Raw genomic sequence first — 288,358 nt, forward strand, 5'->3', positions numbered from 1 at the left:
GGCTCTCAGCCAGCAAATCCTCCTAAATAGCCCAGAGCTTCATTGAACAGCTTGTGCTGGAAGATCAAGGAATCAAGAGGATCTACGAAACAACCTTAATGCTGATTTAGTAATTGCCCGTGAATACAACTCATCCCAGACTAGATGGGGCTCAGGAGACCTCAGACCCAGCAGCTCCCCCAGATAGGCTGGGAACAGAGGTTTAAGTGATGCAGACACCACGTGTGGATTCCTCTCCGGGGAATGATTTTTCACCACGTTGCCGCAGGAAGAATCCATCAGCTGGTAATTTTATTCCATTTGCGAGGCACTGAACAACTTCAGCAAGCAACAACTAAATTAACCTTAGGAAAGCAAAGGCAGTCTCAGTTGAAGATGAGGCAGCATTTTACCATGGGGACTTAGACGCTGTGGCTGTACATCCAGAGAGAGCTGAGCCGGCTGACAAACACAAAATGTGGCATCTTGAGCCAGCACAAAGCCAACAGGCTGCCTAAACTCTAATATCACAGCTTGAGCTCTGACTCTTTGGAAGTACTAAACTCACACTCAAGTCTTGCCATTTCCATCAGAAGATGTGGATGTTATGACGCTTTGAGTCCAGCACAAGAACATGTCCCAGACCTGCTGCATTCATATGAAATCACAGAATCACAGAATTGCAGGGGTTGGAAGGGACCTGGAAAGCTCATCCAGTGCAATCCCCCCATGGAGCAGGAACACCCAGATGAGGTTACACAGGAAGGTGTCCAGGCGGGTTGGAATGTCTGCAGAGAAGGAGACTCCACAACCTTCCTGGGCAGCCTGGGCCAGTATCTGTTACCCTCACTGAGAAGTTTCTTCTCAAATTTAAGTGGAACCTTTTGTGTTCCAGTTTGTATCCATTACCCCTTGTCCTATCATTGGTTGTCACCCAGAAAAGCCTGGCTCCATCCTCCTGACACCCACCCTTTATATATCTGTAAACATTAACGAGGTCACCCCTCAGTGTCCTCTTCAGGTCCAAAGTCAGAAGGATGTAAATGGCCTGTCCTACCAGCTCACTCGCTGACCTTGTCCCATAAGTGCCCTGGTCTCCTCACTCGCTTCCAGGGATTTTTTCAGAGCTTTGATGTTTCTTTTGGTCTGCTCCTCGCTGCCTTTCTATCTATTGCCAAGTATTTTCCTCTTCATCTATATGTTCAAAGCACAAAGCAGAAATTAATCACTTCTGAAGCTTCCCTTCCTTCATGGATGAGCTCAGCCTGTCTCTTGTGAGGACTGTGGTTTGTTTCAGCAACATGGGCAGACACATCTGCTGACTGTGACCAGAGAAACCGGGCGGCCGCCCTCCCCAAACAGCCCGGGGCACTCGCTGGAGGCACAATGTGTTTTCTGATGCCTACGTTGTGCTAATGTTACATCTCCAGCTGCAACACAATCTAATACCTGCGAGCAAGGGACGCGAAGGAAAAATGTGCTCCATGTAAATTTAGCCAGCGTGTTCTCAGATTTAATTGCTTTAAGTGGTGGGCAAAGCTGACAGGATATAATTGATGTGGATACTTACTCCTAAGCCTCCTGGCAGAGACATTTTTAGAATTGTACTTGCTGATTAGGGACAAAAAAATGCGAGGAGTCCAAAATCACCTGCCATTTGTATGGGCTGAACACCTTGTGGTGAGGCCATGAAGCAATAGGCTTGAAGGCCAGAGGACAAGTTGACACCTACATGGATACCCATGTAGGCATGGCTGGGCATAAATTGCCTAACACTTTACCCCAAAGTATTTAAGTATGCAGCAATTCAAAGTGGAGAACTTTCTTCAGATCTGTGAATGGATTTCCAATGTATTTTTAATCAAATATAACATGTATTTTTTTAAAAAAGCAGACTTTAACCCCTCTAAGCCAAGATCCACACCTTCTTTTGTACCCGCTGTAGTCTGTGAACCTGCCGACACGCTGGTGCCAGCCCGGGGAGCAAGGGACACACATCAACTCTATATACAACAAGGTCCTGTCTGTTCCGCGAGTATTCCCAAATGCTCCAAGACCTTTTGACATAACATTATTTATCTAAAACCCCTCAACATACTCAAGATTGAATCAAGATTAAGCAAATCAACGTGTTGGGACATATTTTGAGAGGAAGGGAAATAAGCAATGTTTAAGGAGTTGCCTTCCATCCCCTTCCCAGATAAAGCTGGAACGCTGACTGGCCCAGCCCACGTAATTGCGTCTAAACCACGACGCACACACTCCCTTCACACTTTTCTCGGGAAACCAAAAACCAAACAGAAACCCAAACCTTCCAAAAGACTAAGGGAAACTCAGGATTTTACTAAACAGTACGCGCCAGATTACTATTACGATTTTAACTCAAGTATTCATAAGCACCGAGTAAGCCAGTTTTAAATGCAAAAGAACCAACCAAAAAGACCTCAGTAGAGATCAAATATTTGCGGGTGAACCTTATACATAACACAGCCCTGACCATGGAAAATTGAATCTAATCAGTTATATTGGTTAAACTACACGTGGGTGGAATTTAAGTGGGTTGTAAGCAACTACAGTGCAGAAATCAGATTAAGCCTGGGAGAAATTGCAGTGTGTGATTATCATGTGATAATTACTCAACGTTTTGACAGAGCCCAAGGCTCAGCTCAGCCCAGCCCTTGACAATGAGAAGGCAGGATAAACATGCAAGTATGAAACTGCATCACTTCTGTTAATCCCCCAGCATTTCCGATGTGGGAAGCCCACGACCTTCTGATGAAAGCCCAGGGCTGCTAGTTCATGAGGAGCCCTGGGGACCAGAAATGAGGTCCAGACCCCTGGAGAAGGCAATGCTAAGTCAGCTGCAGCGCAAATCTGTGTTGATAACCTTTTGGAATTGGGTCACCACCAATCGTTCACGTTTGTGGAGCTCTTAGAGAAACCCGTGTGGTCCTGGCATCCATTTGATCTGCTCTTCATGCTGTTTCCACAGCAACTGATACTTAAATGAAAATCTCTTAGCAAGCTGGATCTACAGATGTCCCCACCACATCACAAGGTAGCAAAGGTGGACACTTGAGGCAAGTCCGGGAGGCATTTATCTTCATATTTACGAAAAGGGTTTTCAGCCTTCTTTTCCGTTTGTTCTTTTTCTTTTGACAGAAGCAGCATCAGCACACTGATTTTTATTCACTAAAACATAGTCTGTAGGTCAGTCACAGCAATGATGTCTTTGGCCTGCTCTGCCACCTAAATAGCTCTTAATTTTTGCTTCTTGCATTGAGCTTCCATATTACACACAAATTGAACATTGCTGCGAACACTATTGCTGAGAGATGTAAGAGGAGCCATGTGCCGTTGCAGATAAAAGATGTTTTACAAAAGCGTAAAAATCTAATTATATTTTCCCAACAGCATTTAGATTTGTCCTGTTGAATTTGAACAAATTTCTTCAAAATTTTGGGGAATACAGACCTAATATTGCAGTTCTTCGCAGGATTTTGTGTTAGGCAATACAGATTCGAAGACTCACTTTGAGGGAGGGAAGGAAATTTGTGGTAGAGGATGTTACAGGAGCTGATGTAACCTGTGGTGTTCTCCCAGCTGACCCAGCTCTGAAATACACTTTATTTCTGTCTTTGCCATAACAGAAGCCTGAGATTTAAATTTGAGCTCTCAATCTTTGTTCCGAGGAGCAGGACAAATGAAGGATGGTTTGGCCCCACTCCAGGAGCCAGATGTGGGCTCCTGAAGAAACATCTGCAGAGATTAAATAAGCTGCATTGCACATAATGCAGAGGGAAGGTGAGATAGAGCCTGAGGACCAGGAGGTGATGCTGGGGGCAGCACTAGCACACACATTCCACGTCTTCAGTCTATTAAATCAATACTGAATGTTGCCAGTGGGGAAGGGTAACACAATTACATCTTTAGATCTTTTTCTTATTACTCAAAATTTAGAAGAGAGACGACTGTATGCTTGAAGTGTCCTGTGTCACAGGTATTATTTCCTTCAAAGACCAAGGGGAGGGAAAGACAGAGAAAGAAAGAGACTGAAGGATGCTATTGAGAGAAGTGAGAAATATAACTAAGCCTGAAATGGAGAAGCACATTTCAGTAAATCTTCACTATTGCACAATTTGATCACTAATTTCTTGCAAATGAAAGAACTGAAAAAAAAATATCACCCACAAAACCCCTCCAAAACATTATTTTACCACAGCCACATACTTGTTTTAAAGCCTATTAATTACTCACGAATCAAGCTACATTTCTTCCAAATGGCTATTTAAAATTAGATAAGTCAGAGAGACTTTCAATGTTTCCAGCTGTAGATGTTGGGCTGGTGACCTTCCCCTCACTCGGCTCTTCTCTGTCCAACACTGGTCACCCGAATTTTAAAAGGGGAAGAAAATTAAAGCAATCATAGTGATTTACTCAATCAGCAGCAGAACAGCCACCTATAAAAATATCTGGCACAAACCTTTCTGTGAACACATTTGCATGTTTATTAGGTAAACTTTGCTTTCTGCAAGCACTCTTGTGAAAAAAACACAACAAATCATTAGTACAAAATAGAGTAAGCTGCATTTTTAAAGGCCAAAAAAAAGCTGAAGTGAGCCCGAAATCTTTCATTCTGGAGATGGTTGAGAATTGGTGTTTCCTCCTGCAAACACCAAGGCCAGAGGCCCAAGGAACAAGTTGTGTCAGAAGGCAAGTCTGATTCTTTGTCTTCAGAATTTGGACTAAACTTTGACAAACCTAATTTGTAGATTGTAATGTGGATTTTCTCTGTCAAATGGAAATACCCTGAGAAGGAGAAACAACTCAATAAGAAGATATGATGCTTATACTAAGAAAATATGCCGAAATTCAAAGAGAAAATAAGAGACCCTTCATGGTTTTGGATGAAACAACCCTATAAATACAACTAAACTTTTTACTGACCTCAGTCAGGTATAAGGTGTTGAAGTAACTAGGAAGAAACCACGTAATTAAGGAAGAAAACTCCAAATCTTAATTTGAACCTTTGCTTTCAGTGATTCACTTAATATTTATACGATAATATTGAAATTAACTTGGAAAAGCGACAAGCCATGGTGTACCATGACCATTTCTCTTCCTCAGCAGTAAATCACTTCCCACTGCTCCAATTTGTGAGGGCAGAGGACAACTATTGGCTTGTCTGTAAACAAGCACCATGTTTGTTCTCGTCCTTCTCCAGTGACTTCATGGAGTTTTCTTTAACTGGGAGAGCAAAGACGCTTCCAGCTCTTGCCTCCCATCCAAGCAATTGTTTTAAATGCTCCCAAGTTACTTAAGTGTGGGTGTTGACAGGAAACTGGACGTTTCTGCTCTGATGAGGGCTTTGTTTTAAGGTGTCTCAGTCTGTCTTACTGTTCATCTTATAAGACTTAAAAGGACTAATGGCTATGCACACAGGACTCCTCATTTCAGCCTCATATTTGCATTTTGCAGGAAAACTCTCAGGAATTTTTGAGATTGCCCCAGATTAGAGGGAGACCCAACACACCTCCATCGATTTTAACAGAGGCAGGATCACAGTCTCAGCTTCTCCCTGCACATTCCCACTATGATCACAGTGCCTTCTGGTCTCCCAAAGTCAGCTATTAAAACAAATCATATGCATAAAACCCCAAGTCCTGCCAGGAATATACTGTACATTTGTATCCCACATGAGATGCTGTTACAAGCATGGTGAAAGTCATGGTTTTACTCCACATATTGATCTGGTGGAGCAAGTATAAGGCACACCAACTTCTGGTCTGTATTAATCTGTACTATAACTCTTGGCACAGTGGCAGCTGACAATAGTCTCCACCACATTTTAAGTCAGTTACAGGAAATAGTAATTGTTTGCTATCAGTAAGGGGAATTTAATCAACAAGACACTCCTGATAAATCAATGCACAGACAAATCCAGACATCAACATATACATTAATTTACATGAATTTACTAAAATAATACTACTGGATTTATAATATTTCAATACACCAAATTAATATTATCAGCTCTTGTAACTTGGGGTGTTAAATACATCTCTGTCCATGTTTTGATCTTTAAACCTTTGCCTTTGGTGAGACAATTATGTATTTAAAGGAGGCTGGGCTGTAAATCCCAGATAATTTTCTTCTTTTCAGTATTATCTTAGAGTCAGTGAAATAAAGTTATGAATTACTTTGCTATATCAGCTGAATGGGTTATGTAACGCACCTCTGTTCCTACATACTTGAAAATTAGCATTTTAACAACAGACTTTACTCTTCTGCTTGCCTGTAAATGAGTGTTACTGGAGCAGCGCTGAGCCCAATTCTGCTTTCTCACCAGCTAAAACTGTTTCCTCTTTGGTGAAATCACTGCTGCTTTACATCCCTGTGAATCAGGTCAGAAACAAACCCGGTGACTGCTCAATTCCAGCTAGTGAAACATATGAAGAGCGACTGCAATGACAGATCCTGATAACACTTCTCATCTTCAGTCAATTAAATTTAGAGCACGCAGAACTCTAAAAGGTACCCAGTGGAAAATTCTGGCAGGGTGACTGGCAAGATGTAGCACATCTAACAAACCCTGAGTCTTTTAAATTCATCTTTCCTGTGAACTTAAATCAACCGCTCTAAAGGAACCCCAGCTGAATACAATAAAGCTCTAAACAGCGCAGATCATTAAAACAGACGCTTCCCGTTACCTCACGGTGACTTGCAGAAAAGTCTTATCAACACGAGGTGCCCATCCCCTGTGTTGCAATCGTAACTCACCTCGCCAGAACACAAGCAGCTCAGTAATGTCTGCGTTCCCTGAACTCAGGTACCAAAGGCAGATATGAGAGGAGACCAAACATGTTTTTAGAAGTTACAAAAGAGGACAATTACTTCTACCGAAGGCAACAGGAACTTTCGGAATGTGGTTTTTGGACATAGGAGTGTCTTTTGAGAACTCCTGAATATATGTTCAAATGAAAAGCAGGAATTAAGTGTAACTATTATTTCTGGCAGCTTGCGTGAGAAAAATAAAGCATTTATCCTGTCATTGAGGCTCCTGATCTCAGCGCGGTCTCAGAACCTCTGATTCGTCCTTTTGGCATATCCACACTGCTGGTAATTCTCACTTCCTTTTTGTTTTTTGTCCACATTTTTTTCTAAACTGCCTAATATTCCTTCAGAATTTTGTGGCTAAAACATTTGCCTGTCCTTTGGCTGTTTTCATTGTTTTTTCCCACAACTTTCTCAGCAAACCCCATCCCACGCTTGCAATTCTCTGCAAAGAGCGTAATTACCGCCCTGTCCCAATCGCTCCCTGCCCAGCCACCAGCAATCAGACCCAAATTTCTCTCCCCTCCTCCCATCTTTGGCAGCAAATCCAGCCCATTATGTCTCTGCCCTGCCTGCCTATGAGGTATCTGTTATATTTACCCACATGCTCTGCCTCAGAATTTGTCTGTTCACATCTTTATGCTCATCAGTCCATCTCATATGCCTCTGGTTTTGCCTTCATTAGGTGCATCCCCCACCTCCTTACCTGTAATTCCATCAGCCTACAAGGCAGATTCTTTCCTTTAGAAACCACAAATGACTACTCTGCAAGATCTGCCTCACTGGTTATATACTCAACATCCGTTTATCTGTTTCTACAGCAGGTTCCAGAGGGCAGGGGCTTTTCTTCTCCGCCTTGCACAGAGCTTGTCGTTGAAAATGCTGCCACAATCATCAGCCACATGACAATGACATCGGCAACACAACTCTGCTGCAATTAGGACGGACGTGTCCCTGCAGAGGATGGGCTTTAAACTCTTCCTGACAAAGAAAACAACATTGAAACGATCAGTTAAGTCTCTGTTTACAGAACCCAAAGGGGAATCTCAAAACACCAGTTCAAACATGGATTGTCTATACAATGGCGTGTCATGTAATGGATGGTTCAGTTTGGCAAACAGCCCCAGATGAGTAAATGTGCTCATATTAGCTGCAAAATTTTGCTCCGCATGAAACAAAGTGTATGAGCTGGATTTAAAGGCACGTTGGGTTTTTTGAGAGATGGCACTTTTTTTTTTAATTTCTTGAAAATATTTTCAAATATTGCATCTGAAACACAGCAACATATATGACTATATTCTGCTTAGAAAAAGAAATACTAAGGATATTAAAAGCTGACAGCACAAAATCTTTACCAACCGACTTTCCTGCAGTGTTTTTACTACGGGAGCAGTCTGTCAGATAGCACAAAATCTAAGATAAAATGTTTTTAATCTAGTAAATAAGTTTTCCAGGGGCAGGTTCCCACAAAATCCCATCCTCTAATGGCATCCCTAATGCAGAACAGACCCGACTCTTACCAGCCATGATCATGACCCAGCTCAGTCCAGCAGACACTCAGCAGGGAAGAATAGAGGAGAGAGATGCTGGAGTTGTCCAAAGCAAAGCAATTCCTGTGGTGTCCCTGGGCAGTGGAATAACTTCCCAAGTTGCAATATTCAAAATAAAGAGTTTTTCTGTGCCCAGAAAAGGCCAAAAACATTGTTTTTCAGTGATAATTGCTCTTTGTTGGAAGGCAGACCAGCTACCCTGCAGACAGAAACAGGCTAAGACTGCTCTGATTAGAGAAAAACAGATACATTTAACATTTTTAGGTTTGACTTTGTATTAGATGACAGAAGCGGCAAAAAACTTACGCTATTTTTCTGCATAGCTTCTGACAGAACTTCAGAGGCTTTAATCAGCATTTTCCCCTCAGGGTTTCTACAAACAGATTCAATACAGCATTTCTGGTGGAATAAGATGCACAAGGTGCTCTGGAAGCTTCCAGCAGGCACGTGTCCCTCAGCGGGCATCAGCAAACGCAACTTAAATCCGTATTTGAGAAACTAAAGAGAAAAAGTCTGTTTTTCAGATCACCAGCAGATTCTGCCGATAACAAAATTCTTTACCCTGTGCGTTGCTTTAGGTTTAGAAAGTGTAGTACAGCACATTATGGAAGCTCTGGTTACCATCTCTCCTTTGTATCAGCCTGCTTACGTTCATTGCACTGCTGGTTTCCGTGTGTATCCTATTAATATAAGCAGAAGAACAGGTAGATATAGGAGAACGCAGCAGGACTACTGAGGTATACGAAAATTTAAGGCTCTTACCTGCCCTCCTTGCCAATGTTTTGAGAGAAGGCAGCTTATTAAGAGACCAAAACCCACATCTTTAAGATGGGGTATTCTGACCTGAATTAAGACAGCCAAACTTTGATATTTCAATCAAGAAGTTCACCTCCCATAGGAAGTTTCCGAGAGGGTTCTGCACGGGGTTTGCATAAGTTTCTCTGCAACAGACAAAGTATCAAATCAATACATTTTATATCAGCATATTTCTGATGAACCAACTTTGAATGCGTTTGGTTTCCCTTCAGGAACACCATTTGCATAGGTTAACTTTCAGCTAATGTATTAATTACTTCCTCAATACAAGCTGAAGCCGTCTTTCTTACACGTAGATTGGTTATATGCTTAAGAAAGAAATTCCCTACTAATACTTTAACTGATTCCGGAGTTTTAAAGAAAGTCTCACCATCTCATTGACTGCTTTCAGATCGTATTTTATGAGCAAGTACTAAGGATATTTGCAATGATCTCCACGTGGATTGAAACTCATCAACACTGCAGAACATTTTGTAAAATCAATGTCAATGACAATATTAGAGATTATCCAAACCATACATCGATCAGCACTGGACTTAATTCGGCAAAAAAGATGAAATACCCGAACAATTCTTAGTAACAGGAAACTGTGGTCCAAGGAGACTCCTTTGTAGCTTATTTCATATAAGTTGTATCTAGACGGATAGAAAAAATGCATTAACACACAAGGAATTACCACTGGCAATATTGGTGAGGAAATAATGAAAATATGATTGGCATAAATCATTCTGAAATCTTATAACACAGTTCTGATGCATATATTAGATTGAGTGGCATTCCAGACCTAAGGTCAGACTTACTCTGGAGCACCGTATTTCTTTTCACATTGTATTGTAAACAGAAAGCGGAATTCTCATCCCACGGGAAATTCCAACTTTTTGACATTTATTTTCAGTGCAAATAAAAAACATGCGGAGTTGGAAGCACTGGAACTCCTATGTGCAATAGTATAGGCATATCAAAATAGTGTAAATATCATAGAAGTTGAAATGAAAGTAATAAAATGCCAATATAAAATATTTCAACATAGCCAGAAAGAAATAAGGGAAAATTATTCATTTTTATATTTTCCCATCAAATTTAATCTAAATCAATGTATTCACTTAAGATGATTCATTTTTGATGAAATTGCATTGTTTGAATAGAAAATGGTATTTTTTTGCAGCTGGCTCTCATTATTAAAGATTGATCAGATTGTAAAAGTGTTGGGGAAAAAAAAAACATTAAGAATTCAGCTTTTGCAAACTTATTATATTGAGAGTAATTTTGATTAAAGTTTCACAGTCTATAAGAAGGAAAAAGCAAATAGAGTCATTGTCAATCACATTCAAAGGACTTAGAGGTGGCTCTAAGGTGACTTTGTAAAAGAGAACCAAGTGAATCACTAACCTGAATGTGACCATTGGAACCCAAGTTGTGTCTTTATCCTCCGCAGGTTACGCACCCTCAGGGGCAGCCTGTGCTTTGGTCGCTTCTCCATTGCAATCCTGCACACGATGATTTAACACTTCTCTTTTGCACCAATGTCCAATTTACTGTCTTGTCCAGAAGCAGATATGTTTGTGTCCAACTTTCCGTTTTCTACCATTTCAAATTGAGCACCTTGTTTCTCTGGCCTTACATACTATTGTGCTTTTCCCCTTCTGTTCTATGATCCTCTCACTCCTCTTTTTCATCGTCTCTTGCCTCCTTCTCCACCTTCTGTCCTGTATCAAGAATAGCATGGTCAGCAGGACAAGGGCAGTGATCCTTCCCCTGTGCTCTGCATTGGGGAGGCCACACCTGGAGCATTGTGTTCAGTTCTGGGCCCCTCAGCTCAGGAAAGAGATTGAAGTGCTGGAGCGGGTCCAGAGAAGAGCAACACGACTGGGGAAGGGACTTGAACACAAGACCTATGAGGAGAGGCTGAGGTAGCTGGGCTTGTTTAGTCTAGAGAAGAGGAGGCTTAGAGGTGACCTCATCACTCTCTATAACTATCTGAAGGGAAGTTATAGCCAGGTGGGGATTGGTCTCTTCTCCCAGGCAGTCAGCAATAGGACAAGGGGCCATGGGCTTAAACTCTACCAGGGGAAATTTAGGCTGGATATTAGAAAGCAATTCTTTGCAGAGAGAGTGGTCAGGCATTGGAATGGCTGCCCAGGGAGGTGCTGGACTCGCCGTCCCTGGAGGTTTTTAAACTGAGATTGGACATGGCACTTAGTGCCATGATCTAGTAAACGGACTAGAGTTGGACCAAGGGTTGGACTCGATGATCTCTGAGGTCTTTTCCAACCCAGTCGATTCTGTGATTCTGTGATTCTTTCCTTCATTATAAAATACAGAACTTGTGTTGTCACAGACAAAAAACATTCTTCCCTCTCCCCAGGAATAACCTCTTAACTCACTGACCCGTCTCTCATCCTATGTTAAGCTTAAACACTTCAAGACTCTTCAGGGGAAAAAAATAATCCACATTTACATAAATGGTATGACTTCAGTAGGAATCAGAAAACAAAGAATAAATGAGCAGAAACTTCTTTCCACAGAGAATGCAATTTAATTCTCTGCCAAGCTAATTAAGGGAACTCATGAAGATAAGGGATGCCTTCTGTTCAGATGTTGCTGTGTTTTTTCTAGAGCCCTAGTGCTTCTGTACATACACTGTGCATCCACTCACCAGGTGCAAATGGAGATCAAACCACAAGCGTTTCCATGTCCTGAGCTGATTTATTATGATGGTTCTATCGCTAATCATGCAAAATGGTAAAATTAGTTTGAAACAGATTGTCCTGAAATTGCTAATAAAGCAATAAGGAGGACAAATAAAAGAAATTAGTGTAATGTACTTGCTTGATAACAAACTTCTGACGCCGTTGTGCATGGAGAAATCTGGCTTGGAAATGCAGCTGGGCCTGTTCCTAAATACCGAACCTTTCCCCACCTCATGCATCACTAAACTTCTTGCAGATGTCTAAGTGACTTAAAGTATTACAAAGAGCAAAACCATCACTGAGAAGTGGCCTGCATCTCCAACTAGAAACGCTACATTTGGCCCTTGGATGCAGTGGCTCTAGGAATTATTTGGTATCCTTTCCATACTAGAATTAGGAAATTTAACTTGTTGCCAGCTAATACAGAAGTTTTTCTTCCCATATAGTCACTATTTCTCTGGTCAAATGTGTTAGTTTCAAAAGTTCTCTCTCAAGGAAGTTTTCTCCTCTCCTTAATTCCATCTATTTACTCCTAGGAGGCCCTGCCTTGTTCCACCCTAAATAATTCCTGTTGGTAATTATAGACTATAATTATCTGTTATATATTTATATACTATAATTCACTGGCAGTTCTCTAGGCAGTCTTGTGACTTGAGTACCAGAATGTCACCGGTGTTTAGCATTTGCTTTGCTTTGTATATTTTCAAAGCACTAAACAACTATTTATTACCTGCATTTGACAGCTGCCCAAAAAGCTTCAGCTTTTCAAGGACTTACGAAGATGGGATCATTATTAAAGCAGTGTTCTCAGAATCCTAGATGTGCATTTATTCCTGCTGCAATTAAAGTATTTCTGAATATTAGCTGACAGCCAGGAGTCCCAGAAGGGTGGTGGTGTAATTCCTCCTCCTTCATACCAGGTATTGCAGTGTTGTGTGTCACCAGCCCTTTTGCGGACAAGTTGAAGGAGCCCAATAGCCATGGGCAGGCTGGTACTGAATCCAAATGAAGTAGGGTAAGGTGGTCCAGGTATCAACTTTGGCTCTGGGCTGCCTTCATATGACTATGTGGTTCCAATTAAAGTGGCCTTGAATCTGCCTAGAAAAGGCTAAGCAGTAATCCATCGATTACTTCATCCAAACACGCAGCCATGAACCTCGAAACCCTTGCGGCACAGCTGCTGATCACCTGGTAAACTGGAAATGTTCAGCAAAACCTTCACAAGAATCCTTTAATAATGGTAATAAGCCCATTTTAGAGGAGAAGGTTATTTAACAACTTAAGACTTTCCATTTGGCAGAAACCACGTAATCCAAGTGTAACTTTTGTTGTTGTTTTTGACTGAAATAGCTGAATGCCTTCTCAGGGAAAAGCTCTTCTTGTATTTCGGTTGTTAGAGAATGCCACGGTCTCTGTGCATTTCCAGAGATACTAGATGAACCGCAAATGGAGGGACTTCAGTGATCTTTCATTATGTCAGGTATTTTTCCCTATAAAAATCACCGCCTGGTCTACTGGGTACAGCATTGGGGTAGGAACGGACTCAGCAGACAAACTGCAAGTCCTGGGACACTCAATACTTAAACAAAACAAGGAGGAAAACAACACAACAAACAAGAAAGAACAATAGAGAGCTGGGTAAATGCCTGAAACCCTTTTTGGCTTGATGGTTTGGTTTCACACTGATGTCTTCTCATGCCTTGAGTGAAGCGTTGTCATGTATTATTATCATTAATAACAATATATAACATTGCCACAGTCAGCACACCAGAGGAAAGAAAAATCAAACAGACATTCTTCTCAGAGGAACAAATAAGTCTAATAAATTGGCTATGAGTAAATTTAGCCTTAATTACAGGTGATTTTTAGCCATCAAAGCATAGATTTTTTTTCTCTTAGTACAAGCAGCATGGGCAATGCAACTCTTTCATTTATGTGTTTAAAGGAGCGTGAGTTGTTAAGGTGAAGAAGGAAGGATTTTTACCTTACTAACCCAACGACTCCAAAGATACTTGTGTGTCCCTTTAAAAAGCAAAGATGATGCGGCCAGTGCCTGGAAACAGCAAAAGGCCAAAATTCTCCACCATTTGGGATGAGGAAACACGATTCAAGCACCCAGCCTGAAAGAGGAAAAGCAAAAATGTAAACTCACACTTCACACGTCCTGGATGAAATCCATCTTGGATTTTAGGATTTTTCCTGACAGATTTCCATACAGCTGGTATGCCCCTAGGAAACAGTTAAGTTTTGATAAGCTCACATCTCTTACTGACTGCTAATTTAGTTGAAAAATGTGCATCTTGCTTTATTTAAAGTCTCCTTAGTTCCACCTCAGTGTTTTAATTTTATGCTCTGTTACGAACTTCAGTACAACTTTTGGGCAGACACTTCATTTCCTGCATGCTCATACTCTTCCTGTGACACTGATTTTCTCTCTCTCTCTCTCCATAAACTTCTCCGGGAAATTGAGTGTCAGTAATTGTGACTATAACTCATGTTCAGATCTCAGACTCCTACTACAGCACAGCTCAGGAGTACTCAGCACCAGAAAGCAAGCGCTTCCCGATGCCTGAAGAGATCAGCCCTCTCCAGGCTGACTTCTTGGTTTGAATATTATAAAAAGTTCGTCACATGCAATGATCCCAAAGATTGCACAAGGCAACTCCCATTACCTTTCGGATGCCAACAGGGTCACACCCATTCATCCAGAGCCATGTGTAAGTCAGCAGAGTCATAGTAATTCCAACCTTCATCTCATCATGAGGATGTAGAACTGGAGCTGTGCACACAGCCAAGCGTGTGAGAACACCACGCAGCGCGGGAACGTCTGCTCACCTGCTGGATCATAACAAACTGGTGGTTCTCGACAGCTACGCAGTGCTGCAAAATTGCTGCATTATTCATTCGAAGCTGTGGTGCAACTTCCTTTATCGATTGTGGATTTAATACCATCTCCAGCAGACAGAAGGGTCAGATAACAATTACTTGGGGCCCCACGGAGACCCCACAAATCCACATTAGATAACACACTGAGTCATTCCATGCACTTGCCCCTTAATCTCTGCCTGGGGCCACCACTAGTCTCCCAGTAGCTCTGACAACTGAATAGGGATTATTACACCTCCAAATGTATGAGTACAAATGCGTACGAGTACATGTGTATAAGAAGGAAGAATTATCCTGGATTTATTTTTTATTGCTACATAGGTAGTTCTCTCACCATTTTCTGGGAGAATATATTTAAATCAATGGTGTGTCTGAAGAGGAAATTCACAGGTAGAGCCTTGTGCAGTACATTTTAAAACAAGCCACTACTAAAAAGAAATGACAATCCACGAAATAGATCTGTCCTGTACTTGCAATCCACTTCTACACACTCATTTTAGTGAAAACAGATGATTTAATAAGCTTTTCTTATAAACAGCATTATGGCTCTGACAGAATCCAGTTTGTATTCTGTAATTTCTCACTTCCCATCAATACAATTCTTAAGCAGTTTTCAGATGCAGAGCTAAACCCCATTGCCCTCTAATGCACCTTTACATACCCTCTGAGACTTGTGGTGCTGCACGGTTATTATTGAGGGCAGAGTATGAATTGCAGTGAGAATGGCCGTGATAGCATTACAGCATGAAATTGGTCCAGCAGGATTTTCTCTTGGTGCCCAATGCATTGCAAGCTACACTGGTCAGATTTAACAATCCACGATTGAATCTGCATGCCTTTTATTAATACATCTAGCAGATATAGTAGTTACTGAGAACTAAGCGCAGATCTCACCAATTGCACATTGTAACAGAGCCACACTTTAATAATATTTGGTTTTAATTTACTGAAGAAGCTAGAACAACAAAACTGCCTCTAAAATGCTACTCCCAAACAGCTTTCACTACTTTCTGCCACTTTATTCCTAAGGCAAAGCTACAAGTATTCACCTTTGGTTTATTCTATTTGAGCAGCTGCATTATTTCTTTCCTACCTAATTTTTGCTAGATTTACATTAGATCTTAGGGTTTTGAACCACAGAAGAATAGTAGCTTACTAAAATTCACTAAGGACTCACAGACCATCAAAACCCTAGATGACTTACCCTCTCCTGCCTATCTGGTATCAATACAGGATTCGACCTGAGTCTAAACACTTGTATTTAAAAATCTGAAAAAAAAAGCAAGTCAAAAGACTAACATGACAAAGCTAGCCAAGAATGGAGTCAGGCTTCCTGATTCCTAATGTCTAGATTAAAAACCATCTTATTCTCTCAGTCTGGCCTGGTAATGATAGAAGTATTCTACAACAAAGTTGAAAATAGAAATAATTCTACCTAGAAAGACTTAGAGAAGTCTACAGCTTGTATTACTGAAAAATGTAGTGGTGAGGGGTTTTTTCTGCCAGCTCCTGGTTCCAGTCTGTTCTCTGAATCAGTGGAAAAGGGATTTGACTCCGATTCTGCCACCCACAGATGCATATCAGAACCTCAGGAACAGAACTATGAGAACCAGAGAGAGCAGAACAACCTGCTCTGGTTTGCTCTGGCAACTTCTTCTCTGGGAAGGAGATAGAGGTTTCTTTACCTCTGATGGTTCATTAAAAAAGGAGTTTGTACACTGGTGGAATGCCTTTGGTTCCTTGGGAATGAAAGATGCAGTTGGATATGTCAGATATTCCATAACACATCAGGTGCTCCTCTACCTGCTTGGTGGCACTCCTGAAGGTACCTTGCCAAAGGACAGGAACAACAGCTTTTTGAAGGGAAAATTGGACTTTGAAAGACAGGCTGGTGCTCAGTGCTCCAGCTCTTGATCTATAGGTTTGATACTGTGAAGGAAAAAACAAAGGGGTGTGGGGAAAGCACCATGTGTAGAGGCACAAGCAACAGAGCGGGTCACCTCACCATCCCCAGTGTCTGCACACCAGCTGGCCAAGGCACCCTGGCACCAAACATCCCCGGAGTGCTAATCCAAGCTAATCCTTGGCATTATAGACAAATGACACCTGCTCACTGCTCTGCTGATGCTTTAACTGCAAACTGTGCAACTCATTGAGCACACGAGCAGAAGTACTGTTTCCCTGGCCAGAATTAGAGCAGCAATGCAGTCCTTTCTCCTGTTCTGCCACATGCTCCTTCAATGTCTTCAAACTTCTTACTTCTTTCTACTTAGAAACTTTTTCTAATCTCTTTCCTACGATACATGCTTAAATAAAATCAATAACAGAAGCAGGAGCTTTTCAAGGTCAACCATAGGTCAAGCAAGATAATTTTCAGGATACTTGTGCCTACCTTAAATGAAGAAGATGCACCAAATCAACTTCAGAAGTCTCTTTCTGTTTTCTTTTCTGTGGCTTCTCTAGTTTTCCTTTTTTTGTTCTATATAAGGAAGAGGACAGATACTGACGCTGCAACCAGAAGTCACCAAAATCTCTAAGGCACCAATATAGATACATCTTATTATCTACATTCACATATCCACACACCCACACCATCATCTAACCTGGTTTCAGCTAGAAATCAATATTTCTAGTTTTTCCTCTATCAACAACATAAGAAAAAGGGACAGCTGAACAGGACACATCAGTAACTAAAGGCAGAATTTGGAACAAGCAAGGGCAGAAGCAAAAGCAGTACCTTGCTGTGTAGGGTCTGAAGTCCCACAGTATCTGAAGTGAATTGTTCCATGGGGGTCACTGTACAGCAGGCTGATGGTGGGCTGGAGCATCTTGTCTGGGTACAGAGGGAATGCTTGCATGCACGTGATGCTAAAAACTTGCCCCAACTGACACTTAAATGGGTAGCAGCCTACACTTTATACATTTTCAAGTCCTGGAAATTATCGGAAACTTTCAAACATGGATGGAAGTGTCACAGATGATGAAAGACCAAATCTCATTGAAGATGACCAGAGTTAGAACTTCTTCTCATGAGTGCTAAGAACTTACTTTGGTGAGATCTTTCTCATGCATTTCATTTCTTTGACATATCTACTACCCATGCAAAATTTCAGAGCTCTACCCAACCGCACCTGCGTTAGGTCCCTTTCTGGAACAGGATGTTTCAGTGTTTTGCAATTCCCATTAAATCCACAAACCTGCTGGCAGCTCCCAGTGCTGCCACTCTGCTGGATTTGCCACCTGCATTGTGTGTGCTGGATTAGTGACAAACCCTGAATGGGATAAAACCCTTCAAATGCTTGGATGCTGCAATGAGAACAGATTCTCCTCTGTCAGACATCAGTATTCTTCCACTGCCTGGGGCTAAAGCACAGACACAGCAAAGAAAATGATGAAATCAACTGTCAGAGGTAGCTAACGTCAGTTACGATAGACTGCAGATTAAATTGCACATGACACTTTTTCAAAGCGAATCTTCTCCTATAAAGAAGTTCTTGTGTCATTTTTAAACTCTAATAATTTGCTGAGAACTCAAGATCAGGAAAAAAAAAACTCAAAATCAATTATTTGCTACAGCTGGGCACTGGAATCGGATGCAGCTGTGGGATGGATGGGACAATTACAATGACATGGCTTTTTCCTCTCTCATTACTACAGACTATACTGCATTAGGTGATATTAAGAGGGTGGACAGAACTGGAACGCTCCAAAGACAGTGATGTATTGTAGAGCTGGATGAGCTAATTTTAGACCATTTAAGCTCAGAAACTGGCAGCAGTTTTTCTGAGAGCTCAGTTAAGGCTAATTTACCTTGAATCATGTACTGAACTCATCCTGCAGATCACAAAAATGTAAAACTACCATGCACTTAGAGGATAAAAAAATTACTGTGCTAGTTCCTGCAGGTTACATAAAAATGCTTTTAGAAGCGGTAATGCCACGAGGACATGACTTGCATTTTTAGACTTATGAATGCTCTTCCACAATAATTAAAAATGACACATCCTATTAAATCACTTAGTACATACCTTAAAGCACATGATGCAGAGGTTTCTTGAAAAAGCCAATTACACAGTATGGGTCTGTACTCAGCCAATGCTTCAAAGCAATTTTCAGATTTTATGAGTTACATATGCTTCAGAAAGGGAAGAGTTTTGTTTTTACTGCCAAAAAGATACACTGCAAATAAGATACGAGCTCCCCTACTCCATTGTTTTGTTGTTATTGTGGAAAGCCCATTGCATATCTTAGCTTCAGCACAAGTAGTCGCAAATTAATGGGGAGGTCTTTTAGTGGGAGAGGCCCCTCTTTATACTGAACTTTTGTGTCAGTAAAGCAGCAGTAATGATTAAATGATGGATAGGATGCAGCTTTGGTGTTGCTTGCTTGTCTCCAAAGAACATTACTGCTAGAATTCATGGGTAGGAGAAGCCTCCAGTCTTTGCCATGCAGCCAGATAATGTATTAATCTTACAAGACTGCAGATTCTAACTGTATATATCACATGAAACATTTAGGTTTCTTTTTATTATCTCTGTTCAGCCAAACATTGTTCTGCTCTGCTAACACTTAATGAAAATGAGCCCTTGAATAAGTGTTTCCTCCACAAAAGGAATATTTTTCTTTCCCAAATTTGGAACAGTAGCAGCTTTAAAAGAGCAGCACACTGAAAACTCCTCTTTTATCTGAATGAAATAGAGTTTTTTCCTTCGGTTTCAGAAATCAAAGATGCTGTGAGACCAGAGGACGCTGCCCACACAAACCCAGAAGTGAACCTTCATGGGATTAGGAGAAATGAACAAGTACAGCAAGGTTCTTCATGAAGGGCAGGAGACCTTGCTGGCACTTTGACACCAAACACTTAGTGGGGGCAGAGTCTAATAAAAACCCATTTGCAAATTAAAAGCAGAAATAATGCCAAGAGGAGTTTCATGTTGTGAACTGAGAAGGATCCAGCAGAGGTGTCGCCCAACCTCAGCACCAAATCTGACTGTAGGAGTCACGGCACCTCAAAAAATATCCCCTTTAATGCTGAAATTCACTAGTTCATTATATAAATATTTTTCCTTTAATGAATCACCTCCTGACACTCGAAATTCAACCAAATGTTTCACCTCCTCAGCAGCACCTGTAGAACTTCTGCATTGTGTCTGTTGATATCATCTCACTGCCTCATCCAAGGATTCAAAGATAAACATAAAAAGTAGTATTTGGGTGGAAAAGGAGGTGTATGTATGTCTGTGACATATACAAACAGCCCTTTTTATTCCAGGATTTTATCCTTCTTAATAATAATATCAAATTCCAGGAGCTAATTCTCAAGGAATATGAAGAATACTTCCATCTAGTTGTTTTCCTGAGAACATCAAGATGAACAATCACCAGATAAAGGAAACAATTTTTGTAATTACAAACAAAAAATAAATTAGAAGCTGATGTTGGCTTTTTAAACCTCTAAAGAAGTCTTAAAAATGTCCAACACTCCTTTTCCTGATGAAGAGCACAACAAAATCATGAAGTGTTTAGCATTCATATAGGCAGTAACAACCAGATGTCCCTGCTTATTAGCAAATGCAAAGTCTGGGCCAGCCTGAGTTTATCAGGAACACTTTCCCTCAGACATCTGAGAGGCATCAGTTTATGGGAGAGACTCGTGGGAGATGACAGGCAATTAAAAACATTGACACCTTATTATAAGCATTTGAGAAGATAATTGAAAAATACAAACATATCCGAGTTAGGGCACACTAAGTTCAATTTTTTGAGCAGCCAAATGCCTTCGCTGCCTCAGCTCTGTACCTCACGATTGTCCCAGAACATGAACCTTGGATGTCCTTTTGTAACAGCACTTTTGCAAGGTCAAATGTTAATATACAAAGGAGAAGAATCTGACCCGTTCAGCAGCTGGAGCTGAAGGACTGGTTCTAGCAACATCCATATTCATAAGAAGTCAACATCATATATCATTTTGGCTTCATGTACTCATAGACTCACAGGAGCTTTACATCTGAAAATTAGAGGGAAGACAAATGGACTGAGAATCATTGATTCCAGCACAGGTCCTTCTGCCCAGATACTCTTGAGAAGCTGAATACAGTGATGATCTGGCCCATGACAGCAGGCACTGCTCCAGTTATTATACATTTAGAATTAAAGCAGATCAATCTAAAAGAATGGGAGCTCAGTAAAATGGTGTCATTGCCTCAACAATGTGAGGTAAATGGAAAAGTGCGACCCGTGGACACTCGCACATACCCTTTTCATTTCAGGGTCCTTGGAAGAAAACCAGAGTATGATGAACAGGCACAGAAAGAATAGGTGGAAACGAGCTGAAACAGTGTATTCCCTGTGCTTTCATAGCAGATGTGGCATTCAATAAAAACCACTAAGTTTCAATATGCTGCCAGCAAGCCATGCTCGTACAACAGATGTTCAGGTGTGCAAATTGTATTTTATTTAAAAATAACACAGGTAAGATCAGATCTGTGCAAACTACAGCGGAATATGTAAAAGAATGGTTTAGAAGGCCTAACTGATACACTTCTGTAATGGCAACAGAACTTGTTTATGCCTCCATTGATAATTTATCCCATCTTCCTGAATTCCAAAGGGCTCAGAGTACACTGTGATATTCTGAAATCACCACACGAAAAATAGCTGTAGTGCACAAAATTGCCTAAGAATTTTTACTTGATCTTTGAAACCAACTACTCTAATCCGAGCCACAGCTCTCCGAAAGCTGTAACACTATTTTAAACACACATTCTTATCCTTCAGATAGTAACATCCTGTGGATTTCCTAGGCAAGTCCTCACATTCCCTGATTATTTGGAAACATTCTCTTTCCAAAGACATAAAACTAACTGGGATCTGATTTTAGCGTTACACAAATCAACAATAAAGAGTATTAGACTATCACTTAGTTTCCTTCCCAGAAGGTAAGAACTCCTCAAATTAAAGGTGAAATATTTCATGTTGTAATAATTAATGAATACATTTAAAGTATCATCACTCTAATAAAAGATTACTTAGGAAACCACAAGAATAAAAAAACAATTTAGCGTAAGACTTACCTTGACATTTTTATATTTCTCTTTGAAAATCATTAAGCTTTTACCTGTGTGTTAACTATTTTTAGGGCTAACTGGAAAATCTATTCTGATCATGAGGGCATTAATCATCTACTTACGGCACAGAAGCAATGAAAAAGCAGCAGGGTGAGCCCTCCATAACTCAGCCCGTGAAGTCACCTCCCCCAGAGGAGGCAGCAATGGGCAATTCCACTAATTCCTCCACTAAGACTGTGTTTAAAAGGCCCCAATGCTGACCAGAGCTAAACCCAACCCATCTCTGCTGCATATTGTATTGCTGGCTTCCTGACACTAATCAAAGGGCTTTGTATGACAGCTGCATTTAAATCAATTCTTTGCCTTATGGTTTGCCCTCCTTGCTCCCATTTCCTTCAGTTACTAAATCTCAAAAAAGCTGAAAAGTTGAGCTGGGGAAGAAGGTGGGTTTTGTTTTTATTTCTCACCATCTTACTCTGCTATCAATGGGCAAAGAGTTTAATTGTTTTTCTTCAAGTTGAGCCAGTGACAGTAACTGGTGAGTGGTCTCCCTGTCCTTATCTCAACCCATGAGCTATTTTTGTTGTAGTTTCTTCCCTTGTCCTGCTGAGGAGCAGCTTGGTGGGCACCTGGTCAGCCAAGGTTAACCTACCTCACTGTTTTTATAAGAACTAGACCAGGGAAGTCTAGGAATTCAGTTTCTCACAGGGCCCCCAACAAGACTGAACACAACTGCTGGTGATCAGCCAGAAACAGATCCGCGAACACATCATGTCAGTGACATTACACATCTCATTTTATAACTCTAAAATGCTGTGCAAACAGCTACTAATCCTCTCATGCAATATGTGCTTATCCTCAGAGAGGTTAAGTAACCACCGAAGTCACACCGCAGGTGCAAGACAAAGCAAAGTTCTAACATTTACTGTCACTGCCCAGATAAGCAAAGCCCAGGACAAGACACAAACATGTTTTCGAAGTGTGCATTTCCTCCTGATTGAGGTCAGGGTCAGTGGGCTGAACTTAAACACCTGGAGAACGTGAACTAAATTAAATGTGAACTAAATTAGACGTGAACACCTGAATAGCAGAATCTTAGGCTTCCTAATTTAGAAACTCATCTCCTTTACTGAAGGGGAGAGACAAACCTGAGCCTGAAGGGAAGGGGCTGTTCATGTTGCTTCATCCAACGTGGGTGGCAGTTGGCCCGTTTCCCAAGGGTTTTTTTTTCTCCACCTCCCTGGCCCAGCAGAGACCTTGAATGTTAGGGAGATGCCAATCAAGGAGCACTTTTAATCACCTTCAAGAGGAATAATCCTTCTAAAGCATGTTCCTCGGCTGGCAGGAGGGAGGGGATTGTCAAAGGTCAATAAAATTAACATTCAAGAGCACTAGAAATGCAATGGGGAGAAGACAGCTGCAATTAAAAGCACGGAAAGTGCCAGAGGAATGGGAAGATAATTAGGGGAGTTTTGTAGAGGTGTTTGCTCCATGGAAAATATGGGGTCTCCCCTTTTGGGGAGACAGACCAGGCAGATACGATATCCTGCAGGGTAGGCAGTAATCTTTGTCAAGGGGGTTAAACAGGTAAAGGAATGGAGTCAATCAGGCCAAGGCAAGTTCTGCTGGCAAAGAGAGGGAACAGTGCAGAGTAAAATCTTTGCTTCCTGGTCCACTCGCTGGTATCACTGCCTACACCCAGAAATGATGGGATGGAAGGAGCACACATTACCTGGCAACAAACCTGGGTGATATAACCCCAGTACACATTTTTAACCACAGGGCAGTAGAGGCTCTACCATGATTTTTCTTCCTGCTTGAGGTGAAGGAGAAAAAGAAAGAGCGGTAGGTGAAAAATCCCCAATTAAACCAATCCTTCCAACCCCCAACAATTCCTCCTCCTTCCACCCAACCTTGGCCAGCACAGGCTCCCTCCCCTGCCGATGCACAGTGCCAACCCGTGACTTCTACTCAATCACCATCTGCAACAGTTCAGACCCCATGAGTGCTCTGAATTGCCCTCCACCCACACACACCGTGCAAGCCCCAAGTCAGAGCATGTCAAAGGGATGATTACGGCAGCAAGTCAGCGCCAGGTTTCCCAGAGTCACACTTTTACGAGGCAAGAAGCTGGTGAACCACACCAGCATCTACCCACAACCATCAGCCTCTGTGAAAAGCAAACTGGAAGTGCTACTTAAAGGGAGTTTCTTGCCCAGACACTCTTAGGTTCACAATACCTCAGTTCTCAGCCCACTTTGTTACAACTTACATGTAGCCACACTTCGTTTATTAGGAATGAAATCTTTCAAGATTTTTTTCTTTTAAGACAACTTTTCCTATTTAGAAATCAAAGGTAAACTTTTTAGATTTTCACCACCAGCACGTTTGGACTGTAAGAATCATAAAAATGGCAAGTTATTTAAAGAAAATTTAGTAGAAAGTAATATAGCTTAAAAAACCCCTCCAAACTCTGCTATCTCTACTTGAATCTCTAAATAAGACAGTCCTTTTCTTCCCTACCCAGATACATCTGCTGCAGACACACATACAGCTGGTTTTGGTAATCTGATAATATCTCCCTTTGCAGAGGAAGCACCACAATACAGGCACAAACATGACGAAGCTGTATTTGCTGGTCCAAAAGGAAGTAGAAGCCGCCAGGGGACCAGTGATACAGGCTCTGCAAAACAAAGGGTATTTTCTGTCCTGCCTTCCAGTCAACAAGCAATCAGGACTGCCTCACAAACACCTTGTCACTGTAACACTTTGGAGCACAGGACTGCTCCTATTTTTGTCATGCAATGAAATTATCTTGAAGGATGGTTGCTATTTTTAGAGGCAGCACTAGAAACTACACAACTCAGCTCTAAACTGAGTTCATATACTTTAATGGAGCTGAAGATGTTCAATCACACACTCGCATACACACACTCACTGTGTACTGCCAATTATAAAGCTCATTTAAGGAGTTCTTGTCTCTTCATTTACTTGAATTAAAACTTTGAGAATAGATTAGATAGTGCTGCAAACCCACAAATAAAGTGGTTTGCTTCATTAGACACACTGTTTATTTTTAGTTAAAACACTTGACCTTTCCTTCCCCTGCTGTTCCCACCTCTTCTGAGGCACATCCAGGAATTTTTCCCTTGCCAATATCTGGAGAAGGCTCGACACGCACAGATTTAAACATGAAAGAATTCCAGTTTAGAGCAAAAAAAACATAAAAGCCAAACAACTTTGAGTTTTTGTCCAGTATTTGAGATGTGTTGAAGAAAAATAAACACTTCAAGTCTTTGTCAAAAGCCACTCCAAGGGGAACAGCGAGAATCCGAAGCATTAAATAGTATGGTTATACAGGAAAAAATATTTCATGTCTTATTCTGGCATTTCAAGGCTTATTATGGGATATTCAGCTGCCCCTTTTGCTTCAGACTTGCCCCCACAGTTCTTGCACAGGCCACCTGGCTGCTAGTGTTACTCAAGACAGATTACAGTGCTCAAAATACAATTAAAATTCATGCTAAATGGAAAGCCATCTACCAATTTGATGATTAAGTGTTTTCTAAGTCTACAGTAAATATAATCATAACTACTCCTAGACCTGGAAAGTATAAATTTCACCAATAAGCTGAAAAACCACACAGTTTTGCTGTTTATCCACTGTTTCAAGTGCTACAGTCTAGATACATCATGCCATAATTACAAGTGATCTAGAAAAAACCAGATCTTCAGCTGAAAGCAGATTCAGCAAGCAACTGCGAATTTTCAATTGCAGCCTATAAAGCCACGAGGTCAGACACCACAAAGTGTTGTACACGTTGTTTATTGAACTTCAAATTCCATGGTACATCATAGATTAAATAGTTAAAAACTGTTCATTTACTATCATACAATGTTCAGAAGAGTCTTTCAAAACATCTCTTTGGACAAAACTAAGCCAAGTTTAAGCACAGCTCCCCCAGAGAATGCTGGGGTAGAAGAAAGCTTCAGAGTACTGACTGTACACAACGCTACACAAAGCACAACAGCACACCGAGTCATCCTTCTCTGCTGCAACACATGCTGCAAAGAGAAATTCTATACAACGCTTATTACCATCACGGGCAGGCACCTGCTGTATTAGTGGGATGGATCCCTCTCAGACCCTGCTCCTCTAAGACCTCAATACTCCACAGGAGAGTACAGACATTTGTGGGTTCTGTGTTGTTTCACATCACAGAGCCCAGACTGGATTTGAGACTATTATTAACACTGAATATAAACAGTAAGAGCAAATTGACAAGGTCTTGCATTATGCACTTCAACCCTGATCCCTAAGATGCCCACAGCTGAATTTTTGATCTTAAAGACATGGTATCACCTGACATCACACAACTATGCATGTGAACAGTGATGTCTTAGATTTCTTTGACGTTTTAGACTAGTTGAGGTGAGAGACAAGTGCTTGAACCACACTGCTCAACACTGTATCCTATTTGTGCCATCTTGCTTCAAATTAATATACAATTAAGTAAAACAAAATGCATCAAAAAAGATAAATCAGTCAACTGTAAACTGCTGACAAGAATCATTCAATTACACATTTGTCCTCTATCTCAGGCATTTGTACAAGACAATGGAGCCAAGAAGCATTAGCTTTAATTTGTGCAATGTAAGAATTTCCTTCAGGAGGAGTTCAGTCATTGACCGGATGAAGAGATCGCCCAACCTTGCATGGCAGCCATCAGTCGTAGCTCACCTCAAAATAAGGTTCCGAGCCAGAACGTCAAAAAAGCACCATAGTGCTGAGACCAAGCAAAGTCAGGATTTACAGTTCAAGACTTCCCTGCTGTATTACTGTTTCCATTTGCAACGCTACTTACTGAGGAAGCCTCACCAAGGCACCACTCCCAGCTGCACTACATGCAGTGGCACTGATGCGGAGGTTTATTTTGCTGCAAAGCAGCTGGATGTATTAGGGCTCCCACAGAACCAAGCGCGCACAACATGAAAGCATGTAAAACAGCAGGTTTAACCTCAGCAGCCCCTTTGACTGATGTCTTGTCCCGAAGCTTTTGTAATATCCATTGTAGTGAACACCTGTAAGACACCAAAACAACAGCTCATTTACTCTTGCTCTGTATTTTCATCCATGTCACTATTGCTCTCCTCTTGTAAAGTAACAACACTAGATTTCTCTGAACTGTTACAATGAAGAATAAGTTGCAGTGCACAATTAACACATTTTCTACTACACGTTAATATCTTGTGGTTAGAAATTAAACTAATACTAAATATATCTCATGCAATACAATGTAGTATTCTTTCCCTGCATCTAAGTAAAAAAACCCCAGGTTTTAAATGAAGTTGTGCCCTCCTTACCTCTCCACAAGTTGGATGGATACCAATTGTTTCATCAAGTAATTCTTTGGTGAGACCACATTTTATTGCAGCAGCAAAACCTTGGGTAACTTCACCAGCATTAGGTCCAAGAACATGAAATCCTATCACGCGATTCTTTAAGACAGGTGAGAAAAAGCAGGAATTGGTACTAGGTAAAGTTTACCAAAAGCTCTAGTATGTAACTCCCACTATGCTAAAAATTATACATTATACAAGCAAGTCAATAGCAGAGTCTTTAAAAAAAACAAACTACTCCAAAGACAGCAGTGTGATTTGTTTCAATTTGTTTCATTAATTGGTTTACCAAGAGGAGTAAAAGAACATTTTAAAACATTTTTGCAGGATGTTCCCATACTTTCAGATGTCCTAGGCCAGGTCTGGCCATCATTTGCAAGATAGCATACAAATTCTTCATAATAACAGTGATTTAAATCCCTATTTACCTTACATTCTTCCCCAGCATCCTAGGAAAAGATCACTTTCACCCAGAAATCTAAATAAAGTCCCTTCTTCCACTGTGTTTGTTGTTTGTTTTCTTTTCCTCCCCAGAAAGGCTCCAATAAAAGCAGAACCTTGAGCCTTTCCATAGTCTTTGAGAAAGGTTAGGTGGGCCGGTAAGGAGAAGAGTAAGCTTGCTTCCTTCTCTCTCAGCTTAATACTGTTTCATCATAACATTGCTTCTCTCTGAAGTAATTTTTAAACACCAAAAATCTTCCTTTGTTTCTCTCTTCTCCCAGATGGTTTTGGGGAAGAATACTGGACAACATTTGCATTGATTTTTACTGATGACTAAAAATTCTCATTACTGAATTTTCTAGGACCGACCACATGTTTTCCAAGTTTCTACTAAACAAGGAAAACCATGCACTGTGCAAAGGACAAAACCCACAAGGTCCAAAAACCTAAAGCAAGACACCAGATAGTACAGCTACTCAAAACCCACCTGGAAGAAAAACCTCAGCAAATTGCTTCACAAATCTGTCCTTAAATTTGAACTCAGGATGATGTTTCATAATGTATAAAGGTACCACTTGCTCAAACAGCTGTTACATCAAAACAAAACAGCTCTATCCAAATTGATTAGATCTCTTAAAACAACTACTTCTGTTCACAGAACAGGTAAAGCTGGCCACAGGCAGGCCAAATAAAAGATACTAGTCTTCTGGCTGGTCTAAAAAGAAATTCCGAGAATAAACCCAGCATATCCATTCCAGCTTGCTACTTACATTGTCACGTTTATTGCAGATAATCTTTGCATAACAAGTATTGTTATCTCTGCCTGGTACTGTCCATTCAAGTGGCCAGAACAAACTGTGATAAACCTGGGAGGATGACAAGAAAAAAAAGCATCAGAATTTGACTGAATCAGACACAATTCAAATCTTAATGTCTTTACAAATAGGTGGTTTGACCTTTAAGTCACTAGATTTTTGTAACATATACTCAACAAGACAGTGACTTTTGCTCTCCCCAGCCCAAGCAATCCATCCTCCAAAAGTCAGTAAAGGATGACTTGACTCAAATCCTTGATTAAAACAGCAACAACTATAAGAAACAGCCTTTAAGATCATACTTTCAGAAAGAGATGTGCTTCAGTAGTACAAAACTGATCGCTACTTTTCATTTAAACCTACTCTGCAAAACATTTAACTGCAGAAGCTAAATGCCCAGTGTGTGTGAAAGATGCAGGGAGTTAAACACAAGGCATGCAAACAGCTTTAATGAAACCCTTCAGAGAAGCGCAGAAGCTAGAAATTACCATAAAAGAGGGAAGTGATGCCCGACACTCCTATAGCCGCAAGAAAAGGTCAGGAGGAAATTCATTCTGAATTCAAGTACAGTGAATAAGCAGAAAATAGACAGTTCACTACAGGAGTTTGATATACTTCAGTAATAAGTCTTTTAATCCATGACAACAAACACCTCCAGTTCTGCAACCTGCGTTTGGCCTCCTGAAGATTTCTGGGAGTCCAATACCTTGTTAACCAGATCACAGCACTTCCACAATCAAAGACCTGCCCAGTTAACCTTGTAACCTCGTTTTAACGCTATGCTTTGAGTGCAAAATGGAAAGGCCAAGAAAAAACATTTTCAAACTACAAGTTGAACAAGTCCTGAGTGCTCTCACCTCCAGATTTTGCTTTCCATATTCTTCTATGGCTTTTTCTTCGGGTAACCCACAGCAGCCGTACTCTAAAGGAGTAAACACTGTCGTTGGTACATTGATATAGTCACACTAAAAATAAAAAACAAAATTTATATTTAGACTATGCAATTTCTATACAGTATATAACACGAAAAGCTGTATAAGCACTTTTTTTTTTAACAAAACATTTGCAGTGCCCACAATCAAGTGGACAAATCAATTCGTGCTATTGCGATTTTGAGGCAAAAAACAGAAATAAGTTGAAATTGTGTTCTTATAGCTTTACCTTTGTGGAACTACCACCATAAAGCCTGCGGGCTAGTAGCTTCCCTGCTTGAATAGCAACTGGAGTAAGTTCGAGCTTTCCTTCCAATATATCCCCAATAGCATAAACATAAGGCACATTGGTTTGCTCTTCATCATTTACAGGTACTTTCCCATTCCTTTCAAACAAACAGAAAATAGAGAAGAGAGTTCAGTACCATAACCTTCCTCAGAGCTCAGCAAAAAACAGCGGGGAAAATTTCTGCTAGAAAGATGTAATTCTAACTACAGAGCACGTTTTATTAAATATGCTTATGCCTTTTTTACTTCACCTGCAAGCTCTTCAGAGCATCAAACTCTGACTTGTGGCTGAAGTCGTTATTCAGTGGGCCAGATTTGACCTGAGCAACAGTACGTGTTTGATCACAATGAAGTTTCTCAGACATCTTTAGACTTACGACCTTTTATTTTACTATTATACAGCTCGCAATGTACATTTTCCCTTATGGGGAAAAAGAGCTGCAATATCACTCACACGTTTAAGTAAGTTGGCTTAGTAAGTTGTTAGAAAAATTAAAATCAGGTTGCAGCAGCTGTCTTTTGAACAACATAATCCTGCCTTTTCCTTTGCACCAGTTCTGCACTGACACCAGGGAGAAACAAGAACAAGTTAAATGTGTAAGAAGTGAGCAGTTTGCTGCCTCTTTAAATCCCTAGATTAACTTGCCACATGAGCTGAATAAAACATTTAATTTAACAATATTAAACTGCAGTTTCTAAGCAAATGAGGTGAATATATGAAATCTATTCCTTAAGCACAGTGGCCAACATGTAGGTATAATTCAGAACAGTTCTTTTATGAAATACATATTAAAGTTATTGGACAACTTTAAAACCTATTCTGTCCTGGATTTGAGTAAAGGTTCACATAATTGCCAGGTATGAAAGTTATGATTAAAAAAAGAAAAAGGAATAGTATCATTAGGTACTGTTAAAGAGGTTAAAAAAAATCATCACATTCCATGGTCTAAGGGAGTTGAGCAATACTCACTTCTCATTGATTTTGACACCAATTGTATCTAAGCCAATATTTCTGGTACATGCATCACGACCAACAGCTATCAAAACCTAAAAAAATCCAAAATTAAATGCAATAATTTTATGTGAGGAAAGTATAAGCAGCATAACACTTCCTTTGGTCTTTTTTTTCTGAAAAAATGGTGAAGCATGCAACTGAAGTGACTTTTTTTGAAAGAGCCACCAACAGTTCAGGCTCCTTCATGTGCAACTTATTTCAGAGATGCAACAAACAGCAAAATACTAATATCAGAACAAAAATTGAAGCAAGAACACTGTTCACATGAAGTAAATTCCAGGCATGTAAAGTTTCACCCATTCTGCTGACAGGGCTCAACTGAACATGAATATGGAATTTTCATGTATTTTTTTCTGCCAGTAATTTATGTCAACAAATTTGCAAGCAAGACTTCCCTTTACCTTTTTCCTGAATAACTTTTAAAGTATTTTAATACATTTCCATGTGCTGCTATACTCAATTATTTCAAATCAAGAAATGCTTACAGTGTTATATTCTCCTTCATGGATTTCTGGTCCCTCGGTAGACTTTGCTGTCACTTTGAGTCTTCCTGGCATGCCTTCCTCCAGCTGTTCAACCTGCATACATATTTAAATGCTTAGAAAAAACTTAAGAAGCAGACATCGCTTACACAGTCACTTCAAACCTGGATCTACTCATCTATCATTCAGAAATAAAAAAAAAAAAAACACAAACCAAAAAAACAAAGCTTAATCTCATTAAACATTTGTTCTTGTACAGACCCCAAAGCCTTCCCAGAGAGCACGTACATTCTGCATGTGCTGTTTAAAGTAATTTTGCAAGGAGAGAAGAAACAAAGAAAGGACTTGCCTGAACAGGTACAAACTTCTTGATGAACTTTACACCGTGTGTTTCCATGTGAGCACCTACTTTTTCTGCCATTTCTTGGTCAAAGCCCCGAAGAAGGATGGAACGCACCATCACTGTGACATCTAGACCCAGACCAGCGAGAAATCCGGCACACTCTAGAGCCACGTAGGAAGCACCCACAACCAGAGTTTTGCCAGGGCAGTAAGGCAGGGAGAAGAGGTCATCACTAAACGGAAAGAAATGTAAGTTACAAGGTTCTTTCAACACAAACTTGTTACACTACAGCAGATAAGTCAGCCTATTACACCTTTTCATCTCACCTTGTAATGCAGTATTCTTTATCTCCAGGGATACCCAGATATCTAGGCCTTTCTCCTGTTGCCAGGACAAAAGTCTCTGCTGTGTGATAGGTTACTTGTCCTTTCCTGTTAGTTGCCTGTTTATATAAACACAGTTTAAAAAGTCTTTATCGTAAGTACAGGTTTTAAGGTAAACTTTTAAAGGTTACGTAGCACTCCCCTTAAGTATGTTGGATATATTTAAGAATCAAGAGCTAGCAGTTTCAATCAAGAACTAATGCATTCAGAGAAGCCATATGGGTCACTGAAGAATAAAATGTTTAAACCATGAACTACCGGGCTTTTCTCACATTAGTTAGAGCACTTAAAAACATTTATTCTTTGAATCCTGCTCATTTCAACAACTCGTTTAGATTGGATCGTTCAATAACAAACAACTTTCAAATTATAAAAAGCCACAACAAATTAAGGCTGCTTTGCCTTCCACTTCCAGTAAGAGGCAAACACAATGCTAGTGACAAAACAACATCAAGTGGTTCTTAGACTAATGTAGAAATTAAAACCAAAAAGTATCTAGTTACATGACTTCAGAGAGCCTCAGACCCATCCTTAAATGAATTCAAACTAATTTGACATCTAGAGCACCTTGGTCTTGGGAAATTTCATTTTGCCCATGTGTCTCTCTCAAAATCCAGCCTTTATTCTTGCTCTTTAGTTATTTCCCAACACAGAAGAAGGGAAACTTCCTTCTGATAGAGTCATCAAGTAATTCAGGTTGGAAGGGCTATCAAGAGGTCATCTTGTCCAACCTCCTGCTCAAAGTTTCTATTATACTTCATTTATAGACTAAGGACACTTAAGTAGCTGACCTGCATACCTGGACACTAGAACAGCTGGTAGATGAAGCAAGTTGAGTATACTACTTGTGTTTCAATGCAAGTTTCTTAAAACACATGTAGTTCAGCCTTCATAAACTCATATTGAAAACAGACAATTACACCCACTGAACCAAACAGTTGTCTTGAATATGCAGTTCTTCTAAGTTAACCCTGCTGCAATATGATAATTTAAAGCAAGACTGGCAGCACATGTTTTGTCTTGCAAAACTGACAGTTTAATTCTTATGCTGATACAGCATAAGGTTCTAGCAGTGCTGTTACACAAGTGCTTAATCTGAATTTAATTTCAATGAAGATTTTCCAAGCAGCAAAATTGTACAGCTGAAGCTTTTCTTTTTGTCTCCCCTCGTGACTCAGACTGCTGACCTCAGTCATGAAGTTACCAACTGAGATCACCTTACTCTATCCAAGCAAGACTTAAGTTTACAGATATCCACATTAGTCTTACATAACAATTACTAAGGCTGCAAACACTGTGGCATGTACTAGAGTACAATTATAATCTGAATGAATAACTTATTTCACAAATGAGTTCTTAATTTCAGTTGACTGAAGTTGGCAATGTCAAGATGAAGCCCCTTCCTTGTGGGATTTTAAGAGGTCATTTCAGAACATGAGTTTTCCCCCCCAACAAAATGTTTTAAACAGAGCACATACCTTAATTTTGTGTGGTTCAATGAATTCTCCATAAGAATTGAGGTATGTCACAGACTTCTCTCTTAAGGACACTCGATATCCCCAGTTTAAAGAACCAATGTAGTTTTGAATTGCCTCTACCATGACCTCCCAGTTGTGTTTAACTGAAACAAGACATTATTTTAATAATTAAGGAAATCAAAATGCAATGAGCCCTTAAAGAAAAATTAAAGCCTTATTCATTGCACATCATGCTAAGAAAATATCATTATCATCAGTAATGAGGATACGTATTAGTCTTTACCTAACTTGTTACTATATGAAGATCTTTCATTTAATTCAGATGATACAGGGAACAAAACACAATTAGCTTTCAATCCTAAGGGTTTCTGTGACTCAAAGAGAAGAACGCCTTCTGATTCACCCAAGAAACGACTGACCTCTCCCTCTAGTCTACTATGTCCAAAGTATCAGAACGATCTTAAGCTCAGTCTCATCTGTACAATGTTTTGGTCTGTGCTCTGTGGTCTCACTAACCTTGTTCTTCATATTGCCACCCGTATTTCCTCGAGTCTTGGAGCGCCTGACCCAGAAGTGCTGCTTGATGCATTAGCTTCTTAGGAATGCAACCTACATTTACACATGTGCCACCAAGGCCTAAGATGGAAAGAACCATGTTATTACCTGTGTGAGGCATGCATAGCCACATAGTCACACTGTCCTAGAGGTAGCCTAGATCATTTGTCCATGAAAGAGAAGTAGAAGAACTAAAAGTCCCTCCAAAAAAACCCCAACACATGAGAATGCGAACACACACACACACACATTACCCGGACACGATTTGAGAGTGAACAGAACTAGAATAACATTTGACAAACAACTGAGAGTTAGCAATGCACAGAAATAACTGTCCAGAAAAGCCAAGAAAAACAACTCCTTTGTTATCCCATGTCCTAGAATTACGGGAATTCAGCCACAATTTCTAAGAACACAAATCCATAGTATCTAACAACTCAATATGTATCTCAACAAGTCAAACGTCATAAAATACAAGTTAACAGAACTTACCCCATGAGGTTCCGAGAGGCGTTGGAACAACATAATCTAACACCATTACTTTCTTTCCCAAGGTAGCAGCTTCCTATAAAATACAGAGAGACAAGTCAGCATTACTGAGCATTTGCCTGACCAAGAAAGCCTGTCTACTCATTTATGCTTACAATATACAATATGCTCTATATGAAGGGTGAGTACTTTGTCATCTTCTCCTGCCTTTCTTGTATGTATCTAGTGAAAGTTGCACGCTTAACTATCATTGTACAGCAATTGCCAAGGCTGTCAAGAATAACATTATCATGCCCAAACCATAAACTGATGGTTAGGATACCTGGCTGAGAGGTGTCAAGTGTGGGTTCAAATCCCTCAGGTATTACAGAAAATTGAATCTGCATCTTATGTCCTGAGGCATTCTGAAAAACAGCTATTTGTGTAACAGGTACACAAGCTCTACCACCATTTCTAAAAAAGACACTAGAAAGAGAACTAAAAAGTGAGTCCATTCCTTGAGAGAACAGCTGAAAGCACTTCATTTTAGATGACTTGTGATCCTGAATCTTCCACAGCCAGAATACTTCAAGAGTAGCTTTTAGGTTTTCCAGATTACTGTTTGGAAGTGTTAAAGTGCCTGCCTACTACATATGAGAAGAGATACTTAAAACTTTTGGTTCTGCCCTCAGCCAGGAACCTAAAACCTATTATTAGGATCAAGACCTGAATGGGCATTGGCTAGAAACTAATGCACATAAACCATGATCTCTTGAGTGAGCACATTACTAGACCACTACTTATTCATTAATTAACAAGTTGAACAACAATAATAATCAAAATATAGACTGATCTACACTACTGTGATTAATACAGACACTAATTTTTAAGCAGTTTCACGTACAACCTGTTCTTTAATGCAATTTTCACGTCATACCTTGGAACATGCAAGTCCACCTGAGCCACCACCAATAATAATGAGATCATAATCATAGGGTTCTACATCTTTGCTGTCCCCAAGAAGTTTCTGCAGTGATCCATCCTGATAAGCCTATAAAAAAAAAAAAAAAAAAAAAAAAACAAAACAAATTATCACACACATTTCTGAGCAAACAAAAACAGAATGATGTTGCCTTTTTTGACCTAGACCACCCAGTCTACCATGTCACACAAAATTTAATTATGAGCAAACAGCAAATTTACTCAGTAGTCTTGTCTACTTTCAGCCAATTTTTAAAGAAAAGTTACCTTGTAAGTTGCATCACAGCCACCTATATGTATTCCATTCACAAATACATTAGGCACTGTCCTCTGATTAGTCAGCTCTGCTAAGACTTGCTGAATACTGGGACCATCATCTAAGGACAAAACAAACAGTTATGTTACAGAACAATTTTCAAGAAGGGAGATTTAAAACAACCTGAAGTATTTAAGGTTTGGACTGTAATATACTGTAGGCTTGCCAAGAAAATTGTAAGCATCTCATTTATAGACTTCCTGAACATAAGCCTTCAAAATCTACTTCTCAAAAGAGCACACTTAAATCCAGAGGATAAATTGGTGCTTCACCCTATTAATTCTAGAGGACAGAGTAAAGTTGAAGACAGTTTAGTCTCTGTGTTTCCTGAATTCTTATCAGTCTCTTTCTGAGTGTCACATGGTACTACTACTACTACAACAAAAATCTTTGCAGGTATCACACAGGATCAGACACACTTGTTTTGGAGTATGCAAGTGCACAGTCATCTGAATCACATTGGCTCAAAATGCATCTCACAGTTGTTGAGCAGTAAATGTGGGTATGAGAATTTATGCTAGTCATTTTGACTAAAATCTTTTTACTCCAATAACACATATATTTAGTACCAGTAATCAGAGCAATTGTAAGGGAAATACTTTCTTTATTAGGACTAATTCCAGAAAAAAATGACTGTGCATTGTACTTAGCATATCTTGGGCTATAATGAGGTCACAGTATAACAACTTTTTTATAAAAGTAAAAATAAGAAGAGATGCTTTGGACCAATAAATAAGCACATTTTTCCAAGCACTGCTTAAGCACCAATACTTCAAAAAAGCATTTGTAACTAAGTTTTGTACAGAAAATAATTGATAATATAGAATCAGTAGTTTATCAACAGTGCAATTAAGAGGTTACTAATAATTATGGTAGGAACTACTTGTTCTTAAAACTTCATTAAAAACTACACATAAGGTGCTAGACAAGCATTAAAACTAAAGCGGGTAGGGCTTTAAAAAAATAAAAGCCTTAAACCAGCAATAGTCAAGGTACTGGAATTTACCCTTCCAGTGACTCAGCAACTTTCCCTAAGAAGGTCACCCACATACCAAGTCAAACATTAACAATTCATTTAAAGCCACAAAACAACCTGAGGTGGTAGAAAAAACACCATGTTTTTTCCCCAAAAGACAGAGCTCCTCAGAGAGAAATCAGATCTCACATCGTTTACCAGTTGATGATCTGTACAGAGAGAGTCGAAGCCTTCAGTTATATTAAAAACACATCCTGTATTAAAATCCACATTGAAGCCTAATTTCTTTTATCTCTGAATATATTAAAATTTATTTTAATTGTGTTTATATCCTCCAGTTAGCTCAAGACAGCTTGAAGAGTCATGCACGGTTGCCCATTTTTAGTTACGTTAAGCAGCATGTGATAGATTTTCTCTTTTTCTACTTACCAGTTACATCAAGTTCCAAAGCATAGTACTCCACACGCATGGAACGGAAGAGTTCTTTCACCTACAACAGAAACGGACACAATGCCAGTGCAAAGCTTTCACAAGATCCGACATACAGCTCAGGGGAAAACTTGTTTGTTGGACAAACAGAGGTAACTTTTAAGTCTCAGTTATTACACTTCGAGGGTCTATCTCTACGTGCCTTTGGTAAAGTTTGGCACTACTTGTATGTTTTGTATGTTCCTCACTTAAAGCCAGGCTATTTAACAGCATTCAGATTAAGCATTCCACACCATAGCTGCCTTCCAGTACAAATTTCATCTTCTTAAGAAAAAGTTTCTATATACAATTTGCTTAGCTGCAGATTTCTCCATCCCCAACAGATACCAAAAGCCATGAGAGTAACTGTCATACGGAAAAACATTGAGAACATAAAGTTGCAGCCAGATTCCTTGACTGTACTAAGAAAAGAAAGGGAAAAGGAATAAAGAATAATATGCAAAACAAATGCAAAAAAAAAGCATTATAAAAAGCTGCAGAAAAGGTAATACTCTCCACGTGTCCTCAGCAGTCCAACAGCTCATGCCTACCAGCCCTGCCTTCACTTTTGGTTGCCGTGCTTCAGAAAAGTTTTAGAACAAGCAGACAATTACTATAAGGAGTCGATGAGTTGGGTTTAACATAAAGATGGGGAAAAAATAACTTTAAATAAGTAATTGACTACCTCAAGAAAAAAGAGAAGTGATGGATGGAATAAGAACTAACACTCTGGAACTGCAACATGAGATTGAGATTAGACTCCAGGAAAATCTTTTCCTAATAACGAGACACTGGAACAGGCAGACGACAATCTTCATCAGTGAACGGCTTCCAAGTTAAAAGTACCTGAACTATAACTTCTCCTACCCTGAGCCGGTGGACAAGACTAGATGATCTCTCGCCTTTTTTTTTTCCCAGCTCTAATTTTCGGTTTGCTGTTTAACAACATCTGCCTCAGCCTCCAGGATCAGGCAGGAGTGGTTCTAACTTGTTTGCCATTGTTTTACTAAATCAGTCATATCTTGCTTGTGAAATATTGAGAGTGTTAATGCCAGAATCTAAGTTACCTTTTATAACCTTTTAAATTGCTATTCTTCTCCATTAAGCAAGGAGAAGCATTCTAAAGATGCTTGGTCATTAAAAGGCTGCTCTTCTCCCATGTTGCCATGATCAAACTCAGGTACAGCATCACTTGACCACATCCTAGAAACAGGCTTTATGCATTCAGAAGTCAGCAAAAAATTGAAACGGGAAAAACAAACAAAATAACATCCTCCCCACCCCCAACAAAAACCCCTCTATATACAAGCCTAGTCTTAAAAAGAGAAGAAAAAAAATAAAAGCCAACAAAACATCCTAAACGACAACACAGTGGAGATCTACCCAGCCTGGACAGTGTTCTAACAGTTGTTCTGGATGGACTGAGTGTACCATTACCAGATTCAGATCCAGGTAGCATTTTAGAACTGAGATTTTTGTACATTAACACCTATTTGTAAAACTGGCAGTTAAAAAAATTGTGAACTGTCTTTCCAGCTGGACAATGACACACCTCATGGCACAAGAAGTAGTACAACATCTGGCAGTATTTACTTCTTTGAAATAGAATTTGCAGACTTAACCATGTAAATACATATTGCAAGGCAACAGGTAAAATAGCTGCTTTTAATCATAAGTGTCTTGATGTGAAAACAGCTCTAGCAAGAAGCACTAAATGTCTGTGAGGAATCCACTGAACAATGAAGCACACTAAGTTGCTGCTCATTCAGAGGAAATCTTTTACAACCAGCTTTCTGGTAAACCTCAAATTTATTGACAGCACTAAGAGTAAGCTGAGTCACATCTAATAAGCCTGAAGATGTCAAACACGTGATGAATAAAATGTTTTGAATGTTGCTGTGATCCATGCTGCTACTGTGCCAAAGGCTGAGTATTCCAATGCTTTCTACTGGAGTTCCAGCTTTATGCAGACAAACAAAGCTTTTGTATTCTGTACCAACTACATGGCAAGTTTCTTACCACATCATGTGTCAACCCGTAGTATACAAAAATAAGCTCTGCTTGTATAACTGATTACATTAGTCCTGCAATTATATAATAATTTAAGTTGTAAGGGACATTTGGAGGTCATCTGATCCAGCTCCCTACTCAAAGTAGATCCAAGTATGATGTTTGATCAATTTGCTCAAAACACCGTCCACTCCAGTTCTAAATTTCTACAGGATGCAGATACCATCACCTCTCCGGGCTGTTCCAATGTTTGACCATCCTCACAGTAAAGAATTTCCATTTTATCTCATTGGAGTATCTCTCATTGCAACTCATATTTATTGGCCCTTGTCCTTTTACTTTGCAGCTCTGAGAAGCGTCTGGTTGTCTCTCCACTTGGTAGCTGAATCACACTCAAGAAATCACAGATTTAAGACAACACCTTTAAGCAACCTTTATTCTCTACTGAAGATATGAGACAGAGAAAAAAAAAAACAACACAGACAAATGTCAGCATCCAAATTAGAAGTAGCTATTGCACTTTTTACTTATGAATAGATCATGCTTGGGTATCGCTAATGAACGAGAAAGAAACAAAGAAAGAAAGAAAAGTAACAAGTGTATGGTTGGTTACGAAACCTCTGATATAGGCAAGAGATAACAGATCATCTCAGTTTGGAAAAGAAAATTATTAGGAGGAGTAGAAAGGTAACACACACTAATCATGAGTAATATCTAGATAAGATGAACAGGAAATGAATTCTGAGAAATACTCACTGGAACAAACAGCAACAACTGCATTTACCAGACAACAATTTCGAAACGAAAAGGAAGTAAATCTCCATATGATACATAAACCAGAAAAGCCAAAATTAAAAGGAGATCAAAACTGCTACTAGACCAACTAAAGAAAGATCCACAAAATACTTTTAACTCAGTAAAACTAATACAAACTCAGGTCAAGAAATTCCTGAGCCACACAGTGCTGGAAACTCCAGCAGCATACTGGGAAATTTCCTTCCTTATACCCCAGTCCTAAAAATGTGATTTCTCCAACAAGTGTCTGGGACAGGATACGAGGTTCCATAGTCACAGATACAGCCATTTACTTCAATGGCCTCATTTACGTACTAAACCCTTCCAGTTTTCACAAAAAGAGATAACAGAAAAATCTATAACTAAGCAGTCAATAATTTATCTGAAACTGAGAAACTGGTCTAACACTTTAGAAAACTCTTCCTGGAGATGCTTTCTTGTCGTTAGGGTAGCTAAGCAGGCTTGAAATAAGCTTCATACAGTACAGTTAAGTAAAAATGGTGTGTCCCATGCCTGCTGTTTCACATATAAACAAACATTCTGTAATAGTTACAGCTGAATTGACCAGAAGCCTCCATGAATACATAAAGTAATTTTTAATATTAATAGCATAGCATATAACTAGAGTAACTGGCAACTTCTATACAGTCCAGTTGTTGCTTTTAAAATAATTTCAACATATCACAATGTTCAGACTTGCCAATTTTTCATGCTAAAAACCTATGAGTTTCTAATGCATTTCTATCTTTACTTAATATTAATCTTTTCAGGGTGGTAAGATATTAAAGAACAGTCAAGTTCAAATGACTTCCTTGTCTTGACTGAACACCACCCCCTCTCCACTACTGCCTTGCTAAAGCAATTGAACAATAAATTGCATTTGCAGAAAAAGAACTGCACAATTGCCTAGTCATGCTACTAGCTAAACTGAACAGAATCAGCTACTTAATTCATTTAGAGAATTTATTTGCAGTGCTTTTCTGAAGGAAAGCACAATCTTCATTTTCTTCCAGCATGGCTACATCCATTTGAAATAAATTCTTCCCACCTCTCAAATTAGGTCCCTTCAGAACATAAGTGTTCTCTGCACTGGTGCTAAACATCATCAGTTTTTCAATTAATCGTACCAAAATCACATTGCTAATAACCATCCACAGTAAAAGACAGGCACAGTGCACACTATTCATATCTGTCTGCCTTTAAGAACTCAAAACTATGTGATTACAAGCTAAGTACCCAAGCTGTAACTACACATTCAAATTATATCCACTTCATTAATTCTACAGACTAGACCAGCTAGCAAGAATGCTGCATTACCCATTGTTCTCCCGTTCCTTTCACTATTTTCTAAGCCTTTGGTAGGAGTGGGTTCTTAAGACAATGTTGCAGATATTTCACTGTTTTATCACTCAATGTCTTATGTGTAGCTTCCTTCTCTCATCAGCTTTCTTCTCCAATTGTCCCTCTAAAATACCTTCTACATACTTATTTCATTTTATTACCTTTCCCTCCTGTTTCAAACAATAAAATAAACCAAGTAAATCTGTCTACTTCAGCAATCAGCTCTTCCCACTCCCTGCCCCCTCAAGCTTACCACCTGTTCCTTCACAAAGATTCATACAGGGTATTTCAACTCGCCCTCCTAGAAAGAGCCATAAGAGAAGGCCTTCCTACTCCAAATATCTATTCTTCCCCTTCCCAAGACAATAAACAGAATAAAATGGAGAAGCTCTGAACAAATGCAGGAAAGAACATTAACATGGAATTTAATTACTGGACTACTATTGAGTTTATTTTTCTCTTTAGCTGCTTGTGTTAGTCTAGCCCCACTGCAATACCAGAAACAGATGAAGGAAGAGGCTGCAAAGTTTAAAAAGTTACTGTGCTATTGTATGATCTCAAACACATTGGCCTGCATGCCGTGCATATCAACACCTGAGCAACCACGATCACTAAAAGCACAAAGAGCAACACAGACAGGCACAACTAAGTCTTATTTCTTGATGAGCAACACGAAGTCCTAAACAAAAGGATTTCTCCTCAAGCAAAGATAACATTTTTGCCAACTAGACTAGACTTGAGCCAGACTCCAACCCTAGCATTACTTTCATTGGCTAAAACTTCCATTAAGTAAGTTGATAAGTAAGCAAATTTTAGAAGGATTTGAGCTTCCTATTATGATATACTTGCTGCCAAAACATTCCTGAAGAGAAGGCACTGCCACTTTTGCCTGTCCTCTCATACATAGAAGCTTCCTCCCCCAAAACTTCAATTAAGTTGTGAGTGAGATGGGATATATTCATTTAAGTTTTCTACAACAGGCTCATATCTCTTCCCTCACAAGAGCTACTGGAACCAAACCAAATCTACACAAGGGAGCGCAGCTTTTGAGTGTTCGCCTGGTCGTCAATTTCATTGACAAACACCAGGACTTGACCTTATAGTTCCAATTATGTTTTTCTACCAAGGTCAGATCAAACACATTATGAGTTTTAACCGACATTTCATAACACGCTCTTTGTAGACATCCAAGAATCACAATGCCTATAAACGCCCAGATTCTGTATGAGCTATGCCTACAGTATGTTGGTATCGTAAAATTCTAACGAAGATACTATTTTTCTTTAATGCCTCTGGCTCACTCAGTGATATTGACAGAAAACCAGGGCTAGTTATTTTTCTCTAAACATCACAGTTAGTGTTGTTTCTTTTAAACACAGATTATGGTCAGCATTTAGAACTTACATTCTTGCTACAGTCAACCTTTTCCCTCAAATTTCAAAAACAGCTGAAAAATTAACTTATATTCCTCTCTGGGGAATACAACTTTGTCCAACTTGGACACCAATACGGTGGTCAAAATTTCACTAAGAAAGCAACACAGTCAGCACCCTGACCTGCAAATAGCAGAGACAAAAGCAGTTTAGCTGAGGAACAAACACACTGTGCAGAATTTCACACAAATTCATCTATCCCTTCACTCAGATAGCAAAGAACTGCTAAGGACACCTGTTAGGAGCTCTGCTTCACTTCAAGCCTGATAAGGGGTCTCTAAGGGATGGCACCTGGTGCTCAACTTAATTGGCATGGATCACAGAATCATACAACGTCCTCAGTTGGAAGGGACCCACAATGATCATTGAGTCCAACTCCTGTTCCTGCACAGGACACCCCAGAGTTCACACCGTGTGTCTGAGGGCGTTGTTCAGTCTCTTCTCGAACACTGTCAGGCTTGGGGCTGTGACACCTCCCTGAGGAGCCTGTTCCAGTGTCCAGCACCCTCTGGGTGAAGAACCTTTTCCCCATGCCCAACCTCACCCTCCCCGGCACATCCTCCTGCCTATTCCCTCGGGTTCTATAGTTGGGTCACCAGAAGGAAGAGCTCAGCGCCTGCCCCTCCTTCTCCCCTTGGGAGGAAGCTGTAGCCACCATGAGGTCTCCCCTCAGCCTCTTCTTTTCCAAGCTGAACAGATCCAGCGACTTTGACCGCCCCTCATACAGCTTTCCCCTCAATACTGAGCTAAAGCTATACTGTCTAAATCCCAAGGGTGCTGTCCCAAGAAGCAGCATCCCCTCACCGTTCGCTTTCCAACCCTCCTCCCCTCCCGCACTTCCCGCCCGGGCCGCCCTGAGGGCAGATGTCTGTGGCCTCGCACGGGGGCCGCGCCGGGCCTCCCTCCCCCCGCACCGAGCCGGGCCGCCGAGCCACCTCCCGCCCAGACCTCGCCAGGGAGGCGTGAGGAGGGAAGCAGCTCCCAGAGCCTCGGTTCCGGAGGAGAGAACTCGCGGGGGGAGCGCTCCCAGGTGGCTCCCGCCGCCGCCTCACCTTATTGCAGTAAGGGCAGTAGCTCTTGCTGAAGATCATGACGCGGTGTGAGGCGATGAGGGTCCGCACGCGGAGCTTCAGGCCGTCCCAGTCCGGGAGCGGGGTCTGGCCGGGCGGCGGCATGGCGGGACCGGCGGCTGAGGGAGCGACGCGCCACGACCTTGCCGCGCGTGCCCAACGGCAGCGGCGCGCGCCCGACGCCCGCACTGACCCTCAGCATCACCACACCCCTTCCGGAGCGGGGAAGGTGACAAGCCGGACCGAACTATCTGAGGGGAGAGGGGAGGGTGGCAAAATGCCAAAAAACACTTCCCGCCCTTTCTTTCAGCCACACACGCTATGATTCATTGTAAAGTATTAAAAGTCGGTTTATATCACGAGTAGACGCTCCAATGTTTACCTAAAGGTGATGTCTAGAGGGACGAACATGCATTTTTTTTAAGCCACCCCTCCTCTCTGAGAGTTGTAGAATAACCCAAGAAGCGGCAGACGAGGCCGCGCATGCGTAGGGGGCGTCGCGTTGCCCCGGCGGCGGGAGCGCTGTGGCAGCCATGGCCGGTGCCGGGCGGCTCCTGCTGCGGCCGCTCGTCCCGTGGCGCCTCCACAGCCCGGGGAGGGCATATAGCTCCGGTGGGGAGCGTCTGGAAGGGGCAGGCGGGAGCTGGGGCTGGTTCAGGGGTTGTTGGCCTTTCCCCGCCTCACGGACTGTCTGGTCCTGAGGTGGCGGCGATCGCTCCGTGTCCGGGTGGGGAACAAGGGGCCGCAACGGCAGCGCCGGTTTTGTCCCCACTCGGTGCCCTATACATTAGGGCAAAGTCTAGGGAGAAAGCTTTTCCTTGTCTGCCTTCACCTGCTGCTTGGGTCTTATGCCTGAGGAAGAAAACAGGGGTTCGGGTGGAGCTTTTACAATAAAACGGATAATGGCTTGAGAACACATGAGCCAAGACAGCAGGAAGAAACTCGCTTTTCTTTCACATTACAAGGTTAAAGGAGATGCTGAAGCGTCATTACGTGGTGCTTACATAAGCATGAAACTTATCACTACTCACATCTCTGATTAGATTATTCTCTTCCCAAGAAACATCGTCAGGACTGAAAGGTGGAGGGGGACGTTGTCCTGGCTTGAGGAGCAGAAAGAGCCTGGATCCGGACACACAGCAGGAGGAATCCTGCCCCATTATTCCCTGTTCTGGTGGGCAAGGACAAGCTGCCTGCCGAAGTCCCCAGAACCTGGTTATCTCCCTGCAGAGCAAGCCAAGTGTTTACCAACTGCAGCACCAGCTTTCTGTAAACAATCGTAAGGGATTGCCCTGGTTTAACTTCTGAGAACTTCACTAGGATTGATCAATCAAACCCTGCAAGCTTCTGAGTGACACGGGACTTATTTTCCATAGCTGAGGAAAGCACAGAGGCAGTGATTTAGTACGTTCAGTAGGAAGTTTGTAACAAAGCAGGTAGGTCCAGTGCTCCCTCCCATGCCTGCCATAGGTTAGCTCTACTGCTATTTACTAATGCTAAAAATAATCCCATATAAAAGCTGTAATGTCACCAGTGATGAAAATGAGCCCAGTGGGAGACAACTGAATTAACTTGCTTAATTCCTTTTTGATCATATGTATCTGTGGTTTTTGCTGCCCAGTGAGCTTGAAAAAAATGTGTACTACGTTTATTTGAATGTTGGTGGTGAACGAGTTCTGGACTGAGAGTTCCTACACTCCCCACAGAGTAAAACAGATGGAAGTTTTGCAGCATCTTATTTCAGTGTCAGCATGCAGGAAAGCGGATACAGTACCTGCGCCTCCCAAGGCCTGACATAACATGCAGAGGCCAGAACTATCCACTGTTCTTTGTTCGTAGTCCAGCCAAAACTGCTTGTTTGGTTCCTAGCTTTGGCTAATTGTTCTCCCTCCTTCTGAGACTCCTTTTACCTGATGAGAAACATCATTACCCTTAGTAATCTTACAGGAATTAATATCATAAGCTCAAGAGTTTGTGTCCCTTTCTGAAGGTTTGTGGGCTTTCGTATTGAAGCTGGCATCCATCAGCTCCAGAAAAGTCAAAGAATGTAATAAATACTCAAAATATCTTTTTTCCGTTGAGACTAGAGCTCTTTGGTCAACCATTCCACGCACCAGGAGACTATGTTGAAGCATCTGAAACAGCAGAAGTGTAGTAAACATTTTGGAACGAAATGGTTTGCAAGAAGAGATTTCAAGGAAGGGTACCAAGTGGGTTGTGGAAAGAACCAAGAAACTGTTTTAAACACAGGAGTGTGAAAGACTTGTTTAATAAAGGTTTAAGCATGCTTAACTGTGGCTCCCTGCAGGCAAGTCAGCAGCTATACAAGGAGCTTATAGGATGATGATATACTTCCCCACCTTCCACATGAAAGGCCTTGGTCTGTTTTCTCTAATATAAACAGATAGAATAAAAGCAACAGGTCTCATTAAGACAGTCCTCTCCTCTGCCTTACTCACCTTAGTCAAAGGATTAGTAAAAACCAAACCACATAAAACAGTTCTTAATAATGTAGCATAATGAGCTATAGGAAGGCACTGACAAAGAAACTGAATAGAATAGAATGGAATGGAATGGAACGGAACAGAACAGAATAGAATAATAGAATAGAATATGCATAATTTCCACAGCTCTTGCACAGGACTAGAGGGATCTTAGCATAATAAAAACTCTGATCCCATTTTTAGAAGCATAAATCTACACACCATTCTGAAAACATGGAGTAAGACGGTCTCTGCCATAAAAAAAGGCTTCAAAGGACAAATTGATGCAGACAGCAGATGTTGGAAGCATTTCTAAATGAAGTTGTTTGCAAGATGTTTGGCAGAAGGAGCAAGTGGCTGGCAGCAAAGAACCAGGGAACTGTTTTAAACTAACGATGTGAAGGTCTTTAGTCATCCTTTTGTATAAAATCAAATTCCTGTGTCACCTGGGCTTCCCACCACTCCTCAGGTACACTCAGATCCTTTTGTTCCCTGACTCAGTCCTCATGTCACAGGTCAGGAAAGGAAAGAGCATGACCCATCTCCAGCTTTATATTCCACTGCAGATCTGTCTATGACATGGTATTCTCTAAGCTTGATGCCTCTTATATATATCCAGAATGCCGTAACGAAGCTAATAAAGAGCAGAGATAGATCAAGATGGTGACAAAAGCCCCGAACTGTGGCCTAATTCTTTTTCATAGTATTCCAGCACCTTCCCTGACCTGGGAATTTACCGTGTCTGCACGAGAAGAAGAATAAAGGTGCAGCATTTTCAAACTGTGTTTCCTCTTTCGGAGGAGGAGCTCCAGATCTCCCCAAAGCCACATTTCATGGGTAGAAGGAAGAAAAGAGAGGCTGGTTATTTCTTGAGAAAAAAATAACAAGTGGCCGTCCTTGAATTACCACAAAAATCAGTCATAAGACAGGAGACAGCCAAAGTCCTTAGCCATGAGTGTGGTTACACCCTTTGTCAACACCAACGATGGAGACTGAGCTGTGCTGGAGGCTGTTGAAAACCTGATTTGCTACCAGTCATTTGGGTGACATGCAGCTGGCCTGCAGCTCAGAGCTTATGGATTAGTGTTCACGGCAAATAATGTCAGAAGTCTGGCACATTCACCAATTTTGGCACCATTAAGTATATTACTCTTAGCTCTTAGAGTGCTGAAGGTGCACATAAGACAGTGGGTAAAACTCCTGTGCTCCAAGTCTGAGACTGAGAGAGTCTTTCAGATTGTAAGAGACTTTGGCCAGGAAGGGAGGGGGAAGAGCTTAGGGAGGAATGATTATTCTTCCTTCCCTGAAGAAAGAGGAAAATAAGCTCTTCAGCTGAATAGCAGCACTCCCCAGGAAGGGCTGGGCATAGCAATAACTTCTGTTAGCAGTGGTAGTGCTAAAATACAGCGAACATACACACAGCAGAGAGCAATCACATCCACATTGTTGTGAAGATTCAACATCCCACCCAGAAAAGCTTGTCTGGACAGTGGCAGAGCATTGAAATGAGGCCTCAATGTTAGCTGCTATTCAGAAGTCAATGGGGGGAGCTCAAGACCCACCAGGAATAATTTTTCTTCAGGATCTTGAATAAATAGTGAGAAGCCGTCACGCTCCTTTTTAAAGGGCGTCAGAAACAAGGCAGTTAAAAAGAAATAATCAAAGTGGAAGAGTTAGGACCTGCATCTGTTAATGATGCACATGTATTTTTTTCTGTGCAAAACTCACGCTTGTGAAGTCATAAAAGACAGAGTGGGTGCCTTAAGTTCACTTTACTGGTTTTGCAAACCATCTGCTAGTTTGTGCCTGCAAATGAGAGATGTTTGTGGATCTGCTTTTCTGCAGATGTCATGCTGGTGGTCCTCTGTTTCAAAATTTGTCCCTGGGAGTCTGCTGAACGTGTCTCATCTAATCTCACCCAACACACTCTCAGTCTGAAGTATATGGTTAGTGTGCCTCCAACAATGTTTAATTTTGATTAATATAATTACTATAAAGTGCTAAGGTGAGCATGTTTATGAATGCATCATAATTAGATTGCCAGCACTCAGGCTCAGGGAACGTCTACTCCCATAGGTGTAGGGCACAAGGTTTGTTGATGATGTTATATGTGGTTTACAATCAATAGTAGTATAGAGAGTGACAAGTCTTCTTCCTCAGGTGGCTGCAGTGAGAGCAAAAGCAATGAAGCCGTCAGGCTCCACGGATTCGTGCAGCCCAGGGTCTCCCTTTGCCCAGGTGAAGCTTTAATGAAGTCAGAAAGACTCCGGCTGGTTCAAAACCTGCAGAATAAGGGCCTCCACAGTTCAGTTGTGCTACGTGCTGCAAGCCAGAAGCTTTTCTAGAGCTGACAGAAAGTGCTGGTGCTCAGCAGCTTTCCAGGATGAGCCCTTCATTTGGCTGCTTTAACAAACGGCACGGTGTCCGCCTCCTGTGCACTGAAATCACCTTTCCATGCTAAGTTTCTTACGAGGGCTTTTTAAAATAAATGTAGATATAAAGGATAAAAATGTCTTTAATCTTTTAGAAATATGGGGACTTGGCTGTATTTCTAAGCAAAACCAGTTCCTTTAAGTAGTCATATGCTGCACATTTCCCAGGAGAGTATTTTAATGAGTTTTTATTTTTTTTCTTCTTTTTAATTCTAGTCAGCTTTATCAAGACAAATCTTTTGCACTTGCGATGCTGGAATCTTGGCCTGGGGTCTATTCCCCTCTACATTCCTCACTTTCAGTGAAATTCCTGGGGTCTTGATCTGTCCACTGTGACTGTGCCTTTCTCCACTTGAGAGAGAGACAGTCAGGAGCATCACAGGTTAATAAATCAGAACAGGGAATATTCAAATGTTTCCTACAGTTTCTTTAGCTAGACCAATTTATTTTATCCCGCAGCTGCACAGGAATGCTCAGCAGGGAGGTCAGATAATAAATTCAAAAGCACAGATCTCTACACTGCCTTTTGTCATAGATTTATTATCAAGTGTGTCTCTTAAACTCTATTTACATGGTTTTCCTTTAGGTAATTGAATACTGTGCTCAACAGAGGAGGGATTCTCCCCATTTTTCACCCTCGGGGTGGCTGCATCAGAGAGGGATCTTCATGTGCATCCACATTCCCACCTACTTTGTAGTCGCCCTCTCAGTTTTTTCTTCCATTCTGTGGACAAGCAGGCTGGACATCTCTGAATCCTTGGAGTTGAGAGCTCTGCCCTTTGTGCCTTATGGTTCATGTGTACTGTGCTCTCTGCTGATCAGAATAGTGTTGCTAACTGCATTTGTCAACAGAAGCCAGCCTGGTAGGATTTTCACTGCTTCAGTCGAGTGAGCTGGTTCTTAAGAATGGCTGATGCTGACATGGATAAGCTGTTGGCTGAATTGCTGGATCCATCCAAGGTTTCGCATCGGCTAAGTAGGGTGGTTCCTTCAATAAAAACAGGCCCGCCCAAGAGGCTTATATAATATTTCCTGCTCCTGGGTGGTGATCTCAAGGAACAATCTGTCTTGTGGTTATTTGGTGCTTCCAGGCCTGGCTGGGACCCAGGAAGATGCAGAAAGCACAAGAGAAGGTATTGTGGAAAAGACACAACAGACCTGTGTTTTCTAAAGGTTTAGAGGTGGATGAAGCTCAGATTTCATGGAAGAATAAAATGAACCCATATTTGTGCTGCAGTAGATTCATGGCCTTGGTATAACAGCATAACTCAGACTATTGTCAAATCTTGGCGTCTCAAGACATGTCTCTCAATTTTTGTGTTTTGCTTAAGACAGTAATAGGGAGAGAAACTCTTTCTTTTTCAGCTTCTGTTGCAAACAATGGCTTGGAACCATAGGTCTGACAATCTCAAGTATCAGCCTGGCTAAGCAAAGCACTAAACCATTCTTAATGACACAATTTTAGAACCAATCTAACAATTTTGTACACTTTGGTGGCAAGACTCAACAGTTGGCTCTTTATAGAGATTGTTGTCTGATTGATCCTTGATTCGGTTTGCAGGTGGCCCCTATTCTTCGAGCAGGTTAACCCAGAAACCAGAATGAAACGCTCCCAAACTCTGGTGTTTGACCAGACCTGAACACCGTTTGGACTGAGATGTTTTTGTGCTTCAGCCACCGCACCAGCTGCTTCAAAATCCTCAAGCCTGGGCTCTCGCTGGAGTCCCCGTGTTCAGAGGTACCTTATATTGCCAAGACAATATTCACACTATGTCTAGCTAATTTTAAATTATTGACATTATCACCGGTGAATCTGTGAAGGAAAGCCTTAGTACTTTTCAGTGAAGGCCAAAAATCCAAATTAAAGCAAATGCATTTATTGATTTTAATTAACTGAGCCCAAAGTGATATTAACTCAAAGCAAGAATTGCTCAAGTGCCGTCACTGGCCTTGAAGTTTCCCAAGGCTGCCTTGTGTTTGTCCTTCTGCAGTAATCCAAAGATCCCTGTCCCCTGGAATGTCAACACCAACACTAGAGTCAAAATGAAGAGTAGAATGACACAAATTGCTTCTTCCCAGCCCGTCATTCTCTCCTGAGGAGCTGCTGCTTGCAGGTTACACAGTGTCTGCGGAGATGTGCAGCTCAGCAGAGTGTGGTCTTTGGTCTTGCCAACCTCGCACATCCTTGGCTTTCTTCACATGGTTCTTGTAAGCGTTTTGTCACCTGAGGATGTGGTGGATGGAGGTGAGGGGGGTGGGAGCGATGAAGCAACATAGACTATAACAACTAGCTATTTAACTTAAATAATTACGTTTGGAGCTCTGCTTGGAGAGGAGGGACAGCCAGGCTATGGTGTGGAGCTGCTCGCAATTCTGTGCTCGCTACTTGATTTTTCAATTGCTTTTGCTCTCCCTCGTACGGAATCCATTTTGTTATTTTGACTTCTCTCCAGCTAAAGTGTTTGATGTAGTACCTCGGATGTTACTGAGTCATTGATAAGTACTAACAAACCATCTGCTTATCTCAATTTGAGCCAGAGGATAGGCTGCAAAGCACGGCAGGATGGGTTTTTTTTTATTATTATTCTTTTTTTCTCCTTTTAATATGTCAGAGAAAAATGCAGCAGAGGGCACTGTGTTGTTAGGTTTCAGGGGAACATTTACTGAATTGCAGTGGGTGGCTGGGAGTAGCCTCCTTCTGAGCGCCTGTACAACTATATAACAGAATATTAACAGCACTTCCTCTGAACATGAGGGTTCTAGGGTTTAGGAAGCCGTCTTTTTTATGCTGTTTTAATTTTTAGAGTACCTGGGAAGTGCAAGCATCAGGATCTTTTTGTTATGTACAGGATCTGAACGACAGCCTCATTAAAGGAGCAGCGCAGAACACAGATGACATCGAGTAGGCAAGCTACCTATAATAATGCCATGTTTTGTCATTTATAATAGATAGTTCTTCCAAACCTTTGGGATTCCAACAGCACTTGGCAAATTAAATATTTGAACGTTGTTAAAGGGAAGCTTGTTCAAGAAGATTGTGCAGCTGTGACCTGGGACGTGGATGCCGTTGTGGGAAGCGGGGGAGCGCTGAAATGTCATTTGAGAACAGTCCCCATTCACACAAAGCACGTCGTGGGACATTTTTAAGTGTATCTTCAATAAATATGGCCTTGTTTAAGACATGATTAGAGAGAGCGGGACACAGAAAATAACAAGCAGTGTTTTGGCAGCACAGAGAGCTGTGTGTGGCTCATCACACCCCACGCTGCGCACGGCCCCCGTTACCTTCAACCGATGGCTGAAGGGGGATCTGTTGCATCTGGAAATGGAGCCCATGGTTTTAAGAGGCTCTGTTTGCTCAGACTGGAGGCTGGCAGTGCAAACCATCTTCCCACGCCAGCTTTTGCTGTTAAGATAATGTTAAGATGATTAATTCTAGATGCTTCAGGTCGGTGGTGAAGGTTTCTCTGGAGGACAGGGACTCTGCTGAGATAAATACTGACCTGCCCTGAGCTTCCTCTGGAGCTGGGTTTGGTCTCATCAACTACACCCACACAGAGTGAAGCATAAACCCACAAAAGAGGCTCACGAGGTTGACTAGGTTGTTTTTGTGCTTGAAGTTAAGTAGGTGCTTAGATATGTGATAATAGGTTATGTTCTATTTTCTTTCATTCACAAAGCGGGATTACTGGAAGAGGGAAATACACCAAGGAGGATGATGGACATTGTCCTGTCGAGGAGCTGCCAACACAGCAGGACGTGTTCAGGCTGAGAGGCAGGTAGAGCCCTGGAGAATGCAGCTTGATCTCACGGGAGCAAGGAGGCCAGTCTGCCCTATTCTGGGTCAAAATCAGGATGTCCCATTTCAATATAAGTTCCTGACTTTTCCTCTGGGTTATTAAGGGAAATGGGAAGCAGAGAAGCAGCTATAAAAGTGAACAGCATTAAAATCTCCACAAATTAGAAGAGGAATAAAAGGAACAAGTGGAAAGCCTTCTCCTCTCCATGTCACATAAATGATGTTCTTATCCTAGTAACGGTGACAGGAGGTGGTCAGATGGCATTATTTAGCTGAATGGCCCGTGTCTCCATGTGTGCTCAGATAAAGTTCAAAATGACCTTTAAAAAAATCCATTTTTAAAGATTCTTTTTACTTCAGAAAGGTCCGACTTCAGCAGCTTAAATTTAATTTTGTTCTTGAGGGAACTGGCTGTGAGGAGGGAAGGCAGTGCTAGGGATGCTCTCAGTAAACTAATAGCAGGTAAAATGTCATTTAAAAAAAAAGTGAGTGGAAAGCATGTGTCATTGCAAAGAGGAAATTAATGAATTCTTTCCCCTTAATTCCTGTTCTCAGGTTTGATTTCTGATGTCTTTTCTTCCAATGGCCAGTGCCTCTGCTTATGTTAACACAAACGTATTAGCTGGCTCATTGGTCAGAGTGAACGCAGGGTCACAGAAGAGGGATGCCGGAGCGGTCAGCTGCACACAGGCAGTCATGGGAACACAAACGTCTCCAGCTCTAGAAACACAGCTCACAGAACAATCCCCACTGCTCCTCAGTGAGCACAGGCTGTGTGTTTTTTCCCTATAAATCTCCAGCAATAGAAGGATAAATTGACTGCAAGCATTTCACAACCATACCCCATAGGAACAACGCTGACATATAAGCACCAGCAGATGCTGTGCAAGGCCACGGACTTCCTTGCTTCCTAAAAAGCACCAGTCGGTCTCCTTAGTTCCCAGACTAAGGAAATTGGTCTTTAGGTTTAGTAGTGACTCAAGGCCAAGGAGAGATTACAGGGAAAACCTTGTTTGGATGAGACATTCTGGCACAGGAGTGGAGCCACCTGTCTGACTGTGAGTTGGTCTTTGCTTTCCTGGAAATGTGACTTTGAGCTCCTTTCAGTGGTTGCTGCTCTTATGTAGAACACAGATAATAGTCATACCAGTTTGCCCCAGTAAGAATTATAAAATGCATCACTGTGGCAACTGGTAAGCAACCAAAGGAATGAGCAAATGTCTGTTGCAATTAACAGAAAAAAAAGGCCATCTAAGTTATTGGGGTGAGCAACTGCTCTGATTGGCAAAAAAACCCCTTAATTTGTCATTACTGACTACAGAAAAACATCTTCTCTTCATCTCATGCTGCTTCTTGCCGCAGAGGGTTCCTGGCTGGATGCTGGGACAGCTCAGCACCTTCATTCTCTGAATTTGAGATTTCTCATAAAACATATCCACTGCATGGTATCCCACCAAGCCTCCTTTCCCCACCACACATGGACCCCCTGCTCTGAGCACTTCTAATGTCAACCAAAGACCAGTTCCCGAGCCTCAGAGGAGACTTTTATTTTCTGTCACTTGAAGCATCCAGCTGAGGCTGGAATCCGCTATGCTGGCAATGTTGGTCTGGCTTGTCCTTTGGTTAAGCTGCTGACAAGCTAATTCACACTGCTTTGTTTTCCCTGGAGATCCTCTCCTAGGCTTGTTGGGAAGCATAAAAGAGACTGGGCTGGGGACGGACAGCCAAGACTAGCCATGTGTGAGGACAGAAGGGGCAGGCCAATTTGGGAGGGTACTGCAGGTATGGCTGGGTCTGCTGCTGCCCGGGGATGGAGGGATAAGCAGCTCACCAGAGACTGATGGCTACATGGTGCTTTGGATGAGGTTTTGCACATAACCCCTTCTCTGGCTGGATCTCACTGCAGGGTGATGTCTGATGGCTTGGCCGTGTTGGCAAGGTAGCAGCCTGGCCACCTTCTCTCAGCCCTGGTGTGTCTCAGAGATAATGTCAACAGGAGATCCAATTAGCAGCTTGACTGGTTAACCAGAAACGGCAACTGGGGGCTGAAGCTGGTGTGCCTGCTGCGGATAAAATAGAAAACTCTACCTGCAAATCCATCCAAAGACCGCTATTGGAAATTACTCAGTCTTGCTGCTTTATTGCTAAGGAATAGCCTGTCTGCTTCTGGGACTCTGATGCAATGACTCACTCACAGGAGTCCTGAAACTCTTTGTTTTCTCTCTTCCTGCCACCGGAGTAGATCTCCCTCTAACAGCAGTTTGTGTTGGAGTTAATTCTCTGCTGAGCCATTATTATGGCAAACAAGGAATTCAAAAATAATTCCATCGGCCTCCCTCTGCAGGAAGAACTTGGAGCTTGACGTCCTGCCTTCCTGGGAACATCTGCAAGCTCAACTTCTTTGTATTATGTAGCTGAGAGTCTGGGCTGTCTGAATGACCCCAGGCAGATAGTCAGAGATGACTTTAAAGGCTGGATAATGTATTTCACAACTGTGTAATCCTGCAGTAGCCTGGGGGTTTAGAGTTGTTTTGTACTGGTTTTGATGTAGGGCTTATTTTAGGTTTTATGAAGAGATGCTGCTTTCTTAACTAACACCGCAGTAGCTTATGAGCTGTTCTACAGAGGACTCGTTTGCTGTAGGCTCTCTGCATACAAACCAGTACTTTTGGGGTGATTATGTTCAGACATGCATATGGGCAGAGACAGACTGGCCCATGGATGTAAATGCACCCCTGTACATCTGTGCAGTTCCCATACTGAAACCGCCACATGAACAAAGATCTTTATCTTCTAATGTCAGATATATGTATTTTTGCAAACACACGCTCACACATACAGAGAACTGCCCATCCTCAGACACATACACAGGGGCATGTGTGTCTATACAGAGATGTGCAGGAACAGTCATAAATGAACTTGAATTAAGAGGCATCATTTTATAATATTCATGCAATGGCTGTGCACGTATTATTGCCTGCATCTAGTCAGACCGCTCTCAAGTGACAGATTCACTTTAGCCTCAGAATACATGAAGGAGTGATGAAATATAGAGAAAAAATTGCAGCCATAACATAAGAGAACATTTTAGGAGTCCATTTTGAGCTATTTTCCTCTCCCTTTCCCCCAAAACCTTCTAGTCATAAAGGTGCTTCTCCTGTTTTTTCCCTGCAACATCTCTCCTTATAAACTTTAATAAGTAATCAGGTGTGATCAATGCCGGCTACTACTCTCCTGCTCCTCTGCTCGCTGTTCTAGTGCAGAGCGATTCTGCAAAAACAACCTCACGGGGATCCTGCATTGATTTCTTCTCAGCTGATCTGAAACTTCAGCCGTTTTCCTTCCTGCACTGTCCCTGGTAGAGCCTATTCTGGAAAGCGAAGAATGCTGTGAAGGCAACTGCTGGTGTGGGGTCTGGATCTGGAGCCTGAGACACACGTACAAGTTCAGGCAGGGGACAGAGAGGGGGACTTAAATGTTCTTTTTTTGCACCTATTTGCAAGACATGAATAAAAAGGCACCATTTTTCCTGCGATCAGAGCTTGCAGGGGAAGTGGTACAAAACAAGGAGTTGGGAAGGTAAAGCTCTCTTCACTCATCCTCAATAAGCACAGGAGCTTCACCAGTGGAATATGAGAGCACAAAGGTTGCTAAACGAGGTGTCATCAAATAACTCCGTAACCCAGGTCTCTGGTGTTGGTGACTGGAAAGAGAGAATAAGGAAGAAATCTGATGGAAAAATGAAATCCAGAGCCTGCAGACCTATGCTCATCGTGCCAGCATTGACCTTCTCATCTTTCTAGCTGAGACAGATGAAAGAAAGGAGGGTTTGGATGCCATGAAAAAGCACCAGAACTCTGGCAACTCTGTAATAAGTGATGGTCAAAATTTTTAATGTTGAACAAATCGAGTAGGATTCAATTGTATTATGCATATTATTGTAAGCAGTAACTGTGCTTGTGCGAGTTTGATTATGTTTTGTAGAACCTTGTAGTAGTAGTTAAAGACAATGCCATAAATAACAGGACTACCAGGTGGTGCCATAAATAACAGGACTACCGGATGGTGTCATAGATAACAGGACTCCCGGATGGTGCCACAGATAATAGGACTCCCAGATGGTGTTACAGATAACAAAGCGCTCGGATGTTGCAACAGATAACAAAAGTTCCAGAGGCGGAAATTCCCAGCACGTAAAGGAACGCATAACGTATATAAGCACATACGAAAGGTTGATTTGGTGTGCCTGTTGGTGGAACTGAGCTTCCCCCGGTCACCCAGCGCTGTTTTGCCTAATTACCGCTTGCTAAATAAAATCGATTGATTGACGCAGAATCGATTTATTGGCTCTTATTTATAACAACTCTGACAGCTCTGCCCCTGCCAAATCAAAGGGGTTTGGGTTAAAGGGCTCTATAAGATACACAGGATCATAAGATATGTAAGGTTAACAGAAGGGGAGGTTCAGATTGGATATTACATATTAGGAAAAAAAATCTTCCCAGAAAGGGTTGGTGGGCATTGGAACAGGCTGCCCAGGGCAGTGGTGGAGTCACCATCCCTGGAGGGGTTGAACAGACACGTAGACGTGGTTCTTAGGGACATGGTTTAGTGCTAGACTTAGGTTATAGTTTGACTCGATGATTTTGAGGGTCTCTTCCACCCAAAATGATTCTACGGTTCTAAGGTTAAAGTCCCAAGTATCAGAATGCCTGTGTTTTCAGCACATCGGTGTTTTCAGTGTGGATTAAGTGCTATGGCCCCTTCAATACAGGAGCCGCGTTTCCAGCCCGTAGCTGCATCCAACAGATGGGGCTTCTCTCTGCTCCTCTTCCCGTTCGTACACAGCCCACCGCGTCGCGGGAGGAGGATGAGGACAGGGAAACCCTTTGACCCCAGCGTGCAGCCTCCCTGCATCCGGGAGAATAAAATCTGCTTCTCCCCTCAAGCAATTATAAGCAATAGCTACTTTGCTATTCAAGAATCATGATTTCAACACTCGAGGGGTTAATGCACCAGGGAGGCAGCTGATGCTTTCATGCTGGTATGCTGTATCAAACAGCACAGTTTTCAGGAAGATGAATATCTGTAACCAAGTAGCACAGCAGAGCCCAAAGCCTGTTCAAAAGAATTCTTTTTGATGATCTGGTTTTATTACTTTCAATGAACTGGAGTCTCCAAGGTACCAGTGAATAAGGGATGCTGTAAAGCAGCATCTTGTATACATGTTTCAAGCTGCGTCTGCTGGTGCTAAAAAGGATGAAAGAGAAACTGCTTAGCAATGACCCCAGGGCCTAAACCCAGCTCAAGCATTCCATGGGGCATTCGCTGAGACAAAAAGAAGATCTTAACCATTTGCATTGGGACATGACAATCAGGACGCAGCCTGCATCATTCACTTCGCCCACTGGGAAAACTAATCCATGTCCAGAGCATGTGGCATGTGCTACATGTTTCACAAAAGCTCTTTAGCAACTGCAAGAAGAAGTCAAATCAGGAAGAGGTAGATATGAATTATGGGGCTCTGTGTTATCTGGAGAATCTAGGTGATTTAGTAATACACTATGTGAGACGCTCTACTGGTCAGAAACTCTCTACAGAAACATAGCGCTTAAATTCACTGCTCCTGTTTTGTCTCCATATAATATGTAGATTTGAGAGTAAAATACAGCTTGGACCACGAGTACATGGACCCACCTGAGAATGTGGTTCAACCTGACCCCCACTAAATACATGAAGGGAGGCCAAAAAGAGTGAAACCACATCAAAATCAGAAGGAGCACCAAGTCATGGTTTCTTCTTTAGGCACTACTTTGCCATTTCTGTAACAGCACTAAGGAAAAATTTCCTATCTGTAGACTGGAGTTCAATTTCTAAATGGACAGGGGCTGAACTGTGAAGAAACCCAGACTGTTTGAAAGTCCTCTTATCATTAAAGGACGTCAGCTCCTGCCCTTTCTTCCTAAGCTCTCCGACACCATTATAACAATATTAGCCCGTGCATTGCCTCTCAGTGCTTTCACTTTGGAATTCAAATCATGTGTATGTTTTATAAAAGGCTCTCTAGTGTGAGCCTCAGAAATACATATGCACTCTCCAACTGTGTGGGTTTTCTCTTTCCTGCCTAGTGCACAAATTGCTCATTGTAACATGATAAATGAATGGGGCTGTGTAACCCTCTTTATAGTTTACAGTTTTTATAGTGCTTTGCCACCATATGTTATAAATTCATGAAGCAGTTGTAGCGTGTAACAGGTTTTTTCTGTTTGTTTATTTAGTTATTTGCTAATTCTTACAGCTGTATATACATCTATGGATGTGTGTGTAAATATATATAGATATTTGTCTGGTGGACTGAAAACGAGGAGAAAAGATGAGCTGCAACTGGAGAGCACTTGAGGGGCAGAAAACAAGGATAAAAATATTGCCTTGATATTTGGTGAGAAGAGGTTGAGTAGAAAGTCACTTCACAAGGAAAATTCACATTTCATGGTCTGCAACATTTTGTGGCAATTTCTGCTAAAATCAACTATATTGTTCAGTCAAGGAAATACAGACTATAAAATTGCATTGTGAAAAGCCTGGGGAATCTTCATGCGATCCTGTAGCCCACAGGCAGAGAACAGAAGTTGTGAGCCGAGGAATGAGGAAAAAAAAAAAATCACAGCTTTTCACAAACTTCTGGGATTTCTGATACATATTGTCATGGGATTCTATAGGCTGCTCCTCCCGAGGAGGGGACGTCATGGGGAAGCAGCTAAAAGGAGCAGATGATGGGGAGAGCACCTGGATTCCAGGTAAGGAGACACCTTCTGCTTCGACACCTTCTGCAATAGGCCACCCTAAAACACCCATAATAGCTCAATAAACTTCTGCGTGGTGCAAATACAGGAGGAGCAAACCCAGCTGGCCCTTGGCAGGTATGTTGGGAGGGGATTGTTTGTGAACTGGGCTTTCTTTTTGCCTATTCTGTTCCTCTCTCTTCTCTCTTGTGACTTCTCTGCAAGTACTGTTTGGTTAGGCCTATCTGTTTGATTCATCAATTGTGAATAGGGAATTATATTCACCGAGTATGCAGACAGGTTGATTTAATTTTCCCTCATTTCCTGGTGGGAAATCAAGCTGGTGTTTTAGTGCAAAATCCCAGACATTAACCCTATTTGCAGTCAAGGCCTGATGAATGAAATACATATAACTGCCTGTATATCTATATCTGTGTAAGCCTGTATTTTTTCATATATACAAACACAGCTACATCCATAGGTGTACCTATGTGCAACCATGTCTATTTATACCCGTGCCTGGCCAGCTTCAGTATCTTTCTTAGCAATTCCACTGGCATTCCCGTGTGTCTCACTGTTTAACAGAGTTGGACAGGACGTGTTTACACTTTATTTAAGAAACACTGTGAAAACAAGAGGATCTTAATCATGACTAACCATGCAAATTGAGTATCTGAGCTCTTGGAAGCTTGTTCATCATAAAATATCCTACGTGTCTCTAAGTGGAGGGTGGTAGGACTTAGGGAATCATTGCTAGTTCTACCTGAGGGAGATTATTACAAGGACATATAAGTAAACTGCAATAACATCTAGAATGATATTCTAATAATTCCTATTTTTGTACATCTTATTTCACCTGTATCATGTATATTTCCATTCAGAAAACCATTTTAAGGCAAACTGAGGAAGGCGGGAGGGAAACAAGGAGAATATACAAGAAGGGGTCAAAGAGGATGGAGGCCATCAAAAAATCATTTGCAATATCCTTTCTCTGGCCACACCAGATCAACCATGAGACCCTTTTGTCTGCTGGCAATTACAACATAGCTGATGATTCAGAGAAAGAAGACCAGCTTAATTAGTAGTTTCATTAAGCCAATTTTCTAATAGCTCAGACTGAAGGAAAATTCTTTCTTTGCTCTCCTAGAAGGGTAAATTATGATGAGTATTTTCCCATCAGGCTGTTTTATTTACCTACTAATGTTATGTTTGTGTGTACATTCTGGAAGAAAGCAAAACCCAAACTCTGGATCCAACACTACTGAATGTTGGCAGATGGAAGATTTATACCTCAACTTGGAGCGCAAACTTGGCTTCGCCGTTGCGCTGACAGGCTGAAGAGACCTCTCCATAGGTCTAATAAGAACCACACTTCATGTGAAGAGTATGATTTCCAGCCCTTGATTGTACATCAGATGTGCCAGTTACTCAGCCCCTCCTGGCAGTCAGGCCCACTTCATTAGGCTCCTAAGTGAGGCTTTAGAGGGCTCGCTTCAGCCTTCTGCTCTGGGAGATGAAGAAATGCAGGTTTTCTTCGCCTGCATAAGGATTTAATTTAAAAAACATAATAATAATAATAAAAAAATCACAGTAAGCTGCAGCCACACAAGCTGTGGATATGAGATTCATCAAGACAATGCAGGTCAGTGACACCTTGTTCACTGTAGATGCTCCTGTAAGTGCATATAAATTATGCTCAAAACACAGCTGAATTGCATCCCGGGAGAGGCTGAGGTTCCATGCTGCAGCCTGGGGGTTGTGTTTGCAAGGTATTTTTTGTTTGGTTGCGGGTTGTTTTTTTTTGGTAGGCGGTTGGGGAAGATATGGAGCAACTCTAGCTCATAAACTTAACACAGCAGCTTGCTGGCTTGCACTTTGCCCAAAATAAAAGCAAATGACTCATTTGCTCTATAAAGGGTCACTGTCTCCCAGGTATGTTCTCCACCAGCAGCTATAGAGCACCCAGTCTGTACCAGGGAAGGCAGCACTGGGGTCCTGGGTGAACCTGTATGTGCTGGAAGGAGGAAGAGGAGGAACTCGCTCTTCAAGAAGCTTAGAGAAAAAGGAGATAAATAAATTAAGTCTCGTTCCTTTCTTTTGGAAGCATTTGAGAAAGATTAAACAATTTATTGAATCATTGCCAATCCAACGAAGCATCTACCAACACAGCCCAAAGAGATCCTTATTAGAGTGACAATGGAGATTCCCCAGCTCTGACAGGACAGGGTCAGCGTGGTCTTGAAGGCAAGATCTGAGCTGCGCTTCTTCCTGGGGAGCGGCGACGGGCGCACTTGTCCTTCCTCACTCGTGTCTGCAGGATTTCGTAACTGCTTTTCTGCTTGGGATGTCATATCTGACGGCAAGATCCAGGGGGACGTGGTTGATCTGTGATCAGGGAGATAAGGATTTGGTTACGTGATGGGGTGTTGGGGAGGCTGAGCTGGAACCAGCTGCACTGGTGGTTGTGCTGGGGCGCTGAGCAGTGTGAGGAATTCGGCTGGGCAGGGTCTCTCTGCACAGGTACCTCTAATCTTATTTACACCCAGGCTTCATGGGGCCATTTCATCACCCCGCCTGGTTCTGTCTCTGTTTATTCACTGAATGAAAGCAGGACTTAGCTCTCACTTGTTTGCTCCAAAAACAACCACATCCTCTGTCTCTAGACAGCCCTTCTAACCACCTGGCAGCGCTCCTCCTCTTGTCTTCACTCCTCATTTTACTTCAGCCAGATCAAGATTTCAAGGAGAAGTCTTGGAAACACAAACAAAATAGAAATGGATATGACTAGTGATATTTGCAGATCTTAGGTCTAGATGCACCAGTTGTAATTAATCTAGCCTAAGGTCCTGTTTGAGCTAGAGAATTTCACTCAGTAATACCTGAAGAATTCCTTTGATTGCTTTGATGTTATTTGACTTCCCCTTTGGCAAGTCGCGGTCTCCTGTAAGAGTCGATCTCACAATTACCTTAACTCCCACTGTTAAGTACAGCATAGTCCTAACTCCCATGGAGTCTGTCGAAATCAGCTCTGGGCAGGAGATCAAGCCACGAGTCTATTCTCCCTCCTCCTCCCCTGCACACCCAGTTCTGTTGCTTGTTGTGTTATGAAGTCCTGGCTTTAAGAATCATCAGGTTCTGCATTTATACTGTCTACCCCTCAACACCTCCGAGGTGAGCCTGTGTTCAAACGGCAGAGCCTGGACCATAAAATGTCTTATGCCAAGGACACTGAATGCCGTCATCAGATGAAGCGAAGGTGACGCTGGTAGCACATGCAAATTCAACCAGAGACCCACATCCCAAACTGCCATGTAAATCCACACTCTGGCATCTGCAGGCATATGCTCTTGGTTCGGGATCTTAAATATACCAGGCCTTGACTTCTGGACCTGATTTACAAGGAAAACTTGCACCACAGTGGCATAACCTTTCCATTGCCTTGACTCTGGGCAGGGAAACATATTGTTTTAGAAAACTCAAGACATGTTTCTGGGATTGCGAGCGGTAAACTGAGACACAACTGGCCATCAGCAGAACTGCGGTTTCTGCCTGCGCCCCTGCTCTTAAACCCTCCCAACAGCAAGATAAAATGGTGCTTGTGTAGTCAACAGAAAGAATCAGGTTGGGCTAGAAGAGCGATGTGGGACTTAAATCTTGGCTTCTCATCAAGGCTGCTCAGGCAAACCCGTGTATGGCTACGGGCACCTGCAGCTCGATAATCAAACTGTGACAGAACGCGTGGACTTTGGGTCTGATAGGGACACAATCAGGGTCTGGCCACATCCATCCCTGTGTCCACGTGAAGGTTTCTCAAGCTTCTTTGCCTCTTTCTCTGTGCCAGGGTACAGGAGCTCCTATCAGAAAGGTAAGGAAGGCAAACAGCCTCAGGCTGTACCCAGCAGGATCAGTGGCAGGTGGGCTCAGACCTTTTTCCTGCCCCTGGGGAGATCTGTGCTATTTATCTCATTCTGAATCTGTTTTAATATCTGCAGCTTCTTGTTTCAAATGATTAGTGACTGGAGGACTGGCATTACCAGTGATTAGCAGGAACTCTGCAGAGGAAGCAGCTCTGACTATACACACTGTCTGAACTGGGCCAGCCAGTACGTAGACTCCAGAGATTTATTCTGCATCATTCCCAGCCCTAGAAGAATGATGCTGAACTCAGTCCCTGCTTTATGAAGCCTCTTATGGCATCCCACTGCTAGATTCAACAAACCATTTTGCATATATTTACTGCCTTCCTAGCCCATAAAAGCTGGCTTTCCTTTATTAACTACAGTTTACTGCCACTCTCAGCAGAAGCAAATAATAATGGAAATGAAACTGTACTTATTTTGAAGACCCCAGCACACTTCCAGATGTTGTTCACATTGGCTGTGTCTTGTCAAACTGTAATTGCATGTATTGCCATTACAAAATGGTTAACAAATAAGCATCTTCCAGATCTTATCACTTCCTCCACCCTGTATTACCACTGCAATGCAGGAATTCTTCAGAGCACCTATTGCTCCTGTATCCCTGACTCCTGTAAAGCCTCAGTACTGGGAAGCGCTGAGCACCCAACACTGGTCCTCCCCTCCCTGTAGGAGCTAAGAATACCCAGAGGAGGAGATGGGAACAGTTCCTGAGAGTCTGGCTATAGTAGAGGAGAAGGAGCGATCATCAGAGCACGTTTGTCACGCCAATGCCATGACCGTCACTGTAGCTACTCACTTTACACTTTGGACTAAAGCAGGCCAGGTCGTAATGCACCTTCCTCATGTTCAAGTGCTCACACTAAAGTATTTTTCTGACTTTCCCACTCCATAGATCCAAATATTAGTTCAGGACATAAGAATGTCCTTAGCATCATGGGTAACTGACCGTAGGAAGATGGTTTGCTTAATGCTTCGGTGACCACTTGACCTCATACATACTCTTCCTGTTATTTGGGGCTGGTAGATCAGGGCTACGATCACTTGTGACTGCACCTTGCCAGAGCAGCCAAATATTTTTGGAGGGCTAATCATTGAGATGCAATGTGAAGACTTGCAAGTAGCATGTCTCCTTCAGCCTGCGGGAGGAGACCTCACACAAGAGGGTCTTCACAAAAGGTCCTGGCTGGGAGGTAGAAGAGAGCCAGCCTACCAAGAGTCCCTTTACGAGATAAAATGGCCTCACTGAACTATTCCATTATAGACCAGAAGGACTAAGATCAGTCCCATGTGCCAAATAAAACAACAACATCAAGTGCCACTTAATATTGTTGTGATGGGCCATGGGAGGTGGCTTTCAGTGGGCTCACTGCCCCAGAGAACTACCAAGGAGTGTCCGGTTTTCTCAAGAAGCTTTCTAAGCTTGATGAACTTTGCTCGTTGCTCTTTTGCCAAACAGCCTTGAAGGCACAAATATGGGTCATGTCTGTCCCTTTGGTTGGAAGGGGGTGTGCACAGCACAAAGTCATTGGCAGCACTTTGAGTAAATCCAACTGCACTATTTAGTAGTTTAATTAAAATCTCTGTGCCTACGGCATCTTCCATCCAAGAATCACAGAGCTCTTTTCAGGCACTAATTCATTCTCAAAGGTGATCTGGTGAGGTCACTAAGAGCCGTATCCATTTTCTAAAAGGGGGAGAGGGGGAGAGTGGGATGGAAAAGGAAGTGAAGACATGGGGTGATAAAAGGTGTAAGTTTCATTTTTGACTCCAAATGTATAGATGTCATTTTATAGCTAAACTGCACCACAACCCAGGTGTAGGCCTGACAAGGATTCCCCACCACTCTAATTCTTTTGGCCAAGTTGAGAATCCAGTTGTGTGGGCATTTTCACAACAGCAACTGCACAATCAGAAAAAGTCACAACCCAGACAGCCCGACACAGTTATCAGAAGCTGTTGGCAGAGCTGGGACCAGAGTCTGTGGATCTCCCCTCCTCCCAGCATGTCTTCACACCTCTCCGTCCAATGCTGAGAGAAGGCTCCTGAAGATGGTCCGGCCGTGGTGTTGTGGGACTTGTCTGGGTGTCTGAAACCAGTTTGGCACCTCAGAGAAGAAAAATCAAAGCAGATCTTTGCACTGCATCTACTGTATCATGTGTGTGGTCTCTTTGGTGATGAGTCCTGACAGCAAAATCTTATTAAAGTTCATTCCTGACAAACAATATAGATATGGGTATAGGGGAAAAATCACACACTGTTAGCAGTGACAGGGTAACCTTTATCAGGGCACAGTCCTATTAATTGCTTCAAAACTCCTCCTTCAGAGAGGTTCATTGGGCTCACAGTTGGCTCTGCCTCCATTTGCTTTTGTTCCACTTTAACTTTGACATCGTAATTAATTTGCTCTCTTTGCCTTCCCTTGGGGCCATTTTCTCTGTCAGTCCACAGAGCATCTCACAGCAATATTTCAGGAGCAGCTCATGGGCTGGACAAACCTGTCTAGCTCCGAATTCCAAAATGTGGGCCTGTTTCCTCTCCTTCTGTGCTCTTGGCCTCAAGAAACAAAATGGTTTTTATGATTTAGTGGCTGATTTCTGTGCTGAGGACAGAACGATGCAATCACTACCATTTGTTTTTGTGGTACTATCATTTGTACAAACGCATTCCTGATGATTCATAGGCAAGTGCAGTTGGTAGGTACCAGGATGTATGCACTGAATGGGTTTTTAGTAACGTATTCACCAGAAATTAAGCTGAAACTTAGCAGCTCATTTTCCAGATGCCACCAATGCAACTGTCAGACAGGAACAACTTCCAGTGCCTGCTTCCCTGAGCCAGAATTGAACTGGAGATTTGCAAGTAAAAACCTTTGGCTTCAACCACCAGTAGCAATTTTTCGGCATTCAGCTTGACCAAAAGTACTGAGAATCTACTCTCTTGAAATCAGGTCACCTTAATTTTTCTTGGGTTGGACATCCAAACATAGAGACACTGAAAACCACCAGTAGGTTGGGAAAGTATCAGCATTTGTTTCCAACTACACAACACTGAGGCTTCCACACCTCCTACTTTTATGAATGCAGTGAAGCTCACTGGTCTTAATGGGAAGCCTGTCACCCTGAGCACATACGACGAGAAAAAATAATCCATACCTTGCATAGCACCCAACTCAGAGCAAACTGACACAGCCCCAGGGTTAGAGGTGAAACGGAAAGACTTCTAAACCAGCCATCTGCATTTAGGAGCCCAGCTCCCACTGCCCAAACTGGGGGTGTCACAGAGGCCCCCCAAAGCCAATTTAGGCAGGCAACAAGCTCCAAACAGACTTTGTTCTAATCAGAGCTGTGTAACAGATACCAGCTACAAAAAGGGTTTACACAAAATTATTATACAACACAGGTTCAGTTACTGGTTAGGAGTTCAACTACTGCACAACGAACTCAAACTCAAGGGGATCAGATCCCAAAACACACATCCTCCCCCTCTGCATCAAAGAGAGGACTCTCAAAGGTCCCCAGATCACTTACCAGGTCAGTGAGATGTCTCAGTCCCCAGGGAATGTTCCTTAGATGGCCAGTCTGAGGAAGAGAATCTCCAACTACAAACCTGCTGCTCCAAAGAGGACCAACTCCAAGGGGGTTTCCAGCAGGCTCCACTTATACCCTAATTGAATCTCAGCTGTGGTCACTTATGGTAGTTGTCCAGAAGCTTCTCTCAACCAAGGCATGTCACTGGTCAAAGGCCCTGTGTTACCAAGGGGCCTGTCCATGACCAAAATGGTCCATCAGCCCAGAAGTTACTGTTGCTCTTGGTGGGGACAGAGTGTATCTGCCACAGAGCCGTGTGTCCCACTGAAATTCTACAGCGTTCAGGCTGTCTTGAGAACTTGATGAGTTTGCTCAAGGTTACCCAGGGCATACGGAGCAGAGGCAGAAGCTGTGTCCAGCACCCAGACGTCCTTGGCCAAGACCTAAACCACATCCTGCTCCACGGCTCTCCCATCCGCACGAGCTCATAATGAAGAGGACTTGGTGAATGTGCTCTGACAGTTTTTTCTTGTCTGCAGAGGAGATAATATTAATTACTCTGTATTCTGTAAAGCAATAAATACATAAATAGATGGAGATCCGGAGGGGAAAAAAAAAATCCGTACATTAGAAACTGATGATTTATGAGACGCCACCTGAGGAAAATTCTCCATCTCTTTTAAGCTTGGCTATTTCAGTGCTGCGTTCTCAGGCTGACAGAATGAATCCTAATATGCAGATGAGGCTGTGATAATGATTTTGCGCTGCCTGGATTACAGAAGCGTATTTTTGATGCGGACGTATTTAAAACATCTTAGCAGGACTCCAAGTTCCCTGCATAATTTGATGAGCAATAAGTAAGACACAGGTATGCCATGCAAGCAGTAAAATGTTAAAAGGTTATAGGACTGTATTACATCCAGTCATGGAAGAGAGCAAATTAACAGTGCTGTTCTTCCAAAGAGACACAGGCTGCAGGGGGAAGATCATCAACCTGATCTCACTGGGAGAGTTAAAAATACAAGAAAAAAAGACTTGCTTCTTTTACAGACTTATCAACTCTTCTGGTGGGCTGCAGGGACTCCCTTTTTCTTTCAGCTGAATTTACTTTCAATTTTTTTATATATTTCTTTAAATACATGGAGAAAATCTATTTATTCATGCAATGGCATTTCCTGTGCTTGTTTGAGACATCAGTAAAAGAGTCTTGGCACCCAAATCAGTCACTTTGGAATATTTTCCCATTAGTTTGCTCTGTCAGTAAAGTGGGAAACATGACTCCCCAGCATTACAATTCCTACTGACATTCAATCAAAACATCTGACCTAACATTTTAGTCCTGACACTCAAATTACAGGGCATCTTTTGAATAGCTAACCATGCCTTTTTTTCTTTTCTCCCGTTCTCTTTACCTCTTTTCCTCTCTCCTCCGTGTCCCCTTTCTTCCTTTAATGCAATGTGTGATTGTCCCTTGTCAGGCTGGAGCACGTTCCCATCCCGCTAAGTGTCAGCGTGCTGCTATCGGCTTGCAGCAAATTGTGCTTTCCCTGAGCGGTGGCTGATGGATTGAATGGCAGCGCGGAGATAGTCCTGTCCTTCACAATGCCGAAAGGCCCAGAGTTCCCACAATTGCTTTTCCCTGCGAGCGCATTACGGGAGCAGGTTAAGGGAGCCAGATAGCTGGGGGGGAGAGAGAAGAGAGTTCAAAATAATAGTCTAAATAACTTAGCAATATCTTGATTATAACCAGATGGAAGCAAAACACTAAGGGCATTTAAAAAACAAAACAACCCCCCAAAAAACCCCATACCACCAAAGAAAACCTCACCCAGAAAAACACTCTCTCCCCATAGTATTTGTGTCAGCTGAACCTAACGTGATTTTGCAAGACTGAGGTTCAAGACTTTAAGCTGTGGATGAAGCCACAGCTTCATCTTCTCCTCCCATCATGGGCAGAAAGGTGATGTTTGGGGCAACTCTTGCACCCTCGTGTTTGTTTTTTAATTTCTCCCCACTCGTATTGTACCCATGTTCTGTGCAGATGGCTCCTCCCCTAAGGTTTGCCTTAGCTCCTGATGGACAATGCAGTGAGCTCTGCCCCAGCTCTTTCTCCATGAGGAACCTGGGTATAAACCTTGTTAAATGTCTTGATTTTATTGCTGTTGTGATTTTCATGCCACATTTCCCAGGTAACATGTCCTGAATTGTCCTTCACCCTCATCTGCGGCTGAGATCCATGCCATGACAGCTGTGGACACCTGCATTTTGTGACTGTCACCCCATCGGCAGGTCACCAAGTTCCCCAGGACGAGGGCTCTGCCCAACTATTGCCCATCCAAAAGCATCAGCTCCCATCACATTTCTCTCATGGCAGTTGATGGTGCTGGAGGCTGATGCACAACCGAGCCCCCCTGGCTGTCTAAAGCAGGGTGCTATTGCACCACTTCCCGTTATACCATCAACAACTATAAGTAGAAAGAACTAAAGTAAAAATAGGTCCTAGCTGTGGATTTCTTGCAGCCCACACCCCTGTATTAAAGCATTTTAAAGGTGGGAAGTGATTGCATTACATGCTGTGTTACACAAAGCTGTTGGTAAAATCTGAGCACAGTCCCCAGTTTTCCTTCCAGACATCTCTCTCTTGGCTGGTACACTGAGAGAGGGAGGGAAGTGACATTTTGGATGGGCCCCGCCAAATATGAAACACCTGTGAGATTCTGCTTCAGGACATGCTGGAGCAACACCTGCTTCGCCCTCACTGTTCCCAAGTCAGGATGGGGCAGAGCTGCACATCATTGCCCCGTTATTAATATCTCGGGGTTCGCCTGTGTCCAGTGGCTGCTTCCAGCTACTCTTTGGTGCTCCTGGTACCGCAGCCTGGTCCTGGGCTCTGGCTCTTGCTGTTGTGCAGGGGTGGCAGGGACATCGCTACAACACCGAAGAGCACCCTGAGCATCGCTGGACATCGCTCCAGTGAGTGCCTGGCCACTATTAAACCCTGCCAAAGATGCTACAAGGCTTTCCTGAAGAGCTCTAAAGCAATAAGTGTGTTTTTTTTTGCCCTCTTGCCACCTTGAACAGTAACAGCAGCTGTTACCAAGCCAACAGCAAAGCAAACGGAGCCCTTGCGCTGGGGCTGGGAGATGCTGCTAATGATATTCGCTTGCTGCAGTTCGGAAGTGCTGGCAGAGCCATCACAGAGCAGTTCGGCATCCTGGCCATGGAAATGCTGGATGTTTATGTGGGGGTGAGCGTCCCATGTCTATTTACAAATTCTTTGCCTTTTTGAACCAGAGGCTTTATGAGGAGAGCGTAGCGATAATAATAAAATAAGAAACAAGAGATAATTTCCAGGGGCCCCATCTAGCTCCAGCCCCGTTGCCATGCGTGGGAGTTGCACCGGGCTCTGAGCAAACAGACGGCTTCTCCTTACTGCCTGGGTTGGTGGCATATGGCTTTCTAAACGTGTTTTGTTTGGAGGTTTGGGTTTGTATCCAGCTCCTCACTTCCAGCAGGTCCCCATCACTGCGCTTCATCCGCCTGCCGGTGTGACGGGCCAAATGCAATTCCCATCTCCTTCGGCTACATGTTCCCATCGTACCAGCAATATTGCAAAGCTGGGCCCAAGTTTTCCACGTCTCCCAAAACTTCCATGCTGGCATGGAAATATGGTGGGATTTCAGCCCTCCTAGGGTTTGCGGCAGTGAATCGGTCCTTGTTTGGCTGCTCCTCCTGGGAGCCAAGTGTTGCCAAGGCACAGGCTGTAACTGGCCAGAAAGGGAGGTTTTTGTACACCTCCAGCCCTCTCACTGCAATAAAACAGAGCTAAGAGGACGCTTTTCCAGTGGCAATCGCATCCCTGGCCTTACTCTTCCCTGTTTTTCTATGGGATCTTTGGAGAACAGATGTCTCTGTTTGTACCAGACCTACCACATTTGGATAGAATAATGTTAATTCTTTCCATTTCTTTCTTATCTCAGGCAGTGATTTTCCACCCCCAAGCAGCCTTCGTAATGCTGCTGCCTTAGCAAACGCTGTGGCAGAAAATTTCTCGGTCTACTAAAGGGCTCTTTCGTCCAGGGTAAAAAGGCATAGCGGGAACCATCGGCTGGGAGCTGAAACCACATACATTCAAATGAGGAATAAGGAAATAAGGCTGGTATTTTAAACAGTGAGGTTGATCAAGCACTAGTTCAAGGGAAGTGGTAGATTCCTCCTCCCCCCTGGCCTTAAAACAAGCCTGGAGGCACTTTCTGGAAGATCTGTTTTAGCAGACACAGGTTGTTACGCTCAGCACAGGGTTATTGGGTGAAACGGAATAGCCTGAAAGAAAAGAGGTTGGTGGAGCTGTGCTAATGGCCTTTTCTGGCCCGAAGGTCCATGACTCCATGCACAGTACGCACATAAAAATATACTCCCTAAAGCAAGCTACTTAAATACGTGCCTAACTCTAAGCGTGGAATTATTCCAGCTCTCTACTGCGGGACTTGCTGACTAAACCAGGACTCGTGTCCTGCAGATGGATCTGATGCACGTTGAAGTCAGTGGGGATCTCCCCCGGCCAGGCTGCAGCTCAGGCTCAGAATGATGTGAATAGGGGAGCACAGCTCCTGGAAACGCGTTTCGTGCCGAAATCACTTCGCACTTGTACCAGCACCATCTGACGAAGGATCTCAAAGCACTTTGCGAACATTAATTCGCTACTTAATTAAACTTAAAACACAACGCAGATGAGCTTTGTGTCTTTCTTCAAGCACCAGTTATCAAAGGAACAGGTTGCGCTTGTCATGCTGATAACAGCGAGTAACTTTCCCGCTTGCATTGTGTTTCTAAATCCAGTTTAAGTTGTTTTCCTTCAATATGAATAATTTTTGGAACAGTTTTTGAAAGAAAAATGCAATCCAAGCACCCTTACTTATTTTGTTGGTGGTGCTGGAAATTAGAGTACAAACGCTTTATCTGCATTACAAATACTATTACAAAGTGCTGGGGTGCTTTAATCTATCTTCTAGAATTTTTTTATTATTAGTATTCATGCTTGAAGTGCTTCATCTTAATGTTCACAGTAGTTACCACGGGCGCACACAGCAGCACCAACCCCACCAGAGGGTTTTCTGCGTTTTGTTTTCTTTTTCCTGATGCTTTTATTACTCAGATGACATTAAAGTATAAACAAGCCAACAGATGTGCCCGCAACCTGGCAGCTCCCTTGGCTGAAGAAAATACTTGATTGCAGGCAGAGGGGTTTTGTGTGCACGTGTTAATATTGGGATGGTGTCCTCTGTGTTACTAGATGGTGGCGTTATCAGAAAGTAGATTGGAAAATGCTGCCTAAAATCACATGGGAGACAGTATATAGCTGCAGGGAAAGATGTGATGGTGCTGGATTTATCTTTGGGTTGGCCTGACTGATCTTCCATTCCCAATTCTGAAGCACAGATGCCTCCCTCTGACTCTTAAAAGCTAAAGGATGATGGATCTGAGGCTGCAGCATGAGGGGAATTACTGGAGCTTCAGTTCCCTCAAAATAAACCATCTGCTTGGCAGCCAGGGCGAATCTGAGACAGGGGACCTCACATTTCCAAGGCTGAACCCCCTCAAATACAACTGTCCACACCGGGTTTCCCTCTGTCTTCCCTCTTTCCCTCTGTAGGACAGAGGGAAACCTGGTGTGGACAGTTGTATTTAAGGATGGTGGTTCTCTGTGAAGAATAAGATCCCGGGTGGGTGTCCCATCTCCTCTGCTCATTACTTGCCAAAACTCAGCACAGGATCAGCCTGAGACCTGGGGGACCCAGGGACGGAGCTGCTGGAGGGGTGACCGCCCCAACCAGGCTGCACACGCGATAAAGCACTGAGATTCTTCCCATCTTACTGCATTTCAGGGCCAAAATGCCACCTGCTGTAAAGCAGTGGTTTCATTCAAGTAGCTGCAACTACAGCACTTTACAGCAGGTAATGGTCTAGCCCACAGCATCCAGTTTTATTCCTTGATTGCTCAGAAGGGGCTCAATCATTTTCTGGATCATTGAAAGCCGGGTGAGTCGGGACTCACAAATATTCCTATCAAAACTCCCCAAGCCAGCTTCTTTTATCTGATTTCCCTCTCCTCCCTCTTTTTTTTTAAATCAAAATCTCATCAATCAAGCTATTACGAGGAAATGTTAGTATTTTAAGAGCATTTGGTATGTATGGACAGTCAGCACACACATCCAGCACATAAAAATTTGATGGTGCACATTTTGAAAAGAGATATCAAAAGGCATAATTTAATATGTTCTCATTGAAAAAATCATGAACTGCACATTCCTTACCACTGTATATTCAACAATCCTAATTACTGAAGCTATTGACATTAGGAAGATAATTTTCACAACCTGAGGGGTTAGAAGGAGGTGATGGGGGTGGGCTGGTTTATTTTCTGTTGAGTTTTGATTTTCAGTGAGGGCTGAGTCTTCTGATTCCTGGGAAAACAAGAAGCTAATGCACCGTCCTCCAGGACCGCCACTGAACTTCAGATTGGACCATGAAAGTGGTGTCTGTTGTAATAATGTCTCTGAAGATGGAGAGCGATTGAATTAGGTTACTGCACTGGAAAATGCCTGGCAGAACCAAAGCCTCTGTGATTTCTTGGTTGGTTGGGATTAAATGTGGTTGCTGGAACTTACTATCTGGTGGTTCATTTGTTGATGTTTTCATGCTGTGGAAGGAGGAGGAGTCGGGGTGGTTTGGGGAACACCCCATCCCGTTCAGATGGGTCTGCAGACATCTGATGAGCGCGGGACTACCTGCAGCAGGCCGTTGCCTTTGCTACGTGCTTTGGGATGGATAAGAGATAAGAAATTATTTCATAACCCGTACTTCAAGCTGACCTGTTCCATTACCCACATGTTGCGCTGTGGAAAGGGACTGTTTAGCCCATAAGTATTTGCGAATCTCCCATCTTGTCTCTGCGTGTTCATGGATGAATACAGGAGGGTGGCAGCGTTTTCACGTTAGAGTTTGGTGGACAATCACTTCCTAATGGGAGGACACGCGCGTCTGAGGGAATGTGCTGAAATGTATGCAAATGTATGCAAATTTGCAATCTACTTTTTCCCCACCTTCTTTTGCAGAGGATATTAGCAGGTATGCAAAGATCTAAAATTATCCCATTGAGAGGAATGCCGTGCGAGTGGCAGGAGGGGCACGTACCCCAAAGTTTGGGGATTCTGAATGGATGTGCACTGAAATCTCTACTCCCACCCATCCCTAATAAAGAGATTGATCACTTTCTCCCTCCTACTGCAGGAAAACCTGAAATCACAAACATCTAATTGGGCTGGGGGCAGTGAAATAATGTGAAAACTCTCGGCCTGCTGCTGAAATGGAAGGAGTTGGCAAATTTAACGGCAGGGCTCCTTTCAGTTGCTTTTTTTCCCTGTAATTTGGAAATTCAGTGACAGAAGGATGATTTTCAAGCTAGCTCCTTTCTGGATTGCTGATACAGACACCCAGAATTTGACATTTTGAACAAAACAATACTTGATCCAGACAAGTAATACAGCAACTATGTGATTGCAGTGCGGGGTTGTCCTTCCTCCTGTAAGAGATACCTTTCCTCCCTGCTCTCAACAGCGCAGCAGAATGTTCTGCACCCTCAGAATTGAGGAGTGGTGCACTGGATGATTCTGTGCGTTTGGAATAAGACATCTTCGTTACTTCATGACATTATGAAAAGAATTAAATGAAACCAACCAACCAACCCAAATATGCAGTTATCCGTGATAAAAAACACTGAGAGAGTTGGGGTTTGGGTCTGAGCTAAGACAGATCTCCATCCAAACCTTGCATGCATACAGGTGTGGCTGTTAGTGAGCCTGGGAGAACTTTGGATTAATGGTCTTGCATCTAAAGATGCTGGTTTCACTGTGTGTGCCTCAACAGCTCTGAGAATCTTGGTCTAGACTAAAAGATAACTAGTTCTCTGCTGCACTTTGCACTGGCTTAGAGAAGCACAAGGTGGTTCCCCAGTCTTTGCACAAACCATTCAACCCTCTACGGCTACCTGAGCACAACGTGAAATCTCAAAGGCACCACCTTCTTTCCTGCATTCCTCAGGCTACCAAAAGATCCTGAAATGACACCCAATTAATGATGAGCTGTGTGGTGCCAGGTAAAAACACGGACAGGAGAGAAGCAGCTCAAAAGGCATTAGCCACATGCGGACAGAAAACCGCTGGTTCCAATTACAAAGCCTCAGCTCTGGCTGAAGCTCAGAGGAGGCTGAGAGAACCATTTGATAAAAAACATGGCTCCCCTTCCTCCTCCCCATCAGAAGAACCACTGCTGTGTAAACCTGAGAGGAGAGAAACCCCCTTTGGGGGTGGCAGGGGTGTCCGAAATCATCCCCTCACACCCCTTGCTCTTTGCGAGCGCTGAGGATGCGGGAGGAGCCCGGGGAGAGGTGGCCACAGGGTGTCACTCGCACCCCACAAGTGAACCACCCCACGGTGTCCCCAAGCTCCCGGGACCCCTGCAAACCCCGGGCAGGTGCGAGGGGGCAGCTGGGGTGGGAAGGGCTGGAAGAGCTCCACCGCGGAACAAGAAAACACAAACCTTGATGCTGCTGGTCAGGAATCGCCACCCTTTTCCACAGCACTTCTGATTTCCAGGATGCTGCCTGATTTTCAACCGGCTCATTCCTCCTCCACCCGCCGCAGCCGGGGTGTCCCAGGGCATGAATGGTGGTGGTCCAGCGCAGACACAAGCAGTTCTAGAGGGAGAAGTGTATAAACGAGAGGGGATCAAATAAATGGAAATTTGCAATAACCTGCACTACTAATATTTGCACATTTCAAACTGTCTCCTAGGCATTGTTTCTAAATGTCTTTAATGAGAACAGCTTAGTATCAAGAGGACTATTTTTTTTTTCTTAGACCCACAGGATTTTTCTCTTTTACATCACATTCTTGGAACATTTGGTTTTAAGACCAATTCTTATTAAGATCTATCTAGCAGTCTATCTGTCGCAGGCATTTTCTGCACAGACAGGCACACTGTCAAGTGTCTAAGATTCTTCTAGCTGAAAAGCCTTGCATTTGGTGTTGGCAGCTTGTGGCACGGGAGCCAGGTGGCCTCAGGAAAGCTGACTCAGCACGTGGCTTCTGCCGCGGGACTTGGCCGGCTGCAGGATTTGCGCCCTGCTGAGGCAAATACAAGTTCCAACGAGTTTTCCTTCTTGACCTGGGCGAAGGGATTGGGCAAGGAACAGAGGCACTGAGCTTTCCCTTTCTTGCTGCTTTTCCTGCATGAGTCACATCTTGCCTGCCTCAGGCATCATCCCTCCTGCCGGGTTTATAATTTGCCCATTTGTGTCAATTTACAGGTTAAAAAGAAGGGTCCAAGTCCTGCTGCTGCTGGGTCTCAAAACAGCTTGGGTGGAACTTTCCACCTGGATATTCACAGTGTTTGGGGATATGGGTAAAGGACGCGACTCCTTCTTGGCTTGCAGTCCACCGGGGTTCACTGTAAGAGTGCTTAGTCTAGTTATCTCTTGCTCCCGGTTTTCTCCTTTGAGCTCTCTAAGTGTGAAGAGATGATAGCTTGTCTTTTCATCTAGAAAGACTCAGCATGATCCACTGAATAGAAAAAAAGGAGGAGAGGACTCCTACCCCCTTACCTCTAATATCTTAGCTGGCTCATCTGCAAATCTGTAGTGTATTTTTTCCTGGTGCATGCAAATCGCTGTTGGAAAAAAAAAGGCATTTGAAAAAAAGGAAAAGATCTATTTAAAAGTAATAACTGTCCAGCAAAATGCATTGATGTAATCTTTGAACTAATCTCCTAGATTCCTCTTCACAGTCCTTCATGAATAGCTACAAGAAACTTAGTCTGTGCAGAACACTGAGAAAATGGCACAAATAATTCCCTGCTACACTGCCCACCTCGCTGCTGTAACACTATGATCCGTTGGCTACTTCGGCATGTAGAGAACCAAGAGAAGAAAGCCAACAGATGCATATGCCTTTTTTATAAATCTGTGTTCTAACATGTCTCCTTAAGCTACTCTGTGTAATTCTTATGCTGTCACTAGGGACAGAGGTGACATTTAGTTTAATTTGTTTGAAGGGAGTCCCACATAGGTATCCAGCAAGGGAGGAAGCACTGGAACATCTTCAGCCTTGGGAGCAAAGGGCCCTGTCCTGGGTCACTCCCCTTGTGCCCCTTTCTGCTGCTTCTCTAGGTCCTCCTGACCCCTGGGAGTGGGGGATCAGATCTGCTTAGAGCATATGGAGTCATTCCACATCACTAAGTTAGCCTGGAAATGGGAGCTGGCAGTCACTGTTATCTATTACCACTCGACAGAGGGTTGGCTGCTTGTCAGATGCGTCTGCAGAGTCTCCTTGCACAGGCATGTGTGTCCCCATTGCAAAATTCACTGTCCCAAACGACACCGACTGCGCCTTCACTGCGGGAGCCGAATTAGCCCTAGAGATTCCCTCATCCGTCAAAAGCTGGAGCCAAGTCATGCCAGGAAAACAGCGGGATGAGGAAATTGTGCTTTCTGAGGCCCACTTGTTTTATGGATAGGTCAAGACCTCAAATCACCAGGGTCATCAATCCAATTAGAGAGCATACTTAACGAAACCCTGGGAACGCTCGTTATCAGAAAGAGAGCTGCGATGTGTGTGATCGGAGGAGCACAACAACGCAGACACAGAGATGACCTGATGATGTCGGGCTGTTCAAATGTCCTTTCCGTGGGCACGGTTCCTGTGGCTGCCCCTGTGGCCTCTCAGCCACTGCCATATCTCAGAGGCAACTGATATTTGTGAGTCTAATGGTCCCTGTGGGGAAGAGGGAAACTGTGTGCAGGTCTACTTCTTTCTGTCTGTGAGATTCATGGAGGGGAAGGGCACCGAAAGTCCAGATATTCTTCTATATTATCTGCCTCTCTCATGTCTCCCCTGGCCGCAGACCCGGTTTTAGCTCTTGCTGAAGCTGGGTTCTCCTTCGGCACAGACATCTTTGCAGACACCCCGCCTATCTCCTCCATCGCAGGTTGAGGGACTCCAGCTTCCACCTGGCAGAGACCATCCGTCCTGCAGTTCTGGAAGTGTCTACCAAGTCTTTCAGACTTCCAGCCCAACCATCCTGGCTTGTCCTCAGGCACCACAGAATCATTTCAGTGGAAGAGACCCTCAGGATCATCGAGTCCAACCATAACCCAACTCTGGCACTAAACCATGTCTATAAGAACCTCATCTAAACACCTTTTAAACTCCTCCAGGGATGGTGACTCCAGCACTGCCCTGGGCAGCCTGTTCCAATGCCCCACAGCCCTTTCCATAAATAATTTTTTCCTAATATCCAACCTAAACCTCCCCTGGAGCAACTTGAGGCCATTTCCTCTTGTCCCATCACTTGCTACTTGAGAGAAGAGACCAACCCCCTCCATGCTCCAACCTCCTTTCAGGCAGTTGTAGACAATAAGTTCTCCCCTCAGCCTCCTAAGATCCCTACAATGCTACAGCTTCTCAACTGGGCACCTACTTCTGACAGACTGCATCTCCCCTTGGTATTTCAAAACATGATACTCTCCCTTGCTAAGCAAACAGCAAGAAAGCAAAATGGAAACACGGAAAATATGACACCTTCTGCTAATAAATGCAAAGCGACGGAAAACAATTTTGCCAACTAGGCAACTCAAATTAGACTTCTCTCTCAAAGGAATACGGTCGATTTGTAGCTCTTATTATAGTGTAATGCTATTTCCCTAAAAGTTTGTGTGTGCATTTTAATGAATTCATAAAACCCGGACTGTAAAAGCCCCATGGGGGAAACCTGTCAGCTCTTTAATTCAGCATTAAAGCTCAACTGATGTCAATTGAATTGATTTCTGTGCATAGAAATTGCATTCGTTGAATGAAAACTTTAGCCCTTGCCATTCCCCCTTTTAAAGCTCACTGTAATACAACTGGCTCCTTGAGTCAGGTTCAATTACATGTTGGAAGTTTATAATCTGTTGTGCTGAATGGAGGCTGTGAAATCAAGAGAGAAAACCTTGCTAACCTGATTAAAACTTATACCACAGCCATTCGGGGGCCAGTGAATCCTCGCAGCAGCACAGGGGACGCAGTGTGTCCTGACTGCAGCCACAGACTTTATTCTGGTGACAACCACAGCGACCTCAGTGTCTCTAACGGGAGTTCAGAACTCTGACCTAATCTCAAATTTTTCCTCTTTTAACCTAGGGAGAGATCTGAATCCAAACAGGAACTGTGAAGGGAAAGAGTCCGTGGCTTCGCTGGGTTTGGATTCTCTTCTAGGGTTGGACACGTCTGTGTTAGGGTACGACCTTATGAAGGGTAATTTGCAGTTGCATTTCATGTGGGTTTAGGTCCCTTGACTTCTTTTGCTATTAGTGGAGGGAAACACCAGTAATCCCCCAAATTCTGACCCAGACTCAAAGCCAGGAAAGTTTTACTTGTTGGAAAGTTTTAGTTGTTTCCACAAACTCCACCTCGGCCTGCAGGAGGAGTTTCTACTTTCAGCAGATGCAATCTGCAACAGATCCCACATTTTGGATTTAATTTCCAAGACTGCTCCCAGTTCTCCTGTGAACACAGTGGAAATCTGATGGAAGTGGCCTTCGTTTGCATTGTTCTGTTGAGGGTCAGAGTAACGTCTGCTGTTCTTTTTGCTTTTGCAATGTTTTGAGTATTTTTAATGCTCTCGCACTGCTCCCAGAACCAAAAGCAGAGGAAAGGAAAAATTGTATCATCTTCCCACTATTAAAAACCAATCAAATCAGATTTTCCTGTATTTCAGCCTTTGGTAGAGGATTGATTTATTCAAACCATTCGCTGATCCCAAGCCAACATCACCATAACTTAAACGGCATGGAGCTACCCTCCCAAATCTCCTTCAGTTTGCTGTGGTCACATGCAAAGAATTATTGCCTAGTAACAACAGTGAGTGTTGGTTTGGTGTCTCCAGCCAACAGCCGCAAGGTTTATTACAGCCACACATCCTCACACACCCATCTGAGACAAGTGTTAAAACCCTTTTTTTACAGATGGAGAGAGCGGGCAAGAGACATTCAGTGACTTGGGAGCTATTGGGGGGTTTGCTGACCACCAGCCCCGTGCTGTGGCCTCCAGCTCGGTTCCTCCACTTGCCACGTGAGACAAACCTGAGCCCCGAAGCTTTGGATGAAACAGCTTTCCTTAATTTGACATCTCAGCCTGCAGTTTAAACCTATGTCCCCACAAGCAGCCCCTTAGCCACTGCCTGTGGTCACGATAATAAAGAAGATAATAAAGATAACTGCAAGTCTCTGCTTTGATTTGGTCTGATGATCTAAGGGAAAGACCCCATCCCCTTCAGAGCTGTTGAAGGTAGGTCAAGGACAAGATGCTTCACTATACCTGGGTTAAGAAAAGCTTCTTGAGCAGCATCTGCTCTCTGTGTTACACAAGCAAGGCCCTTGGGGTGCTGGGCTACGTGCCAAATGGGCAGGTAGTCACAGGGCAGGCTCGAAACCCCCAGAACAGTGGAAGACTCCACTGCACTGGGCAGGGATGGGATGTGTTTTCTTTTTCCAACATCCACAAGCTGATTTCTAGTCACAGTCCAAGAAGTCTTTTCAGATCCCTTCTTGGAAAAAGCACCCAAACTCATCTTTGTTAGTGGCAGGGTGAGAACCGAGCTAATTGTAGAGAAACCTGCACTTTTATTTGAGCATTTTAGTATACACTATATCTTTCACAGTGGGACAAAGACTGCCGGACACATGGAGGGTATTTAAGAAATGGTCACAGGTGATAATTAGTATGAATGATGTGGAAGTAAAAACAGACTCTGGGGGCTCTGAAAAGCAACCAATAATTTTGAGCACGGCATCACAGCAGGACATGATATCCCAGGGTCCTGAGCAGCCTCTCTAGAAGCACAACAGAGAGCAGGAAACTTTCCTTGAAGTTCCATTTCTATTCTCCTTGGCTTATTTTTTAGCATCCTCAGTCCAGTGCAACATCCCACTGACTCACCAAGCAGCACTTCACAGGATTGCCCTGCCCCATTACTGGCGTTTTGTGTGCACACTTTTCCACACCATGAACTGGAGATCTCTGCAGGCCTGAATAAGTGAGGGGAATATAGGCGATGATGGCTGGGGGGTGTGCAGAGGGTTAATTTCTCTGTTTCCACATGCCTGAGAGGGAACATGCATTGATAGGCAATGTCCCTGAGTTCCTCTGACCTTCTTCTCCCAAAGATGTAGCTGCCATGACAAGCTTTTGGGTAGAATGTATCAGCAAAGGGGAGAGGAAAAATATATATATATTTATATATATATAAGGCTAATGTTCCACTTCAAAATGAATCCCCATTGCCCTACCCAAATACCAGGGAGAAAACATCCTCAGTACAACCCATGTGCTTATCATTTTACAGCCAGGACACACTTCACTTAGTTGGCTTTGCCAAGCAACATGGCCGAGATGTAAATTGTTAGGAAGAAAGGAACAGCAGAAGGACTTTTTTCTCTTCTCCCTTCATTCAAATTCTTTTTGCTGTATCATCAACTTTAGGCATCCAGCAAAAATAGCCATGAAATATGGAAATGTCTCGTTCCTAGCACAGTGATTTTTAAAGGCTTCTGCTGTGCAAATGCAGCTGAGATAGGCTTCTATAGTCTCTTGTCATCCTCCACTGTAACAGCGCTTCCTCGCTATTTCACTGAATAAGCAGATACAACGGGAAACTATTCACCAAACTAAAACAGCATCAAAAGCCCATTAAAGTTCTGATTTAAACTCTCCAAAAAGCATGGAAATTCACAGCAAAATAACAGGCACCCAGGATCTGTTCACAGCTAGCCATCACCCTTAACATTATCCCAACTGTGCTTGCATATTGAACGGCTGGCTCTTAGATGTGAGTTTCTAAATGCAGTTGGGTTCAAACCAAACTCTTAATGGCCTTTCAGTGCTTCTCCTTAAACACCCCAAAGCTTTCCCCTGCTCCCCCTTTCTTTTCACATCTGTTTAGCAGTGCATGGGCAGAGCAGGAGGCTCAGACCATCCCCTTGCAACAGCAAAAATATCCTCAGTTTATAGTATCAGAATGGGCTCTGGGCAGGCAGCATCACTTACACCCCTCTGTCTTGCTCTGCCCTGCGTAGGACAGAGATGAGACCTTTATCTGCTTGCTTTGCCAAGTCAGTACCAGTTCTAGTGGGTGCTGGAGCTCAGCACTCACCACATAAGCTCAACCACTTACCCAGACCTCACTTTGCTGAGACTCTTCAGTATTAATCCAAAGTATCTTTAGCCCCTTTGAGCTGAATGAGGGACTATGGGCAACACAGGCATCTGCAGGCAAATTAACACCAAGGAAGGAAGGTGTGGCTATAAATTAATTAAACCTCATTAAGCCCCAAGTAGATGTGGCCATTCACAATTCAAGTGGTGGTATCACGTGATGGTAAACCAGCTGAAGACCCTTTTAATGTTTAATGAGAAAATCCAAATAAACAGTTAGTGCAGTTTCATCAAAGCACTTTACATTTGCATTGTAGTTATCCTGGAGGAGGTTCTTTGCTGGTGTAATCCTGTGGCTGCTGCTCTAAATCTGCATCACTTTGCTGCTGCTCTGCCCCCAGAACCAGTCTGTCTGATGCTCTGAGCCAGTTCAGTATGTTAAAATGGCACAAAAGCCTTTTTTTCTTAGTATTGAGCCTAATAGCCCTCTGGATGCTTTACAAATTCTATCAATGCACTTAACCAACTCAAACTAGAAATCAAGAAGCTATATTACCAAAGCTAACCTGTTATTGATCATTGTAGACTACCAAATGCAACTGTCAAATCAAAGTCAAATCAGCAAGCAAATCTCAGTATGAGGCTGGAGCTATATTAGGCAAATCATCAGCTATGCAGCAGAAATAACCTGTCCTTATAAACCCCTGAAAGAATCGGAAAAAATGGTTCTAGATGTACTTTGGAAATGTGAAACTCAATTTTATGCCCAGCTGTGCCCACTATTTCCCTGCCCTTTGCTAGGACAGAAAACATGCACACTTGGAATCCAAGCACCTTTGAATCTGAAACGAGGGCAGAGAGCGAAGACCAAATAAGCTTTATTTACACGTGCTACCTCAAAGCAAGAAGCAGCTCTATGTTTTATTCCAGCAAGAACAAAAGAAAAACTTGCATGATTTCAAGATCGACTGCTTGGAACAAGAAATCAGAAGTTGGGGATGTAGTCAGCTGTCTCCATTCCTCTCATGCATCCCTGGCAATGCAGTTTTGATGTCTCCAAACAGCCTTGCTGTCTGCGCAGACACCAGGCTACTTTGTGCTTCATTCACTGTCAAAATGGAGAAATTCCTGCCCTGTGGGCTCTTTTGTGACTCTCAGTTTAAAGCAAAGCCAGTTCCTCTCTGCTGATCCACAGGGTTCAGCGCCTTTCCCCTCTTCTGCCCACCACTGCTCACTCTACGGGCAGGGGCTGTCTTGTTGTACCCCCATCCCTCTGCGTACAAGCACCAGGAGAGAAGAGCCTCATGTGCTCAGCTCTGTTAAGGAACCTGCATCCACCATCGCTCATCCCAGCAGAAAACGCTGGGAAGGGGCACTAGTGCTAGTCAGCATTTATTGTACTGACCTGTCTATGTAAAGGTGGGACAGGAAAGAGAAGGGAAAACTGCTCTGAGGACGGCGCGACCCTTTGGAAGTGCTTTTTCTGTCTGAAATCCAGTACTGCATGCGGAGCGCATTAGTATCGTAAATCCTTATAAACGTCTGATAAAAGAATCAACCTGTCAAATAAATGAAAGTCTCCATATGCTAGATATGGAAACGCAATCTGAAATCCCTTTAAAGAGAACCTGATAAGTAGTGGGAATTCAGGGCGTTGGCAGAGAAAGAGCTCAGATCCCCCTGCTTTCTTTAATCTGATCTCCAGGAGAATCCTACCAAGAAAGGTCATGGTGCTCACAGGCCACCGAGATGTCCCGTCTCTGAGAGGTGACTCAGGCCTGCTGACTAAGCACTAGCTCTATGTAGGCATCAGGAAAGTCCACCGTGCAACTGCAGGACACATTTCAGCCAGCAAAATCAGCTTGTAGGTGCCCAGCGACCTTTACGCTGCAGGGAGACCCTTGTCACAAGTCTCTGGCCATGGCACTTGTGTACAATGTTTGATATGACAACACTAAGGTGTATGAACAAATGGAGAGAGGCTGGAGCTGCACCTTTTCTATCTGATGCCACATCTCTCAGGCAACGTTTTGTATCCCCTGCAATAGAGGATGAAGTGGGCTGCTTGCTGTCAAGGCATTTGGTAGCTGGTACCACAAAAGATGAGGTATAATTCGCAGCTTGGTCCTTGTCCAACTCCACTGAACTCAGCTGGATCAGCCACTCGCTGTGATGAACGTCCCTGTGTTCTGCCCAGGAGATCTCTCATCTAAGGGACACAAACGAACCTGGTGTGATCCTGCCTGGTGAACGTTGTGCTGCTCGAAGAGGAGATAAGACAAGTTAACACAGAAGGTGGGCCCAAATTAAAACTGCGCTTGGGGTGTGAGTGAGGACTGGGATATAGTAGTTTGGGTGGAAAGCAAAGCACATCAGAAGAAACTTCCATCATGAGAGGCATGATTCACACTAGTTGATTTATTTTTAAAATTATTATTCATCCAACACACAAGGGCCATTATGGGCAAATGTTTCAGCTGAGTTTAGTTTTACTTTTGGGGATTTGTTGTGTTTGGACCCTTCTGGGGTTATCTCCTGCTTCCTCCCTTGGCTGATGTGCCTTGTGATTCCAGCCAGCCCCCCTTCTGCTTCCCCTTCATCCTCTCTTGTTCATAGAGGCCCCTATAAAGCTGAGTTTCCCCACTTCTTTCCTGCTGTTCTCTCTGCTGTGGTCCCTCTGCCTTCCCAGGGAACCTCCTGGTATCAGCACCATGTTGTCCAAGCAGATTATTGCATGTCTTTGATATGATGTTTTCATTTTAGCAGCCCCGGGTGACATGTGGGACAAGGTCTCCGAGTCTTCATGCCCTCACAGGTTCTGAGGGGGATAAAACGCCCATTTCCTGGTGGATTTTGAGATCGGGCCGGATGCTCAGTCAGAGCAAATCCAGGACATGTCAGAGGAAATTAAGAAACAAGACCTTTCAGGTAATTCAAACCAGTTCACTTTTAGCAAACAGACGTCATGCCTCAATTTGCCTTGATTTTGTGTCATAGTTATAGCACATAATATAATGAAAAAATAAATGGAAAGTAATTTCAAAATGAAAACCAAAAATGTTTCACTTCCAAAATGTTGAAACAGGGCACTTCAACCATTTCGAAATGATGCTTTAACTATTTCTTTTTCCAAGCCAAGAAATGTATTGAAAACAATCATCATCTGCAGAACTTTTCAGTTTCAACAAATTGACATTTTTCAGTGAAATTCACATTATCTGTAAAGGTTTTTTTTTTTAGAAAAAAAATCCAAGGATCTTAAACATGAATTTGTTGTTAGGCCTCAGAGCACTTCTGAGAGGTAGTTAAGTGTTATGATCCTCATTTTGCAGAAAGGGAATCTGACTCATGAAGAAACATAAAATGCGATTGAGTTCCCACTGACTTCAGTGGGAGAACTGACGTACCCAAGGTCAGAGAGAAAGTCAATAGCAGAGGTGGGGGAAAGAAAATAACAGGAGTTTTGAAACCGGTGCCTTTTCTGCAACCTCCAGACATGGTGAGTAAAGCCCTAATTCAGCAACAACTTAACTAAACCCTGTCCTCAGGGAAGACAGAATGCAAACCAACCCAAACTTGAAGAAAGATTGAGATCTTCCTTCTCAAAAGAAATTTGAGCTGTGATTTCAGCCTCATTCAGGCTCCTCTGTCCCGCACAGCCACCCAGCTGCTGTGGGTCAGATCCCGTTTGGTTTCTGAGCAGTAAAAACTCCTATAAGAGGTGGACCCAGCCCACTAAACTCTTGTGCTTTAAGCCGTGGTCACCGGTTCCTGCAGCAGACCAGCCTCTCGTCTCTGCTCGTGCCTCAGGAAGAAAGAACAAAGCTGTCAGAAGGCAGTCCCATTTTATTGCAGCGCTGAATAACTCGCTTCTGGATTAACTTTGAAATTTATAGAGCTAAAATACAGAACGTACCTGGCATTGGAAAACAATATATTAGTGTGTGCAGCCGCTGCACACGAAGTTTTAAGAGATTGTCTTCGTCCCTACATGCTACTGTGCCTTGCGGGCACGGCTATTAATTCTCTTCTGGCCCTGGATTGATGCACCTCGTGCGTGGTGACACAAATCCACCCCAAATCCCTGTGTCCCCACGTCTCCCCCCGTGCTGGCAGCTGTCCCACAACCCACCCAGTGCTTGTTTCTCTGCCAGCAAGTGATGGGCTTGCAGATCCCAAGGCCGTGTGGTGCAGAGGCAGCGCAGGGAGATGAGCTTCAATGGAGATGAGAAAAAGGGACAGGAGGAGATTCCCCCCCCAGTGTGTGTGTGATAACGTGCATCTCCCTGACCTGCAGCCCTGCACCATCTCCTCTCCATCCCGTGCAGACAGCGTTCTGGTGGCAGCTCAACCCTTCTGCATTTACCTTTGCTCCAGCACTTAAATTGGTCACGGGTTGCTGCAGCGATGACACGTTTTATGCTCTCCCTTCCCCCCATCCCCATCATTTGGATTCACATAATCAAGCGACTTGCAGCTGAAATTGCTCCTAGAAAAATAATTTAAAATTGGTTCATTAATGCTCATTTACACAGAATTCTTAAACATGATAAGAACATGAGAGCAAAAGAGAATGGATCTGAATGAGAGTAGGAGGATGTTGAAAGCAACTATCCTGTAATTGTGAAATCTTGTGTCTAAATATGTTTAGACAATGTGAAAAGTCAATTTAAGATGCTAGGATACATACAACCACAACAAGGGAGGAGATATCTTAGAGAATGCAGACATCTTGTAGCTTAAGCTTTTTTGTTTCCCTGAATGGTACAGGATTCTGATTTGGTGCAAAACCGACGTATCATCAGTCAGTAGCTACAATCTGCAACTGGAGAAACCAGGCGGGAATGGTGCCTTTCATAAATCAGCTCATCACCCACACACCCATCTCTAATTGTCAGCGGGAGGGGGCAAAATACCAGCGGTCACCCCTCAAATGGGTGGAGCTGTGCTGAGTTACACCAGCTGAGGACTTCTGCATCACACCAAATCAATGGGTTTGTGCTGTTGTATGTCACTGAAGGATCCGACCCTTAAAATGCATCATCACTGGGGTCTTAGTCACCACGGCAGCTGAGAGATGAGCTGCCATAGCAAGAGTCCATCCAAGCCACTTGTTCTCTTATTCTATATTAACTAGTGATCCTCTACGTGCAGAATACTGTCCCTGGTGGTGGCCATATACTCCTCGGAAGGAATTAAACCGCTGAAACACATCTAACTGTAAAGCATCGTAACAAAGAGGTCCTCTGGCAATTCCTTCCTGAGTTAGCCACTGATCAACTTACACCGTGAAGCATGAGGATTGATAGCTCTTGTAATTTTATTTAATAAAGATCAATTTAAATAGTCTGCCTAAAAACAAAAGGCAGGTTAATGAAGGTAGGGTCTTAAATTATATAGATCACAGCGCTGATTTTCATGCTAACAGCAAACGGATCAATGGCAACCGTGCAGTATAATTGGAAATGTGAGAAAACTGAAAACAGCCATACTGTGGAAAAGGTAATAAATACTGCTGGCAGACTGGAACGGGGGCTATCGGAGGAGGATAATACTGAACAGAAAAAACCCAACAAAAGTCTTGCCAGGGAAGAGGCAGGAGAGGTCAGACTGCAATTCAATCAATGAGAAGCATGGGCTCTCCTCTATTACTTTACTTTGCCAAGTCCTATCAGGGCTTGCACTGCACCAGCGTCTACATCAGACCTGATGCCCCGTTAGAGTAGTGAACCTCTGAAAATAAGCACACATCCATCTTCTGCGAGCATCTGAGTTAGGCTGGGGGAACTCTCTCAATCCCCACATAACTGTGTTCCCAGGACCAAAAGCTGCAACAAGGAGTTGGGAAGAGAGAGGGAGCAGCAGATGCTGGAGCAAAGAGCTGCAAAGAGCTGCAAAGAGCCGTGTTTTCACACGCCGAGGCGGCTGCGGTCGGCGGCGGAGGAGGAAATGACTCCCGTTAATACCACACCACGATGACCCGCTGCTGTGTTAACGCAGCGGCATTAAGGGGGCAAGTTTACAACTGGTAGATGTCAGGGCGGTTCAGAGCTCACCAACCTGCTGCTGCGCTTCAGCACGTCGTTACCGCAACGGTAAATATTCCTGCACACAGCTAATGAGGTGGCTCGTTAGCAGTCTGTACAGCCATTGATCAGACTTGCACACTGAGGCACAAGAGCTCCGCGTACGTTTGGTCCTGTGCGAGGTTTCTCCCTCTTGAAGGATGCGCCCGTAATAGTTTAAGCCATCCTGTCCTGAAAAATAGAGGAACGGTGCTGGCTAATTACTAATAAAAGGAGCCTGCTGTCTGCCTGATAAACTGGGCACTGCTTATTTTTCTGGCTTGTGGAGAAATCTCATACTGAATTAGACTGTAATGATCATTACAACTGGTCTTTGGAGAGTGTGGAGCAGTCCTTTAAAGTCTCGTCAAAGCAATCTACGATATAGAGATGGTTGTCCCATCATTGTGTTAGCAGACACCTAAATAAATGCATTATAAAATGAAAAATGGTTATCTTTATCAAGGGGATCACTGGAGTGCCAGGTACTAGGGTGTTTCCAGCTTTTTTGGGACTAAAGAGATAAATCAGCACAGTCAAACTTCAAAAGGTTGATGGCTTAGAAGAGCTTAGCATGTGGTGCGGCTATCTCCCTGACCTCAAGGCAAGACATAGCATGGGATCAAACCCTCTGATTAGTATCTCAGCACAGACAGCCAAAACCTGACTGCACAAGAATAAGGCAGACTCTAACGCTCAATCACATATCTTCTGATCACTGCAATCATTCATAGTTCAAGTTTAGACGCAATACTTGGGTTCGCTCTGATTTTATCTGGAGTAAACACTCAAGAATTCCTCTGTTGCACGTATCTTGTTCTTTAGCCTTTACCAGTGAGCACCAAGGTCAGGTTCCCAGTGCAGATGGATACCTATGGGAGGGACTTCTTTATTCTCAGTCTCTTTACTGTCTCTATACTTGCGAGGCATGAAAAACTCAGTTCTCATCAAGCCCCAGTCCCTGAGTATCTTTTGGGTGTTAAGCCGTCTGTAACACCCCCCATTGCCCTGCTCGAGAGGCAGCTGAAACCTGACATAAAATTAAATGTATGGTAGTTACATCACACCACTGCAGCTGCAGAAATACTACTTCATCTTTTTACTGGGTAGGGATGTTGATAAAGAATGCAGATGCTTCCAAAGCACTGAGACAAGCTCAAAATGCAGCTGCCTTTGCATCTTGACTCTGCCATTACTTGCTGCTCAAGGACTGTCCAGACTTATGTTTTGTGGTATAAACTTCCTCAGAACATCTTGGTCTTCTTTTTCCCCCCCCAAAGGAAAAACAAATCAACATCTGAGATGAGGGAGATTTTGGTTTTCTCTTCCCTGCTTGTTCTGATCAAACCTTATTTAGTGTGTTTCTTCCACCTGCTTTAATTTTTGAAATTGTACGCAAGCAGCCTAAGAAATGTCTCCCCAGCCGGGCTGCCTTTAGAGTCAAGGGAAGGAAATAAGCACCTGCAGAGCACAGTCAACACTTAGAATTACAACAGAAAATGGGGGAAACATCTTCTGCTTTCTTCAGTCACTAACAAAGGGCTCTGCATTGTATCACATTCACTTAGGAGAATCCCCCTGCTATTATCTGCTGGCTGTTTTCACAAGCACTAAGCAGCTGGGTAAGTTTTTCAGGGAAGAAAACTTAAGTGTGTAGCCACAGGAGGACTTTGCCTTGCTCTGATTCATCTACAAGTTAGTCAGCTGTACGCTGACATCAACACACTCTTTTAGTCAATAGAGAACACCTCAAAGTGCTATTCCTTTCTAAGAGGGTGCCCAAGAGGGATGATATTCATATGTTTAAACGGAAAAATTAAATCCACATCGACAAGCACACATATATACCCCTATAGATATAAGGGATTCTACCACTTCTCCTGGTAGCACGATATCTAAAAGATCTATTTGAGCTTCAGAGGCTAGACTGCTCTCCTGCCTGCATAAATCAATGGAAATAAGTGCATTAAAGGGAAAGGAGTTATGCCAGTGTTAAGCAGTGCAAAACCAGTACGAGCCAACTCGCTCTAACATATCTCTGTCTGCTGTCCAAACATTATATATTCTTATATGAGCAGAGTAAATCCTAATGGCTTTAATCCCTTTCTCCTCAGTGTTTATTCTTTTCCAATGCCGGCAGATGGTCATGAGCCACTCTCTACCTCTTTCTTTTCTACTTCTATACGTCTCTGATTGTTGGCACAACTTCTCCAGCATTTCTTGGAAAATTTCAGCGTTTAACTTTCTCAGCTTCTCACCTGGTTTTGTCCCTCAGAGCCACAAAAGGAAATGATTACTTGGGGGACAGAGCAACATATATCATCCAGAGTATATCGTGGTCTGGTGGATGTAGTGATGAAAACCTATCTGTGTGGAGGAGGGCTGTCTTTCAACACATCCATTTGCCAGGAAAATAAATATGGCAGTTGGGCTTTTGAAGAAACAAAAAAGAAAAGGAGGGGGAGGAAAAGAAGCTAATTAGCTGTGGAAGTCAGCTCCGAAAAAATACAGAAATAAAGGAGTTAGCACTCACATGCACGACACTCACATGCACTTGAAATCCTGAGGCTGCTTCCTTGCTCTTCCATGTATGTGTTTAATAATGCACAGGTTTTTCTGCCTTCTGCTGCACCCCAAACTCGGTGGGAATCAGCAAACTGGCCTAGAGAGGGGGGCAGAGGACACAGCAGCTCTCCTGTACCTATAGTGGCCCAGGAATGCACATAAACAACCCTGGAGCATGTTAGAAAAGCCCAGTGGAACAGAGAAATACAAAGCTTTCAAATTAGGGCATTTGTGTCCCTCTCTAATCCACATCCCCCTGCACTGACGAATATTTGATTGCCCAACAAATCAGCAGGGACAGTCCCTCCTGAAATACGCTTCTCCATTGCATTTCCCTCAATTAATAATCAGCTGGTCTGGGAGATCATTTGCTGTTTGCAATGCGGTGATAAGTGCATATTCTGGACAAACAGAGCTTGTTAAGAAAGACTTTTAGGTCTTCTTGCTGGCCTCGTTGCTAGGAAACTGGAAAAACTACTGAAAAGCTGCTTGAGTGTGGTGGAGTATATTGCTGGCAATCAGTGTCACTTGCCCTGGGTGATAGCCTGCAGCCTTTAAAAACACTGAAACAAACCCCGATGCCATCACATTAGTACTGGAGATGTTGTGAGGATGTGCAGTTAATTAAATGGCTTGTGTGTGTACGTTTGGAGCTCAGGAGCCCAGCGCAAATACCGCAAATACCGCCATTTAAAAGGCACTGGAGGAATGTTTAAGATAAAATAGGTTGTATGAATTGCTGGGCTGGCTCTTTGAAAGTTAAAGCTGATCAAGGTGTGAGTTTGCAGCAGGGTGGTAGAGATCTCTTGGGTGTTTTTGCACTACCAGCACAGCCCCTCGGTCTCGCATTGGGTTTGGATTTGGTTTCTAGTTGGAGAAGAGAGCGGCAGCTCTTCTCACTCAGAATCACTGTGCTCGCCCTCCGGGGGTGACCATGCTCACCCTTTACTCATCTCTGTGTCCTTGTCTATAGGGTACATATATAACTTAATCTTATTACCGCATATCTTCCTAAGCCAAATAAATCCTCACAGTAATTCTAATCATCAGGTATCGGCTGGTGTTTTGTTAGAGAACCCTTTTTGTCCTCTACTCTGATTCCTGCAAAGTGAGGGAACGGACTTTTCTTTCTACCTACTCCAGCTCTGTGGAAACGCGCTGTGAGGGTTTTGGGGAAGGAGCACACGGTACCTGCTGGGACGCTCCTGCAGCAGCCGTGCTGAGCTCCAGCGCAGCCGGGACCGGCCCAAGCACAAACTCCTTTCCTGTAGCAACACATTTGAATCACTGCTTTCAGAAATGAGAGTAACTACGAAAGGTCTTCTCTAGAGCAGAAGGCATGGTCGGATCTTGTTCTTGACGCCAGCTTCTGACTCGAAACGAAGTTTTCATCACCACAATTAAAGAGGAAAAACCTAGAGGTACTAGCTTTTTGGCTAATAATTGTTTCTTCTTGGCTGACAGAATTACGGCTAGAAGAGTGCTTGAAGACATCCATGCTAGGCCAGTGTGCCCCAACTGCTCCCCAGTTACACCCAGATACCCAGCAAAGACTTGTGCCAGGCCGAGGATGCTTCTGGTCTTGACATGGGAACAGTGATGGCCTCAGAGTCTCATCTGCAAAGGTCAATCACAGCTATCACTGCCCTGTTCCCACTCAGGTGACAGGAATTATGGCTATCTTTTCCTTTCTGGACCTTTCCTTAGTATCTCACACTCCAGGATGCTCTCTTCACAGAAGCTGTCGTGTATCTCTGAAGTGCTGCTCTTTTGTTTGCTAAGCAAGACACAAGTACAATTGAAAATAAAAGCCCACATTTTCACAGGGAAGATTATAATTCTTTCAGACTAGTTACAGTGCCTCAAATTATTAATAAATAACCCGTTCTTACAGTTTCAAGTGCTTCATTATGGGGACTTGTGTGACCAAAGGATTTATTTCTGGCATCAAGCCCATAATGTGATTCAACTGGACAGTGATTATCAGCCGTTTTGACTTGGGGGATCCTGACTGCTTCTCCAGCAGAGGTCTTTGGACCCTCCGTCCCCATCTCAGAGTGTGCAAAGAGCAGCTCAACATCCCAGAACTAGATCATTTCATAAAAGCCACCCAAAACCAATGGCAACCTCTCTGGTGGTGAAAAACACACCATGTGCATCAGCAGATAAAAATTCCAATGGGATCCTCCCCGACCGCTGTGGGGTGATGGTCTCACACCCCCAGGCCGCCTGTGTTCCCTCCACGGCCTCTGCCAGAAAACGTTGGGCTTGGTGGCACAAACTCTCCTCCCTGCTCCTTGAATGAAATCAGGGCTTTATTGCTTCTTCTGAGGAAAACAAAATACAGGTGCCACACAGTAAAAGGAGATAGGAGGATGGAAAGTGTGGGATTCAAGGGTGTAATAAATGTGTTTACAGTTGTGCTGTCTGCTCCTAGGTCTGGGTATGGACAAAGACACGGTGCAAGGGGAGGAGGGAGAGAGATTAAGATGATACCAAAGCCATGAAGGGATATCGGCCTCACCACTGAAGGGTGCTCAGCTGTGGTTAAGCAGAGCAAGGGATGTAAATAGAAGTGGTTTGTATACTCGGATTTAAGCTCATGCAAGTGTAATAGACCTCTCTGTCATCTTCCAAACAGCAACACTTGTTTGTCAAGTGAAAAGTTTCTCTCTCAAGGTCAAGCTCATCCTTAAAGACATTGTGCATGAAGGGAAACCACTGGAGCACTGCAGGTGCCCTAAAGGACTTGGGCCATCTTTTGGTGGTCCTCTAGAAATGGGTTCAAACTGGAACACAAGAGGTTCCACTTAAATTTGAGAAGAAACTTGTTCCCAGTGAGGGTGGCAGAGCCTGGCCCAGGCTGCCCAGGGGGTTGTGGAGTCTCCTTCTGTGCAGACATTCCAACCCGCCTGGACACCTTCCTGTGTAACCTCATCTGGGTGTTCCTGCTCCATGGGGGGATTGCACTGGATGAGCTTTCCAGGTCCCTTCCAATCCCTGATATTCTGTGATTCTGTGTCAGGTCACAGGGACACTGTGAAGACTCGCCTGCCCTCGTCCTTGTGCAAACGGGGGGAGCTGTTCCCCTCTCCCAACAGACACCGAGGATCTCTGGTGGCCAGCGAGCAGAGCTGTCGGCATCGCGGCTCTGATCCCCCACCATCCCCGTCCTGCTCAGCAGTTTTTCCATGAACTTATTGAAGCGGCACTGCATGCTCTGTGCTATGAAGATCAAAGACTAGGTGTCCAGAAGAAAAAGCTCACAGTTACCATGAGGCCTGTCTCTCAATATGCTGGGAATAGAAATGTGGCAATCAGACTTAGGGATGAAATCATATTGGACATGCTGGCTTAATCTCTAGAATATGAAATTGTAAGGAAAGAATTACAGCTAAAAAGCATTTTACATTTTAGAAGCTGCTCTGACCCATGCTGGATCAGGAAAGAGGTGAAGAGGGGGGAACAAAAACGATGGGATGCAAACAAACAAACAAATCCATCATCAAATAAACAGACTCCTGCTCCTGTACTAGGATGAGTGATTCTGTTTGAAAACGAAAGGGCCGAGTTGGGCTTATTTCAGTTCTCAGGATCAGATTATTTGCTGTTTGCAAATACCTGGCTGTTATTTGCAAATCTTCCCAAAGCTTCATGTATTTTAGCCCAACTCATACATCCATTTCACAATGTTTAGGTGGGATACAGTGCAGTACTGAGTTAGTTGCTCTCCCTATATACCTTTATTTAGCCAGGCCATCAGAGGGAAGAAACAACAGTCCACAGCCAGCCAGGTGCAAGAGATGAATTACAAGCTGAAAAAACGAATAAACAAACAACTTGCAGGTTCCTTGATGAAAAACATTTGCAATTCAATGAATATTTTCTAATGCACACCCCAGAACAGACATTCCCACCCTGTGCTGCGAGTTGCAATAAAACCTGAGAAGTTTTGGAAGCTTTGCGTTATTTCCATCATGAAGAGAGGACTGGGATGATAACGGCAATGATGATGAACGGTGCCACAGCTGATGGCACACCTTGTACTTCTTTGTTAGCACAAAAGCACGGCAGATTGCTGCAGCAATGTTTGAACTGCATCTTGACTATATGGCAAAACTATCAAAACCAGAGAGGAAAGAGGCTCCTTGGCTGCTTCACTTATCACTAAAGTTTGCTCCCTTCATTGTTCGGTGTTGTGTCAAGCACTAGGAATCCATAAATGTTACTGTTTCTTGGTTTTCAAACATTCAACAGGCTTGTTATTTTTGCAGGGTCGTGGGTGTTTACGGCTGTTACAGCCGGAGAGATTTCTCCTGAAATGATTATAAACCATGTAAATACCATCACAAGGTCTCCACGTGGCCAAAGGGGTGACAGGGTGACCCATCTGCTTTCGGAGTCCAAATGATTCCCCATGAAAACGGCACCGTGAGGCTCCTCACCCAGAGGATGTTGTATTAGAGGCTCGGCAGGAAACTCGGTTTATTAACAAGAAGCAGGAAGCACCACGTGTAAGAACATCTCTAAACTTGCGGTACCCGGAGGGCACATTATCACTTCTCAGCCTAATATTTCACCACGGTCTTTGTTTCGCAGCCTCTTTCTTCCTTCTCCTTGCACAACAGCCTAAACGCGACAGTTGGTGAAATACGGCAAAAATGTTTATAATTTGGATGAATTTTCCAGATTTTTCTGACTAAGCTGGTGAGAAGAGAGAAAGGAAAGCAAAGGTAAACAGTAAGTGAAACACAGTTGGGCTAAAACCTGCGTATTAGGTCAAGAAAGGAACAAATCTCTGCAGGATTCCAGGGGGAGATTCTATTTTATTGGTGTTTTTATGTACAAAGAGAAAGGTTAATAGAAGGTCTGAACAGAAAGGTTCATAGAAAATTGTCATCTGTATGTGTTTTCTTTTTGAAGTAATAGTTTACAGGAGCCGAGGGAGGGGTAAAACAGTAAAGGCCAGAGGTAAATTGAAGGTGGAACGGTTTGGATGAACTTTGACAAAACCACTTAAAACCAGGGAATGCAGCTTTGTCAACACTGAAATGCATTCCTAATTATGTCAATTTTTGCCCAAATTTTGTTTTGCGGGAAAGGAAAGGGGACGAATGTTAACACTGAAAAACTACCATTGGGAATACCACATTTTAATTTTTCTTCTCTAAATTAATTTTCATTTAGATCAATTTTTCTAATTGGAATTACTTTGTAGGTTGTCCATAAAATAACAATGAATATCAAAACACACTCTGCTGATCTAGAAAGTTTAGAATAATCCTAAATGGATCCCTGGGTTACATTTTCTTTTGCAAAGAATGATGCCGTTTTCCACGCTTGGTTTTAAGTCAGGCTGGAAGCAAAGCTTAAAAATAAGACTGTGGTAAGCAAAGCTCTATTTCCATCGTTGGTCCAGCGATGGTCTTTGTGTGGAGAAAGGCAGGAGGAGGCAGCTCCCAGGTCTGAGCTCCTCTGCGGTTTCGTCTCAAGAGGAAACTACTCTCATGTTAAAGGGCTTTTTTCATTTTGATTGATGTTTTAACATGATCTGTTGCTCTGTTCAGACCAGAGGTCTGTCTAACCCAGTATTCTGTCCCAACAATGGCCAAAAGGATGTTCCTGGGAAAAGAGATAATAAACAGTTCCTGGCTAGAATGATGTTTCTATCATAGAAACTCAGCCCTGGCAATGAGCCCTTGAGGGATTTCTTGTTTCCTTGTTCTGCACATCCTTTAAAAATGGGGATCGAATGGGAAGTTCTGGATCTAATGGAAGTTCTGCTGGGCTCCGAGGATTGGGGTGTTGAGGAGGAGCGGTTTGGCCATGGTGCTGGTGCGTCTGCAGAGCTTTCGGAGCACGGGCAGCACGAACCGATGCTTCTCGGCGTGAGCTTTGTGGTCCGGTTTCAGCCACACCATCAGGAACTGAGAAACGGTGCGTGGTGGAAGCTGCTGTGAACCAACAGCCTCCCTGCCACCCTGCCCATGCGACCAAGATTGACACCAGACCTGTGATGTTTAATACACAGGTGTGAGCAAGAGCAGATCGCGCGTCCCTCCCAGACATCAACAGGGAGGGAACGTGATGAATAGAGAAACTATTTCTGAAGGAACGGAATCCTTAGTGCTGCAGTAGACCTGTCTCTCCCACAGAGCTGATGCCCTGGGGGGTTTATGAAGTAGATTTTATTGGAGGCTGGAGACACCAGCACTCCCATTTTCCTCTTTAGGATATGACTGCTACTTAACTTGCCTTAAATCTACAGTCAAACTAAACTCCTCTTGCTGTGAACAATTTCCTCCTAACACAGGTGTAATATTAAGCCTAGAAGTGCAGTGGGATGGTCAGAAAGATGTTTTCCTCAGCCAGGACAGCATTGCCAGCACTGCAGGGTTGGGTGTGCTCATGATTGACAATGGCATGTACATGTGACAAGGTAACAATTCATCTTGGAAATTAGAAAAAAAGTCTTAAAATATCTGCTTTTACTGAACTGAAGAATCCGACTCGCCAATTCATCGCGGTGTTCCCTGTGAATGGGTCTTCATCTTGGAAGCCATGCGCTATATTTCTAAGATGGTTTACGCAATTTCGCGGGATATTGTGTCCCATCAGCAGAAATACAACATTATGCAGCTCTTAAGCAGCAGAATTTGACACTTCCGCTCAGCTTTAAAGCAAATAGCTTTGGTTCTTCTGATCCTGATACTTGCCAATAATTCAGGAAAAGCAGGCTTAGCCAAACTATAGATACAACAGTTTGCTGCAGGCTAGGCTGCTAGCTGAGCTTTTCAATGTATGTTCACATGGAAACAGGATGCTTTTCAATTAGTTGGCAAACTGCAGCAAGAGGAATGGTGAAATGTTGAGCATAGATATTTATCTGATCATTATCAGGAGTGCGGGTAGCTGGAAAACCTGTGAGAAACAACGACAGGTTTGCAATCGAGTTTGAACAGGGAACACATCTGAACATGAGAACATAACCACTTTTGTCTTGGAAACATGGAGAGAATTACCATGGAGAGATCAGACAGGCAGATTGGTGGTAGGTAGAGAGAAAGAAATCTAAAGAGAAGGAAGAGAGAAATTGGGCTAGCGAAATAAAAGGTGGGTGTAAATGCCATTTCAGGGATCTCCTCTGTTAGAACTCAGAGCTTTTAAAAAAGAAGTAATAAAAGACATAAGGGCTTTCTATACAAGGAGAAAAATGGTTATTCAGAAGGCCAGGGCTCGAATTAGGAGCAGGATCAAGACGAGCTGGCTGTGCCGCTTGGCCCCACAGTGCTCTCCGAGACGGCGTGGAGCACATTTAGAAGATGGGAGCGCTCCACCGCAAAACAGGCAAAATATGTCTTTGTGAAACTGCTCTCTGGAAGCCCAAGGCGGTAACTCATCCGGAGGGAGAGCGGTGGGGAACTGCCACCGCCGGCTCGGCGCAGAAACATAAGTTGCTGCGCTCGAAGACGGATCATCCCCCAGCCGTCCATTGCACTTTCTGCCTGAACCGCCGCCGTCTACCGAGAATGTCAAGTCCTTGGGGCCTCGTCTCCCTGCGTCTCCCACATGATGTCGAGGGCCTGGCAAACACCTCCCCAATAAATTATTGTTATTGCAAGGAAGGGAACAGGCAGGGAAAGGACTTTGCAGTGATCTTAGCAACGTTCTCCCTCCAGAAAGCACATGTCATGGGAGGATTTCAAAATGCTTCCAGGAGCCGAGGAGGCAGATGCAAGTTAGAAACCTTTGAAGGAGATGAATAGCAGGAAGCATCTCTAAAAGACCCACAACGGCATTACTACAGAAAAAAACAGCTGCAAAATGAGGTAATGACTCTTCAATACTCTCCGATATGCTGGCACAAGTCCTCTGTGTTTCATCTCGCTATCTATCAACGGAGCATTAGAGGATCTTAAAGTGTTTACAAGTGGAGGCAGGGTCAGGCCGGTGGCCTCGTGGGGATGCCGACCCCTCTTTCCGCGGGAGGTACGACGAGGCAAAGGTCGTCCTTCTCCATGCGCTCAATAACACAAGAACCAGACCCCAATACATTTTTCCTTCTTGGAGTCCCCTCCTGGGCACGTGCTCTAAAATTGCTTCCTGCCACTTATTTCTTTCTCCTCAGATATTAAAAAATAATTAAAGGTAAAAAAAGAAGAACAGAGAAAAGCTGGAGAAGGGGACGGAGGAGGGGAAGCCCTTGTCTTTCTGTGTCCCTCAAGAGCCAAATAGGATGTACAAAATCATTGCCACTCGATGCACGAGTGACACCCTGAGTTGCGAGGGACCTGAACTGGCTCTCCCTGTGCAGCACAAGCCTCCAGCTCCACCGTGTCATAGAACCATCAAATTATTTCAGTTGGAAGAGACCCTCAGGACCATAACCTAATTCTAGCACTAAACCATGTTCCTAAGAACCTTGTCCTGCTCCTTTCCTGCCCCACGGCCAGGGGGTGCAATCTGCTGGTGTCCAGGGCAGAATAGAGCCCACCTCGAAAGGAAATTCCATTGTACAAAAAGCTTTAGAGGGGTTTGACTCAAGCAAGCGCCTCTTTTTTAAGGAGAGCTTTCTGCACGCAGGCAGCAGCAGAATAGATGGAGACCTGTCAAAAAGTGATGCATAGGCAGCTAAGTGAAGCTCAAGCATTCATAAAGAAACAATGTTATCAAAGATGAATAGCTTGAAAACTGCTTTTAGGAACATTTACACAGGGTTTCACCTCCTGGCAACACAGAAACGTCACCGCTGCTCCAGCACGCTGACTCGGAGCAGAGCAGGAGCGCTGCACGCCAGGCTCACGCTACTTCTTAATTCCGCACCAAGGTCTGTGCAGAGGTGTGTGCGGGGGGTGGGTGCAGCACCGAGGAATCACCCGAAATTGGCTCGGAGACGAGCTGTTTTCAGACTCCTTGCCACGCTTTATTAGCGTGGAAATTCAATAATCTCATTAATTACAGAAAATAATGTAAGGTGGATCTGCTGGGCTCCGGAACAATTTGAGTTCTCCTTCTGTGGGTAATTGCCAATGACATGTCTGAGAGAAATATCACAAAGATACATAACAAAGGGCAGCGCAGCTTTACAGCATAGATCTTGTTGCTATGGGAACTTGTCTTTGCTCCTATCCCAGAGCTAGATGATTTATGTATGTGCAAGAGTTCCTTTATTTTAGGGCTTTTGCAAAAGAGAAAAAACCCTATCAGATCTCTATCCACATCTATCCACCCAGTTATCTATCCAGTTATCTAATAATTCTTTCTTTATTATAATTACCTGTCTATTATAATCTTCATCCATTGCCTCGTTCTTTCGAATATTCCGCTTGCTGTCTACTTTTGGGGGCCGAGATACAAGATGAGCTGAGGATGAAAAGAACGTGGAGCTCGTTACTCCGTGTTCTTGCTGCAGGGAGGTGACCACCAGTCCCAAAATGAGACGGTCTGTCCGTGTGTCACCAGCTCCTCCTGCCCTGGGATGCTCCTTGTGCACACACATGGCAACGTGACAAAAACACCTCCCTCGTTGCCAAAGCATAAAGGGAACGACAGAGCAGGAAAAGCCCTCCGATGTCACTCCTTGTGAATGGTCCGAGAGCACGAGGGTCTCCCACAGCTCTGCTGGGTATTGAAGGTGGAGTATTAGGGGGAAAGGCTGAAAATCCTGGAGTGACTCTCCAAAAGATTGACGTTGGAGCGTAACTGGCATTAACAAACCTCTTTGGTCTGTTTGTCTTGCATACCAAGTGCCTAGGTGGACGCCTTGGGGGGCCAGGCCATGTTTGGCTAAAAGGCGGAAATGTAATATCTTAATTCAGAAACAGGACGATTTGGCGACAGCTATTTGCTGTCTTTGCGTTTCGTGACTTGTTAAGGCATTTCACAGGAAACCCTTGGGTCGAGATGTACCTGAATTTAATAGGATGTGTTTTCGTTGTGTGGTAGTGTTTCTGTGAGGGTCACTGGGTGCTCCAGTGGCACCACATCAACTAACTGTGCATCAGTAAGAAACTACTGAAAGCTTCACACTCAAAAATTACTATCTTGCTCTCACCAGAGACCTATCAAAGACATTTAATTCTGGTGCGGACGAGGATTTAGATGATACTGAGACACAAAGACAGACCTGGGAGCTTCTACCTCTCAATTTATTTCATTCCACATCCCCTTCAGTTACATGAGGCTCCTTTGAACTTGTACATGTGTTTGTGTAGAGCACTGAGTGTAACAACTTGCAAGTTCAAGATATGATACAGAAAACCCGGCCAGCAGCCACATTCAGATCCAGGTTCATCTTTAAATCAATCAAAACAAGACCCTGACAAACCACCTGACACTTCTGTTAAGTCCCAGCAGCATCTAAAATGCAAGCTCACTCTTCTTTTGCCATATGCTTTAGCATTACTCAAGGCTATTATTTTACTGGAAGAGTGAACATGATGCCCATGACTTTGTTCATCTGATGGCTGGAAACAATTGTCTTCTAAAATGTATCAGAAAGTCAGTGATTTAAATTTTCACAGAAAAAAAAATAATCACGTGAACCACTTGATCTTGAAAAGAAAGGAAGTGAAATTCCATATTTATGAGAGTTCTCATTTAGCCTGGAAATTCACTGATCAGTGAAACCTCACTTTGCAAGTTCAGGGAGCTGATTACACTCCTGATCCGATCAGTTCCTTGCTGCACGGAAACCTCCTCCACACAGACCTCCCGCTTGACTTTCACCCCCCGGGACCATCTGTGGTCAAACCATCGCTCCGCACGCTTCAAAACGCTGAATCACGAAACAGAAACCGCCCGCGAGGTTGCAAACGATAAGACAAGCCTCGTGGCATCTGAAGCACTCTCGCTCTGTAATTTCGCGGCTCCTCATCATGTGGATGGCACGCTTGCAGAAACCGCTTTCCTAATTCATGTTGGAGATAGAAGTTAATCCCTCGGCGCGGCTGATCGACTGTTGGGAACAGGGCTCCTGCTCCCACCGTGAGTCCGTAGCCAAGAGCAACGGCTCCCTCCTCCTCCTCTGCTTCCTCCCTCACCCCGAGTTTCAATTCCTTAAAGCTAATCAATACCCTTATTAATGTTCCAAAATCAATTATCCTAATAAAGCCTGGAGGGAGCTGAAGGCTTGCTATTCAACACTCACCTTTTATTATCCTGCCTGTTTATTTCTCCATTGATAGAACTGTCTAACTTTATGACAGATTAAGGGTGAAACTGCAGTACTCAACACACTTGTCAGCCCTAGAGATATGTTGTGTTATTATTCCTATTTCGAGAGGCTTTTGCTTCCATTCCCTGGTTGTACGGATGCTTTAGAAAGAGTCCCTGGCTTCGGTCTGCCGGAATATGATAGGGAGTGCTGCAGCTCCGTGCTGCACATCAAACAGATGATAATCTGTTATATCTATTCAATTATAATATTGCCCTGGGCCACAGCACTTTGTTTATGCAGGAGGCAGCGCTCTGTGATCTGCAGCAAGATTGCAAGACCCAGGAGGGGTAGATCACCCCGTGGTGATTCACAGCAAATCAGGGGAAGGTGCATCGAGAGGCGTGATCCCATAAGCATCAGGGGAGAACGGCGTTTCTCTTTCAATTAAACCCCTCCTCTCCATATAGAAATTTACCAAGATCTTGGAAGAAAAAGAGAAAGGTGACAATTCCATGCAGAAGTGCAGCTTTGTGGATGTGTTCCTGCAAAGGCGACTCAGGAGCAGGGGACACGGGCATCATGGGAGGGACGCAGCTGTAAATGCTGCTCAGTCTCTGAGCACCGAATTCAATCCCAAGCTGCTCTACATGTCTACATGTATATTTTAAGGAAATTCAAGCCAATTGTTTCTTCCTTCCTGGGCTTATTGATCAACCAATGAAGATCACAGAGTGGAAGATACTCCAGGTCAGGTTATTCTTTAAGATCATTCCAGCAAGGAGCTGAGGTAGGAAGTGAAATGCAAGTCTATAAATGAAATCAGCCTTTTCGAAGCGCCCTCCTTCACCTCGCACAGCCTGTCCATCCTGGCCGGGGAGCACTGGGAAGGAGATCTTTGCTCATGTAGCCTCTCCCTGGGCTGGAAGATCATAGAGTCATTTTGGTTGGAAGAGACCCTCAAGATCATCAAGTGCAACCATTAACCCACCCCTGGAACTAACCCATATCCCTGAGAACCTCATCTCCACATCTGTTCAACCCCTCCAGGATGGTGACTCCGCTCTGCAGCTCCAGGAAAAACTCCTTTGGAGGAAAGTGTCCAAAATGGTTCTCTCAGACAATCCTGAACAATTTCTGTACCCTGTGCAGTAAATCTTTTACCCAGAGGATGGCAAGTGAATGGGGAGATTAACCCTGGAGGGACTGACATCCAGGCAGATGGGGCTAGAAAAGAAAATACATCACTTACTTCTTTTCAGTTAACCAGTATTAGATAAGATCATTCGCACCAGTCATCAAGCTGATAATGAGACCAGCTCCATTTCAGGGAGATTATTGCTTTATTATGGAGTGAGCATTCGGCAGATGTCTTAATTTTACAGAATTCATTTCACATTATCAAGATTTCTGTCTATCTTATTTGATTTAACGTTTGTTAAGAGTGATTTGTCTCTCTCTAATGCTTGAGACCAGTGCAGTCCAATCAAGCAAATTGTCTGTAATTTAAAGAGTTCCTGGGGGATTCATAACAGCAATAGGACCTTTTGGGTTTTCTTCCAAAAAAGAAAAAACAACCAGAAAATACATCCTGTGCTAATGATTTCTCTCATCCCAGTCTTCTTTTATCCCAGCCTTTCCTGCCAATATGCTGTATAGCACAATTCCAGACAAATCAGAAATGCAGTGAAAAGTGGCATGAAAGCAGAGTCACCAAATGAGAAAAACCTTGATTGAAGTTGTGAGCTAGCGAGAGAAATGTGAGCCCATCCCCATCTGAATTAATTAAAGATTTTCTTAGCATCTGACGGCACCCCAGGGAAAAGTACTTTTTTCTCTTTTTAATCCTCTCTCTGTTTTTAAGGCAAAATACCAAGCAAAAGCATTTAAGGGTCATGCCAAAAGATTTGTTATAGGGGGACACAGTTATCCTCTGGCTGTACCAAATGACTGGTTGTGGTGTAAACAGGCCACGCCAGTTGGGTATTCTTCTGTAGCGAGGAGCTGGCAGGTCTATGTTAATTGGGCTAAATTAACCTCCCATTCATAGAGTCCTCAGCCCAGGCCTTAAAACTGCTCTATTAAACCAACACGATGAAGTTTGTGTTTGTGTCAAAGTGAGATTCTGTAGGTGGGAGTGAAGGGTGGAAGAATAAGGAAGGGTCTTGAAGTTAATTATTTTTATTACCATCTGCAAACCACATTTTTGGCTTAAAAACTGTGATCTGTTCAGCACCAGTACTGTGACAGTATCATTTTCATTCTTATTTTTATTATTGCTGTTTTTTCCACTTTCCATCCTACTTGATTCCTGATTGCTCCCCACTTTAGCCTGGCTTATTATTCTATTATCTTCCTCAAGAGGTTTTGATGTAGACTCTGTAAGAAGAGATGGAGGCTTCAAGGGCAAACTCCCTCCAACAAACCCTTTCCCATTACTTCTTTTCTGTATTTCATGCACTTATTTACTTTGATAATAAATACAATAACAGACAAAGGAAAATCTAAAGAAAGAAAAGACCAAACAAGGTAAGTTTTGGTTCAGGAAGCCTTAAAGGTGAATACAAAGATATGAGACTTGTTTGAACATGCCAGTAGCCAGGATGGTAAATGCATCATCACAGTTTTGCTGGACATGTTAACTGCTTTAGGTTCAGCAGGTCTATGAACCGCATGGAGAAGCAGTTTTGCAAACAGAGCGATGTTGCAGCGCTTGTCCCATCAGACACCAGGGAAGATGCTCTTTGCTGTGGGCACCCTTCTTCATGCTGGGATGGCTGGGCAGATCTAGCAGCAGTTTTTTCAGGGTTCCAGGTGGCCACAGTAACCCATGCTGGCTGGGAGAAGGTATCCAAGGGGGTCAGAGAAGCCATATCCCCATTTTACTGCTTAAAAGCTGAGATACAAAGAGTTGATTTGTCTAATTTGAGGCAAAGCAAGAAACCTGTGGCAAGACTGCAGAGCGCACTCAAATCCCAGCCCCAGACAGATGGCCGAGCCAGCAGCACTACTGTTCCTTTACTCTGAGCTTTTAGCAATGGAGAAGCATAAAATGAATTTACTTCTGCATATGAGCAGATGCTGGAGGGAAGATTTGTTTTCCTGTTCTTTTTTGCAGTAGCTGCCCAGCTCTGCTGGAGGCTGAGTAAATGAGATAAAATGCTGAAGCAAAGCTGCAACACCCACTGATGCAAATTTTTCTTGGCCAGTGCTCGTGAGCACCTTCATTTTCTGCAGAGAAGGGAGTGTCTGGTGCTCAGACACTAGAAAACCATGAGTCTGCTTCAGAGCCCGATAATTTCCCACAGCCCAGCCTACATATAACAAGGGAACAGCAACCAACAAGTGATTTTCTAAACTTTCAATGGAGATGGTCTCTTGGAAGAGACACAGTCCTGTCTCCATCCTGACCTTGGTGGCCTGGAGATATTCACTTGTTCTGAAAAGCAGAACTCCTTCTAGCACCAAGGCCATTCCTACGGGATAATGCAAGTCAGTCACTTTTGCATTCTTAGCTTAAATTGCAACACAGACCCTACTGACGGACAAATTAATCAAGTCAACACTTGAAGGATTCTCGCGGCTGATGATCTCTGGTCCATGAATGTAAACCTAAAGACTTCAGGCTATACAGAGCCATTGCAGATGAGGAACCCAGCTGTTGATGCAGCTGGCATCAGTAAAGCATTTGTAGAGTCCGAAGGAGATCTGTGTATAAAGCTTGTCGCTGTTGAGAAATCATGTAAGTCAAGGGCTGTGCTGTTTACATGAGCCTGGTAGTGGGATCTCAGCCCTGCTCACTCAGACAGCCCAGCCTACCTGGACTGACGAGGCTGCAAACGCACACGTGATAATGCACGAGGTTCCCTGCAGCAGGGATAACGCTGCGGGATTACAGCCACGTGGAAGGTACCAGCCACAGGGACAACAGGAGATGATGGTAACAGCAGGGTCCTAAAACAAAACCAGACCCTCCAGGGAAGGGACCACTTGGGTGCCAAGACACTGTCCAGACACTTCATCTTCACCGCACAGCTGAGATGCTAAAGGGCTATATGGGGAAATGCCTTGATAAATGAGCTTGACCAAGTTGAAGTAAATTACAGACCCAGGGAGTGGAGTGAGAGAAACTAAGACAAGAATCAATCACCATGGGCAGCAATCAAGGAAAAGCAGAGGTGTGCCAGCCCAAGGGGCAAGGCAAGGGCACAGTCAAACACCAGAGATGTTAAGAGAGACATTTGGACTCTAAGAAACCACTTTGTAAGGTCAGGTTGTGGCTGTGACAGTATTAAGAGAGGAAAGGATCAAGTCTCAAAGAGGAGGCAGAGATTGAGTGCGGGATGACAGGGAAACCACAGTGCTAGGGACAAGTAGCCATAGGCACATGAAACTAAAGCAATGTTGTGGCCAATGGCTATTTTAGGCAGCAAAAGTGCCGAAATGATGCTGGAAACATGTCTCCTCTGAGCTGGTGTGATTGTGTGCCTGCTCCTGTCTGTGCCGCTCCCCGCTGGGACCGCTGAGCCTGTGGTGCACGGTCACACTGCATCAGGCCCAGCACCATCCACTTGCTCACCGCAGAGAAGGGGCTTTTGAGGACTGATTAGCTAATATTTGCACAGAGCTTTACACATGTCAAGGGCTTGGTTTAACTAGGCTTTTCACTTCTGTAATCTGCAGGTTTAAAAAAGAAAGGCAGAATATGTTGGCAAACAGGGTCTTAGCTTGCTGGCTTACAGACCTGTTCCCTCATCCAGCTTTGTAGGAAGAGTCTACAATAAAGCTGAAACATCTCTTCAAGACCTAAATCTTCAGGTCGCAAACCGGCCCTGCTACATCTTTGGAAACAGCCAAAGCTTTCTGGAGGCTACAGGACCCAGGACACAGTGAATCTGGTTCAGAAGTGATGTTGGAGGAGCTGTACCATGACCTTCTGGTCTCTGTAATGCGGACACTAACCCCACACAGGCTGTTGTGAGCTGGTACACAGACAGCATCCCATGCATACATGACGGGAGGGAGCTGTTGCAGCTGATGGTCATGTGGCATTTGGGAAGAGATGCAAGAAGAGCCATAAGAAAGTTTGCAATCCTTGTACTGGCCAGACTGGACCTTCTCAGCTCTCACTTCTCCTGCCTTTTCCCTCTCCCTTAAACATCCACCTTCAGCATCGCTCGTCAGATCTCCTCCTCGCTGCTCTCCTCCTGGGGCAAAAGCCCCTCTCGGGGGCTGGTGTGGAGCGGCGTTTGCTCAGCCGTGCTGGGAACTCAAGGGGAAAAGCTTTTTATCTGCCCCCCAGCAGCCTGCCTGCCCTGAGCTGTAACCCAGACAGGGCTGCATTACGGCTCTCCCGCCTGCTCCACAGCCACTGAACCACAGACAGACAGCCCTGAACAGGACAGACACCCCTCCGGCAGCAGTTGTCACCGCTAATGCCCGCTTTGTTACGGAATTAATTGCTCTTCACCTTCCATAAAAATGAGGAACCTCTTACTGCCCGCTGGTAATTGGGAAAGTGGGCAGTTTTGATGATAAACAGTAATGTCTATGTTTTAAAGAAGACATTATCACAACACAAGAGACAGTCTTGCAGGATGGTATATGCATTTCCTTCACCATTACGCTGGTCTGCCCCACATGGCGAGCAGACAGCGGGGGGGCAGAGCACAGCAATATTGGGGTTTTAAAAGCTTCTTGGTTTATCTTTTTCCATGGCAAAGCTCAGTACGTGACCCAGGGGCCCTGCTGTCTTTCTCTACGCTAACAAACCCTCCTGAAACAACCTGAACTTTAAAGTTTGGTGGTAGCCAAATTACTTCCCCAGTGCTTCCCAGAGGGACCGGACTAGTTAGGAGGAGAGACGTCAGCGCTGTCATCAGAGGGCACAGAGTGTATCTCACAGGAGATTCCTTAGCGGGGAAAGAGAGAGGGAAATCTGGGCCTTTCTGTCTACAGGAAGATACGCTGAGTATCCATCCCCTTGTCATCCGAACGAAGAAGGGGTAAGGGAGAGAAACAAAGCTGGTAATTAGCTTCCTGGGGTATCCCAAGGCGATTGTAGTTCAAAGGGTTTGGTCAAGACCTTGCTACATGCTTTCTCACTACACTAGACAGCGCAAAAGAGGACAAATGAGTGAGAAAGTGAGCAAACTGGAGAGTTCATCTCATTGTTAATTAAGTGTCTGGTGCTTAGAGGAGCAATTTCTCCAGCTGCCTCTGGATGGAAGAGGCACTTGTGAGCATGAGGAGAGAATCCTGTAGGTAGCATCTTAATAAAGCCAACACACTGCATCAAGGAAAAAGAAAAGAGAGGAAAGTGAAAAGAAGAAATTAAGTTTAGTGTCTCAGTTGCAAGGCTAGAAACTGTTCCAGAAACCCCAGTAAAAGCTGCTTGGGCCAGGGCTCCATTTCTATAGGAGAGAGCTGCCAGGTGATATCTGGCCAGTCAATGAAACCAGCTTCCCTAGAAACCAGAGAAGAGCTATTCCATGACCCTCACCCGCCAAAATATATCTGACTGTGCTCCTGGCTTTGCCTTAGAAGGCAGATGCTCACAGTGCAGTGTAAGGGGTTAACTCCCTAGTGCCATGCTCTGCCCAGCACTGTGCTCACTGTGTGGCAGGAGAGGACCTCCCAGCAGCATTGTTCTTGCTGGACCCTCCCAGCAGCACTGTTCTTGCTAGATGTTCGTGTTCCTGGGAGCTGAGGGCTCCTGTCCTATCTGGTGATCCCTCAAGGAAAGCCATAGGCTGTCATGGGCTGAGCTTTGGCTGCTCTGCAGTCAACGTCGTCCTTCTTTTGAGACTGTGTTGGTGAGAGGCTGTGGAAGGCACAGTGCCCTACCCAGGGCCAGCATCACTCTTCTACTGGTGTGAGGAAACACTGGTTTAGGTTTTTAGAGACAGTCCCACAAGAGCATTGACGTGTCTGACTCCCATACACATGTTGAGTGCCTGTGCAAATCACAGAATCACAGAACAGTTTGGGTTGAAGGGACCTTCCCAGCTCCCCCAGTGCCCCCCCTGCCATGAGCAGGGACATCTTCACCAGCTCAGGTTGCTCAGAGCCCCGTCCAGCCTGGCCTGGGATGTCTCCAGGGATGGAAATCAGTGTCAGTTCAGGATGTCATTGCCATTACGAGGTTGTGCCCTTACTGCTCGTGCCACCTCATGGCTTTAGTTGCCCCACTGTACATTAGAAAGGGGCACAGCTCCCTGCTCCTCTTCAGCCTGGGTAACTACGTGCTGTCGTTGTGCAGGATTAAAAATACTGATGTACGTGTGGAGATATTGTTGCTCTGTTCCTCCCAGACCTGACCTGGGTAGGAAATCTGAGTGCTAAGCCAGTTGTGAATTCTCTCCTACGCTGCCTGCCAGAGAGCAGGAGCTGATGTCAAGTAAACAAAGAGAGGGTGTCTGTAAATTAAGGGAACACTGAGAAATGTTTTAATACAGAATAACAGAAATTGCCTTCTCCTTCATAAACCATCCTAAGATGTGTAACTCACAATGCATGATCCAGACAGGTACAAATGCCTCCGTGCACTCTGGTTTATAAGTGGCTCTGTAACAGGTGTTATCATTTTGTCTGCTCGGTATTTTAACATCATTCATTTGTGCCACTGCAATGTGGCACAACAACGCATCTTAGAATAATTTACTGGGAAGAAGCAATTGCTATGAATCACATCATATTGTCATTATGAATAAAGTACATCTACACGCTGTGCCTTCAAGGAAAGTGTGGAAGAGACGTGCTCACCATTCAGCTTCTCGCGGACCCGCATTTACTTTTCTGCATTTATTTCAGTTGTTCTCAATCTGTCTCTGCACAAATAAACATATCCCAAGGCTCGAAGGGGTTTTCTAGCCTCCCTTTTATTCTCTTTTCTTTGTTTACCAGTTGTAAAGCTGGCTGACCATGACTTGTGAGCTTTCTGGAGCAAAGAGTACCGCCAGCTAGTGCTCGTAGGTGGACGCTTTAGTGACTGACTTGAACAGAACCACAGAAAAAGGCGGGCTGGATGGGATCTCTGGAGGTCACCAAGCGCCCCCCTGCTCAAAGCAGAGCTAAACTGCTCAGCACCGACTTTCTAGTGTGTCAGCCTGGGAAATGGAAACCTGAAGGGACTTGGAAAAGATAAGATGAAGAGGAAAAATCAGATGAAACCTTCAGACTCAGCAGCATGCAGGTCAAGGTATTGTCCCTAGATTTGCGTATGCTGATCCTGTTTGTGCCTGGTTCACAGCGATACAGAATGTGTATTTACCGATTAATGGATGAATCGATATATAGAAATCCCAAGCCAAGAAATGCTGCTCTCTGTCACAGTGGGAATACGACCTTTCAAACCCCGGCCAGTTCTCTCTGCAGCGCGCACCCCGGTTTCTCAGTGCTCAGGTTTTCATCGCAGAACAAATGCTTTGTCCCAGATCCATTTCTGAAACACATGTCCCCCATGCTTTGAGTTCTCTCTGTCACAACTGGGCGAAAAAAACCACCCAAACCAGGAAGCAAAAGACAATTTCCAAACCTCAGAGGTTGACATAAAACGAAATTACTATTTTCTCCTCCACTTTCTTAAGTCACTGTTCTGAGAGATCCTCCTGATATTTTTTATTTCTCTCCCCCCCTTCCTATTTAATTTTCAATCTGCCCTCTCTGACAATTCTGCCTGGCTGCTATCCAACAGGCCTGTCCACTTTCTCCTTGTACAAGCGTATAACACAAAAGAATACAAAGAAGACTGGAAATGCAATTATAAAACTGTCTCTTCCGCCCAGGCGTAGTTTTTTCAGACAGCAACCTCCCTTTCAGCACAGTTGGAAGGAAAAATAACGTAACTAGAGCCCCTTCAGAGCAATGTCATCATTTATTCCGGATGAAAGGTCCTGCAGGAAACTTTAAGTAGACCACACGTATGATAAACTAACAGAACAGGCCGAAGGAAACAAATTAAACAAATAAAAAGGGTAATGGTGCAATTACCTATATTCCTTAAAGCCGTGACTCTGGAAGTCAGCCCAGTTTATTCCGAGTTCAGGAGCTGAAATCGGGACGTGCACGTTGGGGTTGAAAATGGTGCACACACACACATATACATAAAGTTTTCACTGGAACAGCTTTTCACTGGGTATCTGGGCTTTGCAACTAAAATACTGGAAAATAGCTCCTCACAAACAAGAAGTGCCTGTGAAAGCAAAATTGTGGGGTATTCATTTAGCACAAGAAAAGTTTTAAAGTTATGTGGAAGAAAATCTCCTTTGTCAGAACTGTTGTGAATATAGATGCATGTATGTGCGTGAACTGGTCTGTGTGCATGTGTGTGTATATGTATCAGCACGTGTACAGTAACGTGTACCTGTGCAACGGAGTATTTATTTTGTGAAAAAACTTCTTAAAGTGTCAGCTAAATTGCTTAATTGCAGAAAAGCGGGTTAAAAAAATGTCATAAGATCAGCGCTGTCTGAAAATACAGTCTCAGCAATTAAAAGAAACAGCCAACCCGCCAACTGCTGAGCAGCAATCTATAATCCATGGTGCAACATTCTGCTGATGCCTCGTGCGACCCTTCTCTAATACTCCTAATATATAAAAAGAATACGATTCCAGACCTCAGGTGAACGCCCCTCAAGTGTTCGTCATCGTGCACGTGCCCCCCCGTGGGCCAAGAAATCCAGCAGCCAAAAGGGAGTTCAGCCCCATGGCCCATGGGGATGTGTTGTGGTGAGACCATCATCCAGGCATCGTTCTAGAGAGTTACCTTCTAGATGGAAAGAGGCAGGACAATTGGAATTGGAATTGCAGCCACTGTTTGGAAACAGTAAGCTTTTGAGATCCCCTTTGAAGCTACAACTGAGCTAATACAGACTGATGACAAAGGTCGTTGAGGCAACTGGATTTATAGACTAAGCTATTACTAAAGACAAACTTCCACCGTGGCTAATGTGATGATTTTCTACGAATCACCTCTGGTTTTGATTCCTTTTTAGACATTCAGGGAATGGCAAGTAAAAAAGATAGTTGTTATTTTTTTCTTACATGTCCCCTGAACATTATATGGTGTACGGGACCGGTGGTGTCCAAAGCATGTGGACAGGTTCCGATTTCAAGTGCTCCAAATGAACAGAGGTATCTGCACCTTGGATTCTGACATTTGACCATCTGTCACATTTAATGCACCAATACAAAGATGACAGCCCCTTGGCAACCTGTATGGTCAGCCTTTCTGTGAGCACATTGTTGGAAACATAACCCTTTGGGGATGCTATTATAGCCTACACAGCTCTGGGTTTTCTCTTTCTTTCCACACAAGAATTGAAGATGAAGTTCTCATCACTTGCAGATGCTTCAGAATAGCTTTGTGCACCTACAGCGGTGCCTTGGAGGCATCAGGGCATCTCCACCCCTGCAGCCTGACGTTCCTCCAGGTGCTGCACAGGCCACCTTTGGTGTTCTTTAACCAAGAGCCACCAGTGGAGCAGGACGGCTCCAGGGAAGAAGGGCCTTGAGTTGTTTCAGACATGCTGCAGCCCTTACTCAGCACAGCATCTAAGCCTGCGCTTAAGGATAAACACATGCTCCAAGCTTCGCTTGCCCTACCAAAGATTTAATCCTATCAGTTTAAGCATATGCTTATTGCACTCTGCTGAATTCAGTCCTTGAACTCACAAGCCTCTTCGAACAGAGAGAAGGCAAAGATCATCAGTATTTTAATAGGAGAAAGATACGGCTTCCAGCCTTCATGCAAATACCCCAATTCAAAGAGAAAAAGGGAATTCAAAGCGCAGTTCAGAAAGGATCCGCTCTGTCAGCAGCGCTGGCTCCAGATACCGCGTTTTTCAAAGTAGAACATGAATGTGGTGTATTAACATACAGTTAACATACAGGCGCATTCACTGGATGTATATGCAACGTGCCTTCCTACTACATATTGATTTCTGTCTGATAAACATAATATGCACTGATGAAAGGTGTCAGAACCTGAAGGGAGCCTGGCTTATCAACCACAAACGTCTGGAGGAATCAGAAGCTGAACTCAAAGGATAATAATATTTACATTTTTAAATGGACTTGCCACATGCATTAAATCACAGGCTGCGTCAATCTTGCTGCCGTTGCCCTGTAGCTCATCACGTCTCACATTCTCAGACACCTTCGGCTGGGGAATGAACAAAGATCCAGCACGTGTGAATGTCAGTGCGATGAACCGTTGTGCGTGCTGGGGGGTCGGCAATAGCTGGGGCTCAGCACGTTTTGCTCCATCTGCAGAGACACTGTGTTCATGGACGTGAAAGCACGCTCTGCAAGGCGAACCATGCAAACCCCAGCTCTGCTCACCCTCCTGAGATGACTTCTGGCTGAACCAGGCTTGACCCTGCCATTGTGTCAAAACGACATTTCAGCAGGGCTTGTTCCGATAGGACAAGGTTTGACGGTTTTAAACTAAAGGAGGAAGATTCAGGCTGGACATGAGGAAGGAATTGTTGGCCCTGAGGGTGGTGAGAGCCTGGCCCAGGTTGGCCAGAGAGGTGGTGGATGAACATGGAGACATCCCAGGCCAGGCTGGACGGGGCTCTGAGCAACCTGAGCTGGTGAAGATGTCCCTGCTCATGGCAGGGGGGGCACTGGGGGAGCTGGGGAGGTCCCTTCAACCCAAACTGTTCTGCGGTTCTGTGATTCTACGACTGGCCTGTGTGCCAGCATCCCTTCTTCACGCAGCGGTCACAGGCCCACCGGAGCAGCTACCGCTCTGCAATGATACAATATTCTGTGTTAATCCACTTTGCAAGCACCTGAAAGGACTTAACTACGTGTACCATACAAGCACCCTGCTGAGACAGTGGGAATAGGAACAGACCTGTAATTACCAAGTAAAGACAATGAAATCACACGTACTCCCACCACCTGCGGTTCTAAATGAGGAGAAGTGTTAGTTACACTGTTGTATTTCTATAGCATCTCAGGAGAAAAAACAGAGGGCGTAATGAGCTACCCGACTCGTGATAAGCTTATAAGAGGCAGAAAATAAGTGCATTCACGTTTTACCCCAATCCACCGCTCTGCAAGGAGGGACACAGAGGGAAGCGCAATTAAACTTTTGCACATCCCCTTTAATTTGGGGAATGAAGAACATGCCTGAGAGAACAATTCTGTGTTGTTTCACAGACTCCAGCCATTTGCCACCCCCAAACAGTAAGAAGGATCACAAAGAGAGGAAAGATACGCACCGCAGTGGCTGGAAACTTTTGCCATCACACTGCAAAAGACTTGAATCTGGGTGGCTTGGGCTGGATCTTAATCACCAGATGTCACCTTTGCCCTGAGTGGAAAGGGTGAGTTCACAGGATTTATAAGATCTATGTTGGAAAGAGATCTATAGAAAATCTTACTTACTTACTTACTTACTTAGGAAATCTTAAGAATATGAAAATAGAATGGTGAAAGAAACATATTCTCAGAAGTAGGTTATTTCATGAAGGTTCCCCTGATGGGAAGACCGGGGTTTTTTCATGTCTTTCAATGCTCTGTTTTCAGTACTTTTTAAAAAGAGTATTCATTCTGAAAGCTTTTCTCTTTGTTCACTTCTTTGGTTACCAGTTGTTTGGTGTTACATGGTTGGGAATTCTTTTAGGCAAAAGGGTTTAATTGGCTCTTCTAGTGGAAATGTTTGCCCAAAGAGGACGTTGCTGCAGTATTTCCTTTGGATGCTCAACGTTTGCATTCAGTACGTCTGGAAACATCACGCAGCCTTCTCACCGCGCACTCAGACCGAGGTACAGCTAATGCAAGAGCTGTCAAAGTTGCTTCTTCTTATGGACAAGAGTGTGGGGCAAAATCACAGTCCACATTCTCTTATTCATTTCACCAATTTGAATTGAAGCACCTTCTTGGGTCAAAAGGTAAATATTTTAGTTCTTTCCCCAGAAAGAGCAGGATAAAGAAGCCTCTTTGCAAGTGTATTCTTAGATAGATTTCTGACCAGAAACCACGGTGTATTCAAAACTGAGCTTCTGACTCCAAAAATTGTGCTTCGGCCTCATTCTAAAGCAAGAGAGTTAATCTGTTCTGGACAGACAGGCCCTTTAGAAAACATTGACTTAAAAGGAGAATGAAAAAACCACCTCGAAATACATTTTCTTTATTCATAGAAAACAGAATGTCATGGAGAAAATGATGAGGGAGTGTGTGTGTAATCATGTATTTATTTATCTGAATCCCACACTGCAAATTTTGTAGGTACAAAAGATGATGAGAAAGATAAGGCACTGAAGTGATTGTTTAAACTGAAATTGAGTCTCACCCACTGCAGAGTTTGAATTAAACAAAAATAACCCAAAGCAGCAATGTAATAACCTTAAGTGAGCCACTTTTTTAAGCAGCTTATACATAATGGAATTCTCTCAGCTTTTTACAAATGTTCCACATACATTCAGATAATCATCGAACGGGCTTTCCTTGCAGACAGCTCAGAATAAACACTGATCTCAGGACGTGAGCGTCTCTTCTTTCTTTTCGCCATACATCCAGCTTCTCTATGTTGTTCTTTTTCAAAGTATCTAAGTGCTTTCAGCAGCCCAAAGCATCCTGGTTTTATAGATATATAAATATGTTTTATAGCCACTATAGGGGTTTCTATGCTACAATACACTAATGGTTCACCCAGCAAGATACTCTGGCTATAACAGCGATCAGTGCTGGTGTTTCAGTGTAAAGAAGGGCTCTGGTGTCTCCCTGAACTAGGTAACCCATAAATTGTTGAACATTACCAGTGCTGACTCATTATTTTCTTCTGGTGAGTGCAACTGTAGAGATAATATGCCAATAAAATAATTATTCTTAACCGTTAACTACCATTTTCAGTTTCAAAGACACAGGTTAAAAGCAAATAGCAACCTAGGAAAAAAATACTGGAAGATAAGGAGAAAGGCTGTAAGGGGAAATGGGTAAGAGGCAGAAGTATAAATCTGTCACAGATGCGTCCACGCAAGCCTGGTCTGTGCAAACATCAAGGACCTTCAGATTTGAATTTCATAGGGTGGATCCTACCTACCATCTCATTAGCCTATGTATATAATTCTAGCAGAACTATCTTGATGAGCCTAGCCGTAAAACACCAGTAGGAATAACCATTTTTCTTTAGGTGTTCTGTTCATCTGAGAGGCAAAGAACACACATGGATCTAGATGGCAGCACTTGGGATGTCACTGAGAAGAGATTTAGACCTTTAGGCTTTGCAGAACCAGGCGGGCAGCAGCAGCAAAGCTTAGAAATGTGCCCCTCCGTGCTGTGTTATTACACATTTTCCAGGCACCAAGAGCTGCTCCTCCAGCCCAACTTGCCGCATCCTTGGCTTGGAAGCTCAGGTGCCTTGGAGCACAGCGGCCGGCGAGGCAAACACGGCACCGGTGCTGACGCCGCTTCTTTCCATCAAAGGGAAAAGCGCAGGGACTTGAAAGAGACTCCCCGCAACTGAATAACACAGTGTCAGTTCCTCTAACGAACACCGATCCCGAGCGCGTGACGGGTAATTAGTGACTTTGATACCTGTGGGGAGCAGGTCATGATTTTGCTGTCAGGAGCTTCAGTGCAGGAGACACATCATTACTGCAGTCAGTGCTGATTATCACCGTACCTACTCGGTGCAATTTCATATTGCTTTTGGGAGAGAAAACAAAAAAATGCTGCATAGGGGTTGGAGAGCTTCCTTCTCCCCCAGCCCCCTTAGTTCTGTTTTGTTGAGGAAAAGGAGAGTACCTCTGTTTTCACACAAAACTGCCTCTCTTGTAAGGAGATGAAAATAAGGGACAGAAGAAACCTGACAAGTATCCACTGAAAACAAGTCTTTAAACCAACAAAGCGCAGCTGCCATGTGCCTAGATCAGTAGAGATCAATAGAAGATGATGTTACTGTGATGTCTGTGTATGCATTTGCCCATCTTGTCCGAGATAGGAACAACACGTTCCTGTTAGACATCCCAGGAGACAAGGAATTCAGCAGACCTCCCCCGTTCCCTTAATAAAATACCGAAGGAGTCAGAAAGATACATGAAAAGAGAAAGAAGAAATGTTAGAAGAGGGCTGGGTTACGTCCTTAGGAAAGATGATGTATTTCCACTGGCCCTAGTTCAGAAAAACACTTAAAAAGCGCAGGTTGCATCTCTCTGCTGAGCCGTGATGAACCACCGAGGGTCTTGGTGTCTCCTGGTGTCTGGGACACGCGGCAAAGCTCCACCAGAGATGTGTGATGCACAAGCAGCTGGGGATGCAGGACACACACAGGGCTGTCCTGGGATGTTCAGCGCTCATCAAGGTTAATGAGGGGCAGCTAGTTAAGTCACCAACACTGAGGGTTGACTTAGTTATAGACATACCTCAGTATAGCGACTGATTCAGTAACTGACAGCCAATCTCTTCATTTTAAATACAGCAGACATGGTAGGAGCCCAATCTTTTGCAAAAATGGGATGAAAGAGGGAAAAGGAAGAGATTAATGCAGAACCATTGGTGCATTTGCCATGGCTCACGCATGCTCGCTTGGTTAAATAGCTTTTTCTGGTGTGGAAATGCACTGGGTGATTTGTTTCCTTTTCATAAATAAAAGATTTGGGATGGAAGAATGGCGATTTTCTTTTCTACAAGATATTACACCTTAAAGGTTGAAGGGAAGATCTCAGTTCAGCTCCCTGTGTACAGCTCTCACTCGGTCTAATAGCTGCTCTGTGGGGAGCTGCTGTTGACAGCACCATTTGTGCAGCCTGGGATTTGGATACCTCAGCATCACTGGGGATCATTTTACTCTCCCAATTCCCAGAAAGTGGGAGGATAAGGTGGATTAATTCACCTGTCCGAACTTCAGAGTAAGTATGAGATGGAGCTGGGAATGACTCCACAGTCTCCTGAATCCCAGCAGAGTGCTGGTCCTACCAGGCTCCGCTGCCCTTCTCCATGCTGAGCCCACTGTGTGCTTCTCTTCACTCCTCATCCTTCACAGCCAACAGGCAGAAGAAACCATCTCCAGGATCAATACAGAGCAAGGAGGGTGAGCATCACCTCATCCTGCCGGTTCCTGGGGTGTCCCAGGGTGTTGTGACCCAGGGAGCAGATGCCAGGTGAGGACTCAGCCTTCCTCATGGTTTATTTTCAGTTAGAGCACATTGACAGAAAGATTTGAGAAGAGATATTTTTGCCTTCTGCTGTCCAAACTGCAATGTCCAGGTTCGGAAGCTGGTCTCTTATCAGTGGTACATTCCGTGTCTGGAAGAAGATGATTCTCTACTCCAAGTTATTCTTTGTGTGCACAGAATGTAGTTACACTTTCTGTTGGCTTCTCCCCTAGTGCATTCTTCAGCTATTGCTTATTTATAACAGCAAGCACATGAAACTTTTCCAATAATGACCCTGATAATTATAGCCATCTCATTCAGTCTTAACTGACCAGTGATTGTATCCTGATTCAGGATCAATGGGACATTAAAAGAATACACTTATTAAACTCAATAGGGATAAGTTACTAGTTAATGATGTGAAAATTATGTCACCAATAACTGCGTAATTACATTCTTATTAATGCATTCAAACATCTTGCCATTTAATTGGCATTTAACAAGCTCATTATAGCAAGATAATTAGATAGCCATTAATTGGTAAAACACTGATTGACATGTAGTATGCTAATAGATGTCTAGTGTGGTGTAGTTGTCTTGCTATGTGGTAATTTAATGCTTTCATGCTCCTATCAATTAGGTCGTTTAAAATATACAAATGTAATGTATTATAAAGTGATCGTATATTTATTGGCAAAGTCATCATGACTGAATCAGAGTCAATGTACTATTTGCATACGTGTTTATCTTACATTTCAATACAACCTCTGCTGGTATTTGTAGGAACTACAATTAATGACCAATTCCTGGGACCTGCTTTAGCGATTATGTTACAAAATGAAGCAGAAGTGTCCAACGTGTGGTTCATGACCAACATGTGGCTCTTGAACCACATCAGAGCTGAGTCCCCTGGCCCAAAGAAAGGCCCTGCTGGACAATCCTGAACCTTGGTAGAAATAAACCAGTACTAGTCACTAAGGACGGCATCATGTGTGCCCAAGGGTGCGGATATGTGTCCAGTCCAACCCAGCAAGGTGTTGTGACCCGATGGGGAACTGCTGTCACTTCCCACCTATAAGCCAGAGCACGGCTCTTTGTCCGCAGTGTTGGCCACACAAAGATGTTGATACACCACTTGTAGGATCAGGAAAGCTCATGTTTTTCTTCAAGGAGTTACAAAGCCTGAAAATCTCGTCCTATGTGCAATGCTGAAGCCTAGACTATCTTCTTCTGAAGTTCCAGCTACATGTTGGAGGCTTGAGGAGTGACCTGGGGTCTGCCTCAAGCAGTAATTCTGTTAATGGCTGCTAACCGATGCACAAACATAGTGACCAACTCATCATGTTAATTATCCTTCCCTATGTCACGCCTGTGACAGTCTGGGTGTTTTTGTGACACTCAGAAGATGATCTGGAATTATGTGCTGTGCACTTGATGTTAGAGCTTGTTCACATATACAAAACACATACTTCTTTTTTCCTAAGAAGGCTGTCAGATGCACTGAAACAGGACAGATAGTTTAAGGATGTGATATTATTATTATGTGCATTATGGTAGCAGCTAAAGGTCCAGCAAATCGTTTTCCCTTCATGCTGGGCACTGTATAAACACAGAGAGGGAAATGCTGTTCTGAAGACGCTGCTGTCAGAATGGACCGGACAGCCAAAGGGCTACTGGTGGGAAGTCCATGTCAGGAGGGAGGAGAGGACAGAAATTAATATTGCAAAAGGTTTTGAAATGGTGCTCTGAGATGTCCAAAAGGCAGAAAATGAAAGTCTCACTGCTGCCCCAATTCCCTGATCGCTCTAACAAAACACAAGCAGCCTGTTTCCACAGCACGTCTCGCTTCTCCAAGTCATCCAGCACTTCCAGCCCTTGTATCTCCATTAACACCCGGCATCGACAGGAGATGAGGGGAAACGGGCATGGACTGACGCACAGAAGGTTCAATCTGAACATGAGGAGAAACTTCTTTCTTTTGAGGTGCCAGAGCCTGGCCCAGGCTGCCCAGAGCGGGTGTGGAGTCTCCTTCTCTGAGACATTCAAACCCATCTGGATGTGACCCTGTGTGATCTGCTCTGGTGACCCTGCGTTAGCAGCTGGGTTGGACTGGATGATCTGCAGAGGTCCCTTCAACCCCATCCTGTGATTCTGTGTTTCTCAGTCCCTCGGCAGCACTGGGCTGTGGAGATGCTCAGGTTTGCAGCGAAAACCTTTATGGGACCAACCTGTCTGTTCTCAGGGTAACAAGTGAGCTCATTGCGCAGAACAGGAGCTCTTGATTAAGCACAGAATCATCCCAGAAATAATGAATTAACTGACAGTACGTTTCCTCAGCTACCATGGGATTGGTCCCAACGGTCTATTAAGTGGAAATGATAGTGTGAGCGTGATTGCAATGATGACGTGAATATTGCTAATGTTGATATCCCCAAATTAGCTCAGAGGGGGAAGCTTCAGGTCAAATATGGCAAACAGTGTGACTACTGTAACCTTTAGAAGAATCCTTTTAATTCTTTTTCCATTATTTTTAGTTTCAAAGACTACGAAAATAACAAGAATGACTGGTTCACTAAAAATAGCCATTACATGACCATGAAAATACGAGCTTTCCTTGAGACGACAGCACTGCAGGGTATACAACATTGTGCTATATTTTGCTTAGCTGTGGCATCATTCATCCGAATGTAGGTAGCTCAAAAAGGCTCCGAAAATGTGGTGAGCTTTTATTAGGGGTAAGTTTTATCAAGGCACTAAGGAGAATGTTTTGCTTCTCCCATGAATTACGGTAAGAAAAGAGATTTAATGGATAGAGAAGAGGACAGATTGCTCTGAAAAACTGCGGAGTGGTGGAGTTGTGGGTCAGAGGAGCGAGGGTGGGAGAGCAGCTGCAGTGCTCGTGATGGGATGCTGCCGGGTGGCTGAAGATTCATGGTTATCAGTTCCGTGAACGGGATGGGCTGGGACTGTAGATCGGAAGAGAGGAATCAATTTATCAAAATGCAAACCTGCTCTGTGGCAAAAAAAAGCACCTCTGTAAGTACAGGTCAAATAAGCTCAAAGGACAAACCTTCTTACTTGGAGAAATGCCCTTGAATGCAGCAGGAACACATGATGAGCAGAACAGGTTGCTCACCCCTGGGTGCACTAATTCCTGTGTTTTCTCCACTGCTCCTTTTTATTTGGAATTAGCAGCCAAGAGCAGGTAAGCAGCTCTTGAAAGCATTTGCTTACAAGCCCAGATACCCATCTGGGATCAGGACAGAAATCAGATTAAGCTTGTTTGTGTGTTAAATGTTTAGGAAAAAATGACTTGTTCTAATAAGGGGCAAGGGCTGAAATGTGCTCCCCAAGGCGGACAGACCTGGTGCTTATCTGCAGCGGGAGCCTGAGTAAACTCTGATCACACCAGACTCTTCCCTCCCCACCATCCCACCTCCCCACCCTTCCGACTTGCCCTTTACCTCCCGCCACATGAAAAAGATGGGATTAAAGAAAGAAAAAGGGAAAAAAAAAGGACTCCTAGCAAAATGCCAGGGCTTTAAATTAAATTTAAAACAGTTTAATTGCCTAATTGCTCAGCTATTTTGTGCAGTTTATTAACAGAAGCAATTCTTCGGCAGTCATGCCAACATAGCAGAAAATTGGCATTTGAGCCAGCGGGAATTAAAGAGGCAGAGTGCGGAACTAAAACAAAAAGAATGCCTCGAACCTAGTGGAACAGACATTTGAGGCTTTCATCTCATTTTTATCTCACTCCCTAATCTGCTGCAGAAAGATCAAGGCTTGGTTTTGCTTTTTAATGTGGGAATGACAGTTGCTCATCACCAGTGTCTTTGCATTTGGAAAAGTACTGGATTTCCAAAGAAATGAATGTCTAAGGAAGCTGCACATTTACAAAGAAAATAAAATGCAATTCTTGCCAGTAATATTGGCATCTTTTAAAAGAGTTAATTTGATGGCATTTTTCATAATAAACCTCACTGTTGAATGTGTGTGTGTGTGTATTCAAACAAAACTAGCAAATCATCCATATAAATGAACGCATGCACTGACTGAATAGAAGAGATTAATATTCAGTTCCAATATACCACACTCATCATATGCTCTTTCTTTGCCATATAGAAAGAAAAAAAGAAAGGAAAGGAGAAGGCAGTCATGATGCAGAATAAATAATCCAATATCTATTGCCTGTAGAAAGAAATTCTAGTCGACTATGGATGATGCTGTTGCTCTAATCTTTAGGGATGCATCCAAGTCCCCATCTGTGGAGCTGTCGGTTTGTCCTTGCTGATGTCTCCTCTCTTTTTTTGGGTAGGCAGCCACTTGGGAAGCCCTTGTCAGGTGTTATACAGCAAAGATATTAAGAGCAGAACTCTGGACAAACCACTGGGATTTTGGTGTAAGTTTATTTCCTTTGTGTATGACGGATGGAAACAATTCGCTGCTTTGGGGAGGATTTCTGTAGAACCTACTGAGAATGAATAAGCTGAGAATCCTGTGCACAGTGAGGTGATACCCGGGGCAGTTTGTGTTATTGGTATCAGGGTTAGAATTATACCCCCATGTATTTAAATCAGTCCTGTTGGTCATTGTGTGGCTAACTGGCATATGCAGCTGCAGGAGTTGCGTTCGCAAACTCAATTTCCTGCTGGTGTCTGGTAAATTGGGGCTATTTAAGAAATGACACATCGCAGGTGACAGTGAGCCAGAGCAGAGCCCTTCATTTCTGTGTTTGAAATGCATTTTGAGATGCTCCTTTACATTTACAGGAAGGCCTGCTTGAAATAGCAGCTCCATCCTTCCAGCTATATGAACACATCACGGTAAACAGATTTTTCCCAATTGCGTTCATCCTGGGCGATCTGGCAGGTTTCCTGGAGGAGCTCAGAGCATCCTTCCCATTGGTACCATTTCCAAAGTCCCTTTGGAGGGAGTGAGGTTGGGGGGTGGTGAGCGGCTGACCCATGGGGCTGGTGTGGAGGGGGGAGATGATGCTGCTGTTGTGCAGCATCATCATGTTGGGGCTCCCATTTAAAGCTCTCTGACCCACGCTAACACACACAGGCACCAGCAGCCCATCAGTGACCAATGTGTGACTATACCTGGGAAAATCAAAGGGCAACATTTGCTCGATTTACCACGAGTGTGCCCACGGAACGTGTTTCCTCAGTGCGATCATCCTGACGCCTACGGTGCTGATTGCAAAGCGAGAAAGAGATGCCGGCGATCTTGCTGGGTCCGAAGGCTCTCGGGGAGACAACTCAATGATAACGACTTTATCCAGAATACCCAAGCCCCTGTTTCTACCCTAATTACATCACTCGGATATCTCAGCTTTTTCCAGTACATATATAGGAGAGGATACTGTTATACACACACCGTGGATGGCGCTTGCTGTAGGAGAGCTGGGTATTATTCAGCGCTGGAGTCAGAAGAGTCTGACTTCTCCCTGCTTGAATTTTTGCAAACAACCCCAACTCAGTTTTAGTTCAGCCAAAATATCTCTGATATATTTTGACATCTGACACTTTTGTGTATTTCTCTATCGGAAAACCTGACATTTTCCATGAGAAGCAAACATTTCCTGTGAATAGAATTATTTAGGTGCTAACTATTTGTTTCAGAAAGCCAGTTTCAATGGAAGATGTTCACAGTGCTCTGTTCTTTCATCATGTGGAGAACAGGCAAATTTGCCTCCACTTCTGGTGAGCTTTCATGACTCCATCTCTCATTCACGATCTGCTTATTTCAGCCTCAGCTGTAATTCTATGGGGAAGCAACATAGGTAATGGTCAAACTTCCATATTCTCAGGGCAGAAGATTGGGGATGACCACGAGCAGCGGTCCTGGTGATACTCAAAGCAAGCGGGTGGGATTTCAGTTTAGAGGTAAGGAGAAGATCCCAGTCTTATCATCTGTTCACTGCAGGTATGAAGAGATGAGACAAAGAACCTGCTTCTTCAAGTCATGGACAACAGGAAATTTTTCTGGCTTTTTTTGCCTCTCATCTAGAAAAATGGTGAACTGAGCATTCAGCTTCCTATCTGCTGGAAGCTTTTGACACTTGGTGATGACCACACATTTATTTTTTCACAACCTCCCTGCTAATCTCTCTGTACTGAGAAGGTTTATCTCAGGCCTTTTCTTTGTTGCTAAGAAAAAGTGCATTTTCCCACGGGAAAACACATGTGCTTGAGTCAGAAAGCACCTGATGAGGGCAGAGAGATAAAAGTGCAGCCAAGACATGGGAAGTGAAGCAGAACCGGGTTGCTCTGTGAGCTGCAGGACGTTGCAGCAGCACCAGGCAGTGCTCAGAAGCATGGAAAGGCATCCTAGGATCTGAAAGCCAAGATATAAGCTATTTCCTAGACATTAGGAAAAGGTTCGCTAGACATTATGAAAAGGTTCTTCACCCAGAGGTGCTGGACACTGAACAGGCTCCCCAGGGAGGTGTCACAGCCCCAAGCCTGACAGTGTTCAAGAAGAGACTGGACAACGTCCTCAGACACACGGTGTGAACTGTGGGGTGTCCTGTGCAGGGACAGGAGCTGGACTCGATGATCCTTGTGGGTCCCTCCCAATTCAGGACATTCTATGATTCTGTGATTCTGTATCTGATGCCACTGTCACCCAAGCTCTACACTCTGTGACACGTGGCACCTGCTGCTCTCCCCGCTCTCCTGCCAGACCCCAGTGCGAAGGCAGCAGCCCCCGGCTCTCCGGAGTCCCCAGAGCAGGTGCCGCGGGAGATGGATCACGGATGCTCAGCATGCTCAGGAATTGGTGCTCCTGCCACAGCAGCACATGAAAGAGCGCCTTGATGCACCCGAGAAGAAAGGGTTTACATTAGTGAGCTGTGACCTACTTTGAAACTCTCTCTCGCACTGTGGTGCAGGTATCGAGCGTGGTGTTCAGACCCGGCTGCTGACACATTTTGTAACTCATACCCCAGGGAGAGTGCAGCTCAAACGCAGCAACAGCCCGGTCAGTGCTCTGGGGAGTTCCCGGCTATTAAATCTACATCTTGTATAGCCTGCAAGCAGCCCCAAAGGTGTCTGCTTCACACCCTATCTCCACTGATTTTTGACCCCTAATTCACTTTGATTCTTCTAAAGATCCCAGCTCCTGGAGGATTCACACAGCAGCCTGGGACTCCTCCCGGCCCTGGAGATATCCAGTGGAACCGGTGCCATTTCCTTTCAGTGTTGAGGTCCTTTCGCCAAGTGTGTGCCCTAATTTTCTGTCCTCTAGGTCTGGCACCGCTCACCTGCTTGTAAATACCCTGCAGCACAAAGTCCATCTCTGTTTTGTGCACCTCCTGTGACTGCTCTCTTTGGATGCAAATGCATGTTTGACACAAGTCAAAGTCCTCTGTGCCTCTTGTGTCGGAGAGGTGACCTAGAAAAGGGACCACAGGTAACCCCTCAGGCCCACTCTTTATGTCCCATGCTACAGCTCAGGGTATGGATCGCTCAGATGATCTTTAAAAATCAGCAGGGAAAAAAAAAATCAGCTCACTTACAATATTAAAGAGTATTTATAAAACAGGTTTGAATGATACATCCCTATCCCCTTCCCTCTCACAGCAGCTTTGGCAAAAAGTTGACATGCTAAGTAATATCTCACTTTGATTTTTCAACTTTATGTCTCAGAAGCAGTAAAAAGGATATATAAACCCCAGAATTTTCCTTTTTAATTAGTGTTTTGAGGAAGAGCCAGAGGGAGGGAGAGGGAATTGCTTTTATTTTTGGTTTTTTTTTTTCCCCATAGTTTTGCCGACATCTGCAAAGTGTTTCACTTGATGTGATGTGACCTTTTTGGGCTGAAAACCACTGTCCCAGCCTGAAGAAAGCTGCTGTGCTTCCTCAGTGGAGCACGAGGGTTACACAGCAAGGAGATGCATGTCCAGGAGAAGCTGCAGCAGGACACGTGGTGTTTGGCAAAGCCTGGGGAGATGCCAGAGCTTCAGTGTTAGTGGAAGAGGAGCAGCAGGAGGGGACATCTCTGGAGGAGAAAGGACATCACACTGGCTTAGGTGCACAAATAGGAACACACTTTGTGCTGGAGGAGCGTTTGGAAGCCTGTGTGGCTTCACGGTGGGACATGCCAATGATCATTAGAGCCCTCCATTGTCTGGGAGATGCTGGTGGAGATCATAGTGGGAAGTCTTCTCCCTGTTTTTGTGTTGCTGCTGTCTCTGAGTTTGCCTGGAAGGCACCGTCTCACATGGCCAGGACAGGACACCCTCCTTGGGATGGTCCCACCACCCAGTGAGAGGGAACGGATGGAGACGGTGGGTTTTGATGCTCGTGCAAGTAGAGCTACAGAGAAGTGAGGCGTAATCTCTACCGCCAATCTGGTTGAACCTTTTTTAAGGATAAAAGAGTCCACGAAGCAAGGAAGATCAAAGTGGCGGTATTTAGATGCAGACTGGAACTGTGGAAAAGGTTTGGCCCTCAGGCAAATCCAGAATTAAGCTCTTATTTCAGGTTTGACGACAACAAATTCTCACCAGCAGATCTACTGAGGCGTCCACCATCCTGGAAAACACATGATCTGGTCCTGAAAAGCCAAGTCTCTTATATGTGGGTTCCAAGTAAAGCATTAACACCTTAGAGGAAAAAAAAAATGGATCCAAGTATACAAATCCCCACCACCCACAGTCATATTAATGAAGCTTTTAGATCAGAGGGAGGTCATGCTCTGGTCATGTCTCTGTTTGCCAATGTATCCTTTGGATGCAGAACTGGGAAACCAAGAGCCCCGTGAACTTCTCTGATCATTGAAATTAGCTGGAGAAATCAGACATGAATGTGTAGAAGAAGCCCCATCTTTCAAAGCTGTCGAAACTTCAAGTCCTGCCCGTCTCCCCAGAGAGAATTTCAATATTGAGCTGATTTCCTAGATTTTAACATTTGTTTCCTTCATGTTTTTAAAACAAAAATAATAGATAGTTAATATGACAGCACGGTGATTAAACACATTTAGTTCCTATTGAAAAGGAAATGGGTTATGACTCTGCATGCAGGCAATGTATCATTTCTTCTAAAAAAACCCCAAATGATTATTTCTTTTAGCAGAAACATTTTCTTTGGCTAATCCACTTCTTCAGGCTGCTCTGCCTAAATTGTTTTTCTGTGAGGACTAGCGTATGATACAAATCTGATAGGACGTTTTATTTTGGACCAAGTAATTGCATTAATTGGTACAGCCAATGATCAATGTTAATTAAAAAAAAAACTACAAAGGCTTCCCATTTCAAAGATTTTCAAGAAAATATTTAAGTAGTGAAGCCATTTTAGGCATACAGTTAACCCTTCCCTGTGCAGCTCTGTCAAAGAAATCCTCTCCTATGCTTGCACGTGCACAATAGCCACACTGATTTTAACTGGTACTATCATGGGACCAGAGATGGTAAAGAAGCAGCGCAGTTCACAACCGTCCTTCTCTCCCTTCCTTGGCTGAAATGATGGAGAATGGACCATGACAGAAACACTTGTTACAACATGACGGATGTTTTCACATGATATGACAGAGAGCCATTGAACTGGAAGGCCCTTCTAGGAGGACACATGGGATGAGTCTTGCTAGAGACCAACCTCCCCTTGTGCCCGGTGGGTTTTACATCTTTAGGCCTTTCTGTGATGGTTTGTGACACAAAACTCGATTTACGGGAACTGAAGTCCCAAACTCAGGACCACACTGGACCAATTTCTTAATAGCTTTGAAGTCATCACTCTGGTGTATTAGTAATTATCTGTGCTATGGTTTTGATGGGCTCAAGAAAGATGCAGTGCCTGTCCTGAAATACTGAGAAACTGGAAACATGATGGTTTGAACAGCTGTTCAATGCAGACCCTTTGTAATCAGTTATCTCCTCCTGCCCCAATAACCTTTCTCGCTAGCAAAATCTATCAATTCTAACGTTGTCGGAAGCGACCGCATTCAGTGGGAAGCCAGGGATGCATCTGTCTTCCGACAGTAGGAGCTGCTGTAGCATTGTACATGTCCCTGCAGCCACCCAGATTAATGGTTTGACCTGGTTCCAAACACAAAAAAGTGTTTGTGGCAGAGGCTTTGTCACAAAAGGCTGCCAAAATATTCTGCCAGACAGCAATAAACTCAATTTACATTATAACTTAACACTTCCTTACCCCTCATCCTCGTGCCAAGTATGACAACATAACATGCAGGAGCCTGCAGCATCATGTAGGAAAAAAATCCTCTAATGTTTTCGAGCAGAAAATTCCTCTGAAAGACCAACTTACTCGCTCCAAGAACTGCTGGAAGCTTCTGGAAAGCACCATTAATAATGTCTTTTCCCCAGAAACAACCTCCTGCCTGGCTCAGGGTATGTATGGAAGATGCTATGCAAGGTCACCATACTGTGCTCCTGCAACACGTCCCTTGTATCAAGACCTTTGTGTCTCTTGACCAAGACTTTTTTGCCCCAGTGTTGCCTTGTTTCTTTGCTCAGAAAGGCTCTGCCTTTTGCATTCAAGCTTGGGCTGGTTTTCACCCTTGCCTGTGCTGCAGAGCTGCTCCACCACGCTATGAAAACCTCCTGCCCACCACAGCCTTCCTCACTCACCGCCCCTTTTCCTCCTCATTGTCACCTGAGACTGAGATGACTGAAGGTGAATTGCAAAGGGAATTTCAGCTGATAATCAACAGAGTTTCCTCTTCGCTGGTGTAGGCACAAACTAACATTAAGAGCTGCAAAGTGTTACAAACTATTTTGTTGCTTGCGTTGTTATCTGTGTTTAGGTCTGACTTAACCAGCACTCCAGAGTATTTTGGAACTCTTGAGAATATTTTGCTCGGTTCCTGAAGAGCGAAGCCAACAGTCCCTATTAAGGAAGCACAACAGATGTCCAGAGGACACAATGAAGAGCGGTTCGTGGAAGCAGTTCAATTGCTGCTGGAATTCTGCTGCCTTCACCAGTTGCTCTGCTGCAGTGACCTCCAAACTCTGCTAAGGGCATTAAAACCACCAGAGCCAACTCTACTCAAAGAATATTTAACATGAAGGGAAACAGGTTCAAATGGAATGAAAAGCAGAGCATCAGCAAATTGCAGCAAAGCACAAAATCTGCCTGTGTTTCTAGAATAATGAATGTATTCTGACTACATCAGCTGTGTGTATCCACGCAGTAGCCAGCCATATTCAATATTTTTAATGTATACAGCCATATTTTGTCTCCAGCAACACACTAATGCTGCAATCTCTGCGTTAAAAGCCTGGTATTTTCTAACAAGAGATCCATCTCTGAACAGTTCTGATGGAGCGCCTCTTTCCTTCTTTTTTCTGCTACAGGTAAATGCACCTACACGCACATGGATTCTCATATGAGCTTTTACTCCAAATGCTCAGCCACCTTCTGTCCCAATTTTGACAGCTAATGGCAAAGACCAACCTATTTTCCTCCTGCTGGCCCCAAGGCGGTTGTAACTGTGAGAAAGACCCAGTGACTGCTGGACTCCATTAAAGGAAGAATTCCTTATTAATATGGATTTCTGAAAGTAGCCTGTTTGGTCGTGGCCAGCTCAGAGGACAGGCAGAAAGGACATACAGATTTCTGGTTCACAGTGTTTTGCAGTTGCAGTTCATGAGCAGTTTCGAATGAAAGCTACGCTGTGCGATCAGGGTCTTATTTTATGATAAGCAGGTACAGAAAACAGTGTGATTTCCCAATGAGAAAATAGTGGGCACAAGTTTTCTGAGCTGGAAACGAAAATAAAGCGCGTTCCCATGTGTGTAGTCTGGAACAACACCCATCAGTTTAACTCCAAGAGGAAAATGCGATGGTCTCCTGAGTGTCTGGAAGTGCCTCAAACAATCCACCCTTCCCTTAGTGCTAGTGATTTGCTTTCTTTCGGCACATAGATGTAGATTTATCAAACACTGATGCTCAGTAACAGTTATTAACTCTGTGACTCCTGCCTCTGAATCAGCTGCTGTGGCTGTCACCATGAGCCACCTCCATCCAGAGCATCTTCAGTGATCTGAGGGGAAGAGGTCAATGGTCCAGCTCAGCTCCTGCAGGGAATGGTCTAAACCAGCAAATAATACACAACTAAGGCTGGGCTTGCACTGACCTGGAATTACTGGAAGGAATCCAGTAGAGACCTACGAAGACGACGAGGGGTCTGGAGCATCTTTCTGATGAGGAGATACTGAGAGAACTGGGGCTGTTCAGCTGGAGAAGAGAAGCTGAGAGGGGATCTCATCAATGCTGATAAATATCTCCAGGGTGCATGTCAAGACGATGGACCAGACTCTGTTCAGTGGTGCCCAATGACAGGATGATGGGCAACGGGTACAGACTGAAGCATAGACGGTTCAATCTGAACATGAGGAACAGCTTCTTTACTTTGAGGTGTCAGAGTCCTGGACCAGCTTGCCCAGAGAGATTGTGGAGTCTCCTTCTCTGGAGACATTCAAACCTGCCTGGACATGATCCTGTGTGATCTGCTCTGGTGACCCTGCATTAGCAGGGCAGCTGGACTGGACGATCTGCAGAGGTCCCTTCCAACTCCAGCCAGTCTGTGATTCTGTGACCTTGCTGTTGGCAACACCATCAAATAGACTAAGGACTGGTCCCAGTGACTGAGTTCCTTCTTGCCCTTAGAGAGTCGTGGTCCTGAAGTCACCCTGGGTCTGTGCTGAACCCACATGATTTGTGGGACGGCGGCTTGTCAGGCAGGCGGCTTCCACTACCACAAGAACTGCTTTTCTGAAGGAATCTACAAGGCAAATAGCTTCTGTCTCCCTCGTTCCGGTAACAAAGGCAACACAAATTACTAGGAAGGCTGAAATGAAACTGGAGAATGAAAACAATGAAACCCCTCTCCTGGCAGCCATGCTGGGCCTGGCTTTCTGCTCTAGCATTATACACTTAGGGTCAGCAGGAGCAGAGCTGGCTGGAGGGAGGACTCTCAGTGTTATCTTCAATAGTTCTAATGTAGCTAATGCTTTTCTTTGTTTCTTGCATGTGCCAGCAAATGGCCCCGCATATCTCTCCCATCAGTTCAGCACAGTCCTGTGCACTGAGCTACACTATGGAGCCCCAGGCATTTTGTCACCGCAAAATGAGCAGTCGAAATAAGCCTTGCAAAGCATGGGGTATGTGCTGGACCCAGAAAGACAAAGATATGCTGTTGGTGGGCCCAGACACTCGTTTTGTGGTGTTGGAGAGCTGTTTGGATGTGCAAATGTGAAGCTTAATGGTGCTGGGATATACCTAGCAGGGAAAAATTCCTGCATATATTTTCTTTACGTCTTCTTTTTAATGAGTGGATGTAGCAGCCCTGAAAGAGCCGAATATTAGCGCAGATTTGAGACAGGAATCCTGAGGGAAGCCGTCTTGCCGGATTCCCCACACAGCTCTGCCAAGGTTCTTTACTTCTGACCTGAAACGGCCCTATTCTGGCACAGAGGTTTAACTCTGCCCGTACTCCCCTGCGCAGACTTTCAACAACCTTCGGCATCTCTCACACCAACTCTGGAGCACCCTGTCAAAAGATCTGTCTCCTGCCTGGCAGGGTGCTGCAGTCCACCAGCCCATATAGCCACGATGAAGCCCCCTCTCCTCATCTTCTAACAGGTTTAGGGCGAGGAACTTGTCTTGCAACTTCCTTTGCTACCACAGGTCTGGACATCTCCTCTCACTCCAGTATGGTCAAAGGGACTGTGCATATGACAGAGGGAGGTGGGTGAAATCACTCAGCTGGATGTGACTAAAGCCAGATTTGAATCCTGGTCCCCCGAGATGAAAATTGCTCATGTGTGACCACCCTGAAAAACACCACTGTGGAAGGATTTTGCGAGCACTTGGCACCGATTCCACTCTGCTCCCCTTGAGCCTATGGGATCGCAGCACTCGGAGGAGCAAAGCTTTACCCTCATGAAGTGTTTCAATATTTTTGACTGATGAATTTGCACATTATATATGTGAAGCCATATGTGACTCTGTCGGAACCGCTCCAGTTTCCTATCCCTTGCAATGTGTTGTGCTGCTTTTAGCACACAGAAACATACGCCTCCTATCACTCATATTGACATGCCATCGGTTTGATTGGACCATTTCTCGACCGCTGGAGACTGCAGGAGCATGGCTCAAGACACTGGGTTATTCTGATTTATACCAGATTCATATTTTCCCTAAAATGATTAATACATGTGCCACACTGGGGTGAAAACAGGACTGCATTTTTGGTCGGAAAATCAAGGGTCCCCTTTTTTCAATACATCTTTCAAACCTGCCTGCTGTCTGTATTCAGTTCAGACATCGCAGTGACTTTGTTCCATGGCGAGAAAGCCAAGAGACCAAGAGCAATGGTCTCCCTAAATGGTAAGTCTGTCTTTGGTGCCGTACTAGGAGCAAATAACACCGCTGTAGGAGTCCTGGGCAAGGAGCCCTGCACAGAATACTCTGCAGATATGCAACAGAAATAAAATCCCTGTCCACAGCTATTACAGTCAACGTGCTCAGCATCCTACCTACAAAGGTACGTTTGGCTCTGCACCCAGCTGACAAAACAGGCCACAAGTTCAGATACCACAGGGAAGATGGAGAATAACCTGACAGAACACAGAGCAGAACAGAAACCTAGAAAGCTACTTATGTCCATTAATAGTTTTCTTTTTTTCTCCCCTGCGAATAAAGGCATAGGGAATAATAATGGGCTCGGTGCTTGTTAGCAGCAAAACACTACTGTCAAGTTTGCTCCAAAACTCCTATTCTCTGTCATGCAGTATCCAAAAGAAAAAGGCAAAGCAGTTCAAAGACAGGAGGGAGTCTAAGTTCAACTTGTTGAGCAGAGTTTGATACCCTGAGTTTCATTAATATTTATGCAGGTTGGGAGAAGAGAATGTCCGTGCAACAAGTACGGAATATATGTACTAAAAACTCAGTGTATTGACACACGCACACGCCTTCCCCTGCACAAGTTAGTGGCACTTGATGCTTTACAGTTCTCATCAAATCACTGTGCCTCAGTCAGAGTTGCACCTCATTTCCCCCTCCCCATAAATATATTATGATCACATAATGTTTTAACAACTTCACAGGAAAATTGAAAATAAGGCAAAGATGACAACTTATGGATATAAATTTCAACAGCCTGTTTTTTTTTATGAAGTCATTAAATGCTTCGAATTGAACCAAAGGTAGGCTCGTAGCTTTGTTTAGCAGCGAATTGGAAATACGATGAAGTCTATAACTCTGGAAAAATAAAACTGACTTTGCCGACTAATTTTCCTTGCATTAGGCTCTACAATTCAACAGGCAATGATACGTTTTTAAGAGGATCAGTAGACATCTTGATGAATTCCCAGCCTGACCACTGATGGTGATTTCATCACATCTCTTTCATTCACAACTACTTTAAGTAAATATGCTTTTTACTGTGATTGATGGGGAAGGAACGCATTTCAGCATATATTCAAGGACGCCATGAAGAAATAAAGCTACCGCTTCAGCTTAGGTTCTTGATGTGATTCTGCTTTTGTCTTAAAAGTAGGGACTACGTCTTTACGTGGGCTGAGTTTGAACCTTCTGTATCTTATTTGCTGAACTCAGTCCTTCGTCCAAACCACCTTTCAACCCACTGACAGCAGCTCTGAACTGTGGGAAATAAGGGCTGAACATGGCATCAGGTCTGAAAACCAAGGGTTAACCACAGCTAGAACAGCCCAAATCCAACCCACCCCCTCAGGAGACTCCACATCCAATTGGAATCCTTATAGTCTCTAACCCTCTATGTTTGTTCGCCTCCCACAACATGCACTCATCCCACAGGATGGGCTCACAAGCGATTCTGGAGCAGTTCACAAGGAAGCAGGTGGCAGCTTTGGGCTGAGCAGCTTTCCCAGAGCAGTGTGAAAGTCCGCAGAACAAGAGACGTAGTCAGAAGCACCAGCTGACAGGCTGGTGAGGATGCTCGGTGTGTGCAATTACAGAAGATGCTCTGCTAGTGGCTAGAAAATTTACATGCTGACTCTTACTGGAAAGAAATAGTCATCTTAATACATATATGTATATAAATCAGGTACTCTGTGAGCAGAATGGCATCATCAAAGTGCTAATTCCTTTTAAAACTGATTTATTATCTGCTGAGCTAATAGATTAACAAAAGACAAAACACAAACCGTGGGGGTGATCTGCTGGAAAGTCACCAACCTGATGAAGATTAACTTGTAGTGATGAGAGGGGAAAAAGCCGTCGCTTTCCAATTCAACTCATTTGAACTTGTGCCAGGCGCACCAAGGGAATTGTGAAGATCTGGTGCATACATAATCCGTATGGGTACATGTGTACAGCGCTTACTGTGAGAAACACAACACATGCAGGGACGCTGCATTGAATACAGGTCAATCAATGTACAAACAGCAAGAAAAAACAATGGTAGAAGTTGGACAGTACAAAGCTTGGGATTAATGAGTGTGTATCTGCATGGGCGCTAGACTTACACTTGCAGGGGGTTTTACAAAAACAAGCATCAACTGACAAGCTTTTTACAAAATTAGGCCTGGACTTGAGCAAAGAACTGACCTACCCTTGAACAGCCCTAGGAGGCAATATCAGAAACGGGAGAACAGAGAGCTGGTTTGGGATAGTGTGAGCAAAACACCCAGGTCCCACATCAGCCTCTCTGCTAGCACTGTGGATGAGATGCTCAAAACCTCTGCAGCTCCTCCTGCAGCTCATTCCCTCTCCTCTTCCTTACCCTTCCTGGGAACACCACACAAGCAGTGACAGCAGCTTTTTCAAGCAAATGGTCCCTGAAGTTTTACGTAAGGTGTTAAACACCCAAGTCTGAGTAGCCTGAACAGTCCCTCTTACTTAAGTGGTTTCTCGAAGAGCAAGAAGCTTGGTCTTAGACACAGAACTACGTAGTAAAGTCTCATCCTAAGTCAGCAGAAACGACTTCTCTCCCACTAATTTCTGATCAACTCTGGGGAACCGTTTAGCAGGGAACAAAGGTGAGGAGAGACTTGAAGAAGCTCTCCTGTTGGCAGAAGGCAGGAGCACACAGCAATTCCTCTTCTACCTGCCAAAATACTACAATTTAGCAAATTCTACAATTCTGTAGTATCATATCACCTACCAGCCAGAGAGAGCAGGAATTCCAGATTCCCTGGGGGAATGGACCTTCTTATCGACCAGCCATTGTGAGTCCCCAGTGTCCCAGCCCTCCCTGGAGCACCCAGCCCAGCAGCTGAGCTTCTGAACACAGCAGTGAGCAGGGGAGCTGATCACCCTGTAACGCAAGTGAGGCATTGACGAAATATCTGCCGTATTCAGATATATAAAGTAGTTCTTTCTCAGGCTATTTGCTGTTAAGTCCGTGTTACTGCCTCTTACTCACCCACCCTCCACCGCTTTGAAACACAACCTGGCACTTGTCAGTTAGATGGAGACTATGTCTTTTGGGCCAGGGATGTATTGTGGGTTGTAAGGCCAGGTAAATCACCCTAGAAGCAAAGAGAAATGTCAAGTTTTCACCTCAGCTGCAATCAATAGGGGTTCAGCATGGAAAGGGAGCTGAGCACATGGACACATTGAAAGGCCAACACCAGCTTCCCAATCCCAGGCTTAGGAATCACAAGCTTGCTAGGACAGCATTACCTGTCATGTAGAAAAGCAGAAGCCTCAGAAAATAATCCCTTATTAATCAATAGCTGATCTCTTCAAACAAATTGTTGCTAAATGTAGGAGCTGTGCTAGTACTGACAGACCCAGTAGGGATTACAGCAGCAGTTTTACGGGAAAGTGTCACCAACATGAACTTAATTTACTGAGTCTTTAGAAAGAGAAGGGTGCAAATCAGACTGGGTTACAAACCATGTTACTACTATAAGTTTAGTTTGCCAGCCACAAATATCCTTCCAGCCAGGTAGCCTAGTGCTATAAGCGAACGGATGTCAGACTGCCATAGACTCCCAATTTAAAGTTTCCATTTGGCTCAGTGGGAATTAATTGTTAGGTTCTGGCTTCTTCTGTTTTCTTTTTAATGTCAAACACCCATCCAGCGAGAGCTGCAAATAATACCCTCCTAAGGGTAAATTGTGAGCTCGTTGCTCGTTTAAGTCACATTGAGTGAGAATACTCCCTGGCTGTACTCTGTGAATCAAAGACAGAGCATATGCAATCATCTGAAACAGCAGCAGCGGCTGCATTTCCCAGAAAGCTTTGGGAAACCTGACACAATTACCAATCAATACCCTCTCCAGTTAATTGATGAGCCATGGAGCCAAAAGGGAAAAAGAAAAAAGAAGAGAAAGAGGCTATCAATAAATAATATTAGTTAGGAAACAGAGGGCTATGGAGAGGTGCTTGAAGTTGAAGGGAGGATGCCCACGCCTGGGAAGAAAAATGAGGATTGAGGAGAAGAGAAGCATTCTCAGATAGATGTGTCTTTCGAAGCTAATGGGCATGGCAGAAACTGAGTGAGACGCAATGATGAACCCTGGAGAGACTGAAATCATCCTTCCTCAGTCCCTACACACTCTGAGCCAGGTCTCCCTTCACTTATTCAAGGTTGAAAATCTTTTCTGTGTAAAAAGGGGCGGCTCTGAACTGGACCCAGTTTAGGAGTCCCAGTGGTGCATTGAGTCTGGCTCACAGGACTGAGCAGAGGGGACAGGCCCAGGAGGCCAGAGATCTGGCCTGGTGCTCAGCAGCAGTTTCAGAGGCGGCAGCGAGAGATAAAGGACGGGAAAGGCAGGAGTCTGAGCCTTTCACTCCCGAGGGGAATGAAACCGCAGCTTTGCGCTTTAGTGACTCTGTGTGAACTTTGAAGAGGTCTTCACTTTTATGAGCTGGAAATTCACTCACACATGTAAAAATAAAAATGAAATACATTTATAAAAAGAGGCTTCCGATTTCATTAAAATGCTCAGAGTCTCTTGAGGACCTACCAATAAATGTCTATGAGCGCTATGTACAGTGGAGAGAAAACTACCTCTGTCAACTGAAGCCTAGTGCTGCCCCCAATACGTTACTGATTCACCCTCTTGCAACGCAAATACTGTTGCGTTAACACACAAAGTTCTTTTCTGCAGTAAAGCAGTTCCAGACCCCCTCCAGCAGCCTAGATAATGAGGTAGGTGAAAAAATTTGAAGAGGCCAGAGAACAGAGAAAGCAGGTTCACTGTGAGGCCACAAGGCCAAGCCAAGGAAGATCCCACCTCTGTCACCTGCCAGTGACAGTAACAGCCCCACTGGCCGCTGCTTTTCAGCCTTGCCATGTCTGGACATCTGCGGATGCACCAGTCGTGAAGCCTTTTGGTCTCTTCTCCCAAGTAGCAAGTGATAGGACAAGAGGAAATGGCCTCACGTTGCACCAGGGGAGGTTTAGTTTGGATACTAGGAAAAAATTCTTCATGGAAAGGGTTGTCAAGCATTGGAACAGGCTGCCCAGGGCAGTGGTGGAGTCACCATCCCTGGAGGGGTTTAAAAGGCATTTAGACGAGGTTCTTAGGGACATGGCTTAGTGCTAGAGTTAGGTTAGGTTATGGTTGGACTCGATGATCCTGAAGGTCTCTTCCAACGGAAATGATTCGATGATCCTACGAAGAATCAGGTACAATTCAGGTAGACCTTGCCTTCTGGCCCTCCAGACTTCACCAACCATTAAAATTCAACATACACGCTCTTTATGTAGGTCTTTCAGAGTTGCAGCAAAGGAGTTACCAAAGGTATGTTCTTTTTGTTTTAGTAGAGAAAGCTGGGGCAAAGATATGTGAACATCTGACTCACCCTAGGCACTATCCATTTGCCCAGGAAAGCGCTAAAATTTGCTGTGCACAGGGAGAAGCCTTCAAATTCAGAACACAGGACGTGTGGTACCCATTTATTCCTCCTTGTGTCCCCAGCAGGAGATGCTCTGGCTGGAATGCAGCATTGTCTCCCGCAAGTCTCACGGAGCGAGGCCTCTGGGACAAAGTGATACAGGAGCTTCTCAGGGCGGCGTTTCCGAACCCACTCAGGCTGAGCCAAGTATCGCTCTCAGGGCAGAGCCTGTTTAACCCAGTGCCTTCCCAAACAACCATGGTGAAAATCTCCCAAAACAGCAAGTCTCCAGCTGTAGGAAAGCAGGAGGGAGGTGATTTTGTCTTTCTTTCAGTAGGGCAGCTAATTATCAAAGAAAGCATTGGGGAAGTTGTGGTTGAGGCTCAGTGCAGGGAGTTTTGCATTGCTACCCTGTCACACAGTTCTTCTGTGACCTCGTGTGACTGGCTCAGAGGCCGAGTGCCCCATTTAATGAAATGCACTTTGTCTGCCTCTTCTAAAGAGAGCCAGCACTCTCCAGGGCAGAGAGCATCTTTCCAAGGATTTGCACATCACCTCTCTGTGGGTACATCCCCCTGCAATTAGTGCTGTGATTGCGGCTTTGCAGAAATATCCACCCTGGAGTTAATCTCTCTGCTCATGTTTGGATATGAGATGCTCATCGGCACTGGCTGGAGCTCCCCGGTAAATACGCTGGGCACCAGTTGGCCATGGCAGTTTGATCTACTGCAGCTTCACATCAAGACCAGGAGCATATTTAGTATGACAAATATGGCCTGTGTCACATCCCAACACTGGTATCATTGGCCACCAAGCTGGTCAGGAGTCACGTTGTCTGTCAACAACTGCTAATGCAGGCAGATACAGAATGGGACCAAATCACCCCACAGAAGGGCTGAGTCCAGAGTCCATCCCATCCCATTACAGACTCAGGGCCTGTAAATCAGGCCATTCTTCCCTCTGTGTCTCTGAGCCTGAAACTCAGGTTCCCCCTGCAAATACCTGCTCCCAGCTCTGACATACGTCTGTCCTGTCACTCTGGCTTCGAGCCACTTCACTGCATATGCCACTATTTCACCCCTCAGAAAATAGGGCAATATTTGTCCTGACTTGTGTCTTATCGGTATCAGGAGGCTTCATAACTGACAGCCGGGATAAAGGTGTTGAAAGGGGCTGTGAGCCTGTGACTTTTACTGAACATGTGGGAAAGGTTGTTTTATCAGCTGTCACACATACTAAAGGCAACACCCTCTTGTCTTTTGGTCAAGGAGCTGACGTGCTTTTGTGGGTAATCCTGGCCTTTCAAGGGACCTTTTCTGAGTCACTGGTTCGCACTGCATCTGTCTGTCTTGTTATTCTCTGGGCTGACAGCAGGAATCGGTGCAGTTAACCCAACCTGGTTAACCTGCTGGATGCTGCAGCTGCAGAGAGAGATGGTGCATCTCCCCAAATAGGCGCAGAGTTTAACGAGCAGCCCCGGGAGAAGCCCATTATTTTCTAATGGAGGAAAAACATACGTGTGTATGTGCGTGCATGCATGCGTACGCACGTACAAACAGGGAAGGGGGAACAAGGGCAGCCCTTTGAAACTCCTGCTTGTTCTTCACTTTGATGTGATGGCTGGGCTGGTTCACACACACACACACCTTCGTTGCTTTGATACATCTGTGCCTCACAGGCAAGATTTCAAAGGGAATTTTCAAGCACCTCCCCTCCCCTCTCCTGGCGGGTTGGAGCAGGGAAGGGGGGAAGCCGGGCGGGAGTGGAGAAGTCGGGGTGTCAGCTGCGAAAGGCGCAGATGGGATCACCACGGGCAGCACCGACATCGCTCCTGGCTCAGCATGGACAGAAGGACAGGCTCTCGTCCTGCTTTTGTCTTCCAGGTTGGTGGAAGATGCTACACATCTGCTGCGGGGTCTCCAGATGTGCAGATGGATGTTCTCACAGGTGGGAGCAGAAGATGATCAAATATTATTCACAACACTCTGGAAGTTCGTTGTGGGTTCTGGCCTGTTGGCACGGAAAACAAAACCCCGCTGTGATTTCTATCGACTCGCCTTATCATTTGGAGCCTGTAAATGGGGTGGTGTCCCCATCTCAGGAGCGTGGTAGTTTTGTGGCGATCAAGAAGATCCTGGTGCCACTGCATATGGGGACAGGGAGGATTCCCTCAATCCTCAGCCAAAAAATGAGATAATGTCTTTGGTCAGAAGCAGCATTTGGAGCTTATGATTAAGAAAGAGCCTAATGTAGGAGCCACAGGCCCCCCAGGAGGAATTTGGCTTAATAGCTTTAGTATGAGAAAAAGGACACAGCCAGGAAGAGATTGTAACTTCGAAAATGTTTGCAGGGTAAAAATGCACTCCTATTAAAGTCACTGTGAATTTCACCATCACCTCCAAAGAAAAGAGGCTTGTTTGCCCTTTTGGATCTAAAAGCCTCGGCTGAAATGCAAACACGTCTCTCATGGATCAGCTGCACAGAGTTTTGTGCCGCAGTTCCCGTCGTCCTGCCACGAGAAATCCTGACTCGGGTGCTGAGATACTCCTGGTGTGCTCAAGAGCCAAGGCAAAGAGCGACCGCTGAAAATTACCTTTAATATACATGCAGGTAATGAACTGCAAATCATCAAACACCATGAAATCTCGTAAGGACAGATTTGCTTTTGCTCTGGGAATGTTACAAATACGTGCACAGCTCTGGCCGACCCTTTTGAAGAGCAGAAGTGATGCACGTGGTATATACTAAATATAACGTACCTCTCCCACAAAAAACACCTTTTCTGCCAGAATATGCAGCAGGAGTTAATCTTAATACCCACACCAGCTCCAAAACATACTGCTTTAATATGGGAAACTCAGGGTTGATGCACAACCAAATGGGTAGGTCACAAGGATTCAGAGAAACAGTACAAGAAGTCTCATAAAGTTCTTTTTACTTCACTCAAAACATTCAGTTCTTTCATTTCTCCTGTTCACATTTCTCCTGAAATTACGCATTTCCATGACAGTCCATAAAAAAATCTTGTTTTTCCCCAAAAAAGTCTTAATACTGTGATTTTGTTAGTTGGTTTTTTTATAGGATAGTAAATTACCTTCAGAAAGGATTTTTTATTTTGGGGGAAATTGAGTAATCACAGCAAGGTTGAGAGTAATTTGGAAGTCAATGTTAAACGCAGAACAATATCCATTTTTTCCCATGTAAAACATTGCTTTCCTCATCTTCCCACAAATGTCTTTTATTTTTCTCTGCACAATTTTTAACCACATTTTCCCCAACCAGCTCACACACAGATGAGCAAAATAGTTCCTACGGTATGATTCTCATGCATCTATCAAACCTCAGACGTCTATCAGGGACAAAAAAAACCCCACCACCCAGAACAATTAGTTTATTTCTAATGGATTAACAACCTATCCATTTCATTTTATGTTGAGGGATTTGGATTTATTTATGGAGCTGTGGAATACTTGGCTGAATTAACAATTTTGCCTCGTTTAGAGTGAAAGAAGAAACCCCCTCCTATTTCACCTTTTATGTGGTATTATAAATCAGCTTAGGTTCATAAGGAACTCTATGGTTTTCTACTCTAATATACCAATAATGCAGCATAAAGGGCTTGAGCATGAATTGGAAATGGAAGCAGTCACTATACACCGCCAACATATATACACCATATATTGCCAGCAAGCAATATGACATCAATGTGTTCTTGTAGCAGCAACATATGGTTTCAAAAAAATTCATCCTTAAATATACATTGATTTTACTGAGATGGGAAATTTCCAATGAAAAACCTATAGGAGATAGGGTGGTGGACCTCCAATCAAATATTATGATCTGCTGAATCAAATCTAAATTTTAGATGGATCTAACAAGCAGCACATTCTTGCCCGAACTTCTGCAGTGATACGAAAAATATGGTGTTCAGGAGCTTTGCATATTACCACAGAGACGTGTCGCCAAATTACCTCTGTCAGGATGAGATAGAGTTTCTCCTCTGACTACAGCGCTACAAGGCATCCTAAGAGCCCTGGTATGATGGATTATCTTGGGAAACAGAGTTAAAAAGCCAGAAAGTACCTGGAATAAACTAAAATGAAACATGTTGATATTTCCTAATAGAAAATATTAAACTTTTTATTTTGCTGAAGTTGTTTATTTTGCACCAACCCGCTCAAAACCAAACGCTGTAATGTCAGAAATCCACACAGGGTTGCAGCGTGTATTTCTCATTAGCTCTAGCAACAAGATGTTCATGTAGGGCTTGTCATTGTTCCCTTCGAGTCTCTAAACTTTAATTAATCTGTCCTTTCAACACCCCTGCAGCCCTGTAAAGTAAAGATACAGCTGGTATTCCTTTTTGCATGATTAAACGTCTTGCCCAGGGTCACCCCAGGAGTATGAGGCAGAGCCAGAAACACAGCCTAGCTATTCCAAATCTCAAAAGGCTATCCTCCTTCAAATCTCAGCCTCTGACAAATCTTGGCACAGGTTCAGTCAAGTCTCATCCTAAATTCCTTCAACACTCGGTTCCCATTTACCAAGAGCTGAGCTCCAGGGGCCCGCAATATTCAGCCAGGCTGGCTTCTGCGTGTTTTCTTGGCCAATACAGCTGAGGGTGCCATATCCAAATCAAGCCAAGGCTTTGAATTTCTTTGAAATTCATCCACTGCTCATCCTTAGTGCTCACACCTCCAGACAAAGGGAAGCAACTGCTCTTCTGGTACAGCTAGAAGGAAAGGAACTTCTCTTTCTGCATTAATTCAACCTTATTTAGCTCCCTCTCTCTCTTTTCTTACAAAATTTATAGTGTATAAGTAAGCTATAAAAAGCAATGAGATGCAATTTATGCAAGTAACAGGTTAGTGCAACATACGTTCCTGTCCCTTCGACGAGTTTCACGCTGACGTGTTGAGGTGCTGGCTAATACAGCAGGTGCTGACTGGAGGGCACCTCATGTATCTGCCTTCAAATCAAGGTCAACTACCCATATAAAGACCTGACCGAAATATTGCCAAATGGCAATTTCACCGTTCTCCTTTGCCCAAGGGAAAGTGCAGCCATGGCCATTTGTTCCCTTCCTGGCACTCGTTGGTGCAACACATCTGTTGCTTCAGCTGCTACCAGAGCCTCTGGCAACTCCTTGCCCCTAGCTGGTCTTTGCCAGCCTGCTTTGCATGGTGATTTGCATACTATATCCTTTCTGTTTGAAACCATGGCTAATGAAACAGGTGGCTGGCATTATTAACAGTGCTTGCTAACTACCTCCACACCAGCACCAGTGCTTCTTGCAATGTGCCAGCGCTGTTCCGTCCTCCCACAGCACTGTGGTGTGCACAGCCCACCAATGCCACCCCATTTCCCACAGTCCTGCCCTTCCTCCAAAAGGAATTAACAACACACCAACCCATCCAGCACCCGCTTCTCGCAGGCTGAATACCCTCCCAACCCAGCGATTCTTAATCCAAACTCTCTACTGTCTGCAGGGAAAGGGAAGAACAGGTGGACAGATGGAGAGGGCTGGAAAGGCTGGACAACGGCAGTGCCACAGCCGCAGGAGATCTGTTACGGCAGGACCTGTGCTATGGCACAACTGTCAGAGCAGAACTGGAGATGCTGGAAGGAAGAGCTGACCTGCGGGGTTGGTGACCTGGCCAAGTTGGCCCCATCCCTTGCTGCTTTTTCATCACAGATTTCATTTCTCACCTCCAGCCACCATTGAGTAGGATTGGCATTGGGAGCTTCAGGCTGAGCAGAGCTTTGTGGAACAGTGTGAAGAAGAGTGGAGATTGCTAGCACACAAGAGCATCCTTGTTCTTGCAAAGCATGGCACAGAGTGAGCTCTCTGGCAGCAATTCGCTCATCAAGAGATGAAGTCAAACGGAAGGACCACATGGTACTGCAGGCCAGTGCCACCAGAGAGCATCCTCATCCTTCAACGTCAAACCCTCCTCACTGGACCACTAACCTTGACTTAAAGGCTTCTTGCCACCAGGTCCTTAAAAAGCGTGTCTCAAGAAACAGTGGTTTCCAACACCATTCCCATCAGGTTTTATAGAGTTCACACAAGAAAACCCAATAGTTTGGAACCACAGTTATGTTTCCACATCCCATATGAGGTGATAGTTCTGCACTAAGGATGATGGTTGTCTCTCAAGCTATGGAGACCAAGAACAGGTAACCTGGAAGAAATGTCAGAGGAAGCACGTGACAAAGCCAAACAAATTACTTGATGTTCGTCATACTATTGATGATGCTTCTGCTCAGTGAGGGCCAGTCAGAGCTGCACAAAGAGACTCCTATCTATGTTGATTTTAATTCTTTGCATTCCCTACCAAAATGCATCCCATCCTCCACTCATGCTCCGCCAATGGAAAAGGTTAAGAAATTCTTTAGCAAAGAGCAGCATTCCCCTGTCAACCTCTGTAGCTGTAACTGCTGCCATTTGCAAGGGACAAGGGAATCAGGAAGCCCTTAGCCACTGACAAACGATGTCGCCCAATAAACGGTGTTGGTATTAAGCTTTTAAAGCCTGGTAAATCTTCCGCTGTATTAAATCCAAACTCACGGAAGCCATTAATTGGTGTCTTTTCTCACGGTGAAGCACTGGTTCTAATTTCACATATATTTTATGGATCGCTCTACCCCTTGGTTCATAAAAATGATCTGACTTCTCGCCTCGCTGGTCGAGGCCACTTTCCAAATGCCTGTTCATGATCTTAGGTGAAAAATGATAGCCCTGGAAAGGGGATGTGTCGGAGGAGCGTGAGACGCACCGACACACATGCAGATGTGAGGCAGCAATCTGCTGAATTAAAATTACAGAGGAGATGATGAACCATCTTGTTAACTCAGCTTGTCACTCTGATGGCCTCACTCCATGTAAATAAATAGGAGATGGAGGGTGGGGGGAAAAGAGCATTATTAAAGCATAGCTAAAACAGACAGTACTTGGGTCATCACCCGCTCCAAGTGACATCACTAATGATACAGCTGGAACCTCATGATGGTTTGGTCACCCTGGCCTGACCATGGCATTTCTAATACGGGAGCAGATCCTGCAAGAGTCTGAGCACTGCTGGAGAAGGTCTCAGCACACCCAGCTCCGCTGGCTGTAACTGATCACTCAAGGAATTAATTAACTAAAAAATAATCCAGACAACTGTCAGTGCTTAACAGAAAAGACCCCATGCTAAGCTCTGAGTGTTTCCTTTTTTTAAAGCTTGAAACCATGTATATTCCACATCGGGCATTTTTCTCCAAATATTGAATGATCTCTGTGATACACTTTTCTACCTACTTTTAATCAGCTAGTTAAATACACCAGCAAGCTGAAATTCCAGGGTGCTCCAAAAGTGAAGGCAACCGTTGAACACCAGCAGCTCAAAATGATGAATACACACTTATGCTGCTATCTGAAATGTGGAAAACCGCTTCACACTTTAATAAAGCCACTAGGAAAACTAGAAGGAAAAGGCTAGTCACATCGCGATGCCAAAAACAATGCGCTGGTTTGGAAATGGTGTCTGATCTCATGTTAAACAAGGTCTCCAGTCAATCACCAGGAAACGCTACTCTAGAGAAAGAGAAACCTTTCTGTTGTGGGGCACACCGAGGCTACCGGCCTGTGAGGGTCCAAGCTCCATGTGACACTTCTTGGTGGAGAAGCTGTCCCAGCAAAAGGGCCCCAGACTTGCTGTTTCTACTCTGCGTCCCTAATTACACCCTGACATCTCTTTTGGTTACGAGGGAGTTGTTTTCTTATCCCGGCTCTCTTGCACACTCTTAAAGCAGTGATAGTACCTTCCAGCATCCAGCAAAGAGCTTTGCACACAAGCGTATATGCATACATCCATATCTATATCTATATACATCCAGCGACAACTGGCCCAGAACTGATCTTGGATTCAGGAGCAGCTCACTGAGTTAAGGGCTCGTGCTGTTTTTTCCACGGACACAAGGATTTGTCCCAGACAATTTCCTCTCAAGCTGGAAGACTCTCAGCTGACGTTAATGCAAAGGCTTGGGGAAGGAGCTTAGACCTGATTATTTCAGAGCGCCATTATCCCACACAATGTTACTGGTAACTTGGGCAAATGATAGTAAAATAACGGTAACAACAATAATAAATCTTTTCCCCTCTATCCTTTCCTTTTTTACTGAAACTGTGATAGGAAAAGGAGGCACTGAAAGAGCACCGAGTGGCGTCTTTTGAATTTCCCCATCAGCTTCTATTTCTGTGGACTTTCTTCTGCTTACCTGCACAATAACTGCACAGAGGGGGCTGGAGACCCTGGCTGGTCTCGTGGGCTGCCCAAGGCACTGAATGCCAAAACCACTCCAACAATCTTGGTCTCAAGTGGTTTCTTCATTTGATGGACTTCAGAGGTCTCAGTTATTTCAATTACGGATAACATGATCCACTCATCCAGCTGCGAATGCAAGTTCTCAGAAACTACAGGCTTTTTGTTTTCTGTTTCTCTATTCTTTTCCATATATTGCATTTCCATCGGTGTGTGCTACTGTCACACCCTTCAGCATGATATTAGAGAGCAAAACTTGTCCCTAGAGACTGCACTCAACTTGAATGACAACAGTTGCCCAATTTGATAGCCATACACTGCAAATTCTCAGCCGTCCAAGTGGTTTCAAAAGAAATGTGGGGATTTCTTTAAGTTTTGACTCTTGTTTGTGCTACTATTGCTCTACCAGATGCTCAGGGAGCACCGGTGGACATCGGAGGGGCTTGCTGGAAAACGAACAGATTTCCCTCAAACAATCAGATCAGAGGTCAGAAGAGGCTTTTCCCTGAGACACGTACGGGCACCCTGAACACGGTGTATGAGCAGAGGCGTGTGAAGGGTTGGAAAGAGAATGGGTGTGGAAGAGGCTTTTCCTACCTGTATTTCTTTCTGTGTCACGAAAACGCAGCTGCAGCCCCCGTAGCATCTAATCAAACCACTTTAACTTTCCTCCCAGCACACAATGGGGAGGGGGAAAGGCCCTGGCTAAACCCAGAATGCCATTTTGTGGCAATTTATGAACAAACAAACTTCCCATCAAACCAATCCTTAGAAATGTCACTCCAGGCTGGCACTAAACAGAGATTAAACGTTGGATTGTCAACCTTCCTTTTTCATTTGATGTTTTGAATTTCACTGTTCCTCTCTTTCATTAAAAATGAACTAGAGGGAAAAAAAGGCAGAATAAAATAGAAGCCTTTTACATCTAAAAGTCAAGATAATTATCTCTTATATCCAACTCACTCCTCCAAGACTCTGAATGAAGCCATCATTAAAATCTGTGTCCATCTGGTGACTTTTCCACAGCTAATTAGGTGAAGAAGCCGGTTAACAGATACATTCAGCTGAAATCTCTCTTCCTCTTTAAAAAACTTGCAGACGCGGCCCATGTACAACCTGAATGCTGCATGTTCTGCCCCTCGGGTATCAGGAGAACATGAGAAGAGCCACAGTGGGAGACGGCTGCTCGGGTGAGCTGTTCACCGAGGTCCTTCCGCGGCATCAGGGTTGGGAGAAAAGAAGGAAACGGATGCAGAAACCAGCAGGTTTGCTTTCCGCCGTGCGGGAAGCCCTTTCAGGAGCTGGTCGGATGTTTTGCTGGCAACGTTTCAGCGCGTTTCTGCATGGGGCTTCTTTTAGTACTGTGATTTTCTCCCCGTGGTTTGTCAGGCGCTCAGCCAGCCCCACTAAAGACTCTCTACCAGACACCCATCTGCTGCATTTGTTAGAGCTTGTCACCCTCACACCTACGGGCTGAAAGGTATTGAGGCCTCCTGTGTCCAGATGGATGGTTTGTGTGATATCCCCTCCTCCTCCCGACCCCGCACCAGCCCTACAGTTGGCACTTAAAGGACTACCAGTTTTCAGGAGAGCCCCAAATTCACAAGAAGGCTCCAGCAGGAACCCTCCAAAACCACCTGTGGTCCATATTGGCTATTAAAAATGTGAGTGGAGGAGCAACCAAGGTGCTCTGTCCGCACTGCCGGTACAGAACTGTAGGCAGCATCAGTTTCGGAGCACTGAAGCCTTCTCTAGGGGCACAGGGGAAAAATTCAGCCACCCCTACACCAAACAAGAGAGTAGGTCTCATGTCAAGAACAGTGGGCAAGTATCTGAGTGTGACAACCGAGGGCATAAACCCCTTAACGATGCTGCAATCAAGGACCCTCACACACATGGCACGTTGCTCAAGGCCAAGGACAGACAACTGGTGGATTTTCAGAGCTCTCTGGCCAGTCACTCATCCAACATCATTTTCCTTTTCCCCGTGTAGCTGGCAGGAGCCTGCTGCCCTCTCTCCCAAAGATCCTGCGGCTCATATCTCATCGCAGGATATGCAGCGGTTTTGTCATCACATACACAAGTAATTGCTGGCGATGGCATCTCCTGTGCATGTGTAACCTGCTCCCAGGACTACATGTTCCGTCACAGGAGTAGGAAAGGCCTTTGGGATTTTTGTGGGCTTTCCTAGTTTGCTACATGGTCTCTCCTGGTTGAACAGTCAGGCCCCACTGCTTTGCTGCTCAGTCGTCTGTATTTAGCTGTGCTCTTTGAGAATATAAGTCCCTGAGAGTAGGAACACTGCATTCCTCACTCTCTGTCTCTGGCAAATGCCTGCCCCGGTTTGGCACGATTATATTAATACAGTTATAACTCTGGAAGGATTGTAACAAGTGAGTAATACAATAACTTCCCCATCTTCTCTCAAAGAGATGTTGCAGAGGCCACAAAGACTCTGACACAAGGAAAGCAGGACGAACTGACCCAAAAGGTCCAGGCTGTCTTTAATTTCTCTGATTGAATTCATGAGAAGAGAAAATTACTGGGAGGATTTTCATTTTCATTTGCTTCCGAAGTCTGGGTCCAAATGTTAAGAGAGCCCAGAAGGGTTAATGTTCACGGGAGTTCATCTCTAGCCAATGACTCACTGTTGCTCCCAGATTTACATCATGCAATTGTCATTATAGCTGGAGATGAGAAAACTTGATAAAATGAGCCCTATATGGACAAAGGATTGAAATAGAGCTTGGGAAAGAATTGCAGCAAGGGAGGGATTACAAGCCATAAATATATCACAAGAAAAGGACTTTTTAGATACAATCATAGCTCACTCCAGCGTCATCTAAACTGCTATACATCCTGTTTCACACTCTAAGCTTCATGAGCAGTATAGGAAAAACTGTGCAACTCAAACACACAAAGAGAATGAACACAGCCTATTTCCTTTAATGGCACTGCAGTTTGCAGGAACACTGTGTTTCTTCAAGGCCATGCAAGGAAGGTGCTGAGCCAATTAAGATATTTTTCATATCTCGGGATAAGTTCACTGTATTGGAGTTAACTCTGCCTTGTACATCTTCATCAACAATGCAATATCCCTTATACCAATTTAATTTTACATTGCCAGCAAGATAAAGGCAATTTATAAGTTTCAATGAGCGCAGCCTGGCCGGGCTCCAATCCAATCCAGGGAGTGTAACGTTTGCTGGGGAATTGCTCAAGACCTTAATGTCTGGCATATGGTGAGCTGCTTTCATTTCTGACCTGTGCAATTAAGGTCAGCAGCGAAAATTACATTAAAACAGTTCTTTATTAATCATGTTCTATCTAGGGCAGATGATGACGACCTCTAAGCACAGAGATCCGGCAACCACAAAACAAAATACTCTAAGTCTCAAAAGCTGTTCACTAACAAAGCTGTGCAGTAGATTTGCTTCGGCGCTTTGCACATGGCTTTGAAACAATAAAGGTTGGTGGTCATGTCTTGGAGGGAATAACCGGCAATCGGTGCTAGAGGGAGATCTTCATTTAAAGTGTGGCAGGTTACAGAGGGACCCAGAAAGGGAAATCCACGGGGATTTTTTATCCTCTCTCTTCTATTGGTGAAACATGTACTAGTTCTCCGAGCAGGTGCTAGTTTCTGAAATGCTCTGGGTACTTCTCCAGACACACAAGTGCCCTAAAGCCCAGCTGCTCTCCCTTTGACATGCTGTGAAAATGGTGTTGCCTGGAAGCCTGGGGTTAGCAAAACTTATTTTCCTGAAGCTCAGCTCCCCGTTTTCCCCAAAGAGATGCAAATAAAGAGAAATCCACAATGTGCCATGAATTTCTATCTGGTGGTAGGGAGAAAGAAGCCACCCAAGGAATACCTATACAATCTTCTTCTGGACCTATTTCAAAGCCCACGTAGAGTCTCAGACATTGGTTTAATCCATTTTTGGTTGGATTCTGCCCTGTTCTGTCCTGACACATCCCCTGACCTTGCACCGTGAGCACGTGCAGCAGAGACCTGGGGAGTTATTGACCCATTTGAACCCAACTAACCATCAAGTCATAGTGAGAGACCCTTCAACTCAACGCGTCCTTTATCCTCTCATTGATGAGGCTGATTGTTGCTTTTTTTATTGCTATGCAACTAATGCAGCGATGCTGTGACCCATGGTGTCACAAATTCATTCCCAACGTCTGGAAGAGAGGAGTGAGGCCAACTACAAGAGCAACAGACTGAAAGGCCGTATCATTAAGCAGTGCCCCAGTGATAACTCTGACCTACACAAGGGACACAGTGTAAAGAGTCGGTAGAAACAGAGCGATGCTGCAGCTGAAACATGGAGCAGTACAAAAAACCCAACACACTGGAAATTAAATGCAAAACAGAGAAATCCAGTCAAAGGCAAAGCTGAATTTCTAATTTCTACCAAGAGAAATGTGTAAATGAGGGAAAAACCTATCTGAGCCCACATATCTTTATTCCAGCATTCACGAGCATCTGCATTAGCTGCTAATAATAGCCATACTATCTCATCTCCCTTCTCTTTGTTGTACATTACTAAAGCTAAAAGAAAAGAGGAAAAAGAATGAAAACAAGGTGTTCCTGTCCCTATTGTTCCCCAAAACATCAAGAAAGATTCAATTTAAAAAGAAAACAATAGCCAAAAAGTTCTGGTTTACAGTCAAATATATTTATAATCTTAATTATCAAAAAGAAGACTAAAGCAGGAATTTACCAAAGTTGGCCAGCCATCAGGAAGCCATTCTGCTAAGATTCTCTCTGAAAATGGTTTGGGTGAGTTTTTTCATGCTACCTTTGCAATTTTATGGATAGTGCAAACACTGAAGTTTTCTAGCAGCTTTGGTACCTGCTTTCTTGCCAGAGTAAAGGCACACGAAGCCTCACAGAACCACAGAATGTGAGGGATTGGAAGGGACCTGGAAAGCTCATTCAGTGCAATCCCCCCATGGAGCAGGAACACCCAGATGAGGTTACACAGGAAGGTGTCCAGGCGGGTTGGAATGTCTGCAGAGAAAGAGACTCCACAACCTCCCTGGGCAGCCTGGGCCAGGCTCTGACACCCTCACTGGGAACAAGTTTCTCCTCAAATTTAAGTGGAACCTCTTGTGTTCCAGTTTCAACCCATTACCCCTTGTCCTGGGTTGTCACCCAGAAGAGCCTGGCTCCATCCTCTTGACACTCACCCTTTAGATATCTGTAAACATTAATGCGGTCATCCCCCAGTCTCCTCTTGTCCAGCTCCAGAGCCCCAGCTCCCTCAGCCTTTCCTCACACGGGAGATGCTCCACTCCCTTCAGCATCTTCGTGCTGCTGCTGCAACGCTGGCCCAGGCTGGGGAGAAGGAGATGCTCTCTAGATTTCACATCAGTGTTCAACAGACTACAACAGACCTGCGAAACCCGTGTCCCGGGTACCACGAGCAAGGATGCATGAATAGCTGGGACAGGCCTGAAGCAACCGGTGGGACCACCCACCTTTCCCCCAGGACTGAGGAGCTTTTCCAGATTTGGTACTGCCGTGACACTCTATTTAAAAGGCTTTTACAACAGAAATGTAAATCCTGGTTTCACTGGCCTCTGAGCTAATACATCGGGCCATTACCAAGCCAGACTATGAGTTCAATGGCAGTCTTACAAACAGCATGCCGTGCTGTGTCTGTCTGTGCATTGAGCAGCATCTCACTGCAATGGTCCCTGACCTTTGAAGATGCAGCTGCACACCCACATCTCACCTGCTGTCCCTACAAGCACAGTCATCCCACCCTTGCTTGCTGAAATTAGCCTCATAATTTTGCCTCAAATAAAATGTCTTTGCTTCTTTCTCTCCCCTTCGCCACCTCTCTGAGGATTATTTTCACTCCATGTTGTTTTGTTTTGTTTTTTAACTCATTCTTTTTTAAACATCAGCTGCGTGCTACCCTGCCCTTCCACCTCCTCAGTGTGACCTCTTTCTCTTTCCATCTACCTGATACATGTAGCTCAGGACTTGTGTTATCCCCGTGGTAGGTTTATTTATCACACTCTAATGATTCTTCTATCCATGCTCCATGGCTCAAAAGCTGGCTCTCGGGGAAGAGGGCAAGAGGTTGCTGTGTACCAATCTTCGTTTATTTTAAATCACGGCAAACCACTTGAGCTGGAGAGGTGGGAAGAAGAAATTTGTGTCAACCTTTTTTTTTTAAATGAAAAAAGATTCCTGCAGCCCTGGCTTCTCAGCACGTGAACCTTTCTAGATGGAAATATTTCACCTGTTCCAAGAGAAAAGAAATATACAGCTACAAGATGTATTTTATTTCCCGCTTTATGTCTTGAGTGAGCAACAATATGTGACGCATAGATCAAGGTAAGTAGCTGTGCAGGCTCATGTTGCAGTGAGCACACCGATGTGATGTATTCCAGGCACAGGTAAGTTCACAAGCCAATGCTTTATGCCCTTGGTCAAGACCATTCACACCAGCTCAGTCTCAGGAACTGAGCTGAACCGAATCTGGCCTGGAAACCGGGCTGTATTCCTCCATAACCAGCTGGAGAAGGCAATGTAAAGATTCCTCAGGTTTTAGGGTGTCTGCAGGATAAGATGTCACAGCAGGCCCTGAGGAAAGCCAGCAGATGCAAAGTTAGCCCATCAGTGGTTTTTGAACAAAAACGGAACTATCAGAGCAAGCATCCACAAATCGATGCTTTGCATCATGCAGCCACAGTGTACCTGGTCCTGTACTGGAAGCTCTAAATCTGAATTGGTTTGTATCATCAAACCAGAGGTGTAAGAGTCTGCTGGTGTGGTAGGAAGTGGTTACGTGCCTTCAGTCCCATGCCACAGTGACCTGTACCTGACCAGAGTATTTATATATATATACATATTTAAAATCTGTTGGAAGGCGCAGGACACTGCCTGAGATTTTAGTCTGCGTTGGGTATAAACATCTGTCACAAACCTTAACAAGGGACGGCGCTTGTTGGTCAGTGTACAAACAACAATCACAACAGGAGTAAAGATTGTACAAATGAAAGGCGACTGCTGAAACACCTGCAGCATTCAAGGTCCTGAGAACTTTCCATCTGTACAAGTTAAACAGCCCTTCATTTCTCCTTCTAATAACTTACAAGCCCATTAAAAATATATATCTATGTATTCCCTCACCCTTAACCCTCCCCAAAACCAAATCTTTAATCAGCTATACCTTTTAATGCAGAATCAGCAGCAGCAGCCATGAAGAATGACCCTGTAGTAGCAGCCCCAGTGAGGCAGGGATTTTTTTCCCTTCTGCAGCTCCAATTGTGCCTTTGAAACATCTTTAAGCGCTGGAGCTTTGTCCTGTTCATTTCTTCCTCCCATTTGTGTATTTTCCAGATAGAGGCCCTGGAAAAAAAAGTGTTTTCATTGTTATTAGCAAGTCAGACATTTCTGCTCTTTCCTAATGTATCCGTTAGGATACTGTGCGGTCATAGGCTGCTTTGTGTCTGGACAGTACTTGGCACACGTACTCCTTGTGCAAAAATGAAATCTCAAGGCACCACTGCAACGCGAGGAATAGTCAGGGTAGAAACAATCATTCTTTGTAAGAGCTCTTCCTAGTCCAAAATACCCCCATACATAACATCTCAAATGTAGCTCTTAAATTCAGGGTGACCCAGGGATTTTTAATGGAAGAGCTGAAAGCAGAACCTTAGTCTGCTGATGATAATTTTTATTCCCCTTCATTAGAAAACCATATCCATTAGGAGACTGATTTTTATGGGTCTTTTGAGTCTGTGTTTTGCTCTATCGTGAAAAGTCTTGGTTCTTAGGAGTGTCAGCCCTGGTTTGTGGCGCTGGTGAGGACACGGGGAAGGGCTCGGGCAGGTTTCCCACATGGCTCCATCAACCCATCCCAAATGCGCCAATCCAACTCACCCCAAATGGGCCAATTCAACCCATCCCAAATGTGCCAATTCAACCCACTCCAAATGTGCCAATTTAACCCACCCCAAATGTGCCAGTTCAACTCACCCCAAATGTGCCAATTCAACCCATCCCAAATGTACCAATTCAACCCATCCCAAATGTGCCAATTCAACCCACCCCAAACGTGCCAATTCAACCCATCCCAAATGGGCCAATTCAACCCACCCCAAATGTGCCAGTTCAACCCACCCCAAACCTGCCAGTCCAGCCGTGCCCACCCCAAAACTCTGTCCAAGAGCCCCAGGTCTGAAACTGCCACCCCATGAGATCATGAGGGGCTGGAGATAAAAGGACAAACTTATTTCACCAGTAAAAACAAATGGAGCCTTGAAGCTTCCAGAGGAGAAAGCTGGTATATTAATGTCCTGCTATCCTGGAACAGATCTCAGTAAAACCCAACAAGCCTTATAGTACAAGTATCAGTGTTTTCCGTACAATCCTGCTCAGCATAAATCTTATCAGGTGATAAACCGTTTGTTCTCACACAAATAAAATAACAAATGGAGTGGAGGTTGCAGGGAGCTGACAATCACCAGAGGCAACGCAACACTCAAGACTCTTGGAAACGGAAGAACTTTTCAGCTCAGGAAGCTTAACAGCTCTTCATTTCTCTCTCCAGGGACTTATGAGGCCATTAAAAATATATATCTCAGTATTCCCCTCCACCCAGAAGCCTTCCTCCTCCAAGCAGCTGCACCATTGAATGCAGACTCAGCAGCGATGAAGAATGGTCCTGTAGAAGAACCCCAGGGAAAAAGATACTTTTCTTTCCTTCTTTTCTTCCTTTTTCCAGATCCAGTTGTGCCTCTGAAATCTGTCCAAGCAGCTGCCATCCTGCCTTTTCTTTTCTAATTTCCTGCTTTTTGTGTGTGTGTTTCTAGGCAAGGTAGCTGGAAGAGAGGCTTTCATCTTCATTAGGGCCATACGTTTCTGCAGGTTCATTAGGCTCTTTTTTCTTGTTGCTATTGGTGTGCAGTTGTCTGCAACAAGAAAAATAGCCTCAAACATCATTAGTCTGCTAAAGAAAATTTCAGTGCTCCTTCCTGGGGTTTGGGGAATTTGTGCTGTGCTGAAACTTCAGCAAAAATCAAGAATCTGACATCAGGCTTCTTCTTTTATTCTTTCTCATGTGCCTTATGACAGGCACCATTCCTCAGGGCCCAATCTCGCCTTTACACAAACTGAGCTGTAGTCTTAAATACGAGCCAGGGCAAACCAAGACCCTGATGTTTTTCCAAGGCAGCAACACACCTGCAACGCTCCCCGAGGCGTGAGCTGACCCATTCATCACCAGGCGTGTTGATTCTACACAGAAAAAAATGACAGCTTAAACGGTATTTAATGATATTAGCCATTTCCCAGCTGATCGTTTTAGCAGATTCGCTCAGCCATGTGCAAGTTGGCAAAGCTTGGGGCGAAAGGCCACACCTGGCCGTGCAGAACCAGCCCCCCGGGTGCCTGAGTGCAGGTGAAATTAAGGCCCATTTGTTGACGAGCTTTTCATCTCATGTCAGCTATCGGGAGGGCTCCAGGACCCCACGCTGCTGACCCCACGGTTAATACACAGATACAGCGTGTGCAAGTCCCTCCAAATGGTTTTTGGCTTGAAACTGTCTCCTCAGCATCTGTCTTGCTTACATTTGAGGCCAGTATTTTTTTTTTCCTAATTTATAGACTAAATAAATGAACCTGTGACTGCTCGACAGACACCCCAGCATGCCCTGCTGAACACCAGGATTATTTCTAGCTGTGTGAATGGAACAGCCTGGAAACCCCAAAAGAGCACTGAGATGCCAGGTTGGAATATTGGCCAGTGCTTGAGATAAAAGAAAGGACCTTCCGTACCAGGATGCTAAGGACTCTGCTCTCAAGGGCGACTCCTTCTTAATCCATCTCCTAATCAATCAGTCATCTGTCAGTCAATTCCCAAGGCCAAATTTATGTAAACACCATTTTAATCTAAATATTCTATTCACTTTCCCCATCTTTCTGGATGACCCCACCTCCCAATGGGCTCTACCGGTTCTTCCCAGTATTTCCATCTGTATGTGCATATATACCGACAACTGTTTTAATCTTATGCACCGCTGTCAGAAGGACCTATAGGTCCCAAGGTTATCTTGCTTCTAACACCTCTCACCATGGAAGGACCCATAAAATTTCCTGCAATAAACAACAGATCATCCTTTGCTCTCCTGGCTACGTTTCATATATCTTCCGAAAATGACCAGCCAGATGACAAGTTGTTGCCCTCATAAACTTCTCAAAGTGCCTTCCAGGGACATGGTGGGCTCTGCAATGTGCTTAGCTTGCTATTGATCTCCACATCCATGGATATAAAGAAATAATCTTGGCCGTGCAATGAGAAATTGGAAAGGAGGATGTACCGTAAGCATATTTAATCAAAAAAAGTCCTCAGATGTAATTGCTCAAACTAGACAGGAAAACTAATTGAACATAATAAGTGCGATAAGGCTCCCTGTACTTCATGACACTGTTGGCTGAGCTTAATCTGGCGTTATGGCATACGGGTTACACAGAGAACTGTCTGCAGCCTGCGCAGGCTTAACATCAACTACGTGACCACCAATTCAACTGCCCTGAAAGTCACAAGTGATTCTGAGAAACGTAGACTAGATGAGGTTGTTGTAGCCAACTAATTTCTACTTAAGTGACTATATTTTTACCTTCCTCTTTAACAGTTTTTACTCTGCTGACTGGTGTTGCGAATACCCAATTTATGGCATCTTGAGTGAGACCAAGAGATTCAGGGAGAGTAAAATAAAATGTAATTTCACATCTAAATAACTCACAGAGAAGCTGCTTCACTGACTGTGAGATTAATTGTCATATTTAATGCATTATAAACCTCTCCTTGTTAATTTATATCAAGTCACCCCAAGATTTCCAGGCTGTTGCACAAGGCAGTGACTGATTCTAAGGTATCCTGCTCTAATATTTAGGTCCAGCATGGCTATAATCCATTAGGATCTTACTGCTCCATTACAAAAGGATCATTAAAAAAATCATCTCATCCCATGGCATCAATAATAAACCAGGTCTTCAAGAGCACGGCTTATTCTGCAACGACTGACTATGCTTTAGCAGATGAGTTTTGAAACCTTGCAAAGTTCTTTTGGAAAACACGGAAACCTTTTGAAACCTTGTTTTTGTGCACCCGGACTCCTGAGACTCATCCCCTATTCAATCATCCTCACGGATGAAGACGTCGCCTTCCCCCAAAAGCTCAAGCTGTCCTAGTGCCACAAACCATCCGCCAAACCACTGACACGGCTTCTTAAGACCGTTTCCTAAACATTTCTTTCTCTCCACTGATAAGAGATGGGGTGAGCTGGATCCTTGATCTTGACTTAGCAGGGTCCAGCTCCTTGTAAGCCAGCCTACCTGCCTGTACCAGGGATAAGGTTTAGTAACAGCGGTGTAAAATTAGAATAATATTATTGAGACTGTGTAAAGCCAACATTCATTATGTAGTAGTGAGACCCAAAAATCTGTTGTTCTCACAAAGGGAACTAGATACCTCCTTCAGGATTGTCTGAATCTACGTGCCGTGCTCTATCGCTGCACAATAAGCACGTTTTCCTTCAGACAAGGGCGGATCATAACAGGCAAAGGAATCCTCTGTTTCAAGCAAATTTCAAGACTATCCATGCATGCTTTAGAGGCACAAATTAACTCTCCTCCACACATAGAAACCAATCAAACTGCAGTGTCTCAAACGTGGAGATAGCAGAGTGCAATATCCCTCTTCAACTCTCTGCGCACACCAGACACACACACAATGCTCGTCTCCGGGTCAGTGGGAAAGTTAATTAGAAGAATGGAGTTTCTTGTGGTGGAAGATGCCACTCTGATATGATTCTGAGTCCTCTCCCCGCTTCTGATGAATTACAAATGACAGCGAGAGAAGCGAGGGACACGGGCAGTGACAGTTTGTCAACCACGTTCGCTCTGCAAACGTCTCTTTGGGTGGGGAGCTTTTTCTCCTCTGCTCATTTCCCACCACTTGCTACAACCTCCCTCCTTCCTTCTGCCGCCTCTCCCTTCCCTTCCATTTACCAGCAGGTAACTGAGAGGCGGATGGGAGGGCAGCCCTTGGAGCAGATCCCTTGAGAGGCGTTTGGATGCGGTTTTGGTGCAGGAGACCTCTGGATGGGGCTTTCAGATGTGATAACCGTGATGCTGAGCAAACCTCTGCAAATCCTGCTGGAGCAGGCGCAGCACACTGAGCTGGGTGGTCACTCACCTCCACACAGAGAAACAAGAAGGGAACCAAGCAGTGAATGTTTCTTATCAAGAGATGCTTCTTTCCACCAGCTTATGCATCTCTCCAGCAAGAAGATTGGAACAGGGCTTACTTATTCCTGGTGCTTTAATCCTCCTTTGTATTTTTGCTAAATGTTCAGTTACTGCTACAAAGTTCTTGCTTTTCTTAAGTGAATCATGAGAGATGGCTGCTGTCGTCCTGGTCCAACACGGGCTGGCCAGCTACATACTCTGCACAGTGTGATTTCTCCCATCGCACAAAATATGTCTCCTAAATACTTGTTTTTTTCCCCTTAAATAAAAAGAACTTTAGTGCAGTTTTCAACTTGAAGCATTTTTGGGAAAAAACTTGTAAACACATTTCAATGAATTTCAGAAGAAGAAACTCCTGGTTTTATTTTCTTGCAGATGATTGCAAAATAGCCCAGTTTTGGAAGAAGTAACTGGGGAAGTTTTATCAGGGCAGCAAATGCTCTGGGAGGGGCTGGAGCATCGTGCACTTCTCCCAAGGGCTTCTCCTGCGCAGAAGCAGATGAAACACATGGGGGCCCAGAATCTTGGCCTTGGAGCCAGAAAAAGGATTTTAGCACTTATTTCAAAGGATGGAAACTTAAACAAATAGTAATAGAGTAGAGTATATGTTCATGAATCAGATTATGATCATGCCTGAGTGAAGACGATTGGTTGTTAAATCCACTCCTATTAAAGTTTATATTCTGAGAGGCTACACAGCTGCTAAATAAAAGCTGAAATAGATTTCTGAGCTAACTTCAAGGTCATGTTTCTGTAACATCATGGAATACATTAAAATGTTCAATTTATGCCGTATAACTCACCAAAAATATAAATGTAGCTTATATTAAATAAACCTTTGCCAGGATCTCTTCCTCTCTTTTTCTCCTTTGCCCTCTATATTTAATAGAAAAATGTATTTCAATATGAGAAGCTTTTCTTTACTATATTTGCTCTTTCCTCAGTGGAAACCATCACTACCACAAGGGAAAAAAAATTAGAGAGAATTTACCTTTCCAAGTGAATGATGAATCAAAGGTCTCAAGTCTCCTCCTGTCCCCAAAATCCACTGACCTCAGCCCAGCTATTTATTGTCCTGAGCCTAAGAGCACAATGGTAACCGCCCTGCTTTTCTTTTGCTTGACTCTAAGCTTAAGTTCTTTGCCTATGAGTAGGACGTGCCGTATTTTGTCCAGTCAAACTGGTTCCTCTCCCTTTACCTCCAGCTTAACGCAACATGGTGAGTGGAGCTCTTGCTAAGCAGGGGCAGGAGTTTTGGGTAGCAGAATTCCCAGTCCATGCATTCAAGGACCATCCAAAAAAATCACAGTGAGGCACTAAAGCACAAAGGAGGACAATGGATACATTTATTTGTTATAACTGCCTGCTGCTGTAGGAATTAAAGGTCAGATAACTCATTCAGATGTGCTGGAATCCTTCTGGGAGTTCTCCACCCAGGAGTGCAGCATCTGGTTAAAAATGACCACGCTTGGAGCACCTGAGAGATTGGCCATCTTGGCACCTGCCAGGGAAGATACAGCTTCAAAAGTATATTGAGAGGGATGTCTGCTGAGTGTGTGCTTCTTTCACAGTGCATCCATCAAAATCCTTGTGATCGAGTCCTTCCCTGCACCCTTTCCATGGGAAGAAAGAAGACGGTTTGCCGTTTCAGGTAGGCTCCGACTAGGGTTGCAGACTTGGCCACCGCTGAGGTTGGGGAAGCTGAGGTTCAGCTTTGGATCTCTCTGAATTCAGCTGGGAACACCTCACGCCTTGTGGCAAACCTCACATTTATGCTTGTCTAGATACCGGTCATTGACCGTGGATGGAGTTGTGGTGCAGATCCAGAAAGCCCAGCCAAAGCCCCTTGCCAGAGCAGTGAACGCCGCAGGACAATCCAGAACCACAAATCCCTGCGTAGGAAGAGTGGCTGTGGGCTGAAATGCCAAAATAATCATTATTTTGTCACCCTTCTGTTAAGTCCTCTACTGCACAGAGACCAGCTCCAAACCATTTGCGTTGCTGCTTCCACCCAGACTGAATTTCACGGGACGTGGGGACTTCACTGCTAATAAACCAGCTCTCGCTCTTTCTGCCGCATCTACGGTGCCAGTGATTTTCCTGGCTCTTGCAGACATGACAACACAGCAGAGAGGCCTTTGTTTGCTGCATCCCCCGGGCTGCCTGGCAGCACCGTGTCTGCGGTTTTTGCCCTGAGCTGCTCTGCCAAACTGTTTCACATTTTGAAGTAGGAGAGGAAACCGTTTCTTGAAAACAGATTATGAATTGAAATATTTCCCTGAGCTCCTGTTCACAGGATTTCTAATGTGCTGGGCATCAGCTCAGCCCTCTGATGAATCAAAGTCATTTTGTAAAAATGGCACCTTAGTGTTGCATATATATTGCCCCTCTATAGCTTCCCTGGCATATTTATTCAGTTTACTAGTCAAAACTAGTTTCATGCTACACTAAGCCCAGCAGGGTCAACACCTAACCTATGAAAATCAAGCTGGCTTTTTTCTCTCTGCTTCATACATCATCATCAGCCAAAGCTGGATAATAGAAAGCAGGTTTTGATCCTGGAATGATTATTGCTGCTGCTTCTGCTGCTGCCTGGGATGTGGCAGGAAGAAAGACAAAGAGGGGAACATGCGAGTTTGCAGTGGTTTGATCCTGCAGACCTGAGAAGAAAAGCAAGTGCAGTGTGGCTTGTCATACACAGCAAAGGTTCCACAGTGACAAGGCCTGTGGGTGTCTGTGACGAGGCTGCAGATGCAGCTGTGGCTCGATACAGACATACAAAAACACGCAGGCACATAGAAGCGGGAACAGCTGCAACCCAAGGGTAATAGCAGTGGGATTTCTCATGTTCTGGCGAAATCTAGATTAAAAACCATATATTAGTGGGATTCTTGGTTACAGACAGGAAGGAAACAAATACCAGAAGCTGTGGAGAGAGGATAATTGTGTGCTATTTGTTCTAGACTTCTGCGATGAACCCAGGAAACCACTGCCAACCAAGACCAGGGACTGGCCTTTCCATGTACCCTCTGGAAGCAGAGATGATGGTGGAACCTGGTATTTCAACTGTATCCTCCAGTGCCTCTGAGCTAGAAGCTTCACACAGGCTGCAGAACATCTCAGAAGGCTTCAAGAACAATGGAAATGTTTGGTTCATGTGAACCATGGGCAAAGGCCAGTCTGCACGTAACGTGGACAGCAGAGGAATGGAATAAAGGAGTAATTCAGGCTGCTCCTGCCCCGGGCTGCCAGCCACTGAGCTTGCTAGAACATCAGTTTTGTCCGGCCATCCAAATACAAGAACATAATCCGTGCATATGTTAATTCAAATAAGATATGCATTTTAAACCAATCAGTGTTTTTTCCACTGTTTTTTCCCGACTCTCCCTGATTTTCTCTTCTGACAGCTCCAGGATGGTGGTGTGATCGCTCCCTTGGACATGGCAATGAGCACCAGGGCTGTGCTTTGGAAGTGACCACCAGTCCACAGCTTTTCCTGGGGACCGGGAAGCCCAAGAGCCCAGGACATGTGGTTCTGGCAGGACCTGCAGAAGTGGGTGAGTGAGGAAGATGAGACAGGGACACATACAGATCCCCACACAGGCACTACGACTGTCTACAGGTGGCATCAAGACAGTCCCTCTTTGGCTGACGAACAGCAAAAATGAGCCTTCCAGAATGACCAGATGCAATTCTACAGCTTGAGATAAAAAGCCTCAAGCTGTAATAAGCAGGATCTGAAACATCTCCCACCCTCTGTGCAGCAGGCACAGGGGGAGAACTTGTAACACACACACACACCTATTCAACTCTTGAAATAATAATTAAAAGCATGCATTTCCATAGCGTGGAACACTGTGTGTTCAGAGCTGTGCTTGCCCCACCTGCCCGGCAGCTCTGCGAAGCTTGCTCTGCTTGTCAGCTTTACATATCACCGTGTTTAGCTTTACATATCGCCGTGTTTAGCTTTACATATCGCCGTGTTTAGCATGCAAGCAGCACTCCTCACCTGCCTTTCACTGGAACTCAGCATGGCCCCCCTGCTATTGATTAATTTGCGCTAATTAAAACCAGCAGTGTTTCTGCAGAAAAGAAAGATGTGTAAGTGTCAATAAATTATGGGAAATTTCACAGATTAAAGATTGCCAACTTCTGCTTGAAAATAACTAAACAAATGCTAATGGCTCTTTCCAAAGAGCCCAAATTCACTAACAGGGCTGCATGAATGAGCTCCAGCGCTTTCCTTCGATTTCAGTGTAGTGAACATTTACAGCAATGCTCTGTCTACATTATAAGCCAAAAACCTTCATTTTTTTCAACATAGGTATTTCTGTTTTCAAAGCTAATTTATTGCTCTTCCTTGCCAGCTACTCAAACCAACGGGTTGAATCAAGTTTTTTTTAAGTGCCAACAAAGCAACCCTACAAAAACCCCAAGCAAATAAACACAGGAATTGTGACAAGCCACCAAGCCAGCAGTGCTTGTTAGCAGCTGCTGGTAATAAACCTGCTGGAAAGCAGGTGCAAGGAAGGAAACTTTGTAAATTCATAACAAACAGCTGGCGACAAACCCGGCTTTTAAGGGCTGAAACTGGATTCAAGGACCTGAGATAGTGGTAATTCAGAGTGAGGTGAGGTGAGGTGAGGTTCCTGTTGCCCCAAAGTTGGGGTCACAGATGGCGTGAGCGGCCCACGCGTGGGCACTGTGGTGGGTCTCTTGTGCTTTTCTGTCCCGGCCGTGGTCTCTGTCCTGATCCCACTGCTCCCAGTTTTCATACAGCACCTTTCCTTGGTGCCAGGGAAGCCATGGCAGCTTCAGGAGATGCTGGTTATCAGGAGGAGCCTCCCAGTCTCTGCAGCTCACCATGATTATCCCCAGGGCTTACTGATGCGCAGCAGCTAAAATCCAAATGCACCAAAGTTTTGCAACTTGCTGACAATTGAGGATGCAGACAGCATCAGCAACAGGCTTTTCTGCAGGGACAGTGCACTTAGTGATTTTCAAGTGGGAGGAGTGAATTCCCTGGGAACAAGGAGCTTTATGAGGTCTGACACGCTGCCAGCGAGGCTGAGGATGCGGGGGTTTGGTAGTGAGAGATGCGCGTGTCATTCGTTACAGGGTTGGGTTTAATGACGCCCTCTTGCCCTTGATCTCTGGAGCTGTGCGAGGGAGCAGAAGGGAGGAAGAGCTTAAATGTCAGCTCTGCACCAGGTGGGTGAATTCCCCAGCATTAGGGGCGGTTGGCCAGGATGAGGTCCTGTCCTGGTGGGAGCATCTCCTCAGACGTGCTGAGAGCAGCAGTGACAAATCAGGAAGCTCCTGCCGTTGGTTTGGTGGGATTAATTAACTACCACATTGTTGTTGCCTCCAATTAACTCCATAGCAGCAGGCTGGGCCCTGCTGGGTTTTGCTGGGAAGGACCGATGATGGGTGGCAAGGGCTGGTGTGTGGGAGCTGCGTGGAACACAGGGGCTTGGCTGCACATGGAGAAAGAGAAATGGCACTGGAGGTAGATGGAAATACGATACAAACATAATAATGCAAAGTCACACAGTTGGGTGCTGTATCAGTAAGAATTTCTATTGCAGAACTAGGGAGGGAAAGGAGGGCCCCTGTCCTTTGGAAACTTTCCTCTTGGAAGACTCATGTTTATTAGTCAGCCACAACAAAAGAAATCTCATCAGAACAAGTGTTTCCAGGAGAAACAGGGACTTACTGATGCCATTGTAGAGGGCAGTGAGACTGCGCATGGGGTATTTTGCACAGGTTATGGGTACTCACAATCACGACAACGCTGCATTGATACACCCAGAAATCCAGGATTGGATTCATTTCATCTTCCTATTCAGAGAACTGATCCACTTGTCATAGGTTTATTTTACAGGCTATAAAGAGTATCAGGCATTTCAAAGAGCAGTTCATCTTACCATGCTCCGAACACCGGGATGAGCGCCTGTGTCTCTCCTTGCCTATAATTGGAGCCTGGGGTGCCTGGCTCACATGGAAATGTCTACCTGGTGACAGCAAGATGAATCCAACCCCTTGCATCCAGAAAATAAGAGTCATAGTTTTGCTTTCCTCCTCAAGAGAGACAATTCTTTCAGGCTGTTCCTATTCTGAACTGTCCAGCACTTTCCTAGAAGGTTGCCTGGGTATTTCCCTGTGGTGTTTCAGGACTCATTCCAAGCACAGGAGTGTTTTGCCCATCTGGCTGCCCACCGTGGGCCAATGAGTATCCCCAGGGCTGTCACAGGTGCTGTGTCCTTTTGTCGCTCTCCCAGATCATAGGGAATAAGATATGGAGCCCTGTTATAGAAAGGGAGGAAGACATGGCCCATGGAAGGGTAACACTCAACCCAGTAAGCACGAGAGCTGGGCAAAAGCCTCAACTTCTCATCTTTAGACTGTGCTGTGTCTTCACGTCATGCGATGGAAACGCTTGTAGCTGAGTTGGGAGGAAGAACAGAAGTCCTTGGGAAAGGAGACATGGGGTTTAGGTGTTATTGGAAACCCACAGGAAAGAAATTACGATGTCAGAGGCACTGAATGGTGAGTGAGGCATTCCAACTGAGCATGAAAGTTCATGTTCAAAACAAAGCACATGCATTTCTTCCTTGGAAAACATACGCTTGGGAGGTTTCATGGTTGAAGTCATTATTTTAAGGAGGCAGCATGAACAAGGTATTTTTCATCCCCCAATCAGGCCCCTAAGTCAAGACCATGCCCTCCATCCCAAAGCATAAATGATCATATTTGCCCAGACTCTGAAAGACAGCAAGGCACTACCAGTGCAGAGACAGGAAAAACCATCAGGGAAGAGCCCTGCGGAGATCTCAGGAACGAGGAAAAGGAGCAGCTCAGCCAGCTTGTACAGCAGCACATGCTGAAAAGAGTTCAGAGTCCAAACCAGAGGGTCAGAGGGTTGGTTTAGAGGTGAGGAAATCGCATGGCGCGCAGTTTAGGTGGATGACATGCCCCTCGGGTGGGCACCAAGACCTGGAACTGCAGAGGCTGACACTGATCAGATGCAACGTGCATGTGGGAACAGCACGAACCTTGCACAGAACCTGCTGTCCAATGTGATTAGTCCCATGGAGTCCTATCTCCACGCACAAAAAATGTAAAAGAAAGAGAATGCTGTGTCGGCATAAAAACCAGCTCCATTATGCATGGGGTCTTGGCTTCCCTTTAGTGCCAGCTCCTCTGGATTCATATCAGGAAGTCTGGAAGCTGAACATCCCTAATGAAAAGCAGAAGATATTCATTATTAAATCTGAAATTTCAAATGCAATTGGTTGCTACCAAATTTCAAGGTCTGCTCGAGCGATCCCCATGCAGCAATACCAATGCAATACAAACAATGACGCAGCGGCTCTGGCTGAGGCTGGTGGTTCATGTAATCCCACCAAAACGTGCACTGGGTTTGCTTCTTGCTGTCACCTAAAGAGGTGACTCCTGCCGTCAGAGGCCGAGGGTGGCTTCTCAATCTGCTCTTTCCTCCTGAATTTAGCTGCAAGCTCAGTAGAAAATATTGGATATATGACTAACATTGTTTGGCATCTTTGTCATTAGCCAGGCACTGAAGGAATAATGGAAGGATAATAACTTCTATTATGGGCTCAAGGATCATTTTTGTATTTTTTGAATCCCAGAGATGTCTGTGTTTAGGACCTGATGTGAGAGAGCAGAGGTGCTATGTGCCTGGCCTTCGCTTTTCCTTTCTGTGCTCAGCACTGCGCCAGGATCAGGCTCTGCTGCTTCTTTCAGCTTCTCCATGGGAGCCAGAGATGCCCCAGGCCCATCAGACACTCTCTCCACAGATCTCCCCTCATGCCAAGAAAAATCTTTCCTTGTCTTAAGCGGTCACTTGGAAACATCTTCTCCAGAGCTCTGCAACACCAGCTCTCCAACTATGCCATGAAACTCGTCTTTCCTGCCAGGCTGTGGATGCTCTGCAGTAATTCACAGAAAAGTCGGGTGTTTACAAGATATTCCGCTACCATGCCTTTAAGAACAACTGCATTCCTACAGTAAAACGTGCCTGAGTTTCGAACCACTCATGCTGAAAACAGACTGAGCTCAAACTCAGGGAAGATAAAATGCAAATAAAGTGAGTATTTACAACATCTAGCTAGACAACACAGCGGCAGGTGAAGAAAGGCAGGAAAAAGCTATTTAATCCAGTAATACAGGGATCAAAGCTACAAAGTCTCTTTCCTTCTCCTTGTATTTAAATTTCTCTCAGCCAGCACTACTGAATGGCTTGATTTGCAGCGAGGGCCCAACGGTGCAGCTGCTCCAAAAGTAGGAAATCTGGGGAAAACATAATGTCAACACAATCCAGACAGTCAAGCCTAGAGAGCACCACCAGACAGTTTCAATATTGCCCCGTCTCTGCACACTGGGAAGCTTTATTCATGAAATGCCTCTTATTTTAACCTAAAACAGTGCCTATTATCTGGTCTCCAGACATCTCAGAACAATGTTTTTCGACAAAGCTGTAATCAAGAGCGCTGTACTTCTCATAGCTCTATTGCTGGAAAATTGGGGGTTGCTTTTAAGGTTGCAGACTAGAAGCAGGGGAGGTATTTCCACTTATCCCAACACGAACATTTTAATCCTGAGTTACATCAGGAGAAATACTCCAAGGCTTCTTAAATTTTCAAGCCGCCTTCTATTTATTCATCATGAAAATTATTTCCATGGTAAACCAGGAGAAGTCAGTTTGCAAATATGCAGATTAAACCCCTTGTGGGTCGACGGAGGAGGAGTGAGACGTGAAAGACGGCTGCCCTGGGCCCGCTGAGGAGGCGCGAGCAAGCGCTGACGAGATGCTGAGCTGCCCAGAAATCGCATGACCACATCGGGATGGCGTCGGGCCAGAGCTAATCCGCCCTGCTGACGGACTGGGTTTATTTAGCTGCTTGGGCTCCACGCCATGGTATTGCAGTGAGATGAGGCCCGGTCGGCCTTGAGTGTGGGCAAAATACCCCTGTGTCAGCAGGGACAAGAACACTTTGAGCCTGTTTCCTTCTCACCGGTCCCTCCGTCTGGAAGGAGAGAAGAAATCTCCCTTATGATGACCATGACAGCAGGGTGACCATGAGCCAGCACTGGGCCCTTGTGGCCAGGAAGCCAATGGTACCTGGGGTGGGTTAGAAGGGGGTGGTCAGTAGGTCAGAGAGGTTCTCCTGCCCCTCTGCTCTGCCCTGGGGAGACCACACCTGCAATATTGTGTCCAGTTGTAGCCCCTCAGTTCCAGCAGGACAGGGAACTGCTGGAGAGAATCCAGCGCAGCCACCAAGATGCTGAAGGGAGTGGAGCATCTCCCGTGTGAGGAAAGGCTGAGGGAGCTGGGGCTCTGGAGCTGGACAAGAGGAGACTGAGGGGTGACCTTATTAATGTTTACAAATATGGAAAGGGGGAGTGTCAGGAGGATGGAGCCAGGCTCTTCTCGGTGACAACCAGTGATAGGACAAGGGGCAATGGGTGCAAACTGGAACACAAGAAGTTCCACTTAAATCTGAGAAGAAACTTCTTCTCGGTGAGTGTGGCAGAGCCTGGCCCAGGCTGCCCAGGGGGGTTGTGGAGTCTTCTTCTCTGCAGACATTCCAACCCGCCTGGACACCTTCCTGTGTAACCTCATCTGGGTGTTCCTGCTCCATGGGGGGATTGCACTGGATGAGCTTCCCAGGTCCCTTCCAACCCCTGACATTCTGTGGTTCTGCGTGATTTTCCTTCCCATATTCTCAGTGCTTCCCAATAGAATTTTAAAACCACCCATCTTTCCATTTATGCTTTGCAGAACAGTTTGAAGTTCATGGATAAATAAATACGTGCACTTTCTCATGAGCAGGGATATGTTTTCCCTATCGTCTCAGCATCCAGCGTAACGCTGCAGCAGTCAGTACTCAAGAGCTGCAGACTGAGGGTTAGAGGTTGGGCTTCCTTCCCTCGCTGCTCGGGAAGCAAAGGAGACACAACCCAGGTTTGAATTTCCAGGCTCGTCTTGGAAAGGGTGTCTGAGGTGGGTGGCCAAGATAAAAATGTAACCAGAAAACACCGTGACGAAATCTGGTTGAGTGATGTGCAACTCCCTGCAATAATCATCAACAGAAGTACAAAAAGCGTGTGGGGTGGTTCTAAATTCAATATTTTAAAGCAAATTCAAACCCTGAAATATCACAGCCACGAGCAGAGATATTTCACATTAATCACAGAATCACAGAATCATTTCAGTTGGAAGAGACCCTCAGGATCATCGAGTCCAACCGTAACCTAACCAACTCCAGCACTAAACCATGTCCCTAAGAACCTCACCTAAACACCTTTTAAACCCCTCCAGGGATGGTGACTGCACCACTGCCCTGGGCAGCCTGTTCCAACGCTCGACAGCCCTTTCCGGGAAGAAATTTTTCCTAATATCCAATCTAAACCTCTCCTGGTGCAACATGAGGTTAGGAGAGGGGAGACCAAGCCCCAGGACCTGTCATGGCCCAGGGCACAGGAGGCAGCAGATTCAGCGCATTCAGCCCATGGTGGGGAATGAGAAGGAGAATTGCTCTGACAAAATCCCCTGTGTGGCAGCATTTCCAAATCAAAGTATTTTAATAGAGACACAAACACATACACACTGGAGATGGGATTTTTTTTTGGCTGAAGTATTTCGGGTTGCAGTCAAAATGTTTTCATTTTTTAATATTTGTTTTTCTGAGGAATAATTGAAGTTTTTGCTGCAAAGCAGATACTTCACACAATAAACATGTCTTTAAAAAAAACAACAAACCACAGTTTAGAGGGAAAATGTTCAACCATCTGTTTGGCTGAAGGACTATTGAAGAGGGAATACCAAGGGTTTAATGTAGATTTTTTGCAACTCTTTGAGACCCATTAAAAAGCAGAAGCTTTGGCTCATGTGAGAAAAGGTGAAGGACACAGAAAGAAAACAATATAACAGGGTCAAGTGAAATGCCACAGGCAAAGGAAAGTAGTTCTGAATTAACTATGAAACATTTCAGTGGCCATTTTCTATCTTTCTGGTGTGTTTTTCCACACACAGCAACGGGGTATTGCTGACTCTCCTTGACAAAAGAAGGGGCTGCATTGCCACGTTGCTGTGGAAAAGTACTTTCCTCCATCAACACCTTCATTAAAATGAGCAGGACTACCTGTGCGGCTCTTCTAAAGCATCAGCATCCGCATCCGACCCAAACACCTCAGCAGAATTTGCCCTACGCTGTGAAGCGTGAGCTGGTTCAGGTGCGCATGTGAGAGAGAGAGAAGAGCAGCAACTGGTGGTTTTTCGCCGTGGCCGCCAGCCAAGGCGTTGATTATCATCACACAAGCAAAGGATCAGCTCATCAGGGGCTTGTTTCTCTGCACAGCTAAGGAGCTTAGTGAGAGAGAGGTTTTCCTGATTCCAGGCAAAACGGCCAAAGCGGCTGGCAACGTGGGCTCCATCGCACCGCTCCTGCCTGGGCTCAGCCCCTCTTTCAGCGTAAATCCTTAGCTCTGGACCCAGAGGCGGTGGGTGAAATATTAGTGGACCCTCTTCCATCCTCTCTGTCAGGCAGCTTGATGTGGTTTAGCCCTTCCAAAAAAATAAAAAGAGGAGGGGGGAATCGCTAAACATTTTCTATTTCGAAACAGATTTCATCTTCCACAGAAAGTAATACTGCCTCCAGCCATGTGTAACTGATTTTTTATCCAACGAAGTATATGGGCTTATAACTAGATCCTGATAGGAACCCGGGTTTAAAACATTATTCACAGCAGGTTATTTGATCTTTATTTGCTGAATGCACTCAGCTGAATCCCTATCTCCAAACAATATGAGAAATAAAATGCCAGGCATGCTTCATTGGCCAGCCAGCTCATCTTGATTTGCAGAGATGACTACATCCCTCTGAGCAGTTTCAGAGATGCACCATATCCCAGGCACTAAGATAGAGTTTTTCCTTCCTTTTTCCCCACCTGAACACTCACTTGCTTTTCTCCTTCCCCCAATTAGGAGCTTCAAGAAACACTTCACACTAGCCCTTCCCTCCCTCTTCACCACGGCTTCTGGGAAATCGTGCTTTCCATGCATATTTGGGGGACGCTCATTCAAAGCCACTTGCCATCTGTTCTTGCACAGAAAGTTAGATCCTGATAACCTGCTCAGGAAGCCACAGGACATCGTGGTGAGATTATTCACCCAAGGAAAGGTGGGTTGGTAGATACTCTGATACCCTGGCAAACTACTGCTGTTTCATTTAATTAATATAACTGCTGTGACATGTCAAGGCTGACGTAGTCTCTACCACATCAACTTTGCAGCAGCTCCTTGCTGTGCCACAGTTAAAGGTGGACTTGGGCATTGCAGGGGACCGCTGGCGCTGATTCTTTCAAGAAAACCCCTGATGACTACAAACCGGATTCATTACTGAGCAGGATGGATAAGGCTTTGCTGTCCTGAAAGCCAGAGCAGCTTGGGGAGAGAGGCTGAGCTGCACGCAAGGTCAGGTTCTTCATTGCTTTTGACTTTTGATGAGATATGCCTTTGAAAATCTTCCCTCAGATATTCCAAAATAAAAGCCTTCAGCTCCCACGCCAGAGCCCAAGCACAAAATATGCTTCAGAAACTCCAGCGTGGAGGGTCCTGCTGTGGCAGGGCCTTGGGGACGGTGAGCAAGTCCTCGGTGGACATTGCTCCAGCAGGATGGTGTCATTAAACCGGCCCGCATTGTGCACCACTGTTGCAGATAGAGCAAGCCAGGGCTGCTTTTCACATGAATATCAGTAGCCCTTATGTTCCCTTTCCTGGGATGCATTTCAAAGCCTCTCGGCTCATCACAGCCTGCTCCTCCTGCTCCTCTTTCAAGACATGTCAGGAGGCCACCTCACTGCCGAGCAACGCGGAGGTTATGTTCATCTTCGCTGGGTGACAGCAGAGCGGTGTCACTGACCCAGCCGAATGTTCCCTCACACAAACACGAATTAAAACCACCCCCCGTTGTCATTAACCGACTCACTGTACCGTGCAATGTGGCAGGTTTGGCCCTGTCCTCCTTCACATACAGCCTGGGAGTGTCACCGAGCCCGGACAGACGTGGCAGCGACCAGGACAGCTCAGCGTTGGCTCTGCGGGTTGAGGGCAAACGCTCAGGATGTGTGCGGTTCACCGTGGAAGGAGGGGGAGATCTAAGGATGTGAGAATTAAATGTCTCATTCTTCGTTCCCTATAATTAACCCTGAAAAAGAGAAGAAAGAAACGCAAAACAAACAGTCAGGGATGCAGCTTTGCATGGCTGGATTAGAGTCACAGTTGGCCTATCCCCTTGGGAACACCATTCTGCTATTAATAAAAAGATAAACAAGCCCTTTTATTTATTTATTTTCCCTTCTCTCCACAAGTCCTTTGATTTCTCTTCTGCTTCAGGGAGCCCCGCTCCCATCCGTTAGCTCTGCCGAGGGAGTGTTTGCAGAGGGAGCGTTCGCAAGAGGCTGCAAAAATCAAGGATGGAGGGAGTGTGGGGAAGAAGAAAGCGGGTGAAAATAATTGTAACCAGTTCTAGCAATCACATCTCCTAGCAGGACTGGCAGAAACGATGCCCTTCATTTATTCCTCTCGTGCTGCTGCAGCTCCGGGTCTCATTCCCATGGGTTTCCTCCAACTCCCCGAGGTCACCCCATCCTTGCAGGTACCTGTCTGTCCCTCTCAGACCCTGGGGACAGCTGTCTGGAGCCCCCTCGCTGAGCTGGAGACAGCTTGCTGGTTTTACTGGGTCCTAGTGGGAATAGAGGCTGTCAGGCAGAGCGTGTGGGGGAAGAGTTACCCACCAAGGAAAAGCTAATTGCCGCTTTCAGACAAGGTGACGTTTGCATCTAAACCATCAGCAGACTGCAATGGGTCTCAGCGGTTCAAGAAAACATAGGCAGGAAAAGCGTGTCAATCAATGTCATGGTACTTGCTTTGGAGGGGATTTTTGCCAATTTTGTGGGCAGGAATGGGTAATTCTGTGGTAATTCTTTATACAAATTAGGCATTCATCTGAGCCTGAATTTTAAACACTTGCCTTTAAAAAATTTTAAATACCTGCAAAATATATCACAAAGCTCCTAAATTAATGAGGAAAGCTATCTGGTTCATCCTTAGAACAGGAAAAAATACAGATTAAATGGGAGAGCAAAGAGACCCGGTATTGGGCTACATACACGCCTGGGCACAACTTGTGTGCACGTCTGGGGGATCACCTCATCAGGGCCTCCAGCTTTGATCTGAGAAAATCTGGTTGCTGAAGGAACAAGAGTGATTTGGAGAAGGTCAGAGCTTGGTGTGTTACTTCTTATCGATCCAGAGATGTATAAACTTTGAGCAATGAGCACCAGCCATGAGCACAGAGGTCCCTGTGACACGATTGTCCTTGTGCTCTGTGTGTCCCCTTGGGGAACGTGCAGAAAAGGAGAAGGAGATGGCTCAGTGCTGCTTTGTGCTGATCACAAAATCACCCTTCCCAAGCCTGGGTACTGGCCTGACGTGCTTTTTGCTGGGAGGAGCAGATCTTTAGGGCAGTGAGGAATTGGGAAATAGGACAGAAAGGAACATCCCAGGGTCTCCACCCAGGGTCTCTACCCAGACACGAGGCCATGCGTTGCTTCATCAGGGACCTTTGTCTCCTGGACCATCCCTCTGGTCTTTCCATCGGTGCTGTGATGAACTGACTTTGAAAGTTTGGGAAATAAAAGCACCTTCTAGAGTGGAGCACAAAGGGGAGAGCAGCGGGCGACACCACAGCTGGGTGTTGATGTCACATCGGCTGCAAAGGGGCAGCCAAAGCAGGATGTGTAAAACCCCACCCAGGCTGCCCTTTAATTTGCTGTTACATGGAGTGGAAGATTTGAAAGCGTATTTCTGGGTAATTAATTCAAAGAGTGATTCTAATGGCTAATGCTGTCAGTTTTGACTGCAAGGGAGGTCTGGGGCTGGAGCAGGCAGTGAAGGGAAAGGAAAATGCTTGGAGGTCACAGGCGGATGTTAAAATATTTTGACAGCTCCCATCCAAGAGGCTAACTTAATGAAAGGCTGTGGCCAGCACCTTGCAAAAGGTCTGAAACTGAATCCATTTATTTTTCTCCAGTGTAGCATGCATGGCTTGGACAGTGGCCTGTCCATAAATCACCATTCTCCATTTGGTCAGCAATGCCATCAATCATTCCCAGTGCCCACCAGCCTGTTCTCTGTGCCATTGCAGAAGGACCAGCGAGAGGGATTTGGCGTCACTTGAATTTAAATCCCGAATTTTCAGTAACACAGGGGGTAAGCTCTGCCTTTATCTCTACTGATTATTAAAGTCAGTGCAGCAAAAGTCCTGCACCTGTGTATGGAACTATACCTGCTCCGTGGTGCTGAGAGATGAAATTAGGAAGCTCTATTCATGGTGTTATTATCTCTAGCTGCTTGGGAGGATTTAATCAAAACGCTGCAGCTTGCTGATGAGGATGTCCGCAGCTCGCCAGTTTGGTTTCTCCCACACTGCACATCCCCGTGGCATTTACTAAACTCCTCCATCCTACCCCAGCGGGCTTGGAGTCAAGCACAGCATCTGCAAAGGGTTTGCTGGGGACTATTCTGCTCAGGTTTTTCAAAAGACTTGGTCGGGAAGCTGGAAAGGCAAAGCTCCCGGCACTCCTGTTCACTCGCTTTCACTGCTTTCTTTTTGTGCTTCAGAGAGCGCTCGGAGTAAACACACAGGGAGATAGAACTTGCGAATGTGGAAAATAACTGGGAGGATATTTGATTTGAGTTTGACTTTTGAAACAAGTTTCGGGGCAAGTCTTCTCCTTTTGACCTCCTTTGCCTGTTTCTGGAGATGAATTCAGTTCCTGCTATGGATCTTTTAATCACTTCAGTCCTCACACTTCTTGTAACAAAGTGTGTTGATAAATTGGAAGGCACATCCGTCATTTCTTGTCCTACAGTTTTGTGCGGTACTGTAACACATGGAAAAACCTTTTTTTCAGCCCAGGCCTGAGGTGGCTGCACCTGAAGATGGGTGAAGCGATGAAGGGATGAAGGGATGCCAGGTGCCTGTACCACTTGCAGATGCACTCACAGAGCTGATTAGACCAAAGCTGGCAGATTTCCACTCCAATTCACTGCATCCACTTTGTTCAGTTCTCTAAAGAGCACAAAAAGAAGGACTTTTGTACACAGACATAGACATATAGAGAATTACAGGTGCCAACAGACCACCACAGAATTTGGAGCAGTGTCTCACCAGCTTGGGGCTCCCAGAGTTCATTCTGTGTGACTGGCTTGTGGGTGGTGGCAGAAGACAACGTTTGCCTCTGCATGTGTGCTTGGGAGCTGGGGTATCACTGAAGGACTTGTATAGCACTAGAGATGTGCAAATCCGCCTGCAAAACAGACGCACAATTGCACACTTGCTTTCTATGCAGACTCCGTCACTTTACAGATTCATTAGGTGGTTGCCCCATTGGCTAATCAGCTGTATTTAGGCATGCACCTGGATTTACTGCACGGCTAAATTAAGCATACGTCTTCAGAGTCCAAAACTGTCTAGAACTTCTGGCCACGTCAATATTATTTACTTATTTATTTCAGTTCTGTAAAGCACCTCATCCAATACCGAAGAAGGCTGCATACCTGCGGTTAGTCTGAACACATTTTTCACTAGCAGTGCTCCAGGATGGCAAATGAACAGCAGCATCTACATGTAAACGCAGATAAACCATTGCTTACACAATATCCACCTCCGGGTACCCCAGAAAAATCCAGAAGTAACATTCCTGGATCAGTAGCAGTCATCAGTCCCTCTTTACCATCAATAACCAGGCTCTCACCCCTGTCCCAACCGAAGGACGCGGGTGACAGGAGGCAGACGCAGCCCTCACGTTCCCCTCCGAGCAGCTGATAAACCCTGTTTCCCTCCTGGTGTGATGCTGACAGCAGGCAGGGCAGTGTTGGGCTGTGCTGGCGGGTTCTGCCTCGCTGGCCATCGCACTGCTCCGATTCACGCTCCGCTGCCGTCCAGCTCCGCGCTGAGGTTGCCTCCAGCAGCCACCGCCAGCCCCCTTTGTATTTCAGACACCGGAGAATTGGACCACGGTGTTTGGGAGGGAGTGGAAACAGCTTTTCTCTCTCCCGGACTGCGACTGGTTCTCACCGATAAAAAGAAAGAGAAATTTCCCTTTAGTACTTTATCGTGAAGGGACACGGAGCAGCTGGGAAGGATTTTTCCCTCCCTGTTATTTCTTGCCCGCCTCTGCAAAGCCAGAAAAATCTTCGCCTGCCAAAGGAGGGTCTGAAAGCACATGGCGGGTTTTGCAAGGGTCCATTAAGAACATCAGGTACATCCAAGACTTCTGTGCTAACTCGCATGCACGGCAGTGGCATGGCAAGCAGAAGCACCCTGGGATCAGAGGCAGACTAGCAAAGCTGTGCTTTACTGATCAGGGGGAGCAAGAGGGGGACAGTTTTGATTCACTGCAGCCCCCGAGTCTCTCTGTGAGAGTCTCCTGGGTTCTCTTGTTCCTGTGAGACTCCTTTCATCTCAGGGAGCAGCTCCTGAACGAGGCGAGTTGTGTTACAGCTTAAAGCTGGGGAACATCTCCTCTCATCGGGAGCAGTGGTGAAAGACCAGACTGAAGAAACTAGATCAGAAGTGAACACCATTATTCTCAGAGCACCAAAATCACCCAAGTACCCAGGGATGCTTCAAAACCGTTATATTTAGTGCTTGCACCACACAAAATAATTAGCACAGAGGACAGCACATAATAATAGAGTTTCAGATTTATTTTCACTGGTTTTCTCACTAAATTTTCATCTGGATACTCCTACAGCTTTTTTTCATCATTTCACCAGAGAGCACTGGGATCTTTGTTCTTTTTTCCCTTGGAGAAACTGAGGCACAGAGCAATGACAGGACTTGGCTGGGCTGACAAAGGCCCAGAATCTGTATTTTCACAACCCTGAAAACCATTTATCCCGGTGCAGCCCTTCGAACCTGCTAATGCGCTTGCTTAAAACTGTTGCCCTTAAACTTTTCGGAATGCTGAAGTTCATGTACTTGTGCTGTGCTTAAAAGCCGGGCTGGGCAGATTCATGTCAAGACCGTGTAATCAGAGATGGGGAAAACTTACTTAGGAAGTGGCTCTTAGGAGGTACCTCCTGGGATGACAGCAACTTCTTTTTATGTTTGAAAAATACAGTGTTTTTCTCCTATAGAAAGGAGAAAGTTATGTCTGCAAAGCTTGTACAACTGAAACATTACTTTAGGTTTTCTGTGAAATTCCCGCACTTTGGCTGCTGAGCGGATAAAATAACAGACATCTGCCCAGAACAAACCGGGGCAAGAGGGAGAAAAAGCCATCGCTACACTGCAGCACACAGAGGCTTTAGAAAGAGCCAGAACTTCACTTCTCACTGAGGATGGATAGAACACTGGTGTTGTCCCAGACTCTAAGAGCAGCTCCTAACCTACGATTAGAATGACTACTCTTGCTTTCTCATACATATTCTTCTAAGGCTGGGTTTAGCAGCTCACGTTTGTAAGACCAGCTCTGAGCTGGATCGTAGCAGATGCAGCTGAGCTGCCTGTCCTGAGACTTGTACAGATGTTGGAGCAATGCCGGCAGACACTAGAAAATTGCCTTTTTATGTTGGTTGGTGGAAAGAGCTGCAGTGCGGTGCCTCCGGAGCACAGCCAGGTTGAGTCCATAAACTGGAATTAAGCCCAGAAGCCCCATTTAGAGCTGAGATTCAAAGCGACTTTGACTTCATAAGGGTCTCATCTTAATGCTCTGCCATAAAACCACTCAATCCCAAACACGGCACCTTAGTACCAGCGACCTGCTTGCGAACATCATTCATTTTTGGGTACGGTGAGGGCTGCATGGGACTGAGTGTGGGAAAGCAGATGTGCAGGGGGGATCACGCTGCAGGTGATGTGCTACCAGTGGTGGTTTGGGAAGAGATAAACGGGCAGGAATGAGGTTCCTGGAACAGCATCTCCATGGACTGAAGGATGGGAAAGCAGTGGAGCGCAGGCTGGCGTTACGCGGCGCTGGCAAAGCTCTCCGGAGCGCCGGGGAAGGGAAAAGCAGAGAAGGACTCTGGCCAAACGTCAGCACCCGCGAGAAGTGACGTGCGTGTGCGAGGGCCGGATAACCGAGGCTCTGGCAGGTGGAGGGATAAACAGCGGCTTTTCTGTCCTGCTGCAAACCCCCAAATCTCACAGGGAACAACTACGCATGAGTCATATGAAAAGAGAGCATTTGCAAGAGGAAGGATTCAACTCCTCGAAAAAAAACCATTTAGGTGCTAACTTGAAATGCTGCGTTTGTGCTGAAACAAATAATTCAGAATGTTTGACCCTTACTTCTCTAAAACTCCTTTTGAAGATGCATTTCTTAAATAGAAAATGCCAGTTTGAAACAGAAGTTTCCCTTAAAAATAACTTCAAAATGAAACACTGCAACATTTCCAAATATTTATTTCCCTTTGAAGGTGTTGAAATGCGGCGTGTCGCACTTGCCTACAGCTTTGCCTTGCTCTTCTTTATTCAGCCTAAATCATTTTCTCAGTGTAACCTGAGCAGTTTCAGTTCCCTTGAAGTTCTGCTTTTTGGGATGAACTTACCATTTACTGAAATAATACCTTTTCAGTTTTACTTTAGACTGAAGTAAATTAGCAGAGCTGTTTTGGGGAAGGAAATACTCAGCTTAGTTCCTGCTGTTGGAACTGCTGATGGTCTCCATTAACAAAACATCACTTTCAGAAGACATGGGCTCATCTAACAGTGTATAAAAGACAAGACCCCAAAACAGAGCAGAGGAATGATAAAAGGAAAAGAAAAATAACTGCATAAAAAGGCTCCTTACATTTATGGGATTTTTTTAAATAGCATTTAGATGGAAAGCTGATTCCCTGGTTTTGTATGTACTGGTATTTTTTCTCAGGCTACCTGAAATTTCAGAAGGGGAGGAGAAAAAAGTCTTACATTGCACCATATATGCCAAAGAAATGCAATACAATCTGATTTCACTTCTTTCACTCACGCCTGAATGTGCTCATTTTTGCTTACAAAAGGAAAGACACAAAAGAATTGCAAGAAAAGGAATCAGATGGTGCCACCCGATACCGTTTCGCAGCTAAAACGTGAAAACAAGCCCGGCTTCTTCTGCAGACACTCAGGTCCCAAAAAAAGGGTTATTATTCTTTTTAAAGGGAATTCTCTTAAAGAGAAATTGCCCTGAATTCAGTCAAAAGCGCCGTTTATTATGACTTAGCAAAGCAAGGAGAGAAGGCAGCAGCTCCTGGATGCAGCCTCCGCGTCTCCTGCTCCCTTTGCAGACGGACTCTCAGGATGGACCTAATTGTTGGGGTCTCATCGCTTTGTTGTTCCCTCCCTGGATGATACACGACCTTGAGAAATGTGAAGGTGACCCCATGGCCAGTGTCACCTCCTGCCAAGGGGGTCCGGGCTCATCCCACCTCCAGCTCGGCACTGAAAGCCCGGACCCAGCCCAGGGCAAGCAGAGCGAGACGGCGCATGGTGTGCAAATTGCTCTCACAAGTCTCACTAATGAGGAAAACAAATGATGCTTTTGTGGCTTGCAATCCTTACATGAATATAAACAATTCTACCTCCTCCTGCATGCAAGTTTCTGGATATTCGGCACAGTGTATAAGCACAAATAGCTTCACCCCTCCCTCCCATAGCTCCTCTCAGCAGACGGGGCTCAAAGAACCAAATCCCTCATGGGCACTTCAGGGAAGGCTCCTTTCCTCTTTCCTCTTTGTTCTTCCCTCCTTTGCCTTCCAGAATTTAGTGGCTTTTTACTTCGCTCAGGTCAGGGTGAAGGCCAAGAGAAAATGTGGTCCTGAAGTCATCTGGTCTGAATGCTTTGTGCCTTTCTCATACGCTGGCCAAATAACATCTTAGCACAAGTGGAAGGAGACCCACTTGGGAATGACTGTTATTTTAAGTCCTGTCTCGGCAAACAGCCACTTGCAGCAGTTGCTGTCTGCCACACTGGAAAAAACTACATCAGTTCCCCGTAACCAAAGCAGCGCCAGCCCCGCGGGCTGGGTCAGCAAACGTGACCTGTCACTGCGGGCTCTGCTGTGGCGTCTAGTGTGGTTCAGTCTCACCCTCCTGGCTTCCAGCCTCAAACCTCAAGCACGAATTGAAACAAGGGAAAACCTTCTGCAGAAGGTTTCCAGCCACAGCTGGCGGGGCTGAGGCCTCAAACAGGGCAGCTTTGCAGAGCCAGCTGCACGCATGGGACACCAGGGTACATCACTACCTGCTGCTGCACCCCCCTGCTGCTGTAGCATCACCACTGGCTGCCATCAGGAGAAAGCTGTTTTACATTGCTGCTTTACATCTGCTTCTCAGTTTGCAGTTTTCAACAGCATAGCAACAGGTTTTGGGAAATTCAGGGTCCGGCTTGCCTTAGGAAGCCTTGCAGCAAGCCTTGCCTTGCATTCGTGTATTGAGAAAAACCACAATATCCTAATGAATCCAGAAAACTTCTATTCTAGACTTTGCTCATCGCCACCGATTTGTTTTATAAACCTGGGTGAGTTAGAGGGCTTATCTGAGGAAGAGGAAGCTTTTGAATGGTTACTTCTAGACACTTGGAAAGCTTTCAGATGAAAACCTGTCAATGAAAACATCTCAATGAATGGCGCTTTATGCAGCTTGTGGTTATCTGAATAATCCTTAATACCAGCTCCCTCTTCCTGCCTGACTTCTGCTGTGGTTAAGAAGCATAAAGTAGTAAGATTAAGAAGCCTAAAGTAGCAAGAAATATGCCCTGAAGCAGTCAGCTAAGGATCCTAACTTAATGGGAACATCTGCAGAGGACAGAGCTGGAAAATGAGCTTTGCAATAGTGGCTGCTGTGTCTCAAGGCACGAAGGGAGAGATTGCCCCAAGGCAGGAGGGAGCAAAACCAGCACATCCCAGTGCCCCCGTCCACAGGGCAGCATCCCCACACGGCCTCGTCCAGGAATACTGTTAACAGCACCATCCTGAAGCTGCTTTAACATGTGCCATGGAACAGGCCTCCCCTTACCCTGCCCAATGAGCAGTATCAAAGCAGCCCAGAGCCAGCTGTCTCTACTACAAACACAGAAAGGATCTGACCCGAAAAGCCTCCTCTAGCATGAGCCACAGCAGGATCATCACCCCTCCTTTCCTCACGGCATAACGGTGAGATAAAGCCCCAGCCCATCACCCTGCCCTCCGGCCTCTTCCCTTTTTATAATCCAAAGCAGGGTCTGAATACTCATTGACCACAGGTCAGAGCATCCCACCAAACCTTCACCCTTCTCTGCTCTTTTCCCACAAAAGCAGAAAAAACCCACAAACCAGGATAAGTGAAAGATACACAAGTGGAGCTCCCTGAACTCTGTAAGTGCAAAACACGTCCAGGAGCAGTAACCAGCGGGAGCAAGGTGGGAACTGCTGAAAACGCCCATCAGAGGAAAATTCTGTCCTGAAGTTCAGGAGGGCAAGAGTTACACCAGCAATTCAAAAAACATTGCTTTGCCCAGATGGTGCCTCGAACATAAACTGTCAAAGTCATTACTCTGACTTTATTATCAGGGTTATGTTTTCTTTATTCTTTTTAATATTCCATATGCTGGTCATATAATACATTTCTTTGTATTCCTCTTCCCTTCTATTCTCTTTGTTTGTTCCATTCATGACTTATCACCTTCTGGTGGCAATTTAATTATTGGATCTATATTATTAGTATCTTTTTTTTTTTAGAATATAATAAAAAATTTCAGTACAAGACACTGCAAGTAATTCAATTTCCATCAGTGAGGAAGGAAGTTGGACGCATTCAATGAAAGGGAGGAGAGTACCTGGCCATAACATTTTTAATAAAAATATAATAGCACTTTGTACTTTTTAGCATCTTCCCTTTGGAGAACCTTGTGGCTTCATAATCATTAATATCGCTTAACTTTTCCACTGCACATTTCATCTAGCGCTTTCACAGCACTTTCTGAAGGTGAATCAGTATCAGCCTCTCTATTTCACACCCAGGGAAATAAATGTGAAAGCCGATACGATCCGTCCAGCCGATACGAGCCCAGTGATGCTGGGGTCCCGGACTGAACCCTTTCCCTTGGATTTTGTTGTCCCTCAACACAAACTGCAGCTCGTCCCTTTCCAAGAGAGAAAAAAAGCCCCATCTCCCTCCTAGAGCCCCCTCGGTTCTCCACCAAAGCCCAGGGACCACCACTCCTCAGACTTGTCTCTGCTTTTGTACGTCCCGCCTTGTCCACATCCAAATGAGACTCTCTGTTTCTCTGGGTAGGATTCATGCTCTTGCTGGGGTGGGAGAGCTTCACAAGGACTTGCTGCAGCACAAGACAGAAGCAACTCAACCCTGGTAGCGCTCTGAAGGTTTCCTGAAACATGTCAGTTTGCTCCTTCATCACCTGGGACAGATTCCTGATTTTACAACTTGTCTGCAAAGTTGGCTTCTTTAGAAGCGGAGGATCTCCAATTTGATTGACCCTGTCCCCAGTGACTTGTAGGAGGAGAAGAGGGGTCAATAGTTCTTGGCTAGTCCAAGGTACTACGCTGCGAGGTTGCAGATTTGACATAGAAACGGTGAAGCGTTTTGTCGGTTCACATGGACCTGAGCTGCAGGACGTGGATCCTGTGGACGCTGCAAGTTTACATGGGTGCAAAAGATTGCCTGGGTAAACCCACAGCAGCAAAATCCGCCACAAGCGGCTAAGTACAGAGGTGCCAAGCTGGGCTCAGAAACTCCCTGCACTATCATCTGGTGCAGGGTTTGAAGGAGGGTAAAGCAAGATCTACTTTTCACAGGCTTTGTTTGTGTAGTGGCTTCCTGACTTCCCCGTGGGTAAGAGCATCCTCCAGACAGGGCCCATGAACTCCATCCTGAGCAGGAAGCAATTTATTTTGTTCTGCATTCTTTTCAATTCCCTTGCTCCCTAGAAAAATGGGAAATCACTCTCTAAGAATTAATGTCTCCAAATAATGTACATTATACTTCAAATCACCTTTTTTTTTTTGCCACCTCTAACTTCTTCCTAAAATAGGTAGGTCCTTACTTTTTCTATCTGTAAAGACAGTTGTGCTCCTAAGGCTCCAAATGCAGCACTCAGAATGACAGAAGATGTTATTTTCTGACCAGTAAAGTGTTTAGAGAAAGAGCTTTCCTTGTTTTTCTTCTTCTTTAAATATCAGTCAGTTTTCTTTTCTGTAGATCAAAGCTTTCATGGCTCTGTTTGTTTGCTTGTGCATTTGTTTCTTAGGGTCAAGAATGATTTAGAACACAATAGAGAAAAAGAAATCACCTTTTCTTTCCCTTTTGCTTCTCAAATGAAAACACTAAAAACATTTTCAGCTCCAAAATTCTCCCCCAAACTCAAAACACCCACAAAATATTAAAGAGGAAGCAGGAAGAAAAAAGGCCTAGAAACATATTAATGGGACTAGCACGTGTATAGCAGATTTTTTCATTAATATTACTAGGGAATTATTGTATCTGCGAGCCAAAACAACAGCACTCCCTGATGCCACCTCCAGCTGTTCCTCCCTTCTAAAATTTATGAGACGTTTTCCAGAACTGGAATAGGTCTGCCGATGGAATTTCAGCGTAGCCACAAAGATGTTTTTAATTGCTGCGATGTTGTCAGGTTTCCCTGCGACACAAAACGCGCTGTTAGTTGGCTGATGAGAAAACATATTCCTGCCGGGTCACCGAGCTGAAGTGAAACGTCCAGCCAGACTTTCAGATCGACTCCAAACCTGGCTGGGAACAGCAGCAAACAGCCTAACAAAGGCAGGCTGAGATAGTTTTAAACAAACAAGTGCATTAGTGGGAGGTTTCAGTATCTTTCCAACAAGTTCTCCAAGTGGTGTCTTGCACTGTAGGCAACAGCGGCTCTGGAGCTCAAGCCCTGCGAGGGATCCTGGCGGAGCCCCAGGTACATACAGCAGCCTGGCATCAGTTCCAAACATCTGGCCCCACTGTTTATAGGCTGTGATGTAAAAAGAACATCCTGAGCACGTTTTGCCATTAGAAGTCTTCCAGCAGGTATCATGAAAGTAAGGATTTTATCACCTCGCCTAATCAACATTTGGATTTCATCATTATAATTTTATATCTAGTCCTCCCTTAAGGAAAGACTCAATTATTTATAAAATCCTAGAACAGACCATGGCTTTTCCATGGCCAGACGATGCATCAACATCATTAGTCCTCCACAGGTTGTCCAAAGCAAGGCTGGATATTGCTGTGCTCAGCTAGCTGGAGGCTATCAGCTCAAGGACTGCACCCTTCAAACATACTTAAAGCCACCAGAAATAGAGAAAGAGGCACAAACAGATGACATGGATTATGTAGCCACTAACTAACAAGGCCTGTGTCATTTCTGAGCTTGTGGGTTTATATATTTTCATTCCACAGAGACCTCAAACCTTTAAGCATCTCAAGACCTGTAAGACAAAAGCCTTAAAATATCTGCCAAGGACACACAATAAAGGGCATAAAAACTTAAAGGGAAAATCAGAAAGGCATTGGGATTATTAATTGCTGCCTTTTAAGCAAAGCTGTCTGTAGGATTAAGACCTTTTGTGGCTTGGCATTTGTAGCCTTGGTAAATTAGAGCCATAAAAGAAATTGGCCTCTCTGGACATCGGTAAAATCAGGTGTAATACCAAGGGTTACTCGTTAGTTCGTGGTCCTTCAGCCTATTGCAGATAAAAAACCCTCAGGCCTATATTTCCATCCCAGCTTGGCCCATGCAGGAGGTACCAGGAGACAACCCCACGTGAGGCACAAACTGCCCCAGCTGTCCTGGGGACAAGGTGATGCTGCTAGTTAACCAGGCCAAAGGACCACCGTGGAAAGCAGGAAAATCATGGCTTTATCCTCTTTTCCTCTTTGAGAAGATTTACACCCGTAGGAGTGCAAGGAGCAATCAGCCCTTCTCGCTTGTCGAACTGTAGAGCGTCTAATCCAAATCACTGTTAATATTTCATTCGAGTTCAGTAGACTTTGGAGCCAGCCCCAGGCTCAGACTTAGCATGTCTTTTTGGAAGCTCAGAATCTGATTATTATTAAGATGTGAGAGGCTCCTGTGAAGCAGAAGCCTCAGCACCCCTGTTGAAATGAGACTTGAAGCACTGAAAGGGAGAAAAACCAGATCTGCTCTCAGAAACTCAGCACTGCTGCATGAACAGAGGGAAGATATGGAAGTGATGTAATGGTGGAAGCTGTTTTTACATCCCTTTCTTACCCTGTGTACAGCTTGGCTCAACCTAGAGAGTTACCTAAAGGAGTAGGAAATAAGTAAGAAGACTCCAAAGCCACCTCTTGTTTTAATTCTCCATCCTCTCCCACCACAGGACCTTGTCGTGAAGGGACTGGCAAAGCCAAACGTTGTGTCAGACATCAGAACGCCTCTGCTGTTTGGGGGTGGTGTCCCCCGTGCCCTTCCCAGTGACTGGAGCTCTCCCAGGTCTCCTTGGTGTTCGGAGTTGTTGCTCACTGTCCCTCATTTTGTCACCTCTGTGTCTTCCCACTGCTGCTGGTAGGATGTAAAGCCCAATAGCTCAGGGCCAAATTGTAGCACATCTCATAAAAATGTAGTATTTTCGAGAATTAAAAAGAATAGAAGATTACAGAGTGCACGTGTGTTTCCAAGATTTGTTAAAAATAGATTCTATTGATATCACTGATTAAAGAAATGCAGTATCCTAGGGAATTCAGTGTGCACTGCTGATGAATGCTTTGTCCACTGCACTAGTAGGGTCTATCCACAGACGTCTGATCTTTTACTACCAGCCTTGAGTTTGCTCAAAGGTGTCGTGAGCTGGTTTGGAGTCTGTGACAAGTGGTGGCATGTGGACTCAACACAACATGGATCCTTCCTGAACTAGATAATTACTGTGATTGGAGACAATGAGCCTTGTCTTTATATAAACTGGTAAAAAAAAAACCTATTAGTATCTTCTGAAAGACTGGGAGAGACATATGAGCTTGGTTAAGCATAGTTAAGTCACATTAGTGGGATGCCAAAATGTGACCCTCATGCCACCATCATTTTAAGCCCAGGAGGACCAGAAATTCTGTGTGCTGCCATTAGCGCTCTCCAGGGGACACAGGTGGAGGGCAGAGCAAGGAGCAGAGCCACTGCTGCCTTTCCTCTGAAAGATGGATTAACAAAGACTCTGTCAGTAGGAGCCTGCGAAGGAAAGATCCCCAGAATGGCAGAGCAAGTGAATAGCGGGTGTTTAAAGAGCCCATAATCCCATATTTACACAACAGTCCTTAATGGCTCATTCAGAGCCACTGCAAAGAACCAAGTAAATAGTGTGGTTAGAAAGTCTGTTACTTTATATTTACTCACTAGACCGTCTGCTGTGGGAGCTGTGAATGTCATGGAGAGCTAAAAGGAGCATTCTTTTGATTTTGATTTTTTTTTTATTTTTTAGCTATGAAAAGCTAACTAATAATGATACTGAAAAGCACTTTCAATAGGAACTATACCTTCACTTTGCACCAGTGAAGGAGAACAACCATTAGCACACTTTGTCAAGGGAAGGGATGCATTTATCATCACCTGGAGTCTTTTCATAGGGACTGGATGTGCTCTAAAAGATCCGCTCTTATTCAACAAGACGTTATTGAACTCAATAGCACTCACCTGTGTGTTGGGGAAAAATTCATTCCCTCTACTGCAAGAACTATTGGGAAGGTATAAAATGGTCTGGTTTACACATATATTATTCAAATGGTCTCTTCTGGCTTTAAGATATACTACATTTGAGACCGGACACTAAATTTATTCTCTCAAATGTTTATTCATGTAAACACTCAAATCTTCATTAAAGTCAAAACTATACACACAAATCAGAGTGAAGCAGACAGCTGATTAGCATGTGAAATGAAGATGACATTAAATATTTGGAGATTTGCATAGCAAATAATTATAAATCCAAAGTTAATGGTCAGCTATGAAATGGATGGTAAAGATCTCAGGATGTCCACTCAAACAAGAAAAATTCACAGCAGCCACAGTTAATACCTGGTATTTTGGATTCCTGAAACATTATTCAAGATCCTATCTGAACGTTAACTAATGGATCCTCAAAATTCCCATGAGGTATCGGCAAGCACTGGAATGGAGCAAATAATTAATAAGAAATCCTTTATGCAATGGATTTTTCTTTTTGTTTGTGATTGTCTACACCGATCATTAAATCTATTTATTATCCTCAAAGACTCATGTTATTTTGTCAATAATACTTTGCCTGCAAATAGTTTAAAATTGGCAACTAGAATGAAGAAGAGAGGAATGCTGCACACTTATTGCTGTTCCCCAATTAATTCCAAAAGCCATGTGATCAGTATGGGACTGTGTATCCAAAATCTGGAGGCAGGAGCGGAGCAGCTTTGATGGATGCGGCCTCGTGGGTCTTGGTGGCTTCACATCATTTCCCTGGGTTTTTTCAGTACTGTTAAGATACTGGCTTGATTACATCTGGGGTTCTTCACCCAGTCACTTTAGCTAATTAAATGCTTTAAGATGCCACGATGAAAGTTATATAGACACAAGCAATTTTTATGAACTAGTAGCATTAATTTAAACACTATTCCAGCAGAGCATGCCGCGATGTTTCGGGCTATTAGCCCATCACTAATACAGACTATAGAATAGTTAATACCAGTTCATTCAAATCCAAGACATATTTTGATTTGCTGAATAGCTTCAATTCTGCCAAAGCTGATCAAATAATAATAATAATAGCAACAGTAATAATAACAATAAAGGCAATTCCAATGTGATTGGCTAATCTGATGGGTTTGCTCCCAGTTTATTTTTAATTTCTGGCAGCAGTGATATTGGAAATTAAAAAGCTCTCTTGACACTCGAGTGACTCGAATCTCAGACCAGATGAAATGAGGTGACTGAAGCAGCTCTGGGCCTTTTATTCTCTCCCATCATTATCACAGCTAATAAGTAGAAACAGGGAGGCTGCCCAGCAGTGAAGGCTGAGCACCATCCCCCCTTTCCTTTTTGTGCCATCCGAGATAAAGTACTAATTATCAGGACAACTCAAGCTCATTTATAGGAGAAAGGGAATTGAATGCTGCTTCAGTGAAAAGACTCAGCTCCTGTGTGCCCTTGGGCAGGGATTGAGGTACTTTGGTAGTTTAAGCATCCAAATTAAAACACCTTGAAGTGACGGGCAGCAGCATTGCTCCCAGGACCCCTGCTCAAGCTCTTGTTGCAAGGTGCAGCAGAAAAACCCCACAATTTCACCCTGATCACCATGTATGGACAGGTCTTTCAGAGCAGAAACAAAAGCTCAGGCCTTTCTCTGTTTTGTTAACTGTAGAGACATCTCTACCTATTTCTCACCACCTCTGTCATTTCCAGATGTGTGAATTATACGGCCCTTGGAAGGTGAGTAGATGGGGGAAGAGACGATACAAGCAATTACCGGAGAGAGTCCAGCAGTGGCTACAAAGATGCTCAGGGGTCTGGAGCATCTTTCTTATGAGGAGAGACAGACAGCTGGGGCTGTTCAGCCTGGAGAAGCTGAGCGGGATCTTATTGATGCTGGTAAGTATCTCAAGGGTGGGTGCCAAGAGGATGGACCAGACTCTTACCAGTGGTGAGGACGAGGGGCAACGGGCACAGACTAAAACACAGAAGGTTCCATCTGAATTTGAGGAGAAACTTCTTTCCTTTGAGGTGCCAGAGCCTGGCCCAGGCTGCCCAGAGCGGGTGTGGAGTCTCCTTCTCTGGAGACATTCAAACCCACCTGGACCAACCATGTGAGATCTGCTCTGGTGACCCTGCGTTAGCAGTGGTTGGACTGGATGATCTCCAGAGGTCCCTTCAAGCCCAACCAGTCTGTGATTCTGTGATTCTGTGATACTAACTATGCTATCAACCACAGCTCAGCAACTCTAAGGATCTCTCTGCCCTTTCCCTGCTGCTAAAAGTACAACACAGAGAGTCTTAAACCATTGCAAAGGAATTCTTCCCAGCTTTAATGCCTGTGGTAGCAGCCAGCCCGGAGCAATGCAGGACGCGAGTCCCCATCAAACCCCATCTGCAAGTGCCCTGTGGCCACCGACCCCACGAGCCCCTCGCCCGGAGAACCGCGGTGGTTTGGGGAACACAGAGAGCATCCGGCGTTCGCTGCTTCGTGCTCGTCTCATTAAGCTCCATAAGGAAATGCTGTGCAATGACACCCTTATTGGCCCCGGATGAATCAGATTAATTATTCCAATGGGAAATTTCCCCTAGCAAGTTATTTTCCTGTTCAGTGCTCTTTGTAAACATGACCTGCCTCTTCCAAAATTTTCCTGGGAATGATCGGAAAAATCTTGTTTTTCCAGAAAGGAAACTGAGGCACAGGGATAGGTAAAAGACTTGCCAAGGGCATGCGAAAATACAAATGAAACCAGAAGTATTTTGTCAGAATGCTTATGGGAATTTTTAAATCATAATTACAGTAGGTGATGGGGCAGATTTTGGCAATACAGTGTGTGAAAAGAGCAGATTTAAAACATTCTCTATCTGAAATTCTCAAGTGTTTTCTGGCAGAGGAGGGAAGTCCTGAGCAGCACATACAACTGTCTGCACAACAAACCTGTGTTTCTCAGTCGCATCTTGCAGATCCATTAGAAATAGTCCATGAACTCCCATAAATCCCTGCTGCAGTGATTAGGAAACACTGTAGACAGAACAATTTCATCACAGTGGAAAAGAAGATGTTAGGAAATTTGGGTTTAATCCAACGTGGAACAGCAGAAAAATCTGACTTTGTAGCTGTCCACCAAGCAGAATGCCCAGCCAACTTTTGTTTTGAAATTTAAATTTTATATTGCGATAGAAAGAGGAAACACTGTGCCAAAAAGTAGAGATATATCTCTATTACTGCTGAGCAGCAACTACTCATGGGATTTTAATGAAGGGATGAAAAAAAGAATGGCAGAACATTTCCAGCAGCACATCTGTGGTAACAGGGGCTACTGGCATAGGATATTGGTGTACCTTATGTATTTCTGTAGGCATGTTAAACTCAGATTATGCAGATACAAAATTAACACCTAAAATTCAAATAAAAACCTCTACATATGTTACAAGGACTGACGACTTCAAAACTTGAGAATCTCCAAAACAGAAGTTACCTAAGTTTTCTTTCACCACAATTCAGATTTTTCCCTGGAAGAAGCTGGTGACATTTCACTGATCCCAAGAAATTTTGGTTTTGACTCAACAGCCTTTCCCAATAGAAAACTATATTGATACAGAGTTCCTAAGCAGTTCAGAGAATGTCCTGAGTTGGAAGGGACCCACAAGGATCATCGAGTCCAACTCCTGTCCCTGCACAGGACACCCCACAGTTCACACCGTGTGTCTGAGGACGCTGTTCAGTCTCTTCTTGAACACTGTCAGGCTTGGGGCCGTGACACCTCCCTGGGGAGCCTGTTCAGTGTCCAGCACCTCTGGGTGAAGAACCTTTTCCTCACGTCCTCCCCTGGCACATCCTCCTGCCATTCCCTTGGGTTGGGTTTCAATCCCAAATCAAAATTTGCAGCCCATAACTGGCAACAGGCAGCTTACGGTGGCTTAAATAAAGATATGAACTTTGTAGAAGTTTAACCATGGAAGGGTTGATGAAGGCATCATGAAGCCTTATGTGACCTTGTTCACCAACCAGAAGCACAGATGGGTTACGGGAAAGCACCGGGTCAGGGATTTAGGAGTCAGCTCAGAGGTGCCAACATCCCATCAGGACTTGACACTTAACCAGACGTAAAGTGCAGAAAACAGATGGTATGAAGGGCAAAACAGCCCTTCTTCCAACAGGAGCAGCATGAGTAAATCATCTTGCAGGCAACCTTACGCCAGGACACGTATGACATGACAGAACTGCCCTGCCCCTAAGGCAAACTCAGGGCGTCAGGGCAACCGATAGATGGGGACAGTGCTGGTGGGGAATGAGCTGGGAGGGCACGGGATGGGGTGAAGAGGCCGTCCAGCACCTGCTTACGGCACCCGAGAGGTAAAATCTTGGCCTGTAATCCCTCCGAGATGCCAAAGATGTAAATGAGAAATGGGCTGAGTTGCTAAAGATGCCGGTATTTGCGTACTGCAAAAACCACAGGAAAGACTGGGAGAAACACATCTCCCGGTTTAAGTTCTCCTTTCCAAGGACTTCGATCTTGCCTCTTACTCCTTCGATAAACACAGGAAACTTTTTATCAGGCTATTTTCCTCGGGTTTAGGAGGCAGCACCGTGTGCTTCACCCCTGGGAACCCTCTGTTCGCAGGAGAGCTGGGAGAGCTCGTGTCCCGAGGCGGCGCTGAAATGAGGATCTTCTCCTGGATGAGCCACAAAGCAGCTTCTTCCAGATGAGCCGAGCGGAAGCGTGTCTCAGCTGGAAGCCTCTCTTAGCATCTATTACAGCAGCAGGGTTATCTTTGCTGCCGAAAGGAGATGTTACTGTGAGCTATGACAAACTCATTGAGTTTTATAACAACACTGGAAAACGAACTGCAATGAATTTGGAAAGGATGCTCAGGGAATGTTAAACCAGCCCCTTCCTGCCTTTAGTCTGGCACCGCTCCTTAGACCTTGCTCTAAGGCATGGTACACGAGTTTGGATTGCACGCACGTGCACACACAAACACAGGCACATTCTTTATTTTTGTAGGGTTGCTCACAAGGGTATGGCCACTGGGAAGTACTTGATTTTAGTGGAGAATACGGAATACTGAGTTGATTGGAAATGAAAGAGGGAACAAGAGGCTCCACTGGCACTTTCCTGAATTCATCAAAGACAATATCAACGGGCATGTGAAATCCTTGGCATTTTGTAGCAAATCAGTCCACTAATGAGAAAACACACATGTGGCCAAAGCTGTGATTGCAGCTCAGGTTTCTTGGCTTCCAAACTGCCACTCAAGCTACAGGAGAAAGAATTGTAGTTCGCAGAAATGCTACAGCTGCTTCACCAGCACCCTCCCAAAGGCCTGAGCTAGAGATGAGCCCTTTCCTTGACAAAAGGTCACAAGTGGTGCCACCCCAGGCCTGGTTTAGGGCAGTTGAGGGGTAGATTTATCCTGAGAGACTTTACAGGGTGGCTGGTGAGGACACTGCTGGGCTCAGAGGCACTGAGGGAACAATTCAGGTACCTACACAAAAGCAGTGGAGACCACACGTGGGGTCAGAGATGCCCGTCAACAGGGGTGGACGTGGTACAGCAATACATGGAACACGTGGTACTTCTGCAGCGATTCACGGCAAGGTGTGATGCTTGAAGGTCCTTTAAATGTCACTGTGCTCCACAACCTGCGCTGCTCCCCAGGTAATTCACAAACGCTGTGGGGAGCTCTATGCCCATAGCACGCTGTGCTCCAGGTTGCTGAAAAAAGCCAGCAAGGACGTGTTTTCCCCTTGATACACCCCCTTCAAGAGGAGCACCAAAAGGGGAAGGCAGGCCGAAGTCCAACATGAAGCTGGTACCATCCAAAGGAAAAATACCAAAAAAAACCCCAAACAAACCAAAAACAACAACAAAAAAACAACAGCAAATCCGCACTGGTGAGGTGAGCAGCGGGAGCTGGAGGAGCAGCAGAGTATCTCCATTGCTGGGAACCGTGCAATGTCTGCAACTGCCCCAGAAATCGATTTCCTCCCTTTCACAATGCCCTTTTCAGAGGGAAATTGGGGACCTTATTGTTATTTATGATGATCACAGTTAGATCTTCAGAGATTTCCTTAATTAGCATCATTAGACACACAGCTTAATCTTAAAATCCTGGGCTTGTCAGCACGGCAAATTAAAACTTTGTGGGTTTTTTTTCTCTTCTATATGCCGGGTTGGAGAGTGTGTGAAGAAGAACTGGAGTCTCCTGACAGTTTCAGAGAGTGTGGGAATCAGCCTTTAATCTTTGATGACTAGAGCAGCATATGCAGAGCAGATGAACGAGAAGGGTCAGTTCAGTGCCAGAGAGGGAAACCAAGGTTCACTGCATTCAAAAGAAGACCCATCCTTTCGCACACCAGACGAGCCGAACATGCAGCCTCATGCCTCCCCCCCAGCAAGAGATTTCTCAAAATCCTCCAGCAACAATAGGGAAAAAAAACCCCAAGCTGCTTCAGCTAACGAACACTGAATTCTAGCAGAAAGAAACCCTACAGAAGTATCTGTGACATCCACATTAATAGCAAATGAGTTAGTTGTGATTGATGCTGTTCCAGTGAACACCAAAGGAATTAATAATGATTAGGGCCATTATTTTAAATCATTACCCCCCAAAAAAAACCCAAAGGGAAAACAATTAGATGTCTTCAGTGGTTATCTTTCACAGTATAGTTACTGCGGTGATCAGACACGATATTATGCCTATTAATCAACAAAATGATGGAAAAGAATGTAACTCGTGTATATCCATGAGACAGAATTTTTTGCTGGTTTGCATATGAGTCTGCTGCTGCCAAATACACTGGTTTGTTGCTTTTTCTGTTTTCATAGCCGTAGAAGCTACCGGATGAGTTTGGACACAGGTTTGAGAATTGTTCATTAAAATGAAGAAAACAAATAAACCCACCCACACTTAGGGACAGATTCTGCATTCATAGATCAGATGACCCCGTTTAGCTCCACTGGGTCTGAGGGAAAGTGACCAACAGCACATCTTTCCACTTTTTTATGTGCTTTTTATTTAGCTTATGTTCTCCAAGCCCAGAATCATCAACTCGTCATCTGTAATGAAAGGCTGCAGTGAGTCTTATCACTATATTGCAGGTGAGGAAACTGAGGCTCTGAGATGCCGTGAGTTTCTCCTGAGGTCACACACTAATCAGTACAGAGCCAGAGGGAAACCCTGATTTTTGGCACTCTGCATTGACCACTGGGTTAACAATCACCCTTTTGTTCATCTCTGGTGTGTTGATTCACTCCTATCACCAATGGCTCACAACCCAAAGTCATTGCTCATTGGTGCCATGGTCTTGCAATGCAAAATGAGCTTTTAGAAATTCAGCTGAGCCTAATGGATGGGATTGAAGACAGATGCCAGCTGGGAGAGGGGTGCAATCTCTCCCTCCAACTGCCCACCCCATACAGAAGACATGGTATTTCCATCTGTGTGATTCTTGCACTGCCAGCAGGCCCATACCAGCTGCTGTGGAAGGGAAGCAACACATTCCTGCGCCCAACAGCAGAGCAGGCTCATCCCCAACTCAAGCCTGGCTGGACTGAATAGTTCCTACAACTCACACACCTTCAGAGTGGGCTGACTGGTTGGGAGGAAAGATGGTGGCAAAGTGGGATTGGCCAGTAACGTGACACATCTGCATCCCCCCAGGCAGGGGCAGATGAGATTTTGCTATATCTAAAGCTACAACATGCCAGAAGATGAATAACCACACCAGCATCTCTTCCAGGGAGTAGTTGTTAGGGCCATCATACCCACATCGCAGCTGACAAAAGTAAAGGAGGCAACTCGAGCGCAAGTCAATGACAGAACAGCACCAACTCTCAGGACTGTTTTCTTTTCCAAGTTAAATTTCAGCCGTAATTAAACTCTCCCAGACCATATACACTTGGCTTTCATTTTCCTTTTGAAAAGTGATCTGAATTTCCCAGCCAATCCTCCATACCCCTCAGTCACAACTTTGATGATTAACGTCCCCAGGCTAGGCTGAGAATCCCAATAGGAGCCTGTAATCAAATTCCTCATTGATTCCCGTGATACGGGATCAGAAGCACAATGATGAAGCAATCCTAATTTTGCAGCCAGAGCCAAATGCCAATTAGATCCTCAGCGGGTGTAAACTGAGCTGGCATTGTTCTCGCTGGAAGAGATAATGCTGATTTACACCCAAATGAAGATCTGCCATACTGGCCAGGCCTGTGCTGTAACCCTGAGCTCCTGCTCCCTTGGTGGCCCAATGTCCCATATGGAGGTGGGTAAATGTGTTCTTCTGACTGTGGGTGTCCATGTGTCTGGTGTAAATGGGAAATTAACTGCTTTTTCTGCCCCCGTCAGTGGGAATAAGCATAGTCCTTGTTTTAAAGATCCTTTCAGGCTGCCTGAAAGCACTAAAGTTTAGCAGAGGAACTACATTGCAGGGGGCTTGGATTAGATGAGCTCCGAAAGTCCCTTCCAACCCGAATTATTCTGTGATTTTTGGGGAATGCTGTCCTGTCTCATGGCAACAACTCTGGCTCTTCACAGCTTCCAGAGCCCCTCGGCACAGATCTGCAACGCAGGACATCTTCATCTTCCCCCGCCTCCACCGCCTGCTCATCCACTGCCGCTTCGCCCTTTCTTCCCACATCTGGCCTTAGCGTTGCTTGTGGAGACAAAATCCTTGTGATTCCACTACCACAGAAATCAAAGCGGACAAGAAAAAAAAACAAACTAAACAACAAACCCAAACACAACCTTAAAATCTGTCTTCAGAAAAGGAGCGGTCGCTGTGTAAGGCTTTGCAGAGACAGCCACCCATCTGGAGCGGCTCAGCAGCCCCAGACCACGTTACCCTGCACCCATACAGAACAACGCACGGTACAAACTGCAGAAGCAAACCAGAATATATTCAGAGAATTAACTGTATGGAGAATTATCCAAGCTATTAAAAGCCACATGAACACACGCCCAGTATCATGCATTTTAAGCATACACAGAAAAACATCATTTTGAAGGGGATTATTGTTTAAATAGGCAATAGGGGTTCTAGCAGATAAGCTTCCCGCTCCTGTCTTCTCTTATTGTCTGGAGTACATTATCTCCACCATAATATTCTCAGCGCTCTCCAGGAGTATTGTCACAGTGAAATGCTATTTTAAAAGTATATGTTTATGTTTCAATAGACTTTATAATAGCAAACACATTCACCCAAGACACAGTAAGTGAGAGGGGAAAATAAGGAGGAGGAAAAACAAGAGACAGAGGTTGCAGTTTTCCCGGTATTGAGTATAACAGGAATAAACGTTATCTAGCAAAACGTACCCTGTTTTCTTCCCCTCACTGCTGAAGGCAGGGGATCCACAGGAGGACTCGCTAACATGCACTTGACAACGGGACACGGAGCCAGCGGCATCCGCCGCTTGGACAACAGGTCTGCACAGGATCTGGCCCCTCTGCAGTGTTTGCTGTCCCACCCGTTCAACACTCAGCCCCTTGAATTTTCAAATCTGAGTTTAAAAGGTGGGAAAACAGCCTGACGCAAGGCCGAGTCAGCAAAGGCTCCTGCCGACCTGCTCTCAATTGTGGAAAAGTTTGAGTGACCCCAATGCACGGGGGGCCCCGAGGAAAATGTTGGGATGTCCCCATGTTTGGCTTTGCTGCGCGTGTCCGTGCACACACAGATGGGCCTGGGTGGTCTGTGGCATTTGTACATGGGAGCGGGTAGAAACTACCCCCGAGCCTGTAATTCACTTTGTAATTCACTGTCAAACATCTTTACAATGTATTTCTGAAAGATATACTGTACAGAGAGAATTTCTAACAAGCTTCCACGTGATTTCCATCTCTCGAGTGCGAGAAACCTGATAAAGATATAGATCCATTCTCACATCTTGGCATAAAATCATATCTTATTGGTTTAGATCATTCCGTGTCTTATTTTTTTATAGTACTAGTGTTTTCTAGTTCCAGCAGAAAATACAAACACTCAAGAGATCTCATTTTTCTGCTAAATGGATTTTCATTCCACATGAGTTATCTCTCTCCAGATATAAACATACACACGCAGATATACCACATACACCCCCTCACGTTAAATGCCAAAGACACCATTAAATGTAATGTTAAAATAAAAAATCCCTAGGCTCACACTCAAAAATCCCCTCTTTTAAGCATTCACAATTTAGAAGATACTTAAATAGACGTTCTTCAAACTTGAGTCAATTTTAGCCTCTCTAGTGAAAGCCCATAAAACAAGTCGAATAGTAATTTTCGGGGGGAGCTATTCTGGGAACAATGCACGTGTAACAACTCCATTGTTCTATATGGGATGAATGTGTTCTCTACTCATGCTCAGTTAAATAGGTCAGCTGAACAGAACCAAATTTTCAGTAACCATAAGAAAATATTACAGAAAGGAATTAATCTGAAAAGAGAGAAGCACTTGCTTCCTTTCTGAGCGAAAAGGAGAAACTACAAAGGACAGTCTGAATACTGAACTTATGGCAAGCTTTTTCTTACAGACTTAGAGCCAAAAATCTGCTGTCAGTTACATTAGTACAAATCTGGAGCAGCTCCACTATCATCATTAGAGTTACAGGCCAATTATGTAATGAAAAGAAGCATTTCAGGCTTGCCAAAAATCTTAAATGTAGGTCCCGCTTGAGGCCATGCTGAAAGCCTAGATAAGTGGCCTGAATTTCAGCAAACCCTCCACCAGCATTTCCTGTCACTTACCTATTATTATTATTATACCTATCAACAGTACATGTATAGATTTATACTATGAAATCAAGCATTATTTGACCTCTAGTTCTAGGAGAAAAGAGGACGTCAACCCATTGACTTTCACTGTCTTTGACGTTAAGCTCTACAGACAAAATTCTACTCAGAAGAGCCTGATAGATGGCTGGATAAAATATCCAGAGAGATCTTAATGCATTCATGTGCCCTTCCTTTAAGATACGGCTGTCAAAGGAGATTGTATCACCGACAGTGCTGGCGAGATTCAGGATGACCTGGGATGTTTCAGGTGACAGGATCTGGAAGGTTTTCTGTAACTTTGAGAAAGTCCATTGTGCTACCAACCTCTCTTGCTTCTCCTTCTTCCCCGCAGTTTCCCCAGAAGGGCTTTTGGGATGGCAGCAGTTTGCAGTGGATTTGGCATCTGTACTTTCTGGTTTAGCTAAAAAGCCCAATGTTGAACACAAGACACACTTCCCTTTAAAAGTCTTATTTAACCCTTACCACCTCCTCCTCTTTCCTTGTCTTCCAAATTCCCAGCAGCAAGACTGGTGAAGCTGTATTAAAAAGACTTTTTTAAAAAGGGCATTTTGATGAACTGGTGTTGACCCAAGAATTCTGTTACCAAAATTTTCCAACCATTTCTGCCAAAATCTGAGCTCCTGCAGAGCTGCCACCTTGGTGTATGCATGTCCACATGTCCTCATGCACACAGAGTGCACACAGATGTATATTATATACATATATTTATGCAGTTTTCACAAAAAATTGGTACTAAACTCCAGTCATGGCTGGAGAGCAGGAACACTAATGAATTCTCATTTACCACACTTTTGAAAGGTAGAGCTCACAGAGTGCCCGGTGTCTCTTCCACCATCATCCTGAAGATGCAGAGTATGTAGAAATGCGAAGGGAAGAAAAAAGAATAAAACCAACACAAAAAGGCAGGTTATTCCCTGGGGTGTAATTGGCCAGCAGTGCCTGGATCGTAGCCAGAAGATCAGAGGAAGAGAGGAGAGCACTGAGTAATGAACCGCATGCTTTTAATTTCACTTAAGAACTCAAAGCAGGCAAACCTGAGCTGTATCCATGGGGACTGCAATCAATAGCCAGGCAGATAACAAAGAACTGGTGCTCAGGATAGAAAACTGCCTGGGCCCATTAGTTTATTACTCTGCCTTTCTTTGGGGACTCGCTCTTTCTTGCCTGGGTTTTTGGCTCCAGCTCAGAATCCTTCAGACACTAGGGAGCAGCAGCTTCCTTTGAAAGCTCCTGGCTGCACGGTGGGGCTGGTGCTGTCGGCTTTTGCCGTGTGCCAGCCCTTAAAATAGAGAGAAAAGCAGGGGGAAAAGGAGGGGGGGCTGGTGGGAAAGCGTTCCTGATGATAATTTGATTGCATGCATTAATGATCAAAGTGTTGCAGACTAATTACCAACACTTACCTCTCAGATATTAAGTTATCATTTATTCCCACCCCACCCCAGCTTGAGCTTTGTGTTTACCCCCTGTTCAGGGTGATCGTCTGCACGCTGACACCTCGACCTGCACCCTCGTGTGCTGACACCCCAATGAGCTCCCTCCCACCTTCTAGTGACCATCACCTCCCCAACACCACCACTTGGTGGATATTCTCCCATTTCAAGGGTTTTGGGCAACCAGGTCAGGCTGGGAGAGGGAAGCAGAGCAGGTTTTCCATGATCGAGAAGGGTTTTTCAGGGAAAAAAATAATCAGCCATCTCCTCTTCTTCCTCACATCTTCTTCATCACATCTCCAAAGATTGATTCCACAGGGTGGGTACCTCAGTACAAGGTGCCTGGGTGGGAACGGGCCCAACTGGGTACCCGCCAAGCCAGAATTGCAAATAATGACAGTCCCAAACAATGTGCTTTTCGATGCTGCTTCCAGCATCCATTTTAACTAGACAAATGCCAGCCTGCTGCCATCTGGTAGCAAGAGGTACTAAAAGCCTTAGTGAGGAGCAGAGGCAATCTGGGGGATTTTACCAGTTGTGAAAAGGTTGCAGAGGAGGGGATTTCTTTTTAAACCTGGGCTTTTCATACTCAAAGATGAACACAAAGGACTCTGGTAAGGATGGGGACTGAGGAAATACTCCCTCGGATGCCTCCTGTGCCTCCACCCTCTGTGGCAGAAGGAAAAGCGTCCTTGCCTCTTTCAGTGCCTCCTTTCTCTGGGGGGAGGGCAGGCAGGAGCAAATGCTGGGTTGGATTTTATTTTATGTTTTTAATTAGATTATCTTTAATTGACTAACACCTTCCCCTGAGCCATCTTGCTCTGCTCAGAGACAAAATACCACGGAATTGGCCCATTTTCCAAGAGCACTGTGGTATTTCCTCTCTTCCCGCAGATAAATAACCTCCACGCAGACTTGACTACCTGCTTGCAACTACTAGAAATAACCAAAAAACGAGGACTGGATTCACAACCGGTGTCAATCAGCTTAACCTGAGGACTGTCACAAGAATTACATCCCTTAAGGAGTGTGCTTACTGCTTGCAAGGGACTGTTCCTGCGGATCTTTGGCTTTTTCCACCCGGGGAAAACTAAAGCTGTTGCTGAGTAAAATCTTCAGAGCTGCTGGTTCTGAGGTGGTACTCGAGACACGAGTGGAGCCGTGTCCGGGGAGGTTCCCACGCAGGCAGCTGGATGCTCAGCATCTCGGTGACGTTCACAAGGAGCGGCGCAAGTGGCCGAAAGCATCAGGAGCACTGAGAGGCAGTTTCGTTGGAGCACACACAGCAGATGAGATGTCACTCTGTTTGCTTACACGTACTGTGCACAAACTGCCCATTATTGGCATTGCAAAGTTGCCGGCTGCAGGAGGCACAGCAGCATCTTTCAAAAGGCTATAATGAAAGTGGGTCAGACACTTTCCCTTCCCGGGGCAATCCTTTAGCATAAGCAGGGATTTAAGTGTGCACAATTCCCATTATCTGCGATTGTTATACCCTTTCTCACAAAGAAAGGGCTTCATAATTTGACCAGATCTGTCAAATGCACACATAGCGATGAAAATAGCCTATTAGATGATAGGGGGTTGCCCTTTCAGCGCTGAGGAAAGGCTCAGCCCTCTTGGGAGAGGATGATTTCAATCCAGAACTGATAAACTGTGCTTGATCTTAGAGGAAACATTTTTCGGAGAAGCCTTTTCACAACATACAGCTATTCTGCTTATTTTGTCGCAGGGTAGAGCCCAGCTTGTAGCCGGGTCTCTTCTGCAGCCAACGGGGTGGCTTTGGGCATGACCTGGCTGTTCCTGAGCTTCATAGCACAGCCAAGGGTGAAGCAGGACAGAGAAAAACAGCATTTCCACCTAGCCACAAGTTGTGTGATGCAGGAGTTACACTACAAGGTTATGCTTGGACCTTGTCCAGGCTACTAGTGGAGCTTCAGACATGCAGAAACATGGTACATCATCACTCAAAGCAGTGAGGGAGTAAGTTAAAGCAGCAAAACATCTGCCAGATGCAAGTCTCTTCAAACCCTTGAAAAGCTGAGCTGGAAGGCATTTTGAAGATGCATCCAAGACGCTATGAGTGGCCATTCTGAGATCACTTTGCCATCTCAGGCATTAACATTTGGTGTTATAATAGCTCTACTCTCACTATAAACATTACAATAAGAAGCAGAAAATCACAACAGAGCAGAAAGTGATGTAAAAAATCTAGTCCCCATAGTAGCCTTAAAAATTGCTTGTGTGATTCTCCTTTAGAGTGTTTCAAAAGCCATTGCTGATCTGACTTTGTTTCACGATGCTCTTCCTCTTTGGAGGATATAAGGCTAGTGGAGGAAAAGAGAATTTAATATGAGGGAAGTGAAAAAGATAAAGAGGAATCCTGTATTGCACAGGAAGGAAAGACAAGATTGAAAACAAAAATCCTCATGATCCTCCTCCTCCTCATTCAGTTAAGGATGGGTGAGGCTACTGCTCTCTTTTGGGTCTGAAGGCAAGTTCTGGGTCTGTTCTCACTGAGAGATGGACCCTGAGGGAAGACAAGAAGAAAAGGAGAAAGCCTTCTTCTTTTTTTACTTCCCCTGTTTTGCTGTTTCTTTCAGAACAACTGAAGAGATTATACAAATTGACCCTCAGGTGCCACGTACTAATGAGCATTTGAGGGCTTCCATGTTTTCGGACTCCCAAGGTGGAAGCAAACCAGGACACATGAAAAAATAAAAAGAAACATGATGAGGCTGCCCCTCTCCACAAGATTAAAGCACCGCAGTAGTCACGGAGGTGACTTTCTAGTGATGACCTCCAACAGATCCAATATTTATTTCCCTTCCATGGGCCTCTGCTCAGCACTCGGAAAGACGATCTTTCTAAATGCCAACTGATTCACTTTGCCCCCGATCAGAGGAGAATTCAGTCTGGCTCTTGCCTCCGTACTGCCGATGACGATTCTTCAAATGGAAATTAGCCGACAGATTTGATGATGATGCACGAGCCAGAAGAGAATGCAGTTCGCTTTGCCATAGCTCTGCGACCTCCTCGGGGAAAACAGGAGTAAAAATCCATTTGTGTTTGCAAACAAGATATGTCTTGAATGTTCACTGGGGACCTCTCCAGCAAGGAGGTGCCAATTTTACTGTTGTTTTTCTAGACACCGCATAAAACCTGCAGCCCAAGTGTATGAGGTATTTTCTTCTCCAGTAGAGACCTTTTGCCCTTGTGTCCTACACTGGAAGTGTTTCAATTCCTGGCGGAATTTTTGTCCTTCCTAATGTGATTACTAATCTGGGGATCTCTCATGCAGAAAAGGAGAAAGGGAGTCTCGCAGTTAGTGTATTTTCCTTCTCTTTCATTCAAGGATCAACACAACTGTTTGACAGCCACACAGCTGCAGATATTGGGTCTTCATCAATACCAGGACCATGTGTAGATCAACAAGGATTTCTCAATAAGACAGGAGGGAAGATTCTGGCTTTACCTTCTACTAGAACCACTGAAATGTAGGACTCAGAAGGTATTCCCAGCTCCTTGCAAAGTTACCTCCTCTTGAAAATACCGCAAGTGCACATTTTACCCAAAATTTACCCAGAGACTGGGTTTTACTGATAAACTGGAGGGTTCCCGACAGTGTATTGTCTTTTCTCCCCCACAAGCTTGTAATTCTGAGAATGTACCTAGCAGCTAGGAGGGACATTTGAGATTAGAGGCAGAAAGCTATTAGTGCTCTCAATTTCTAATTAAGGAGTAAAAATCTATAGCAAATTAGCCATCTAAATAGGAGATAGCACCATAAATACCTTTGTAGACCTTGGGCTAAATCCTTTTGCTCCCACTGTAAACGACTCTTACCCTCTGCTCCCCGTTTATCTCCACAAGTGGATCTAATGCGAGAAAGCTTCATCAAATTCAAACAATGAGTATAATTTTACAGAGCAAATTAATGAGAAGCCTAATTTAAGACCACGGACACTAACTCAAAGGAAAATTTAGCCTGAATATCTGAAAACACTACATAACAGGTCTGTGAAAGAAGAAAAAAGGATGTTTAAAACTAGACTGGAGAAAACATGATGGCACTGAGGGAGAAGCCTGTGGTGAGAGGGGAGGACAGGATGAGTAAATAAGGCTTTTTGTCCTCAATTTTTGTCCTCGATGAAGGGGGAAAGCCTTCCTGAGTTTACAGTGACGAAGAGAATGTTGCTGCAATCTCTTTTCGTTTAAATTAGCAGGTCATCCTGGGAGACACGGGGAGGAGGGAGAGGAGGGGACCTGCTTCAAATGACTTAAAGAAAAAACAAGGACATCTCAAAGGATGAAGTGAACAGCTCAGAAAATGGAGTTCACTTACATATGCCAACTTAGCATAAAAAGGCACTAAAACGCAAAAGTCCCTGAACAAAATACAGTGAATACAGCGAGTTGGGGACGTGGTCACAGGGAGTTTCTAACCGGGTGCTGGCTCAGTAATTGGGTCAATGTCTGCAGATTCATGAGTACAGGTGTCCCACAGGGAAGCAACAGAGCATGCTCATAACCTCCCCTGTATCTCCCGCATCCATCATCTATCCCCAGATACCTTAATTCATTTAGAAGGAAAAAAAAAAGAAAAAATCATTTGTTTCTAAACCCCAAACGAGGCAACAAATTTGACAGTGAAAGAGAGAGAGAGGCTGGCTGTGTGTCCTTGATAGGCTCTTTGCTTTCCCTGCATAAGCCATGAAAGGTAGATTAAAAAGAAAAGAAGAAGCGGTTGTTTCAGGCTTGCCTCCCCAAATTTTTCCCTTGTCACATCTATTCTGCTGTGCTCTCCAAGGGTTCCTGCGGGCTGTCTGTTGCTCTCTGAAAGAAGAGCCTTTACGAAAGCTGAAAGGGGTGTGTGGTTTGCCTCCTGCCAGCATCCTGTTCACGGAGCCATCCTGCTGGCAATAATGGTTAATGATGCAGGAGGATGTGAGGAGGAGGGTTCTGGACAGGTAGGTGAACATGCCTGTCTTCAGGACAACCCAAGAGAAGGTCCCCACGACCCCACTGTCCTCCTCACTCTCCTCCACTAACGCCTTGTGTAACACAATCAGATTCTGCCACAGGTTCCTCTCTGCCGAGGACAGAAACCCTTGTACCTCCAGCAGTTTTATTAGGGGGGTCTGCTCAAGCTCCTTCATGGTAATAAGGGATGCAGTGGGTAGAAGGGACCCATCTGGCACTTGGCGAGGGACTCAGCAAACTGTGCCGTGGTCTTAATGGCTGTGGGATTTGCAGCCAGAGACTGAACTCTGATACAGAAGCTTCCTCCTGTGGTTAAAGGGATCATGTCCAGTAACAGGATGAGGAGCAACAGGCACAGACTGAAACACAGAAGGCTCTGTCTAAGCACGAGGAGAAACTTCTTTCCTCTGAGATGCCAGAGCCTTGGAACAGGCTGCCCAGAGCGGGTGCGGAGTCTCCTTCTCTGGAGACATTCAAACCTCCCTGGACACGATCCTGTGTGATCTGCTCTGGTGATCCTGCTTGAGCAGGTGAGTTGGACTGGGTGATCTCCAGAGGTCCCTTCAACCTCAACCATCCTGTGATTCTGTGACAGCTGTAGAAAAATAATTCTATAATACTACAGAGTCTCCGGGTAGCGTGAAAACCCATAGGAAAGACCTTTCAGCCTAGACCAGTCACTGGCTAAATCAGAAGAGGAACACATGCAGTCAAATGAGTAGCTCCGAAGTGCAAATGGCAACTGATACCTCTCTAACCACATGAGCAGTGTTTTCCCCAAAATATCCGCCCAGGCTAATGAGGTTGTCTCATGTTATTTGCACACACATTGAAATCACACAGTCCAGTCTAAGGATTATAAGACAACAACTATTGTGCATGTAAGATCATGCGCAGGATGTCTTCAAAGCATTTTTGCTATTAGAGAGGGAGAAGAAAACAAATCAAGCAAATTGTTTTAAAATTCTCAATCTCCTCATCTGACTCATTTGGCCAGTCTCCATGCTTGTCAGGTGTCACTGCCTACACAACTCTCCATTGTTTCTAATGACCTGTTCAGACTCGGGTTAACTGACCCACTCAGACATCTTTCATTAGCCACTCAGACATCTTTCATTAGCATAAAAAGCACTTGTGAAATTTATAAATACTAAGATGAATCAAGATAAAAAATACAGTTAAAGGTTCTTATTTAGCTGTTTCCCCCCTTTGCTTTTCCCTGGGTAATGGCTACAAGTGAACAACTAGAAGCAAAGAAAGAAATAGTGCAACACAAAGGTTTCCTAATTGCTCCTTCTGGTTACAAAGAAAAGGTGCAGCCAAAGCATCAGAAGGGCATTAATCCAAAGCCCATTGTGTTTATGGCTATCTCAGATCAAGCCTTGAGATCATTTTAAGCCTGTTGTAAATACCTGAAAAACGGGTAACTGAAAGTTCCTTATGAAGGTACTTCCTTGACACCCTGAAGCCATAGGTGGAGCTTTGGAAGGCATGGGAGAGGTGTTCAATATTTAACTGTCTTGCAAGCTGGGAGAACAACATTTAAATTAGTAATAAACTCACCGACACCTCCAAGCAAGGCCAGTGGCTGAAAGGCAAAACTCACATCAGTTTTCCGTGAAATACCTGTTGGAGAAACTCAGCATTCAATCGAAATCCTTTCTGAAGTTCACTGAAACTTTCTACCCCCCGCAAAATTCCACTGTGGGGGAGAGGATATGTGATGTGCGTAACTTCCCTGTGTCTAGAATATTGTCTTTATGCACACACTGCATCAGCTCAGTAAGGACTGTTTGGAATGGCAAGTAGGGAGCAAGCCGTGAACCCAAAAAGCCCTTTCGCTGCAGGCGTTCAAGATGAAAAAGCCATTCGCTTTGATGTCCACACTCAGCCCTGCTCAGCTCGCCACATGCCCGGACCCAGCAGCAAATAGGGCCAGAGGTTGTGGTTATCTTAAAAGACCATCAGATTGAAGGCAAGGTGAAAAGACAGCTAAGAGAGACCAAAACCAAGCCTTAGGAGGACAAAACCGCAAGGGTAGCTCCGCACATCCATGGAAATGATGGGGATGGCCACCATCTAGGCTTGAGATGCTTAGACCTCGCTCATTCACCCTCCTTTTCTTCTCATTCAATGCCTCGCTCTTATGCTAAAAACTCTGAGTGGGCAAGTACGGTAAAATTAGAGGGCACTGTAGGACAGAGGGAGGGAGAACCAAGTGGCAGCACCTTGGGGAGAGAGAGAAACACATCCAGGGTTTGCGGGGAGGGATCTGCTTAGAAAAACCCTGGGGAAGTCTGCAGCCAGCCCTGTAATTGTGACAGTCTTATTAATAAAGCCAGAGCACTGGAGAAGACAGATGATCCAGAAGAAGCTCAGGGATTAAGGAGAGAGCTTTGCAGAATTTTTCAGACACCATCAGATGTGCTTTAATAACAGCCAATGCTTCCTGGAAGAGTGAACAAATAATCTGGTGTAAAACAATTCTACCCATTTGCCATATTTTTCTACTTAGCTTTTAGTATTTCAGGGAATTTTTGATCTTTCAAGCACAATTAAAGGGACTGGGAGGGGGGGACTCTGTTCTTTTCCTCTCCACAGGTTCCAGGTTGAATTAGCTCAGTTTTCAAGTCAGTTTCTTTGTTTTAATAAGATTGCAGGCATATGTTTAAGGGTTTTATACTAAGATAATTAGGTATATAGATCAATAGAAATGCATATTATGAAGTAGGTACACAAGTACACCTTATAAAGGATACATGTTTTTCACACAGCAATTATTACATACAGCTTAGCATTTTGGTGATTGACACAACATTATTATAACTAAATTGGAAAGCACCTTTTTCTGTAGCACCTGCCTCACTGTTGCACAGAAGACAGATGGGAATTGTGAGACTTCCCACACTATCCCTCTGCCTTTTATTTTGCATTCACGCTCTGACACAAGAGGAGGGCCCATCGAGAGCAAGAGTGGGCAAATCTTTAACTTAGAGTGTGTTTTTTGATATATTGATGCCCTGGCCTTGTGGGCACCAAGGCACACCGGGCTGCACAGCCCTGACGTCTTCCTTGCATTAAGAGGTTGTATGTATCGGTAGAAATCAGTGAGCACCAGGACATCCTCCTCAAGTGGAGGACACAGCGACTGCCATTGAATTGTGCCCTGAACGCTGGCAGGTACAACCTGTGACTCACGTCCACCTGGGGACAGCAGGGCTTAGTTCAGCCCTGGCGTTCAGGGGCCTCTTGCAGTCTGTTCTCTTTGCTTGCTGCCCTATCTGTTTCCAGCTAGCAGTATGGATGGCCATTTTGGCAGGGTTATCAGTCTCTGTGGTACCCTGGAGCCCAGGATACATTTAGACACCATAATAATTCTGATAACGATAATAATAAATAAAGCTGGAATCTTGAGAGGACATTTATTTTAATGATTCCAATTTTGCCTGCTACATTCAGAGGTAATATCAGCTATCTGTCTACATCTTCTTTAATCTAGCCAACTAATTTGAGGTAATATTTATCACATAAAGGCTCTGGGTATTTGCAAATACCTCTTCTGCCCATTCATAAGAATCAAAATGTGGTTTTCCTGAAGCAGGAGATCCCCAGGGCTAACTAGCCCAGGCTTGAGGTATTTTCAGTTTTGAGCTCTATCCTACAAGTGCTGGGCATCCTTCCTTGGTGCTGGGCTTGTTCACGACTCCCAGCATTCGAGGACAACCTATAGATCAATATAGGAGTTGAGCAGGGATACTGTGACATGTATCCAGATATTCTCCCGCCCTCCAGCTCTTCGTGGTTCAGGAATGTATTGAGCCAGAGATGCAATGTTGTCCTAGTTAATAACAGACAGACTCCTCTTCCATGAACACGCTTGTTCTCTCCCTGAACCTATGTGAACTTTAAGTATTCAGAATTTCCCATGGGAAGGATTTCCACAGCTTATCCACACACCAGGCTGAAAACAGCACCCTTGTGCTCACTCTGTGCCTGCCAAGTGTCTACTTCATTCGGTGGCCCCTTGTTCCTCCGTTGGAAAAGATGGGGAGCGCTTGGTCCCCCTGGTTTGCGGAGTTCGCCGTGAAAAGATTTAAATCTGGCAGCAGATGCCTGCACCTCTGTGGGAAACCCCCTGAGCCCTCATGCATCTTACAGCAGCCTGAGACACATGTCGAGGGGAATTACGGGGCAGCATCTCATCTGTGCTATATCTCTAAAGAAGGGTCTTGGTGAGCGGTTCGGAAACAAGCATCTTCCAGAGGACTGAGGTTTCCTTTTTTGCCTGACAGGTTGTGCTCTCACACTCTTTTTCTCTCGCCTTGTCATGCCACGCGATGACTCATGCAAATGAAGAGCAGCGGAACTTAAATAAGAGAAGTCCCTAGGGACTATCAAAGGGCACAGAACTTGGGGAGAGGGAGGGAAAAATGTATTTGCATAGTCATCATGACAGTCGCCAGAGCAACAAACAATTAGGTTCTCCTCGCTGATGAATTAACGATGCTTCAGCTGCAGTATCTGCTCCTCGCGCTCTATCCAGGAGCCAGCCAGCCTTCAGGTGTTTAACTAGACTTGCAAAAATCCAGGAAAACAAGGAAACTTCACTTTAGAGAGAGTCTGTCCTCCCTGGGGGCATCCCTGGAGAGATCACCCCTCCACTCACCCGCTCGGCTAATGAGTGTCAGTGCTACTCGGTGCAAAAACTGCTCAAGGTGAATGCATCTGATAGAAACACACACAGATCCAAAGCCACACAGAGGAAATCTTTGTTTCCTACAGAAGGAAAAAAAAGGGTGTATGTTTATGGGAGAGCGCCCTTTCTTGTCCTTCATTCCCTCATCTTCCTTGCAAGCTTGAACTCCTTGAATAAAACAGGACAGTGTTGAAATGGTTTTTCTGGGTCCACAAAAACAAGCTTGTTTATCACACTTTAGCTAAAGCACTACTGAAGCACCATCTTAATTAATAACATGACCTTGTTAAAAATGGCATCTAACTGCATGTGCTAATTTCTGCTTATTTCTATGCCGTGTTCGCTCCCTGTTCCCAGTAAAAACAAGTGTTTACTCATCACCTCATTTCCACAGGGCGCAAAGGGAAGGGATCTTGCTGCCTTCCCGGTTGTGCAACCTCTACAGATGGCACAAGGCATGAGAAAAGCCAGACTTGATTTTCCCCAGTCTCAAGCAGGGTTTCCAATGACCACTCTTAGGGAGATCATCTGCTATTTTAGGTGGGGTGAGTGGCAGAATTGAAACAGCAAAACAAAACCGAGAAATCTTTTCTGTCTCATGGTATCTTTGCTACTTCATTGCTTTATAATAAATGCACATTTCCAGCTGGCCGGAGGGCCCCTCTCTCCTGCCTGGACAGAGGTGCTATTCATTCACAGTTCATGGGGGAGGGAAGGAGTCACACACTCTCCTTTCACACTCATATAGCCCAGAATCAAGAGCTCTCCACAAGACACTATCTAATCAAAACCAGACACTCCCTCAGGGCACCATATACATTTAGGAAACAAGGACAGTCAGCCCTCCATGACCAAACTTCTCAATGAAGGAGATAACGGTCCTTTTTCCACCACACTCCCCAAGCTTGCTTGAAAAACAGAACAATGTTTTCCTCTCCCCCTCCCCAGTTTCCCACCCCTGAGCCCCAACACAAAAGCAAACAGAGAAACAGCATTTTCACAGCTCACCATGGCAGAAACACTGCCCAGGGGATGCAGCTAGCTCTAATTCCCTGCTCAGGACAGAGACTCTGAACATAACAAATGGATTTCTTCCTGACTTCCCCACAGTGGGGTTGAAGGAGGACGTCCACAATCACGCCAGCAAAAGCTACTAGCAAGACAAGAGAAATACGGAGGGAACAGGATTCCTGGGTTTTGTTTCCGATCCTCCCGCTGCTCTCTGTAGGGAGTGTCAACAAGTCATGCTTAACCTCCCTCCAACACAGTTTATTTAATGCCATCTGGCTTTATTTTTGTGAAGTCTCAAAAAACTCATGCCCACGTTCACTGTGGTAGTGCCCATGCATGAGATAACACATGCAACAAACGCTAAAGCCTGCCTGTCTCCAAGAACACACGATCCCTGCACATGAGGTTCTTAGGGACAGTGCCAGAGTTAGGTTACAGCTGGACTCGATGATCTTGAGGGTCTCTTCCAACGAAATGTTTCTATGACTCTATAACAAAAGAATACTCCGGAGACCTGCTTGTGGCCTCGGTAGGTGGGCTGAGCGAGGTCTGGGGATCCCAAAGAGTGAGGTGGAAGCTGCAGCGTAAGTCCCAAGGAACGGGGAAGGCCTCCTCATGTCCAGCTCTACGGAGAGTTTGACATACAGAAGAGGATCTTGGCAGGAAAAAGACACTGCTCTTCACTTCTCAGTCATTCAGACACCATCTTCCAGCGTCTGAATGATGGAGAATGAGTTGCCTATGGGGTAATACTGGTAGGACAACTTCATTTCACAACTGCCAACTATAACTCACCCTCTAGTGCTAAAATCTCCAGGGCAGAAGCAGTCTTCTTTTTCTCTACACTTTCTGTACCTAGAATAGCAAAGGCCTTAAGCCCTGCTTACAGCCTGAGTGCACCCACAGCACAAAGCCTGAAGAAACAGCAGCTTACAAGGAGCAAAGCCAGACTGTGAGAGGGAAGAACCACTGAAAACACAGAGTTAGAACTAATGTGTTATTTGCAATATTCCTGTGTTATTCCTGCTAAAGCAAAGGGGTACTTAAGCATGGGCAGAATGAAGTACTTAAGCATGGGCAGAATGAAGTGGAGCACACCAGCCGTGCCACCCCGTTCCCGGGTCCTCGATGGGAGCCCAAGACTGTCACCCTTCCCTCTCCAGTACTCGTGGGATTTCAGATGCACAAGCTGCTACGGGAGACAAGGAAGGGGACGGCTCAAAATGGAAAAGAAAGCATTGAAAGGGATGATTACATGTAGGAGCAAAAGAAAAAGCCCACTTTCCTCCTCACAAAGGGAAGCTGCTGGCTGATAGCTTTAGGCAATACACAGAGGTTGCTTTGTAACATGGGGTTTTCTAGGCAGGGTCCTCTTTTAACTGTTGCAATAGAAGAGGAGGGAGAAAGAAAGAATGGAAGTGCATTCAAGGCCTCTTCACAGAGAAATACCCAGCCCACCTCATGAGGTTTTTACCTGCTCTTGTAAAAAAAAATAGATCTGGTTGAGCCTTACAGAGCTCCCTGTTCTCATTGCAACCCGCTACAAATCCCAGATGGCCACCTTGGTGCCCTCTGGAGTCTGCCAACCACCTCTCACCCCTTGCTTTTCCTCTCGGTGACTGTGACTTCTGTAGCCTTCCTTGCACAATGTCACTGTGTTAGGTCAGACCTACCTGGCTGGCTGGCGAATCCCCACACTGTGAGAAAACGACTGTATTTTTAATGATACCATCACCTCATCTAGCTAATAAAAGGGCTGGAGGTGAAGAGGTAAGAGTGGGAGTGTACAAAGCAGCAGTAAGGACGATGAGAAAGGTATGACCCAATCTGGGAGATGTACTAGCTACAGAGATGGGCAAAACTCCCAGTTTTTTTGAACTGTACAGCCCTCCAATGACTTCTTCTCATGACATTAGTCATGCACTTGCCAGTCCACGTACTAAACTTGGTACCACAGGCAGAATCCATCCACGCCAGCTCTCCCTCAAGATACTGTGTCTCTTCAAAGCTGTGTCCCTTCAGAATCTCTGATTCCTCAACTCCCACTGAATCCCATTTTATACCATCACCCTTCTCATTAGCCACATATCCACTTTCAGTAAAGATTTTAGCTGCAAAAGAGTGCTGCCTCCTTTAGGAACTGACCCAGGGCTTCCAAATCCCCCAGCCCGATTTCCAGTGCACAATGATTTACAAGTGTCCCCATTGTCTTACCCGTGGACTCTCTTTACATCCTGTGATTTATTTTGGGGAAGCAGATTTTCCTTTTGAATGATGTGAAAGCATTTGCCTGACGTGATGGGAATTTATGAAGGGTGACTCCCGGCTCCTCCCCCAGGACCCATGAAATCTGTGAATTGCCGGGGGCGAGGAGGGGAGAGCAGCATCGGCAGACAGAACCAAACGGACACGGCTTCCTGGTGACAGGAGATATTTATGTATTTGCCAACAATTTAGTATAAAAATAAGAAGAGTTACTGAGGTGTGTGGGGGAGTATGGAAGGAACAGCAAAGTGAAACACAGCCATCAATCTTCTGCCTGCCCGGGGTGGGGACTAGGGGACGGATCTCAGTTACCTGTCTTTGCAAACAACCGTTATATAAGGACGCAGACGATGGAAAATTTTCCCAGGCTCCTGATTTTTTTTCTCAAGGTCTTTTGCCCCAAGACCTTCACATGGAAAAATGGCTCAAAGTGAACAAGACCTGTGTATGCTAACACATTATCAGAAGTGATGCAGGAAGATGGAGAGATGGGGTGGTGTTTTTCCTTGCAGAAGCTGCAGAAAGAGCAATTCAGGCTTGGTGATACCATTATTGCTTGGTATGTGAAGGGACTCAGCACCAGGATGGGTGGGCATGTTTTTCAACTGCATTATGGGCAGCGACTATCAACTTGAGTGGTTGCTAACTGACAATCTTTCACAGCCAGAGTGGTCGCTATTAATGTTTGGTCCCATTAAAGAAGTCCTAGGTTGCTTCCCTTCCACTTCTACCTTTCTGCCTCTTCTTTCTCCCTTGCTTGTCCTTTTCTCTCCCAGTGGCTTCTTTCTCCTGAGCTGTCACTGCAGATGAGGGATGAAATTTCTGCCTTTCGGTTCCATTCCATGCCAAAGGTCTTGCCCAGGTCAAGAGCCTCTCCAGCTGCATGGGAATGATACTGAGGTCACTCCAGGCTTTTATGGGCTTGGAGAACATCCTTGCTGATTCATGAATTGCTGTTTATGTGCTCTGACATGGAATCCAGCTGCCCCTCAAGTGTGTAACGTGTTCCTCCACCACCAGGTCTCTCTCCAAGTCCGTGGACTGTAGACTGGGACCCCACACAAATGCAGCATCTTCACAGAACCTTCAAGAGATAGAAGTGGTGGCACAGAAGGATGAGCCAGGGTTCCCAGGGAGGGTGCTATAAATGTGGAATCATGATGTCCAGAAAACTTGAAACTGAACAAAAAGTGTTGTTTTTAACTATTTTCTGGGGGTCTTAGTTGCCTCTTCTGTTTTTTACTTGTGTCAGTAACAAGTCATTAAGCATCTGTGTGTGCAGATAGTCATTTGGCTTGTACGATTTTGTACTTTAATTGTAAAGGATGAGCATTTTATGGAAGCATATTTCAACTTATAAGCCACTCTGTTGTATTTGTCTGAGAAAAGCACCAGTCAGTTCCCAAAGCCACACGTGTTCTCCTTAGGGACCTGCAATCCAGTTGCATTCATCCCAACACACGTGGACGTGTCACGCTGGCATGGCAGGAGAACAAACCTGTTTGACTGAAGGCTTTGTGCTATGAGCTCCCCACGAGAGGCTGAGGAGAAGATGCTTCCTGCAATGAACAGTGTCCAGATAAAAAGGAGCAGCTCTTGATGCCGCATGTCTTACTAATTTCCCTGTTTTCACCCAGGCCATGCATCCCGGAGGAGTGATGGACTGCCAGCTCTGCAGTCCCTTCCACCCTCCCCTCCCACCCCTCTGTTCCAAACACACCAGCTGTGCTCTGAAGACACAAATAACAGCTCGAGCGAGAGCCAGCGGTAGAGAGACGGGGCAGGAGGGTGGCTGGTGGCACACGGGGACTTGAGGCGTGCAATCGCCACATGAGATCTGAAGCACGCCAGCTGTCGGGACCCACCCCTGCAATCTGCTGGTGCACACAGCGCTGCAGACAAGGCTTCGAAAAGGGAGGAAAAAACCCAGAGTAGCAGTGAAAATTATTTACCCAAAGTTCAGGAACCTGTTATTAATGATTCCTCCAAGACCTGCGTGCCAGCACAGTTATTAAAGCCCATCCTTTCTTTGCTGCAAGCAAGAGCAAATATGGGGCAAGGCAGCACATCACCAACAGACTCCCAGAACCACAGGCAAGGACACAGGCAGAGCTCCTGCAGGGACCGCAAACCTGCGCACCTTACAGCCCCTTGAAGCCTTTTGGATTTGAAGCATCTTCCCCCAAATTCACAGCAGATGTACAAATCTATAGACAGAGTGTGTTTCCTCAGTGGAGCCACAGCCATTTCGGATAATTGCAGCTACAGGGCACAGCAAAGGACGTTCCCACTGCAGTTGACATTCCCAAGGGGTGTTCCCATACCGCAGTACACGGTCTGATGGGAGTTACAGTCAACCCATGCTTGCGGGTACCAAAGTGGGCAAGCTAGAGGTGAATTCCCTGACAATGGACATTCCGCCGGGACTGTGGGGCATCTGCAGCAGACACGCTCAGCTAACCCAGCATTGATGGACTTCTTCAATGTATTTATCCTCTAACTCCTCATTAGCTAAGGAACATGATGATCTAGATGATGAACTAGATGATCTGTTGAGGTCCTTTCCAGTCCCTAACATTCTGTGATTCCGTGATTATAGAAGGTGAACTGAAGGGGACAGTCTAAGCAAGGAAAGAGCTGTACGCTGGCAGACTGAACTGAATCTACTCTACAGCTACTGGTCTAACACTTGTCCTGGGCTGAATCTCATCCTCACCATGGGGCAGGTGTCCCGAGGGTAAAGAACTGACATCAACACACACGACAAAGCTATCCTGGCAGTGGCCTGCCAATATCTTCTCTAGGGATAAATAAAACAGTCTTTTTTTGGAGTAATCTTTCCTTGGCTGAGGCTGCCATCCAGGAGTTGTCCTTATCATGGTGTTTGTAGTTCCTGCCTGCCAAACAGGAACTGGATTTTAATCAACAATTTGTTTCCCCTCAGGGCACCAAGCAGTCCTGCTTAGTCTTTGGGATGTGACCAACACTTCCCTACCCTTCATTCATACAAATGAGCAGCGCTGTTGCTTAGTAGTGATTTCTAAGCAGCTACGAGACTAAAACTGGCCCTTTTCACAATTTCCTCTGAGGATACAGGAGAGGAAAGCAACGCCAGTATTAGGGAAGGCAAGGACTGAAGCCTTGTACCTCTGTGCCAGCTGCCAGGGCACTGGGTGTTTGAATCACCAGCACTCACACAAGAATATGGGGAAAAAAATGGCAATAATTGCTTTTCAGTTGGGAGCTGAATTCTTTCACTCCTGCTTTTCTCTAGGTCCCTTCCAGCTGGGCCCCATTTCCCTGAAAATTAGTCTAGACTAACCTAGGAATCACACCACAGGGCATGTCACAGGGGTTACCTCTAAGCAGGTCCCAACAAAATGCAAACCAACAGTACCTACATAAAGCAATTCTCTCTAAAACGCCCGCTCTCCAGGAACAAAACTTGAGGTGACTGTTGCTCTTTTTCTGGAGGGACAGAAAGCTTATTTTGATTCTTTCCTGCAGCATCTTTCACATCTGAACGTTGGCTTCCTTGTCAGGGACTCGTTCCTCACTCCTGTCTCAGCAACTGGACCACAAATCTCTCTGTTTAACACACAAATATTTGGGGGATGTAAATAATATTTCTGCCTCTTGCAAAGATGTGACCACCCTTCGTCACACAGATTGTTCTTGTGCAAAGGGACTGGGTCCCTCACCATGGCACTGTGTTAATTCTTAGTCTTTCAGCTTCCTGGATTTAATATGAACTTTTCTGTGCAACACTAATGTTATGGAAAATCGGTTGTAATAGACGAGGACCATTATTGTTCTTCAGGTCAAGCAATCAATGCAGTAATTTCCTTCCACTTTAATGCTATTATTTGGCTGTAATAATTTCCAGTTCAGTTTGCATGAGAATCAAGTTGAAACTGTTCCTGGTCACGTTTGCCTGGAAAATTTTCAAGACTCTCCTCTAGAAAATCAAGACTTTCTTCCGATGAGCTTTAATTAATGATGATCATGATTCTGCTACTCTCTGAGGATTTCTTATCTTGCAGACATGTCACCAAAGACACTCAGGGGACGGTGTAACTCACTGTGTATTTCTGAGAGAGGGCTGACTATGGCCTTGGATTCCAGGCTGAACACAGTTTTGGTTAGATTTTTAGCAGCAAAGCTGAAACAGAAACAACCCCTCTCTTTTATGGACAGTCACATCAGCCCTCAATGATTAAGGAAACCCAGAACACTGCCTGGAAAGCAAGGCGCAAAACACTGCCAGTTTTCTTCCATAAATCCTGTTCCTTAAACAACACATCCATATATAATAGTTTAAATAAAGCAGGGCCAGCTGCAGTCCAGAAACAGAAAGCAGCTAAAAAGGATGCCATTATTTAGAGCCTTCCATAATACCACTAGCATGGCTTATATATTGGTGTAGGGGTCTACAGCCCTTTCATTTTCCTGACAGGTTTATGCACATTTGTCCCTTCAGAGACCGCTTTTGATGCTGCTTCTGCATTGTGTGATATTGCAAAAGCCATGGAGAATGTCAACACAGAGCTCAGCCTTTTTGACTAGGATGGGTCTTTCCCCAACATGTTCTTGTGTGGTCTGGCAGAAGTGGAGGAGATCTTGTATACAACATGTCCGAGGTTCTTAAGTCAGCAGGGACTAATTCAGGCTATGCATCTGATGTGACTCGGTTGTCCAATGTTTCACCAGGTCTCCAACTAGCTGACGGCAACAAGAGGAGAAACTTTGACCCAGTTTCTTAAAGTCATCCCAGAGATGTGCTCCAACAGCATCCAAAAGCAGCAGCACTTCATAAAGGCCACTGTTTGCTGGGACAGACTTGGCCTGGCATCCTTGTGAGGATGGTGTCCAAAAGGAGAGGGGCTGGTGGAGCAGAAAATTTGAGGCACACTCAGAAAAGCATGGCGTTGACTTTGCTAACCAGGTTTCCCTTGTGCTTAGCAACAGCTCCAGTGGGCCCCTGGGAGTTTTTGGTAGTCGGGAGCCTTGTTCCTTGGCAGAAACATAATGTTGGCTGTTTAGCATGCTGCTGAACCTGTAATCTACAGCCAAGCAATGGCAAACGCTGTAGCCAAGTGAACAGCAGGCTTGGAAGGGGGTTGTTTTCCAGGGCTGATTTCCTCTGCCATTTGCAAAAGGGCATCCTACAGCCAGGCCATATGATTCTGGACTCTGCCTCACCGTGGTTGTGCTGCTTCGGTGCTCTGTACGTGTAGCAACTGGCACCACGCATTGCAGATTCAGGTGACATAAGGTGATTGTTCAGCAGGTGGGCAAGAGGCTCATTAAAACCAAAGAATGTGCAGCCCCGAAGCAAGCACAGCAAAACCAGATGCTGCGGATGCTTTTTCCCCAAAGTGCTGACCCATGCACAGTTCCCTCATGCACCCAGCACCTTCTGCAATGCTATTTTATTTTGGTTTGGTTTTCTCACATCACTGTTACTAAACCTTCACTCTGTCCTGGCCAGTGTTTCTTTCCATGGAGGCACTTGTGGTTGTGTCCCACTCTAAAAGCTCACGTATCTATCTCAGCCCATCCAACACCCTCATAATTATGATCCACAACATCCCTCACTGCTCCTTTCCTGAGTAGTTCTGGAGTAATGGATACCAATCACAATAAATTGCTTCAAATGGCACAACAGTTTGTTGGTATGGAGAAATGATGAGCAGGACAACTGTAGATTCATTTTCATTTGCGATCTCAGCCAGAATTGGTACAGCCTAATGACCATGGCAAGTCGAGCAAATTCGTTTTCGCCTGTGACCTCTGCCAGGATTTTAATGCAAGGTCTAGTACACTAAATGATTACCAAAGGAGTTATCTGTGTTTGTGTGTCCAACCACATCAACACACACATTTCTGGAGAAGTGTGATGTAAACTTCTAGAGTAATCCAAACCTGAGGAAAATGTTTAGTTTTCCCCTCACCAAAAGCACTGTCATGTATCTGCATATAGTGACAACAGGGACAACCTCTGCTTGAGGAACAGCGTTCCCCTCCTCCCCTCTCTCACAGTGAAAGGTGGAATTTCTCACTCAGCACCATTCTCTGCTCCTTTGTCTGTATCGCTGTGTGTTCCCACATCCCTTTCCCTTCCTGTCACTTCCAGCAGGCAACTGGGACCACTTGTACTAAGCTTTGTTGACAGAGGTAAGACAAAAATAAAAGTGACTATAGCATAATGCATTCAAAACAAAACTTGAGCTTCCTTTTTAGCTTCTTGAACAAAAAGCCAGGATGCAAACACCTTCCGGAAATTCTAGGCTGTGTCTCACTTGTCCTTTTTTCAGTTCCAGCTCCAAATGAGAGACTTCATAACGGGTTATTTTGCCACAGAGCCAGCCCTTCTGCTAAAAGAAGCCATGTCCCAAGTATTGGGGGGCTGCAAGACAGACACCATGCACACTGAAAAGCTGAGGAAAAGAGAGACTGGCATGTGGTTCACATCCAGGACATGACAACACATCCATAATGCTCCCTGTTGTGGAGAGGGGTCTAAGGTGGACTGAGCATTGGCAGACTGGGCATCCCAGTGACACACATCCCATCAGACTGTGCTGGGCCACTTACTTATGGAGGTGTCACTGTGACTGCCAAGCACTTGGCCCATACCTGCCTTTACACTAGCAACTGGGGATTGTATTGGGGGTTCTGCGACGATCCTACCACCCGTGCTGTGTACCTCACGCCTCCTAAAAGAGCTAAGTTGGGTCTGCAGATGGGAAAAGCCGACGCTTGCACTGCAAAATCATCCTGAGGTTCAGACAGCAGCATCACCCATCCCGAGCTGTCTTATGAAGTTTGGCTCTTATCACCATTTAATTGGGCTGGAGTCTGATGTATCCAGCACGAGCCCCGTGTTGAAGCAATTAAATGACAGGCAAGTGCAAAAGAAAACACAAACACCTTGGTCTGGGTATGGCAAATTCTCACTTGCTTCCTTGAGCTTGTGTCCTCACACTTTTCCTCCTCGTTCCTACCGCTGTCTGTACGTCAGACTAGTCCCTATCCCTGGAGTAAACTCCCTCTGACAGCTAACGTGCAGGCTAAAAACATTGCAGGTGACTACAGGAGACCCACAGATCACCCTTTTGCCCTTGGTAACATCTGTATTATGAGCAGCACAAATGGTAACATGACAAGCTGGAGATAGATGGATGCAAACAAAATTCCAGCAACAGCCACAGGAGAATTATTTGCATCATTATCTATTTCTTCATTACCTGTCAAGGATCAGAGCTTTTTTTTTTTGACATGTGCTGCTGGTCATTTTAGCAGATGCATGTTTAATCCACATCCATTGTTGAAGAGGGGAAGAACAGACACAGAGGGATCAGAAAAGCTTTGCCCTTGTTCGTGGGAAAGCTCTAAAAGGTTGATGGAAAGGTGAAGATCATCCCCAGCAGCGGTGTCCATCTGTTTATAAGCTATGGGCACAAGAAGCAGAAGCTTTCAAGTTAGAAGCAAATCTTCCTCAAAAAGAGAGGACCCCAGAAAAGAGGTACTGGGGCAGCAAATGGTAAAGAAGATCACATGTGAAGTTCAGCGGGTGGACAGGAGAGCAGATGGTACCACTAAACCATGACTTTCCTATCACTGTCCCAAGATAATGAAGGGAGAAGGAGTAACAGCGCCTACGTGTGGGACATGGTTAGAGAATGTTCCTTCATCTGGGGTGACAAAGGGACTTTTTGGTCAGTGTCAAGACCAGCACCTGGTGAGATCCATGGAGGAACATGCAGCCAGAAACTTCTCTGTAGAAGAGCTAGACAAAATGCAAGAGCTGGGTGAACTGGAAAGAAGGATGAACTCTACCTCTTCATTTAAAAATAAGCCAGATATCTGGGGTATCCACGCATTACTTTGAGTCACCACCATCTCTGAGGCCTCTGTCATTTGGAGGCCTCAAAACCAGAGATGAATGAAGAATGTTCTCCTCAGGATCCTCACTGGCTGGGAGGATATTCTGCTACTGGTAAGGATGGGATGTGGGGGGAGGAAATAGTATGGAGCACGAGTAGCCCTTGGATGTTTGCTCCTTGCACAGCAGACCTTTTGGCCAATGCACTGGAGGCACGAATTAGCTTCCAGGGCAGTAACCTGATATCAGACTACACAGGGCCAGAAGCGAGAAGCCAAAACAATGCTGGGTAAATCTACAATTAAGTCTCCTTCAAACATAGACAAGTGTTTAATTGGAAGTTTAGAAGGAGAGCCATTTCTGAAGAGAAGGTGCAGGGTAAGGCAAGGTTCCTGACTCCTCAAGAGCATAGTTCAGCTGTGAGAACAGTTCACCTCTGGTATCCCGTGCAGTCCTTGGCCTCTGCAGGGTTTCAGCTGCGCTGCCAGGCGACAAGAATGTTGTTGGCTTCAATGAAATGGGCAGCTTCACACTGGAAGCCAGACAAAGGCCAGCAGTTCATTAGACACAGGCCAAAGAGCATCTGCAAAGGGACATATGTCAGAGTTTTGCTTGGCCCTTAAGCAATATCAGCTGTTGATGTAATAAGATACATAGGGGGTAAAAGCTCCACAGTCCAAACAAATTCTTGTCCTGCTAAACCATAACATTTCTAGTACCCCAATGCCCTTATCTCTCCATATAGGTAGCCAGAAACTGTTAATACTGTAGTATTATGAACTGAGTCTCTTATGGTTTGCTTGATCCTAAAGTTGACACTTTATTTTTAAGGTAGAATCATCATATCATTTCAGTTGGAAGTGACCCTCAGGATTATCGAGTCCAACCATAACCTAACTCTAGCACTAAACCTTGTCCATATGAACCTCGTCTAAATGCATTTTTAACCCCCTCCAGGGATGGTGACTCCATCTGCCCTGGGCAGCCTGTTGCAAGAAGAATTTTTTCCTAATATCCAATCTGAACCTCCCCTGGAGCAACCTGAGGCCATTTCCTCTTGTCCTATCACTTGCTACGGGGCAGAAGAAACCAACACCCTCCATGCTCCAACCTCCTTTCAGGCAGCTGTAGAGAGTGATAAGGTCTCCCCTCAGCCCCCTTTCCTCCAGGCTAAAAGGTGACATGTTTAAAATCAATCAGTGGTGTTATGTTCCACCAGGCTCCTAACTGATGACTCCAAAGATCTCCCCAGAAACATCAAACCTGATTAGAAACAAACTTGCAGAACTCTGTCACCACTAAGAAAATCCCATGGAACCAGATCCAGCAGGGAAGTAATACAAAGTGACATGTGAGACAAATACATATTTTTATGAAGTCAAGCCATCTGCTTGTGTTTTTTTAAGACATTTCCTTATAATAGATCTCATCCCTTCATATGCTTTTCTTAAAAAAAAAAGAAGTCATCAAGCCTCAAAATCCAAAGTACTGAGATTACACTCGGGAAGAGTTCGGAGAGTTTCACAGAGAAAAGTAACAAACTCTTTATGAGCCATTGTGTGCTTTCCTAAAGGATCCCCAGGATTTTCTTCATTTAGATTTATGAAAGGACAGCATATTGATTATGTAACTGCCATCTGAAGTGTAATAATATACACAAGAAGTAAATGGAGTTGCTGAGGAATTTAACTGGCCTATAAATAGAGAGTGGCATTCCCATTAATTCATTAAAGGTATATGGGAAGCATAAGGTATTCCAATTAACATTTCATAAGATGGTTGTAGCATGTTAGTTATGAACCAGCATTTGTCATTTTCTTTTCCACAATTAAATGATATCTAATTCCCTTGCCAGGCTGGAGCTGTCTCCTTTGATAGCTTTCAAAGAGGGCACACATGAAACATAGAGAGGTCCTTCTTTTGCTATCTTTTCTCTTTTTGTTTCTCTTTTTCTCTTTTTTCTCTGCATCTCTTCCTTTTTCTCTCACTCTTTCATTCTCTCTTTCTGCCAATTAGAAAGCATTTTGCGGTTTGCATGGGCTTGTTCACCCATCATTCAGTTAAATAACCACTAGCTAGATACATCTTGCTTAACCACAACAACTGGCCTGGTACCAGATGAGCTTGATATTTATTTAACAAACAGCGCTGTCTTCGTAGATCTAAATTAGAGCCTTATTTGAAATACTTAAAGTGTACCCATTACTGTTTGCCCTCAGTGAAAATCCAAGTTCTGGTTACGTCCCTGCTCACTAGGATTAGAACTGTCACAATATTTATTTAACAGGAGGAGGCATGCTAAGCCATGCTGCAAATATTGCTGTGCCAATATGAAGAGGAACTTACTGCTTTTCCCAGTGTTTCTTTCTCTGTATGTGCTCTCTCTTTGTCCCCCCCTTTCCTGCCTCTGCAGCCATCCCCATACCCTCCTGCCCCACTGCCCCCTCCCACATCTGGCATTTTTATCACCCACAAAGAGAATCTGATGGAAAAATATGTTTGAAAAAAGGCTTGTGAAACCTGGAATTAGTACTGATGGAGGGAAGGGGGCCATGCATGGCCAGTCCCTTCGGTCCCCTCCTCTCCCAGTGTCCCTTCTGCCCCAAACTACGACAGGGTAGAACACAGTCCTGCCCTCTTGGCTCCTCGTCCCCCTGTATCAATCCACCCTTGGTGAAACCCACGCTGCACCAAAACCTCACCAGCTTGGAGATGAGTGTCACTTAGTCATTAGTCCAGATCAATTCCCACAACAGCAAGATCAGGTTCACTTTGGGTCTTTCCCCATCTCATGGAAAAAAGATCAATGTAAACTATAACCAGGGAGGAATATTTTTCTTCTGTCTCACTGGGCAATTCAAATTCCCATTGCCCAAAGGAAATGTGTAAGCACATACCCCTGGTACAAGCGCTAGGATAACTTAGCCCTTTCCCCTTCTTCCTGAGATACACAACACAGATCCCTCCCTCTGCTCTGCAAAGCCTGCTGAATTTCTGGAGTTAGGCAAAGAGAGAGAGATGGGTTCGTTATCTCCAACCCACTAGAAACACAGCAGTACAAGGGAAGGAAAAGAAGCAGTGGAAAGGTGGGGAGAAGCCTGTGCTGAGCAGTATACATCTATTTAATGCTGATAACTCTGAAAGAACAAAGTTGCTATCTAAGGAAGTTAATATTTTTAGCCTGATTTCCTCTGCAATCATTCTGTGCGTCAGTTCCCTTCTAACAACTTTTGAACCAGTTGGCCAATTTTGGCCAAACTTGCCAGCCAGCTGCAAGTCTGTTTGGTACCAAGTTGCTACAGGATTTACGAGCATTGGTGCCCATGAGTGCAGGGACCCCAGTCCCCACTGAAGGGAGCAGCCCATGAGGGTTCAGCTCTCGACGCATCAGGAGGAGACCCCATGGGTACAAAGAAACCCTTTGTACAGGCCAGGACCACTCGGTACATTGGTAGCACCTGGAGCCACCACAGCTACGAGTGCAGAGACATTTCTGAACCTGACAGAAACTGGGTCTCCACAAAGAGGTGAAGAGAGGAAGGCAGAGGAAGGGGAGGGACAGGGTTTGCCAGGTGTCCTCTGGGGAGACAGACTGCAGTGCAAAAGGAAGGAGAGCTCCAGGAAGGGTTGGAAAAGCAAGGGAAAGTATGGTGAACCCTAGAGGATCACAAGAATTTGGGCTGGAGGAAACACTGCAATTCAGTCTGCTGAAAATAAAACGAGGAAAGCAAATCCAACTGCTTTCAGCGAAGCCATTCCGTCTCTGAGTGAGGAACGATCCTTTCAAGGGCTGGATTCCAGAGCTGACAGACTTGTAGCAGTCAATTATCATTACAGCTACAGATGGGAAAACCTGATAAAATGAGTCCTGTATGGACAGAGGATTGAAATAGAGCTTGAGCAGGGATCGCAGCCAGAGAGAGATTAGTGGCCATAAATACATCAAAAGGAAAGGGCTGTAAGACACGTGCATAGCTCAGCATAGCACCACCATTTATAAATTGCCATGTCCCAGTTCATACCTCACCATTCATGGGCATGCTAGGAAAGGCTGCACAACTCAGACACAGGGTCTGCATGAAGAAAGACCCATTTCTTTAATGTTACTGCAGCTTCCAGAAACAGTTTTGTTATTCTCTTTTTTTTTCTTTCCCCAAGGCCAAGCAAAAGAAGCAGCTGTGCCTATTAAGACGTTGCTCATACAGTGTGCTAAGGCCATGTCAGAGTTAACTTTGTGTCTGCATCTTCATCAACAATGCGACATTGCTTACACCAATTTGATTTTACCTTGTCTGGTAGATGAAAGCAATTTATAAGTTTCAAAGAGCACAATCTGGCTGGGATCCAAACCCAGGAGTGTAGTGCTGAAAAGCGAATTGCTAGAGACTTTTATGTCTGGCATATGGTGTGCTAGTTTCCTTTCTAATCCTGGTAATGACGGTCAGTACGAAGTGCTGAGTTGGTCTTGTTGGCCAAGCCTTTTGATGACCTGTGCACACAGATGGGGATTTCAAACCCTGACCAACACGAACTAGGAAGGGGGAATTTAATCACTCACTTTGCTGACAACTTTGAAATGTGTATTTTCTTCCTCATTTCTGGCTATGTTCTTCGGAAGAGGAAGACAAAGTCATGAATGGGCTGCAGCAATGGAAGATTTCTACAAGCTCTGCTGCATGGGGCTATTCAGTAGCGCACCTGGTGGATCCCACTAGCATCTGTGGCTAATTGAGAAGATAAAGCCATTTTGCTGGAGTGGTTTAGACTTCCAAAAGTCCTTCAGTCTATTCCAGCTGAGCTGATTAGAGTCCAGCTCACTGGGAGTCATTACTGTCAATCCCACCAGCTGGCCTGAATTTTGCAAGGAGAAAGAAGAAATAAAACCCCAAACATTAAAAATGAATAAATCTATATTTCATTACTTTATGCAAACTGATTTTCCCCAAAGGGAGTCCTATTCGTCACATTGTCACATCTTTGTGATATTTCTGTATGGCTTGGCTTGCTGGTGGATCTTCTTCAAAAAGCAAAGCAGTATTTCAAGAGTTAAGTGTCAGCATCAATGAAATTAAGAGCATTTTGGATATAGATGAGATAAGGGCACATGCAGCCTCTGGATATAGACACATGCAGAGGTAATGTATTCAATATCTAATGCAGGATCTAAATTCTTGCATTCAGCCAAGTTATATTTATCACAGACTCTGCTTCTTAGAGTACAGTCATAGCTGGAGCATGATTGGAAGTGCAGTTCATTTCAGTTACCTCAGACTACTTAGCAGCTGTATTTGCCAGAGATTTTGCTCATCTGCTAGTTCCAGGATTTTTCAGCATCTCTGTCACTTTTGCAAACAGGAGGAAAGAGTAACCATCTTTGGAGATGACCATGCCAGCCTGGGAGCCTGTGTTTGGATAAATCCCCAGCAACTCCTTGGAGAGAATTATTTGATTGTTGCTGGTTGTGATCCTGGTAATCACTCTGCCATGAAAGAGTGGGGAAAATCCCTGGGAAAAATGGGATGAACTGGAAGGTATTTTTCATTTTGATACACTCAGGTCCATTACAAAGAGCAGACCAACTTTAGCATGCCCAAGGTACCTGTAGGATCACAACTGTGAGTCCATGGGACCACGACTGCTTAGGACTTTCTGAAAGAGAATTACTGAATGTTTATCCCACCTCCCACAGCTGTCAGTACCAGAGGGGTATTTCCTTTCTCTGTCTTCTCACATCTGTCAGAGACAAGCTACATGTGCTCCATTCCAGACCAGGTTGTGATCTGGACAACCATCCTCCAGTCCAACCACAGCTCATGCACAGCACAGTGGCATCTAGTCCTGATCCACTGTCAACACAGTCGTTCAGCTGAGGGTGGAGGCTTAAAACACTGACAGCAAACCCATGTTAGGAATTGCCTCATGAGAAGTTCAGCTTCCCATACACCAAGGGATGGCCTTGGTAGCTACAGGCAGCCGCCAGCTCTTTTGCCTCACAGCAGTTCGTAACCTTTGGTGAGACATCCCCTCATTCCCAGGTGACACGCTGGAGAGGTGTGCTGGGAAATGAGACACTGATTGTGCTGTGGGTTTCTCTGCGCTGCAGTCACAGCAGAGAAAATCGCTTGCTGGGTGAGGTGGCCCATGCTGAGCTCCACGTGCTGCCACTGAACCGCTCCCAGGATGGAGCATTCTCAGGTGTTTCTGCTCTTGCCTGTGGACACGTTTGTCACCTACAGTAAAACTGAGGACGGTGTGTGCAAGGCTAAGAAGGAGTATGGGGAAAAGAATAAAGAATCAGGGTAAGAATATCGATTTAAATACCTAATTAGATCCATCTCCTTCTGGTGCTGTGCCTTCCTCCACCTCCAGTGTTTACGAGCCTAACATTTGTTCCCGAGTCTAGTGGATGCCAGCACAAGACCCATTTCCACTCCGGCATCAGTTTACATCATTCTTCCCCCAGCCTCAGACGCTTTTTGCTTGTCCTACAGAGGAATCTGTGACCAGTCTCACTGGAGGAAGATGAGCCTCCATCAAGCCCAGAGGAAGGGTCAGGATTTTTTTTGTCACTCCATTTTCCTTTTTTCTTGTTCGTTTTTCCCTCTAGTAGTTTATTCAAGCCCAGAGAAAGAGCTTAGGCCCTAGCTCATGTAGAGCTCTGATGTATGCAAATCCTCCTTGTGCTCCCATGGCCCTCTTTTTTTCCCCCTTCTTTCCTTTTAATTCTAGATTTGAAAATAAAATGCGAGCTGGCTGCACAGAGATCTCTCATGTGTGCAGCTTCCAATTGTGGCAAATTGGAACTGTCGATGCAAGCAGCTCAGATTTATTTATATATTTAAGGGGAAGGAGGGAGGAGAGGGAAGGGGAGGGGGGAATGCTCATGGTAGAAAGGAAAAAGAAAAATAACAGATCCAAGCAAAAAGGGATTTGAATCTCAAATACTGTTCCCTGGCCCATATTATCCAAATCCCTTCAGCCTTGTCCATGACTGCCTCTTGCCTAGTTAAAAACAACAAGCAAAAGATGAAAAAACATTTTTTTCCCCACAATTCTAAGAGTTGTTGAGTTTTGTGGCTGCCATTAGCCAACCAGAGTCTAACACCGAGACTGATGCAATTAATACTTGGTGCTTCGAAACATTAACATAGCTATTTATATAAATTAGTAACCTTAAGCCCAGGCGGTAGCATTATTACAGCATTACTAATTAAATCACAATAAGCTTAGTTTGCAGTAGTATTAATTATGAAGCTGCCATAGTGATATAGGAGATCTGATTGGCCTACTGTCAGTCATTACCCCATCAGTAATGAACCAGACAGGCAATGAAAATCAAAGCCGTTGCTCCAACAGCGTTGCTCCCACTTCCCGGGAAGAAGGGCCACCGTTCCAGCAGAGAAGGTATCGACATTCTCCATCAAAGCTGCCATGCAGGGTGCACAGGATTTGGTGCTGCAGGGAGGCACGTGGGGAGGCTGTTTCCTGCCATCTCCACTGTCCTGAATCCACAGGAGCAAAAGTGACTCTTTTTTATGGCTAACAAAGAGGTTGCGGGCCTCTTTTGTGAGAGCAAGTGGCTGAACAGTGGATTAGGGAACATCCTTTAGGGATTTTTTTAGGGCTAGGCAGAGTTAGAGTAGGAAAGGACACTGATTTGATAAGACAGAAAAGGCTGTGGGACAAAGCCACTAGTTCAGGAAAAGGTCCCATCACAGGCCGGTGGTGCTGTACCTGGGAGCAGGAGGAAAGGAGGGGGTGTCAACAGAAACCCAGGGGTGCAGAAGGACACAGGGAGCAGAATCTGTAGGGACTTACACAGGGTGTGTTCCTCACTGTACACAACATCCTGTCCCAATGCTGGGGCTGAAGGAAGGAGATGTTGGAAGAAGGATGCTGAGGAGAAGTCCGGGGTGAGGAACACAAGCTAGTCTGAAGCAGCTCTTCTTCAACATGGCAGTAAGAGACAACCCAGGGTCATCTGCAGAGCTGTCTCAGCCTCTGTTCTACACAGGAGATGATGGGAACCCTAAAAAGAGCCTCTTTCAGTCTCGTTTGGTGATGTCCCAGGCAGACACCCAGCAGTGGTCCTCTCTCCACTGTTATAGTAGGTCTCCTGCACAGCAAGAGCATCTTTGAACTAAAAGCCCGTAAAACAGAATGAGAGTACACGCAGTGACAGCCTGTGCATGTTTCATTAAAGAGAGAGCAAATGACTGATGGGTGTCAGTCCAATCTGCACCTGCCTCTCCTCTATCCTGATGGACCTAAAATGATGAGCATGCCACAGAAATGCAAGTAAGCCAGCTGCCTTCCAATCCTGTTACCAAAAACAGCGACTCAAAGCAACAAAACACTCTGTGTTCAGCAGCGGGAAGGCAGATCCTGTGCACTTACTTAGAGGTATCACCTGAACTTCTATCCATGAAGGGGATCCTCTTCTGAAAAAGAGAGCAAAATGGTCCAGAGGTAATCATCCAAGCAGGTGCAAGATTATCACGGAAAGGTACCATGGGAAGATCTGCTCAGCTGATGGAATTGGAGAAGACAGGGAAGTCTTACTCAAGTTTCTGCACCAGTTAAAGAATTCGCAAGGTCCTGAGCAACTGGAGTGACCTCCAGCCATCGATGAGATGGGAGATATAAGCCCTCACTGGCCGATTTCTCCTCCATCTCAAAGGAGTCTCACTGTTTCCTTTGAAAATGGGCAGAGGGATGCTGCAGGTTGCATTTCAACCCCAAGCTGAATCTTGTGTGATGGCCGGTGTCAAAAGCTGCTCTGGCATCACAAGCTGGATCTTGCTGTCACCTTTTCCTCTCCCAACATAAGGCTTAAAACACTGATCTGCAGCAGGTCAAAACAAAACCCAAACCGAACGAGCAAACCACAAGCCGAACACAAAGAAAATGCCTTGTTTATAAAATCACAAACACAAAGCTCTCAGGACACAGTGCATGATACAAGTCCCTCCACGTTTGAAGGCAGCAGACTCGGCTGTTGGGGATTTTTTTCAGTGTTGCAGCAGCAAACCCACTGCTGCGGATTCAGGGGCTGCAGCACAGTCTGCCCTAAGTCACCTGCTCTTCCAGGGCACCCCTGCCAGTTCACACCAGCGGAGGATCTGCCCCCTTCTGTGTCTCGATGACAGAGCTCCTGTAGCCACAACCCCAAATCCGTGGGTGTTTTGCAAGGACTAGGCTCTGCACATTAGCTCTGAAGGGAAGGATGCACACGCTTCTTCTGTAGGTCCTGACTTTTAGAGGCTTACGTTCCCGTTATTGTATAGGTCAGCAGATGGCACTGCTACATTTAGACTTACAGGTTTGTGGGTTTTTTCCTTCTTAGCACGCAAATGTGTTTTTAGCTCTAGAAGAAATGCTCCGTTGCTGCTATTGCCTTCTCATTGCTGCTTGACTGCTCCAAGTCCAGTGCTCCCGGCTGCTTACAGCTCCCTGACCACGAGCCGCTGCTGAACACTGAGTGATGGTGGGACAGTCTGGAAACGGGGACTCTCTGGGGGCTGGTTTTGGCCAAGTCTGTTCCAGGGCAAGTAGAAAGACTATTAAGCTCTGATTATATGCAGTTTCTACAAAGCAGGTTTCCTTTTCAGAGTTGCCCCTCGATAAGGGTGTGCTCTAACAACAGCAGTACCTTCTGCATTTCAGGATGTTGAGGTAATACTCAGGAATAGCTGTGCTGGCTCAATTCCCCCTGGCCCAGCTACTGGTCTCTAATAGTGGGAATAAGGAGATGCTTAAGGAACATGAGTATATGTGACATTTCCTTTTAATAGTCTCTCAGCCATTTTCATTTCAGATGTGATCTCTCTTGCATGCCATTAGCAGTTTGCCCTGAAGCCCATCTCCCCCATCGGACTCGCAAAATCCCTTTAGGAGATTCACTGCCAACCAACCTGTTGCATGAAGAACAACCCATTTTTTGTTTGCTTTGAGCCTGACTCCTGTTAGCTTCACTTGATGTTTTCTAGCATATTGATTGTTCGAGGTTGACTAACCAGTCTCACCCTCTTCATGCCACTGACAGGTTTGTAGCCCTTTGTCGTTCTCCATCAGTCACTGCAGAAGCCAGAACACATGGAGGAGAGAGGGGCGAAATGCAAACACAGGCTGAGGCAGTAAGATAAGCAGCACAAAAGCAGGGACCACAAGATGGTCTCAAGCTCTTTACAGGCACGTCTTTTGGCAGGCTCCAACGACGAGGTGGTGGACAGGGAGGCAGAACAAGCACGCGGATGGGCCTGGGCAAGACAGGGCTCCTCATTATAATCCATATGGAAGGATAAGAAGCCACTTTGCCGCAAGGGTTGCCAGGCCAGCCTGCAGCGTGGCCCAGAGCCAGAGCTGCTCAAAACGCGAGGAGATGCCTGAAGACATTGGCAGGCATTTTAAGGATGCAAGGACTGAGAGCAAAGAAAAACAGAAATCCCAGGGGAGAGCCTTAAAGTACATTTAGGCTTAATTTGGATGGGAAGGTGAGGAGACCCTGGAGGGATACCTGCCCTGGCAATCCACAAACTGGGGCCCAAATCCAGAAGAGGCAGCTGCTTATCTAAGGTTGAGCTGGGAGCTGTTGGAGTCCATGAAAGTTGGTAAGTAACTATCAATGAGCACCGAGAGCCCCTGAGGTGGTGGGGACACTGGAAAGCAGCAAAGGCAACGCATTTGGAAGGAAGCCTCAGCCTCTCAATAAAATTTGTGTTCTTTCCACTTTATGGTCAAGGAGTTGCTTTCGCCCCAGAGAGCAGGAAGAGCCAGCTGCTCTCCAAGAGCTCATGCAGGTGGTTCGGGAGATTCAGGCAGCTGCAGATGCAAAACACAGAGCTTTTCAGCAGGCTTATTGCAGTACTGTGATATGTACATTCACAGCACCCAGGTGGGCAGCAATATCCGTGTGGCTAAAAAAAAAGGTAGTTGAGCCCATTCCCACACCCTATGGAGACCCAAGGCGTAACAGTACAAACTAGTCCTTTTTTCCTCAAGGGGGATTACTCTGGAAAAAGCTATTCAAGGGCTTTTGCTATGCACTTCTGGCAAGCTGAGTGAGTGCCCAGGTGGTGCCGCGAGCTGCATGGATGTCTGCTCAAGGGTAGAGAGCTGCAATATCCCTGGGAGGTGCTGCTGCGCTCAGAAATCTGGGAAGAGGAAGCAAGGATTCAAATGAAGAGAGGTGTCATAAAGAGTGTGAGAAAACACATTTTGCCCACCCCAGGCAAAGGCAGTGGTGTGTGGGAAGAGTCTCTCTCACAAGATGACATTTAAACAGCTTTGCCATGTTGCTGCCACGTCATGTGCCCAGGGACACTGTGCAGCCCCACAGAGCAAACAGTCAGTGCTGCCCTGGAGCACCCATTGCTCTCTGAGGAACATCAAACACCACAACAAGCATGAAGTTCCAACAGCAAAGGGACAGCCTTCAGCCCCTTGGGTGGGACAAGGCAGTCTGCATGTCCACAACTGCCCCAATTTGTCTGAAGATACTTCCTCGCCAATTCACACATCCTTCCTATTTCAATTTGCAGACTACAGGAGCGCAGGAGCCAGAGAATTTTGTCAGGCTGAGTTGAAAGCAGCAGCAGCCGCTGTAGCAGCAGGCAGAGCCCAACCAGAAATGACCTCACCAAGCTGCTCATCTTCTTTGTGCATTTTCATCCCTGGCAAAAGCCCTGCCAAACCAGAGTGTTCTCTGAAGAGGCCAGGCAAGAGCATCCAGCCTGCAGGAGGAACCCACCATCATCGCTGTATCACAGCTGCTCTTCCTGTGCTTATTATAACCGGGGGACAAGGCAGAACAGAGGAATCAAGGCTATTTTTAAGCACCATGAACAGATCTTAGAAAACACAAGGTGGTCATAAAAGCACATAGTATGTTTTCACAGATGATTAGAGTTATGAATCGGGCTGGTGAAGGAAGGCAGGGGCTACGATATTAAATGAAAGGCTGTAGAGAGAAGCATTGCCTAGAAGAAATAGTCAAGTACCTGGAAAGCATAGCTGTTTTTATTTCTTGCAAGTGATTTTTACAAGAAACAACATGTTCTGCTTTGTTTTGTTTTCCCTTGAGATGGGATCCAGATGCAATGCTAGAATCTAGATTTTACCCAGCCTGGCGTTTTGGGCAATGTCTTCTGGAAAAGCTGCAGCTTTTGGAAACTGGATCCCAATTTGGACCTCACTGCTCAGATGTTAACTCAGAGCGTGTTTGGAGGGAGGTTTGGTTTGGTGCCAGTCCCTACATACAGGGAAACATGGAAGTTGGCAAATACAGTCCAAAAAAACACAAAGCCACCAGGTCAATATGGCTACAGGTTGAAGCTCATCTTGGACCCTGAGACACAGAAAATGGAGTGTAAAGCAACTCTGGTCTGTGTTGACAGAAGATGGAAATGGTGAAGGAAATGTCAAAAGCTATTTGGAACTGGAAGAGAGGGAGAAGATAAAAACAGGATTTGGAGGACTGAGGCTTGAATATTTGAATCTTATCATGACAAGCAGTAGCTGTGCTCACGCTATGAGGTCCATGTCCTCCCAGTCCTGACCTCCCACTCATTCAGACCAGGGGACTTTCAGGGCACCCAGTGTTGGTTTCCTCCTTGCCCACCTATCTTCACAGACTGAGCTTCCCAGGGAACTGAGGGGATTCCTGTGTCCCACAAGTGAAATAATCCCAGTGTGAGAACACCAATGCTCAGCAAAGACCTATGCTCAGGCAAGTTACGATGCCCTAAAGCACAGCGCATGATCAAAAGATTACTAAAATAGGAATGGATATGACAGGCCCTGGCAAGGCAGCAGCCAGTTTTTGACAAAACCATGGATAACTATCTTGACTGAAGTTTCCTAACCCTCCACCCAAACTTCAAGCTTCAACTCAAACACTGATTCCAAAACATCTGGTTAGGGCATGTATTCCTCCTCACTGCTCTGTCTCTATGCAGCTGTTTGCATGTTCTGCTATTCTACATTTCATCACTGGGCTTGCAACAACAATAACATCCTATTAATATGAGGTTTTCTTAATGTAGAAGTGCTCAAACCTGAAGAACCTGGACAGCTTAAATGGGTGAAAGCTCAGGAAAAATATGACACCACCTTAGTTGTATGGCCCAGGAGCAGAGGATGAGATGGGAGCCAGGTAACAGGTCAGGAAGTGAGTTCATAAAAAATGAGGTGGTTCACTGGCTGATGGGGAAAGGTGACAGTACATATCTGGTCAGTAGAAAAAAAAACAGGTTAGTGAAAAAGAGGCAAGGAAAAACAGCATCAGGGTTTGGTATCTTGTTCCACCAAATTGTGAAATTCCTGTAAATAAGGAATTAACCAGCATATGATACTAAACTGTCATTCCAGCAACTGGATGCCTTTACCATTCTTCTAGCCCCTCTGGTAGCCCATGGTCCCTTTCCCACCCACGGGTCTTGCCCCAGCATCTCTGTGCCACCTGCCCCGACCTCCACCCGCCTTCCAGCAAATCAATCCTGTGGCTGCCCAGAGGCAAGAGGCAGAAAAGGAAGGGCAAAGAAAGAGAAATTATTTCGTTTGGGTTTTTCTCCTAAGCAGGACAAGTGCTTACTGTTAATATGCAAAATGCCTGTATATCTCAATTATACACCTCCCACTGGGGCCTATTACAGCTACCCTGGGCAGCCAACATGTGTCGACAGAGCAAACATTGAAGGCTACCCCAACATACTACAAAAATAAAGAGCAGAGAAAGCAGGATAGGAGCCTGTCGGCAGCTGCTTCTTTGTTTTCTCCCTTGCTCCTTCCCCATGTGGTTCTTAGGTCCAGCTGCCAGGCCTATGTCTCATCACTTTAACGCGTGCATGCACTTGCAAGCTCCCTTATCTCCCACTGCGTGGTGGAAATCAGGAAATTTGCATTGCTCCATCACAGCTCATACAAGTTCATGTTGGTTTTTTTTTTAAATAGTAGAGATTGGAAGGGAGGAAAAATGCTTTCCAAGTACAAGAATGATTTTTTTAATACTGATCCTACTCCCACACACACACATTATTCCCAAAGCCTGGGTACCTGAAAGGTAGAAAAAAAGAAAGAGAAAATTCATCCTTAGTGACCAATAAACCTTACCGTCGACAGAGATTTGTGCCCCAAAATAGGCAAAAAAATTCAAGCAGTCTGAAGGGTTCTGTACTTTTGTTATTAAGTTCCACTTTAAAGGTGCTCAGAAACAGCTGTGGTGAAGAATAACACAAACCCAGAGATGGATCGATTTGGCAAAGTGTGTGCTGGAATTGATGACCCACTTCACTCTTATAAAAACCCTTTTTACTCCTACATTTTCTCCTGCCTATTACTATCTCACCCCATAGAACTTTGCACAGTACCACCAGGATATTCACTGAGCTGAAGTTTCTGGTAGAGTTTTACACCCACGCAAAAGCTGAAGTAGCTTGAATGAACAAATCACACATGGGGAAAAAGGGCGAATTCCATTTTAGTGAATCGTTGTGTATTTACTGGGAGATACCCAGAAGAACTCACAGTTTGTGCTCACACAGAACTGCCAAGATGATGCCATTCGAGCCCTGCTGAACCCAAACCCAGCCGCAGCTGATATCCTTCCAGTGGCACGAGGGTTAATGCAAAAGGGATGCTGTGGCAGAGAAGCCAGGCAATTGTGTGTCTTTTATGTTTTAAACTTGATTTCCTGTGATCGAGCAAGGGAGAAAAAATATTCAGAATTACTGCAAATAAGTGCAAAACATTTTGAAGTCCTCAAAGAAGCACCTGGTTACAGAGCAGCCTGTTGACTTTATGTGGCCCAGAAATAGCTCCTGTCTTCGTAGATCTTCTCCTGACATATCATCCTCCGTATATTACTGCACCTTCTCAGAACTATCTTGCTCGTCCTTTCACTGTTTGCTGTCATCTCTTTCCATTATCTGAGAACATTGTATTGTTACCATTAGACTGATGCTTATCCACTCCTTGCCTTCCTTTTTTATCTTACCTAGCCTGACTGCATTTCCTACCATGCAGGAAAATGTTTGCTGGTATGAAGAAACTCTTTCTGCCTATTATATTTTGTACTTTTCGGTTGCTGGTTCTGTTGGACAGAAAGCATCTTTTCTGTTACTTGCCACACCTGCATGGCTCAGGCAGGAAAAAGGAGGCAAGCTTTACTTTAGGTTAAAGCCCAAGGGTCACATTTAGGCTCTTCAGTACCCAGCACTTCTGAGGTGTTTTCATAACTCTGTCCTGTTGTAATTCCTAAATCAAAGCATCAAACTCTTTTGAAAATCTGTTTTATTCAAAGTATTTGATGGACAGACAGGAAAAAAAGAGCTCTTGGTGTGACAGCCTCTGTAAAAAGAAACCAGGTGATTTTAGTCTACCCTTCACCTCATCTGGAACAGGAATACAGCCAGATCAGGCACTGGATGCTTTCTGGACACCACAAAAGCTGCCACCAGATCGGTTCATCAACATTTACATCTATAAGCATTAAATACTAACGACCCCCATGTGTGATAGACACTGGTACATTGTGGGCCTTGTGTCAGCCATGGGTAACTCAGCCTCAGAAAACCATTTCCAGCTTGAAAATGTTACAATGATCTTTCATGAGACCGCTGCCAGTGCTTACATTACCCCAAATCTCATTATTTCCTCCATCAATTTCCTCATGCTTGTATAAATTAGAGTGAATTACAGTATTCATTTGGAATAATGTATAGCCATGAATGGATTCACATCAGTCAGAAAGGGTACGTTTATTCATGAACACTTGAGTGTTTATTTCAAGAATATCAGTGGGGATAAATGAGCTTCAGAGATACCGGTGCTGTTAAGTGGCTGGGAGTATTCCTCCTGGAAGTGTACTTGAAGACTTTTCGAACAGCTCCTATTTATTACTCGCACAATGGATTAGCTGAGTGCTTCCACATGCCTCCAGATATTTTTTTGAACAAAAGGGATTATTTCCTTTTAGTATGTCCCTCCCATCCATCCCAGCAGTAAAACAAGACTGCCCAACATGGATGACCACATGTACAGCATGAGTAGTAAATCAGAAATAGCTCTTTGCAAGCCATTTGTAGATGTGGCGGCATTTAAATTTGGCTGCGCTGACTATAGTTTGAACAGTTGCGAAACTGCAAGTAATCAACACTTTAATAAAACTCATGATCTGCTTGCAGATAGTCTGGCAAAGAGAAAACTGCTAAAGGAGCTAAATCATTTGCAGAAATCATTTTCAGTGGATAATTTGACCAACTCCAATATGACGGTATTTATGTGCAAAAGCTCTGAAAACTCCTTCATGAATGGCCAGCTCCCACAGAAAATGACTACAGAAAACTTCTTATTGCTGTGGATCAGAACTGCTTTCCATGTTCATAGAGCAGAGCCAGTATCTTTAAAAGACACCTGCCCAAAGAAATCATCTGTTTGTGCAAACCACTGAGCTTTTTCCATTCCAAGAGAATGGCTGGCTTTGCGGTGCTGCAGCAATGCTTTACACAGGGGCTTCAAACATGCCCATAAAGTTTAGGTATGTTGTGCAAGTATATTACTTTATTGTTAGACTGACTTATATCCTGTCTCAAGTCTGTAGTTACATGAGGCTACACACAGCAGACGCTCTTCTTCAAAATACTTAGCTAACAGTTTACAGGGTGACTCAATAATTTAAGAGGATTAGTAGCTGGAAATGAAGCCCTGCAGCTGCGCATAGCTTATTTAGTTCCACTCCAAATTTACAATTATCTGATGGTTGTTTGGTGGCCTAGGTGAACTGAATTACCACCTTCAGACTGTTTTGTAGGAGATTGTAGTGTACTTATCACAGGTATCACACAACCACCCTAAATGGTTTGGCAGTGTAGCAGCTGGGAAAAAAAAATCCTTGAAGGACTGACGGCTTAAGCACTGATCTCTCTGCTAAGGCTGCACATGTGAAAGCTGCGTTTGAGACGACTTGGTGGTGGGGCCCCAATGTGGGGACCCGACAGACTTTGCAGAGGCCACCCCAAAAATTCCTCAATGCTGATGAATGGCAGTTAGTGGGGATTTGGAAGCTATTTGGGGAACTGAGTGCAAAAAGGTCCTTATCTCATTTGAATTGCTGGGGCAATCTAGTCTCCCACTGTCGTATTTCCAAGCTTCCTGACAAACTTTGTTCCGAGCATTAGAATTATTATAAACCCCCATTTTAGGAGCGAATTTTATTAACAAGGTGCTCTACTAGCACCTTGACCTTTTGTAGTCCTTCACTTCATTGGCTTATCATCATCCTAAGGACATGGTTTAGTGCTAGACTTAGGTTATGGTTGGACTCGATCATCTTGAGGGTCTCTTCCAACCAAAATGATTCTATGATTCTAAAGAGCTGCTTCCAGGCAGGAGGGATGAAAAGAGCAGGCAGCTCATGAAAGCACCACCCTGGAGAAAGATCAGCACAGAAGAACATGCTGCCACAGTCCCCACAGCGGGAGAAAAATGTCCTGTCCCAAAGCTTATTCCTGTGTTGGAGCTGCCACCAAGACTGGGAGCTGGGAGGAAGCAGTAGATCCTCGTGATGGATGCTCAGAGACACCAACAAGCGGGATTCCTTATTTTGGACAACTGGAAACAAATTCTCAAGAGAATTGGTATAACCTGGCCTAGGCAGGGACAGCTTTGGGCAATTACGATGCCACTGAGAAAGCTGGTCTGGGACAGCAAAGGATGTGCGGAGAGTGTTAGGGAGTAAAGAGGGCAGCAGCACCAAGGTGAAAACAGCAAGGTGTATCTGATGAGTCCAAAGTAGCATCCAAAGCTACAGCCCCACTGGGGTTCTCTATTTTTGTTTCTTCTACTGAAGAACCACTGAATCTTTTCATTTTCCTTTCCTCTGAAGAAGAGGAAAAATAAAACCAAATGGCTTCTTTTGAAGCATTCACACCCAATGACTCCAGCAAAGTTGTATTAAAAAGACAAAGAAAGGAAAACCCAATAAAGTGAAAATAAAAATCCACTAAAATTTCATTTGTTTTTACATATGGAGCTTATTTGCAGTGGGTGAACAGTTAGAGCTAAAAACTATAATCCTATGGCATGTACAGCTCTATTATGAGAGGACACTGATCCAGCCCCAGCATCAGCTTGCAAAATACATCTGGCCTTAAGACAGAGACGCTGCCTTCTGGGAGGTGACTTTACAAGGCAGCCTCTGGACCTGCTGCCCATAGAAATTGGTCCTTGCTATTTTTCGGATGCTGAATGCAAAGCCTCCTCAAAATTCAGGTACCCTAAAAAAATCACTGGGGTGATCACTTCTCTGCATCCTGCCCATCAGCAGGTTTCTGAGGATATCTGACCCTGCACAGCCCTCAGCCAGGTTTTCCAAGGTTTTTGCCACAGTGCCTGGACTTTGGGGACCACCTGCCCAAACTGAGCTTCTAACCTGGTGGCAAACTGGTCCTGGCTCCACCTTCCTGTCTTTTCACCACCTCAGGATGCCTCTGGCTCTTCTTCGCCTGCCTCCTTTCCTCATTCACTGCTCCCCAGAGGACAATAAGCACTTTAGAAACCGCTTTAGGGATTCTCCGCAAGGAGAAAACAAGGAAACCCAGCGACAACAACCTAATCAACAAACAGCTGAGCCAGGGATAAATTCACATGGAAAGCCTGTGTTTGTTTATTACTAATGGGTAACGGAGATGATAACCTTTTAATCCAAAACCATAATGAAATATGCATATTTGTTAATGTGCAACTATAAAATGCAAATCTTGCAAACACAATGGGGAAGGGCAAAGAAAGTGCTCGGCACCAATCCTAATTTATTCCTTTGGCTTCAGACATTTATCCAAATTGAGTTGTGTATGTAATATAAAGTCAAATGAATATGTAATTGTAATGTATATGTATAACCATTTTCATCTCAAATACGCCAACTGTTTATCATAATAGGAAGTAATACATATTTTGCCGAGTAAAAGGTTACCTATTAAAATATTTTTACACTCTTCCCACCCCAAGCTTTTGTGCTCTCTGCAAAAGCTCTATTTACATAGAGACAATTTCTGATTTTCTCTTTTGAGCCACGCTACCCGAATTCAAAAGATTTAAAAGATTAACAAAGTAGAATCGGAAAGATTTTTACACAAAGTTCATTCTTTTTCACCCTCCTCTTTTCCAAGCAGCGCAGAAATCGCTCTCCTAAATATCAATTTAAAACAATGGCTAACAAGCTGAGCAATTTCCCCCTTCTATTTCCAGTCCCCAAAGAAACAGCTTTCCCCTTTTGCTGTCAGAGCAACTACATATTCATTTACATATTCATGCAGTAGCAACTAAGCTTTATTGCTAGCCCTGGTCAGCACCGCTTTTGTAAATCATCTCTTTGGCAGCCTGGCAGACTGAGAGCTAGAACCAGCTTCACACTCTGTATGTGAGAAGATCTGCACCAATTTGTGAATTTCATTATTTGGGAAGAGACGAGGAAAATAAAGATTCAAGACAAATCTTTCCTAAACTCACCTGAAATCAAACCTGCGATGGATAAGTTTAGGTAGTTTTTCTTCTTTTTTTGGTGGGACTATCACGCTTATGGTTCCTCAGCTATTGTATTGTGAGGAATATTTCTGTCTGAAATTTAGCACGGCTTAATTGTCTGAAATTTGAATGCACTGCCAGGAAGTCAACAGTAATATTTCCATGGACTCTACTGAGCAGCTGACCCGAGGAGTCAAAGCAGACCACAAAGGATTCTGTAACCAACTTCCACCCATTGCCTCTTCCGTCCCTCACTCCTTTATTCATTTTTCCACTGCTGCCATAACTAAGTGCCGCATTTATTCAGTCCTGCCCAACACATTCAGCATTTTCTTGTCTTCTAAACAAAACATTTTCCACCTCTTTGTGTTTTCTGACTCTCCTGAGGACCAGAGCAATGTACCAATAACCAGCAAAGAGGAAATCCCATTTCTACTTATAGCCTCAAATTCTACGAACGCAGTTGTTCTCAAAAAGCGCACAAAGCACTGGTGATTTACTAAAACTGCATAATTTTCCATTCTGTTCTACACATACTCCTGAAAATGGAAGAAAAGATTATTTTGATGTAGGGCCATAACAAAGTCCCACAAAATACATCTGGGGAGGGGACCGATTTGCTTTTTTCCCCATTGCCCTGAGCTGGACTGAAACAAACTCACAGACCGTGTCCACAAACAGTCCTGGAGCTCCAGCTCCCCACACTGCCCGGTGTCACCATCACTCTTGCCAATGCCACCGATCCCAGCTGAAGGTTTCCTTTGTCACTGAGACTCCCAAAAGCCACGTTAGGCAGGTGACAAGCTCCAAACAGACTTCATTCCAACCAGAACTCTTTAGCAGAGAACCAACTGGAAACAAGGTTTACCCAAAACCAATGAAACTGGAACACAAGAGGTTCAACTTAAATTTGAGAATAAACTTGTTCCCAGTGAGGGTGGCAGAGCCTGGCCCAGGCTGCCCAGGGAGGTTGTGGAGTCTCCTTCTGTGCAGACATTCCAACCCGCCTGGACACCTTCCTGTGTAACCTCATCTGGGTGTTCCTGCTCCATGGGGGGATTGCACTGGATGAGCTTTCCAGGCCCCTTCCAATCCCTCACATTTTGTAAATCTGTGATTCTGTCAGCGTTTCAGAAACATTTAATAAACTGCAGGTTCGATGGGATATTATTACTGTGCGAACACACAAAAATACAGGCTCACAAGAACAAGAGGCCTCTGTCCCTCAAGGTCCCCCCCCATCTGCCAGGGGGACCAAGGTCTCCCTCAAGAATGGATCCAGCCGAAATAATCACTCACCGGGGAGCAGGTGAAGGTTCAGTCCCGGGCAGTCTCCTCAGCTGGTCCCTGATCTCAGGGGAGGCTCCGAATCCCAAGGGCTCCAGCGGGGACCCCGCGTTCCCGCCCAGCCGGTCCACTGCGGCCATGACGGGCCGGGCCAGAAGCTTCTGTGGGCCTGGGCCTCTCATTGGCTGAGCGCCCTGTCTGTTAAACGGGAGTCCCGCCCTCCCGCTCCCCAGCTCGGGGAGTCACCGCGAACCGTGAGGGGTCACAAGGACAATGGGGCACAGAAGGTGCTAAAGAGCCACCGGCTGCCCCACCGAAAGTTCCCGATTTCATCGCGGGGGGGTGCGGTTCTGCAACTGCCACGTCCTTGTTCAAACCCTCCGAACTCCAAGGAGGCTTCGGCAGCGACCCCGGGGCCGCCACATCCTGCAGGGCGGGCACAGACCTGGGCACCCGTTAATAAAAGTCTTTGGAAATGGAAAGTGCGTCTTTTTGTTTCTCCCAAGCATTTATTTCCTCAAATTGATATGGAAATCAGCCAGAATGCACCTTGTTTAACGTATTTCCCCTCATTTGGACCATGCAGAGTGGGAGAAGAGGCCGCTTTGCTTTTAGAAATGAAAGGGTGAGGGAGCAAAGCCGAGCGAGGAGCGTTCCTCTAGAAGCCTTCCATCATTCCAGACTCATCAATCATGATGCAGATTAATGAGAAATTAATGCGGTGCAGAAATGACTGGGGGTGAGAAGCTGTCGGTCAGCAGCAGGAGCAACTGTGCGTAAAGACAAAGCGGCGAAGATCTCCAAAAAAGAGAGAGGGTTCGGCAGCCCGGGCTTGTTCTTTAATGAGGAAAGACAGGGAGGTCAGCATGGGAACAAGAGAGCGTGCGGCTGCGTCAGGGAGACAAGGGGCACTATTTAAAAATCCTGTCAAAAGACTCTCTGGACTGATTTGTATTAAAGCCTTATTCACATCTTCTAATGAAAAACCCTCCTGCATCAAATCATAATCTATAAGCCTTAAAAGGGAGAGCGCGTGTGTGCACGCAAGAGAGAAGGGGGAAAAAAATCAAAGGGTTAGAGGTTAATTTCGCTGTGCGCCTCCTCTGTTTGGGGGAAAAAAATAACAGAGATGAGGAAAAATAGCCCGCTTTACCTCCTGTTCTCCCCTCTTTGATCCTCCAGTGACATTAATTTAAGCATTTAACTTTCTAATAGCGGTTATTCTAGTCACATTTTCTCTCTGTTTAATGGCAGGTTTTGAGCACATCATTTAGTAGCGCAGTGGAAGTGATGGAGCAGGTGTATGACAGATGACTCACTTTCCTGGTGCTTGGGCATTTGGGGCTAACAAGTGGCTTAGCATGTTGCTGGTTCAAAAACTCTGAGGGTTCTGCAAAGCAGGGCGTGCAATGGTGGGGAAAGAGTGAAAACTGACCTTCCTCCTTATTATTTCCTATCTAAGGGAGGTGAGTAGTGTCATCTCCTGAGGTAAAGTTTCTTTCCTCCTCCATAAAAGAGTGTTCTCACTATGAGTCCAAGCCAAGAAAGCATAAATTGAGTCCTGATGTCCCAGCCCGTCCATGCAAATTTGCAACAGCAGCGACAGAAACTCGTGGGAGTCGTTTTTTTGGAGGACGTGGCCGTTCCGCAGCAGGTAGGGAGTCTTTATGCAAATGCCGCAGTGGTACCTTCATTTCTGGCTCCTGTTGATCCCACCGCCCGCAGGACGCCTGTAACCATAGCAATGGGCTCAGTTCAGAGGGTTCTCTATTGTGCATAGAACAGACAGTGGCAGATGATGGTATCGGCAGAAAGAAGTATCCAGACATAGGCACCGTGGATGATGGGTGGATAATGGGAGAGCAGGCTCACAGCCCCGGCAGATGGAAATCCATAACAATGGTGGTAAGTCAGGTAGACAGCGGTGCTCAGGCACCGTGGGGATGGGCATGAGAAAGGAATGGCAAGAGAATAGAGGATAAATGAGGATAGATGTTCAGCTGACTTAAATGTGAATATATCCAGACATCACTACATACCATATCTAATAGAGTTATATACACCCAGTCTAACTCCTGCTCAGTCCAGGCAGGTTTTTCAGCTCTGGAATGGGGCTGGAGGAAAGACGGGATGTGACCCCATCAGTTGAGGTGTTTTGGGAGTACAGTGAGGAGAACACAATCCACGTGTTCGTGAGAGATATGGCTGTGCTGGAGATGGTGCCTTTACACGACCATCTGAGGACAAACCACACGTCAAAGCGTGCAGATTTTGTTATAGGCATTTTCTAACACAATATGACATCCCTACTGACAAATGGGTCCTAACTTGTCTTTTATTCCCCAGCTCTTATAAACTCCCCTTATTTATTCAGGGGTGTGTATGCACCAGAGGTACAATGGACTTTCTGTGAGCCCAGGTGCACCACAAGTCCCTTAGACACCAGACAGGCTATACATTCATATGACAGCTTCTTTGGCTTTTAAGAGAGGTAGTCTTTAATACTGTGCTATTAACTGAAACATCTTTTTAAAAAAAAACTTGCATGCACACATGCACAAAGACTAAAATACAAGTGGGGGAAAAAGAAATCAGAAAAAGAACCCTATTTATCAAAAAAAAACAGTGGCTCAGTAGTGGCGGTGAAATAGAGATATTGTTATGTAGTGATAATAAGGGAAAAAAGCCATTGTCAAAATGATAAGGCCATTTCTGTTGTCTCCCCGAGTGATAATATCTCTGCTACCACTAGTGCCTGACTATCGTTAGGATATTTCATGGCAAGTGTTAGACAGAATAAGTTACACACTAAGCCCACAGCCAACTCCAAAGCCTCCAACTTCACCTCCTCCCATATCCCTGTTCACGCAGCAGCCTCTTCTTTAATACCTTTGCAGCAGTGGTATCTGTTCCCTATGGCTTTTCATCTACTTCCATTTAAATATAACACTGCCCCTGAGCCGCTTGACAAGGTACCTTTCACTGACAAGCAGCCCAAGTTTGTCTTGCGATGGGTCATCAGAAAGCCAGACTATCACATCTTGAAAAATGTAGGAAATGCTGGTAAAAGTGGCAGTGAAAAGAGTTGGGGTAAGGAAAGAAAAGAAAAAACCTGAATGACATTGAAACAAGGGTCAGTGCTGCACAGTTTACCCTGCAGCGGTAACCAGAAAGGGAGAGAAGAAGGTCTCATGCAGAAGACAAATATTCATTTTTGTTAAATATAATTTTCTTTCCTATTTATATCATCAGTGTCGCCACCAGCTGATGGAAACCACAGATCCCTGTTACCCGCAGAAGTGGTTCTCTGTATACTTTTTGCTCTTCCAAACCAGCAGGAAAAAGCAATCACGGGCTCATGGCAAATGTCCTGTGGGTTCAGACCTGTTTTCTAGTAGAGGGATGGCAGAACAGTGCAAAGAGGGTTTAAACCACCCCAGAGGAGCCTCCTTGAGCAGAGGTTTTGTGTCGCCCATGCCGGCCATAGGATGCTCTGCAGATCTGGGGGTCACTGCTTGGAAAACGCTGCTCTCCAGGAGCTCGTGCAGGAGCGAGAGAAAGCAAATCTATCTGGGAAAGTATATCCAGGCTAATAAATGTTAAAAGCATCCTCACCCCCTCCAAGGAACAAGAAGTATGCCTTCGTGCTGGGTCACACGTAGATGTCCACGGAGTTTGGGGCCATAAGCCTGTCCTCTGCTCCTTTTCTGGGAGCAATCATCCTACTCTGTGTCTTGGAAGGGGTGGAACAGGGAAAATCTGATTTCCAAGACAAGAGACACGCAGTTCCTTGTCTTACAGGTCATTCCTAAAATCTGGGATGGTGTAATGTCCTGGAGACTTCCTTCCAACACTGGGAAAAGGTCTGTTTTCCAGAATTGTCTTGGCCACTATAAGATGCATGGCAATATGTTTAACTTGTAAGCACACCCTAAGTATGCTTAAATTAGTAAGGGAAAATCCCAAATCCTGGAAGTTATAACTGCTCAAATTGTCAAATTTTTGTGCTCTATATTTAGCAATTCATAAACAAGCCACAATTCAAATACGGAGCCATTTTCCTCACTTTTCTCTCCCCTGGTTGAAGGTAAGGAAACCGAGTTCCTGGAGTACTTTTATAAGTCTCACTTTAAAAACCCTTTGTTGAAGATAGATCTTTGTCCTCAGCAAAAACTTAAGCAGCCCTGGTCAAGTAAAATGCAGATATCAGCTGGATTTGCCAGTTCTGGGGTGGGATGTGGCTGTTCTTCACCCACCCAGCACACAGCGGCTCCAGAGTAAAGACTGTGCCTACCCGCCTGGGCAGAGCTGTGAAAACTGTGTACAAATTATCTTCTCAAATGTTTTCACCCCCTTCTTTGGAGGCAGTTGGAGTGACGCTGCCAAAAAAAAATGAATAAACAGAAAGATCAGCATCCTGTGAGTTCCCCATGGAAGGTGATGTGAGAAGCTTCAGCAGCGAAGGCTGTGGAGGAAACAGACTGGGGAGGGTTTGGGTTTTTTTTTCCTTTTAAATAAATATTTGAGGCACACCATGGGAGTTGAGCAGCAGTGTAGTAAGTATATCAAACACAGAGAATCCCCAGATTATCCGCTCTGAAGGTATTAGCTGACTGCAGAAAACAGCCATCTCGAACCTGTGGAACTAAGAAGGGCACAAAAATATGGAAAAGTAAATAAGTAAGTTGTGAAAAAGTACCAGGAATAAAATAATCCCTAACAAGCCATTTGAATAAACAGGGTGAGAAAAATCAGCATTGCTGCCGCTGTCTGTCTGTCTCCCTCCCTTACGCAGTCTTTATCTCTCCCCCTTTCCAGCACCTTACCTGGTTTTGAAATCAAGCTGATAGAGAGCGACACAGCTCATCAGGATATGGGGCAGCTGCTCTCTTCAAACAATTTCTTAAATGCCTCACCGAAGTCATCCACCTCCTCTTTGTCTCCGCTTTACATCTTCCTGAGGCCTTTCAAAAACAGGGTGTAACATGTGGAGCTTAACAGTTGGCAAACGCTGATTTTAAGTGTGTTTGTACATTTGCAGATTGATCCAGGAGTGATCAAAGATAAATAATCTCCCCAGCTCTCCTTTGTAAAAACTAATGAAACTTGGAGGGGAGGGAGAGGAAGAGAAGCTGTGTAAAGCAGGGTTTGTGTTCCCGAGATTATTTTGATCACTTCATTGTAATTACTGAAACGATTTTTCTCACGCATGCCCTGCTTCCCGGCACCCTCATTCCTCTCATCTCATGTAAATATATTTAGATAGTTAGACCAACTGTGTATAACCTGGCCTGGTAATAACAACTTCAGAATCCCCCATAGTGCAGCACTTTGGTTGTCTGTGCCCACCCTCCATGTGCTTCATGAGAGCACAAGAGGTGATGGTTTTAAACTAAAGGAGGGAGATTCAGGCTGGACTTGAGGAAGAAATTTTTTGCAATGAGGGTGGTGAGAGCCTGGCCCAGGTTGGCCAGAGAGGTGGTAGATGAACCATCCCTGGAGACATCCCAGGCCAGGCTGGATGGGGCTCTGAGCAACCTGAGCTGGTGAAGATGTCCCTGTCATGGCAGGGGTTGTGCTGGATGAGCTTTGGAAGTCCCTTTCAACCCAAACCGTTCCAAAATTCTATGATACATAGGCAAGAGCATGATGGGGAATGAGTGTGGGTGACCTCCAGGAATGGAAAAATTTAATTTGCCCTCCATCAAATGCTCCTGTGCTGGTCAAGCCTCCCCTTCCATACCTGGAGCAATGGGCAGGAGTGAGCTCGGCTCTGGCATCGGCACCAATGGGTCCCCGGAGCTCTTCTCCAGCCTGGAAAGGGGAGAACTGTAGCAGCCTTTGCTCCCCGTTTGTCACACACATGGGCATCTCCACAGATCGCAGTGTGGGCTGATACTGTTTTCACAGAAAGCTACATGGTACTCATTTGGCACAATCCCTGGAAATTAAATAAAAATACAAAATTAATGGTGCTATTAATGCCATCCCTGGAATGAATAAAATGTCTAAAAGGAACCTTTGGTTAGCTGTTTTAGCCTGAAGCCCTTCCTGACATCTTTGGGCTACCTATCCTGCTCATATAGTGCTATAATGAGCATCATTTCCAGATCAGCCGTAAGGGGCACTGAAGTATATCTTCCAAAAGTTCATGCTACTCTCTTAGCTTTGCTAATTCACTAAGCAGGAGGCAGACAGAAATGCTGCTTGGAGAACAACCGTGGAAGATTACAAACCTCTGATTTTAAAATCTTTTGGCCTTAAACTTCTAACAGTTGTGCAGTGTTCGTAGGCTGTGCATATGCAGGCAGATTCCATGTATATGTAAAATATATATATATATATATATATAAATATATAAGAATACATTTAAAAGCTGTAGCTCTGCCTTTCACATGGGGAAGGGACTCGTAAGGAAACCTGCAACCAGAGCACTTTTAATTGGCTGAAGTGTCCGTTCCACATCAGCATCCGAACCGACACCAGGACCAACAGCATGCTCATTTTCCCCATGGGCTCCCAGCTCCTTGAGACAAATCACAGTGCCAGCTTTTGCAGCGCTGGACCCACATTTGAATTTTGCACGTGAGCTTGCTATCACATTAAAATGTACTTTGTAAAATAAAGAATTCACAGCGGTGCCTTTGCCACCAAAGAAGAAGCAGAAGCGACCCAAAGTATTTGATCCTGTAGACTGTGATAGCTGTTTAGACTCTACAAATATGCCTGGCACTTTGGTCTCCGTTGGGTTTGATAGTCTTTATCCAGACTTCAAAAATCATCCCTGAATATTGATAGGGAGGTTTTAGTGGAAGCATTCAGCTAAAAACAAGCCAGCAGAAGAGAGGGAAGGAAGGGAAAGAAAACATTAGAAAGGGTCATGGCTGGATTTGCTGAACAAATGAGCTCTCTTGTGGCTATGAGATCTCATCATATTCCTCTCAATTTTGTTGTAGGAAGCAGCATAAGACAATGACTGACCTTCAAGTATGGTGTGGGAATATGCAGGCTGACTCACAACAAGAAAACCCACCTAAAAGGGTATAATCAGATTTCCCCACAGGCGATCTTTTTCTATGCTGCTGTTTAATCTCTACTACCATATAGCTGTGTGTACTTTTAAAATAGATCGATCATGCATAAAAAAAATAAAAAGATATTATGGTTTGTGCCTGTAACATAAGATCAGCTGGAGTGGAGGAGGGGATCAGAGGCAAACTCAGCTGGCCTACGAAATCCTTGAGCTGTTTGATTCCAGGCCATAGGTGCAATGCAGACATGGATATACATGGATATACATGCAGAATATCCTACTGTCTGTGTGCAGCCAGCCCTCCCCGGCCCTTCACATCTCATTAATGTTCTCCTTATCGTAACAACACATCGAGGGCACAAGGACTGGAGGCTGCGCGGGAACGTGGGATGAGGCAATTGCCTTCCCGAAGCTTCTGCTATCAAAACCAACAGGGCAAATGATGATGGAAAGATGAGCGTCAGCCCAGGTTTGGAGGGAGAGACATCACCCTCAAACCGCAAAGGTGAGTCTTCAGAAATTGCTCAGCCAGTTCCCATTCACTTCTGATGGGGTTTATTATAACTGCTCAGCTTTAAAATGATTCCAAACCTTCAAGGCAGAGCAGGTGAATCATCCCCCAAAAGAGGTTCGCAGAAGAGCTGAGACTTGAACCTCGATTTACCTAAATTTACTCCAAACCCTTAACCACAAGGCCAAAATCATCCAAGAGAGGGCATTTCCTCCAAGGTCAAGAATGACCAACCTCTATAAGCAGCTCAAACATCAGGTCCTAACCCTGGGCCCCTCTCTCTCAGCATGAAGCCTTTTACCTTTGACCCTTAGGGTTCAACTTTCACCCTGACTTGTAGGTGAGGAAGAGTGTGATCGGAAGAGCTGGGTCTCTCAAATCTGTTTTATCAGCTGTATTCACCCTAACATAAAGATGATATGTCACTGAACTATTGAAAATTAAATCCCAGACTCATCAGTGCAGGATCAGACAGAGACACAGTCTAACTTTGCTCACTATGGTTTACTTTTTTTTTTGCTTGGTGTCTCCCTGCAAACAGGTCCCTGGGCTTTTTGATTTATATTTACCATCTGAAATGCATAAAAGATGTGGTGATTTTGCTCCCCCATGAATCTTCCACAATTTTGTTCAAAATTTTGCTGAAGGTGACATGAAAAATTACCTCTAGAGTCAGTTTGTGCTAGAGGAGGGCATCATTAAAAAAACGGAATAGGGACACACACACAAAAAAGTAAAGGGAGGATGAGGGAAAGAATGAGCTTGTGACCTCCTTGAATATGTCACACTCCAAAGGCAGCATTGCCAGGACGGGACTGGCAGACTAATTACTCACAGGGCAGGTTCGTTGATTCAGGTGAAAGGGGGAACTCCAAAGCTCATTTGACCCATTCTGTACAACTGTTCTGTTGTTGTTATCTATTCTGGACAGAGCAGAGGAGCAGAAATAGGGAGGATATTTCACAGCATGGCTCAAAGCAAAGCCTCTGCAGCCTTCCCATATCCCTGCTGCTGTCATTGTGCCCCGGTCCCCTCCTCTTGCAGTCTCATTGCTCCACCTGACACTAACCCCAAACTTCACGGACAGGTAAGAGACCATTTGATTGTTGCAGATACTTCACTGCCTGCACTGTTTAAAAAAGGCTTTTGTCTTTGGTGCAGCTCGGAACAGTCAAGTAGCAACAGGTAATTGGATATAAATAGCCAAGTAAACATCTGACACATTCATTTCATTTTCCCAATGAAAAGCACCGTAGTAAGCAGTATTGTTATGAGTCCTGTTGCCATGTGTTACTTCTCCCACATCTTTCAAAGGTGTTGGAAGGGGAGCTTGTTTGTGTAGTGAGTAGTGTCCCTGGTGTTTGCTTCTGTATCTTGCTTCAACACTTTCTGCAGTGGAAAACTTGTCTCTCTGTTGCAGTCCTGGGGACATTTTTCTCTGTAAACAATGATTTTCACCACAAATGCCAAGGTATCAGCTGGGATCAAATTCTGAAATACTTGTGAAAATATCTGTTTTCACACCTGGCTGCTAGCAAAGTAAATATTAGCTAGGTTACACACAGTCCTGGATAACACTGGATCTGGTGTGCTTGGTCTCTACTGCTCCTGCAGGAATTTTACCCTGTTTTTAACTAGGCCCATAGACATTCTTAAGTGCCTGACATCATGTTAATTTAGCATTCCAATTCGATTTCCAATTTATTATAGGGGTGACGTTGTACTTTCCTTTTCACTTCCGGAGCAAAATCTGTCACAAAAGTTACTTGTGCACACAGATGACATGTTACAACAATAAGAAGATCCCGAGTATTGTTTCTGTTTGTGCTTCACTTACTTGGAACAGAAAATGCAAAAGAACACATGGGTTTTAGCACAAGCAAAGTCTAGTGATCTTTTAAAATCACTGCGCCAGGGCTAGCAGATGCATCCTGCCTCCACGTGCCTGCAGTGCTGCTGAATTTACAATACATGGTATGTCTGGTTTAAAGTCTTATGTCTTAGGTACAGCGAACATACCAAATGACACCTTAATGAACACGGTCTGGTGTGTGACCAGCCTATGTCCAGCTGAAAACCAGCCTGGCTCACGTGAGGTTAAACTGCAGCATTTACCCAGTGGCTGCTCCTTGGAGGCTGCCTGTGGAAAACCCTGCAAGGAGTGGTGGATCCAAAGCTCATCCAGATTTCACATGATCTAACGTGATTCCAAATAAGATATTCTCAGACCCTTCTAACACAGTGTTAATTTTCAGAGGATTTTTAGTGGAAAAGCCTTCCTCGACCATCAAGCCACAGGTCATTCAACACTTCTGTAAGACTTTGGCCTCACTGTGTATTTTGAAGACGAGGTAGTCCCATAACATGGTGGATCTAATGGTCAGAATCATAGAATCATTTTGATTGGAAGAGACCCTCAAGATCATTGACTCCAACCGTAATCTAAATCTAGTAGTAAACCACGTTCCTAAGACCCTCATCTACATGTCTTTTAAACCCCTTCAGGAATGGTGACTCCACCACTGCCCTGGGCAGCCTGTCCCAGTGCTTCACAACCCTTTCCATGAAGAAATGTTTCCTAATATCCAATCTGAACCTCCCTTGGTGCAACTTGAGGCTGTTTGCTCTCGTCCTATCACTTGCTACTTGGAAGAAGAGACCAACAGCCTCCATGCTACAGCCTCCTAGCACCTCACAGCAGCCATCCTGAATCCATCAGTAGGCAGTTTGCTGCCCTTTTTTCACTTTCAAAAAATCTTGTAACACCTGTGTTTTCCTTTATTTGAGTCTGTTCATTCCCCACCCTGGTGTTCATCTCTCAGACCTTTTTATTTTCTTTTTTTTTCTAGACCTCTCCCGTTAAACAGAGTGAAATGGGAAGTCTGGGCTCGACAAGGAGAGCCTTTCCTTCTTTCTTTCACAGCCAGAGATACAGGGCCTGGAGAGAGAAGGGTGAGCCTGGTGACGAGCACAGTGGGGCTGCAGCATCCTCCTCTGTTCCTCTGCCACCTGCACACCCGAGGACCGCAGGCTGCCCTGCTGCTGAGGAGATAAGCATTTTTGCTGGCTGGAGTAGCAAGCCTTCCAGGAGTGAGTGAGGACACCAGATTGCCCCGGCTGTCTGATGGCTCTTGTTCTGAGGAGGAGGTTTTGGATGCAGCAAAAAGTTTTGCTCCTCAAGGCAGCGTATGCAGGCTGGGGAGTGCTGGAACGGCAGCTGAGTGAGGCACCAGCCCAATTAGTACTGGTTTGAGCAGGAGCCATCTGTGCTACTGCAAATCATTAACAGCAAAGGCTGAGTCCAGATGCATGTGCCTGAACAGCTGAATTAAACAGCAATGATCACAGAGCTGTGCGGGGCGGCAGAGACAGGTGAAAAAGCAGAACGGAGAAATGGGCTCCTCTTGAAATCTGGCCTGAGATGAGCTGCTGGTTGGGACTCGGGCTGGTGTTGCTCTCCCTCCGTCTTGGTTTAACAGCTGATCTCCCCGCACACCTTCGTTTGATCTGGTCCTTCCCCTCCCCACCTCCTGCCTCTCTCCATTTCTAGCTGTCTCACAGCTGAATGTAGCCCGCATCCCTCTTCATCACACCAAACACCCTCTGCTCTTGAATTCTTTTTTTCTTCTGTGAACAGCATTTGGGGACACGGATTGATGGAAAGCTGTGATGCAATGTAAGCAGTACCATAAACAGGCTCCAAATGACCAAACATGAGCCTAGTACCCACTGATGGATTGAAAACATTTTCTTACTCCTTCTTGTGGAAAAAAAGAAACCACCTGCTTTTGTACATCTGCAGTAAGCACTGATGGAGCTCTCTGAAACAACTGCCGCATTCTCTTGCTCCAGAGTTCTTGTTCTGCCCATCTTCAGACCCTTGAGACCCATGCCATGTCCATATCTTCTCCACCAACCTGCTGATTGCTCACCATATTGGATGTGGGTTGGCTTTGCTGCTATGTCACCGGAGGGGGCTGTAATCTTCCAGGACTGCATTGTTTTAGTGGATGTAACACTCCTTTTCCAAACTCCTACCTTGTCTTATTTATTCTATACACATGCTGTTCTCTAATAAGAACAGTGAAAGCCTAGTAGTAGATTTGGTCATCTTTCAGGAGGCAGCTGATAAATTAGATTGGATGCTCAGTCCCATCATGTAGCAGCTGACCTGTAGGACCATTGGTGCCAGCAGCTTCACCCTGGTCACACAGGCACAAACCTCATTTAACCCTGAGACTTTTTACACCTTCCTCATTATTATCCTGTAGCAATTCCTGAGCAGAATGAGCTGTCATGTTAAAAGGGGAACAGAACCAGGCACTTGGGATTTTTGGTGACCCTGAGCCTGGCTGAACTCAGAAGAGATGCACTTTCCATTGGCCCCTTTTACACAAATGGAAATTGGCCTTCAGGAAATAACAGTCCTTTTAATGCTTCTCACCCCTTCTTTAGCATTAAAATACAAGATGCTCAATAAGTCATTTGCTCTTTTTATCTTTTCTTCCTCCCCTGTAAAGAAGGATGAATTACAAAGCACCTGGGGGCGAGAAAGCTGTCCAGAAAGGCTCCTTTTCTTTAGGTTTATACCTAAAGCATCTTCTAAAGGAGACTCAGCAGTACAGCTGGGACCCAACAAGTCTGCCAGGAAAGAAAAGCAATTGGCAGAGACCACTGCACAGTCCAGATGATCCCATATTCCTAGGCTCAAATTCATGCCTCCCTCCAGAAGTTCAAGGGTATTGAGATCAGATGTTTTGATTGACCTCATTATATACAGAGGGACCATCTGCAAAAGCTCAGATCTGGCTCCAAGCTTCTTCCAAGTCCAGGTCTGGGATTTTGATTTGAACCTCTGCCTAACTCAGTCAACCCCTGCCAGGGCACAATGAAAGCGTGGTGCAAGATACCAAGAATCCTTTCTTTAATAGAAGTGCTGGACCAGATTTTCAGCAGAGCTCAGCTCCTACTCCAAACTCCAAATTCTGGCCTGACTTTCAGATGTGCCCACCATCCTATAGCTCTCTTGCAAACCCCCTGCTTCCTTCCTTATTTTACACCTATCTGCCACATTAAGGAAACTATCAAAATGCCTGTTAATAGAGTATATAAACCTGAAAAACTGTGTGTAGTGATACATACATGGACTGTCTCTACTTGCAAAGGTATGTAGCAAGTGATACCTTCCAAAGGGAACGTAGGAGATCAACAGATTCAGCACACTCCCAGATTCCCTATAGGTCTCACACAGGCAAAACATTTCATAAACAGTGAGCAGCCGTGACATGGAACCTTTTCTCTTCCCTTTATTCCTAGAAAACGAATTGCATCTTAGAGATCCCATTGACAACCATTCTCCCTTAACAATCTGCTTGACTCAACACAGGCCGTGCTCTTGAGACTTGTTAAGGGAAGGGAGGGGAAAACATCTTTACACTGTTCTCTTCTTCCCTCCTTTCTTTAATCAAAGAAAGAAAACAGGGAAAGAAAAAAAAGAGAAGGAGGAGGAGGGGAACCGATAGCCCCCTCCTCCCTACTCCTTGGCTTTCTCCTCTATCTTCCTGCCTGTCAGATGCTCCAACATTCCTTGCACGTAAGTGTTTTGCTTCAAAAGTTAGAAGAAGAGAGGGAAAAGAGAAACTGCATTGCACAGTCCCTGTTGATAAGGTTCAAAGCAGACAGAGATGCCTCAGAAGCACATGCAGTCTCTCCCTCTCTCCCTGTTACAAGAGAAAAAAGAAGAGCTAAATTCCATGGCAGACTTTGCTTTCTCCTGCTGCTGTTATCTTTCCGTGCACACAGGCTGGAGGTAGGGGGAAGATAGAAACTGTCCTGTTTACCTTGAGATTTCTCTCCACCCCCATCCCCGCTTTGAAATGTCTTCTCTAAGCTGCTTTTGCACTCCCAATTTTTAATGACTTTTGCAAAAAGAAAGAAAAAAAAAGGCTGGACTCGTTTGTGTGCCGAGTTGTTTTTCTTCCCCACCCTGTTGTTTTAAAACTTCCCAGAAGCGAGGATGAGCCCAGCTGAGGTTACTCAAGGAAAACCCCTGCCAAAAATCTTCTTTGCTGGTAATATTTCCCCAGCCTTGTCATTATCTGACTTTCCCCTTCCTCTACCCCTTCATATATCCCTCTAATTTTCCCTTCCTGCTCAGCATTGGAGTAGTGAGGAAATACCACTAAGTTATCACCACATTACTCATCTGGGGAATCCTGCCAAGAATGTTTTGGCCTAGCAAAATAGTCACAGCCATCTGTCTGTCTGTTGTGCTAGAGGAGATACGAGCACACAAAAAGTAACCGAGAAACACACAGATTTACTAAAAAGAAAGAAACCCAAGAGCCATGAAAGTCAGAAACTAGCCACTGGAACCAGCAGTCACAGAGAATATTAAGATAGAGTTTCAGTCACTTCACTGAGATATTTCAGATGAGCCTGGTGAGCTACAAGCCCTCCCTTTATTGCCTTCAAAGGGGAATTAAAATAGCCAAGAGATTGGTGTAGTGAAGTCTGTAAAAGTTAAAGAGCTCATCAGACTATCCCCTCACTTCCCATCTGCCTAATAGGAGCATCAATCTACTCAAGGTACAACAGCAACTGCAAGGGCACCTTAGGACAGGTCCAGCTGGCAAATAAGGCTAATTTATGCTTTCTCGTTAAGGTGGTTGGGACTCAGGTTTTGGGTGGGTACCTTGGGGTCTATAGGTGAACCATATCTGCTCCTTCCTCCTCTCTCACAGATGAGGTACATAGATAATTTGAAACTAGTGTTTTTAACCATGGACAGACAAAGCCCAGCTCATATTTTTGTCTCTCCTCCTAAGCAGTGCAAACCCTTTTGGCAGCAGCTTCATTCCTGCCAGCCACATGGGATGACAGTGTCATGTATGGAAAAACCCCTGCTTGCATGGTCCAGCCTGTGGAGAATAAGGCTTTGACTGTCTCATCCCACTATGAGTGATGAGGGCAGAGGTTCAGTCCCTCTTGGAGCTGATCAGCAGAAGAGCACCTCTAAGTTCACCTCTTTAATGTATTCCTGCATGCTCTGCAGCTGGGCTTCCTCCGCACCCTTCTGCTGAAGAACAGGCTGCTGAGGGGGCTGGAGATGAGAGGATGGAGAGGATTTACTTCAGCAGTGAGTATCTGTGTGTTTATCTTTTCCCTACTGTTGTTGCATCGACTGCCTGAGATGAGTTAACAACTCAGAAGTGGTGTTTGAGGAGCACACGGAATGGGTTTGTCAAAATACGAATGATAAGAAAGGCCCTTAGTGTTATCAGTGTTTACTAGTGAAAGCTGGCAAGGGAAGAAAAAATCCTGACTTTTCCCAGGCTGTTAACTACATCCAGATTGTCGCTAAGTTAATGATTTATACCAAACATGAAAGACTCTGTCTTTTCTATGCAGTTGAGAATTAATGCTATAGATTAAGAACATTTCCATGTAGAGCAATGGGAGTGCACTGGGGGCTGCAAGCTGCTTTTAGCCTGTTGCACATGCAGCAGAGCAAGGGGAGAGGATTTTTGACTAAAAGCAATAAAATAGTCCCCGCTGTTCCTACCTGGCTTTGGTCTCAGTACAGTGAAAAGCTCTCATCTCCCTTCCTGGGTGTTTTCCAGACAAAAGAGAGGAAACTCGGGAAATTCTAAGAAGTGAAGACCCAGTCCAGCTTCTGCTTGGCCTAAATATTTTAAGAGATAAGAGTTCTATTCATTTTGATGAAGGGTATCACCTGTGCTGGATGCCATTTAATGCTTTACTAACCCCAGTTACCCCAGAGGTGCTCCTGAGGAATGACTTTACATTGAAAACAGCTTCATATTTCTTCATAGAAAGCCTTTATGGTGGAGAGCTCTGGCTGCTCTTCCCAACAGGCCAACTCATGCTTCTTGAAGCTATCTGGGCCACATCCATGGTTATATCTTTGTCCGAAGGTGAATCTGAACCATTAATTCCCAGTCTGAGGGTGAATGTCCATGGCTGGGGCCTTTAAAAGTAGCCCAGGAGAGCTGGGTCCTCTGAAGTCTGTTTGTCTGTCCTTGCTGTGAAGGAACATTTCACTGCACCATGGTCAGTCCCAGTGGCAGAAAACATCCTGTTCTCCTCATCGCATGCAGCACACTGCATTTCCCCATTCTCAAATACTTCTGGCGCCAAGGAATTTCTCTGTGGGTTGCAGTCATAAGAAACAGCGCAAAAGTTGCTTCCCCATGAGAAAAAGGGGACAGAGAGAAAAGGGAGATTGGGATGCGCTGGGGGATGGTTCTTGGCACCCTGTGGTGCCAATTCTGCATTGCAACAAGGGCATTTCACAGCCAACAGAGCAAAACTCCAAAGCAGCAGGATACCTGGAAAGCGAGTCTGAAATGATTTCATAGCTACCTTCATCACATCCCTTTTTAATTCATAGGCACAACAGTTCAGATGCAAACTTCAAACTTGTAATGGATCAGTTTGGGAATGAATATATAGGCTGCAATTCAGAATTTAGTTCCCCATGCGCCCATTTCAGACTCTGTGATGTAAAAGAAGCATTAGGGGCAGAAGAACAACTTACTACGGAATAATAAAGTGCAGCTTTGTCATGTATTCTGAAGAATGTGAGTTCTCTTACCAAACAGTGAAATAGCAATAAACTTCCCAGTAGGTAAAAGCAAACCCATGCTGGTTACCACTGTCTACTCACAGCTGGACTCACCCAGCCTATCTTGCCTGTGGGCATGAGATCAGCCTGTTCTGCAAGTCACCTACCTCTTGATGCCATAAAAACTGAAGTTTCTGCCCACCACATCTGAAGTAGCCATTTCAAAGTTAAACATCTAGTCTGTTTTCAATTTTTCCTTCAAATACCAGAAGTGATTGCACCACATTATGGACTAATCGCCTGTCAAATTTAATTTCTTAAGCTGAGGCTGCTTTAGAGCCAAGTGAATGAAAAGGAAAAAATACCCTGTCCAAACTCACAAAATTATTATTTTTATGCCTGTATAGTTACCTAGAAATTGGAGCTTTTCCTTAACCTTTCAGTTTAACTATTTGGCAAATGCATTACTGTCAGACTAGGGCATTATATGCAAAATTTGATCTTCCAATAGGTCTTCATATCCAAACTGTAATAAACTGAATGTACTGGAAGTAGCTCTAGGTCCAGCTAGGAGCAAAGTCCTCTTCAGTACTTGTTGCTGAAGATCAAACTTAGACCTCCAACACATTTTCCTACAGGCCTTGTCTGTATTATCTGTTGGAACAAGTTATCTCACTTTATATATATTATGGTCTACCTGAAGAGCTCAAAGAGACATAAAGATTTATTAATGCTCTTCAATCCTTGGAAATGCGCCTCGCTAATTTATGTGTGTGGTGTCTACCATAGGATGATAGTTATCATTGACATAGTGAGAACTGTGTGTGGGTTTGGGCGCAAACCCAAAACCAATCTCAAAACCAGGCTCTCACTCCCCACGATTTTGGAGGGTAGACTTCAAATTTTGACAAGGGATTGATAGAAGGGCATGGGCTGATATAAACCCAGACATTAAGAAAAATCTCAGAGATGTCTCAGTGTGCAAACCTTTGGTGGGAATATCTTGTAGCTCAGCTGCTAAAATACCTAAAATTTGGGTTTGAATGTGCCTTAGTCTCTTGACTGTAAAAGGGAGAAGGACAAGGATGCGGTGAAAGGAGAGCAGAGCCTTTGAGGAGCTGAGTGGGAGAAGAGGAGCCTAAAGCTGTCTAAGGAAACTTGGGTTGAAACAGGAGGGAAGTAACATCAGAGGCTCCCAGTAAAGTTGTTACCACTTTCAATAACTGTCATATCTTTGGGATAGAGAATCTGTACAGTGAATCTAAAATTTCCGACTCCCCCAATAAGCCAGGCACATATAAATAACATTTTTAAATTTTTTTTTAAACCTACTTAAGAAAACACAATGCAAAACTAAGAGATAACTTGGGCAGAAGCACCACTATGTAAATGGAAGTTATTTTGGACATACACCAAAAAAAAAAAGGCAAACACAAATTAAGCTTGTCTGTGAACCAGTAGAAAACCTTTTAAGTAACTATAATCATTCTTGATGTATTATCAGAAAGACCAAGTCCAGCTCTGATCTGCTAGTGGTTTTCATCTGAATATCCCAATACGCTTTATGCCTCCTTTCTTATAGGAAAGCAGGAAAGGAATTAGTTCTGGCTGGGTGCCTCGGGTCACACAGCAGCCACTGCCTGGCAGAGCTACCAAGTCTCCTATCTCCTATATGCAGTCAAATGTATTGTTTTTCTCATGCAAGTGGAACCTGTAACTAATGAAAAGACAGTGAACAAAACGATTTCCAGCTCCCACCACCCACCAGAAGTGTCCACAGCCTTTTGTCAATGGCAAATCCACCCCAAAGTGTCTCTCATTTCCACCTTGCGTGCCCTGGATGGTTCAATCCTCCCTCCTCACCAGTGATTTCACCATCCTCCGTTGTGCTGAGCATCATATAACACTTTGTGTAGCCAGAGGTGGAAATATTTAATGGGGAACAGGGTGGGTGTTTCTGAAATGATAAGAATACTCTTAAAATCTGTAGTTATTTGTGGAAATTATCGTCAGTAAACAAGTTATCAGCCAATAGCCCAGTTCTAACTAAGCCATGTAGACGTGGCCTGAAAGAAAGGCTTGAGGAAATTTTACCGAGGTTCATCAAACTTTTTAACTGATAATGGGCTGTGCCTGAACACGGTGGTTTCACAGCACACACGTAAACCCATGCACAGTGAGATAAGGAAAGGTTTTGCTCTCCTGTTGGCATAATGCAGCTGGAATTCCGCTGAAGTCTCTGCCGAACCCACGCTTTTCCAGGGTTCGCGCTGTTCTGTGTGCAGCTCACTCACACAGGGGAGGTGGGAGGGGTTGGAACATATCTATCCCCTCCTGAAATGCACTGAAATCTCCCTTTTTGTCATCTGCCAAGAGATTTTGAAGGCAGCTGGAGCTGGTTCAGCAGCTGTCCCTAGTGAAGTGAGGAACAGTGTGTGTTCATCCATCCATTCAGGTCTACTGCCCTTGTTGAAGCAGGCATAGTTTCCTTATGAAGAAATTGGCCCTGGTGCTTAGGGCTTTGGGCAGCCTAGTGTGTCAGGATTTCAGGGAAAAGGGTTATGATAGTAAAGGCAGCGGGTGCAGATGAAACACGAAGTGTGCCCACAAAAAGAAACAAGACTATTCTTCCCTCTCTCTTCTATTTCAATGCACACAAGCACTAATTTTAATAGAGCTGACTTCAGAGAGGCAGCAAGCACAGCAAGCATGAAGGTCTGAGTATTATTCTGGAAATAAGATGAATAAATAGCCTTGGGAGAATGCTTGCCTGCTATCTTTAAACCGCAGCCCCTTGCCTCTCTAGGGAATTGCTGCTTCCCGTACAAATTGTTTGCACTGCTGAACTTTCTTCCTCTCTCTATCCCATGTCCACCCCAGTCTTGGTAGCTTTGAGGTGCTCTCCAGGAGCCTGATCTCTGGGGCAGACCCCGGCTGCCTTCTGAATCCATATCCAGCCTGTTGCCCTGCACTTTGAGAACAAAACGTGGGTCACAGGCTGTGCAGGAGACACTGTTTCTTCCAATAGGTTTCCAAGGTGAACAGTCAGGGAAGTAAATCTCGCTGCAGAAGATACCTGTCCCCCCAACATGGACACAGCCAGTGCCTGTTTTCTCTTGGCTTGGTGCCTCTGTAGGCTTAGAGCCAGCCAGTGGGAAACACGAGATAATGGGAGCTTGGGTGGAAATTGTGCTGGTTGAATCCAGCCCATTTAATGTATTCAGAGAAACTCTTTTATTCTTTCAAAAGAGATGCAGAAAACAAGGGATGGTTCTCCATTATTCTGCATGTTACTGGCAATAGAAATGGAAAACATCCTGGGCCAAACCAAGAGCTGCTCAACACTTTTGGGAATAGGGAGGTGTAAAAATTATCTGCCAGCTGTCTTATCCCCTCTTCTTGCCGTTTAGCCAAAGGATGAGGTTTATTGTGCACCCAAGAACTGGGTGCCCCACCTGCACCTTCTGCTCCCAGTCCTCTCCTCTGCACAACACTGATGCTCCCGTGAGCTGCCTCAGAGAATCAAACCTGCAGAGGAATATCGCATCTTTTGTAGGGTTACTTCTCCTATCCTATAGCACTACGCTTGAAAGTATTTCCCCCATAAATTAATAGGCTGCTGGGAGGAAGAAATTTTTTGCAATGAGGGTGGTGAGAGCCTTTCGCAGGTTGGCCAGAGAGGTAGTGGATGAACCATCCCTGGAAACATCCCAGGCCAGGCTGGACGGGGCTCTGAGCAACCTGAGCTGGTGAAGATGTCCCTGCTCATGGCAGGGGGGGCACTGGGGGAGCTGGGAAGGTCCCTTCAACCCAAACTGTTCTGTGATTCTGTGACTCTATGAGGTCTCTGATCTGTGTGTGTGTGATAAGGAGTGGTCAGCACAGAGGCACAGCCCACCCTGCTTCTCTCTTCAGAGTCCCTGCAACCCCTTGGAGAGATCCATCCTGCTGAAGTGGCTGAGGGTCAGGCTGGAAGGCAGAAAACAGGAGAAAAACCTTTAAGCCAGTGGCTTTAAAAGGTCCAAGCTCCCAAATATTTGGATAACAGAAATACCTGTGATCAGACAACGTCAGAGAGGAATTGCGCTGGAGAAAACCAGATTCAGAGGGTGGATTAGTGTCAACAGTCCCATCTTCAGAAAGGATAAACCCTCTGAACCCACTCATTCACCTCTGCAGGAAAACTGGCTCTCAGGAGAGTGTAAATGGAAAGGGAGGGTCAGGATGCTCTTTATATGAACCTGGCCATCCTGCTTGAGAGTAAGAGAAACACACACCAGCTTCAAAGCTTGGCTTGTTTACATCTTCCTTTGAGAGGAGAGAGCCCCAAGGAAGCATCTTTATTTAGAGGGCTCCAGAGAGACATTCTATACCAAGAAGAGAGGAGCGTCCCTGCAAATGCCAGCGCTGTAATGAGGTGTGGCTGGGTCTTGGACTGGCAGGCAAGGTCCTCAGGCCATTTGAGAAGGAATTGGAAAAAGTTGCCACAAATATATGTGATGAATAATTTCCTGCAAGCCCCCGGGGGACTGAGGGGAAGTGGGGAGACGCAGGCGTTTCAGTTGATGCGTAACAGGTCTTTTCCATCTCTGATTTCTACGATGTGCTGTACACAAAGCAAGAAGCAGCAGCTAAAATCAATGCACAGCCCGAGCCAAGCAGAGAGGTTTTAATCAATCTGAGAAGCCGTTTATTGTGAGGATCCAACAAAGCGACAGAAATTATCAGTGCTGCACAGGAAAGCGGAGCATGGAAAGCAAAAAAGGAGCATTGAGCTCTTGCTTCATGGGAGCTGAAAAGTGTACCTATCTCCTCTGTCTTGGACCTGATAGTGGCACAGCAAGAGCGAATAACTTGCGGAGGGGAGTGGAGAGAGGGGATGAGTAAGTCCCAGCTACTGATCAACGCTGGATTTAGAACAGGAATGTGTTTTGCCTTCCCAAAAGAGATTAGTTCCTGAGGTAAATACGTTTTCCATCAATGCATCCAGGTGAAATGCTGAGGAGCTGTGAGCAGACTGGCTTGTGGCTGCAGGGACAGTGTGTGGGCACAGGTCTTTGGGACGCTGAAGAAAGAGTAAATAAAGATCCTACACATCCATCTGGTCTGCAAGAGATGACTAGCCATTTCTCTTTCCCCCAGCTGGGTTTTGAGAGAATGGAGGTTCAAGACGTGTCAGTAGTTGGGAGCAAACAGTGGCTGCTCAGCGTGCAGAGATGGGTGGTGTGTTCTCTGAATGCCCACGGTGGGAAGCCACCTCTGACTCCAGACACTGCAACCTCTCTTTGTTCTGTGGTCCATGCTAGATGCCCAGGTCTAAATTCTTCTAGCCCACTTAAATTTAAAACCAGATCTAACTTCAGAGTTTTGCGTAGTTTTCTTCTGAATGTAACAACAGCGATGGCCTTTGGGCTCAGGTGAGAGGGATCACAGTGTTGTGTTGGTGGTGACTGTCTGAAGCAGCCCTGATGTTTAACAGCAAATGACTGTAGCTCATAAATGATGGACCTATAAAAGTATTGGTGCATCTCACAACATGATTACCAAGTAGATGGTAATTAAGCTTCAGTAATTTCAGGAGCACAATAATTATCATTAAACAATGTTGTGGGGGGGTGGGGGGCTGTAGTGGTAATGGGAGGAACTACATAATCTAGCAGACCTTTGCAAGACCTTTTCCATCTCCACCTTCTTTGTTATGAATGCAAAAACTGAGCAGAACAATCAGTTCACAGAAATAAGAGATAATGTACATTGTGCAAAGTTCATAGCTGCCCAGAAGATGGGAGGAAAGCCCAGACTTGGCTCAGTTTTCCATCCCAACAAGAGATACCCATGGGTTCTGCACCCCCTCTGGCTCTCAATTTCTCCAGACTTTTCCCTCCCTTTGGACACCAAAGTTCTGCCTACTTGCTGCCATGCCCAGCCCAGTATCGCAGCTGCTGGTGAGGCTGTGCAGATAAAGGGACACTGAACAACATCGTGTGTATGGCAAAGCCTGAAGGCTGGGCTCACTGGTTGATCTGGGTCTTGCATTTTCATTGCTACACAACCCAATGGCCTCAGCAGTTGCAGCCGCCTTTGCTTTCAGTTGCTGAAGATCAAAGCAGGTTCAGGGCCTTTTCACTGTCCTGATACCCTTCTCCAGAAGTCTGTTGGCCCCAACACAGCTGCCTTTGCTATTCCTGAATCTGCCTTGCTGGAGCTGGCAGTTACCACGTTATTTGTATCCAAGTGATCCAGTTTAAAAGTGCGTGTGGACAAACCTGTGGGGCAGAGCCATCTCCAGTGACCACTTTCTGCTCTGCTTTACTGTAGAATAGGATCTTTAACACCCTGTGCACAGATCGGTTGGGAAAGCCGAGGCTGAATCTCTGTTCATAAGACACCAGACAACGCAATGCAACAAGAGCCTTTTTTTGCTGTTTTTCAGCTATGTCTTCGTTTACGTCAGCACGGATGCATTTTGCATCCCCGTTTTCATTCCAAAACTTTCTGTGCCATGGCTATAAGAAACAAACAGGCCGAACAAGCACCTGAGAGCTACAGAGAGGAGAAAAAACAAACCACCCATTAATCTCTCCTTAATGTATCTTTTCCCCCTGCCCTCCCCAAAAGGGGAGATGATGGGGGCTGGCAAGGGGGAGGGACTATCCTGGTGAAACAGCCTAACTATAAAAATATGAGTGCAGTTGCTAAAAGCCCAATCTATTTTCAAATGATGTGCTCTAATGGAATGTTGCTGTACATCTTTTGATGAGACAGGAGTCTATTTAAAAAGACAGGCGCTTTCGAATGTGCTTTTAAACCCCGTCTGTCAATTAGAACAACATCAAGGGTTCAGTGGCTGGGAAAAAAGATGACAGTAATGAAAAGCTGGGAGGGCAGCAGAAGAAAAGAAAGATAAAGACAAAATAAAGTGGGAAAAAAGCCAGGAGGAAGAGAAATAAAGCAGTATTGCAAAAAAATAGATGGAAAAAGGAAGTGAAAGTAGGGCAGAATAAAGATTCATAAAGAATAAAGATTCATGGAACAAGATTGCACTCATTTGTCCCCCAAAATTGTATATTCGTTCATAGTCAAGGATGCAGAGTGCAGAGAAAGCAGAAAATGCAATGCCTCTGAAAGTCAGATTCCTTACATTACTCAGCATCTCTAAGTCAGGGGGAAGAAAACGATGCTCAGACTCCCCCTGGGTGGATCCCACGCTGGGAGCTCTCCCTGCAGCTCCACCATGGACACAGACCAGTGTAGGAAGAGAATTTAGTCTTTGGGAGGCACTCAGATGAGGATCTCCATAGGAAAAAAGCCCATGAGGAAATCTATAACTGGCGTTAAGTGCAGGAGTTGAGGGAGCAGTAAATAAGGCACTGGATGACAAAGTGAACATGGGAGGAAACAAAACATTGGGTTAGGTCCTCCCAAAGGCAGGTACTTGACCTGTGTGCAGGGGTGTCAGGAAGATGCTGAAGGGAGTGGAGCATCTCCCGTGTGAGGAAAGGCTGAGGGAGCTGGGGCTCTGGAGCTGGACAAGAGGAGACTGAGGGGTGACCCATTCATGGGGATCAATATGGAAAGGGGGAGTGTCAGGAGGATGGAGCCAGGCTCTTCTCAGTGACAACCAATGGCGGGACAAGGGGCAATGGGTGCAAACTGGAACACAAGAGGTTCCACTTAAATCTGAGAAGAAACTTCCTGGTGAGGGTGGCAGAGCCTGGCCCAGGCTGCCCAGGGGGGTTGTGGAGTCTCCTTCTCTGCAGACATTCCAACCCGCCTGGACACCTTCCTGTGTAACCTCATCTGGGTGTTCCTGCTCCATGGGGGGATTGCACTGGATGAGCTTTCCAGGCCCCTTCAACCCCTGACATTCTGGGATTCTGTGAAGGGTGAAGGTCCTGGCGACACCATCTCAGAGGCAAATACAGTGCACAGAGACCAGGGACATGACATCTCTGGGTGGGAAGGTGATGCTACTGCTATGCTAAGGGTGCTTTTAACATCAGTTTGATCATGAAATTTCATTCATAAACAGAAAAGAAAACAATTTTAAAAGGAAAAGCCCAGAAATCCCACCATTTAGCACCATTTTGTCCACCCTGTCTTGGATCACTGGCAGGTTGAAAGCCTCTCAATTCCACACGTTGACCTCTGCCACTTGGGCTAATGATAGAGATTGATGGCAGTAATAATTGCTGCGGTCTGATGGGGTGAGGGCTGTGGGGAGGTGACACACTTAACCCCTCATGCTGGCAGCTGTCCCCAGCACACACTTCCCATGCTCAGTCACCCCATTGTGTTACAATGGAGCCCGTCTTGCCCCGTCTCTCTCAGGGCCACGTCCAGCCTTGGTGGCTCCATCCTCCTCCTTGAGCTGGGCGGCTTTGGGCTGAAGTGTCCTCAGAGTGGTTGGTGAGTGCACACACTGGCGTGTGCGGTATCAAACCCCAAAGCACCGTAGTAAAAATCATACGTGGTTTTGGTTTCCTCTCTGAAGTCCGGTGCCCAAACTCGTCCTGATGCAAGACTCAGAGGTCTCAATGCTCCCATAAATGTTAGTCATGGCATTTCTGTGCCTCAGTCTCCTCTTTTGAACACCCTGTCATGCAGGGTCTCATGATGCTCGCCTGCAGCAGTGGAGTCCATATCCACACCACACAGTGTGTACCTGAGGCAATTGCTGGCAGAACAAATGGGTTTCACACTTCCTTTTTTGTACTGTAAAGAACAGAAACACTTGCCAAGAAACAGTCCTGAGCTCTTGCTTGTATCGTTGGGATTTAGAGACTTCTGTTTAGTTTCTACGACTACACATTGTTTACAGCCACTGTTGCAGTGAGCCTTAAAAAGTCACAACATTTAACATATCCAGCTCCTCCAGAAACTAAATAAATCGTCTTCGTCTTTCCCCTTCATTGCTTGCGGAGCTGTTCATAAAAGCCGGGGCACTATTTCTCCAGGTTTAATTGCAGATGTTCAGCCGGGTTACAGCAGACCGTGATCCTGGGCAGGTTCCATGCGACAGCATCCCGGGCAGTGCTGGCGCTCTCTGTGCTGGGCGCTGTGCAAAGCTACAACAAAAAGGTGAAGATAACACGTGTTAAAACAGCCTAATGAGGAATTCTCTCTCCAGATTAGATTCAACTGGATATACACACCTTAACGAGTAAAATTGGAGGCTTTGTGTGGCTTTTCTTACACAATATTTGAAGAAAGGCACTTGCGATCTCTCTCATGTGCTCTCCCTCCATGGCGGTGTAATTAGCTTAGTTCGCAGGAAAGAGAGTTAATAAAAGGAGTATGCTAACTTGAAATACTTTGTATTTTTGCAGCATCTGCTGATGTGTGGTAACTTGTTGCCTTTGATTGTAATTTCCTTATATACCTCTGTCCTATTTCTGTACAAAACAGTGCTTGTTCACTACGTGACTCACAAGAAAACACTTTACAAATATCAGCCATCCAAAGATGCTAATTGGTGTTAAATATTTGGGCTGGGGTTTTCTAGGGCAGGCAAGGGAATCAAGATCCCCAAAGGCTCTTTTACCTAACTCCCTTAGGCGTTACTCCATGTATATAACAAAAATACTACCAGGAAACGATTAACGTCAGAGCTGGCTGCTGCGGAGGGTTCACAGCCACAAAAATATGAACCTTTTATCGGCCCTTGGCACCCACAGACTTTCTTTCACATTCACCAAAGACTGTCTCGTCAGCCTTTATTTTCCAAGGTGGCTGTTATGGTTTAGAAAAAAATGTGTACAGCTCCATAACACCAAGGCCAAGTCCTGTTTGCTGTCCCCATGCAGTAAGGCCAGTGTCCCCATCCCTTGAGGACGAGGCTCTTCCTCTCTGTTTAGGGGTTCAGCCTCCCCTGTGTTGGGGACACACGGGACATCGCACGGTGCTGGGCGAGCAGAGTGGGGCTGGTGCAGGGCACGGGATTACACAAAACCTCTTGCTTGTGCTCAGCCCAGGAAGCAATATCTTGGATACTGTGTCTGGAGTGATGATGCTCTGGGTTTGGGGGATCACGGTGGGTTGGGGTTCCCCTCTGCTTGAGCTTGCCAGCCCCACTTTCCTTCCCACAGGGACACCAGAAGTGTCACCCAGAGTGTCCCCATGGTCACCCTCCCTGTGCAACTGAGATCATTTTGAGAATAGGTGCATCACAGGCTGTGAGGTGCTCAGATGCTCTGGTAAAGAGGGCTGTGTAAGTACCTCTACCAAGTGGGTATATTTGAGCAGTCACCACTCAGATCTTCAGTCATCATTACCCAGAGAAACCAGCTGTTCTTCTGCTATTTATGATCCCCCCTTAAATCTACCCTCCCTATGACTCAACCCACAGGCTTTAAAGTGTGCAGCGTATTGACATTTATATAGTACATTTCATACACTTCCTCTCAAAGCTTTTTACAAAGCCATGAATTACATACCTGTCACCCACTGAATTCATTCATCCAAAAAAGAAGCAGTCATTACGCACTCGGCAATAAGCCTCATAACACCACCCGCCATTGAGTTTGTATATGTGTGCACCAAAGAGATAAAGTTACTTTAATGCCATCTCTGCTATTAGTGCAACAGAGAGCAAGGGAGGGGAAGGACAAGGAGAAGGGGGGTAAAGGATCAGGGGGAGGGTCTGGGTGTTTCTCCATACCTAGATGTGGAGATGTAGCATATATTAACTTCTTAAGAGGCTGCAGCTGCAGGCAAGTAATTATGTGAGTGGCAAGGTGCCTCCATCCTGGTCTATAGGGGAGATAATAAAACAATAGAATACTTTGCATTTGTTTTGCTCCTTTCATTCTGGGATCCCAAAGTGCTTTTTAGACATTAATTAATTCTCATTAAACTAAAAAAAAAAAAATTAAAAAAGACAACAGCACCACAACTCTGAAGCAGATCTCATTTTGGAGATGAAGGCACTGACAGGTTTGCAAACTTCCTCCAAGCTGCAGAAAGAATTAGTGGCAGAAATAAATGCTGAAGTCTTGATTCCCAGCTCACTGGTCCACCTCACAGACTCACCTCCTTTTCATCTACTATCAATCTTGCTTCTTTTAATCAGTATTCCAGTGGGATGGCTTTCACTGCTGAGGAAAAGCTGCCTTAACTTTTGTCTCAATGAACCAAGCATATGCAGAGCATCTAATTAATATCCCTGGACTTGATTGCAGGCAGATAAAAACCAATACTCCCTCCAGATTCCAGTGATTTTAAGATGTATTTTCCACCAGCCCTGTGAAGCCCATCTGTGTTGAAAGGGACTGGCGGGGACCAGTTCAAAGCCATGAGGACTGAACTGAATCTGCGGCATCTGCACGTGTCCTGGATTTCCCCTGAAAAGAGTAAATCCTGTGGTCTGTTACTCTTAAGCCAACTTTTACCACAACATTAACCCTAATTCCTCCTTCCCTGCTGCATACTGTGCATTTTGGGTTGCAGGATGCAGCAGATTCAGATTTTGATAGTCAAAAACCTGTCCCAACCCCTGTCCAGAGCAGGTTGAGAAGCTGGGGAGGGGAAACAGCATAAAAGCAGGGCTGAAGAGATTGATTTGGTTGAGGGACTGAAACTGAACTGTGGTGAAGTGATGGTTCCTGGTCTCACTCGAACTCTCCAGTCTCAGAAGGATCCAGAAGTGGTTGAACGAGGGAAGGTTGTTAAACTGGAGAAATCAGTTAAATGTTTTTGTTCTCATTTTGCTGCTCCTAATCTGGCTGCTCTAAGACAAGGTCCCTCTCCAACCCCCAGGCACATTGACTTCATGAAAGGTGTTGCTCTAGAAGACAAAAGAAGACAAGTGTGGGCAAAGAAAGGTTCTCTTGCTGAAGGCTGCAACCATCCTCAACATTCCTATTCAAAAAGAAGCCAAGAGGAAAATAATCTCTTTTTTTCATGATGTCACTGTCAGGTGGCATTTCAGACTCACTTCGTGTAGGTTAGTTTCATTTTTGAAGGGTGGGAATAGATTCATCTTTGCAAAAAGTCAGTCATGAGAAATCCATTGTTGAAATACCATCAGCTCATGATTTCTAGCCCATGAACCATTTTCTGGACTGTTCTGTCAGTGGCTGGAAAGGATGAGCCCACGTCGACAACGGGTGCTCAGAAAAACTGTGCCTTTGCCTGACTCCTCTCAGGTCTCTTACCAATTTCTGCAGTCACCAATAATGAAGGTCATCCAGACTATCAAGTGACCCTGGAAAATTCTGGTCAGGGATGAAGGAACTAAAATAGCCATCCCGTTTTGCATTTTCTGAGTTTCTCCTTGCTCAGTACTCAACCTGCCAAGCACTCTTGCAGCTCTGACAGCTTCCAGGTGACACCACCACTCAGCCTATATCAAAGCACCTATGATGAGAGATTAGACAGACAATCCAGCAGATGGTTAGGCACACAGACTGATAAATGAGAATACCTGGATCCTGATTTTCACCCCATCCAGGGTATCATTGTCAGCGGTGTGGTATCATCACTCATTTCTAAGGGGTTTCTGCTCGCTATGCCAAATAGGTGAAGTGAGTGCCGTTCGTTCAAGGCCTGGCTGTGGTATATGCTAATACATGCTGTGTATAGCCACACTGATGACAAACCTCTTGTAGAGAAATATCCTGTCTTGCTGGGGATGAGTCAAGCCCAGAGTTTGTAAATTAATTTGCAAGCAGTGTGTGGTTTAGCACTGACAACCTCTTTCTAAATTCAAGTCATTAATTTATTAGCATTAATGTAACTTAAACCCATCTCCCAATGTTCCTTTCCTCTAGGCTCTGGTCACAGTGGTGAGTGGTGCAATACTAATGTGCAGAGTGCTACAAAGCTGGGAAACTCGTCTGGGAATCAAACACATCAGTGCCAACCTTTCCCTCTCCAAAACCCAAAGGCCCCCAGGCAGGATCCAAATCACTGACCCTCGTGTAGCATTCAAAAACAATAACAACCTGTGTGGGGAAATAGCTTCCCTATGTCTGCATTAGCTGAAAAGCACAAACTTGGAATTGTTTTTTGCCTCCACGCACCAAACGGCACTTCTCAATGGGGTTTTGGAGATTAAATACGTTCAAAAATCTCTCAACAAATAGCGAAATAGAACACAAAACAACAAAGAAGGCATTGCTGTAAGTCTAGCTAGATTGCAGTTATTATGAAAACAGATTTTTTACATTTCTTTAGTAACTTCCACAGCAAAGCGTTCACAGGCTACTGCCTGTGAACGTATTGCTTTTAAAAGCAATACGTTGGATTATGTGCCTAATACCCACTAATTTAAATGAAAAATAAAGATAGGAATCTACATTTCCTACATACTCCATCTCTCCCTCCCCAACACACACACAAAGACTCTTGCATGGACACACAAACCCCTTTGGCCATGTGATGGTTTCTGTAGTGGAACTGCTGAGCTGGTTATTTGGAAAGACCAAATCATCACTGCCAGCTGGCAGCCAAGGGAATTAATCTCATACAGGAAATGCAGATAAAAGAGAGAAGACAAAAAGGATTTTGTTCACAAGGTGTGGACAGACCCATCGCCCATGTCCTAGAAAGGACACCACCATTTGTTTGAGAGTTAAGATGCCCATGGCATCTGGTCTTGCACCTCACCAGAGGTAACTTTTAGAGAGATAGACTCACCATCCTCCATTTGACTGGCCCCTCGTCTCAGCCAGGACCAGAATTTCAGCTGTTAAACCTGCGGATGGTGCCACCAGGGCATTCCTCAAAGCCTGTCTCACGGTTTAGGCCAGGCCGATCCCACCGGCCGCGCATCGAGCGTGTTACAGAGGAGAAAGCTGCCGCGTGTTGCAGATGAAGGCAGAGGGGGCTGAAAATTGTAGGAAATTTAAACCCAGTTCCAGTTCACAGTGATGTCAAACCACAGGAAATGAAAGCAGAAAGTGGAGATTTATGGAAAAAGTGGCAGGAGTCATTATTATGTGTGCAGTATTGATTGAAGAAGATCGTGTTGCCCCCAAATCGAAATGGCTTTTACGTGTTTGGGCCCATCCTGACAAAAACACTTTCTTCTCTGTTGACGAGGCCATGTTGCCATGGAGATGCAGGGCTGGATGCTTGGCAAAAGCACGTTTCGATAAGGCAGGTCTAATGGATATATTTTCACAACATTCACAGTTCCTTTCTGCTCATTTTCTCCTGAGCAGGCTTGTCCACTTCTTCCATTTTGCCACTTGATGAAAAAATATCTTTTTAATCTTTTAATTTAGCTTAGATTTCCCTCCCTCCAGCACTAGAGCTTGGCAATTAAACTACTTATCTGAGATGCTCCACACCAAGGCCAAGTGCCTGCTTTTCATTATCAGGTTGGGTGGCTTGTTTTCACCCTCCCTCCTCCATGCCTGAAACTCTTTGCTGCCCGTTGTGTGTTATAGATGTTGCAATATAAGGAGCTTATAGTTTCATGCCCTTGCTAGTGGAAGTGGCCATAAGTTCATCTCTTCAAGACAGTGTTTCTGAAGTGCTTGAGACCACAAAGCAAAGTTATGTTGGCTGGTACATGTCCTGGAGCATCTGTTGACCCTGTTTGTGCCAAACCCATGGATGCTAATGCAGCGTCACCTAGAATAGAGGCAGAGTTTAGTTAAACGTTTTTAATCTGAGTGCCTTTAGCTTCTCTTTAATACAAGCAAATGCAAGTTTCCTTTAGACTAAGACAAATGCAAGAGCAATTTCTGTGCATATGTAGGTAAACAAATGCAGATGTTCCCATACACAGGTATATTATTTCACATCCATTTCCATTTGAACATCTTTTACTAGTTCTTTCCACTTGAGTGTCTTTTTGACCGACTTCTGGAATCTGAGTTTCTTTTGCAGGAATAGCCAATGGGCGTATTGACTAGGAGGGATGCTCACAGAAACATCCTATTTGAATGGAAAGAACAGTTTGAAGGAACATTATCAGTAAGTGAATTGAAGAAATATATATTCATACCACAAAATGCATTTATGCCATGTGGCCTCTGTGACCAATTAAATTCCTTTTGGATTGAGCATATTCTTAATGAATTTCTCCTGAAGAAAAGAGCAGACCAAGAAGTATTAGCATCAGCAAACAATTTCAAACAACCAATTAGCTGGAGAAATCAACACCACAAGCACAGAAAATTTCAAAAACAGAAAAAGGCAAAATTAATCCAATAAATTATTCATCATGAATTATTTGTCCAGTTTCCTTTAGATCTGGTTTAAGTTATTACTCATTAGTTATGGAGCTCTTTCCCTACTAGGTCAGGCTTGGTTGGGAAGTGGAGGAAAACCATTATCTCCAGCGGTGATTTGAAGGCCGCTCCTCAGAGCTGGTTACTCAAAGCTTGAGTCACCAAGTGACTCTTATGAGCTCTCTTGTTCCAGCTGACAAGAAAACAGCCTGATTTTCAATGGTGACAGCCATGAAAGAGCACATTCATCTCTTCCCCCCCGAGTCAGGGCTGAGACACGCTGTTGGGTCAATATTTTGGTGGTGTTATTGTTCGGTGCATTCAGTGAATGCTCGAAGGACTGTAGACAGCAGGGCTGTCACTCAGACGTGTTACAAAGCTGGGGCTGTTTCTTTGTCCTTTTGTACATGCTAGTGGTCTTGGAAAAAGAAAAGAAGAAACGAGATTGAGTATCATAGACTTCCTTGTTTCTTTGGCTTCGCCTCTGTCTGGGCTGCATGTTGGATAATAGGGCTTTGGCCCAGGACGTGGGCTGTGAGATGTGAGGCAAATCCGGTAAGGGAATAATCATCCAATAAGCAAATTCATTTCATCTCCTCATGCTTCAATTTTCCCATCCACAAGACGCTGCTAATGATACTTTCCCTGCACTAAGATCTTTGGATGAAGGGGGCTGTGTATGCAAAAAAACCCAGCGTTAACTCTTTATAAAGGCTAATCCTCTTTGTCTGCTTTAACCACAGAAGCATGCAAAGCTCGGTGTTAGATGTGCCTCTGCAGTGCAGAGGAGCTGTAATTGGGAACTCGGAAAGGTACAGGGGAGCAGGGGCAAAGGCATCCAGAAGCAGGGAACAGCTTCAGTAAGAGAGAGACCAGGTGAGATCCCATGGATCAGACAGTGGATCCCGAGGGCGGGATATGATGAGGTCTGTGGGACCATGGGTGGTGGGAAGGCAGTGGAGCAAGGGCACTTTTCCACCGCCTTGTACAGTATAAGAATGATTTGGTAGCAGATTTAACACATGTAGAACACAGTCCTTCCCACTGCACTCCTAGTGATGCTGGGGTTGTCCGCAAGAGCTTGTTATCATCACAGATGAAGCGGGTTTTTAGCATCATCCCTGGCAGATCTACCGAGTCTGAGAATTGCTAGACTCCCCCACCATCCTTAGGATAACTGTTGAATTTTGCAAGATTTTTGAAGGCCTATGCACAGTTATTTCCTAAGCACCAGAAGTTCACAGCTGCATGTATATGCCTGTAAATGGCTCTGGTGGGAATACCAAGGCTGAGAAGGCATCCTCTTAACAGGTCAGATACATCTGCATATGGCCACAGCCAGTGGACAAACGCATCGTTTACTTTGGTTACCTTGCCCAGCCGATTACAGGATGGGAGATTGGAAAGGAGAAGGTCTGAGTACACTGATGCCTTCCTTGTAGATTTTCTCTGTGGAGTTTTCACATGGTCACACTTCATTGATAAAATGAGTCCCAGGAAGGTTTATTCATTTTGCTGCTTATTGTTTTCTCTAACAGGTGTGATCACTATAATTAGGTCTGTACAATGGCATTTTCTTGTTACTTGAATTCCGTCTGTCTCTCAGATGCTCCTGGCTACAGCACTACAGAGGCTGCTGCTTAGAGAATGAGTGAAAACGAGTTGTTTTCTTTCCCTCCTTTTTCTTCATTCATCCATATTAAGCCAAGAAGAACAGCCTCCACTTTGCAGAGATCATTTGCTCCTCTTCTTTCTTGGGCTTAACTGAAGACATTAGGAAATGCCATCACTTGCCTCTGATACAGGCATCTCCCTTGAAAACACAGCACAGACCAACACTAGGGACAGATGCAAGTGCAGAAACAGTGTTGCCCCATCCCTGGAGACATCCCAGGCCAGGCTGGATGGGGCTCTGAGCAACCTGAGCTGGTGAAGATGTCCCTGCTCATGACAGGGGTGGCCCTGGATGAGCTTTGAAGGTCCCTTCCAACCTGAACTATTCCATGATTCTCAGATGGGAAGGAAAACACTGAGGCTGCCCCTGGAGACCTGCCCTTTGCTCCCAGTATTGGAGGGACAGCACTGGGTATCTCCATGGTTGACTCTCTTGAGTGACGGCAGGGCCATGGGGAGCATGATGGTGGAAGAACCACACACACGTCCTGCAGGAGCAGCATCGGGAGGAGAGATTGATGTGCAATGATTGAATGGGCGTCCACTACTTCTTTTGCTGATTTATAGGTTGTATTTCTTTCCTCTCCTTTCAACTTAATGTGCACACATATATAACCCATCACGCAATTGGTGTAAAAAAAAGCAGGCCGCAGTTCAAATACCTGGCAATGTGTGGATGCATCCAGTTTAACCAGCAAAAAACTATCCTTTGAGGCCCCAGCAAACCAATACCTTCCTTCTCAGAAAACAGCGAGCCTGCCTAGAAAACAAGGGAAAACAAGTCTCTGTTGGCACTGTACAGAAGTGGGATATTTTCTCTGTAATTTTCTTGCCTCATTATATGACGTGCCAAAAATATAAATTCAAATAGTGCTTTGGAGCGGGGTCTTTCTGGGAATGATGGGGTTGCGTGTTGGCAGTGGCCTCGAGGCCTGATCGGTTTGAGGCTATGAGGAGCGACATCGCGCTGAGAAAATGAGGCTCTCAGGATAACAACTAGGGGGGCATGTGCTGCTTTCAGTCAATCAAGCCCAAACTCAGCCACGGAGTAATCAAGCTCAATTCAGCCAGCTTCTGTGTTATTATTGTTATTATTTATCACTTGAATTACTGGAGCACCTTGAGCAGGCAACTGAAATGAGAGCAGAGAGGGCTGGTGCTGTACAAAGATATAATGAGTGCGTGGCAGTCCGGGTGAGCACACGGGCTGCAGGGAGGAGGCCAGTGACAAGCAGGAGAGAAATGGGGTTGCAAATAGACATTGGCGAGGTCAGCCTGCCAGCCCCTTGGGTAGGATCCTGCTCCCTGGTTTTGGGCAGGCTGCTCAGCATCCAGCATACTCCATAGTTGGTGGGGACAGAGACAATAGTGCAAAGCTGGAGTCCAATACAGGTCCTCTGCAGTGCTACATGCTCCTTGCCATGAAGCAGCACGGGGACACCACCCTCCTACAGGTCTGGGCTGGAATGACACACAGCAAATACCACCATCCCCAGGTTTGATGCACGCTCATAGCCTTTGTAGCCCATCATAGAAATACCAGTTTTTTCCATCCAATATCCTACACATTAAGACACACATTCCTATCGTAGAATCATGGAATAGTTTGTGTTGAAGGGACCTTCCCAGCTCCCCCAGTGCCCCCCCTGCCACGAGCAGGGACATCTTCACCAGCTCAGGGTGCTCAGAGCCCCGTCCAGCCTGGCCTGGGATGTCTCCAGGGATGGTTCATCCACCACCTCTCTGCCCAACCTGGGCCAGGCTCTCACTACCCTCAGGGCAACAATTTCTTCCTCATGTCCAGCCTGAATCTCCCTCCTTTGGTTTAAAACCATCACCCCTTGTGCTATCACAACAGGCTCTGCTAAAAAATCTGTCCCCATCTTTCTTACATGCCTCTTTTAAGCACTGAAAGGCCATGCCCCACCAGCCCTTAAGAACCTTTATCTTTCCCATTCTTCCTCAGATAGGGCCTTTCACATCTCACTGAAGTTGTCACTGGCTGCTTGCTTCATCCAGCCCGTCCGTCACCGCCCACCGCTCTCAACAGCAAAGCTGATGCATCCCCCGGTATGTCAGCTGGGGTCTGTCCAAATGAGGCAGGAGTCAAGTCTCTTCCCCCTGCCTCGCTGCCTCGTGCACACCGACTGTCATGTATAAGTAATAGGCCAGACATGTTTTTTTGAGTTAAAAAAAAAAGTAATTTATTTTCTAATTACAAAAGAATATAGGATAAAAAAAAAATTAAAAAAAAAGAAATTATGACTACCAGATGGTGAATCACCATTTAGCAGGAGCAGGAAAAGAGAGGACTCAGTCAATCACAGGGTAAGTGATAAGACACCAGAGTGAGCTACAGAAAAGAAAGGCAGCTTATTACACAAAGCACTAAATTATTCTTATTGGGACTTCTCCTCCTTTTCCCGTTTCTATTTTTTATTCTGAGCCATAAAGCACGTAATTCCACTGAGACCCTCTTTTAAATGATTAACATTTCCATTTTAACTTTTGTTTTTGATTGTGTCCCTGTCATTAATCTTTCTGTCTTTTTCTGTGCCCTGCTGTTCACCTCATCTTCTAACTTTCTAATTCCCTCGACCTGTCTCCCGCACCCACAAAAGCAGCTATAAGCCCTGGTGATGGTGGGAACCTTGGCTGGATCAGGCCAAGGTCATGGAGGATGTCCTGACACAGCATCACCCCAGACCCCAGCAGCATTGTGGCCCATCAGCAAAGTCACTATCCCTCCAAAGAAACACCTAGCTGAGATGACCTCAGAATCACAGAATCATAGAATAGTTTGGGTTGGAAGGGAATTTCAAAGGTCATCTAGTCCAACCCCCCTGCAATGAGCAGGGACATTTTCAACTAGATCAGGTTGCTCAGAATCTCCTTACACTTATTTGTATGGATGGTTGGGGGCAATTTAAAAATCCCAGATAAAGAATCATAGAATCATTTCAGTTGGAAGAGACCCTGAAGATCATCGCGTCCAACCGTAAGATAATCCTGAGATATACCTGGCCAGCAATCCCTGCTTGACTGAGATGGGAGATGATGATATCGGTGGCTGGCTGAGAGCTATTTCTGACTCTATTTCTTTCTACCAAGCAGCTAAATTCATCACTGGGGTGCAAAGTTTTGGGCAGCACAATGTTTTCAGCCAGTGTCACAGCAGCGTCTTCCTTTGCTGTTTGAGGAGGCTGGATGTGAACCACAGCTCCATTTCCCCAAGGAAGACATTGGGGAAAAGATGGTAGGTCAAAAGAGACCACTGCCCATCTTTGCACATATCTGGGTAAACAGGAAAATGGAAGGAGCATTTATTATTCACTGATGGTACCGATTGTGCCGTGGGTACCCAAATAGTTACAGGTTGTTGGGCTGTGTTCCCATCCTGCCTCTGATCCTGGCCTGTGCCGGAACATTCCCAAAATCTCCTCCTACCTCAGTTTCCCTTTGTTGCCAAAAAGGCAAATATTATTGCCTTCCTTTAAAAAACCAACCTATAAAACCCTGCCAACATGGAGCAAGAGCTTGGGTTTTACAGCTTCCCCTGGCACCGAGGAGCCCTGTTTCCCTTGGGGCAGCCCCTCTGCAGGAGCAAGCCAAGCCATGGCTGTTGCTAGCCCATAAATCCACTCTCATTACCCATTTCCTTGCCCTGTTGGCGTTTATGCCTTGTTGATGTCTTTTAGAAGGCAAAATACAGATAGTCAGGTATTTTATTACTCGCACTTCTGAGTCCTGGGTCTGGGCCATGAGGCTACTTGTAGCATTACAAGCCACCTCAGTACGTGAGGGGGCTGTTTGTTGAATGATGCATTTTTTTTCTTTTCTAGAAACATGCAGGTGAAAAGAAGAGGTTTCAGTCAAAATATAAAGTGCTTTATAGCAAAATGGGAGAGCTTTAGCTTTGAGCATCACGGGGGGCACCGCTTAACTGTCACAGCTTAGGGATGTGGGTACTCACTTGTCAATAAAAAACAAATCTTGCACTTGAAGTGAAAACAAATTAAAATTAACTAATCAGTGGAAAACACTTCATTTGAACTGGGGAGAAGCAGATGCAACTAGCAAGTCTAGGTGGACAAACAAGATAATCAAATCAATACCCACACTTTTCTTACTGGCTCGCAGCCACAGGCTACAAAGTGAGAGCGGGCATGTGGACCTGCTTTGTTTCTATTAGCAATCAGCTGGTTCTGTAATTAAATGGAATTCAGACCCGCTGAGGGAGTTATTGCCCTGTCCCTGGGTGGATGTTGTCTGCGTGAGGGCAGCAGCTTGTTCCTGCTGCTCTTGTTCCTAATCCTCATCTTGCGTCTGCACAAACCTCACTCCTTCCACCCCAACCATAGCTGGCTGCGAAATGTAAATTGTAGGAGGACGGAAGATGCTGGAAGGATCAACCCAGTCCGTTCCTGTACCAGCTAATCAGTGCCATTGTCAGCAGGAATAGCTGTAAACGAGTAGGCCCAGGTGTATGACTTGGTTAATAACGCTCTAATTGAGGCTAGATTATCAGGACCTGACGCAGGGGTAGGGCTAAGATTTTGCTTCTTTTTTTGTGGTTTTGTTTTTAGCTGTTTAAAAATGCTGCTTAGATTTTGCAGATGGCAATTGTCTTATTCACATCCCAGAATTAGGTTTGTCCTCTGTGAGGACAACCCCCAGTGCCGGGGGTTTGTAACCTCTGTGGGCACTTCCATGAGCGGAATAGCTACAGAAAATGCATAATATATCTAGGAAGAGAGCAGTGTTCCTTTTCCTGTCCACCTGGCCCCAGCAGCACATGGGGTCCTTTGGGCTGGAAACGATGCTGATTTTAATCAGTTAAAGATAGCCTGAGAAATTTGGGCTCTAATACTCAAAAACCTGGCATCAGGAGGTTGGGAGTTTCCCCGTCTCTTACTCAAGATGGCCCAACTAAGAGAGTAAAAGTGTTAATTTCTTTAGTTCTGTTTTTAATTTTTATTTGGGGTTTGCTTTTCTCTGCAAGAGGAAGCTGTCTTGGTCCTAGACCTGGCTAGATACTGACAAGAAAGGCTCATAAATATTCATTTAAAACTTTTCCAAATTCATTCCAGTGAAATTCTTTATGGTTTTTGCTTCCTGCGAACACTCAAGCGAATGAGTTTTGCTAGGAGGGGCGGTAACCAAAAATGATGAAATTTCAGAGAATGTAGAGAATATTTGCCAACCCCCCCAAGTTTTTAATTTTGAAATTCTGAGCAGTTTCAGTAGTGATCAGATCAGACCACAAAGAGTTGGTGTCACCCCACAGGGGCCAAGAATCACGCTGTATCACTTAGATACTCAAGTCAAAGGGCTTTGCTGCAGATTTCAAGTAGCATCAATGACCCGTAAGTCAAAAAAGTGGCTCGGAAATTCATTGAAAAAGAGTTTGTTTAACCAAAAAAAACCACAACCACCCACCCACACCAAAAAAACCCAAACCAAACCAAACCATAATCCCCAAATCACAAGCAGAACAGAAGCAGCTCTCTCTAGATCCACATTTCTTTGCTAATGAATGCTTAGCTCGTCTCTCCTTTACCCTCCATGCCTTTTTTCTGTCCTCTTTCTTAATTTTGCCTCCTATTAGTTACACTTCAAGCTTTTTGTTTAGGGAACAGAAACATGTATTTCACCTGCAGCACTTTCTTATTCCTGAGATGAATGTGGATTTGTTTTAGAGGGTGGAAAAAACATAACTCTGAGATTCAGGATCTGTTTGCTATTCCAAAAGCTTGTGAAAGAAGTTGAGTCCTGATGATCAAGATTGCATGTGTGTGTGCATGTGTGTGTGTGTGTTTGCATTTGCACCTTAATGTGCATCTCAGTGGTTCTGTTCCTTCCTCACCCCCCTTCCTCCACCCAAGGTCTAATTAAAACAAGAATGCAGCAGGCTGCCTTTTGCTCTGTTTCATCTCCTGATATTTTTATGTTAAATCCACCAAGGAAATCTCCTGAAGGCTTTGAAGTCTAGGGGTGTGTGAATAAAGATGTCACAACGGTAGACACAGGGCTTCTTAATGAGGACAGAAGGTTTGATGTCGGAACACTTCAGTGCCCAAAGGAAAGATGCTCTCCAACAACCTCTCCCTTTCTCTCTCTCCCTCTCTTTTTTTGTATTCTTGCTGCAAGGGCCTGCTTTTTTTTATTCTATATTTTTTATTGGCTCCCTACCTTTCAAGGAGGAATGGGATAAATGAGAGGAGATGCAGGGAAAATGCACAGTTTTACAAATCCTATCGTTGTTCATGCCACTGTTTCTTTATCTCATTTAATTCCAGTACCCTCTGAGGTACCAGCCCCATCCAGACTCCTACTGCCTCCTTCCCAGTCTGCCCCATGGTAACAGACCTTCTCTCTGTCTCTGTCTCTCTTCCAGCCAAAAAGTTGTGACTCAGGGAAGTTTAGCTTTATTGAGAGGAGTTTTTGCTTGAATGAATCCCCATGAAGTCAAAGGTTAATTTAATATAACTGAGAGGAATATCTGGTCCCTAGAGCGCAAAATTCATTATCACAAGCCTGGGCAGTGGCAAGAAATCCAAACACTCCTTAGGACCTCAATATGTTTGAGCTGATCTATGTCTGTTTTGAATTTGCTTGCTGGACCCTTATCCCTATTGCTTTACCCTATTGCATCTGAGTTTGTAAAATCACAAGGCAAATAGAAACCAAAGAAACTTACCTCATCCCATCATTCTCCACCCTGTGTAACCAACAGAACGACAGGACGCCATTAAAGCAGGGCTGGACATCCTCTTGGGTATATCAGTCTTATGGTGGAGAAAGCATCCACGTTCCATGGGAAGAAGGCACCTCCTACATGTGGGAAATGCCTGTTGGAGCAAGGTGTGCCCTCCCCTTTGGGGTGTGCTGATGGAATGGAGTGCCTGTCTTGTTGCTAACCTCCCAAGCAGGATCCATTTGACGTTATGACCTGTCACTACCAAGCAAAAGCCCCACTCTCAAATCTGAGATATCTGCTTTGTGCGCTGTCCTTTGATCTGGCCACAGCACCCTGAACAGCTTGCTCCTCATCAGTTTCCCAGCATAATGACATTCATGATGGGCTCCCTCCATGTCCTTCCCTCCTCATTTGAGAATCTCCTTTCTCATCATTTCTCTGCAGGATCTTATTCCTCATCTTCACATTATCTGAGCCCATTCTACTCAGCACACTTCAATACAGAACTCTAGTTTGTGCAATGCTATCCTTCCTGCGAGAGGGTCACATCAGTGGCAGGGGATGTTGTTTTGCTGCTGTTTATGTATGTACAGGCTCTTGCCCTCATCCCCTGGACCAGTGAGCAGCTGAAAGAAAGGTCTGAGGCCTTGAAACCCCAGCAACTCTGAAGTTCGTGTCTTCGTGAGAGATGAGGGGTAGAACTTTCTGCTTTGTAGTAAATAAAGTTCGGGGCGATGTTGTAAATATAACCCAGTGGCTGCAGAAGCCAGTTTAGCTCCTAAGGATCTTGTCTGTGTTCTTTTTCATTAAGCTCAAGCATAGCTGGAGTTTTTGCTGCAAACCTCCAAATTTCAAGCTCGGCATGAGTCAGTCCTGAAGTGCTGAAATATTTAAGGACTTTTTTTCACTCAGGAGCTGGATTTATTGACACCAAATGAGCTGTATCATTTTTCATCTGAGAAAACCCTGATGTTTGGAGTTGGTAGTGATGATGATGATTGTTTGAAATTAAGCTCTATGCACTGACTGACCACATCTGCTCGGTTCCATCCTTGTCAAATAAGACACCATCTTCCTTCCTCATCAGGATTCCTCCTCAAAGCCTACTGCCTCCTAGCCGCCTCGGGTGATGCTAATACAGTTTAATAGGGATGCGGGAGCACACTTACCTCCTTGGTTTGTACTTTAATTGTCTGGGTCTGTGGACTTAGGGTCCCACTGCTGTGGGATGGCTGGAGGAGGAAGGGGAGGTGAGAAACCCCCCTGTGTGCACAGGGACCTGCCCCAGCAGCTGGGCTGGAGGTCCCAGGTTGCAAAATACCTGTGCAGGTGCAGGACTGGTGGTCTCGTAGCGAGGGGAATGTGAGTGCTATTGCTTTACAGTTTTGTACAGAAGGGAAGGCGGGTAGTCAGCCCTTTCCTTCCCTCTCAAAGAAAATCCCAGCGATCTTTTTTTCCCCCTCTTCTTTCAATAAAAGCAAGTGCATAAGCTCACGTGATTCACTTTCATGGTGTATATTGCTCAGAGAGACGGAGGTTTGTGCTGGAAAATATAGGAGCACGAGCTGAGCTCTGACCTTTACGTTTACTGCTCAAACCTGCTGCAGCAATCAAAGGTGCCCACCATTCCCCTGCCAGAGGATGCAACCCCTGAGGCAGAGATTTGGGCAAGGTGTTTCTGCCTACGCTGTGATCCTCTCCATTCACTAGGCAGTGATTTACCATCAGCCTCTGCATTGACAGCCGAAGTTAACGCAGCAGCAGCAGCGAGTGCTGGTCCCAGGCAGAGGGGCAGGAGACAGCTGGCTGGGTAGCCTGTTACAGCAATCTCTGCCAGGGACTGCCTGTCAAAATGAAGCCCCTCTCCGCCTGTCGAGCTCAACACTCCTTGTTATGATCTGGCCTTAGACCAGGGCTCTGCCTTTGCTGTGCTCAAGACTGTGCAAATTCAGCAGAGTATCAAATTGTTTGCATAGGAGCTGGCAATTTTTAAGCGAGTGTTAACTAATCTGATGGGTGGATGCTAAGAGCTCAGGTTGCCGTGCAGTTTTATCTATTTAGCAGCCCCTTTGCAGACTCGAGCACCACACAAAAGCCTGGTCTGTAAACCCAGCAAAATCCCAGGGAAGCACAGGGCCAAATCCCAGTTTCCCAGAGACGGCCAAATCCAGTCGCTGGATTTGATTGTCCTTCAAATCAGAGAGCTCTTGGTTAAGCCACCCAGATCCCTACCACTGTTATAATGAATGCACTGCTTCCACTGTCGGACAGAGGATTAAGTCCCGCTCAGGTTTAAGGTCACCTCCTCTCCCAGACTGCGTGAAGCCATCTGGTTTTTGTGCCACTGACCTTTGTCAGTCCACATTAATTCGGAGAGGCTGGTGAAAGAGCTCAAAACTCGCTTTCTGCAGAGCCATGAGTCACTGCTGGGAGCTAGATGGGTAATGAAAAAGCTGTTCAGTTTTGTTTTGATTTCCAGATCTTCACAAATAAATTCCTGCTCAGGCCCAATCAGATTGCTCCCTATAAAATTCCCTGCCTATTACTTTGATCCTGTTTGCCTGAATCTCTAATGTCCACAGCACTTGAAGCCAGTGTGCTACCACAGCCTCAATTACCAGCTATGGTTTGTGATTTTACATCATTGACTCTCTCCACTCCAGCGTGCCAGCCGCCTTCCTTTGCTTTTCCACGTGCTTTTCACTTTGGCATCTTTTCCAAAGCCACCCTGTACTCCAGCCACCCCAGCTCTGTCTTACAGTAAAACCATGGGCTTCACTGTCTCCGGTTCACCCCATCTTAACCAAAATTTTTCAGCGATACACATGCCTGGCTTGCACAACCTGAGCTATAGCCAGACCTGTTAGCGACTGCAGGAGCACATCTGCCAATATGAAGCAACAACAGCTCATGACAATGATTGATTGACACTAATTTGAGCGGTTTCTGGATGCAGCCCTCTGTCACCAAAGCCTCTGGGAGGAAAGTTGTCCGTCTGGCAGTGCGGATAGGAGGAATTTGGGACAGGCTGCCGGCAGAGGGAGCTTCCCCCTGCACATTCCATGGTGTCATCCTGCATCTGGTCCCCAGCACTGGGCAGGGAGGGGGTATGTGCATTGAACACCACTTAGCCTTGCTCTCACCTGGAGCCCTGAGTGGCTGCAGTAGCCCAAATGCCATCAGCCTGCTCCAATCTGATTTGCTGAACTTCGAGGGGTCCATTGGTATTCACACAAAAAAATTACAGTTTCTTCAATTCATTCTGGAAAGTATTTTCTTTCCTGCTTTGTTGGTCGTGTGATTGTTTGGTTTACTCTGCTATTTTAAAAGGTCTGTCAGGCAGCCACAGAGGAAAAAGATTTCCATGTGACCGGTCGTGTGCCATGCAGAAAGAATAGCAAATAGTTGTGCTAAGCAGTCTGCCAGCTCTCCATAGCAAGGAAGTCAGCCGTTCGAGCTGGTCCTTCCATCCTTGTGAATAGCATCCCCAGGGATGGGGGACTCTTTTCAAATGAAAAGCTCCCTGCCAGCGGACCTTCAGTTTGGGAAATCCCATTTGGCATGCTCGTGCCTCAGCATCCTCTCGCTGTGCTTTCCCCCTCCCCTGAAGCATTAACGCTGGGGAGAGATGGGAATGATGCTTCTCTTGGCTGGGTCTGCAGAGCTGCGTGATTGCAATGCGTGCTTTGGATGAAGGGAGAAAGGTGTGGGAGGCACAGCTGGGCGGTCAGAAGTCAGGGTCCCCTGCGGGAATGACCTCTGGGATTGGAAGAGACATAAATGCAAGGGGCCTTGATCACGTCATTTATAATTAATCAGCAAAATTGACATGAAAATAAATAACAGGAAAGGATCTAAAAGATACAGGGAAAGCCAAGTTATTCAGGGCTGACTGCGCTGCTACCTCCATTTTTCTTTGCCCCTCTGTAACTAGATTGCTCTACGCCAACAGCTGGAATATCCTGCATTCTTGCTCCTATCTTGTCTCACCTTTGCCCCAGTAAAATTTATTCTGGACTAGTATTTGGGGATTTTGATGTACAATTTCCTTCCAAAACTGAATAACTAAGCAAAGGGCTGAGGTTTCATATCAAAGAATCTCGTGGTGCCCAGTGCACACATCTGCAGATGGAGCATAAAGCATCTAATAGTCCTTCCTTGCCTCTTATCCATCTCTGTGCGTTTCCGATGCTAGGGTTGTACATGTAACCTTTGCCATCTGCAACATGGACACCAAGGAGAACATGCAGCTCAGACTGCATCTGCACAGACATTCAGACCTCAGACCAAAGCACACCCACCGTGCTTCCCAAGAGAGCTGGGATGCACCTATGCTTAGATCTCTCCAGTCTTCCCAAGATCTATGAGAACAAGTGAAGGAGAAACACTTACCAGGTTTTGAATTACATGGAGCAAACCACAGCAGTGCCCCTTGTGTGCACAGAATTGAGTGTAGCTGGAGCCAGTTGCATCTTCTCTACAGGTGAATGGTTTCAAAAGAGCTGCAGACTTGGGAGCGGTGAGGATGTGTCCTTGGGCAGTTTTTCAACAGCCACTGGTTGTCCAAGGGCCTTGGGTATTGTGACCAGCTGAGCATCAATGTGACAAACTCTTCTAGCAAGAGCTTCTTATAGATGGTGATGTTGGGATCAGGCAAGCTGGCAAAAACAGTGTGTGCTCAGCAAAATCGGCATCCCCTTTTTTCCTACAGAAATTACCGTCATTTGAAGTATCTGCAGTAGCACTGCAAGCCAGACCAGCTGTGTCTGGGTAATTAACTCAAAGTTCAGTTGAGGTTTTTTCACAGAATCGGGCTGGGAGGAGTGAGTCAAATGTGGCTTTCACCACAATTTGAAAAAAATTGCAGCTCTGTAGAATTTTCGCCAACATCCCCTTGAAAGTCCCCCATATGTAACACAAGAAAGCCAAGTGATTTACCCTGTGATGTGACCTCAAAGCAAGCATCATGCTGACATTGGCATCTATGTAAGAATCGAAACAAGAAACCTTGCAAAGGGAAAGCAACTCACTTCAGTCAGCCCCAGCAAGCATTGCAGTGAACTTGATGTCGGAAAGGACACCACGGCCATAAAACACCTGTTCAGCATGGCTTTGGGTTGCATTTCTGCTTGTGCCTTAGATTATTGGCCTGAAAATACTCTTCAAAAGCAAATATGCTGTCTATCGCTTCCAGTGCATGTGTTTCCTTCCACATGGCATAACCAGTTTCCCATTCCTTGTCTTGGCTCCATTTTGCCGATCACACGCCAGAGACTGACCAAGCCGAAATCTCTGTTTCCAGTTCTGCAGAGTAAATCACAGGCCTTCAGCTTTTTTGTTGCTACTGCTTTTTCAGGTGCAGAATTCTTTCAGTATCCTTGTTTGTTTGTTTGTTTGTTTGTTTTAAAAAGTCACTAAATTCAGAAGTAATGTGCAGTGACCCATGAAGTTTGAAGCAGCAATAATTCTTGGAGGAGTTTCCACTTGTGGGAATCAGCGATTCCCCTGATGTGCAGAACAAGACTTTGACAGCCTTCCATATAGCAAATATGCACATTGCCAGATCCTGATCTTTAGTACATCTATATCAGCTGGCTTAAAATACCGTTGGCTGCAACAACAGTGTAGGATGTGGTCCAGATGCTGCACATTGCGCCTGAGAGTTCCTGCTTCCAATGTAGTGAGCAACCTCTGCTTCAAACCTCTGCCCTCTCTCTTTCTCCTCTTTCTGGCAGCCCGTGTGGATGAAACTCGCAACTTTCCTGCTAAGATTTTTGCTTGCGATCCTCTAACCTTTCCTGCAACTTCTGGAAGTCTGGTTCAGGCTTTCTACATTGCACAGTCATTCCCCTACAATCTAAAAGTGGTCATGTCAGTATGTCTGTAGCTTGGCCTTTTCTCTCTCTGAGAATGAAATAAGCAATATTCCGCATTCCTCCTTCTCTGGTGAACAGAGCTTCTGATGCCTGGCCTAGGGTTAATCATAGGGTTAACCCAGTCATGAAAAAATATTCTGAGAAAATGTAGAAGATTTCTCGCTTGGTTGGACCGAGCAATCTTTCTTTTTTAAATTCAGTGTCACAGGGCAGCCAAACAGATCTCTCTTTCCCTGTCTCTCTCTTCTGCTGTGGGTCAGCAACATGATGTGCTTCTCCTTCCTTGCAACTTCGGGGCATAGCAGCGAGCTGCAGTTCGCTCTGGCCCTTTTGGAAAGTCAGCTCAGTTTTCCCTTTGCTCCAGCACTGCGTTAGGGGAAGCCAACCAGCAAGACCCAAAGCTGTGGCTTGTCCCCCTCCTCGGAGGGGGAAAAAGAGAATTTCTCTCCATTCTATCCCTTTTTCAGGGGTGACCGGAACAGCAGCAACCTGCCTCTCTGCAGCCAGAGCTGTCTTGGCAGTTTCTGGCCCAGTAAGGAGCAGATGACACCTCTGCTGAGTCCCATGTCCCACAGGGAGTCACTCTGGCTTGAGACCAGCCATACAGAAGCGCCACTGATGCCTCCAGTCCACCGACATCCTCATCTCTTTTCTGACATAGATTCCCTTTGGGAAGGTTGAGGAACCCTGTAAAATCTAGTTCTAGACTGTATCTGACAGGGGGACCCCTTCTGCCCAACTCTGTCCTCTGAAGATCCCTTCCAATCCCTAATGTTCTGTGATTCTGTAATTCTGTGTGTGTGAAGTCCCCTTAGCAGCTTCCCAATTTTTCCCCATAGCCAGGTTGTTCTGATCTCTCCTGCTGTGATCTGATTCCTGCTCCTCCTCATTCCTCCCGCTTCCATCCACATCTGGTCCCATCCTCAGGGAGGAGCAGAGCTCATTTGTACCTCACTCAGCAGCCTGCAAAGCTTTCTGCAAGTTTTAGGAATGGCTTTTCAAGTTGTTATTATATTTATTCCCCAATTTAGCTCATGTCATATTCAGGAGGGTGACGTTTCCTATTGCCTTTCACAGCCAGCATCTACATTTTTATTTAAGTCTGTACAACAAAGGAGCCTTGCTGGGTGTGTACACAGCACTCCGGTCAGTTGTCTGGTGCTCGATGTGGTTGACAGCACCTTGTTACCCCTCACGTCACTTCCCACCTCTACAGTCCATCAGCCGAAGAGGGGAGCAGCCACTCTGAACATCCTGGCTCCAGATTCAGAGTCATGGGACCTTCTTTACACCTTCAGGAGGTGCAAAATGTGCCATATGAGGGGGAAGTTCAGGAACATCTGAAGGCGTGGATTTCTGGGGTGGGCGGTGTGGCATCATTGAACACTAGATGCTATAGCCAAGGGGCATGTAGAAGTGCTTACACAAGTGATGTACCCACCTCCAAGGTGAGAAAAGGGGAAGAAATCCTGTGTCTGTTGTATAATGACATTTGGAGGATTGTTGAGCCCAGGGTTTTAAGCAAAAGGTGTGTAGAGGGGGAAAAAAAAGCAAGAGGAGTGGTAGCAACACCCTCAATAAGGGATTTCTGCATCCCGATGCCCTAATGACCCCGCGGGCAGGTGGCACCCAGCACAGCTAACCCAGCCACCCTGCTTGTCCACCCTCAGCAAAGTCCTGCTGATGAGTCTAGAAAATGCTACAGAGAGCTGCTCCTGTCCAGAATTATTATTATTATTATTTTTTTAAATGGCCTTGTAATCTGGTAGGAGCTGATCCTTTATATCACTGCTTTTAAATTGCCTTCTGCTCATCAGCTGCTCGTTAAGACAGGAACAGACTCATCTCCACGTCCTGTCCTGACCCGCTGGTGGCTCTGAGATGCTGCCAAGCAGCTGGTGCCTTGCACAGCAGAGAGGGCTCTTTTCTCTGCTGCTGGGGGTGATATCTGCAGGCTTAAGGTTTCAAAGTTCTTCCTAAATTTCTAGGATAAAAGCCACTAGAGAAATGTAAAATATTAGTGGTATTTTAAGAAAGTGTGTGGGTGTGTAGACACAATTAATTTTCCTTTTTATAGGCCCACATGGAATATCTCCCTCTCCGAGAAAGACGCCTAGATCTATGGAGCGTTGGCATCCCAGAGGAGGGCACCGTTCTGTTCGTGTTAACAGAAAATGCCATCGAAATTAACAGTGCAAGAACACTGTTGTGGTCAGGCTGTGTCAGCCCGATAAATTATTGTACGCAGGAGAGGCAGCAGGCTCACAATCGCTCCGTCCTTCCCGGGCTGGAACAACTCTTTCTTCCTTGTTACATGCACACAGTAGCAGTCGTAAGGGATTTTTGTCATGTTAGTCCCCCAAGATCAGAGAGGAGCTGCTGCGACTTGCAAATCCGCTGCGTCGGATGAGACAGCAGCGGCTCCGCGTGCTCGCAGACACGCAGGCAGAGTGTCTGCACTCCTGCTATGTATTGTTATTGACACACTGCACCTTAATGGCCATAATGTCAATGAGCACTTTGGGACCTTTACTCGCAGATTATTAATGCATTAGACAACAGTTTTTTTATGGGTTATTGTGTCAAGAGCGGAGGGAGTGGATGCCAAGAGCACACAGGTAGAATAAGGGTGTTTTTTAATCAGGGCTGCAGTATACACTGCGAGTGCTGCACCTTAAAAATCTCATTTACTGCTCTATCGTACCTGCTCTCAGCAAGTGGGATTTCACTGCAGCTTAGAGGACAGCGTGGAAAAAATGACACCATCAGAGAGGAAAAGGGACAGGCCGGGGAAAGGAAGAGATCCTCACGACCGTAGCTAGGCAATCACGCATTGCTGTCCCAGCCGGTGGGGACATTATTTCCTGGCACTAGCCGCTGATACCCTGCAACATGAAGATTAATAGGCTCTT

At 44.8% G+C, this 288,358-nt stretch overlaps 1 protein-coding gene and 1 long non-coding RNA gene across 4 annotated transcripts; one reads left to right on the forward strand and one right to left on the reverse strand.

Moving 5' to 3' along the window:
• Positions 1 to 25,632: 25,632 nt before the first annotated feature.
• On the reverse strand, positions 25,633 to 240,053 carry TXNRD3 (thioredoxin reductase 3). Of its 2 annotated transcripts, XM_021294675.2 has the most exons (22): positions 239,896 to 240,053; positions 171,301 to 171,514; positions 153,199 to 153,377; positions 76,417 to 76,481; positions 75,354 to 75,510; positions 68,168 to 68,435; positions 66,756 to 67,288; positions 37,125 to 37,185; positions 35,671 to 35,780; positions 35,360 to 35,473; positions 34,447 to 34,519; positions 33,916 to 34,035; positions 33,400 to 33,542; positions 31,865 to 31,980; positions 31,545 to 31,770; positions 31,199 to 31,291; positions 30,669 to 30,745; positions 29,640 to 29,796; positions 29,336 to 29,443; positions 28,434 to 28,529; positions 27,187 to 27,321; positions 25,633 to 26,904 (listed from the first exon to the last, which is right to left on the reverse strand). In XM_021294675.2, the coding sequence occupies exons 8-22, from the start codon at positions 37,162 to 37,164 to the stop codon at positions 26,842 to 26,844; spliced, it is 1,671 nt and encodes a 556-aa protein (XP_021150350.2). In that variant the 5' UTR covers positions 37,165 to 37,185; positions 66,756 to 67,288; positions 68,168 to 68,435; positions 75,354 to 75,510; positions 76,417 to 76,481; positions 153,199 to 153,377; positions 171,301 to 171,514; positions 239,896 to 240,053; the 3' UTR covers positions 25,633 to 26,841. The 2 variants fall into 2 exon arrangements, with proteins under 2 accessions (XP_021150350.2, XP_005507586.2); XM_005507529.3 differs by lacking the exons at positions 66,756 to 67,288; positions 68,168 to 68,435; positions 75,354 to 75,510; ... (2 more) ...; positions 171,301 to 171,514; positions 239,896 to 240,053 and adding an exon at positions 43,795 to 44,029.
• LOC110362699 (uncharacterized) lies at positions 44,247 to 56,859 on the forward strand. Of its 2 annotated transcripts, XR_010475145.1 has the most exons (3): positions 44,278 to 45,248; positions 50,289 to 50,465; positions 51,577 to 56,859. It is a non-coding gene; the product is annotated as an uncharacterized LOC110362699 (long non-coding RNA). The 2 variants fall into 2 exon arrangements; XR_010475144.1 differs by having other exon boundaries at positions 44,247 to 45,248; positions 50,289 to 56,859.
• Positions 240,054 to 288,358: the final 48,305 nt, after the last annotated feature.

Source organism: Columba livia, chromosome 10 (assembly GCF_036013475.1).
Source record: "Columba livia isolate bColLiv1 breed racing homer chromosome 10, bColLiv1.pat.W.v2, whole genome shotgun sequence".
Lineage (NCBI taxonomy): Eukaryota > Metazoa > Chordata > Aves > Columbiformes > Columbidae > Columba > Columba livia.

Coding starts and splice junctions, on each gene's coding strand:
- TXNRD3 (XM_005507529.3), bottom strand. CDS start 43,917: ATGCCGCCGCCCGGCCAGACCCCGCTCCCGGACTGGGACGGCCTGAAG. Junction 34,520..35,359: donor GTGGACTTGCATGTTCCAAG/GTATGACGTGAA, acceptor TGTATTTTATAG/GAAGCTGCTACCTTGGGAAA. Junction 30,746..31,198: donor ATGAAGGAGAATATAACACT/GTAAGCATTTCT, acceptor GGATTTTTTTAG/GTTTTGATAGCTGTTGGTCG.